Genomic DNA, 243,793 nt, shown 5'->3' with positions numbered 1-243,793 from the left:
GCCAGTGGAAGTGTTCCTTTGTCCCGGAAAGCTCCCCTATGTGTCACTCTACCCTTTTTCTACTTCTACGACTGCCACGGGATCGGTCGCGCACACGCGCACTTCGAGCATTGGCGCCGGCGTTCCACTTCCGCCCGCTGGTTCTGCCCACACGCGGGGAGAGAGCGGAAGTCCTTGTGTGGCTTCGAGCGGCGCAGGCGCACTCTGACCTCCGTGTAGGGGCGGGGACCGGTTTGTTGTGCTGCGCGTGCGCAGGCGCGGTTCTCCTCGTAGCGGCTGGTTCGCGGGGGCCGTTGCGGCAGCGGCAGTTGCTCCCTGGGCTGCTGCGGCGGAGGCTCCATGGCGATGAACTATAACGCGAAGGAGGACGCGGCGGACGGGCACCCGTCGGGCCTGGGGGCGGTGGCGGGGGGCAGCGGCGGCGCCGGGGCCGGGGTCGGGGCGGGCGCCGGGGTCTCCGGGGGCGCCGTCAAGAGCCGCAAGCCCGACAACACGGCCTTCAAGCAGCAGCGCCTGCCCGCCTGGCAGCCCATCCTCACCGCCGGCACCGTCCTGCCCGCCTTCTTCGTCATCGGCCTCATCTTCATCCCCATTGGCATCGGCATTTTCGTCACCTCCAACAACATCCGCGAGTTCGAGGTGAGAGCGGCTCGGGCGCTTTTGGGAGCGAGCCCCGCCGCCTGTGCTGGCAGGCAGGCGTGGGGGGCTCTGAGGCTGCCGTCCTGCCCACACTTAGCTGGGAGTAAGCCCCACTGGCTAGAGTGGGACTGACGTCTGAGCAGACAGGCATAGGGTGGGCTCTGAGGCTGCCGTCCTCTCCACACTTACCTGGGAGTAAGCCCCACTGGCTATAATGGGACTTACTTCTGAGTAGATAGGCATAGGGTTGGGCTCTGCCAGCTGACAGGCAGGCAATTTGCTCCTCACACACCAACCAGGCCTTGGCCCTGGGAATGTGGCCCAACCTGCTCCACCAGCACCTTGCACAACAGTACATGTGCCAGTAGTGGTGGTGGTAATGCCCAGGCTTAGCTGGGCACCACCAGATCGCAGGACAGGTGGCAGGGCACAGAGCAGAGGCTGCCATCCTACACACACTTACCTGGAATAAGTTCAGTTGAATTCAATCTTACTTACTTCTTATCAGGCTTACTTCTTAGTAGGCCTGCACAGGATTGTGCTGTGATTCACATCCCACCTTCTGTCACTTTGGCCTGACTTATCCAGGAGGTGGGAAGGGCTCTTTGATGAATGAGTGACTAGGCATAATCCTTATCATGTACTGAATATGCTGCCCTTTTCATGTATACCATTAGGATGTCAGTAGCAGGTACAATTAGCTTGCTGATGCACTGATGATGCTTGTGAATAACTATTTAAGCACAAATGCTTATGTGTAAAGTTACCATGTTCAAAATGGAACAGAGTGCCTATATCTTTGACCATGGTATAGAAGAAGAAGAAATTTTGGCAAGTGCAACTTTTTAAACTCTCCCATGTTGAGCTGCACCTGTCAAAATTTCTCTCATCTATACAGTGGTTAAAGGAATAGACACTCTGTCCCCTTTGTATCTGGTCACCCTACTTATGTGGATCAAGACGCCATGTCCTGTATAGCCCAGGCTGCTTTTTTTGTTCTTGTTCATTTCACAAGGGTGTAATGTGTGGAAGCTTTTGGCTGTAGCTGCAGAAGAAGGAATCTCTAACATGTATGTAATTGAGCATTAGTGTTATATTGTGCTCTTCCAGTTTCTGGTTTGCATGTTATACTTCTCAATGGAAAAGTGATTCCGAGGAAATGGGGTACATAGGAGAGATGAGTAGTGGGGTGGAGGATATATGGGAATTAGCTGAGTTTTTTTTTTTTTTTTTTTTTGCAAACATGGTAGAGTAGTCAGAAATCATATGCTTCAGAAGTTCTTTTCTGAGTGCAAAATATTGTCTCTGGAGATTCAGAAGCTGCTTCTTGTTTCCTTAAACAAGAGAGGAAAGATATTATCTTAAAAACAGGTCATGAGGAATTGCTAGAATTCATACAGTTAGAATGATCAATGAAGTCTGCATCTGTGTATGCACTTTATTGTGTATCTTAAGTATATAATGCAAAAAAGTAAAGATATGAAACCATAAAATAGTTTGTTAAAAACAAAAATGAATAATTGAACCCCCTCCCTCCCCCCAAAAACCCTTTTGCTGTATGCCTCTCTGAGCTCATGGGATAAAGCAGGATATATAATTGTAGTAAATAGGGACCCTAATCCTGTCCAATTTTCCAGCACCAGTGCCGCCACAGCACAACCCAAAAGTGAGGGAACAAAAGTTGCCTTCTGCCATAGAGGAGGTTTCCATAACTGTCCCCCCCACCACAGGGCATGGTTGCATCAGCACTGGAAAGTTCAATAGGATTGGGCTTCTACAGTAAACTTTCTAGGACTGAGATTTTTTTCTCCCTTTTAATTATGAATGTGGAAGAAGTGATGCACATATTTCATTGTCCTGAGAACTATAATTGCAGAGGTCTGCATTCTAATGAAATAAGCTGCAGTGCCATTTGCCAGATTTTATTTATTCTGATTAAATAAAGCATTGAGACTTTTACTGTCAGTGATGATCATGATTGTTGGACCAATGTGCTGGAAAACAGTACTGTGAGCAGTATTTTGTTGTAATTGGTAAGGTGGCATTGGTCCTGAACCTTTTACCCTTTTAGATTTTTTTCCCTTCATGAGTGATTATACTGTTCACCAAGTACCATCAAGTTATGGACACTTGTTTTTGGAGAGTGGGTGGTGTCTTTATAAGCTTTGGTTCTATGGAAAGCGTTATACCTTATGTAAAGTAACTATTGATAGGAATTAACATATGTTGAGCCAAATACTGTATGCCTAGTTCTTTTTAAATATCTTTTAAGCTTCTTTTTAAACATCTTTTTTGACATCTGGTTCACAGGCTTGGGGTTTTCATAAAATTGCTGTTGTTGCTCTTTTTCTCTTTTAATTTCCGATTGCTGTTTTTAAGATGCTACATATTGTGAAGTGTTTAATTTGTTTTAATTGTGTTTATATTTTTGTATTTTTTATTTATTGTTGTAAGCCGCCTTGGGTCCCTTTGGAGAGAAAGGCGGGACACAAATACAGTGAATAAATAAATGAATAAATTTATGTGGGGGAGCTTTTTGCCATTATTGCACTGTCTTCATGTGTTTATTGCTTTAACATGAATAGTATAGTGCAGTGTTTGTCAACCAGTGGTACGTGTACTACCGGTGGTACTCACAGGACTCCTGCTGCCCGGCAGCAAGACCAAGAGCATGACACAACAAATAGTGGTAGGAGGCTCTAAAGCATGCTTTTTTTGCTCGGAAAAGCCCTCCTGTTCACCCTGAGCCTCTTACTGGTGTTTGTCATGTTGCAGCTGGCCTCCCAACCCAGAAGTAACAGGCAGTGATGTCATCGCCACTTACTTTAGGTGGTAGTTCAAATAGGTGAACCATGTGAAGTAGTACAGCAGAAGACAAACATTGAAAAATGCTGTTATAGTGTATCATATTTGTTTGTTCTATTAGCATGCATTTTAGTAATTTTGCTGACCTTTCCTTGCACTTCATATAGTTCTTAAGTTTCTATTTTTGAAATTTTGATTTTGCAGACTATTATGTAGTTGAAAGTCAGAGAGACAGTGCATGTTAAGCCACCAGGAAATATTTTTGTTGTTTATCAGAGATACTGTAGCCACTTGCTTTCTAGCAGTGTACTGTAGATACCTATAAGGTGAGAAAAATCTACCAATAAATCAAGCATAGAGTGAGAACTTGTCTTATCTGCAGGTTACTTAGGGATCAGGGCTGTTCAGGCAGTTGCAGCAGCCAGGAGAAGCTGGGAGGAGCTTTAAAAGTGCCTGTGGAGGGTCTGTGAAGCGTCTGAGGAACATTTTGAGTGATTGCAGACAGCTTGCACTCAGCTTTGTTTACATTTGTTGAAGCTCTGCTGTAGAGTTTTTGGAGCAGGCTCGTTAACTCCAAACCAGAAGTGCTTCTTAAATCTACAGTGAATAGCATAAAAAAGTTGTTTGGCAGCAATTGAAGCAGGGTATTGTGCAGAGGTAGGGTATGGTGCTTTATATTGATGCTGCATTTATTTTGGATGGTTTTTAAAATTGCAAATGCTTTTCTGCAGGTTCAAACCTGGATTTTTTTTTAAAGTAATTCAATGTAGTGTTCAATTCTGTTGCTTTTGGGGGAGGGGGAATGGCACACAGTATTACATAAGCACCTTGTTAATATTTTCAAAAACAGTGGTGTGACTCAGAGTCATTCTTCCTTTTCAATCAGGCTCCAGGGCAGTCAGGTTCTGCAGCTCCTCCTCACAAGCACCCTTCCCCAAGCTTTACCCCTGACTTATCTGAGGGTCATGGAACATTCCATGATTTTTGACTGAAAACCTGCCCTCATCTAATCTGTGTGATCGACATAGGCAAGTGTCTGGTAGTTCCCTTGGGAGAGAGGAAGGCAAAAGGGAAATAATTAAAAAGGGACCTGGAAAAGAGAGAGTGGGTTATTAAAATGTGAGAAATGGGTATTGAAATGAGAAGGAGAGATCAGGGGTGTCTGTGGAGCTGAAAGGCCAAGGTCAGAGGGGAATTAGTAGAGCGGACAAAACAGCCAGAGGAAAGCAGTCAGGCATGAGTGAAAGCTTTTAGGGAATAGAGCAAGTGTCTCCAAACTCTGACCTGTGAGCTAGATTTGGTACACCATGATGACAATCTTGGGCAGGGTGGGAGGCGAAGCCTTATCATTCCATGTTGTACCCTCTTTTGTTGCACCCAATCTCTGCAACAACTTGTGCCACTTAGTCACTTCCACATTGCCCAGAAGACTCTGTGCCCTGTTTTCTGGGGTTGGGGAAGTGGCTGCCCCAGTGTGAGTTGCTGCAGAGATTGGGTGCGAAGGTAAGGCTGTGTCACCACCATTATCATCATGGTCCACCATATCCACCTCATGGACCAGAGTTTGGAGACTCCTGGAACAGAGTAATTTGGGGTTCGAAGGGATGAGTCAGACAAAGGGTGTTTGAGAATTGGGATTTATGTTCAGCTGGACAATGCTGATAATGTTTTGGCCCTTTTTCATATGCTTTCAGAAATACAGTTTAGGAAAAGTTGCACTCGTAAGGTTCCTTCAGACATTCTTTTCCTATTGACTTGTTAGACTGAGCGAGGAAGGGAGGGGGAAGAACCTCATGCAAGACCTCAGATTTTAATCTTGTAAACCAAATGCAGGAGACTTGCAAAGTCTTTGTGCACTAAACCTTGCGGCTGACATTTTGGATTGTGCTATTGTAAGTATGTGTGCATATCCTCCGGTTTTTTCCTGCCTCAAAGAAAGGCTGTGTCCAAAGTAGTCCTTAGCTATTTCTGCAGAAATATTATTTGGAAGTTCACCTGTACAAGGGCATAGAAACATGTAGTGCAGGTGATACTGCTATATTTGAACAAGTGTATAGATTGAAAGATCTCTCCACTTGATGATAATCTGAAGAAGTTATAAAGAGATGTATATTCTCTACCTTCTTTCTCATTTCTAGGTGTGTTCCTGCATCTGTGGGTAGTTAGAGGTCACAGTAATTGTAGCCAAAGCATGTGGGAATAATAGGGATACATCTGTGCCCTTGTTATCACATCCAATCATTCTGATCAGTTTTCTAATACCCTCTTCTGATAGATGTGTGGGCATCTAGTCAGCAGCTATTAGAAATCATATTTAGAAATCAGCCTGTGAAGAAATTGCACTCCTCATTTATTCACTTCCTGCTTTCTAGTGGCTACTAGGTCAGATGTGTTTCAAAGCATCCTCTGTGTCTCCTGCCCAGTAGATGTGAAGGTTAGGGGAAGTGGCCTCACCACAAAGCACGCCAGGCAGCAAGGCTTCTGTTTTTAGAATTTTGAAGGTGACTTGAAATGTTCAGGAAAAGGAAACAAGACTCTTAACACCAACTCAATGTATCACTATAGAAGTGAATTGTGGGGGATGACTTCTGTTCTCTGTGAAGTCTAGAAGTAATTTGAATAGGGTGGGGGGTAGAACAGAGGTACTTTGTGCTTCTATTTTCCTTGAAATTGTGGCATAAGGGAGCAGGTTTGCATTTAAAAGGGGAAAAAGAACCACTATAAGCTTGAGTTTAAATCTCTCAGTCATAAAAGCCAGTTTAAGAGTAGTGACAAGCATGTACCTCTGTAGATGCTTTATGTGACCGGCCTGTGTTTGCAAGTGAGTTGATTTGTATGCATGCAGTAATCTGTGCCTTAGATGCTGTTGCAATAACAAGCACATAATCTGTTTTAAGCATAGCTATCTAAACCGTGGGGGAACACTTATTTGGGTAGGTGTGTTTTGTTTGGCTGTTCTTGTTTTGTTTGGCTGTTCTATGCTCCATATTTGCAGACAAGCATTGGATAACTAGGATGTATCTTCTGTTAAATGCTTTGGAGTTGCTCCTTAAATGTATAAGAATGTACATAGCCTGTTTCTTGCGTTCCATTGGTTAGTTCTAAAATCAGCTCCTTTTCATGCTTTTGAAGGTTTAAGTAAACTAAATACAAATTCAACTGGTCTGTTTTTATTGGTGGTGTTATAGTTTGGCCAAACCCTGAATACGTAGTTTAGTTTATTGTCATGGCAAGTGTACCAATATGGTATTGTCATGGTTTGCGCCTATTGTTTCAGGGTAAACCCTGCTAACTGGGTAAGAGGCACTCTTTCAAGTGGGTGCTCCTCTTTTTAGCAGGGGGAGAGTAACTAGCCCACCTCACCCCAGCAGTGTCTTTTCTAGTGGCTGTCTGCTGGTGTTCTTTTGCATCTTTTTAGATTGTGAGCCCTTTTGGGACAGGGAGACATTAGTTATTTGATTTTTCTCTGTAAACCGCTTTGTGAACTTTTAGTTGAAATGCGGTATATAAATACTGTTAATAATAATAATAAATAAAACTTTAATAGCTTGCATTTTGAACAAGGCTATGGATTTGTTCTCTCGAACCTTTATTTAGGGCATCTGCAAATGTTGTCTTGTTAAGAATAAACATACAGCTTCTTCCTTTCATTATATACATGTGTGAGATTGGGGGGGTCAGAAGTCCATTCTGGCAAGATCCCCTAAAGCCATTTGCTGCTAGATTCAGAGTGAATTGGTGTCAAAGTAAAATAATGGCAAAATTGAACAAAAACCCTTTGTGTGGTTTCTGATTAAGGCTAGAATGTACTTCATGTCCTCCTGAAGCACTGTGAGCTGTTAATCACTTTCTAAAAATAAACACCAGGTTTAAGGACACAAAGCACATCTCTCAATCTGTCATCACTGAGATGTTAGTATAACAGAAGATGAGCTAAAAAGATGCATTCTTGTTTCAAATTCTTTCTTTTTAGGGCAAGAATATAAAGACAGATAAAGTCATTTATTTTCCTTGAGTAAGTAGTGCTGAAAACAATGCTAAGCTATGATTCTAACAATTTAGTATTTACAGGAGTGAAAAATATGAACAGAATCTTAGAGTCTTAGTATTTGACTTGAAGCCTCATTGACATGGAGACTTCTGTTTCCTTGTTACTTTTGGTAATGTATATTCATACAGTTTAATAGCAGTATACTGTTTACCACTTAACTTTGATATTGCACACAGAATAAAGCCAAAGTGAGGCTTTAATTCTATAGAAATTAAAATAGAATGAAGCAGAAAGGAATCTGTGTCAGCATTCCAGACTGTCTTTGAGCAGGTGCTATAGTACAGTACAGGTGAAACCTGTCTATCCACGGATTTTTTATCTGCAGATTTATCTCAACTCGAATCGGGTGCGGAGAGGAATTCAGAGTCGAACACACCTTTTGCCTCCTTTCCCATGTGCTGGTGTCTTGCTCCGTTTCAAGGCAGCCCAAAACACTGCAAAAAGGCTCCGCCACACACAGGCAGGGAAATAGCCCTGGAGCCATGAAAGAGGTTCCCCTTGTCAAGGAACAGTAAGACTCCTGGAGCCCCTGAGCCAGCAAAGAGGCTGAAGAGGAGAAGGAGGGGAACCTCTGTAGCCAGAACACGTGAAGCAGGGTGGAGCACACTCTCTCTCTCCTGCGCGCGCGCGCGCACGCACACACACGCGCACACACAGGGCAGGTGTGGTAGTAACAGAGGGGATTGCTTTAAAAAACCCAGGGAGTGTTTGCTGAATTCCTCCCCTTCAGACTGAGATGGTGCAGACTTTCCGAGCTCCAGGCTACGCAAACAAAATAGCCCAGCAAGCAAGTCTTCCCAGCAAGCCAAAGCATGAGATTTAGGCTACATTCCAATCCACACTTTCCTGGGAGTAAGCCCCATTGACTAGAATGGGAGTTACTTCTGAGTAGAAGTGCATATGACTGGGCTCTCAGTCTACAATCCTCTCACACTTTCTTGGGAGGAAGTCCCATTGACTAGAATGGGATTTACTTTTGAGTAGGTAGGCATAGGACTGAGCTCTCAGGCTACAATCCTCTCCACACTTTCCTGGGAGTAAGCCCCTTTGACTACATTGGGGCTTACTTTGAGTAGAAAGGCATAGGACTGGACTCTTAAAAGCTCAGCATCCCACCTATGAAAGTAGCAGGGACAGCTGGCAGCAGGGAGGGCTGAGTATGGATCGGAGGAGGGGGAGGCGAAGAAGCAGAGCGGGGGGGGGGGATTGAGAACCGCTGCCTTAGTTTCCTTCCATTCCCAAGTGTCAGGCTGTAGCGCACTTGCCTAACTCTATGCAATTTGTGTAAAACATGTCATTTCCGGGTCTGATTTAGCACAACGTGTTTTTTCCTAATCGTGGTGGGTCAGGGAAAGAAACTCAAGCGCATAAAAAGGCTCCACCTATAATTTTCTTGAAAGAACCATCTTGGGATAAGCACTATCATGGGGCTTCTTTAAGGCAGACCAACTTGTTTGACATTAAGACCTTGTTCCAGGATCTTTGCCATCACATTCAGCTGCATCTAAAATCAGAAGGGTTGAACATATTACTCCTTTAATAAATAACAGCTCCTTTTTTGAGGATTCAAGTATGGAGCATCAGACTGCACATAAGATCATCAGCATGCAACATGCCCACCATGCTTTAGGCTGTTTCTTTCACTTAGGTTTCACAAAAATGTATCCTCCGTCTTTCAATAACTTTGTAGTGGCTTTAGACCAATTAAAAGTTATTTGGTGGCTACTTCCTTGTAATGTACGTATTGCAGAATATAAACCTGGAATTACTCAATGTAGAAAACAGAATAGAAAGGGGTTGGCCCAAAGCAGGCATTACTCAGGGTGTTTCTGTTGCTTCAAGGCAACCTGAGTTACACGGCCTGACTGAAAGAGTCCCAGGGACCAGGTTTTCTGGAGTCCAAACATTTGAAGTATATTCTTTTTCTCCCCCCCCCCATTCCTGTCTGCAACAAATGTGAGCCATATTGCCTGCTGAATAATATTGCAGGTAAGTGGACACCTAAGGAGTTGGTCAGACTTGAAAATGAAGGCAAAATGACTTGACACAGTACAAATGTCCATGTGTATGCCTGTAACCTTTATTGGCATAAAACAATAACAACCCTAACCAATAATATGTACAAAGACAGAAATAATCTGCAGCTTTAGGAATCATTCAATAACAAATAGTTAGATCTGGTATCTAAACATTCTTAGGATACTCAACCACAATGCATTCACAGTACAAATATGTATTGTGTGCTGAGTAGCCTGAGATGAATCTTAAACATATGGCAACTAGGAATGCTAATGTATTAGAACTACATGTTCAACCCTTGCCATGCTGAAATCAAAAGGGCAATTTTATACTGACATCTTGGGAACTGTCTCAATTGACTTTAACTATTTTGACTCCAAAGCCCTGTGTTCAGTATTTCACGTATGCAGGGGCTTTCCAACACGCTTTCTAGCAGCAGCCCACCATATCTCCCCAAAGTTCCTCCCAGCTCTGGGTGCCTTCTAGAGTGGCACCCCACAAGGTGTGAGAAGATACTGGTGGAAGATAAAATTCTATCCTCTTGTACATTTATATATGTGTGCTGCGTACCTATGTAGGTGTTTCTGGATCCTGGCTGTAGCGTATATATCATATCATCACTTGCATCACAAAGTCATACAATAGTTCTTTGTATACAACTATTCTTTGGCTGTATAACTTATAGTTGGTGAAGATGATATGACTGAATCTAATACTGCTCTATAGAGCAGTACAGTATTCATAGCATGCAACCCTAATTGCAAAACAGGGTGCAAAATACTACCCAGCAACGGACAACTTTGTCAGTTATGCACGTTTTACTTGACTGTTGATATATCAACAAACATCTTTGTTTGGCAAGATTTAGTCATTGTTGTCTTTATATTTTTAAATCCAGTTGTTGCTAGTATAGCCAACAAACAAGTTTGACTACTTCCAAATTTACTAATCTGTCTTTTGTTTTCATTTCAAGTGGACGACAGTTAGGGAATTTGTCTCAGTAAAGCAAGCTCTCCAGTATAAGTCCAGGCCAGTTAGGAAAGGGTTTGAAGACGTATCCTTTCTCCAGAATAGTTAAAATGAACTATGTCAAACAGTAAATCATCTAAACCTATTTTTCACATAGGATTGTAGGGAAGAAGAATTCATCTCTATATGTCTTTAGATATCTTTACCGAAAGATATTCCTTACAGTGTTACCTTATTGTAAAAATATGTTGCTTGAGTGTATGTGTGTGTTAAACAGTCTTCGGAAATTTCTGATCTTCTGTGCTATGGGGGCCTAGGCTTGATTTTGGGTGAAGAATCTTACATGAATTTGTGTGATTTCTTCACTTGAAGTTGTTCACAGCCTTAAAAAAAACAACTTGGAACTAATGGTACCCACTTGCTGACATAAGAACGTTCGTGCAAGAACTGAATGGGAACTCGGGAGTGGCTTCTTGAAATGCCTTCTCATGCAGTGGACTCCATGTGCTACTGCTTCATAAAATTGCTCTCCTAACAACCATCAAATCATGAAACATACTTGACTATCTATTCATTGCCAAGATATAGATGTGCTGGTTTTGTATATATATTTATCATTTGCTCTCTTTTCTCCCCCCCCTTCTTATCTGCCCTTTTCTTTTGCAGATCGACTACACAGGAACAGAGCCCAGTAGTCCTTGCCACAGGTGTTTAAATGTATCCTGGAACAGCACACCTTGTGTCTGTACCATTAACTTCACATTGGATCACCCTTTTGAGGTATATGTGTACATGTATACTTCTTACTTTTGTACTTGTATAGCATTTATAATTGAAGCTCTTTCATATTGCCTTTTCTTCTTCTTTTTGCAACCCACTATTATACTATAACTGTTATTTAGAGTTAACTTTTCAGGGTTCATAAACTTCCCTTATGCTCTTCTAATTAACTGGTTTGTTCAAACTATTTCATCATTTACAAAGATGAAGCAGATCCTGGGTCATTGAATGGAGGCTCAAACATTCATAAACAGAACAAGTGTTCTTAAGTTTTATGGACTTAATGGTCAAGTGAAGCCATGCAATTAGCTTAAAGAAAAAGTTAACAACATTACATGGATGAAATTGCTAAAGTGGGCCTTAAGCAGATAGTGTGATGCTTGATATGCTGTTTCTGTGGGCTGTTACCCTTTCCAAAGTTTTTTCCCCTCTGCATTGAGCCCAGCTGCACTTGTGCAACTTATTTTTTCATCTCCTCCTTGCTAGGGAAGCTTCCAAAGCCTTTGCTCACATAAATCTTTGATTTTTGATTATCCCCCCCCATAGCTCACCAGTGATCCCACACTGCTCTTGAATGTTCCTGACCACTGTTCTCGGGGTGCTGTGTAACTGCACAGCTGCAACTAGGGTCCCACACGTCCTCTCTCAGAGCTCTAGAGCTTGGCCATGACAGTGGCCACAATGCTATAGGCGCCACAATGCTATCCCTATGCAGTCAACGTAGAGCTTTGCACAGCCTTTGGAGTTACACTGACCCCCTGCAGCAGTGTTTGGGGAACTTCCCTAGGAAGGAAGGAGCAGGAAAGATAAGTAGCATGAGTGCTGCTTAAGATATAGCCCTCTTTCTGTAGTAGAGATAAGGACTTAGCTGAAACTCATATTTTAGTAAATATTTCTACTAAATGCAAGCAACCCATTTCTAAGCATTTTGAAAGCATGCATTCTGAAACCCATGTTTGAAAGCATGCATTTAACAGTGTCTTCAGAACTTTGATTTTATTTAAGTGTGATTGGCAGAGATCTTTTCTTATAAAGAGTAGTTTTAATAGTCTTTATTTGGAAACCTGAGAAGAGAGGTTGGCAGACAGTGGGATTTGTAAAATGAAACCAGTGCCTACCACAAATAGATTGTGAAGCAAGAATTTTTGCAGGGATGTTTAAAAAGGCAAATAGTTGATGGTAAATAGAAGTGGAGAATCTGAGTCTGCAGCTTTATTTGGCAGAGGCATGCTGTTGCATTGGGCTTCTGTTGCCTGCTGTGTGTGGCAGAAAGTAGGTTGGAATAGCTGCATGGGCTGCAAGCAGCTGCATCAGCAGCTCTGAATAGTATAGCTGAACCATGTGGGATAGATGTTGCATTTGAATAGAGAAGTTCAGTGGTATTGCTAAACATGATCTTATTCAAACAGAATTGTAAAAATAAATAAATCCTGCCTCAGACATTATGTCCGATCCTGTTCTTTCCCCATGCATTCAGCATTATATGTGACTAGAGTTACTATTTCATTTGAAGTTGCCTGGAATGCAGATGATTTTCTACACTTCTGAAACATCATAGTTTGTGTATTGCAGAGCAATGTGTTTATGTATTATGGACTGTCCAACTTCTATCAAAATCATCGACGCTATGTGAAGTCTCGGGATGATAGCCAGTTAAATGGAGATAATACTTCTTTATTTGTGAGTAAATCTTTGAATTCATCACGTATGTCTCTGATGTCTGCTATATAAATCCAGCATAACTTTTTAAATGTAATGTGTAATGTGTAGATAATTAGATATAGTCATTTGTTTCCCTGTGGTCACTCCCCCCAATTTAGTCTACATATCTCTCTGTTGCTATGTGTTCAATTAACAATTTGAGGTAATTCTATTTTTTTTTTTAAAAAAAGGTTTCATACAGGTTTTGTGAAAAACCAAACCATCAGTTTAAGAGTTGTGAGGATTTGTTTGTCTATACTAATTTGTTTTGAAAAGGCTATTAAGTATGACCTAGCTGATGAGTAGAAACTAATTCAAAAGCACTTGCTTACACAATCCTCAGAATGAGTTGGACTATCTCTGTTGAAATATGCACTGTCAGTTACTTATTCAGTGAGCCATTCCTCGTGAGTGCTTGAAATGACTTCTAATCACTTGTACTAAGGTTGGCTACTACTGTAACTCATCCTTTCCTTTGGAGTTGATTAAAAGACAATTCAAATATTCTAAGCCTAACTAAACATCCCCAATATTTTTCTCTGCAAGTTGATGAAAGATTTATAGAAGCAGTTAAAACTCTTAGAAAAATGCTCTGATTAGATTGTTTTCCCAGCACATAAATATTTGCTGACACCACTGCTGTGGCTGAACATGATTTTCATTATAGAAATAAATGTAACCATTTTTACAATAGTTATCTTAACTTGAGGAGGCTTCTGACTCTCCCCCCCCCCATGCAGGATGCAGTACTCGCCCCGTTGGCATGGCTCCATCAGAACTGGGAAGCTGGATAATGTTGGGCCCTTAAACTATCATCTGGTTTTGTAACAGTTACTTTGTACACTTACTTGATCAAACAGCAAGATGTAGATTTGTTGAGAATTCAAAAAAAGACTCAACCTATCCAGAGACATACTAGGAGGTGTGTGTCCAGCTGCTTATGTGTGCATACCAAAGCCCAAAAATGGTCTTCCCAGTTTTTATTGTGTTTCCAAAGAAGATTCTTCCAGGTCTAGCCTTGATTAACAATGAAATGAGCCTAGCAGAGCTGCCTGCTTCTTCCTCCTAATTTTATTTATGGCAAAGAAATGAGCGTTAATTGCAGATACTTGCTCACTGAACACTGTGGTGTCCTTCAGGTTTGACAAGAATTCTGCCCTTTATCTTGAACTGTTTTTAGTGAACATGGAAGGAAAATTTGCAATATCGGTTAAAGTTTTATCAGTGAAATAAGCAGTCTGTTTTGATTAGTGAATATTTGACTAGCTTTGCTGTATGAGAACAAAATTATCTTTCCTTTTCTTATTAATAGAACCCCAGTAAGGAGTGTGAGCCTTACCGCACCAGTGAGAATAAACCCATTGCTCCTTGTGGAGCTATTGCCAACAGCATGTTCAATGGTATGGAGTTTTATAGATGCTATGCTTTAACACTGTATTTCCAGTTTGTTGGAATTAAGTAAAAAAATCGCAAGTTTCTAAAATTCACAGATTTCATTCTAACTGTAGACCTCTACTCCTTCTCATCGACAGCACATGCACAGACTGAGGCACTTCCATAAAGAGACCTTCCAGTGACATGTCCACCACTAATTCAGCCCTCCTTGCTTCCCTTATCCCCTTTCTAGCCAGAGTATCCAGCATCTCTTTGTTGTATGACCTAAACAGTTAAGGTATTTAACTTCACATCCTTGCCCTTCATAATTGCACTCAAGTGAAGTGAACTTTGGAAGCTCTTGCTTCTGTGACATCACAGCACAGGAACCTGTCTTGTACAGAACTGGTCTCTAGCTCAGTTGTCTAGGCAGTTTAGACAGGAATAAATTGGCACAACTCTAAATATTCTGTGCTTTGTGCCTTGTGTGTCTGATCAAAGTAGGCACTTTGAAGAAGGGCCACCCCCCACCCCTCAATTTGAGAGTAGGATGGAGATTTATCAAAACACTTTGACTTTGAAGCTGATGTAATGTAGTTTTTTTTTGGATAGCTGAGTAGCTGAGTTCAGGAATCATGAAAAGGAGCCTTACATTCTTCTTTTTTCTTCTAGATACATTGACATTGAAGCATATTGACAATAATGAAACTATTCATTTGAATAAAAAGGGTATTGCTTGGTGGACAGACAAAAATGTGAAGTTTCGAAATCCTGTTGGAGATGGAAATAACTTGACAGCACTTTTCAGTGGTAAGACAATAATAGACAAATGCTTGGATTGCATTTGTTGTTTAAAGCTTCTCCTCCCATTACATTTCATTGGAAAGAGTCATTGTGGCAATTGAAGTATGAACGGATAATTTTAGACTTGAAGAAAAATCCCAGTATGCTTTGGAAGGAATCCATGCAGGCATCAAATGTATATGTTGGTTTAAAAAATTGTTTAAAGACTAAATGATACCCTTGCACGCAAGCATCGCATAGTTTCTTCTTTCAGAACTATTTGGTATTTGGTTCCTATGAATTCCTATGGATTCTGCTGCTGTAATTAATCGTTTGTGCCCCTCCCCCCTCCATTATTGCATGGCAGTTATACCTCTGTATTGGTGCTTCAGCAGATCCTTTCTGAGGAAACTAGAGATGGGCTAGGTTTGAAGTCTTTGCTGTCTAAAACTACAGGCGTGTGCTGCTTAACAATTGATTGCTTTACAGACTGCATATATGACAGTGGTCAAAGCACAGTAAAGATGCTCTTAATGAGGCAGTCGAATCTCCCATAGCCTGCAGCAGAGTGTCTGTTTACACAACAGAGAGGCTCTTAATGCAAAGAAGAGGTAATCTATCTCCAGTAATCTATGCAGCCAGCTAGTGTCTGGCAGGGAGTGTCTGTTTACACCAGGGGTGTCCAAAGTTTTTGGCAGGAGGGCCACATCATCTCTCTGACACTGTGTCAGGGGCCAGGGGAAAAAATAATTAATTTACATTTAAAATTTGAATAAATTTACATAAGTTTACATAAATGAATATATTAAAGATGAACTTATATGGATGAATGAAGGTCTTGCAATAGCTCAAGGTCTATAAAAGGCCTTGCACAAAGCAAGGCTGGCCTTTCCTTTGCTGCCGCTACTACATCACAGACGTGAAACAACAAGCAGTGGAGGGAGCCCTCATCCCACAGCTCATGAGAGAGGTCAAACAGTCACCCTCACACTGAGAGCAGTTGCGTTGGGCCAGTGTGGGCTCCAACAAATCTCCAGAGGGCCAGAGGTTCATTGGAGACTGGGGGTTCCCTGAGGGCCACATTGAGAGGCCTCAAGGGTCGCAAGTGGCCCCAGAGCCGGGGTTTGGGCACCCTGGTTTACACAGCAAAAGCAATAGAATGGACAGTGTTCTCTTAATGACCTAATCACATAACAGGGATACATTCTGTGATCACCATTGTTAAGTGGTGCATGCCTGTATAGGCAAGCATAAAATAAGAGTGATCTTGACCTGCTGTTCTGTAGATCAAAACCTTCAAATTATATTAGTGGAATAAGGCTGCAATCTTATACATGCTTTCTTGGGAGCAAGTCTCATTGAACTGAATGGGATTTACTTTTGCATAAAATGGAGCTGTAAATTAAAAAAATATTGGTGTATTTACAGAATTCATCTTGCTTTCATCCTGAGAGAGAGTGTTGCATTGCAAAGGAAATTAAAATTTGTTGAGTTGGAGGGTTGTAATGAACCACAGAGCTTGAGTGAGCTCAGGGAACAGTAGTGTGTTTCTGTTAAAGTGTTTGTCTTGGAGTTTGGAAAAAAATACCCTTTCCCCAAGAAGCTTTGCAAGAAACATAATAACCTATCAACTTTATTTTGCTTAGGCACAGCCAAACCTGTCAACTGGCCCAGACCAGTGTATGAGTTGGATACTGATCCAGACAACAATGGGTTCATCAATGAAGACTTCATTGTGTGGATGCGTACTGCTGCATTGCCCACATTTCGTAAGCTATATCGCCTCATAGAGAAGAAGGACAACTTGCGTCCTACGCTACCAGCTGGAAGTTATTCCTTGGAAATAAAATATAGTATCCTTTACTGAATGTTCTGAGGTGCTGTGACCTAAAGAGCTCCTTCGTCAGGCAAATTAGTCTAACATACCACTGTCTGCTACTGTCTGCCTCAACATCAGTCCCCTATTTATTTTCATTTGCAATGCAGCTGTCAAAGTCTATGGAGATGGTAAAATTTGTAGCCAGGTGGAAGATGGTGGTGGACTTGGTAATCTGTTTAGGCTGGCAGGACTGTGGGAGCCAAATGTCTGCATTTGAGCAGTGTTTGGAGGGCAGGGAGTCACATGTGGAGGTGGAAACTGTGGGGATGTGCTTTATGCTGGTAAGGAATTTTGGCAGGCATCATATAAGAATGGTATGTTGAGATTGGATACTGAAGAAGGGAGGATTTTAAAAAGCTAATCACTGTTCCTACAACATCAAAACTAGGAAGGGAGGAGTTGGTAAAGTTCTGTAATAAGAGTCACAACTCCAGGAACCACCTCTGCTGGTCAGTTTTCTTTCCTTCGTATGAAGTCTGCAGGTAATAAGGCAGCAGCCAGCCAGCATGAATCAAAGTATTTCTGTCCTCAAATTCTTTTGCAGTTCATATTTTAGTAAGGCTGAATCGGTTTCGGGCTATAATGTGATGTTCATACCAGCTTGAAAGTTCACCCTCCTTTCTTCAAATTGGAGTGGTTTGTATTAATGTAATGATGCTAGCTAATTATGCGTAGTGAATGTTTTTCCTATACCCAATTCAGATTATCCTGTGCATAGCTTTGATGGACGAAAACGGATGATCTTGAGCACCATTTCATGGATTGGAGGCAAAAATCCGTTTCTGGGCATTGCCTACATAACTGTTGGCTCGATTTGCTTTTTCCTTGGAGTAGTGCTGTTAATCATTCATCACAAATATGGAAATCGGAACAATAGTGCAGATATTCCTAATTAGTCATGCCCTTCCAGGTCACATGTGCTGCATGTGCATCAAGGCCAGTCCAGAGTGGACACAGCTTCTGAAAGCTCTAGCCCTGGTAAATGTTGCTTCTGACACAGAATGCATAAGTATATCTGAAGCCTTTGTTTCCCTTACAGTGGATTAACTTGAAGATAATGGATATAAAAATTAGCTGTATAAAACAGTGCTGATGAGAAGATTATTGAGGTTTGCCTCTTGCTGGACAGATGCCATGATGTGCATATAGTCTTTCCTTGCCTAATGCATCTGCTTCTAGTTTGTGTGCTTTGTAATGTCTAGTTGTGTGCTTTACACAGTCAATACTGTGTATAGACTGTACAGTGAGAGTATGTTTAAGATAAAGTAGCTTAATATATTTCAAGGAGGCAAGATGTATTGGTGCATTTGGAAGAAAGATGCTTATTCTGTCACAATGGATTGCATGCATGGGCTTTACATTCCTTGCCGAAATGTTTACTGTATTAAACTTGTACAATTCAGTCTGTAATTGAGCCCAATTTCATGTTCAGATGTCACAATATGTTCCAACAATTTGTCTGGCATGTGAATCATTGCAACAAAAACCATACTTGTTGACCAATGATTTGAAAAGCAACTTCCACAAGGAGTCAATTGCGATATATAAAACTCTTACTTTAAATTTTACATGTAGTTTTGTCTTATGCCTGGCACTTGTGTGGTCTGAACCTCTTATGTCTCCAGCAGAAATGGAGAGGATCTGTTCTGAAATCAGGTACACAGTGTGTGTCAGTACAGAAGCGTCATTTTGCTCAGGTTCACAGCAAGGATTTTATGAATTCATCATATTCCTTTTAGTATTTTTCAGTGGGGAAGAAAAATTAAACTTACTCTGGACTGTGTTCCAGCTCCTTAAGTCAAGTACTTGAGGTAATACAAAGTAACTTAAGTTTGCCATACAAGTAAACTGAAGGTTGCTGTGGTAGGATTTTCACATCTGAATTTTCAAAGATGGCCGGATTATAAGAATCCATTCCAGTGACATTGCTATATATTTGGAGGTCCTTTTCCATGCAGCTGGTTTGTTGATCTGAATGTTCACGATTGAATAAATTCTGTCATTTGTTTGTGAAATCACAGCATTGGCAAAAATGTATCTTCTAATATAGCTCAGTCTATGGTGATAATCAAGAACATAGCACTAGAAAAAGAATAATTCAGAAAGCCACCATATAATCTGTAGTTGATTGATGCTCTGAATTGTAAGTCTCTTGCCACATGATTTTACTTATTTCTTTGGTTCTCAAAGATTATACAGTAAAGATGAGTATGGAAATAACTCCATATAAGGAATTTCAAAGCTGGGAAACCTTATAGCAGGTACAGAGAAAACACCTACTATTCATAGAAAACTAAGTTAAACATCCCACTGTGTCAACAGAAATAATGTGTTCTGGGAACAAAGAATTACATAAATAAATTAAGTATTTTTTAAAAGGATCAGTTATGTAAGGTGATCTCCAAAGCAAGAAATGAACTCTGTCATCTTAGTTCTAAGAATCTCATTAACTTTAGCAAAGAGCTGTTCCATTGGTTACATACCCATCTATCTGCAACACAAAAACACATGTTCTGATCTTTTGTGAAAGTCTGATTAAAGGTTTTGGATCAATTGCTCTCTGTCTTATGAAGAAGGCAACAAACTAGATCATATGTTGAATTTTCTACTTCATTTTCAAAAACAAAACAACAAGTAATATACACAGGATGTTTAAAATGTATTCTCTTTCTCTCCAAAGTTGAATACAATGGAATTGTAGAGTTCACTATAGTGTTTCAGTCTGAAGGCCAGTACTACAGTGTTCAATTGCTTATGACTATTTAGAAATGAGTGCCTGTGTTTCCTGAACAGAATTAATAATGGTTACGATATCCCTTTGTTAGAAGCTAAGAGAATGATAGAATGATTTATTTCGTTCATTTTTCATGTGGTGTTTAAGTGGCTAAGCATGAAATACTTGGATTTAATATGAATTTGTTCCATCTAAACATAAATCTGTTGATTTGAAATCAGGCTAGTTTAAACAGTGGCCCAGCTGGTTTGGTTGCTTCTTAAAATGCTCGTAGCCTGAAATTTGACAGAGAGCGCAATCCTAACCCCTTACGCAATCCTAACCCCAGTGCTAGAAAGCACTGACATAAGGGCAGTGCAGTTTCGAGGTAAGGGAACAAACATTCCCTTACTTTGAGGAGGCCTCTGTGAGTGCCACCCAACTGCAGGATGCAGCACACGTCCCATTGGAACCGCTATGCCAGTGCTTGAAAGCACTGACATAAGGGGTTAGGATTGCGCCCTAAATTGCTCTCCTTACCTTCACCTCTGGCATCAAGGTCACCTGATCGGATAAGTTGCTGTAGAAATCGGTAATGTGGGGAAGCACTCATACGTTACTTCGCTTAGCACTGTGTCACCTACATTCCTTTTAATCTGTTTGGATACAATCATTGTTTTCAAGTCAGGCACTTTGGGATCATAATTTCAATCGCGCTTCTATATCATGGTCAGCAGCGGCCCCTATCACTTCTACTCCCACACAAGTGTGTGTAGCAGAGGTTTCCAAACTTTCAGGGAGCATTTGGGAACCCCTGTTTGTGGGGGAGGGTTTGGGACAATTGTGCTGCTGCTGGGGAAGGAAGGGGTTTTTCCAGTTTATGGAAAATTTTTTCTGAAAAAGCACTTCTGGTTTTGTGACAAAAACAGGAAGTGGTTTTTTTCCCCTTTTAACAGCATTTTGAAGCTGCTGGGAGGGGCTACAGAGTGGGTTGCAGGCTCCCCAGTCCCTCCAGAGAGCCATAGCAGCATCCAGCTAAGTTGGAAAAACCCTCTGTTGCAGCAGTTGCTGTCACTCCACCCCTAAAGGGGGGCAGCTGCAGGGCTTCTCTGGCTGGGGTGTCACGATGCGCCAGTTTGGGAACCTCTGGTGTATAGGATTGTAGCCTTATACTGAGATCCATTATGCACATTCCTCATAGCCTAGTGAGATAATTCTGAATAGCAGTACCTAGGTTTGCACTGCAGCAGATTCTTTGTGTTTCTTTTCCAGAGTGAGACTCATAACCGTTAACTCAATAAGCAAAACATAAACATACTGCTGAAAGAAACTCACTTTGGAACATACAGTTCTTGCCAGTTTCATTTATGGATAATTAGGTGGCAGCCATGTCTATTGTCGAAAAGCTGGATAGGATGGTTTTGGGGGCTGTTACCTGTCAAACAAGGCTTGCCTAAACAATGACTTGTTTGACTTGTATCAAAATCAATAACTTGTGAATCTTGTAACTCACTTTCAGCTTAAGCCAGCTTATTTTTTGTTAAAATTGATGGCATAGCTTCAACCTTACGTAGTCAAGTACAAAGGATTGACCATGTACATGTTGTGAAAGAAAACACTGTTTGACAGGAAAGATGATATTTTTAGTGGATAGGACTTAATCTCAGGAAAAAGATTGCATTACCTGTTTGGTATTTCTCATAGCTAAAGGTCATACTACAGCAACCATCAACATGTTTTTCATGTCAGGTGTATCTAGTACCTGAACCTTTGCAACAGTCTTTAGGAGCAGTGTTTAGTGTTATGGCTTCAACTGTATAATATGCTCCAGGAAACAGTGTTCCATTTTGTCATATATATGACTTTCATGTCTCCTGTTTTAAGTTTAATTTATCATAGAAGCTTGAAAGCTCCAGGAAACACCTGCTCTGTTTCTTGAATATTATAGCAATGCCTAAGTAACTAAAGAATATAAAATCTGATGCTGTAGTCCCAAACGCATTACTTGACAACATGTCCTCTTCCCTGTTAAAGGCAGACTCTCCAAGAACTAGAAGCCCATTTGGAAGCATTGGACAAAAATATGACACTAAATGTCAAGAAAGGTTTTCTAAAGATTGCCTTTGGCTGCAATCCTAACCACACTTTCCTGAGAGTAAGTCCCACTGAACAAAATTGGACTTACTTCTGAGTAGACCTGGTTAGGATTGTGCCCTTAGTCTACAAAACTGTTCATCTATTTTGGAGGAAAGTGCTAGATGCCAATAGTTAGATATTAACTGATTTTAAAAGTGATTGTGGGGTTAGCTGCAGCAATAGCTGTAAAGCAGTACAAAGACAAGTTGTGTGTAACTGGGGAATTAGGAGGTCTTGCCTTCAAGTTGGGAGATATTTTACTGTGGCTAGTACCAAACTTGTATATACTAAATAGGCATTTAGAAATTGCAATATAAATCCTAGATCCACTGTCCTGCAAGATCAATGCTACGTGTCTTCAGTTCTGTGTAGGACTCTGATTAAAAGTTGCCTCTGCAGAAGCCTGGAGTCTATATTGGGATCTGAAAAGAACTGTATTTATGATGCTCTGTTCACCTGCAATTAGCTGTTAAGGAGTTGTGTATTGGTACATATCACACATACATATCATATGTATACATATGATACATACATATCATATGTATTGATATGCTACCTTTTAATTCTTCAGAAATTCTTCTGTGATAAGGAAATAAAAACACGAGAGTGCTTCCTGCACTTCTTGTTTTTATAAAAAAAACACTTTTCTTTCAAAAATGGGTTGCAGTGGGGGGTGTTGTGGGGTAATGATTGTCTTTTTAAAAATTCATTTATTTATTAAAGAAAAAGTATCAGCAAGGCACACTAAAAGGAAAAAAGTTAGATAAAATAAAAAATGATTGTGTTTGCATTTGCTGACTGACAGCCCAGTCCTATGCATGTCTACTCAGAAGTAAGTCCCATTAGAGTCAATGGGGTTTACTCCCAGGAAAGTGTGGCTAGGATTGGGCTGTGAGGCTGCAATCCTATCCAATTTTCCAGCAGTGGTGCAGCTGCACTGCTGCCTTGAGCTAAAGGACAAATATTCTCATACGTGGAAGAGGCCTCTGTGTCTCTCCCCACTGCAGGATGCAGTGCACACCCCATTGCTGCACCAGGCCTGGAAAATGGGATTGGGTTGGGCCCTGAGTATACTTTTAAAGCGATTAAAGTATGATTGTAAGAAAAAAGAAAAGTGGTATATAAACAATGATTTATAGAAGTGCACCCTTGGCATAAAAACCACCTCACCCAGCTTTTTGTCCTGTGGGGGTGAGAATGAAATCTGTGGAAAAAATCATGTTCAAGAACACCTCTGGCTCTACGAGCTCTGATCCCCCTCCATGGCTTTGGCGTGAGCAGCCCTTGAGCCATTTCACGTGGCTAAGCACAGCAGCTCACAGGCTTGTCCCCATGCCCTGCACTGACCCATGTTTCCCATACCTACTTGCAACCTATTTTAGAGGCTGGCCTCCACCCAGCCACCCACCCCCCTGTTGGTCACTCTGTATGCAAGAGCCTTCTAGTGGACAGGCCCTGGGCAGCAACTGCTGTTCTTATCAGGAAGCTGCCTGACCTCCTCTCCAGCCTGCAGCCAACTGCTTCACTTCTTGTCTAAGGTTCTAGAATGTCTGGACAATTGAGGCGCGACGCTCTTGCTCTCCTCAGCCGCGTGGCTCTATGCTCTGATGCGGGGCGCTCTAGGCCACCTTAGGTCATAGAGATTTTAAAAAATATTCGCAGCGCAGGCTTTAGTGGCGCTTCCCGCTGTCAGCATGCTACGCCCCCTCAGGCTTCCCACGCAGACTTTGGAACACTTTGATCATAGAGCCGCGAGCGCCAGAGCGACGCCCTTCTGCGTTCCAGGACAGCCGTCCCTCACGGCGGCTTTTGCTTTCTCCCCGGAAGTTCATCGCCGCGCGTCGTCTCGACTGTCACTCGCACCTCTAGGCTACCCTGTGACGTCGCTCGGTGGCGAGCGGAAAGAGGCTTCCTTTTCCGTTGCCCTTGCCCGGAGGAGTGAGGTGAAGCGAAGCCGGCCGAGATGCTGCGAAACCTTTTGGTGGGTTGCGGGGGGAGGGGTTTGTGGCGCTGGGCAGTTGGGAAACCGTTAGCGGGGGACCGTTGGGGCGTGGTCGGCGGCGCGCGGCAGGTCAGAGAGCTGCCTGCAGTCCTCGCTCCCTGCCCCCCCCTTCGACTGGCCCTTCGCGGCGGGGGGAGCGAGCAGCGCGAGATGGGAGGGGGCCCAAGCGGGGGCTCGAGGCTCTGCTTGTGGGCACGCGCCTGCCTGCCTACCTGCCGGCCGACCTACCTACCTGCTGCTAGCCAGCCTACCTGCTTGCCTGCCAGACCTGCTGCCTGCCTGCCGCCGGTCTGCCTGCCTTGAAGTCCAGGGCTTCCCTGGTGGGGCTTGGAAAGGCTGCAGGGACCCTCCCAGTGTTTAAAGTGCCAGTTTTTGAGAGAACTGATTTTAAAATTTTCAACTGAAATTTTAAAAAACGAAAGCCACAGTGTTGCTTGTCACATGGAAACCCAGTCAAAGAGCTTTATGGGGAGATCCTCCTGGCTCTGTGCCTTCCACTGGTGCCTGCGCTGCACCTGGTTGAAGCATCCCTAGCATGCCATTTCTTCTTCAAATATAAAATTTTGAACGTTGACATAGCTAGAAGATTTCACAGAATGAACATGGGCTGCTAAAAATTGGAATCTTTTTTGGGGGGGGCATTACACCAGAGGGCAAATAAGCACCCCAAATTTCATAAATAAACATGAATAAAATATATAAATATTTTATAAAATATAAATATAAACAAAAATTTCATAAAATCTAGAGCTCAGATGAAACAGTGTGATGATTTGACATGGAACCCCCCCCCCCCATTGAACAGGAGTTGGTGCTCTTGGTTCCTGTTCCGGACTCCATATTCTTGGTAGTTTGCATGTTTCAGCAAATGGCAGTTGGTAACAGTCTTTTTGCAGCCCAGATTGTGTTAGGCACTTGGCAGGTATGTGGCACTTACTTTGATTTTAGTTTTTGGCCCTTTAGCTGCTTTTTCTGGTCAGAGTCTGTTGTTGTCCCTTGAAAATTTAGAGTTCTTTAAATCAGTGGTCTTTAACTTGTTGAGACCTAGGACCCAGTTCAAAGCCCAGTTGATAAGATGGCACCCACCTTCAAGAGCTCAACAGCCAAGAGGGGTGGGTGAATGTGGCTGTGGACCTCTCCTGGCCACAAATAGATGTACTTCTACTATATTGTTCTGCACTTTCCTTCCTTCCAGGCCGGTTGTCATGCCATTTGCTGCCCATCCTCTCCTGCCACCTACAGTTGGGAGAGGATGGACAGTTTTGAAAGATGGTGAAAGCAAAAGAGGAAGTGAGGCGAGGAAAAGCAGAGAGCAATGGAGAGGAGAGCAGGTAGATGGGTCAGAGATTTGGGGGACCCACTAGCTTTGGAGAAGTTGCCTCTGCGAAGTCCCCACAGATCAGGGGACTTTGCAGAGGCAACTTCTACAAAGCCAGACTCTCCAATGGAATTTACTTCATTAAGGACCCTCACTCTGGCTCAAACTGTACAGCCAAATGACCATGGCAGCATTGCTATCACTCATTTCTGGCTCCTAATCCATCTGTGAAGACACAAGCCTTAAATTGATTCTGTGGAAGACTAAAAAGAGAGAGGCTACTGTTTACATATGCATGTTGGTTTGTTACATTATACACATGTGCAGCCTGTGCAATTACTCACTGATAATTATCTGGGATACTCAGATAAATTTTAGACTTGGTTTACTACGCTGCTTCAATGGGATGACAGGTTTTTTGGTTCCATTTTTTAACACTACCAACCCTATCTAGCCCATAGATCATCATGGATGGATGGGTATTCCAGAGAATCAGTGTGGTGCAGTGGTTAGGCTTAGGACCCTGTCTCAAGTGAACTCTCATTTGATTTATCCTCAAGATCCTTCACTTTCGCTGTGTGTTCTTTGTCACAAGGAAAGTTGCCTTACTAGAGATATGCATATTGCCACGTTAGCTTATCTTTGGCTCTCTTTTTGTTGAGTACCAAGCTGTAGAATATCTGGAAGCCACAATCCCATGGGAAAAAAACCTGTATATAGACTGCCTGTGGATGCTGCCCACACAAGCCAAAACACTTTTTAAAAAAACAGAAAATGTTGTCACTATATTTGCTGGAGAATTTTAAATAAAATCTGGTTAACCCTGAGAATGAATGAGTGGGTGTGTGTAAAAATCTAGTTAACCCTGAGACTTGGTTCAAATGTACTTCAAATTACTAAGCACAATTGGCTTTTTTGGAGTAGTACTGTATAGACTTGAACACTTTTTCCATTGTACGTGGTCATCACCTCCTTTCCATTTAGTTTCAGGGTACAGTAACTAGCAATTTTATGTGCATTGGCATTCTCACTAACCACGGTTATTCCAAACCATACTGTTGCGCTGTATTCGAGTAAGTATGCATGGGATTGCAGCTTTGAAGAAAAAACATTTAGTACTTTGTGTTTCTGTTGCAGGCTCTTCGCCACATTCCCCAGAGAACCATAAGCACTGCTTCTCGCAGGCAGGTCGCAAACAAGGTTCCAGAGTACCAGAAAATCTTCCAGGTATTGATTGCATTCCTGCTTTGCTGAGGACACATGAGACTTTGTAATGGAGCCTTTCTATTTTGTGTCTGAATTTCACCCCAGCACTGTCTGTTCAAGTGGCTGTCTGCTGGAATTCCTTGGCATCTTTTTAGATTGTGAACCCTTTTGGGACAGGGAGCCATTTAGTTATTTGATTTTTCTCTGTAAACCGCTTTGTGAACTTTTAGTTGAAAAGCGGTATATAAATACTGTTAATGTTAATAATAATAATAATAATAATACTGTCTTTTAGGTGTGAGTGAACTGGAGGTGTTTAGCAGTTCTGATGCGACTTAGCATGGAAATCTTGGCTTGACATCTTATGGCTACACAAACTTTGCTAGATGATAGCTCCTTATTTTCTTAACTGTAGTGAATGTTCTGAAACGTTCCAGCATATCTGTTGGAATACATTATGCTTATGAATGCCAAGTCATTCATTACAGTACAACAATAAAACTAAGTAGAAACCAGATTCAGTATCTGGAAAAATAGCTAATGTTCTGTTTTGTATTTAGTAGCCCTGCCATTTGTGTCTTGTTGTTAACTCTCATCAATTAAAATTTGAGACCACAATAATTTAGTAGGCTTTGTAAGACAGCTGTACTCATTGGTCTTGGGTTATGATGAATAGGTATGCTGAATGGTATAATGGGACATCATGTTTTTAGATGACTGAATCAGTAAATGATTTATTCTGGAGCTAGTGAAAGACTTAGAATATTAATGGAGATGTCTAGAATGTTTTATTTGAATATTTAAGTGGCTCCATGAACCAAGTTAAGCTAAAGTTTTTGGTTTAGCTGTCTTGATTTTATGAATGCCTAATAGGGCTGTTTTAGCATAACCAAGTGCTTAACATATTGCTGTACTTTTTGTATTCTTCTATTAATGCAGTTTTGGCCTGTTTCTTTTTTTTAAAAAAAAGGTGATTAGGAACCAATCAAATGTGAAGCATTTAACACAGAGCAGAGAATTATGTTAATTGCAAAGGCTGCTATTTTCTAGGAGAATCCAGAGTACACTTTTTACAGGGCACTATACCAAATGCTGTGGAAGCTCTTCCTCCCTGTACAGGAGGGAGGCAATGGAATGGATTTGATTGTAATGCAGTGGATTTGATTGTAGTCCTGACTCCTGCTCTGGTAAACTATGTAACCATCTCTTGCTTCCAAACATTCTGGTTTATAAGGCTGATTGCCTCTGTATCTGTGCCAAATTCCTTTTGTAAGGAGAAAATAATCTTTTCAACTATTAACCCTCAACTAGGGAAAATAGTGCATTTCCTTTGTGAAAGGAAAGCTTCTTTATCTGGAGACTGTGGAATCTGGTGTCCTATGCTAGGCCCTCAGTCTGTCCACATAGGGTGTTAGCGGCCCTGCAGATTTTGCTTACTGCACTCCACAAAATAGTACCACTTCCATGGGCACTTGATTAGGGGCATGGGGCTATAAGGAGGAGCACAGCATGTGTGTATTTGCATTCATAGTACAAAGGCTTCACAGTGCTCATGACAAATGTAGTTGATGCTCTGCTCACCACCCCCCTCCTGTGTAAATTCTGGCTGCCTGGCAGCCCTAGACATGTGCCCCCATGCTGATATGAACTTTGTGCTTTCTCTTTAATATTGCATTTCTTTTCAGAGATGCCAACAGATATGCAAATTGCCCAAAAAGCTAGGAAATGTGGCTTAATTGGAAAGAGAAAGCAGTGGGAATTTTCTGGAGGAAGTGCATGGGGACCCTATTCCTAAATTAGGGGAATGTGAGTGACCTAGATGCCTGCAGGGCTGAGGAAGAAAAACCCCTCATTCCTGCCATTATCAGGTCACCCAATATATGTAATAGAAGATACATTTCTGTTTACATAAGCTCATTTTTTACCTCATGGAATATTTAACAATATTTTATGAGTTAGTAGATTATGGTCAGTTAATATTTTACCAGTCGATCGGCGCTTTTTCCATGTGATACGCTAAAGTAACCTCTTGTTAGAATGTGCAGAGTTGAGCAGGTATCTGAATTTATAACATGGTAATATGCTTACCACATAGCAATGCTTCAATATCTGTGAACTTCCTGATTAAGGGTGATTTTCAAGGAACTGTTTTAAAGCATAATGTTAGGTCAAATAACTTTAAACACCTTTTTGTTATCTTTGTTGTAAACTGTGGAAAGACTGATCAACATTTAGTTTTGTAAAATTGTAACCATAGCTGAACAGACTTTGATTATTTTTCAGAATGGTTGGGAACAATCCTTACCTAATAGAAATGTTAGTCCGAACTTAACGCAAGGTATTCTGTATTTATTTTTGCTTTTAGGAAGATAATGGCATTCCAGTGTACCTCAAAGGTGGAACAACTGATGCACTGCTGTATCGCTTAACCATGGGTCTTTCCGTTTTCGGTAAGAAAATAGAAAGCAGGAGCTGAGCAATCATATTCTTGTCTAGTAGGTGTTTTTGAGAGAATCTACCCACACTCTCCACGTATGAATCTAAGACTTCTAAGTTCTCTGGTGTCTTTACTTAACTTACAGCCCAGTCCTAGCCTGTGCTGTATCTAGCACAAGTTAGGAGGCGGCTGTGGTGCAACTCGGATTGAAGGGATATTTACCTCTTACTCCGTGTTGCACACCAGCCACCCCAATGGGGCTACTCGGATTTGTGCTAGCGAATTTGCTGACGCAAATCTGAGCAGCCCATATAAGACTGACTGGACCAGGAATAGGGGTTAGGATCCAGCTTAAGTTTCCAAGGCCGGTCCCACCCCTCTCCTATGCCTGGTCTGGCCTCTGGCTAACCCTCCCCTGCCCTCTCCCTGTCTAAAAACACCCCTGTTCCGTCCTTCTGCCACCTTTTCCAACTCCCCCTTTCGTGCTGGCCACCCTTGGCTAGCACAAACTTATTCGACGTGGGGAGGCTGGCGCACTTCCTTGTACTGGCCTGCCCAGCTGACAGGGAGATACAAATATGCTTTTTGGCATGTTTGCAACACTTTTTTGCTGGTGCTAGAGACTTGTGCCAGCTGAAGAACAGATAAGGATTGTGTCCTTAGTTTATATTTTGTGTTTATCATTTTTATCTCTTAAAAAGCTCATCTGATATGATATACTTGTAAGTAGCAGCCTTTATCAGTTATGTGTGAAGCATTCATAACTTCTACCATATTCAGTCCTTTGAGTATTTGTTGTCTCCACTTCTTCCCATTCAGTTTTTAAAATAATGTTCTGGAGATGTGCTATGCTTTCTTATACTTTTGGTTTCTCTTGTGGAGAGCACTTGGATCTGTACAGACTGCACCACAAAGTGATCCCAAAGCCTCTTTTTATTTTGTAGGTAAAAACTGATAGGAATTTTTATAATTCATTGGGGTTTTCAGGCATATGTGCTTATAGGCCCTCTTCACTGTGCCTGTTTAATTTAGCTTTTTGATACAATTTCTTGTAGCTTTGAGATAGTTTAATTTTAAAAATTGCTTGCAGAAAACATCCTTGAAGTTAAAGGAAAAAATAGAGCTGCTAGGAATTGTAATTTTGGGAGCTTTGTTATGGAATTTTTGAAAGCAGTAAGATTTGGAAGGATAATCTTTACAGTATAACTAGCTGTATGAGTTAGACTTGCCATTTGAATTCAGTTTTCACCTTCTGAAGTTTTTGTAGTGTTGTGCTAAGTGAATCTGCTTCTCTGATCTTCAACATATGGGAAGGCAAGCTTGGAGGCAAGCTTAAGGCTTTCTCTTTAACTCCTTTTAAGAAGAGTTGGTACCTCCACTTTGAAGATGAGTCTTAATACGTCTGAAGCAATTTAATCCATTTCTGCCCAGCCCACAGGTGTACACATTTGATTCCTGTTGCACATATGCAGTGTTGGGCAGAAATGGCTTAAGACCACAACATATATCTCTTTTGTAGGAGAGGTTGTGATATATCTCTTTTGTAGGAGAGGTTGTGCTAATAAGAACTTGTAGTTGTATAAAGCAAGTGTGCTTAATCTGTCCTAATGTTGTGCATTTGTCTCTATGCAGGAGTAGGCTATGTCCTTTATGTGCTCTTCATGGCTGCTATGCCCAAGAAACAGAAATGACTCTAGTTTACAGAATGCATCTAGGAGTAGCATCACTCCGTTCCATTCCATTACACTCTTCAGGGACCTGTCTTGTCCTTGTCATAAATGACTATGTTTGGGAACAATATTTATTGAGTTGAATGTTGTATACTGCAGTGAATAAAGCAGCTTTTACACTGTTGTCTGGTGGTATGAAAGTATATCAGATATGCTCCAATCTATTAAAAGAGTGAATATTAATGCTTACTCAAGTCTACAGTTTTATTCCAACTATGACTAATAGGAAGTGGAACCTACAGAAAAAATATTAATTTTTCTTAATATTAACAGTATTTATATACCGCTTTTCAACAAAAGTTCACAAAGCGGTTTACAGAGAATAATCAAACAAGTAACGGCTCCCTGTCCCAAAAGGGCTCACAATCTAAAAAGTTGCAAAACACCAGCAGACAGCTACTAGAAAAGACACTGCTGGGGTGAGGAGGGCCAGTTACTCTCCCCCTGCTAAAAAAGAGGAGCACCCACTTGAAAAAAAGTGCCTCTTACTCAGTTAGCAGAGGTACTAGTTTATAAGGTAATAGTTTATAAGCTTTAAAAATAACTCTGAATGGATTGTGTAAATATCCTAACACAAATGCAAAAACAATTCATCTGACTGTTGTGCAGAATCCTGTTTCACATCTAGCCCTGCGGTTCTCAAACTCTCAGGGAGTTTGAGGACCACAGAAAGTTATTGTGTGGGAGTGGGGAAGGCAGCTGGGGCGTGGGTAAGGTAGCAATGCGATCCCCAGGATTGTGTCGCTAAGGGGGCTGCAGGGACTGGCATCAGTTCTTGCAGCAGCCTCCTGGGGGTGCTGGGAGCCCTGCGCGACAGTCCTCGGGGCTCCCCAGCCTTCAGAAAGTAAAAGCGAAGTGATTGTGCTCCACCTCCGCAAAACTGGAAGTGGAGTGTGATCACTCCGCTATCACTTTCTGAAAACTGGGGAGCCCTGCAGTGGGAGGGCTGGGAGGCTGCTGCAGGGACTGGTGAGTAAATGCCAGTTGCTGCCTTGCCCCCGCCCCTTAAGGGGGCAGAGACTAGGGCCCTCAGGCTGGGGCATCGTAATGCCCTAGTTTAGGAAGCCCTATTCTTGCCCTTCATATATTAGCAAGTGCAAAGCTACTGAAAGTAGGCAGAGGCATCATATATGAGCAGCTCCTCTTGGTTCAAGGTATATCCATATAATTGTGAATTCTCCCTCTACAGGAACTGAAATGTGGAAATGCCACAGTGCATATTATAAAGCTAGAAATGGCTTCTGTTTGGCAGATTCTCCTGCTACAGCATGAAAGATTATTGTATAGGATCTATAATCCAACACACAAGGGTGTGTGTAGGTTTTCATTTGTCCTATGTAAACCACTTTGAGATTTTTTTTGTTGAAAAGAGGTATATAGATATTAATATTTATTTCAAAACACTTTGTCTTCTCCTTTTATACTAAAAACCTGAGCTCACTATCAGCAATTTTATAGTACAATAATATACAGATATAAAATTTTAAAAAGTAGCAGCCAAAAGCAGTAAATCATCTTTGTGAAAAGGCTGTGGAACTTAGCCTTAAGTCCCTGCTCAGAGGCTAACAGGGAGGTAGATTCATACCTATGGTGCTATGCAGAGAAAGCCTTTCTGCTTGTTGCCACTAACTGCACCTGGGATAATGGCAGCACACCCAGGAGGGTCCCCTGATGACCTTGGAGATAGGCTCTTCCTTATGCGAGGAGAAAGTCATTCAGCTAACCTAGCCATAGGCCATGAAGGGCTTTAAGCAGTGCCTTGAATCATGCCTAGAAACAAACTGGCTGCCGTTGCATTCAAAGGAACAGTGGCCAGCTGGAGTCAAACCACCTAGCGCTCACGCCCACGCCCACATAGGCTGCGTCTTCTACACTAATGGCAGTTTTGGAATGGTCTTCATAAGCAGCCCCACATAAAGTGCTTTACAGTAGTCATGACATCACCAGTGCATGGACTACACTACTCATGTGTGATTGATTCCAGTATCATTGCAACTAGTGCATGAGGCTAAGGTTTGCAAAGTGTCCCTGGCCGACACTGCTACCTGGCAATCCAAAAGCAGCAAAAAGTTCAGAAAGACCCCTATACTGTAGACATGCTCCTGCAGAGTGTCTGCAACCTTGTCCAGAACAGGTTCTTGATCCAATATCCATTGCAGGTATCTGGACTAAAATCTGTTTTGTCTGGATTTAATTTAAACTTGTTTGACTTCCTCCAGTCCCTCAGTGATCTCAAGCAGTGATCTAGATATTCTATAGCTGCCCTGCCATTTGACAGACTTCAGAAGTAGAACTGGGTGTCATCTGCATATTGGTAACCCCGACTTCCAAATCACTGAATTATCTCTTCTGCAGTTTCAAGTAGATATTTAATTATGGTGAGAAGACACAATGAAACCCTGTGGCACATCAAAGAGCAGGCCAAAGAATAGGAGTTCCCCAGTACTCCTTTCTGGGACCTATCCAAAATTTACTGGAGCCTCCAAAAACTACTTGCAAGCCCTAGTCCAATCAGATGATACAGAAGAACACAGTGGTTGATGCTGCTAAGAGGTCCAGCAGGACCAATCCATCCTGTCAAGTCCCAAAGTAGGCTTGAAGCCTTATGGAAAGAGCGCCAGATAATTGCTTTCACCAGGAAATCCTGGGGCTGAGACACCGCTACCCACCAATCACTTTGCTTAGAAATACGATATTTGAGATTGGGTAGAAACTGTCCAATACAGTGGGATCCAGGGAGGACTTTTTCAAGAGGGATCAAACTACAGTTTACTTTAAATAGTGTCAGCAATACCCTTTCCTTCAATGATGAATTAACTACACCCTCCCTATTGGCCATTCCTCTCCAGACAGAACTAATAAACCAAACAAGGCAAGGATCAAGCTGATGGCCTCAGGGCTTGAAAGGGCCCTGTTTACATTCTAAGGCTGTCCAAGGTGAAAAAAATCTATAACAATCTGACCAACAGAGCTGAGGTTCATTGATGGAAACTTAATATGGAGACTGCTCTGGTAGATGAGACCAATGTTAACAGCAAAATGTTTTACAAACTAGTCACAGTGAGGCACTGAATTGTTTCCCTCCCCACTATGGTGGGGGGACAGAAGAAATAGGCCTCTGACTACCTGGAAGAGCTTGATTGTCTCTCTGTTGATGCAATGGCAGCTAAGAAAATTAGTATGGTATTTCTGCACTGCATGACACAATCCTAATGGATGCCTGCCACATTTCTTTGGTGAGTAAGTAGATACCTGTTTTTCCTTTCCATTAGGCAAACAGCACTTGCCTTAGGATCCCTGTGGAACTACACATATTTTGACATCGGTCACCGGTATGCTATGTGTTAAGGAGAAGTTGGAAGATGGCCGACTAAGCTCCAGTGAATATGCTATGTGTTAAACACATGACAAGTCCTGGAACATGATAGATTTGTCATGTATACAAAGAGTTGAAAGAATGTAAATGCATTCGTTAAGTGTTTTATTACATGAAAAAGTGAAACTAACTGACTATGATTCTCATCCATTCAGAAATATTAGGAGATAATATAAAAATAGAACTTTTGCTGTTTAGACTGAAAACAAATATAGCTAATCAAATACATCAGTGAGATGCAGATGCAGGTGGAGGCTGACCAATCAAAAAAACCCTTCCTTGAATCAATTACTGTCTCTTCTAAGTATTTATTGCAAACTAGTGGTTTTCCAGTGGGTCCTCTTGCTTTTTCAGTTCTACCTCTCAGGAAGGACTGATGGCTTAACAGCCTGGGATCCCGCCAGCATCAGAGACAAGCTGACCTAGTCTCTGCTTCACATTCACCATATAAAGCTAGAATGAGCTTAATGGGTGGTTGGGTGCTAATGGAATGTGTCTCCCCAAAGAAATGTGGTTTTTGGTAAGGAGTACAGAGAGACTGTATCAGTCTGATGCAGTAGAGCAGTAGTTCCCAAACTGGGTCAGGACCCACTGAGGGTTTGCAACCTGATTTTTGGTGGTCCCATAGCGGCTGAGTAGAGTCTGAAAATGGGTAATGGCAAGATCAGATAACTAAGTGCATCAAGCCCTGAGGCTATTCAAAAATCAGATAGCTGCTAGTTGCCCTGCTTAAGAGCTCAGCTCCTTGCAAACTGAGTTCCTGCTTTTTGCAAGTATGTGTAAATATAGGAAAAGAAATGTTTGAGCATTTTTTTGGGGGGGGGGTATTTCTTGTCAATAAATTTCTTTCTAGATCTCCTTTTTTAAAAAGTCTTGTAAACCTAGGTGGATCCCAATACAGTGTCATTTTAAGTGGATCCTGTTGCTAAAAATTTTGGCAACCACTGCGGTAGAGGATGAGAAGGCTTTAAACACAATGCTCCTGGCTCAAGCTGCAGGCTAAAGAGTAGCCAGTTGTAACCCTATCCTCATTGCGCCTTCAAAGAGTGTGCAATGGTGCAGTTTGGGGGCAAAACTTTTTACAGGGCTTTTAAAAGTTCCCTGGTATCCTGTGTACCACTCCACACACCTCCACGTTCCACTAAGTGGCACCTGTGACATAGGTTGTCCACCTCTGCACTACAGTCTCTTGACTCTGTGTATGATTTGCATGGTGACTAAATTTTCTTAACTCTATGTGCAACTTTACATTTTCATAAGCAAACTTTTAGGCTGCTGCAAGTCCATCAGTTCCTAATGCCCAAACTGCCCCCATACTGCGTCTTTAGGGATTCCAGGAGCTATTCTTATTGCCTTTGGGAGGGGAGACAGGAGGAAGATTGCCCAGGTACTCCCCTCCTCAATACTGGGCCAGCTGGTGGCATGTATGCATTCAGGTGGGAAGAGTAAGAGGGAAAGGAACCATGCCTGTCCTTTGCCATGCTCCAGCCCAAAGTAAACTGGGGCCTGAACCAAACCCTGCATCAAGGCCTGGAGGACCCTAATGTGAACCCTGCTAGTCTATATCTGTAAAGTTCTTTATGAGAGCAAAGGATGTACAGAGCTAGGTCTAGGTCTATACACCATTTTCCCTTTGTAACAATCAGTTGAAATGTTGCCACATGATGTCACTGTTGAGTTTTTATATCCATAAAATTCATCTAAGTATAGCTTGAGTTCTGTTTTGTGCACTCCATGGAAGGAGAGTAACAAGTTCTTGCTTAAAGTGCTTTTCTTTTGCAATAGATCTATGGCCAATAAAGTTTTTCATAAACTATGAAACTGAGCAATTGTGAAAACATGAAGAGGTAGGCAGTATTCTCATGCTGTTTCAACTACTTTTATCATGCTTTTACTTTTTGTTATCAAGTATGATCTATCTAAGTGTAAGGACCCCAGTTGTGTAATTGCGAGTGAGTCAGAAAGGAATTAAGCAAAAACACATCATTGGCAGTGAAATCAGACAGTCAGTAAATAATTGTTGTGGTGGCTCTTTTGTGACTCAGTCTGAAGTCTCTCTCCTGTGTTACACATCTTTCATGTGCAAGCTTGCATGTAGAGGCTTATTGTTTTTTGGAAAGTTAGATAATTGTTTTCCTTTCTATTTAGTTATTTGAACATTTTTTTTAAAGCTATGTGAATATGTCAAAATATGGACTCCTGGGGAAAAAAGTTTTAATTCTGCTTTAATAACTTAAGAAAAGCCTTGTCAGATCAAACCCAAGATCTATATAATCCTGCCACAGTGGCCACTGGCCAGCCAGATGCATTCAGGAAGCCCACAAACTGGAAATAAAGAAAACTCATGCATTCAGGAAGTCTCCTCTGGCTCCCAATATTCACTGGCATACTGTGTCTGGACCTGGAGTTCCACCAAACTATCATAACTAATAGTTGCTGATAAACCTTTCCTCCATGAATTTATCTAACTTTCTTTTACAGCCATCTAGCCAGTTGTCATCACTGCTTCACCTTATAGGACACAACCTAGCTGTGACCAAGTCCTGTTGAAAACAATGGAATTGGACATTGAATTGACTAATTTTTCCTGGAACATGTCCATACATTAGCCTGATTCATAAGTTATGTTTAGTACACATGAAAACTGTGTACAGTGTATACATGATTATTTATTAGTAATAAAGTAATGTGTAAATGCAGTGCATGTGACATGCAATCTTTGAGGGATGCAAATAAACATGCACACAGTCACTCACAAGAAAACCTGCACTTGCATACAAAATCTTCAGAAAAGTGATCTCTTGTAGCAGACACTGCCAGTAGCACCACTAGGAGGTTGCAGGGAGTGTGGGCCACACCAGGTAATGTGCACGTGGCAGAGGTGACACCATTACTGGTCAAAATTTGAAAAATCTTGGTACTTTTGAATAATACCATCATGTTATATATCATTCGATATGTAACTTCATGCAGAATGCAGTGAAACAAACCATGTTGAAATATCTCTATTCTATCAAAAGTTATAGCCAAAAAACCAGCAGGGTTACATCACCATGCCCACCACCCGCTACATGGGAGGAGGTTCATCACTGAAGTGATGCGCTGGCCTCCTGTACCAAACGCAAACCCTAGTCATGTCACTGGACACTGCTATCTTCTCTCTACAATGTGGGATTTTTTCCCCCCAAGTGTTTGTATTGCAATATGGTTTTGAACTTTCACAGCTTTGGAATTTCCACTGGTGGGTTCTTGCTGGTGGAGTGAAACTGCCAACCCATTGTGTATCAAGTCAGATCAGGCCTCCTTGTGGGCCAAGGTACATCAAAGCTCAAAATGATCAGAGGACCCAGACACCAGAAGAAAAGCAGTAATCAGGTAAGAACATGTTCTTGGTGTGAAACTAGATCAATGTTGTTCATAACTTCTGTGGAAGGTGATCAGAAAGAAATGTCTACAAGGAGTCATGGATGTTTGAAGTTGGTAATTTGAGTGAAAAATTATGGGTGGAACACTCAAGGATATAGCAAACACACCTAGGGCCCAATCCTATCCAATTTTCCAGCCCTGGTGCAGCCACAATGCAGCCCAGGGTAAGGGAACAAATGTTCCCATACCTTAAGGAGGCCTCTGTGACTGCTGCCCCACCACAAGATGCAGTGCATGCCCCATTGGCACTGCTGCACCAGCCCTTGAAAACTGGATAGGATTAGGCCCCTAGTCAGCAATCAGGGTTACCCAAGCTGTATAGGTGAGATAAGTAGTAGATCTAAGGATAACTATGGTATATGCTTTCAGTTTCACTTGATACAAAATAATTTTTCATAGCAATATTTAAGAACTCCATATGGTAAATGCTGCAGAAAAGCAGAATAAGTTTTAAGTGTGAAAAGAAGTGAGAAGGGGAAAAAGAATATTAAGAGAAGCAGAAAATAGAACACAAGAAGCACAGCCATGACTATTAAGAATGTTTATATTCTTTTTGACAAAACAGTCCTGAGAGTAGTTTACACAGCAAAAGGAATGAAAAGACAGCTCCCTGTTCTAAAGGATCTCACAGTCAGATGGGGTGCTCTTCAAGGTTGAAGGGGGTGGTTGCTACCCTACTGCTAAATACATGAGAGCCCCACTTTAAAAGGTGCCTCTTTCCTTCGTTAGCAACTAATGAAGGTACACATCTCTCAAAAGGCAGATGTTAACAAACAGCTATACGGTATACAGTTTCAGGATGTTGTGGCTGGAATCCAAATAACTACTTAGGTTCATGGAAAGGCCCAGTAAAATGTTTCCCTTTGTCTCTTCTGAACAGCTGATTCTCCCTCATAATTAAAATAAACTGTTTTAATACTTCTCTCAACCTCAGTCTTTACTGTGAGAAGGAGAAAGGATTTCTATTGTTCAAGAAAGGTAGATCTAAAGCAGTCATGGCCAAATATGATGGAAGTTATTTATATTTCTGCTGCTACCAGCCCAGGCTTCCCCAGATCCTCCAAAAGGCCTTCTGAGCAGAGCCCTTTAACCTTTCAATAAAATGTAAACTAGGAGGGTTATCACCCAATAATCCAAAAAAGAAAAATGAAAAGTAACTAAATTGGCAGAGAAAACTTACTTTTACAAAGTAAAACACAATTGCCCAAATAAACATCAAATGGCTACACAATTCCACAGATTTAAATAGTCAATACAGTATACACATGATCTAAAAATGATTGATAAAAGACAAGCTTAGGTCACAATTAAAATTCTATACCTCTCTAACTGGTGAGTTACTTTATATCCTAACCCACCACTCCTTCTGAATCCTCTTCCACACCCACTATCCAGAACAGCAAAAGCAAAATGCTACACTCCTAAGTGTCTCCCAACTGGAACCCATTTCCTATCTTTTCTTCTTCATTTAAGGTGAGCCTTTCCTTTTTACTCTCTTACAAAAGGAACATGCAAAAGGGAACACACACAATTTCACCACAAAAGCCCCTTTGAGATCATTAGCCGCCCTGGGACCCTTTAGGGAGAAGGGCGGGATATAAATAAAGTTTATTATTATCATAGTTCATTGGATCTTGGCTTATAACGGAAATGTAGTTTGGTCTGAAATCCAAATCTAAAGGCTGAAAAACATGGGTTCATTGGGGTTTGTGTTGTTAAAAACTCCAGACCCATGACAGTAACAACAACATTTATTTCTATGTTCTGGTCTTATACTATTATTTAAGAAATTTCTACCTTGTATTTCCCTTGCCAAAGTGAATGCCCAAGGTGGCTTACAAAATCTTCATTAAAACAACCTTAAAAACATTTATATAATATACAAGCAATTGGGATCAGCAGATTCAACTGTACTCAGACAATTTCGGATTCTGGTCCCAGATTCTTAGCCCCTCCATAAATAGGAATTGGGGCATGTGATTCATGTGCATGTGGGCATGTGACTGTGGGCATGTGACTGAAATTCAAAACAAGAAGAAGAAAATAAAGAGCAGGATCTGGTCTTTTCTAGATGTTGGTATGCCAAACTCTAGGAATGCTACAAATACCTGCCAACACCCAGTGCTCATTCTGAATACATCCACATTTATATAAAGAGCATACTGGCCACTCTTTTTCATTCACTGGAGTGATCTATTAGCTCAAAGCACAAATTCACAGACCCCAGCTACAGGGATTTCTGCTGTCTCCAAAATGTATGTGTAGTTTGGCTCTAATTCTAGGTCAAGAACTACTTTATCAGTTTTTTTCAGGAAATGTTCCTTCATCCAAGGGAACTCAATTTAGCTCTGTGTTGAAAAACCTGTGAGCAGCAGGGTTGCCAGCTTTGTTTGAAGCTCTTTCTGGAGATTTAGTTTCCAACCTGATGTAACGTTGGAAATTCCTGGCAGCTGTGTAAAAAATCTGCAGAACTGCTCTCAGTAGTCATCTGGAGATTGATGCGAATTCTGATGCTGATTATTGAATTTTTGGCAACCAAAATCAGTCAAAGATGCTCCAGTAAATGGCAACTTTGACTCTCAACAGAAAATAAGAAGTAACTCTTCTGGGAGGCAAACTTCCAGAACAAACACAGTCCCATGAATGACTGAGAAATGCATGATTCAGTTTGAATATTTCCTATACATTTCATAATTTCTTATTTTTTCTTTTGCTATATTGTCATTGTGTTTTCAGTCCCCCGTAAAATTATTCCAAGAGGTCAAAGGTGAACTCTCTGGTTTGAGGGGTGTTACGCGTTACTGTTTCCAACAGATAATTTCACAGTCCCCCCAAAAAAGTGTGTACAGTATTTCATAACTAGTTCATGGTGCAAGTAATTACCTGGTTGATTGAAAAACCACTGTACATGTTAGCTCCCTAATCCAGGAATGCGTGACTCAAAAGGCACATGTTACGAAAAGCACAATTCTTCTAAGAGATTAAGCAGCCCTGTTCTTAAAAAGAGAGAGAGAGAGAGAGAGAGAGAGAGAGAGAGAGAGAATGAATGAGAATGGTCTTTCTGTCTTGTTTGCAGTCTTGCTTGGTGATGTTATGCGTATACAAGGGCACTTTAAATACTCAGCTTCTCTCTATATAGATCAGAAGTGTCAAACATAAGGTCTGTGGGCCGGATGTGGCCCCCAGAAGCAGTTTCTCCAACCCCCATTATAATTGGGCTCTCTCGTACCTTGAAATTAGGGACAAGATTTGCACATTTTTTCTTCTGTCATTTGCAGCTAATGAATTTCTGTGTGAGAACAAAGTGCTTCTTTCTGACAATCATCTGCTTAATGATGTCATTTCTTGCCCTCAGCAGGCACCGTGAATGCTATTTGGCCCATGATGTGAAACGAGTTTGACACCCCTGATATAGGTATTAACATGTCAACATGATCCCTCTCATTTTACATCTTCTCTTGCATAGAAAAACTTCATTTGTGCTTATAACATACATAAATTGGGGGGTGTTCTACATTTTTCTGCTTTTAAACTCTCATATTTTCATGCAGAGCAGGAAAAAGACCCTCCAGCCACACTCATATATATTCATATAGACTATTCATATAGTCTTGGCATATGGAACAAGCAATCTGGGCAGTCCCTTGTGCAAATTCATACTGTTTAGACAAAACTCAAAGGAAGGAAATATTTTATTTAAAGAAGCAAAAGAACCCCTAAAAGCATAAAGCAAAAGGCATTGGCAGTTTCATCACAGCTTGGATAGAATTAACAGACAGGGTTTAAAAACGTATGTTTCTTACAGCACAATTCTATGCATGTCTACTCAGAAGTAAGTTCCACTGAGATCAAGGGATCTGTTTCCCAGGTAAGTGATTGCAGCCCTGGTATTGTTTGTCCAAGACACTTCAGAGACACTTTGGTGGTGCAAACCATGTGATTTCTGCCCCCTCCCCCAGCCCAGATCCTGGACAATACCGAACAGCCAGTGTGTCTCCTACACAGATACCTGACAAAATCCAAAGAAGTGGAAGAGTGTTCATCACTTGTTCCATCTATAGCATCCTATCTTGGTAAGCAGATTGGATTCTGTGCTTCTAGGCTTGCGCTAGCTGCACGCTAGACTTGCGCTAATTTTAGCAACACTACAGTCTGCACCAGACCTGGGTAACTACCCCCTGTTGCAGTGGTTCTCAAACTCTCTGGGAGAGTTTGAGAGTCACTAAGTACTTGAGTGGGTGGGGGGCCACTAAGTGAGTTTGAGAGCCACTAAGTACTTGAGTGGGTGGGGGGAAGGCAGTGGTGCGATCCCCAGAATTGCACCGCCCAGGGGGGCTGCAGGGACTTGGGTGCACTTCCCAAGCCTCCTGCAGCCTCCCCAGGCTGTGGGGAGCCCGGCGCAACCTGCAGCAGGGCTCCCTGCAGCAATGAAAGTAAATGCGGAGCGATCGCACTCCACTTCTGAGGTCATGCCGGGCTCCCCGCAGCCTGGGGAGGCTGCAGGAGGCTTGGGTAAGTGCACCCAAGCCCCTGCAGCCCCCCTGGGCGGCGCGATACTGGGGATCGTGCCGCTGCCTCGACCCTGCCTCCAGGTTGCCCCCACCCCTTAAGGGGGCAGAGGCCAGGGCTCACAGGCTGGGGCGTCGTGATGCCCCAGTTTGAAAAGCCCTGCCCTGTTGGGTTACAAAGCCTATCAAGTATGTAAACTAAGAATTGGGATGGTGTGTCCCATGCTGCACCCTCCAGCTGATTGGGTAAGAGTGGGAAGACCTGAGGACCAACTGAACATCAGAATACCTGGCAGCACCAAGAGTCACCCAACTGGAGATCAGAAGAGTGAGGGAGCACATTGTCAAAGCCTTGGCTACTGGCCACCAGCTTGTTGAGGGGCAAGGGTGTGGTTTCTACACCAAGGTGGGGAGAGGGCTAGAAGGGACAAAAGGTCGGGGGGGGGGGAGGTGAGCTGTAGCAGTGATAGGAAGGTAGAGGGAAAGGAAACTAGAGGAATGTGACAGGAAGGAAGCAACAGGGAAGGCATCCTGGAGCTCCAGGAAGAGGTCAGCAGAGGTAGACAGGAGAGAACAAAAGTTGACAAGGGGGCATCAGGGGAGGAAAAGGGAACACAAAAAGGAAGCCTTGGAGGGAAAGGAACCATAGGACTAGATTGGCCACCCGAGCCATGGGAGTGGAAGTAAAGGCTCTCAGGAGTCACTTCAGGGACGAGAGCCATGAGCTGGCAGCCACCACACCATCAAGAACCGGGGAAGGGTGCTTAAGAGGCATCGGCTGAGGAACTGAGTGGATCCCACTGAAGCTGACCCAGCCCTCTTGATCCTAGAGGTGAATAGGCTGGGTGGTCTGCTACCTTTCACCACTCTGCCAAGAAGGGTCAGAGAACCTCCACCTAGGCCTGGAAGGTGATCCCCCAGCTCAAGGTCCTCTACTTGGGGTGATGAAACCCCTGAATTACAAGGACAGCAATGCTGCGTTGTATTTGCATATTTCATTGCCCAAAGGGCAGGAATGAAGCCTTGAAATTTAGCATCAGCCTTTTCCTCACCACCTGGTCTGTGAGCAAGTATGTCCCACAGTAACACCTTTGAAGAAGAGTTGCCCTCTTGTGGGGAGGAGAGAGAAACCCCAGTGATCACAGGTAGGGGGAGGGGAGGGGAGGAAGGAGAGAGGGGAGGCAGAATAGGCACACTTACTCTCTGCACACACTATGTGAGGAGCAACAGTGGGACAAACTGTTGATTAGATAGAGAAAATGAAGCAATAATTAAATTTGAGAATGCCCTGAGGCAGTGGTTCCTAACCTTTTAGTACCAGGACTTTAACAAAACGCCATCGGAAACCACTTAGGTTTACTAGACTTTTTTTTTTTTTAAAGTTTCACTTTATCAGCCACTCAAGCCTCTGTTTTTATCCTTTTTACTATAGTTGTGTGTGGGGTGGTGGTGGTGGTGGTGGTTCAGGTTGGGACCATTCTGCTGGCATTGTGTTCCCCTTAGCCTGCCTTTTGAGATGGACTGAGGGATGGTTGCCTGCTTGTGAGGAAAAGCACATGGGCTGCTCCATTTTGGTTTTCATAAGGCTCAATATGTTTTCCTTGTCAGCTTTCAGCCTTTCAGTTTCACGACCCATCAAAAATTGGGTCACAACCCACCAGCTGGTTCTGACCCAGAAGTTGGGAACCACTGTCCTAGGGTGAACAGTTAATTATTCCCAAAGGAATGAGAAAAATCTGTATTTACAGGACACAGATTTTGCAGGTGAATTTATATTCTAATAGCTCTCACACAGCTGTGACAAAACTGGGAAATCAAGAGAGTTCTTTTTTTAGTAAAAACAATACATATAAGTCTTTTATTTTGTTTAAGCATGTTTAAAACTCCCTAATGGGAGTTTTAAATTGATTCATGCTGTGAGTTTTTCCTCCTGTTATGGATAATTAAAGCACTGGACACAGAAATTTATGATGGAAAGACTGACCCCCATATCTCATCTATGGCTCTATATTTAAAAATGGAAATACATGACTAAATATTTTACTGATCTGTGCTCAATGGAAAAATTGAGCATGGGAGGAGCTGTTCCAACAACTATCATTTTCTTAGTGCTCTCTTTTTAAAATACTACAGATCAAACGCACTGCAAAATTGTCTGAACTTAGTTCATTGGGGCCTCGATAGCACTAACTTTGTAATACAGATACAATCTAGTTCAATAAGCTTTTTTTCTTGTGAAGCAGAAAATGACATGGGTCTCTATAACTTATACTGCGTAGGACATGACACTGATTAATTCTAAGGGTCCCTTTGTGTCTTTATAATGTGACGTCATGAATCTAAAAGTGCATCGTGCTGCCGAGGCACCAGGATTTTCAGAGTGAGCACAGAAATCTAAATTAAGTCCATATCTGAGTACATAAGGAAATAAAAACTATTGCAGGTACATGCTTGTATGTACGCACACATAAACTGTTCACACTGTTTAGTCAGTTAGCACTGATGCAGCTTGTCAGATGATAAGCTGCACCTGTTAATATTCCGGTCTCTACACAATTGTTTAAGGTCCAGGAGTGCTCAAGTTGAAAGGGAGGCCATTCCTGGTCTAAAATAAAAAGCACTGATGAATGCTCTAACAATGAATTTATTCTCAGTAGATTACTGATTGTGCTTAAATTCTCAGCAAGTGGGAATTCCCCGCAAGGCTTCATTGGTAGTTCCAGGAAAACAACGAACTGCAGCCATGGTGTCCTGCCTAAGCCCAATGGAAAAACACATAAATGGGTGTTTACCTACAGTGTCTATAAATGACTGGATAGTTAAATAAATGGATTCCTAATATAGCTGTAGTGAATAACCTGTGATTGATATTTTTGTTTTAGTACATGTGAAGGAGATATCATTACCTAGGGTGTTTCAGAGATGCATTGGAAAGCAGAGTAGTACTCCAGTGAGTAACATTTGGATCTTCACAGATTTCCTTTGGGGCTTAGAGAAGTTTACTAAGCAAAAATTAGCAACACAGAACACTATAAGTAATAAATAGGCAAAAGATGCATGCAGACTAGATTTTGTAAAAGGGGCAGATTTGTCCATATAGGAACACAGCGTTTCACACAGTGTCAATTCTGGGCATCCTGAAAGATGAACTACCAGTGTAATCCTCTGTGTGTTACTCAGAAGTAAGTCCCACTATGTTCAATGGGAATTATCTCCAGGTAACTGTCATAGAATTTTAGTCCAAAGTTGTAATTCTATACATGCTACCTGGGAGTAAGTCCTATTGAACTCAGCAGGGTTTACTTCGGAGTAGACTTGCATTGGCTTGTGCATGAGTGCTAACTGCCTTGTTCATTAAATCACAAGTTCCATTTTGAATTATTTTCTTAATATTCTGCTTCTTTTTAGAAAATTAACAATGTAAGCTGACTTTTTAAAGTAAATATACCGCATTCTTTAATGACATGAAAACATGTGTGAGATCACACACAGTGTTCAGATTGTACTAGCTGTCTGGATTTTTCTTCTAATGGGTCTTGTTTTTGCCCTGTTTTGTTTCCCAGGCTTTTAATTTACTAGCATGCTGGTACATTGCTTTCAAAACATTCTGTAAAGGAAAGATCAGATATAAAAGCCAAATGGTATAATTAATTGTCACAAAGGGAAATACTGTTCCATTCACATGAGAAAAAAAAATTCATCTCCAAATTTACTGGCCCCAAGCCTGCAGGACTCCCACATATTATCTTATTAATGCTTAAATATTAAGCTAGCACTGGAATTGTAAAGAATTATTTGAAATGGTTATGTAAAGGGGGATGGGGGAAGTAAACACCTTTACATTGTGTGGGTGAAATTAAGGGATCAGGAATGACTCAAATGCAAATGCCATGATAGGCTATCATACCTGTTTTTTGAAAGCTCCCCCACCCCCACCCCAATGTAAGGCATGAAACAGTATAGTTTGTTTTATTTCCCTTCTGTCTTGCACAAAGGTCACTGGAAAGCAAACAAATCTTGTTTAAAAAACCCCCCAAAAATCCATGGTAGCTGTGGAAATGTAGATGTAGCCGGTGGAATACATTCCACTTTGGTAGGGTGGTCACAAATTTTGCAGACCTGGCATGGAGGAAAAAAGCATCCGTTAATGTTTGGATCATATAACATCATCATGTAGAGAGAATTTAGACAACATTGGAAAAAGTACTATGAGAACAGAATGCTTCTTTGGTTTGAGTTTCAGAGCAACATGTTCTGCCTGTATATGTCTTTACATTAATCAAAATATAAAATCAAGCTTGTCAGTGCGTTGATCTAAAACTTCAAATAGGACAGCTAAACAAATGTTCTTAGACCGTTTACTAAACAATAAGGAAAGTGTTGGAGCCAAGCTGCTCTTTTCTCTAGTGCATCTTGCCAGTCAGCCCACTCTTGAACACATTTATTCAGTAGTGAGTTTAAATGTAACTTCCACATACGTGGTTTAGGATTGCAGGCTCACATCTTTATCCAAGATTCAGGCAGATTAGAGTATGTTGGTAAATGTTTGTGCATTTCAGGAATGCCTTCTGAATAGTACATTGTGTACTCAAGACTCACGTAGGCACACAGAAAACAGATTAGCTTTTCGTACAGTTAAATGCATTTTAAACTAGGCTAGAATCTAGTGATATAAAAAAAAGTTTTGCTTCAAATAAGACTTTAAGCTTGATTTCACAATCAATTATGTTTTTAAAAAACCCGACCTCTAGTTTATTTGCGTGACCAAGTGTCTGAACTTGAAGCATATGGTGAATAGAACAAAACAGAACTGGGACATAGGATAATTAATGTCTTCTGATTCCTAGGCTTCCTTCTCATAGCCTGGTAGCATCTTCATTGATCCTAGTTATGGTATTACCAAACGGTGGCTTATAATTGTGGCCTTGTAACTAGTATGATAGTTTAGATGCACACAGAAAGGCTGCATTGTCAACGTGCAGCAAACACACATATTCTTCTATGCGAGACTGCACTGGAATTTATTGTCTGTAGAAATAGAGGTTGCTGTTTGAGGACAACAAGCTGGAATAAATAAGACCTCAAGAGTATTTGATCATATATAAGAACACAATTCTCCACTTTGATCCATGCAACAGGACTACTTGGATGAAGCCAACTTGGATTGGACCAACTTAATCTAAACTTAAACTTAAAGTCTGGATCCAACTGAAATGAAACTTGTTTGTAAGAAACATACTGTATAAAGATAAGCAACTTCACAGAGTAACTCACAGCCTAATCTTAAGGAAGGCCTCAGTCAGCAGAACATGCATTCCGTCAGTATGTGATCACAAAAGCACTGGATAGTACTTGGTACATAAGAACAGCCCCACTGGATCAGGCCATAGGCCCATCTAGTCCAGCTTCCTGTATCTCACAGCGGCCCACCAAATGCCCCAGGGAGCACACCAGATAACAAGAGACCTCATCCTGGTGCCCTCCCCTGCATCTGGCATTGGTGACACTGTGAGGCCTAGGTGTGCCAGTGGGAAGGCCAGAGCCTCTCAGACTTTTGTTTTCTTGTGTAGAGGCTCCTTCAAACAGTGTGTCATGTATGGAGCACAGGCACTAGGTGAACGTGGAGTTGCTTATTCCAGGTTGAAATCCACTGAATTCATTGTGAAATGTGACTTTGCACATGTCCAGGTGAAGTCCAATGTACCTTCAAAATGTGACACTTTGTATAGTGATCTAGAGCCCAAGCCTATGCAGGTCTACTTAGAAGTAAGTCATATTATAATAAATGGTGCTTACTCCCAGGTAGGTGTGGATAGGGTTGAAGCCCTAGCTGGCTTTTCTAATTACTATATTTAGAAGACTGGTTCTGTGAATGCAAATACACTGAAGAAATTAACTTGGAATGACTTCCACTTGGAAAAAAATGGTTGTATGAAAACACTCAGAGGCAGTGTTGCTAAGTAGTAGCAGCAGCAGTTGTATTTTTGGGATTGACTGGGGCAGCCTCTTACAAGGAGAAGAAAAACTTTTCCTCCTCCTCCCTGTGAAAATATGTTCCATTCCTATCCCCCACCAGTTTTTGTAACACAACTGCACCACTGGAGCATGTGTTCATGCTGGTGGTCCCACAGTGCATGACAGTGGTACACTGTTATGATGCCATATTGGGACTTATGGTGGCAGACTGTGAGATCCACCACCATAAGCCCACAATAGGATTTTGCTGTTAAACATGCACAAAAACTTGGGGCAAGCGCAGGAGCAGCCACTCTGAAGGTTCTGCTCGGGCTAATCTAACCACATGCGTTTTGACATGTAATCCCAGGGCCAGCTGTTCCATGAGGCCAACTGCGGGCCCAATCCTATCCAATTTTCCAGCGCCGGTGCTGCTGTGCCAATGGGGCATGCACTGCATCTTGTGGTGGGGCAGCAGTCACAGAGGCCTTCTTAAGGTTATGGGAACAACAGAGCACTAGAAATTAGTGGAAGTGGTTCTTCTTGCTTTGGACCTTGAATGAGTAGGTAAGTTCCAAACAAAGGCTACATTCTGTAAAATTCTGGTGCAATCAGTTAAACAGTTAAGAATGCATTTTGTTTAATGGTCTGAAAAACAAACAGTCTCAGCAGCACCTATGCAAGAAGAGCACCTTTAATAACTGGGACTATGTGTCTTAAAGCAAAATTTGTGCAAGAAATGTCTTTTCTTTTTTATTCTGATACAGTGTTTGCCTTATTGAAACGTCTATTGGGCGAAAAGTAAAATCTAACTTAAAGCCACTGCTGCTTAGTAATGCTGCATTATTTACATTAGTAGAAAATAATCTTACTTTCTAAAACCTTACTGGGGATTTAGTACTCCAAGCGTATTTAGGAATTGATTACTGGGTAAAAGGTAGGTTCTGGAAAGTGCATTTTAGCGCCAGCAGACACCTGAATTTGTGGTATGTTCCTATAAGTAGTTGACTCATTTCCCCAAGGTGTCTGGGAATCTTAACACACGTATTCACCGAACACTGCTTTATTATTCTTTTCTAAAACACACCAGGTCTAGCTGAAACCAGGAAGTTTACAGAATAGCAGAATTCAAACCAAGACATAAAAGTATTTTTAATGGGAATCTCATTGTTAGCATGCCTGTTTAAAGTTGCACTGTAATTTCTCTCCTCTTTAATCTCTTCCTAAGTAAAATTCAACAGGAGTGGAATGAATTGGTGTTAATGCAGTACTTGGGCTTTCTGGCCATGACATCTTCTGTTCTGTTACCTACTTTGGCAATACTGTCTTCTTTATCTCTTTTACAGCCCAATCCTATGCAGGATTGTGTGATAATGAAACAGAGTTCCACTGCCACAAAATGGCCACTGACAACATATGGAGCACTCCATTGGTAGCCATTTTGGGAGTGCTGCCATAAGTGGCAGCAGAACTCCCTGGATGTTTCTGGACCTCACTGTGCCTGTTGGAGCAGGTAAGGCAGTGGTAGGGGCAAAACAGGGTGGGAAGGGGGGGGAGGAACAGGGAGGTTGCTGGGGGGTGGTGGATCTGACAGCAATGGTGCATGCTGGATCCTATTCTCTCACACAGTCTCTTCTCCTCAGACTTGTGCCAGCTACAGAGCTGGCACAGGTTCAAGGAGACCCACTGCAGAGCAGGAGACTTATGGAGGGATAAGGGGAAATAATTTTTCTTTCCCCTCCGAAGCCTCCCAATCTGCCCCCACCCACTGGATACAGTATGCTCCATTTTGATAGGCTTGGGTTCTGAGTTGCTCTTCATATTAATATATCCTGTTTTCTTTAGTTGTCCTCCACCCCCTGCCCTTTTTTCTTTCAGCTGTAGTCTCTCTTGCACCCTCCCCATCTTCAGGTTTATGGTTTCAGCTCCTTTTTGAACATGTATTCCTGCTGTATATACAGCTGCTTTACAGTAAGTTTATGCAGATGAATGTAGCTTTCTATTCCAAACTTTATCACTTGATCCAATTTCATATTACAGTCATATTTTTCTCTTGGATGTTTTGCTGCCATCTCCAACAGAGCATGGTAAAGACAGAGATCCTTAGTTTTGTGACCCAAACCTTTTTCATTTCATGTATTTTTTTGTTTCAAGCTTTCAGCTGATGATGCAATTGTCCTGTCCCCTCTTTACATCCTAAACAAAGACTTCATTTTGGGTGGGTGGGTGGGTGGGTGGTAAAGTAAAAATATTTACATTTTATGTAAGTAAGTCTGCATGAATGTCTCTGTGTGTGTGTGTGTGGGGGGGGAATTTAAAACTGAACAAGGTTTGAAGGATATTTCATTCATTCATTCACATTTTTATACCACCCTTTTTTGCCAAATCCCAATCCACTGGGCCTTGTAAACCACTCCAATCAGAGTTGCCAATAAGCCAAGTTACTGTCCAAAGTCAGGTTCCAGGTAGGTCAGTCCAATCCGTCAGGGTATCCAAATCAAAGTCCAAAGTCAAAGTCCAGTCACAATCCAGTCTGATTCCCAATTCCATAAACCAAGTCAGTCAGTCTCTTCTCCTACTTCAAACCTACACTCCTTCAAAACCCACCAAAACCTTTCTGCCTCAGGTGCTCCCTATATACCTGAGGGATCTCCTTATGCTCTAGTGGCTGCAGCTGTGCAGCACACCGCCAGCTACCACCTGGGCTTTAATCCTGCATTTAATCAGAGCAAGGGGCACTGTGGACACCACACCCTATCTCCTCGGTAATATCTTCCGCAATTCCAATACACACCCTTACTCCAAGGAACTCAGGGTGATGCACATAGTTCCTTCCCACCTCTTGTCCTCACAAGAACACTGTGAGGTAGGTGAGGCTGAGAGAAAGTGACTGATCCAAAGTCACCAGGAAACTTCATGGCTTAGAGGGGATTTGAACCTGGATCTTCCAGGACTAAGGGCCCAGTCCTATCCAACTTTCCAGCAACAGTGCAGCTGCAATGCAGCCCCAAGGTAAGGGAACAAACCCTACTAATTGGGGTAAGAGGCACTTTTTCAAGTGGGTGCTCCTTTTTTAGCAGGGGGAGAGTAACTGGCCCACCTCACCCCAGCACTGTCTGTTCTAGTGGCTGTCTGCTGGTGTTCATTTGCATCTTTTTAGATTGTGAGCCCTTTTGGGACAGGGAGCAATTTAGTTATTTGATTTTTCTCTGTAAACCACTTTGTGAACTTTTAGTTGAAAAGCGGTATATAAATACTGTTAGTAGTAATAATAATAATAATAGTAATAATAATAATAAATGTTCCCATACCTTGAGGAGACCTCTGTGACTGCTCCCCCCAGCACAGGATGCAGCGCACGCCCCACTGGCATGGCTACACTAGGTCTGGAAAGTTGGATAGGATTGGGTCCTGTGGCTGCAATCCTATGTACACTTTCCTGGGAGTAAGCCCCATTGAATCCAATGGGACTTACTTCTAAATAGATGTACCTAGGCTTGTGCTGTATGTCCAACTCCCAAACCACTACACAAACTTACACCATTATCACACAGGCCCAGTTAATTGTTTCAAACAATAATCTGCAGAGACAGTTGTGAGTTGGCCAGAGATCTAGATGCTCCTGGAGATAATCACACAAGGCCTGAAATGAAGAAAGGTCTTGGAGTCTCTTGGCTAGTTTGACAAATGTTAAGCTCTACAGAAGGCATCTTATGAACGACGTCCCCAACCCCAATTATATTTTGCCATGAACCATCATGAACGCGTGTTAATACAGTGTATATATAGCTTCCTTACAGCGAGTTCAGGGAAGTTCTCCCATCTGTGAAGAGTAAAGACCTACCAAAAATGCATCATTGTGGGGAAAATGGGACAGAGATGGTAAAGCACTTTCCCCATGCGAACTCAGAGGGTGTCGTGGTGAGGACGACGGCCACGAGGCGGCGCTGTTGGACTGTGAATGAGGCTCTCCAGCCTCCCTTCCTCCTCCTACTTGTCACTCTATAGGGGAGAGGCCATGCAGAGGAGGGTGAAAGCCCTCCGAAAGGATGTAAAGACCTCTAGGAGGAAAGGTCCTTTCCTTGTGCCTGGGTCTCCCTTGGATGTAGCAGTGCCGGTGGGACGTCTTCGAAGGGCGGCGTTTGCTTCACCCAAGAGGATGCTGCTGCAGCAGCAGCACTGGGAATAAGCTTCAGGTGGCCTGGTGCAGCGCAGGATCTCCGTCCCCGAGGAGTTTGTACGTGGTTCTTTCACTGGAAAGAACTTCCTCCAAGGCTTCCTGGCTGGGCTGTGTCTCTCTTTCTGTCTTCTCCCCTGCTTTCTGCTAGCCAGGCAGCAGCTGCAGTGCCTCCTTTTGTAACATGCACGCACCTTCATTGGATGGGAGTCTCCTGCAAGCTCCCCTCCCCCCCTTTCCCATAGCTAGTAAATGCCACCTCGTCCTGCCCTGGGCCGGGTGAGAAGGAACGAGGCTGCTCTTTGGAGCAGGGTCTGTGCCCTCGCACGCTTGGAACGCCGCACTGCCTGCCTGGGTGTTAAGCCAGAAGCTCTGCGCGCGCCCTCCGGCTCCAGCAGGTAAGGTCAGGTGGGAGGGAGCTTCGTCTCGCCTGCTCACTAGGGCTGCCATCCTAGCCACACTTACCTGGGAATAAGCTCCATTGACTAATGGGTTTACTTCTGAGTAGACATGCATAGGATTGGGCTGTCCGGTTCAATCCTATCCTACTTCCCTGGGAGTAAGCCCCACTGATTGTAATGGGAATTACTTCTGAGTAGACATGCCTAGGATTGGGCTCTCTGGCTGCAATCCTATCCGCACTTACCTAAGAGTAAGTCCCATTGACTAGAATGGGACTGACTTCAGAGTAGACAGGCCTAGGCTTGGGTTCCCTTGACCCTCATTGTACAGGGAGCTCCTGTTGGAGGAGTGTCCAGCCGGCCTTGGAAACGGGCCCCCGCATGGCGAGCTAGGCGTTAGGCTGCAGCCCTGGGCACGCTTTCCAGGCTGGGTGTATGTATGTACGCCCCATTCATTCAACACAACGGGAGTAAGCACGCAGAGGAATGTGCTGCAAGCCCCTGAACGTGTTGGCTGTGCCAGCCTGTCGCTCTCGGCCTGCTCAGGGGAGCGCGCGTGGCGGAGGTTTTGCAAAGTGCAGGTGATCCTCGCAGCCCGCACGGGGCGGCTGACTTTCTTCCCGGGTCACGAGCGCGCTCAGCAGCATTGCGGTTCTTCAGCAAGCCAGTGTAAAATGGGAGAGACCATGGAGTCCTCCGCCCCTCTCCCTCTCCAGGGAACCCACGCCATTCCCATGAAAGGATGAGGTGGTTGCTCTTGCCACTGGCCTGTGTGGGGGTCCGATCCTATGCATGTCTACTCGGAAATAAGTGCCATTATACATCAGCCAGGCAGAAAGTGTGGAGAGGACTGCAGTCTCCGAGTCCTAGGCATGTCTACTCAGAAGTAAGCCCCATTGTAGTCAGTGGAGCTCACTCCCAGGAAAGTGGATAGGATCGCAGCCTCAGTCCAAACCTAGGCATGTCTACTTAGAAGTCCCATTCGAGTCAATAGGGCTTACTCCCAGGAAAGTGTGGATAGGATTGCAGCCTCGGCTCCCGGATCACGTTTCGTTGATCTTCTGGGGGAGACGAGCTCCGGCAGAGACAAATCCCCGGGTCTCTGGCAAGGAAGAGGCAGAAGTCGGCATTTTCCACATCCCGGGGCTGCTTGGAGAGTCTGAGCCCCTTGGGGGTAGTCCTTCATCCTTGTCCCATCAGATACTGGCGGCTTCTGTAGCGGCCCCTCCGTTTCCCACCGTCGGAAAGAGCTTCTCGTCCCCATTCTTCCGTTTAGTGTCGGTAACGCCAAATCATGCGCTGCGCGCCTTCCTCGCACGTGTTCCCCGCTGGCGATAGAGGCGGAAAGAGCTTGTGGGTGTAGCAGCGGAGCGCAGAGGCGTCTGCCTCCCGGAGCCTCCTGTTTGCCGCAGTGGAGGCTTCGCACTTTGCTCCCAGGCAGCCCAGTCCTATGCAGAAGTTAGTCCCATTGAGTTCAAATGAAAACCATTTCTGCCTAACGTTGCATTTGCGCAACAGGAATAAAATGTGTGCACCTGTGGGCTGGGCAGAAATGGGGTCTAAGCCAGGGCTGTAAAGGCACCTGGCAAGGCAACTTTCAGCTAGAGGACTTCGGTGATGACCTCAGGGGTGGGTGGGGCGCCACCCCATTCAGCGGGGGGCTGATGGCGATGGGGCGACGTGTGAAAAGGGGAGAGGGTGGAACTAAAGCGGCAACCATGAACTTTGCCGCGTGTTTACAGACCTTGGGGTTCCCTCTGTTTCAATATCCTTTCTTTCACCAAGTGAAGGGCTTTTCAACACTGGTGAATTCAAACCTGGAAAATTGGGACACACACACACCCCACCGTTTGCCTTGTGTTTTTTTTAACGTGAATTTTCACTAAGTGGTTGCATTGGGCGTTTTTCAGTGTTGGAATATTGAATCCACTCTGAGTATTAGTTGATATTAATATGGGAATACTAAGATCCAATGCTGAGTATGAGACTGCCAAAGAAATGGGGGGGGGGCGATCTCCACCTCCCCGAGAGGCAAGGTTTTTTTTTTTTTTTCTCTGAGACTTGCACCCAAATCCCCCTGGAGAAAGCTGCAAAGGAGCGATGCTGCTGAACAGCTGAATGCACAGTCATGTTCACTTTCCCCAAATCTCCAGAGCCCGCAGGAGACTGGCAGCCCAATCCTATGAGTGTCTACTCAGAAGTAAGTCCTATTATAGTCAAAGGGGTTTACTCCTAGGAAAGTGTGGATAGGATTGGGCTGTGAGGCTGCAGTCCTATCCCCACTGACCAGGGAGTAAGCCCGATTGACAACAGGGGGACTTACTTCTGAGTAGACATGCCTAGGCTTGTGTTCTGAGGACCCAGTCCCATTCCATTTTCCAGTGCAGCTGCCATTGGGACGTGCACTGCCTGTTGGGGAACAGTCACGGAGTCCTCCGCAAGGTCAAGGAATGTTTGTGCCCTTACCTCGGGGCTGCCTTGTGGTTGCACCGGTTGGCTAGGGCTGGGCCCTGCCAGGAGCAAGGACCGCCTGCAGCCCCCGGGGTGCCCCCCCACGCCAGTGCGGGAGGCGTGCAGGCAGCGGCCTGTTGCCATCTGGCTGCCGCTGGGCCACCGCGCAGGGGAGCAGCCAGGGAAGCCAGGGCGCGCGTTCTTGGCTGGGCGGCCGGGAGCCTCCGTCCCTCGCTCGCTCGCTCCCTCCCTCCCTCGCTCGGCGGCGCGGGCAGTGCAGTGCTTGCGCGGGACCTCTCATGCCTCAGGAATGCGGCGCGGTCTGCGTGCCTGCGCCACTTTCCGGAGGGCGAGCGCTCCCTCTGCCCTGCTGGAGAGGAGCGCGGAGCAGAGCATAGCTCATCGCGTGGCAGCCGTCCACCTTTCCCGCCGCCGTTTCGTAACCGCTTACGAGAGGCGAGCCGGGAGCTGGGAACAGCCCTCTATTAAGGAGCAGACCGCGGGCAGGCTCTTCCCACTCGCAGGCGGCGAGGCTTCCCCGACGCACCGGACTGGCCCCTCGCTGCGGCAGCCGCTCCCGGCCGCGCCCTTCCCCAAGGTGCCCGCAGCCGCTGCAGCCTCCATCCATTCATCCATCCGCCCTCCCAGCCACCCCAGGTCTGTGCGCGCGGCGCTCCTCGGGGCAGAGACCTCGCAGGCTCCCTGCGCCGCTGATCTCGCTCGCGGGTGCCGTGCCCCGGGGATTCCCTTCTCCCGCAGCAGTCCGGCTGCGGCGCGGACCTGGAAGCTCGGAGCCGGGAGGCGCGCAGCGTGCGAGGAGAGGCTCTGCGCCGCTTCGGATTTGCTCGCCGGGAATGATTGCGGGGTATCGGTTTGGTTCGGTTCGGTTTTGCAGCCCGGTGGAACCTGCAAGGAAGGGGCGGAAACAGTCCCGAAAAGGGGGTGCTTCTGATTTTGCCTGCGTTGCACCCCACGGCTTCTTAGCAGGTCTTATCCCCTGCGGTGGCTTACAGCCCAATCCTATTCACACTTTCCTGCGAGTAAGCCCCATTGACTCTAACGGGATTTACTTCTGAGTGGACATGCATAGGATTGGGCTGTCAGGCTGCAATCCTATCCATCCTTACCTGGGAATAAGCCCTGTTGCCTATAATGGGACTTACTTCTAAGTAGACATGCATAGGATTGGGCTCTGAATCAGCTGTTCAGGTCTTTGGGTGCAAGAAAAAGGCTGCTGCACATCAATGATTTTTTTCCCCTTTTCCTGCTGTCAGAATCTTTTTGGGCGATTGCTAGACAGAACCACCTTGAAAGGAGTAACTACTGAGTAACTTTTAAAGGAGTAACTATTGAGTTTCTTGTGGAAACGTGATTGCGTTCCCCCCCCCACTTTTATTCGCCTGAGAGGTTGTGGGTGCCTGGTAGTGAGTGCCCCTTCTCTTCTAGTCTGCAGTCTTAGCCTTGATGTCGATTGTGCAGCTCTCTTCATGCTGGCTTGGCAGAGGACGCTCCTTCTCCACCCCACCCCCTCCCAGTCCTTTCTCTGACTCTACAGCAGCTCCTTATAAGTAAATTTCTTCTCTTTTCCTGTGCGGTGGGGAGGGGGGAAATGCTCCCCTTTTACCTATCTCAGAGCGGTGTGACTTTTGGGTTTGCGCTAAAATGCACAACAAACACGGCCATTTATGGTCGAGCCAGCGCATCTTTCTAGTCTCAATTTGTGTGACTGGAGTGGATTTTGTGACTGGAGGGCACGATCCTAGGCAGGTCTACTCAGAAGTAAGTTCAATGGGACTTATTCCCAGGAAAGTGTGGATAGGATTGCAGCCTGGGATCTGCAAGACCAGAGGAGGTGGCCTCGCTCGTTTCGACCTCGTTAAAAAAAAAATTAACATTACTCATTAACAATGGAGTTTACAGCAGAAGAGTCAGTGAAATAGCTGCCAGAAAGTCAGATACTTTTTTATTTTTGCAAAATGTCAGAGCGGTTCCGGGCTCTGTGTTTATGGGGGAGATTAGCCGCGATCTTAAACTGGGAGTAGCAGGCAGCAAAAGCCAGACACATGCAATCCTTGTACTGTAATGTCCTGTATTCTTCCGGCTGGTTGTTCGCTTTTGCTCCGAGGGCTCAACAGGTGGCGCTCTAAGCTCAGGCAAAGCACCCGCGGCAGACGCCTAGCCGATGTTCTGCTGGTTCAAGGCCCCCCCCGCGGAGAAGTGAGCCTGTTCGGAGAAGATCCTGCCTGTCTTGCGCCACGGCAGAGGTCTTGCCAGCACTGCTTTGTCCGAACACTCCGCTCTGCCTATCAGCTGACACCTATGCATGCCATACCCTGGATGTCAAAGCTGTTCATTGCACAGGGCAATTAAGAAGAAGGCACGTGCCAGCACTTGGGCAGGCCCCAGGAAGGTGTGGTCGGATCTTGTCAATTTCATACTGTGGCTGAAGGTGTCTTCTGGTTCTTTCTTTGGGAAACCTCTTTGTGCAGCAGCAGAGAGCCAGTTCTCTGCAGCGAATTGCTTAACGGGGTGTGCCAAGCGCTTCGCTCTCCATGGTTTGCTGTTTTGGCTGCACTTTGCCTTTGGCTTAATTTCTTGTGCGTTTCTCTCACCGCCTCTTTATCAGCAGAGGTAAAAGTCATGCGGAAGGTGCAGGGTTAAAAGGATAAAGACATCTTGGACCCTTCTGGCTAGGCCAGTGGTTCCCAAACTGTGTGTCAGGACCCACTGGTGGGCCACAACCCAATTTTTGGTGGGTCCCCCAGGATTCTAGAGGTAGGTGGGTGACATTTTTCAGGGTGGGCGATTATGTTGGGCATATATGCTGGTGTGCAAAATTAAAGTATAAGTATGGAGAAACATCAAAGACCTGTAAATGCGAGGGGGGCAAACTGCAAACTCAGGGTGGGCAATGCTCAGGGTCTAGCTATGGTGATGGAAAGATCAGATAACTAGTTGCCTTGAGGCTATTCCAAAATCAAATAGCTGCTAATTGCCTTGCAAAGAATTCAGCTCCTTGTAAACTGAGCTCCTGCAGTTTGCAAACAGGTGTAAATATAGGGAGAGAAATGCTTGAGCATCTTTTTTTTTTGGGGGGGGGGTTATTATTACTTGCAAATAAATAATCTCCTCCTATATCTCCTTTTTTAAAAGTCCTGTAAACCTCAGTGGGTTCTGATAGATCTTTTACAGTCCTGTAAACCTCAGTGGGTTTTGATAGTGGATCCAGGTGCTCAAAAGTTTGGGAACCACTGAGGTAGACTGATTTTCTCCCTCTGGCCTGACTGGGGCCATTTAAGTGCCTGGTACTCCAGTCTTTGGAATCCTTTGGCTTTCTCTTCCCCACCACTTTTGCATCTGCTCCCACATGCTTCAGAGAGGGCGCTCTAAGACTGCTCTTTTTAACACACTGAATTTGATGGGGCTGACTTCTGAGTAGATGTGCATTGGATTGTACTGTGAAGGTGCTAGACAGTCTTCATTGGTCCATCAACCATATCTGCTTGTTGGTGTCAAAAGAACTTTCACCCAAGGGGTCAGTAGGAAGGCTGCAATGCAGAGCAGTTAGGTGCAGTAAAACTGTAAAAGCCCTACCCTGTCTTAGGAGTCCTTGCTGGTATCAATGGCACTTAGGGCCCAATCCTATGCATGTCTACACAGAAGTAGGTCACATTATAGTCAGTGGGGTTTACTTCCAGGTAAGTGTGGATAGGATTGTAGCCTTAGTCTCAGGGAGGTGCCCAGTGGACTGACACATTAAGCATGCCTCAGTCTGTGCTGGATGGTGGCCAGAGAGGCTTGAGCAGATTGTTAGCAAACCACCCATCTAGCTGTGCAACCCTCTGTGACCTTCCTGATATACAAGAGATGTCTTTTATAACTTCTGTGTGGCATTAAACCACAAATTAGACTGCTAAGTAGGGGTGGCTGAGAAATCAGGAATTCACCACGAAAATGACTGAGGGGATTCTGAAGCTAACAAAGAAAAAATTACATTTCTTGATGCATTTCCCCAACATAGAATCCTGAATTTTGCAACCAGTGTCAGTTATGGTACATTATGAAATTGTTTGCATATAGCAGCTTATTTTCAATAACTGTACTTTTGCTAGCCATGGGGAAGGGCAAAGGTCTGTGTTTTGGTCTCTGGGCATCTAAGTTCCCCCTTCCTTCAGTGAAGAAGAATTTACCAGATATGACTACCTTTTGTAAGGTCTAGAGACTCTTGCTTTTGTAGAAAGTGAAATCTCAGATGCCTGAAGATGGTGAATTCTACACTGTAGACTAAATTGCCCAAAGTGCTGACTTGGAATGTGAACAGACACTGCTTTGGCACCGAGCAGTGTTACTGAGTAGTTTCCCAGCAGTTCAATGGGATTGCTCCAGTGTAGGTGGTTTGACAATTGCAGCCAAGTCTGTCTGTTCTAGTCTGCTGATCCCTTGGCAGTGTCTACCTCCAGCCTGCCTTTGGGAGCAACTCTCTCTCTCTCTCTCTCTCTCCCTCTCCCTGACTGTGCGTGAACAGAATGGTCTGGCTACGTCAAGGACCTCGAGACGTAGGCGTTGGGTTTCAGTGGTATGTGATGTCCCCTTGTGTATAATTTGGTTCAGATCTTAGGGAAAAAGTAAGGAGCTGCATATTTGTAGGCAGAGTGCTTTTATTACAGTTTCCAAACTACCCCAGGACTTCTGAAGCCATCCTTAATGAAGTGCTTCAGTAGTTGTGAAAAGGGAGCCAAGTAAAATCCCAGCTGAAAGAGGCATTTGAGTTGATTCAATGCAAGGAAGAGGAGGCGGACGGGAGAGAAAGGGGAGAGGCTCCAGAGCTCCCTGTGCACTTCTTTGGGAAGGTGGGAAGGAGGAGGGTACTCCTTGCCGTTTCTAGGATTGCCTGTCACCCACAGGCGACTTGAAGTGCTTTTGAGTCTCCCCCTTCTTGCTGTGGGCGTGTGCAGGTGTGAATGGCAGAAATGCAGCCTTTCATGCACTGCTTGGCATCCACCATGCAGAAAAGTCACTTCAGAAGCACACATGTATTTGAGGCAAGGGAAGGAGTGAATGGACAGTCATGAAGAGAAGTGGGAGTCACCCACCCTCCCTATGGTGAACTTGCAGAGTCTAGCCAGAGGATACAAACTGGGGCAGGCAAGAGGGTCTTTTCTCCCCCCCCCCCATAGATGGTGTGTTTGGTGACATTTTTTACAACCAGGACTCGAGGTACTTCTAGATGGGATGTTTGGTCTAGGATGATCTCACCTCGTTCACACATTCCTTAGGCAGATGTTCGTCTTCGTTGACACCATCGTCCAATTTGATTTTCCTTCCATTTAAATTGTGGCGTTTTGCGTGTGGAACCACTGGCTTTTCTGAGAGCGGTGGAAGACCAGCGATGTCCCACTCCGCAGCGCCCACTGCTGTGGAAGGTCATCATAGTGGGTCAGCCACATGCTAGAAGACCCACTGTGGTGCGAAAGGACCCTTGCGACAGTGTATGTAGGTGTAAGTGCCAAGGAGCAACCTGATGGGACAATCAGAAGCACATCTGGATGTGTCAGGGGACAACCTGTGACTCTAATAATGTTCTCTAAACTGCACCAGGGAGAGATTCAAGCTTCTTAATGAAATATGCATGTGGTCTTGGCATTTGTCTCATTTAATATTCAGATTTTAATTTCCTTTGGTAGCTGATGGGAAGGATAGGAACAAGAAAGCAGGTTGTTAGAGAGCAGTTCTTTGGGCAGTGACCTGAATTTGCTTTTTTCTTTGTTTCTTTAGTTGATGATTCTGTATAATAATTAAGTAACATCACCATGATATATTTTCTCCATTCTAAGGCACCAGCTCCCAATATAATCTCTCTCTCTCTCTCTCCCCCTCTTTTTTTTGGCCCTGTCAGTGGATGGAAGTTTGAGAGGACAGGCTTGGGGGGAGAAAGTATGGGGAGCCTCCCTTTCCTGTTCTGCTGCATGCCTCCCTCTCCTCTCTGACCGCAGTTAATAAGAGCCATACTGATTCTCTGCCTCCTCTTTTTCTGGTCGTAGATTCATTCATGCGGTTGTGATTCCAAACGAGGAAAATGAAGACCAGGCTCTTTACAGCACCCCTCACTGCCTTGTGTGCAGCCCTGCTCCTCTGCTCCATAGAGGCTGAAGGTAAACCCTTCCTTCCTTCCTTCTTTGGCAGTGATGGTGCAGAATTAGTTCAGTACAACATGAGTGACCATCCTCTCTTTTCTGAGTGTAACTTCAGCTCCCCTTCTTCTCTCTGCCTTTCCTTCCTTTTTGTGGTTTGTTTCTTTCCAGAGAGCACCTCCAACTGTGGAGCTCATCTCTTCTACCTCTCCTTTTCTCTTGTCTGTCTGGTGTGCTGTCCACACCAAGCGTCCCTTGTTGCAACCGGGAGCTGGCCCCTGTCTGCAGGCTCCCTGGCTCTCTCCACCCCGAGGCTGAGCGCTCAGGGAGAAGGAAGACTCCTGTGCCAACTTGAAACGACCTCTTCTTAATCAGCAGGAGAAGCCCTGGAGCGCTCTGGCACACGCCCTCCTGGGGCTTAATTGCTTTGCTTTGTAGTGGGAACAGATGCTCAGGACGGGGTGCCTTTTTTTAATCCTTGAAAAAAGTCTTTATACAATAAAGCGCTCCAACAGGATCTGGCTGCCGATGTGTTTTGTTTGGAATGGAACGGGGGAAAGAGCCTTTCTGGATGAGTCAGTCTTGTGGGACACTGGAAAGGGCAGGGCTGGCTCCTGTTTCAGGAGCAAGAGCTGAGCCGCTGGGGACACCCACGACTTTCTCATCTTTCCCTCCCTTACAGGATAGACAGTCCTGAATCAGTGATGCTAGACTAGATGGTCAGTTTGGAATCCTCCTACCAGTGCCTAAAAATAACCAGGTTTTGCTTGTGTGTGTGTGGGGGGGGGGGGGGAAGAGGAGGAAAGACACTCAAATTGGTGATTTCCCTTTCTTACCCCCTGCAGCAACTGGCATGTATCACACCTAACCTACCTCTTCTTTGTTAGAGAAACCTAGACTATTTCCAGAGGAAATCAGCCTGCAGTACAGTAATTTGAGAAGAAAAAGAACAAATGCCCAGCAAACCATCCCTGGCAAAATCTGCCCTCTCTCTAGCCATCCAGTATATTCTTCCACTCACGATCTTACTTGAAACAAATTGTTACTCTTCTAGCCAAATTACGAGCAAATCCTACCTTAACTGTGGCTGCAGCTATGCCAGTGGAGTGCATCCTGTATCTTGTGGAGGAAGCAGTCCCAGAGGCCTCCTTCAGGTCACAGAGCATCCTTTTCCTTGTGGTAAGCCTCCACTTCCCTAATAGATATGCTTGGACCTGTGCCTATTTTGCTGGCATAGCTCCAAGTGGACCCAGGGAGGTGGTTTGAGGCTGAGATAGGATATTGATGGCAGGAGCTCATCGATAACTGGTCTCTTCCCACCCTCAGCACCCCCAATCTCCATCCCAGTCCCATCCCAAATCTTCCCTCTTTGCCCTTTTCACCCCCTTCCCCACCTTGTTCCACCAGCACACTCCCACCCCTCACCAATTTACTGATGATGGAGCATCTTTGCTGATCACTATCGAGCAGTTACTGCTGCTTGCCGTGGCCTGATAGGATTGGGCCCTTAGTGTTGAACTAAGAAATCCTGAATTCTCAGTTATTTGCATAATTAAAGTGCAAAGGTCACATATCTCAGATCTTGATTCTTGTACAACATGACCTTAAAATTAGCTTCACGTAGGAAGGCACTGACCTACCTATGAGAGGCTAATTTTAGGGTTGTGTTGCCAGTGACTTGCTTCTGTTGTTCCATCTGTACAGAGGCAGTGGCCACTTCCACACTTTTACAGATCATTGAAAATAAATATGTCCCATATGTACTGCAGCAGTTTCTCTTGAAATGATTTCTTTCTGGACTTTTAATCTGCTTGTCACCTAACTATGTGAGGCCCAAATCTTAACCCACTTTCCAGCACTGGCATAGCGGTGCCAATGGGACGTGTGCTGCATCCTGCAGTTGGGTGTCACTCATGGAGGCCTCCTGAAAGTAAGGGATGTTTGTTCCCTTACCTCGGAGCTGCACTGCCCTGATGTCAGTGCTGGAAAGTGAGGTTAGGATTAGCCCTGAATGTGACAGAAGGCCCACAAAGGAAAAGAGTGGTAATTGTTCACTTCCTTACAAAATGATTGCACGTTTGATTTTGGAGAATACAGTAGTGACAAGAAAGACCAAGTGTTCAGGATTCTCATTTCTTGGACAATCACCTGATGCTTGCAATGTTGATGTAAGTGTGCCAGAAATGTAAATGAGAATATCAGGCATTTACATGTCTGTCTGAATTGTGAACTGCAGGTTTTCTAACGTGTTCTAGTGAACATGCTCAAGAGGCGTGAATATGCTCAAGCAGCATGCAACCATGTCTTTGTGTCTTGGGTTGTTCATAGGTAAGGTTTAAAGAAAGAAGAACAAAAGATCAATGGAAGCGTAGCAAAAAGTATATACTGTATGTATTGTAATCACAAAACCCAATGAGGGGCAGGACATACTATCTTATTATGGACATGTTTCAAGACATCCCTTGGAGCAGATTTCAGACCTTTTTTTTTTTTTGACGTCAGTCTCCATGTACCATGGAGGGAAGTGGCAGTCATGTTCTGCCACTTTCTTGTTGAGTCTGTTGGGGGAGATCCTGCTGGAGACTTGGACCACTGCATCATTACTTTGTGAAGACACAAAGTAAATACTCAACCTACTTGTGGACAAAGCACCATGAGGTTGGCACATCATGCAAAAGTACAAATGAATGTGTGCAACTCAGGAAGGACATATGCCACTTTGATGGATATGCATCAAGTAAGGTATGAGGGTAATATTTATTTATCTTGTTCATGTTGCTTATAAGCTTTTGGAAATCTATTCAGGGAAAGCTGTGACTTAACTGGATGTGTGAAACTCAAACCAAAATTCCAGTCCATGCCTCAAATGTGGATGACCTCAAGTGTCTGACCTGTTCTTATGTTTTGTTATAACCCAAGACCACAATTCCCAAATCACCGACCGCAGAATGGTCTCACTGAAGTCAGTCAGACTGGCCCAGAGAATGGGCGGTTTGATTTTGGGTTTTTGCATCTCATTGGCTTCTGTTTTTATTATAGGCTGCAGCAAAACCATGGAATCCCATAAAAACTGTAGCTGTTCAAATTTTTGCTGTGTCAGGATATTCATATCCTACAGACAAACTGATTTATAAGGCATTCCTTCCACCCAGCTGTGGCTCTATGACAAGAACTAGAAATCTTTTAAAAGACTTCTCAGTACTTTCATCATATACAGCTCCCAGTATTCTTTTGTGGAAAATAATGATAGTTAAAGTGGTATAAAACTGATAGAAGTTTGTCCTGTAGATACACAGTCCAAAGCACTGTAATTTGTTAATAGTCAAGAAAAATTGTTCAAGCCCAGAGCAGTTATTTAAGGCAGTGTTTCTCAAACCTTTTGAATGCAGCCTTTTTCCAAAGTTACTTCACCTTCAGTAGGCGGTGCCAAAAATCTGTTCTGCATATGATATGATCATATTCTTTTATGCCTTTTTGGATACTTGCTGGTGCATGTGACGCTCTGTGAATTGGGGTACTGTGGTATTAGAAGAGGACACAGGATCTCTCTGATCCCATATCTAAAACAATTTACAGGAGAAAAAAAATTGTAAGCAAGTAGCAGTTCTTTCAAAGCTCCCTTTCCAGATCACTTCATCCTGTTGGGGGCAATGAAAGTGCAGGCATCCCACACAAATTTGATGGGGATGTGTGAGGGCATTCAACACATCAGATTATGGCAGACAAGAGGAATGAAAGTTTCACTTGCTGGTGTTCCCCCTCCCACCCCAGTGCTCCACTATTACAGCGGGAAAGGATGGTGATGTAATTGTTCCACTCTACAGGTGGGACCTTGGTATCAATGAGGGATCCGTTCTTGAATCCCCTGTGGATACCAAAAACCAAATAATCAAATCCACAGTTTTCGCCCCTTATACCCTCTGAATGGTCGCCTCTGGAGGGCTTTCTAAAACCTGCTGAGGCTGCAGCCATCCACCTGTGGCCTCTGCGGGCTTCAGAATGGCCAAAAAGGCAAAAAAAAAAAAAAAAAGGTACTTCTGGTTTCTAGAGGGAACCTGGAAGTAATGTTTTTAATGCCTTATAAGGCACTGGGAGGCCCAGAGAAACCAGAGCTCCAGTCCCCTTCAGAGGATGGAGACAAGTCTGGCTTAACACAGGTCTGGGACACCTGCATTGAACCAGATCCACGGATTTTATATCCGCAGATAAACAGGCTCTACCTGCATTGTCATTGATGACTGGAATAGTAGTTTATTCAGGAAAATTCCATCTTTTAGTCATAATATGGAATTTTTTCATTTATCCTTCCCCCTGTGTTAAAATGGTTACTGCTGCACCCTGTGGTGGTAGAGGCAGTTGTGGATGTCTCCTCTTGGTAAGGGAACAGTTGTTTCCTTATTTGTGGTAATCCTCTTTGATACAGGGGGAATCTACTTGGACCTGTGCTAACTAAGTCCACATGGACCCGCTGTGTGGGATCGGTTCTGGGAAGGGGTTAGGATTCAGCTACTGCTGCTACGGTCAACCCCTCTTCCTAGACCCTACCTGCTCATCCCATGCCTTCCCTGCCCAGTTTCACCCCTGCCCTGCCCCTGTTCCACCCTCCCCCACCCTGTCCTTCCTCTCCCACTGCCTTACCTGCTCTGGTGAGGGGTGGCAGACCAACAACATGGGCCAAAGGCTCCAGCCTTCCCGCTGGCACTCCTGGCAGTGTGCTGAGTAGCATGCTGTTGGAGCGCCTTTTTAGACTGGTTCTCACTGCTTTGTGGCAGTCAGCGCCAGTGGAGCACCAGTACTGACAACTCCCCATAAGTATAGGATTGGCTCTTAACTATACCAGGGTACAGACTTTGCCATCATCTCAATAGTGGCTCCAGTTGAAAAACTGATTTTTTCCAATAGGAGTGAATGGAAACAAATTAGGTTCCAGTGCATTCCTCACAGTATGCTGGTGTACCGCAGGATCCCCTGGCACAATAGCCTCTCTGTTGGTCTACAGAGGGCTACTGCCAGTGTAGAAGTCGAAAAGCTGCACTGTGACCTCAAGGAGCTGAGGGTTTTCAAGGAACTGAGTGTAAATGTTGGGAACTATTCCATCCAAGGTGTGAAGTAGGTTAGGTGGAGAAAGTACCTTGCCCAAGGCTGGTAAATGCAGCTGTGCACATAATAGGTAACTGCTGTGTTTTCTGCATACATGTGTGCATGTAGTGTGAACTACATGCACACATGTATACAAATTGTGAAACATCTATGTGTATGGAACCAGGATGGTGTAGTGGTAATGGAGGTGGATTTAGACCTGGAAGACCAGGTTTAAATCCCCACTCAGCCATGAAGCTAGGTGACTTTGGGCTAGTCATGATCTCTCAGCCTAACCTACCTCACAGGGTTGTTGTGAGAACCAAAGGCAGGGAAGAACTTTGTACACCACCCTGAGCTCTTTGGAGAAAGGGCAGTGTAAAGATCTGAAAAATACACAGTTGGGAGTCCTAATGTATTCAGAAGTCGTGTTTGTCATGTAACATTTATATCTACCCTGAACAAGCTTGATGTGTGACTGGAGATATATCTGACTACGTGTTGTTTATCTTTATTTTGGTGGGAGAAGTATACAGTAGTGAAAAAGTTCACATCCATGCTCTTGGCTTATTCTTCAACATCCTGAATTGCATGAGATAATCTGTTAGGGAATGCAGAAACCCATCTATAGGGATCTTCTGTATTCTAGAATAAATTTTTAAAGATAAAATACATGCCTTCTGTGTCAGTGGAGGATACATATGAGTTTGAAATTCGCCAGCTTTTCTATTTAAAACAAATGAAAAATATGCTGCCAAGGCTGTGGAAGCTACTGCAGCCAAGATTTGGATATTATCATTGCTCACATAAGCAAGCAGTCAGGAAGAGCTGGGAGGTCTTATGGAAATGAGAACAATGTAATCTAAATTGCCTTTAGAATATTCAATTCTATTTTCTTTCACTATTTTGAAATCTGCTTTTCTTGAACCATTTCTGTTCAATGTTGCAAATATGCAACAGGGATCAAATGTATACACCTGTGGACTGGGCAGAAATGGGTTAATCATCCATTTTACTGTGGTTACAAGGTCAGGTTGAGATCCAAAGAATTATTTTATGCATGACAGAGGGCTTGTGAATACCCAGTGGGTTTTTTCTTTGAACAGCAGACCACTATGCTATATCAGAAACTGCCTTAGAAGAAACTGCTCTCAGTTTCTGACCATGATTCATAGGGGCATCTGTTTGAGGAACACAAGCCCAGAGACATATTGGATGCATGAAAATAGCTGCATGGTTCTTTGGATCCTCGCCATAGGCTCCTGCCCTGCCTTTTTGTGCAAAACCAGTTACTACTGGATAGATTGGCAGAACTGAAGTCCAAAAGAATTCGCCTTTTGTCCAAATAGCATCAGTTCAATAGAACTTGGGCTGTAATCTTATACTTAGGCTTCATTTACTTGGAAGTGAGTCCCACAGAAGTTACTGAACTTGGACTTACTTCCAATAAACACAAAAGGGTTGAAGCTGCCTGTGGCCATGAGTGAAGAAGTCACACTTACCAGCCTCAAATCAATTTCCTGTAGACTTTGTGGGAGTAGAAGTTGCGCTGTTTAATTTTTTATAAGTAACTGGATGAACCAATGTGTGCATTGGAAGTTATGTTCATGCAATATTTTTTGAAATGCCAAGTGCCAAATCTGAGTTTTCATAAAGCAGATTACCATCCTTTAAAATGCTAAAGACTTTTCCCCACAGTTAGCTTTTTCAGTTTATCTGGAATCCGGTCATTTGGATATCAACAAGGTGGGCTGCTGCTGTCCTTCAGCAGTTACAGCCTAAGGCCTCTGCTGCTTCAGGTCAATTTACCAGCAAGGTTGGTGGTGCTATTTTTTCCCATGTACTGATTTTTTTTAAAAAAACAGCATGCTCAGGTCAGTTGTCTCTGCCTTTGCATTAAATTTGTCCTGAGCCATTGCTTTGGAAACAATATTTTATAATGGTATTCTTTAAAATGTTAATGTGCTCTACTATTAACATTTATAGCATGCGTTTGATATTACACACTGCTTAAGTTATGCTTGCAGAAGTCTGCCTTGAGTAGAATGAAGAGTTAATTGTGCATGCAGATTAATATTCTAATCTCACTGCCTGTGTATGGACAATAGGAAAAAAATAACATTTATTTTAGTACTAGTATATCTATTGTAGCAACAGCACAAAGCCATATTACCCTATTTTCATTGGAAATGACCATACACCAAAATACATGCAATAATTGTTCAAGGGCTCAAGTTTAACATGTACATATTTCTCAGATTTTTATATACATTGTTAAGGAATAAATTGCTTACACTACATGCTGACCTAGTGATATTAAAGTCAATAGAACCACATCAGTGTAGATGATGAGTAATTATCTCTTTGAAATGAGTTAACATTTTGTTATTGATACCTCAGAGGTCCACTATTAGTAAGATATCTATATATCTTTAAAGACTTAAAAAAAAACCTGGATTAAGCAAAGATGGACATCTTCCAAGAAAACCACAAGATATGGCTCAAACACAATGCTTGCCAAACAATATGAAGCGATAAGGAAAGTATGGCTGAATCTTGTTTGCCTTCGTTAGACCTGTTTAAAATAGTTGTTCCTAGTACGCCTACCATGCACTGACAGTGAACCTGTGAAATGTTGCATGACCCAGCATGAACAGTTTAACTTGAGAATATCATTATAAAATATTATTATGAAACGTCATTGTGTAATGATCTTTGTACATGGAAGCTTTTCTCCATTGTGGGAAGCTAAGCAAAAATTAATAACAATAAATGGACTTTTCATATATATACATGCATGATGCTGCAAGATAGAGTATCTAAACTATTTCTCTCTATATTTTCAGTTCATCTTTTCATTAGCTCCCACAAATTTATTTGCGGTTATTTGTTCAGATCACTGATGCCCTTTTCTTTTATTTTTTTCTATACATTCTGTAAATCAGTGTCTATAAATTGATGTTGTCTTTCCATAATTAACCATTGTTGTGTAAATACCATACTGGCATTTTGTGTCAAAATGCCATTCCTCAGTATGGGTACACCTGCTGCAAAGGGAACATGATAAATGATCGTTTACACCTCAAGAATATAATAGGAAAATGGTGTAAACAATCAGAAAATATGGTTCTAAAACAGTTCTGTATTGTTCAAATGTTATAGAAAATGATTTACTATTTATTAACCCCTTTATACCCAATTTTATGTATCAGCATATACAATATAAACCACTTTGGTGGCTTGTATAACTAAGGGGTTAAATAACAAATATATGGCGATATACAGGCATAATATGATTTGAATGCTGAAGCACTCAAAGTTTTACTGCATTCTCAAAATACATAAAGTATTTCTCTTTCTCTGCCAAGTATAAAAAAAATCCTTAAAATATGAATGGGCAGAGACCATCTTTAAAAGATTTATAAATCCTTTGATGTCTCATTGAAAGATGTATTGTGTTACTGTCGAACAGTCTCATGGTGTTGTAAGCAGGTTGTGATTTGGCATGCTTTTGAGAACTGCACCCAGCATGTTAAAAACATTCTTTTAATTGTTATGTGAAATGTTTGCATATGTGGTTATTATCTGTGAACTCATTATACATGTATCCCAATGTGTTTTCTATTGTGCTTGATTTTGCTGGCCATTCTTGAATGACTTGGCAATTCAAGAAACAAACGTTCTGTGCTGTCCTGTAATGTGTATTCTCTTTGATGTGTTTTGTCGTATTTCATCAGCTTGTATCCTCCCTTTGCCAACAACATATCTTCATATGTGTTGGAAGCAAATTTATGCAAAGACATGTCTTAGCAAGCTTTGCTTAACATATTTTTAAAATTAAAATATTTATTTTTTCAACTTTTAAACACACTGTTGCTTGGTATAAATCTTTTGCAGTTAATCCACCGTCAGACTTGAATTTTAAAATTATAGATGAGCATACTGTTCAAATGTCATGGAAGAGGCCACCTGATGCCATAGAAGGTTACAGGATAACAGTGGCTCCTGAAGATGGTAAATTTTATTGTTCTGAAAAAAATTTGCTTTCTTTTAACTGATTTTGTTTTTTGTTGAATGTCCAAATTTAGAATGATAACAGATGTTGTTGGCATTTATTAGTTGTGTTGCGATTGCCTTTGGTTGCAATCCTATACGCATTTACATGGGAGTAATTCCTATTCAAATCCATTGAAGTTACTTCTGAATAGGTATGCATAGGATTGCATGGTTACTATGTGTTATATTCAAAACCCAATACTGTCATTGGGCTGCAAGGCTAGAGCACAATTTCCGCTGGCACATACCGTTGCCAAAGTGCCAAAAAGCACTTTCCAGTAGCGCAAAGGCCAGGGGTGTTGGTGAGAAGGCCAGAGCCTTCCTGCTGGCACAGGTGGCCCCAGGTAAGCCCAGCACAGGGCTGGAAGAAGGAACAGTAGGGCGTTAAATGGGGCACTGACAAGAGTGGTGTTCCTCTATGTCTTTTTATGTGCCTCCCTCCATGCCTTAGTGGCATGTCCAGGCAACCGGAAAAGAAAGGTTTCAACAGATATTGAACACCCTGTTGTCATCTCTCATTGCCCACTCTGGCGAATGGGTTTCCTCATAATGCATCTAAAGAAGCCTATTTGTGGTTTGGGAGCGTTAGAAAAAGCAGCAAATGTAGAAATCACTTCCTTGAGTGACTTGTATACTGCTGCTGTTTGGCTTCTGGGGCCCCAAAGACTTTAGTACTCTTGGCCATTTCCTGACTGGGCTGACCCTTGAAGATGTAGCCCTGCTCCAGATCTCGCCCACCATTGGAATCAAAGAGTGGTTATTTAGCAGGCCGTCATCTGTAAGCAATACCTCTGTAATCATGAACTATAAAGATTCAATCAATCAATCAATCAATCAATCAATCAATCAATCAACAGTATTTATATACCGCTTTTCAACTAAAAGTTCACAAAGCGGTTTACAGAGAAAAATCACATAACTAAATCGCTTCCTGTCCCAAAAGGGCTCACAATCTAAAAAGATGCAAATGAATACCAGCAGACAGCCACTAGAACAGACAGTGCTGGGGTGAGGTGGGCCAGTTACTCTCCCCCTGCTAAAAAGAGGAGCACCCACTTGAAAAAGTGCCTCTTACCCAATTAGCAGGGGTTAATTGCCTCAGTCTCCCTTAACACTTAGGGCCCAGTTCTTTCCAGCTTTCCAGCACCAATGCAGCTGTGCTAATACAGTCCATGTGCGGCATCCTGTGGTGGTGGGGCAGTCATGGAGGCATCCTCAAGGTAATGGAACACTTGTTTCCTTATCTTGGGGCTGCATTGCAGCTGTGCTGCTTCTAGAACACTGGATAGGATTGGACTCTTAGGGCGCAATCCTAACCCACTTTCCAGCACTGGCATAGCTGTGCCAATGGGACATGTGTGGCATCTTGCAGTTGGATGGCACTTACGGAGGCCTCCTCAAAGTAAGGGAATGTTTGTTCCCTTATCTTGGAGTGGCATTGTCCTTATGTCAGTGCTCGAAAATGGGTTAGGATTGAGGCCTTAGTTGTCTAATGTTAGGCTTTCTGATCTCTTTGTAACATTAGAGCAAGTGGGTCAGTGATCATGAGCCATAACAGGGGGCCGTGATAGGTTTGCCTGTATGGCCACACAGTGGCCTCAGACTAGCTCAGTCATTAAATGGTTCTCACGGTTTATCTGCTGTGGCCATGCTAATAACTATTTTAAGAAAGTAGTTAATTATGATGTTTTCAGGGTTTTTTTTAGAGTATATAGGCAAATAGCATTTTCAACTGCTTTTAATTGTGAATGTTAATAACATTGAGAAATTCGGTTGTATGAAATTTTCTTCTGTATATTGAATTGCAGATGGACCTGTTAGAGAATTTACCCTAGCACCTAGCACTACCCAAACTATAGTAAGAGACCTCACACCTGATACAAGATACCTTGTATCAATAAGTTCATATGATGAGACTGAAGAGAGTATACCTGTCTCTGGTCAACTTACAAGTAAGTTCACATGATAAATCTAGATTTGACGGGGGCTGGGGATAGTCACAGTGACGGCACCAAATATATGTTGCAAATTTGAAGTGTAGGAATCTGGGTTTTGGCTATGGGTGTGTATATTTTCATGGTGCTGGTGGAGATGAAGTCATGTTCTAATGGTGGGGTGAAAAAATAAGAAACATTATGGTGCCTGCAGTTCTCAGGAAATAGCTTCATTGTCTGAACTTAGCATTCACCAAAAGTTTTCTCTTCCTATTATGCTCGTTCAAAAATTGTGCTGTTTCCCCAGTTTTCTGTGTAAGAAATAGTTTACAGTACTTGCAAAGAGCTTATTGCATGAATGGGGCCATTGCATCCTGGCTATAGTTTTACAAGGCTACTTTCTCCACAGCATGTCTTTGGGTAGAATTCTGGGGGTGAATTCTGGGAAGAAAACTCGGGGGGGGGGGGAAGGGAGGGGAGTGACTAACCAGACTTGGAAGAATCCAGTGTGAGTTGGGCCTGTTTGCAGAATGATTTTCCATCGTTACTTTTGCCCCACTATAGATGATATTGCAGTCATATGAAATTCAATCTTAGATTCTAATATGGTTTACTTCTGATTTTTTTGGTTAATATTATGCTTTCTGTTGCTCCAGTTCAAACAGGTGGCTTAGTAACAACAGATGAAAACGTCGTTGATGAGGTTCAGTTGCTAAGTAAGTTATGTTGCTATTAAGGGTTATTATGATGATAATAGAGCATCTCCCTCCCTTCTTACCAGTGTTTCATTGAGGTGGTGTCAGAGACTGGCAGTAGATCCTTCTGAGGGCCCTGGGCCATTGAGCACTGCCAACTCTGATACTGATCCCATATGTATATGAGTATGTGTGGAGTCGGCCTGCATGTGATGTGAACTTTACTTGCATACATTCAATTATCTGTGCTCAGCAAACAAAGCAGAGACAAAAATACCGCAGACATTCGCCCATAAGTTGACCCCACAGATAAGTCTAGGGCAGGGTTTGAGCCAACAATCATGGAATTTTCTATGACCCTCGGATAAGTCGGGAGTTAAACTTAGGATGGTGTCTGACTATAGTTTTGTCTGATTTTACCCGAGGCCAGATCCTGAAAAATAACCTACCACCAATTGCAACCCAAGAACTGTCGTCTCTAATTTATTAAAAACATCGTAAAAGATCATACCTTTTTATTCTTTTTTAAATTCTGGTCTTCACCACCTTTTTGTAAACACTATCAGAGTAAGTGCACTATAAACAACATACCAGTAAAACAGTGGTTTCCAATCTGGTGTTCATATACTCCCAGGGACACTCAACAGGATCTTTAGGGGTGCTTGAAAAAGAATGGAATAATGGCAGAAAAAGGCAGGTCATGCTCCAGAATGCTTTGCAGGGCCAGCAAGGCAGGAAGGAGGGTAACTAGTTGATTGTGACTAGGGATAGCTAGTTTTTGGTCATCAATTCATGTATGCACCAGTGATTGAAAACCAGCACAGTAAAAAAGCTGAAACATAATATGGAAAGTGATCAATCACTCAGAATTTCTCAGCACACTTCTGGTGCAAAACAGTGCAAAGGCAGAGTCTTCTGCTCTTCAAACAGATGAAAAGAGAAAACGCTTTGATAAATACATGAAGTCTAAGCTTTCATATGGGGAAGATGAGGGCTTATATTATTAATTACAAACATTTTGCTAATAGGAAGGGTACAATTTATGGAAATGGGCTGCCAAGGGATATGCCAGTGAAAAAGGTTGAACCATGAATCAAATCCACCTTTAAGGTGTCTGGCGTGTTAAGCCAGAAGCTCTACATACAACATATAACACATAACTAAGAGTGTGCAATTCAATTCACAGCAGAGAGATGAGATATTTGCAGCCCTTTTTACTCAGAAGTGGACCCACTGCTTTCCATGGGTGTTATTCTGAAGTCATGGTGCACTGAATTGTAGCCTGGGAAGGAGGGTCCCATCCTGGTGTCTCAAAAACAGACCTACTTTGCAAGCATTTGCCAAGCAGAACCAGGCTGCAGCAGATTAAAAGGTTAACTTTGGCTGGATTCCCAGTTGCCGAAGAAACCATCTCTGCCTTGCCTGCCTGCTGCTTGAGAATCTTGGTGCCTGCCTGCCCCTTGAGAAACTAGACTGTTCAGAGTTGAAGGACTCTGCCCTCTGATTGACCCGGAAATAAGGCGAAGTGAGAATTGGAGCTTGATTACTTGGCAGAAATTTCACTATATGTGAAATTTTAGAAATTTACTATAGCAATTTTACTATTGCTATAGTGAGTATCTACAGTAATTGAAATAGTGCAAGCAATTCCGTCTCCCAGTCTACTTACTAAAAGATATCCCAGAGTGAGCATGAGGTTGGAGAATGAAGCTGCTGTTCCTTCAATCAGTCTCCGTTCCTGTCTGCATCTTGTAGTTTTTAAGAGTGTATTTTTTCTGGCTGTAAGGAATTTTCAAGTAATTGTGAGTACAGGTTTGCCCTTGGCATCCATGGGGATTCCATGGTGTTCCATTTCTAGAACCCCTGTGAGTGCTGAAAACTGCAGATCATGAAATCCGTGATCAGACCTGAGGCATGGGGAGGTCGCATGTGACCTCTCCATGCTGGTTTAGACTGCCAGAGCCTTCCGGCAGGCACTTCCTGTTTAGTGATCTCCCCACGCCTCCGAAGACGTCCAGTCGCATATGCAAGCTCCTCTGTGGTCCCTCCCAATGCAGATTTAGACCCTGAGGAGGGGCTACTGTATATGCTATTTTGACTTTAGGCGCTGACTCTTTTAACATAAGCTTCATGTAAGATACAGGCTGACTGTAATGTATATAAATATATAATTTATGTGTGTGTACATACATGGTCATTACATACCTCTGCTCTGCTACTGTAACTTTGTAAAATTTATATTGCAGGATGTTCCCTCAGCGCTGTTACAGATTTAGTTTTTCTTGTGGATGGCTCTTGGAGTGTGGGGAGAAATAACTTTAAATATATACTGGACTTCATTGTGACGCTTGTATCAGCTTTTGAAATTGGAGAAGAAAAGACAAGAGTTGGCGTTGTCCAGTACAGTTCTGATACTAGAACTGAGTTCAACTTAAATCAGTATTTCACAAAGAGGGATCTCACTGAGGCAATAAAAGGAATACCATACAAAGGAGGCAATACAATGACAGGTATGTTCTTTTGGCTATTTGATAACAACAGAAAAAGCATCAGGTGCATATCATTTTTGTTGGTGGCTGCCTTCATTGGTTTTAGAATTGGTTTTGGAATTTGCTCTAAACGTGAATAAACCAGGATAAGAAATGACAATCCGTTTTGTACATTTTAGGTGAAGCTATAGATTATCTGATTAAGAATACGTTCACTGAGTCCTCTGGAGCAAGGAAAGGCTTTCCCAAAGTGGCAATTGTCATTACGGATGGAAAGTCTCAAGATGAAGTGGAAATTCCTGCAAGAGAGCTTCGTGACATAGGAGTTGAGGTTTTTTCTTTGGGTATGTTTATGAAATAATAGTCATACGTGGGATAGTAATGAAAAACTTGAACCTGCCTCTTAACTGCTACAGAAATCTAACATTTCACCTAATGTAAGTTATTGGTGGTTAGATTTCCTTTTTTAGTACGTTTTCAACATTTGGGCAGATAGCCAATGATGATAAACTGTGCAAAAATGTTACAGTGTTGTGTAATAGAAGTGCATAAGCAAAATGTCTTTGTTGGGGTTTCCTTCTTAATATCTTAAAAAAGATCTTTATAGCCAACAGTATAATATTTTAAATCACCTCTCTAACTCATTGTAAACAGTATTAAAATGCCTTCTTTGGTGAATAAAGGCAAGATGATTTATTTATTTATAGTTGCACTTAAGTACCTACACCTCCCTCCCATCCGCCATGGAAATCCGTAATGAGAATGCAACATGCTATGCACAGCATGCCCGTGTGTGTGTGTGTGTGTGTGTTTTGGGGGGAGACACACCATTCCTAGCTATCCTGTCTCCACATTTGACACAAGGAAGCACCCACCTTTAATTGGTATGATGAACAAAGCCCCTCACAATTACTAGGAAGAGTAGAAGAATTGGGAAGAAGGTGAAGTATTCTCTCAGAGTTGAGTGGTAGTTTGAGATACTTATTTCAGAAACCTCTTGTAGTTATGTAGGAAGGCACATGGTAGGGGTCAAACTAAGCCAGGCATGCCTTTCTCCAACTCCCTCTCTATCCTAGAATTTGTTGGGGCTCATTGAAAACTTCTGATCGTCGGCTCCAATAGACATAGAAAGACCCACAGGCACAGAACTATCCGGTATCTGTGGTTCCTTGGATCACTGAACAATGTTCTCTCATATTGTTTGCTTTTTAGGAATTAAAGCAGCAGATGCCAAAGAGCTGAAGTTAATTGCATCTCAACCCTCACTGAAGCATGTTTTTAATGTGGCTAACTTTGATGGCATTGTGGATATACAGAACGAAATAGTATCGCAGGTGTGCACAGGCGTTGATGAACAGTTGGGTGAACTGGTCAGTGGAGAAGAAGGTGAGAAACCTTTTGAAAGTTTCATAACCAGCCTCATCTCTGTATACATTTGTATTATAATTTGCTTTTCTAAGATGGTGCCCATTGTGTATCATTTAGGGAAATGAATCTCTAAAAATGAAAAAATGCTTTTTTCCCTTCACAACTATGGTTTCATTAGTATGCAAATATAACCATTTGACAGATTTATAAATCAACTAACTGAATAAAGTGTTGCACTTAATCAACTAATAGCACAATCGTTTATATGTTTTGCTTTTTAATTTTTCAGCTATTGATCCTCCATCTAACCTTGTAGCGACTCAAATCACATCAAGAGCTATTCGAATCACTTGGGCTAAATCTCCTAGTGCAATCACTGGCTACAAAGTTGACGTCATTCCAATGACAGCTGGTACCAAACAATATTCATTGAGTGTAGGACCTCAGACTACTGCATTTAATATAAAAGAGCTTTCTGCAGATACAGAATACCAAATTAATGTGTATGCAATGAAAGGACTGACTGCCAGTGACCCAGTGACTTTAATGGAAAAAACACAGCCAGTAAAAGTTCAAGTGGGTAAGTCTTTGGCTGGTGAAATTATTGCATATTGATTTTTGAATTGTACAAAACCAAAATTGTAGTGTGAAAAGTTAAATAAATAGAAATGACACATGTATCACCTGCATGGTGAAAGCATATGAGTATTCCTCCTTTTCTATCATGTGCGCAAAAGGGTCACATTAGTAAGTTATATAGTTTGATTCAGGAGAGACAAAAAAAAGTATTTCTTCTTTTAAAAGAACTAAAAGCATTCATTGAGATGTCTAATAGCTGCTGGGCTTGGGAACATTTGTTCCTTTACCTCTGGCACTGGAACAGGACTACTTGAACTTGCACAGCAGTTTTGCTGATACAAGTCCCAGGAAGGCAGATTGAGGCCTGGCAAGGGATAGGACAGCGGCATTGCCACCGTCACCTTCCAGCCCTAGTTCTGCCCCTGTTCCACCCCATCTTCTCCCTGTTCCTCCCCCTTCCTGCCCTGTTCCTCCCCCTCCCCACCTCCAGTCCACTCCTTGCTGATTTACTGGTGCTGAGAAATGTGGAGAATCCATTGGTGGGTCATTGCTGCTGCTCATTGCTTGTGGAGGTGGTCCATCTGCTCTGAATGGCTTGGTGTGTTTTGCAACAGCTGTAAAGGACTTTAGGCTGCCAGGATGCTAATTCTGGTGGTGTAAGGCCCACGTAGGATAGGGCTGCCTGCGACTGAGCTATGAAGCAGGACATCTCTGGTTTAAATCTTAACTCTGCCAATAGACAAGTTACTGTCTTTCTGCTCTCACAATCTTGGAATCATAATTATGATCTTTGCATACTCTGAAGTGCTGTATACATACTAAGCCTTATTTTTATTGTTTCTCCTTTCAGAATGCTCACTAGGTGTGGATGTAAAAGCTGATATTGTGCTTTTGGTTGATGGCTCCTACAGTATTGGTATCGCCAATTTTGTTAAAGTACGAGCTTTTTTGGAAGTGCTGGTTAAAAGCTTTGAGATTGGACCTGAAAACGTCCAAATAAGTCTTGTCCAGTACAGCAGGGATCCTTATACAGAGTTTTCTTTGAACAGATTCAACAGAATTGAAGATATAATTCAAGCTATTAACACATTTCCCTACAGAGGTGGATCTACAAACACAGGCAAAGCAATGACCTATGTAAGGGAGAAAGTCTTTGTTACAAGCAGAGGTGCAAGACCAAATATCCCACGGGTTATGATTCTTATTACTGATGGAAAATCATCAGATGCCTTTAAGGATCCTGCCATAAAACTGAGGAACTCAGATGTAGAAATATTTGCAGTTGGTGTTAAAGATGCAGTACGGTCAGAGTTGGAAGCAATTGCTACACCACCTGCAGAAACACATGTCTACACAGTGGAGGATTTTGATGCTTTTCAAAGAATATCATTTGAGCTTACACAGTCTGTCTGTCTACGAATTGAACAAGAGATTAAGAGAAAATGTAAGTAGTTCTTGCCATGCATGGGAAAAATTCCCTACATGTTGCCTAAATGTTTCCAGCTAGATGATACTACAACTGGTAGAATACTACTGGTAGAATGTCAACATTCATGGTAAAAGAGTGAAGAAACTGTCTTTTATAAAAACCGAAAGGTGAAAAACCATTCCAAGTTAATTGTGATATTTCAGTCTGTAGCATCCTTTGAAATATGGGAACATTAACGTCTAAAACCATCTGGGCTATAACTTATATTCATTAGTGTGACCCTGTCATTCTCACAGAATATGGGAATCTTTGTTTTTACACTAATGTCTTGTCTCTCCCTCCCTCCTTTCCTTATAATGTTACCATTTTTGGTTTATTAAAAAAAAAAAAAAGCAAAGGCACTGTTTCTTAATTCCATATTTGGGATGAGTATGCTTATTGACTGAATTCCATATTTCAATCAGTGCAGATTTTTTCACTGATCTCCAGTGCATTGATTTGGGGTAGCTATTTTGTTTGTGTAGTACCTGTGCAATTCATGGGAAATGTTCTCCAGATCTTGACCACTCTGAGACATGATGCATAATTTGACTACTTAATATTTTTAAAGACAGTGCCTTTCCTCACTAATAATTAATAGTCTAATTGTGTAGTTTTTGGAGGATTCATACTATCTTATCAATACACTTGTAACAACGATGAAAAAAGAGAGAGCTTGTGATTATTCTTTAAGACTGCATACTTTCCTGAGAGTAAGCCCCACTGACGATAATGGGACTTACTTCTGAGTAGACAAGCACAGGATTGGCTCCAAGTCATCTTCACTGTTTTCCTTTCTGGGGCCTCTCCTGTGTAACAAACAAACATTGTAGTAGTTTTATGGCCTGATTCAGTGCTGGGCCGGTACTGGTGACTGCTGCACTGCCCCAGCTGCTGTCCCAAAAGTGCTATAAAGCATTTCTGCAGCTGTGGTAAGCATGCTGGATTGAAACGGAGGCCAGTGCCAGTCAGCACTGGTCGTCAGCGCCAGGAGGATCTGCTGTTGGAGCAACTGACAATAAGATTCTCAGCTGGCTTGCAGAGCAGCTTTTCCGGGAGGTGGGAGGGAAGAACTGGGTCAGGGGAGTGTAGGCCGGAGGGACAATTGGGCCCAGGAGAGGGGGAGAGACAATGGCAGACTCTGAGGCTGTATCCTATGCCCCCTCCCCCTAAGCCTGGAGGCCATACACTAGCAAAATAACTGGCACAACTCCTAGAAGACCCATTGGAGCCACTGGAGCTTTACAAGCAGTAAAGCAGCTGCCCTGGGCCCACAGGATACAGCAGTGACCATTTTGGTGGCACTTTTCCTCTGGGCACTGGGGCAGCACAGGGTTGGGGTCCCTGGTTTCCCAGTTATGATAGGGTTGCATAAGTGAGGATATAAAATAGTTATTGTTCTATATTCATGAAACGTATGTGAGGATGTTCTAAACTTGGCAGTCCAAGTTCAGTTTTCAAAATGGACAGAATCAGCACTTTTTTCATGGACAGCCAGAACGGTGGAAACAGCTGGAATTTCTGATCTTTGTCCAGAGGGGTAGCCATTTTAGTCCATTGCTGCAAAACAACAGGAAGTCTTTTAGCATCTGCTTACTGGGGATTTCATCATGCATCTGAAAAAGTGGACTGTAGCCCATGAAAGCTTATACTGAAATAAATTGGATAGTCTTTTATGCTCTTTTGTCATAAGTTTTAAGATTGTTCAGGTAGATGCTTCCATCTAGACTTTGACTTATAAAGCAAGACATTACCATGTATACAGAAGCCTGCCATTTTTCTACACATTTTTGAAATTTAAGACAATCTTTTGCTCACTAGATTTTTATTTTCAACAGCTTACTTACCTGCAAGGAATCTGGAGTTTTCAGAAGTGACTTCTAACAGCTTCAGAGCTAGCTGGTCTCCAGCAGGAGCTGATGTTTTGTCTTATTTTGTTAAATATAAACAGGCGGTTGGTGGAGAGGAATTCATTGTTTCTGTACCAGCTCCAACTACTAACACAGTTCTTACTAACTTACTGCCTAAAACTACATATGCTGTCAGTGTGATTGCGGAGTATGAAGCTGGGGATGGCCCTCCCTTGAATGGGGAAGAAACAACTTTAGAAGGTATGGTTTCTACTGCTCTTCCTTCTTCCTGAAAACAGTAGCTTGATATGTGTGTCATCCATGGTGATGTGTAGTTCCCTTCTGACTGGGAAAAGAGGTACCGTTTAAAGTGGTTTCCTTTTATATTTAGCAGGGGGAAAGCAACTGTCCCTCTTCACCCAGCATGGTATCTACCTCCATAGCTGTTACTGGTGTCTGTTTTGCATCTTTTTCTAGATTGTGAGCCCTTTGGGGAAGAGAAGCATTCACTGATATATTTTGCTGTGTAAACCACTTTGTGAACTGATAAGTGGTACATAAATATTAATAATAATTCATATAATGAGCTGCCAGAAAAAAAGAGTTCTAGGATGGGTGGCAACCACATCATCATGGTTACATATGAATCAAGTCTTAAAATAAGTATGGATAAGAGCTATCTGGAAAGAACTGCAGATGAAGAATCCAAATCAATGATGGTCAATTTTAGTAAATGAGAAAATGCGAGTAACATCTTCATTGCCTTCTGGGCAAGAGTGAGAACTGCAGCACCAGTTTATAAAGCCTGGATTTCCTTTGAAGGATAGTGTTCATCTGAAATAAAAGATTTTCTCCATGTAATTTACATACAAATGATCACTTCAAGTGATTGATAATTTGTAATTGAGAAGTATGGGATTGTACCATATCTTCTCAAGTCTAATAAGTTACATTAAAAACTTCACTTATTTGAGCCTCTTGGGACTACTTCCCTGCTTCTTCTAGTTTAGAAATACTCCTAAGTCAACTTTCTATTCTTGAATTGGCAGGATGTAAGTCTTCTGCATTTGAAAATAAACTTCATATTTTTTCAGCATTTTACATAAATATTAAATTACAAGAGAAATCCCATTTTTCTTAATATTATTTAGCAGTAATGCATGCTTCAATCTGAAACATTTTACATCATCTTATTGCCTGATTTAAATTTTAATTGCACTATCAAGTCATATAAGTCATATACTGTGCATGTATTCTCTCTAATTTTTCCCATTTCTATAGAGTTTTTTTTGGCAGCTCTGATTTTAAACACTGGAGATAACATATCAAATAATTGTCAATGAACTATTTCTAGTATGTGCAAGCACAGTGCCTCTGTATCTGCGAGGCATCAGTTCCTGGACCCCCCAAACTGCAGATAATGAAATCTGCGGTTTTGAGAGCTACAAATGCAACTGAAGCTGTTCTGAAGCCTGTAGAGGCTGCGTGCGTCCGCCTGCAGGTTCTATGGTCTTCAGAATGCCTCCAAAAGACAATAAAAGTAACTTCCGGTTTTTCATCAAAATTGGAAGTGATGTTTTTAAAGGCATAAAGAGTAACTTCCGATTTTGATGAAAAACTGGAAGTGACTTTTTTTTTTACCTGTAGGAGGCATTCCAAGGCCACTGTGGGCGGATATGCACGGCTTCTGTGGGCTTCAGAATGCCTCCAGCACTGAGGAGGGCTCAGGTTGGGCCAAGTCTGACTCAGTGAGGGTCTGGCAACCTGTGTTGAGATGGAAAATCTCAACCTGTGTTGAGATGAAAAACCTGTCTGTGGATGGAAAATCTGCAGATAAAAAGGCTCAACTTGTATATCCAATTTTTTTGTAAAAGTCTTAATAAAGTTTTACTAGGTAATGAAGTGGCAAAATCGAATAGCTGGCATTTCTGATTTTTTTTTTTTAATAGTCAGGGGAGCACCACGAAACTTAAGAATAACTGATGAAACAACAGACAGTTTCAAGGTTGGATGGTCATCAGCTCCAGGGAATGTTCTCAGGTATAGAGTTGCATATCGACCAGTTATTGGTGGAGAGAAAAAACAAGTAACCGTCCCAGCAAATGAAAGAGCAACAACGCTACAGAATCTGGAACCAGATACAAGATATGAAGTCTCTGTTACTGCTGAGTATCAGTCTGGGCCTGGAAATCCACTGAGTGGACACGGAAAAACCGAAGAAGGTAGGCAGGCTACATAATGCTTGATGGATAAACAGGATTCATGCATGATGCAACAAGGATAGGTTGACATCTAAATATTGTGGGAAGTTATGGGAAATCTGGTTGGCTTTCTGGTGCTTGTGACACATGAGGTTGCAAGTAAGTGTTGGCTGCATACATATTTTTACATCTAAACATTTCAGAGCACAATCTAGAAGACACACTCGGTCGGCACAAGGCCCCTGCACCGGCCTGGTAGTGTGATGAACATGCTGTAAAGCATGTTTGTGATTACTCTTGGGCCAGCTAGGCTGGCATGAGGATAAGTGCCAGCCTGCTAGTGCTGGATCCCCACTGGGAAAGGGTTAGTTTTTGCTGTCTGAGAGAGGCCAGCGCAAGGGGTTGGAGAGGGTGGAGGAGATGGGGAGGGGGTGTTTTGGGGCAGACGCAGACCGGGAGGTGGATGGGGACTGAGTGGGGAGCAAGATCCCTTGGGCTGCATCTAAGCCCCCACTCCCAGTCTGATCTACCCTAAATGGGCTGCTTGGATTTGAATCAGTGAATTTGCTGGCACAAATCCAAATAGTCCCATGGGGTGGCTGATGTGCGACATAGGATAAGGGGGAAAAAAGTCCTCTTATCCTGAGTTATGCTCCAGCCGGCACCTAATGTGTGCTGGATACAGCACAGGCCGCTTGGCCTGCCTGTTCCAGTGCAAGTTAGGATTGGGCTGTTAGTGTGCAAAGTGGTCCTAGGCTGATATCCACACACTGAAAAGGAAAGGTTGTTACCAAAAAGGCTGTTTTGTTTAGGGGAATTATTTATATTAGCCTTCTGGAAACTTTTGGGACCATAGGCTGGATACAAGACAGAGTAGAGCAAAGAAATCCCTTGTTTAGCTTAATGAGGAGACTGGGAGGAAGGTAACTTTCAATCAAAGGATTATATTTTTATTGCAAAAACACACAAAGGTAACATAATACACATGGAGAATCGATAAGTATAGATTTCTAGTACTTGTCTGGTGTACCTAACTCTTGGTGGATGCATGTGCTATGTATTTGTGTGCATCCGAAAAGGAAACAGAAATGGTTAGGGTGTAGGAAGGTATTTTAGGGGTTCCTTAATCTGCTAAACCCAGTTGCTGACTAAAGATGGGGGGAGAAGGGAGGAAAAGGTAGGGAAGAAGGGGGGGAAGTTTAGACGCATGATATATTTACCTGTGGGGGGGGAGCAGTTGGATGAAGAGAGTCCTGTGTATGGCCCCTCTAGCAGGTGGGCAGTCAGAGAGAGAGAGAGAGAGAGACCTGAGCTCTGTGTTCTCTCTTATAAGAGTTGTCTGACCTGGAAGTCAATCTAAACTGACTGGAAGTATCCCAGAGCTGTGGGCATGCTCAGTAACACACAATGGTACACGTGGAGTATGTGATGAACCCGAAGGAAGGCAGCTTACCAGCCAGGCTGACCTTCTGGGGGAGGGAGGCAATTTGCATAAGGTGCTTAAGAGTGTTAAAGCTACAACAAAAGAACAATAGACTTCCTCCTCCATAGGTGCATGCTTGTTTTGCATAATCAGGAGACACAGTGATTAGGTTCTACATTGACCTGCAAGGAATTGGGGGTTGTGTAATTCATGTGCTTGTAGCTTGGCCATGGCCCTTAGAAACATGTGCTGGGGGAGGAGTGGCCTGCTTGCTTGGTCTGTATAGTCCAAAATACATAACTAGATATAAAAACACAACTTGGAAGGGAAAAAGGGGATTTTCACGTAACAAGGTGTCTAGTTATCTTATGACTGCAGGAAAATCTACCCAAGTCTTTTGTTTGAACGTTCATTTTCTGACATATTTCTATCACTCAAATTTCATTTCAAGGGCCAGTTCCTCCCCCATGGGGCACCCCTTTTTCCTCTTCTCAATTAACATGGCAATCTCCATACTTCATGTTTAGAGATTGTTCAACTTTTCCTGGCTTCTCTGTCCATTTAAATGGTATCTTCTGTCTATGATTACACTTTTAAATGCCAATTATGCCATAGTTTATATCATAGATATTTCATAGAAACTTTAAATAAGGTTTTAAATATATCCCATCTTATGGAAATGCAGTCTCCCACTTACACGATGGGGATGATTTTCTAAGATTCCCTCATCCTCTCTTCAGCCCCCTACATTTCCCCAAAATATGCACTTGAGGGTTGGGTGATTATGAAGAACAAGAAGGTATGGGGCACAGGAGACTGGAGAGGGAAGGGTTATAATTAATAATCTCACCCCTTCTTTCTCTTACACAAATGGAGACTATTCATGTGAGACAGGGTTTGGATAAAACCCATTTAGTATCTCTCAAAGATAGTTCTTAATACATTTCTAAATGCTTTTTATCGAATGCAGTTCTGGGAAGACCAAGAGATTTGAAAGTTTCTGATGCTACAACTTCTTCACTGAAATTATCTTGGAGTCCAGCACCTGGCAAAGTACAACGGTACCTTGTAACATACACTCCTGAATCAGGAGGTGAAACTAAAGAAGTAACCTTAAGGGGTGATACCACTACTACAGTACTCAGAGACTTGGAGCCAGGAACAAGATATGCCTTATCTGCGACTGCACTGTATGCATCTGGAGCAGGGGACGCTCTTTCTGGACAAGGAGACACTCTTGAAGGTAAAGACAGTTGATTTCACTGATTGTTACTCCTGAAGACATTCTGATGGACATGCACACACCTGTCATAATGCAGTGATTCTCAAACATTTTAGCACCAGGACTCCATTTTTAGAATGACAGTCTGTTGGGACCCACCAGAAGTGATGTCATTGACTTGGAAATGATGTCATAACTAGAAGCGACACCATCCATTTAGGCTTCAAACCTAAGCTGTGATCAACCTAAGGTCCCATTACACAGCACACGTGTGCTGTCCAACCACACAGCCCTCCCCCCTTTCCAGCATCCCATCTTCCCATCTATTCAGGGCAAAACACCATGCCTCTCTCACCAGGAGCCTGCCTTACCCAGCAGCAATATACTCTGTATTTTTAGCTCTGTATTTGCAATGCGGCTGAGCTAGGTGTTAGGCGATACACTTAGTAGGTCCTGACCCACAGTTTGAGAAACACTGTCATAATGAATATGAATATTTTAATGAATTTCAAAAAATAATAATTTCAAAAAAATAATTTTGTGTGTGGGTGTATTTTCTTGCTTGGTCTTCAAAAATTGATCTTAATTAATAGTGCTAGAATAGTAGATGGCCTAAGCTTGATGTCTAGCAACTGGAAGGACAGTTTATTGGATAGGTTATTCCAAAGGTTACTGAAGAGGAAATTTACATATTTTCTCTGTGTGTGAAGATTTGTGGCATGATGAATTCTTGGATTACATCACTGGGAGATCTAGGACAGTATTTCTTAACCAGTGGTATGGGTACCACCAGTGGTACATGAGGTGGTGTCTGGTGATACTCATGGAACCACTGGACATTCGCTGCCCAGCAGTGAGACCAGGAATGTGTTACAACAAACAGCTGTAGGAGGCTAGGCTCAACAGGCAGAACTCCAAAGCATGTTTTTCCATGCACAGAAAAGCCCTCCCATCAATCCTGTGCCTCTTACTGGTGTTTGTCACATTGCATCTGGCCTTCTAACCCAGAAGTAAATGGCAATGATGTCATCACCAGTTACTTCCAGTGCACTTTACACAGATGGACTATGTGAAGTGGTACAGCAGAGGACAAACGTTGAGAGACACTGATCTAGGAATATTTTTGTCTTCAGCGGTTTCTGTGGCTCCTAGATCGTCTTGAATCCCTGTCAGCATAGGAATATGACTGAAAGCGACTGTTGATGTTAAGCATCCTTATCTTTTTGCTGTCTCGGGACATAATCCTTGATAGGGTGCTGAAGTCTTAGCTCTATTTCCAAGATGAAATCATTACTCTGTGGAAGAATATTGATTTCCCCTTTGGAAAGGGGTGAGAGAGCATGTGCTCTGTATCCGTACGGTTCTAGGTTCAATCCATAGAATTCATTCATGGAATCCAGCATGGAGGGACCCTGAGCCAATAAAAGCATATTGCTTGTAGTAACTTTTCTGAATGAAATCATACTGCTTGTGTAAATGTGGCCTGGCATAATAGAATATTAAAAATATTGAAAAATGCACATTAGAAAAAAATGCAGTAATAAAACTATAACATTGTGGTCATATAAACCTCAGTTTCCACCGTCCTTTTTGCCCTGTAGCAAATAAACTAGTAAACAAACAAACCAGTACATTAATTTCTGGATAATATATAGCAATGCTGCAATCCAAAGGAATCTTTGCACATCCATAGGGGAAAGGTGATGGTTCATGGTGGATACTATCTGGGTGTCAGCCGTGTTGGGTTCTGGCTCTGGGCCACATACATTAGAGGGACAAACTGGCCAGGCTGACTTCTGAAACTTTAGCCGTGGTAGTGCCCAATATAACATCAGGGATCTAGGAAGGCGCTATGGGGGTCTCAGTGCAGGACTTTGTCTCAGGGCTGCTGTGGCCACACCAAAACAGGTGTGTTGTATCCTGTGGGGGAAGGGGGCAGATTGGAAGGCTTTGGAGGGGAAAGGGGATTTAAGCCTTCTGCTCTGCAGTGGGTCTCCTCGGACCTGCGCTAGTGATTTCACTGCCACAAGTCCAAGGAATGAAAAGGGGTTGGAAGGCTGCTGCCAGAGGGGATAGGATCTGGCATGTGCCATCCTAACTGGATGGACCCCTGCTGTAGCCTCCCGCCTCTGTTCCTCCCTCCTCCCCATCCAGGTTTGCCTCCTCCTCGCCTCCATTCTGCCTCCTTCGCTGTCTTCCCTGCCTTGGTGGGTCCTTCTGGGTCTGCTGATGCAGTGTCTTCCTGCTAGTACTTGGGCAGTGTGTTACTCACTGCGCTGCCACTGTGCACTTTATGGCTGCTTTTCAGCAGCCAATGCCAAAAGAGCACATGTTCTACTGGTGGCTTTTCCCAATAGGATTGGATTGCCAACATAGTAATTTTTATTACAGATGCATTAATTTTTTTAAAATAAATATAGCAATGTGGATTTATAAACCTAATCTAAAACCTCTCCTTTCAACTCTGTTCTTTACACTGTATCTATGCATGCCTGATACAGTGAATCAGTTTTGAAGATTGGCAACTACCTATACACTATATATTTGAGTCTGTGATAATTTGGTTAGACTCCAAGTTCGTGACTGTGACCAGTAGTCACAGTCTTCTGGGATCTTTTTAAATTTGTCTTCTGAACATAATTCTGATTGGTTGCACTAACATATTCATTATTAAAATGTCCCATAACATGGAAGTTGACCTGTCTCTTTCAATAGCAAGGATGATTAATTCTGTAATTTCTGTGCATAGTTTATAAAACATTCATCCTCTGGAATGTGTTTATTCTTGGGATGGATAAGAAGGCTTCACAAGTATGCTGCAGCTGAATTTTTTTGCAGCTCTTGAGAAGCTGTTGCTCTGGCTTGGACTGTTTTATGAGGAAAGATAAATAGAAAGCTGAAAAATGATAAAGTGGGACTTCCAGAGGAGACAGGGTGGCATTCTAAACTGGTCATAATTACAGTTGGCACAGAAATGGGACAGGTTTTCTCTCAAGTCCACCCTGAATGCCCTTAGAACAGACTCCTGCGGGTGGAATGAAAGAACTGTAGGCTTATTGTATGCAGTGAAGGAAAATTATAACATGGATTGAAAGAATAAGGGGGAAGGGAGAAAAATACTTTGAGAATATAAGTAAGAATGGGATGCATTGTCACAAAGGACCAATTTTTGTTCACTCTTATTCATGAGAAATTATTTAAGCGAATAGTCTGTACAGATCAAGTTACTAGTACAAGTTTCTTGAATTGTGAGGAAGAGGTACATAGTCTTCAGAGATCCTATTTATGGAGGGGAGAGGTTGCCCCTCCCTGTATATCAGATCAGATATGTTTATTCCTCAAGAATACCTTAATTTCTAGTTATTGCAGGATTTTTATGAAAAAAATATCTGTATACTGCCTTTCCCACTACAGTGGAGGCATCCAAGAAGGCTTATAACCTCTCATAACAATGAATAAAAATGGTTTATAGTACAAAAGCTTAGAAATCAAAAGTAACAAGAATAAGAACAAACAGCAACCAGAAAAAAAATGCCAAACAGAAACCCACCAGTCTGCAAGGGTTACCCCAAATCAGAAAAAATGGAAGGGAACAGAAACATCTTCATGTGCCGCTGAAAGAGGGGGCCAACCTCAATTCAGCAGGTATGGAATTCCACATATGGGATACCACTATGGAGAAACCCTTCCCCTGTGTGACCACCAGTCTAGCTTCTGACAATGGCAGCACTCACAGAGGACCATCCCAGTTGACATTAATGATAAGCCCTGTCAGGGCAGCAGTGGAGGATAGCCCTTGCTTTCCCGATAGCAGAATGGCACGGGAGTGTAGGGAGACAGCCCAAGAAGCAAGCGATCCCAAACAGAGCCAAAGGAGCAGACACAGGCTTGTTTGCTGCAGAAGCATGTATTGGCAAAAGCAGCAGGCAGAAGAGTAGTCAGTCAAACGGTCCAGAAGTCAGGGATACAGAGAGGCACAGTCACGATAAGGCACAGTCCAAGTCACAGAACAAACCAGCAGCAAGACACGAAGAAACTCCACCACAGCAGCCCACATTTGGTGTCTGCTCTTGCCCCCGTATATACCGGGGCCAGCCAATCAGAATAGGGTGACTTCATAGTCACAAGATAGTCTTGTGACCCACTCTGATTGGCTGTCCAGTGGTGCATTGCACCACTCCACCATAGCCTATGTGACTCAGCACACATGTCCCAGGTCACATGGCTCCCACCTAACACAGGTGCAGTTGATTGCTAATCATACACATATACAGTGCAGCTGTTCCTTCACTTGCATTTCTTACCAGAGACATCAAGGCCCCTCCTGCCACATCCTGGCTTATAACAATTCAGGGCCTGGGATGCCAAAGGCCTGACAAACTCATTTAATATGGGAGAGGTGGTACTTCATGTGTCCCTGTCCCAAATCATGAAAGATTTAAAGGTAAATTTTTCATGATTTACCTTTCCACCAGCACTTTAAACTGTACTCAGAAATGGGTCAGTAGTTACTGTAGCTGATGTAGCAGTGGCATGGCCAATTCTAACTGCAGCCACATTAGAAGTGGCTATTAGCACTTCTATAAGTTTCTAATAAGCACTATTAGAAGTTTCTGGATGATATTCAAGGGCAGTCCCACATAGAGCACATTACAGTAATCTAGTCTAAATGTCAATCTGATTTACTCAAGTAAGGACACAGTTGGTGCACCAGCCTAAGCTGCGGAAAGGCCCCCATAGGCCACTGCCACCTCCTGGAGATTCAGTAGTAGTGCTGGACCCAGGAGAACCCCCAAACGGGTGTGCCATGAGCAAAGAGGGGGTGGTGCACCCCCCATGGCAGTATGGCTGTTTGCGCTGTACTCACTGCCTGAGTGTTAGGAGTGGTGAGTGCAGTGTGGAGGGACCCTCCTGTCTGCCCTCACCTCAGTTTGGCTCCAAAATTAAGCCATTCCAGAAGTAAAGGGGTGACATTGTGACGTGGGGGGATGACATATGGGTACAGCCGGCAGGCCCAGGGATGCAGCTGCCCCCAAACTGTAGAGTTGATGCTTCTAGGCGAGTACAACCCCAAAGTAGGCCAACAATCCATCACATGCATTTCAGCTCTCCTGACCAAGTACACCTATGTTTTGTTCAAATTTAATGTCAGCAATGCCCCCTTCTCCAGTCTAGTCTCTTAGCTACTCCAGGCAATGGTTCATGATTTTCACAGCCTTTCCAGAATCAGTGGAATAGAGATACAGTATAGAGTATTATCTGGATCCTTTTCAATCTGGCTTCAGGCCGGGCTTTGGGACGGAAACCGCCTTGGTCGCCTTGGTGGATGACCTACGCCGGGGACTGGACAGGGGGAGTGCGTCCCTGTTGGTCCTGCTGGACCTCTCAGCGGCTTTCGATACCATCGACCATGGTATTCTTCTGGGCCGATTGGCCGAGTTGGGAGCTGGAGGCACTGTTTTGTGGTGGTTCCGCTCCTACTTGGAGGGTCGGTCCCAGATGGTGGTGCTGGGGGATGCCTGTTCGACACCCTGGCCCTTGAGATGCGGGGTGCCACAGGGCTCAATTCTGTCCCCCATGCTATTTAACATCTACATGAAACCGCTGGGAGAGGTCATCCGGGGCTTTGGAGTGGGGTGCCATCAATATGCCGATGACACCCAGCTCTATCTCTCCTTTTCTCCAGACTCCAGGGTGGCGGTTGAGGGCCTGGAGCGCTGTCTGGAGGCAGTGAGGATCTGGATGGGGGCTAACAAGCTGAAATTAAATCCGGATAAGACAGAGGCTCTCCTGGTTTGGAAATCCTCGATGCAGGTGCTGGATTATCGGCTTGCGCTGAATGGGGTTGCACTCCCTCTGAAGGAGCAGGGCCGCAGCTTGGGGGTCCACCTGGACTCGCAGCTGCTCCTGGATTCCCAGGTGGCGGCTGTGGCTAGGGGGGCCTTCGCTCAGCTTCGGCTGGTGCGCCAGCTGCGGCCGTACTTGGATTGTGCATACCTGGCCACGGTGATCCATGCCTCGGTGACATCGAGATTAGATTACTGTAACGTGCTCTATGTGGGGCTGCCCTTGAAGACGGTTCGGAAACTGCAACTAGTGCAGAATGCGGCGGCCCGTGTGGTTACTGGAGGTAGGCGGTTCGACTCTGTCAGTCCGCTTCTCCAGCGGCTGCATTGGCTGCCCATTCGTTTCCGGGCCCAATTCAAGGTGCTGGTTTTGACCTTTAAAGCCCTATACTGCTCTGGGCCAGGGTATCTTAGAGATCGCCTACTCCCGTACAATCCGGTTCGTCCTCTTAGGTCATCAGAGAAGGCCTTTTTACAAGTGCCGCCGCCTAGGGAGGTACGTGGGGCGGCTGCAAGAAATAGGGCCTTCTCAGTAGTGGCACCAAAGCTATGGAACTCCCTTCCCCTTGACTTAAGAATGGCTCCCTCTCGAGACCTTTCGGCGAGGCCTGAAGACCCTTCTGTTTAAACAAGCCTTCTGAGTTCTCTGCCTTTTAACATCTTTATTATTAACATCTTTTAATATTTTTACAGGCCTGATTCCTTTATGACTTGCTGCTGCTCTATGCTCTTTTTACCTTGTTTTTATTCTGACTGCTGTTTTTTATGATGTGTTAATATGTTTTTAAATTATGTTTTTAATATGTTGTAAGCCGCCTTGAGTCCCTTTGGGGAGAAAGGCGGGGTAAAAATAAAGTTATTATTATTATTATTAGAGCTGGGTATCATCCACATATTGGTGACACCTAATCCCTTCCCCCCTTGTGACCTCTCCTGGCAATTTAATGAAGGTGATAAATAACATAATGGACAGAATAGAACCCTCTGGCACACCAGACAAAAAGGCGAAAAGTTTGGAATCTACTTTCCAGAAAGGACCAGGGCCACTGCCAAACAATATCCCTTAACCCCAACTTTGACAGACAATCCAAAAGTACACTGTGGTCAATGGTATCAAAAACCACGAAGTTTAGCAGGACCAATGGACACCTTTCCCTGTCTAGCCTATGGCATAGGTCATCTACCAGGCAACATTCCCTCTAAGGGGTTCATGCCAGTGTGCAGATTCCTATTGCAGCTGCATGTTGTCATGACTTGCTGAGAACATTGCCACCAGGGCAACCAAAGCTGTTTCAATCCCAATCCGAGATTGGGAAAGATTCTTTTCACACTGGCCTGTTTTGAAAGAGTGCTGGTGGAAGAGAAGGTAAGAAGTGTGCAGTCTTCTTTCAAGACAGCCATCAGGAACAGAATTGCAGCAGCTGCTACCTTCTATGCTAGGTCTACTGCAACAATTCTTGGCATCTGTACCAGAGGAGAAGGTAAACCACTCCGCCATTCCTTGCTTGTTTTTCAAGGACAGGAAGTGAAAAGAGGGTGGGGCAACTTGGCTGGGTAGGTGGTTGGCCACGCAGGAGGCAAGTGAGTGCAGGGTGAAGAGCAGTCTCTGCCAGTTGGCCGACTTCCCCAAATTGTCACTTGAAGCAAGTGCTTTGGAGTGGCCGCTCCTTCACATTATAACTGGACAAACAAAAGCAGAGGGTATTAGTAAAGGAACTGTAAATAAAGAATCCACATGATGGATACGAATGATGTAAAAGTAAGCACAAAAGTGAAAATGGCTGCCCTGAGAACATTTTTGGCTAAAAGGCAATTATATTCCTACTGGTAACATTAAGAACAATAGCAACCACAACTATTATAATTAAGCTCCTATAGTAAACAACATCATTTTTGACAATTTAATCTTGAAAATATCCAAGGTCTGTGAACATGTCCTTGAATCCATGTTTGCTAATTGCTTGCCAAATGTTTGAGTGAGTTCAGCTCCCTGATTTGCACCACGTAGTCCTAACCTAATGCCTGGGTGAAGATATTCATTCTTCACAAGTTTACTTTAAAAGAAAGAACCCCCCCCCCCCCAAAAAAAAACACAATTTGTTGGAGGAATTTAAAAATAGTTTCCTCTTGGGGGGGTAAGCAGTGGAGCTTAAGCAGTGGACCCCCCCCTTTTGAGTATCACCCCAGGGAACCTCCCTCACCCAGCTGACTGCTAATCAATAAAAAAAGACAAAGAGGCAATGGTTTGTTAAAGTTGCAAAAAGAAGTTATTTACTTACAGTTCCATTGAGTGTATATTTACAGCATCTGATTAGGATCAGAGGTTCAGCTGACACTGAGACAGAGCAAGGCCCTGGAGCTGCCTCGCCCTGCATGCCTTGTGCTCAAGATGGCCTGGGCATCAGAGCCCTGGTGTGTGCCATCTTAACTGGTTGGTGGTCAGAGGACAAGAGGAAGTGCTCAGAGGAGAAGGGAAGGATAAAGGGTTAGGGCCACACCCCACAAGGATCACAGAGAGAACAGGTAGAAAGGTCAGAGTCACTGGGCCATAGCTTGACCCCTTCTGGACAGCAGACGGAGTTGCACCAACTCCAACACAATTGGCCTTCTGGTCTACTTTTAAGACCTTGTGGACTAATGGGCTCCACTTGTTGACACAATAAAGTTTTATATGTGAAAAGGAGGTGACTGCTTAGAATGCCATCTGGCACAAGACTCCCTAGACACTGCTGTGCCAAAAATAAAAAATAAAAAAAATCACTATTCTAATTAGCTAGTAGTTTTCCTGTAGTTTGTTGCTAGTACCTAGCTGTGAATTTTTTCCTCTCACACACTGAAACCATTAGTACCTCTAGTACTAACATCTGAAATAGTGCTCCTGAAAACTGACTTCATGACGCACGAGGAAGGGCAAAGCTTTATAAGCATGATCACCATTGTGGAAGATAAGCTTAGATCCCTGCACCCATCTCACAGCCACATATTAACTTACCCCATGTCACGAGATGTTTTCCCTATAAGCTGGGATCACCTATGTCTTCTTTATCACATCCAGCCTGACAATCATGTCACTGATGTCCAGCCCAAGAACATTTGTTTCCTGGAAGCTACTAATCATCAAAGAGATAGGAGCTACTAAAATTCAGAAGGATAAATAAGGCTGCAATCCTATACACATTTACCAGGGAGTAAGTTCTACTAAGCACACTAGGACATAGGGTCCAGTCCTACGGCCCTATAGCGCTGCCACTGGAGCTCAGCACTGGTGCTAGGTGTCATAAACATGCTGTAAAGGAGGGAGCACCAGTGCTGGGCCTCCATACTGGGAAAATGACTCCACAGCACAGCCAGCAATAAGTCTTGCTGCCACAGTGCATTTTCGGGGCAGGGGGATGATGGGGGAAGGTGGAACTGGGCAGGGGGAGGGCAGTAAGGAGGGAGGGACCAGCCCGGGAGAGGATCCTAAGCTCTGTTGGGCTTGCAAGCCCAACATGGAGCTCCTTGGGTCCCTGCCAGGGAATTAGCTGGCACTGACTGGAGGAAGCCCATTGTGGAGGGTGGGGCTTTCTCTGGGGTAAGATTACAAAAGTCTCTTCCTGAGGAAACCTCTGGTGGCTTCCTGGTGCCCATGGAATACAACGGTTGCCATTTTGGCACCACTGTTCCTCCAGGGAAACAATTGGGCTGTTCATTCTGAATAATCATGCATAGGATTGCACTACTAATCCAAGAGTGGGCAGCCTTGCATTGTTTACTTTTTTAATAGAATTATCATAGTCAGTCATATTTTTAAATTTACAAAGCAAGAGTGCACGATCAGTTCTCTTGGCCATTAAACAAAGCATGTGTTCAATTATCCTGAGTATATTTTCTTGCCTAATAATGTAAGATGTTCCTTACTGGAGGTGAGATCGAGGTCCACTTAGTCCAGCATTCTTAGAAAGAATTCCAGCCATCACTGGGCATTTGGTATTCTACTAGAGATTTGCCAGTATCACCAGTGGACCCTGTTCTTCCTTACTCCCATTCCTGATTTAACCAAAATTAAGATTTGTACAATATGGCCCTATGAACCTAAAAAAAAAAACCAGAACTGGGTTATTTCTTTTTTATTCTTCCTAAGCACCAATCTTCCCCACCCCCAAATTTGGCATATCCACTTGCTTTTTTTTGTTTTCACAAACTGAGCCAAAACAATGGGTCATATGATAGAAATTAAACATAATGGTAAACACAGGAATTGTAACGAGTAGCCATCCAGTGTAGTTCTAACAATCAACTGTGTCTGAGAGATACTGTTTTTCTAATCTGTTTTTCCCATGGAGAAGTGGAGGTGGCAAGGGCAGATCTGGCAAGAGCTTACTTGTTTGCTTCGAGGCATAATGTTAAATGACAAGAACATGCTGTATGCTGTCTGTTAAATTAATTTGAATTGAATGTCGAGTTTGAGGTTTTTTATTTTTTATTTTTGCAATAGACATTTAGTACTTCAGGGTTTGGCAGATTGTGTAGTGTTGGTAACTGTAACCTACACAAACATTCCTTGGAATGTGGCAACTGACCTCTGCTTGGAAATCACAATCTTTCAGCACTGTCTTCAGACATTACATTTGCTGGGTGCAGTAGCCTCAGAGCCCAGCAAAGGAGAGAAATTCAGTTACCTTTTAAACTATGTCATTCATATCAATTCTGCAGAATTTTAAGCAGCAGTTCTCTTCTGCAAACACACATAAATGAATACAGTGGGGCCTCACATAACGAATGCCCCGCACACCGAAAAACTCGCATAACGAAAGAGTTTTTCGATTGAGTTTGGTAACTCGCATAACGAAAGTTTCTGGCCGTGCTTCGCATAACGAAAACTTTTTAGGTCCGTGCTTCGCATAACGAATTTTTTAAAAAATTAAAAATTTCGTGTATGCTTCAAATCTTAGAAATCCTCTGTACAGTATGTATGCCTTTAAAGAGCACGTAATAAACACTTTGTAAACCAAATTTGACTTCATTTTGACCTTTTTTGCCCATAGGAACGCATTAATTAAATTTCAATGCATTCCTATGGGAAAACGCGATTTGCAAAACGAAAAATTCGCATAACAAAAGGATTTGCGGAACGGATTAATTTCGTTATGCGAGGCACCACTGTAGTTGTCTTTCAAATTGGCTCCATCTGATTCTGAACTCAAAACTACATTACCAGTGCAATCCAGTGCATGATTACTCAAGAGTAAGTCCTACTGTTTACAGTGGGGTCTACTCACAGGCAGGTATGCATAGGACTGTAGCCTTCATTAACTTCACTGTGCAGTTAATGAGCCATATTCTTTGTTGGTAAAAGTTGATATCATGTGAACTTGTTTGTTTGTTCACATTTTTTATACTGCCCTTCCTCCAAGGAGCTCAGGGTGGTGAACATAGTTCCTCCCCACCTTTTGTCCTCACAACCACCCTGTGAGGTAGGTGAGGCTGAGAGAGTGTGTCTGGTCCAAGGTCATCCAGGAAGCTTCATGGTTGAGTGGGATTTGGAATCTGAGTTTTCCAGGTCTAAGTCCAACTCCCAAACCACTACACCTGCAGTCTTCAAACCACAGCCCATGGCGTGACAATCAATCAATCAATCAATCAATCAATCAATCAATCAATCAATCAACAGTATTTATATACCGCTTTTCAACTAAAAGTTCACAAAGCGGTTTACAGGGAAAAATCAAATAACTATAAATGGCTCCCTGTCCCAAAAGGGCTCACAATCTAAAAGATGCAAATGAATACCAGCAGACAGCCACTAGAACAGACAGTGCTGGGGTGAGGTGGGCCAGTTACTCTCCCCCTGCTAAAAAAAAGGAGCACCCACTTGAAAAAGTGCCTCTTACCCAATTAGCAGGGGTAATTATATGCAGGTGACAGCATAATAAGCTCATCCATGGCATGGTGATGGTGAAACTTTACTGTTCTGCCCTGCAGCTTCCATTCTTTGCACCTGGTCCTTACAGAGCCTTGCACCGGGCAGCCGCTTCCACTGCATATTGCTCCAGAAGACTTTATGCCCTGATTTCTCTAGGGATGTGGCTGCCCAGCGCGAGGCTGTGCAAAGACTGGGCACAAAGAAAGGAGGCTGCAGTGCAGAAGGCTTTGCCATGGCCGTGCTGATTATTCTGGTGCACTGGATCTGACCCGCAGGTCAGAGTTTGGAGGCCTCTGCACTACACTATCCTGGGTCTCTAGGAATGTACTAGGGTGCAATCCTAACCAACTTTCCAGCACTGACATAGCTGTACCAATGCAACATGCACTGCATCCTGCAGTGGAGAGGCACTCAAGGGGGCTTCCTCAAGGTAAGCGCATGTTTGTTACCTTACCTTGGGGCTGCATTGCAGCTAGGCCAGTGCTGGAAAGTTGGTTAGGATTGCGCCCTTAAGGTTGTTAAAAAACTTTTTAAATAACCTTTACTAATATGCATTATGAAGCAGAATTCATTAATACTCCTTTTTTTCACTGTGAATAGGAGAATCCCTAATTTCTCCTCTTCTAATTAGATTATTCCTTCTCCCTTTTCTAAAGGAAGAAGAATCATCCTTTTGTTTAAATTGCATATGCATCCCTCTTGTTAAGAGAGACAACTGACACACAGACTTTTATTCTTTTTCAAACACTTTCATCATGTGCAATGCTTTTACCTTCAGTAAATTTTCTGCCACACATCTCTGCATTTCGGTGTTTGTGAGTTGCAAAGCAAGTAGTGTTTGCTATAGTTAGCGTTGACTTTTAGTTAAGTTAAATATGATTTAGTTAAGTTAAATTCGATTTAGAGATGAAGGGCCTCCTACATACTGAATCAGTACCAGTGCAAGTGACATTTCCTTAAAATGAAGTTTTAAGCATAACATTAGGAACTTTCTACACACGTTTTGAGTTGCAGAGTGCTTGTGCCATACAGAGCGAATCTGTCTCTCTAGGCAACATTGCATTGTTTCATGCACTATTTAAAATGATATAATCTTAATTTTTTAATACTGACATTTTCAAGAGACTTTTGTCAGTTGTCAAACAATCATCTCTCTTCAGTCGGAATGTCATATTTCTAGGAAAAAACAAATCAACATAGAGGAAGTTGTCAGCTACACTAGGAAAATTGCAACTGGTTTCTTCTGAACGCATCTAAAAAGAAATGGCTTTCTGAAGCCCGCAGAGGTCTCACACATCAGCCCGCTGCTTCTACGGGCTTCAAATGGAGCCGTAGGGCCAAAAAAGGTGACTTCCTGTTTCCCAAGGGATGTTTTTATGCCTTTTAAAGCATTCTGAGGCCCCGGAAGCTGTCCAAGGGTTCTGTTGTATGTAAATGATCTTAAAGTCTGCATAGTAGAGGCACTTCCACATAGCCTAATTGACCTTAAGCAGCATCATGATAATGAAGATATTCAGGTTCTGGATGAGCTGACTCTGCTTTTGTCAATTTTTATTGGATCAAGATGTATTTTTTATTCCAAATCTAATAGGTGCATTTTCTGTGGTTTGCTTGCAGTTTCCTCTCAGTACATCAGAATTTGTTCATTAAACGGTTTTTGAAATTAGCTGGATATTGGACTTGTGCAACTGTCACTGAAACGAATTGGAAAATTGATGCTTGTGGCTGAGAGTTCCCAACAGATATAGTTCTAGTGAGCTTTTTAAGCTAAACTTGTTCACAGCCATCTGTTCGTAACAGGGACCATGATTCCTGCAGTAAAAAGAAGACAAGACAAACAATTACAGGTGGAGCCTATTTATATGCGTTAGTTCTGTTTTCGATTAAGAAAAAATGCTTTGTGCTAAATTCCATAGAGTTAAGCAAATACGCTGCAGCCTGACACTTGGGGCTGGAAGGAAACTAAAGCAGCTGTTATCAATCCCCTTCTCTCTGCCTCCCCCTCCTCCGCTCAGCCCTCCCTATTGCCAGCTGTCCCTGCTTCTTTCACAGGTGGGATGCTGAGCTTTTAAGAGTCCAGTCCTATGCATTTCTACTCAGAAGTCAATGGGGCTTACTCCCAGGAAAGTGTGGATCTGATTGAAGCCTAAATCTCATGCTTTGCTTTCTGGGAAGACTTGCTTGCTGGACTGTTTTGTTTGTGTGGGCTGGAGCAGGAGAGCCTTTAGCATCTCAGTCTGAAGGAGGGGGAAATTGGGAAACACTCCCTGGGTTTTTTAAAGCAATCCCCTCTGTTGCTACTGCCCCTGCCCCTGTGTGTGTGAGAGTGAGAGAGCGAGTGAGAGAGAGCGCGCTCCACCTTGCCGCACCTTTTCGGCTCCCCCTTCCCCTCCTCAGCCTCTTTGTTGGCTCAGGGGCTCCAAGAGTGTTACTGTTCCTTTGCAAGGGGAACCTCTTCAATGGCTCCAGGGCTATTTCCTTGCCTGTGTGAGGCGGAGCCTTTTTGCATTGTTTTGGGCTGCCTGGAAACTGGAGTGAGTCACCAGCGCAAGGGCGAAGGAGGCAAAGGTGTGTGTGACTTTCAGTTCCCCCCCCTTCTAATTCTCATTGGAAATTTCCGAAGATAAAAAATCCGTGAATAAATAGGTTGCACCTGCATAGGGAAATTATTTGAAGGAAGTTATTGTATGTGGCTCAGTATGGTGGAAAGGATATTTTGACAATATTCACATGTAGAAGTAATTAGGCCTTCATGAATTTCTCCAAATACTGTAGTGTTTATATCTTTGGGTGCATGTGCTGTGATAGATATGACATACTATTCAATAGTATGGAATCTTGGCTACTCCTGGAGTGATTTGATACTTTCACTCAATACCAAGAGCATTTCTTGGTCATTTTGGCTGCATGGCAGACAGAGGAATGACTTATAGTCTTGGTAATGCTAGTACATTCTTCTATTTAGCTTTCTGTTTTTCAGATTTTTATGTTGCAATTCTGGCAGAAATTGACTCTCAAGGCCACTTACAATAAAAATTGTACAGAACATCAACAATGCAATTTTAAAAATCCCTATAAAATATCAAAAAACCAGAACTGTCAACACAGCAGCACCAATATCAGAAGAGATAAAAGCAGGTATATTGAACAGTTGACCCCATAGGCCTCTGGAACAGAAAAGCTTTTTGTAATGTCCCTAAAAGAGTGAGTGAGCTAGTTTGGCAAAGCATCCTCTGTCATAATTCAAAAGTGTGGACAGCATAGTGGCAAAGGCCTGGATCCTCATGCCATGAGTATGTTTTATGTCTGAAAGTGACACTCATAGCGGAGCCTTATTTGATGACTTGCACACATGAGAAAATAATGTATGTAAGGGAAGATATCCAAAGATATCCTGGACCCAGGCCTTTTAGGGCCTTAATAGTTAAAAGTATTGAAAGGGAGGGGGGAGAGCAGAATAATCAGCAAAAGCACTCCCTTCTTATGGTAAGAATATCCCACCAAATGAACTAGTTGCTTTCGATAAACATCCACAGTAGTGGAGGCTGGTAAATGGTTCAAAACAAATACTTTACTCACAGTTCATAGTTGCTTGCTTACATACATCTCCTGAAGTAATCAGAGGTCCTACTTTAGAACAGGGAATCCTAGAGCTGTTCCCTTTGTGTGGTAGTCTGCTGAGGATGGATGGGCCTGGAGGGCATGGAACCTTGGCACAACACATCCTTCTGCTAAGTTTTAGAGAGAATGTGAGAAGGAGGGGAAGAAGGAAATAAAGAACACCTCCCGCAAGAACCATAGAGGGGCAGGTGGAGAGGTCTCAAGGGACTGGACATTGCACTGCCCTCCAGAGTCCTGCAGGTGGTGTTCCATCCAAAAGGAGAAAGTTGAACTGGACCTGGGGAACCAGCACAGCTGATTCAAAATTGGTTTATAATACGCTCCCAATGGTGGACCCCTATCTATAGCTGGGCTGTCTCATTCAGGGCCAAATTCATCACATCTTTACCTCTATCCTATAGTGAATGTCATGTTTCTTTGAAGTACTAATGGCAAGGCTGGATTGTTTAGCTTATTTCGAAGAACATGGGACATATGTCGCTGTACAAAATGCTTCTGTCATAGACACTTCTAGCTACCACTGAGGAGAAAAATTGCTAGTAAACTTCAATATGACCTGTTGTTAATTCTCACGCACAAAGTCAAAGCCCATGTACCTCACTCAAAAGAGGCCATTTCCAAGTAAAATATGTTTAGAATCAAGATGCTGTTCAATATGCTATTCATAATGTATTGCGTGCCTTGCAGAGCAATATATATGAAAGTCATATTTTCCTTTCTACGAGGAAAGAGTGTCTTGTCAGCAGTTCCCAGTTATTTGAGGCCAACATTTTCCACTTAATCTTTATGGCTTGCCTGGAAACCCAAAATACTGTTTCATTCAACAAAAACATAGAAGGTTTAATACCACAGAAATTCTTTGGTCCCACAATTCACTTTTTTTTTTTGTAATTGACAAAGAGTTTACAATATTGCAAGTAAATTACTTTCCTCTGCTATTCAGTGGTATGCATCCTAGGTTAGTTGATAATTTTTGTTTCAAATATATAATTATTCTGGCAGGGTTTCCAGTGTATATTATTAGCTCTTGTCTTCCAGAGTTAATTGTTGAAAATTTACTGTATCTGCAGATAGTTTAGTACTGAAGTCATGCTGTGGCAGAGGCTTAAATTAAAGTAGCCAATGTAAAGTGGTCTGTGTGTTTATATTACATTAAAATGTGGAAAGAAAAGCCTTTTATTATGAGACATCTGCACATTCTATCAAGACAGTTTTTCCATATTTTTTTAAATTTGGATTACATTCATAGACTTTATTTGAATGAAAAAACCACATTTTGAAGGTAGAAACTTTACAGCAGGATGAAAAACAACAACAAAAAGAATTTACTTTTGGTGTCCTGTCCTTTTCAGTCTTCCTGGAAAATTGTTCTCCTGGGATTCAGTCTTAGTCCTAAACTTTCACTTACCTCAATGAATTCAGTGGGATCTTCAAAATTTCAAACTTTGAACCTTAACACAGCAAAGCAATATTAAATATTGCTCATATACCCTTTATGGGTGTATAACACATTCAAACTGACCATAAAGCTTCATCTTGAAATCCCTGTTTGTGCAACCAAGACTGATTTATAATGCTTTAAATCGGAAGGCTAGAACTTTAGATAGAGAGAACTAAACAGTGGGATAGCAAAAATATACTTTAGTACTAAGCACTATGATGATTAATTTTGGTACTGAAGTTTGAAGTCAGATTTAAACAGGAGAATTTACAGATTTCATATCACTTATTCCAGAACAGCCACATTATTTCCTTTTGTGGAGTTGCTGCAGGCTTGCTTCAGACCAAAAAAATTTGAAGATTGTATTCTGAAGGCCAGTGCAATTATATGCTTGCTTGCGGTGGCAACTTTTACTAAGCCTCTGGTTTTATTCAAATACTTTTTAAACCTCCTTTCCACTGGCAGTATCCAAGGCGATTTACTAGTGACTTTTTCCTGCTTTTCTCTGCATGGTAGCATCACAAAGGAACTGTCAAAGGCAGGTGTCCAACCCTGTATTTCCCTTGTAATTCTAACAGTGGGGGGTTGGGTGAGAGGAATGGGACATCTTGTTGTGAAAGGCATTTCCAGGGGAGAAATGTAGGTCAGAGGGGGTGACCCTTGAAAATGTCTCTCCGTACCTGGTTCTTTAAAAAAGTATCTAAAGTGAATTCTCACATTGTGTTTAAAGATAAAAATTGGACCTGTTCAGACCATCATCTAAACCAGGGGTGTCCAAAGTTTTTGGCAGGAGAGCCACATCATCTCTCTGACACTGTGTCGGGGGCCGGAGAAAGAGAGAATTAATTTACATTTAAAATTTGAATAAATTTACATAAGTTTACATAAATGAATATATTAAAGATGAACTTATATGAATGAATGAAGGTCTTGCAATAGTTCAAGGCCTATAAAAAGCCTTGCACAAAGCGAGGTTGGCCTTTCCTTTGCTGCCACTGCTGCCTCACAGATGTGAAACAGCAAGCAGTGGAGGAAGACCTCATCCCACAGCTCATGCAAAGAGGTCAAACAGTTGCCTTCACGCTGAGAGCAGTTGTGTCGGGCCAGTGTGGGCTGCAACAAATCTCTGGAGGGCCAGAGGCTCATTGGAGACTGGGGGCTCCCTGAGGGCCGCATTGAGAGGCCTCGAGGGCCGCATGTGCCCCCAGGACCGGGGTTTGGGCACCCCTGATCCAAACCATGGCTCAGGTGATCAAGAATAGGCTGGCTCATGCAGTCCCCTCCACTCTCCTCCTCCATGCATGAGAAGAAAAAGAGTTAAAGCTTTTGCTTTACCTGTGGTTTGATTTTTCTGTGGTTGAACAGACCACAGTTTCATATTATGTGCAGACTTGAGGAACTGTTAACTTGAGTTTGTACAAACCAAGACTCAAAACCATGATCAAATTGTGGTTTGATAACCTGGTCTGTTTTAACTCTAGTTAAAAAAATCTGAATTCTTTGTAAAGTGTAACTGTAATTCTGCAGTCAGCAAACTGCAATCTGTAAAGTGGAACTGCAATTTGTTATTTAAATGAAAATGGAACCTTTCAATCTTCTCTGACACAGAGGGGGTGGGGAAAGTGAGGGGGGTTGTGTAGGCCTAAGGATCATTCACTCTAAACTATGATAGCTGATAACCAGAACTAAGGGCCTACTCCTATCCAACTTTCCAGTGTTAATGCAGCTGCAACACAGCCCCAAAGTAGGGAAACAATTCTTCCCTTACATTGGAGAGGCTTCAGTGACTGCAGTGAAGGATGCAGTACATGCCCTATGGTCACATAAGAAAGTTGCATCAGCGCTGGAAATTTGCATCAGTGCTGGAAATTTGGATCGGATTGAGTCCTAAGTCATTGTGACGGCAAAGGATTGATTCAGGGCCCAGTCCTATCCAGTTTTCCAGTGCTGGTGCAGCTGTGCCAATGGGGCATGCGCTGCATCCTTTGGTGGGGAGCCACCTCAGGGCTGTATTGTGGCTGCACCGATGCTGGAATGTTGGACAGGATTGGGCCCTCAGCTGTTAATGCCCCCATCCTCACTTCTGAAAAAGTGCACTTTTGTTGGAGGCTGTAAGCATTGTTTGTACATTCTCAAGATAATGAACATGGTAAGCACCTTACAAATATTATGGCCCCCACATGAAGCCCACACCCTACTTTTGGGTAGCCTGTATGTCACTTTGTGAAGTTTGAATCTCAGACGAATTTATTACAGCTTTCTCTCACAATTTGAATTTGTTGTGAATGTGTTGATTTCACACCATTACCATGTAATTTTTCAGTTTTTGTTTTATTGCAGTATTTATTGGCTGCCTCTTTAATCCACATCTCTTTGTGTTTTTCTCCCCTACTTGCAGAACGCGGCTCTCCTCGTGACTTGGTTACTAGAGACATAACTGATACCACAATTGGAGTGTCATGGACAGCAGCCCCAGGATCAGTTAATCATTATAGAATTGTATGGAAATCACTTTATGGTGATGAATCTGGACAGAAAACAGTTCCTGGAAATGTAGTAAATACTGTGCTGGAAAACCTGCAACCTGAAACTAAGTATAAGATTTCAGTTTTGGCTTCTTACAGAAGTGGAGAAGGAGCTCCTCTAGAGGGAGAAGATACAACTGAAGGTAGGTGGGATAAAGCATTATTTGTAACAGAATTCCACTTTCTTGCCTGTACGCTTTCCCTTCAAGAGGCAAGTAGCAAACTCTCTCTCTGGCACCCAACACTACTAGGAATTGTACAGATGTTAAGAGAGACAAGTCACTATCTGCAGGCTCAAATCTAAAGCTACTCTAAGGGCCCAATCCTACCCAGCTTTTCAGTGCTGATGTAGCCGTGCCAACACTGCATCCTGCTGTGAGGGGGCAGTATCTAAGGCTTTCTCAAGTTAAGGGAACGTTTGTTTCTGGCAGGGGCATAACTTGGGTGGAACCTGAGGGACATGTGCCTCAGATGCTAAGCCATGAGGGCACATGACTACCCCCAGGCTTCTCCCAATCACTTCTGGGTTCTCCCTGAAGACAGGGTGCTGCTGGCTTCGTGCACCCTGTTTTTTTTGCCTGTGAAGACTCTCAGCCTCTACAGACAAAGAAACAGGGCACGCAAAGCCCCAACAGTTAGTGCCACAATCTCTGGGGAGAACTTGGAAATGACTGCCTCTGTGCAGTTTTTCCTCTAGGAAAAACTGGAAGTGACACGTAATATCGTGGTATTGTGACATCACTGCCCTGGGCACTGGGCAACAGCATTATGCCTCTGTTTCTTGAAAAGAATGGGGAGAGACCTATCCTCATCCAAAATAAAAGTGAGGAATATTGATCATTCTTACATGAGACACCCTCTAAAGCTGTAGTCCTATACAAATGTTCTTGAGAGTAAGCCCTATTGAACGCAGTGAAACTTACTTCTAAGTAGACATGCCTAGGATTGTGCTCTAAATGTGGTCCTTAACTCTGATTTATAACCAGGAGAAGATTTGCTGTTTTCCCCAAACTGAGGGTACTTCCTTATCAAATATCTCAAATGTTAAAAAAGAAATGTCTTTGGGAGGAAAGCAAGCATTATGTGTGCGTGCGTGCGTACATGCTTGTACGCATGCAAAATTGTAGCATTATTCAAAATTATTTTGAACTCTTATTCATATTTTATGAGAAATTAAGATTTGTAAGCAAACAAGCAAAACAACTCTTTCCCCTTTTGTTCACATTGAAAAGTATCACCAAGATCCAGAACTGTGAGAGTGGACCAAGAAAAAGAGACCACAATGAGAGTTAGTTGGCAACCTGCTCCTGGAAAAGTTGCCAGCTATCGTGTAGTTTACCGACCCCGCAGGGGAGGAAGACAAATGTTCACCAAAGTACCACCTACCAACACCACAACGATCCTGAAACGTCTCCAGCCTCTGACTACTTATGACATCTCCGTCATTCCAATGTATAAATCTGGTGAAGGAAAACCAAGACAAGGAGAAGGAACAACAGGTACAGATTTATCTGTATGAGAAGATTGTAAAGAAAAAAAATGCAGGTCTAGAGATGTCTGAGGTTAGGTAGGCTGCCAAACCGAATATTTATTTAAGGGATTGTAATAGTTTATCATTGATATGTGCTTCTTTTTCAAAGCTTCTTGTTTATTATTTCTGCTGCCTCTGAAATTGTACTCCAACCTGGCATCTGAGGGAGTACTTCTCAATCCTCTGTCATGGAAGGTCTGGTCTCATCAAACTTAAGCCACCTGTAAGTCGCACAGGGTTTGTAATGATCCCTGTGTTAATCCTCAATTAATCCTAATGGCAGAGCAAGGGATTAGAAATACTGGCACACAGAACAAACAAGAGGTTCGACAGTGTATTCTGGCACAAATTCCCATGCTTCTTTGTTCCTCACTTGTTCTCACTCTGTCAGTATTACTTTCCTTATATCTTATCTAGCACTAAATTGATTGACCAATAGTCCAGGAAGATGCTGACTGTGTGCCATCTATAAATTGGATCCCTAGATTTTCTGGTGTTTTGTATGAGATTTTAGTGGTGCTCAAAGTGTAATCTGAGCACTTTATTTTAGAAATGATTTTAATTCCAGTGCTCCATTGGTGTGTAAATTAGTAATAAAGAACATTGTGTTCTGAGCAGATACCTTAATAACCACAATCAGTCCCACAAATCTGGGGTTAAAATTTCACTGTGATTGGATAGAGCAACTTCAGTGAAGACTTGGGGCCCAATACTATCCAACTTTCCAGCCCTGGTGTAGCTGTGCCAATGGGGTGTATGCTGTATCCTATGGTGGGAGGGTAGTTATGGAGGCCTCCTAAATAAGGGAATGGAAGAAAGATGTTACATAAATAAACAAACCTATAATCTTAGATATTAAGCTGTGGTGCTTCCAAATTTTTAGTAAGTAACCAGACTAAAATAAATATTTTTAAATGACGTCACTTTAATTTTAAAGAATGTGGTGCAACTCATTCAACTGTGACCTTGTCATTGATATCAAGAATATCTAATGTGATGGGAGTATTTCAGTTGTTGAAAATTCAACACAATGTCTCTTGTTACAGTGCTGAATTAGCTTTGAGGCATTTCTTTCAGAGGCTTCAGTTATTAAGTTTTTATGAGTGATTGGTTATAAGGGATACTGATAGAGTAATCCTAGTTTAGGAACATTGGTTTTTATAGGCTGTTGTAATTATGCCTTGCTGTTATTGAGGCTGTGATGTGAGTTCACATTAACAACTTCCCTAAGTTCTTCATAGTCTTAGAACTATGAAATCATTTTTTGTTTAAAGAGGCATTACTTTTTATCCCCCACCATTTGAGCTTAATCCTTGACTTTGCTCTTTGACAATAAATTACAGCCTTTAAAAGTAAAAATAAAAGTTAGTTCAGGAGGGAATATGTTGCTTCCTAAACCAGTAGCATGCTATTCTCTAGTGTTTCCCCCTAAAGAAAAAACAATCTACTAACTCAGCGATGCTCAAAGTCCCAGGGAGTTTGAGCCCCACTGTAAGTCTTTGCAGGGGAGGGGGGGCAGCGACATGATTGCCAGGATCGCATCGCTATGGAGAGTGTAGGGGCTTGGCCTGCTGCCTACTTATCTACTTGGCCTACTTACCACAGCCTGCTGCAGCCTCCCGGGGTGCGGGAAGTCCTGCGCCAGCCTCTGCAGGGCTCCCCAACTTGCAGAGACACTCAAAATAATGATTGTAACCCACTTCCGGTTTGTGATCATGAAACTGGAAGTGGGTTGTGATAGTTATTTTGAGTGTCAGCGCACTTCAGGGGGCCCTGCGGAGGCTGTCACGGGGCTCCCCGCACCCCTGGGAGGCTGCAGTAGGCTGTGGTAAGTTCAGCCAGGCCCCGGGCCGCTTCAAAGTGACGCGGTGCTGGCGATCATGTCACTGCCTCTCCCCCTCCCCACCCCTTAAGAGGAAAGAGGCCAGGACTCTGGCTTGGGTGTCGTGACATCCCAGTTTGAGAACCACTGTATTCACTAAAGAGAAAGAAAGAATATGCAAAGCTGTCCTGTGGGGTGCTTTTAGTTAGGATTGGGTTGTTTGACCCAGAAAACCCCCTCTTTTTATCCATTTTGTTAGTGATGTTAGTTGCCTTACTGGTCTCAGATGGTGAATACATATTACAGATTCCATTGAGAATATTTTTGAGACTAGATTTTCCCTATATTGTTTTCCTCATACAGCATCAAAATGGGTGGAGGACCTTTGAGGAGTTCCAATAGTTTGGACTCTTGCTCCTTGCCCCATCCTTTTCCCCCCCTTTTCATAGCTCTGATCATTAGAAGTGTTTTGAACTGCTTCAAAATGAGAGCTATAAAGAGTTCTGTGGCATCTTAATAAATAACAGATTTCTTATGAATAAATGTTCCTGGACTAGATTCCAATTCATCTGATGCATGAAGCGTTATCCTCAGAAGTCAGATTTTATAGAGAGGAGAAGAAAGAGAGAGTGTAAAGAGCAATGCAAGAAGTGCAGTGTGCGACGTTTCTGGGTAAAGGTCATATGTATATAAGAAAAGCACAACAACCTTTCATAGCAGTAAGTTGTGATAACTTCATCTTCATGGCTTTGGAAGGACAAAAGCTCTTGGTTCCTGTGGAGTCCTACATGAACACAATCAAACCTGTTGATACAGTCCGTTCTTTTTCTATACAAATTCACTAATCTGCGAAGGGCAGAATTGCTACCATTTTTCATTATCCATACTTCTGTTCTTGATATCTGCTTCGCAGAGACTTCTGGAAATTGCAAGCACCTTCAGAGTGGCTTCTGTGACCAGCACGGAACCCTTTAAAATGGCCAGGGGAGGCTTCCGCTGGTCATTTTAAAGGTGTCTGCACTGGTTCTGGGTGCCATTCTGAAGGTCTCTGAAGCTTCAGGAAGGTCTCTGCAGCATTCAGAGATGCTTTGGCACTTCTTAACCCTAGTGGATAACGCGAACTGACTGTGTATTTGCGTTGAGCACAAAGAATGAGGATATTATTCATTGTGAAGTTGTAGTTAGGCTCCCATTCTCTTCCTGAAGCAGCCTTACTTTTACCTTTTGTAAGACTTTTAGATGCCACAGTAGCCCCAGTATAATTATCTGTCCAATCTATCTGGCAGTTTTCAACAGTCAGAACACACATAGTCAAAATGAGAGGAGATTGTGATTGTGCCTGGTGTGTGTGCGTGCGTGTGTGTGTGTGTGTGTGTTTAAAATGCCAAATGCAACAAGATGCACAGATCAGAACTACTGCATGGTAGCAGGGAAGGAGTTTTTTAAAAAGAAAAACCCTCTGCCATTACCCTTTTTGAAATTGCCAATACCCTGGACTGAAATTGTCCTCTTCTGGTATTACAGCTATTATGTACCAAAAACAAAAACCAGTTACCATAATAAAGCAATAATATTGGTTGAATGAAGCAAACATTTCATTTCTTTGGTATTGTTTCAGCTTCTCCATTTAAGTCTCCCAGAAATCTAAGGACTTCAGATTCTACAATGTCAAGCTTCCGAGTCACTTGGGAGCCAGCCCCTGGGGAAGTGAGGGGTTACAAAGTGACTTTTCATCCAATTGGAGAAGACAGACGACTTGGAGAATTAATGGTTGGACCATATGACAACACAGTTGTATTGGAGGAGCTCAGGTATCGATGATGATAATGTGCTTTTTTCCTTTTTGCATGAACCTACTGACCCACTGAAATCCCTTTCCAGAGAGACACACCATTCTATTTTTTATTGATTTTAATCTATTTTCTTAGCCTCCTGGGATACCAAACAAAGAAAAATGAGTTAGAAATAGTTTGAATGAATGAATATAGGAACGTCCAGAAGCCTTGTGAAAGCCTTCTGCCATGTCTTTGGTTGTTGATATAGTGGCGAATTAACTGTCTTGGAGCTCAATCCTGAGCTCTTTAGCGCTGGTGGTACAAGCGTACTGCCAGTGCTGGCTGTTGCAAGCCAGTGTAAGGCTCATCTGGAGAGGAGGGGCTTCCAGTGCTGGACCAGTGCCAATTGGCACTGAACCTCAGCACCACTCAGAGGGCAAGCCAGTGCTCCAGCAGTAAGAAGTATCTGGGCAAAGGGAAGGTGGGGGGTGGGGTGGGGGGGAGGAACCGGGTCAGGAAGGGGGTGGGACCGGTAGAGCTCTGTTCTGCTGGTTCCTGAAAGGCCTGACTTGGAGTATCACAACTCTGCACCAGCAAAATAGCTGGCTCAGACTTGAGAAGCCCCATTGTGGGACTTGGGCCTTCCCTGAAGGAGTCCTCCCATGGAGCTGCTGTACCTAGTGGCACCGCCGCCTTTTAGGATTGGGCTCTGGATGGCCCAGTCGGGCTGAAATCTTTAGAGATGAAACAATAGACAAATAAATTGAAAGGTAAATTTTTAAAAAATGGGGTAAGAGGAGACCTTGACTGACTAGTTTCCAGCATTTAGTAGAACAGCCAGAATATAATATGCTTTAGATATAACGAGCAATGCCCTGAACCAAGAACATTCTTCAGTCCACATTACAGATATTGAGAACATAGAAAACAATTGTAAAAATATTATTTTGCCTCAAAAATACATTTTTATCATCCTCATGGTTCAATTTGATTTATGTATGTGCTTTATATAGGGCAGGCACTTCGTATAAAGTCAATGTTTTTGGAGTGTTTGAAGGAGGGGAAAGTTTGCCATTAATCGGACAAGAAATGACAACCATGACAGAACCTACTGGGGAACCATTTTTATCAAGAGGTAAATTTGGTTTTAATGGGGGGAAACTGATACTTCATTAGGGCTGTTCTTAGCTGAAGATTAAGCTCTGCTTACAAAATTGGTAAAACGATCCATTTCAGCAGAGTTAATGGATACAGTTATTTACTTGCAGGGTTCATTGTACTATGAAGAGGCTGTTTTTCGTGAAGCCCACTCCTTAGTCTTTAATGGTCACATTGACAGTTCCCATTTTTTCCTAATTAGTACACACCTTTAGGAAAGGGCCACCTTTTGTTCATTCATTCATTCATTCATTCATTCATTTACTTACTACATTATATCCCACTTTTCTCTCTGAGGTGAACCCAAATGGCTTACAAACATAAAAACTGTATTTCAGACAATAAGCCTGTAATCCTTTCCACACTTACTTGGGAGTAAGCCCCATTGGCAGGGTTGGTCTTAGGGCAATGTGGCCTATGTCGTGACATTGGACCCCATTCTCTGAGGCCTCCCCATTGGGGTTGCGGGCAGATCTCCCACTGTTGTACCCAGCATCTGGCAGCCTGGAAGGGCAGTGCGGCTAGTGGAGTGTTGGCTTGCTTGCCCTCCCTGGGACTGTTTGACCTGAAATGGGCCTCCCAGAAGTAGTTGGCAGTGATGCTATTTCACCGCCAACTATTTCTGGGAGTCATGCTTTGCATTCAGCACCATAAGCATCTGGATCACTGTGGCTGCAGTTGCTGTGGCTGCCTGGTGAGTGGGGGGCCCTGCACAGGCACCCCACATTGAGTCCTGCTGATCCCAAGGCCAGCCCTGCCCGTTGACTATAATGGGACTGACTTTTGAGTAGACATGCCTAGGATTGGGCTGCAAGTTGTGTATAAACATTAAAACAACTTTAAACTTTAAAACAACCATAACATCATAATAAAAATACAAAACCAGCAGCGCTGAGAAAGGGCAAGCTCATAAAATTTGAAACTGCATGGAACTAAAAGACTCAGATAAAAAACCATGACTCCTAAGGCTCATCTAAGATGAAATGTCTCTAGGCTCTACCATGTCTCTAGGCTGTGCAACATGGCCTTTCCCAGTTTGAAGAGACACTTGGCCAACAGTCTGAGGCTAAGAGGCAAAGAAGGAAGGCCCATAGCCAGGGAGACAGACCAGGGACAGACTGCACTTGCTCCCGGTGTGGAAGGGATTGTCACTCCTGAATTGGCCTTTTCAGCCACACTAGACGCTGTTCCAGAACCATCGTTCAGAGCGCAATACCATAGTCTTTCAAGACTGAAGGTTGCCAACTAGGCACTACCAGAAAGCCTCTGAGAAGGGAGGGGTTTGTAAACTGAGAGGCAATTTTATTCCAATTACTTTTCAGTAATTAATTACTGGTCCATTTCCAATTGTATTAACAAGTTATATAGACCTACTCACACATTATCAAATGCCCGAAGAGAACAATTGTTTTCAACAATATGCAAAGAGAGAAATAGTTTTGAGCAGTTGTACTCTGGCTGCTTCTAATTTGCACAGCCCGCACTGGGCTGCAGACAGCCAGTATAATTCTATTGCTGTATTTCATTTAGTTAATTTGTTTATAGAAACGGGAAAATGTTGTAGGTGGTTTTCAGTAGGAAAAAACAGTTTTAGGTTTTCTGCTTTTGAAATACATGGTTCACTTCAAGAAAGTTTTACTTAAAATTTAATTTTTTTTGGTAATTTTTACCACACAACTGCAAGAATTGAAGAGCTGTTCGTTAGAATAACAACCCAGTCCTATCCACCCCCACATGCAGCCACACTACCAGAGTGCTTGCTGTATTCTGTGAGATAGGCAGTCCTGGAGGTCTTCTCTTGGTAAGGGAACATTTGTTCCCTTTCCTGAGGATAAGCCTTCACCCCCAAAGAATTTGCTCAGACTTGCACCGGCAATTTCACTGGCACAAGTCCAAGTGGACCTGGGAAGGTGAATCGAGGCCGGAACGGATTATAGGATATCTGTGGCACTGCTGCTGCCTATAATGCCCCCCCCCCATCCTGGCCTTGATCCACCCCCTCCCAACCCCAGTTTGCCCCATTGCTTTCTGTCCACTCCTTGTCTGTTTCACCCATTCCCTTGTTTCCTCCCACCCCTTGCACTCATTTACTAGTACAGGGGGTCATTGCAATACTGCTGGCTCACGGATGCACCTGTTCTCTGCTTGTGGTAGCAGTCTGGCTACACAAAAAGGCATGCTGCCTTTTATGACAACCTTGTGCTGTTAGGATGCTAGTTTCAGCAGTGCAAGGCTCCCATAGGATTGGACCATAACTTTAGAAAACACACATATGCGCCACTGTAACCAGGACCAAAAGCCCCATGTACCTCAATGTACAAGAAACTGTTCTTGAAAATTCCTTAAGAGGTTTGCTATGTGGAACCACAGGGGTGTGGGTGTGTTTTGTTTGACAAATCCAATTCCGTAGTCCTGGTGGGTACCCAGAGCTAGTTGCAGAATTCTTAGAATTGTGGTCTACATTTATACTACAGCACTTAGGAGAATTAACTAGCTCCAGCTGGAAACGCTGTCAAGGAGTATACAATACAGTTAACCCACATTCTACATGTGACTGACTTGCATGAATTCAAGTGTAGGACAGTCCTCATATCTGTGGAGGTTCTGTTCCCAGAACCCCTGCATATGCTGAAACCCACACATAACTAAGTCAGCAGATCGGGCTTTCCCTGACCACTGGATGCAACCAGAAGAATTTTGAGGCCCATAAAGAATGCCCCCCAGAGGCATTGGAAAGGCGCTTTAATTTTTTATGAAAACTGACTATTGACTGCTCAACTATGCTATGTGGGGACTCTTTTAGGGCCAGGAATTAAAGGCCATTTGCAGTACTTTGCGTGTAGACCAAGTCTTTTCTAGCCCCTCATTCCCCTAGAACCCTGGATAGCTGAAAAACCACTCCTTAGGATTGAGGCTCATAATACAGGATAAGAGATAGTGGAATTGGTGGGTTACTTGGTGCACTCCGGGAAATGCTGATGTGTGAGGTTCTTTGAATACCAGCCATTGTTAGTAAGTGCATGAACTGTAATATAAACTCAACTTTATAATCTGTAATGGTGTTAATTAAAGACTAGATTTGTATTTTCTATGCAGAAGAAGACATGCTTTTAAATCCTCAGGTACCTGGAATAGTTATTTTCATGAATCTACAGTATTGGATCAATTACGTAGATGAAATCACACTATATTTCAACTCTGATGAGTGTGCCTGATTTTGCTCACTGGGATTTCTTCCATGTAAAGACCAGAAGCTATGATGGCATGAAGCCAGAAAGTTTTGCAGCTGGTAACATGATCTACAGAAGAAAAAGGAGGAAGAGTGTGTTCTTTCCCCCCCCCCACTCAATTGGCTGTTGAAAGGATCGTTTAAATGCTTTAGTCTTTCTGCTTTGTATAAATGCATTGTGATTTTCAATACATGAAAAATGAAATGATTCTTGTTTTAATTTGTAAATGGATGCCCTCCAATTATTTTCTTTCTTAAGTATTTAAAACTTTGTATAAATGTTTGTTTCTGTCTCTTCTGATTCCTTTGTGTGTGTGTGTGTTTTTCTGTATCTTATTTATGTTGTTCTCTTTTCTTGTAGTTTTACATGTGCAAATTTCTGCACCATCTGCACTCATTGATCTATTCCAGTATAAATTTCATGTCATTTGTCTCCGCAAAGCATATGTATTTAATTTCTAAAGATATTAGTTTATCAATCGTCATTGAATAGTATTTAAATGCTTAGATATCTTCATTTTTAACTGTTAAATAATGAAGTGGTCATTGGAAAGCATCCCGACTAGCGCTACTCTCACAAGGAACTCCCTCCACAAATAGAAGAACAAATCCATGAACAAAAGAAGCATTCCACTTGTGCAAGGACCCCTTGCAAGAGTAGAATGTTCCTTCTGTGGAGGGAGTTTCCATTCACAGAAGGAGCACGTGATGGCAGAAACACTGTCTGGAAGCTACTCATTGGCTCGCTTACGTATGGGCAAATCCTATCTCCTGCCAGCTCTTAACATGCAGCACACTCTATCGAGTGTGAACTGCATTCTATGGTGGGGGGGGGGGGTGCTCCAGACAACCCAGAATAGGTAAGTAAAAATCTGTTTAACTTACCTCCCTGTAGGCTGCCTGACCTGCATCAGCTATTTAGTTGGTGTAAGTCTGAGGAGAGTCATGGGGCATGTCAGGCTGGGAAAAGGGGGAATAGGATCTTGGCGTGTACAGTTGCCACCAAGATCCACCCCACCCCTGAACGGCTCCAGCTTGGCTTGCTCCCCACCCCAAATTGCTTTTGACCCTCCCCTGTTCTGCCCCCGACTTGTGTATGCACCACAATCATGTTTTCTAATGATTCATAATGTATGCAACCTTAGAAGTCCTTTCATATTACTGGCAGAACTATGAAATGCTTATGATGACTTTAAAATGTCAGTGTATGCAGAAGTGATAATGTTAGTTGTTCAAATTAAAGCCTACTTCATGGATAGTGTAGACGAGGATAGGAGAAAACAGTTGTTAGTTTGATGCAACTGACACAATTTTATTCTGGTTGGTGTGACAGGCCTGGAATGCAAAACCAGAGCAGAAGCAGATATTGTGTTGCTGGTGGACGGTTCATGGAGTATTGGTCGACCAAATTTTAAAACAGTCAGAAGCTTCATTGGTCGCATTGTTGAAGTATTTGATATTGGTCCTGACAACGTGCAGATTGGTAAGTTTTGAAGATACTGGAATATATCTAAATAAAACTATAATAAAACTCAAACTAGCCTAACAAGATTTAAATCAATGGTAATTTCTCTATATAAAATTTTGGATAATATTGTTTCAGGACATTTTATAACTTTCTCTCCCAGGTCTTGCACAGTATAGTGGTGATCCCAGAACAGAGTGGCACCTCAACACGCATGTCACCAAAAAGAGTTTAATGGATGCTGTGGCCAATTTGCCATATAAAGGAGGCAACACTCTAACAGGTAGTCATTCTGTTTCTGATTTTCATATAAAATATACTAGAAAAAAAATTGACATATAGTACTGGAGGATGTTTTCTTTCTAAGTCATTATACTGATTTACATGTAATTTATATCTGTAATCTGTATCTGGAGCTTGTGTACATTTAGTAAATTGAAAAAAACATTGAGATATATATAACAAGAGTGTAATTGTTTCTTGAGACCCTCTCTTGAGACCTTTCAGCAAGGCCTGAAACCCTTCTGTTTAAACAGGCCTTCTGAGTTCTTGGCCTTTTAACATCTTTTTAACATCTTTTAATATTTTTTTACAGGCCTGATTCTTTTATGACTTGCTGCTGCTCTATGCTCTTTTTACCTATTTTTTTTACTCTGACTGCTGTTTTTAGTATGTGTTAATATGTTTTTATTTGTTTTTTAAATTGTTTTTAATATGTTGTAAACCGCCTTGAGTCCCTTCGTGGAGAAAGGCGGGGTAGAAATAAAGTTATTATTATTATTATTATTAATTGTAGCTTGTGACTGGTAGCTTGTGGTTGAATCCAAGGTACTGGAAACAATTAATGCCTCCTGGATGGACCCTAATATTAAAAGCAGAATTTGGCTTCTCCCATTCGTTCCCCAGCACAACTTGCAATAAGGAACTAGGAACTTAATGATAGAAGCTATGGCATATGACCCAGGATTTCTCTCAAGGAACATGTGTGTAGATAAATGCGATAATTAGATACAGAGATGATATGAGCATAAGATGTGTTTTCTTACTAAAGGAGAATTCAAGATTTGCGTTGACTTATGTATGGCTGATCATCCAAAACTAAAAGAAGCATATGGTAACCTATAAAGTCCATTTATAGAATAGATGGTCTCAGAAAGGGCTGTAAGCTTTTGTCAGTTGAGAAGAGATTGTCCAAGTCATTATGATTTCCCAAACTAGCACTTGAATAATCTGTGGTACCAGGTTGGAAGGTGTTTTGCTGTTAACCTCATTGAAGGAAAGAGCCTCAGATGTCTATATATCTATATCTATATATCTATCTATATATCTGTATCTATATCTAGATATGTCTAGATATCTATATAGAAAAAAATATTTTTTTTTAATGCCATGAACAACAGTAGTTTAGTAGGGCATTATTATGACTAGGAAAATGACATGGTGCCAAGGCTTTAACAAGCCTCTGTTGCTGAATCGTCTCCCCCGCTGCAGTTTAGAAAAACAACAACAAAAGCAGGAATCAATCACATATCTCCCACATAATGTGTAGTTTGGCCCTTTCCATTCTGTGTCGAATAGACATTCTTGTCATTTCTTGGGAAGGGAAATGTCAGAAGTCTTCTTTCATGGCTGGTCACCATGGCAACAAGACAGAAGTGCCTTGATAGGGCAGAACTTATATGTTCTTTAATGAATGCCAACAACACTTTTGGCTGACCTACCTTTTAGGCTGGAAACAATGGCTAATGAATGATGACTCTCACTCTCTTTCAATGTGTGTGTGTGCCTGTGTGTGATTGCAGGAATGGCTTTGAGTTTCATCTTAACAAACAACTTCAAACCAGCAGTTGGCCTAAGGCCTCGAGCTCGCAAAATTGGTGTTCTCATCACTGATGGCAAATCACAAGATGATATAGTTGTTCCATCAAGGAATCTGAAGAATGAAGGAATTGAGCTTTATGCTATTGGTGAGTATTATGAGGATTCAGGCAGTGAATAAGAGATGCATCAAGAAACAAAGCAATCCTAAGCATGCTTACTTGAAATTAAGTCCCACTGAATTCAGGGGGATTTACTCCCCAGTAAGTGTGTTTAGGATTGTGGCTGGAATAACTCATCACTCCTTGTATGAAATATACAATATTCTGAAGTTATTTCAACCATGATTCACTTTGTGCTCTTTTCAAGGTATTAAAAATGCTGATGAAAATGAACTGAAGCAGATTGCATCGGACCCCGATGAGACCCATGCTTACAATGTTGCAGATTTTGCCTTCCTTGATCATATTGTTGATGATCTCACAAATAATTTGTGCAATAGTGTGAAAGGTTCAGGTATGTTTTCATTTTCAGTTTTATTTCCATCTTTTAAAAGAAAATTATATTTACATTTCTTAAATTACATAATTGAATTACAGCAGTTGGAACTGAATACAACTGTGCTGGACATCAGGGTTGCTCCCTTTCCTAGAGTGCAGTCCAGTGCTGGCACCTTGCCAGTGCAGCAGCTGCTCTTCTGGCTGAAGGTGTTATGACCATGCCATAAAGCACATTTACACCACCCCGGGAGTAAGTAGTGCCAGCAGGGCAGTCTGCATTGCCCTGCCAATGCTGTATCCTTTTGATCCACCGCTGGCGGAGGTAAGACTTGTGGAGGGACGGTGAGAGATGGATTGGAGATGGGGAGGCAGTGTTTCTGGATGAGAGAGGGTGGAACACAGGTAGATCAGGTCAGAGAGGGGGTAGGATTGGTGGAGGTCTCCTCCACTGTATCCTAATCCCCCCTTCCTGGGCCAGCAGGCGTTACACCGGGCTATTCAGACTTCTGACAGCTATATAACAGGTAGATCCAAGTAGCCCAATAGGGCTGACTGGGATATTAGAATGAGGGAAAAAAATCCTCTTACCCCAGGGAGACCTCCATCCAGCTACCAACTAATGCTAGGTACAGCACAGGCCATGCAGCCTTGCTGCGCCAGTCCTAGTTAGGTTTGGGCCGCCCATTATGTATGAACTAGCAATGTAGTCTTTTCACAGACTGATTTTTTTCCATTTGCCTCATCTGAGGAATGAACCTTAGGTATTTCTATTTTTTAATGCCATGAACACACACAACACACACTGAAGAAATAATGCTATTGTAATATTTCAGAACAAGTGCTCTTTTTCACATTAACTTTAAGGTGTGGTAGTCGCTGTAGCAGACTACCTTTCTTCACTCCTTAGTAACAGCAGAAACCTTGCGTGATGTACCTATGCAGTAGCTCCATCCTGTGCAAACATTGTTTCTCCCACCTGGGGTGGGAGAAGATGCTGACCTGAGAATGAACCATATCATGGACTTCATCCACATGATTTGAGTTCCTGATGCTACCTTTGCACATGGCAAAACATTGATGTACAATAATTACAACTGACAATCTACATGTAATAATTGTACTCCCATGTATTTTGTTGCCCATAAAAGTGTTTTAAGGCATGAGTGATGCCAGCTACTCATTGCCCAAACTTTTGTTAGTATATTCAACAACAAACCAAAACATAACCATCACAGGCCTACAGGGTGCACCTTCTTTCTTCCTTCGACAGAGGTGCCTTCTTCTTGAGACTTGTATCACAACTGTCAGTATGGGCTAGGGCATTTATACTTACTTAAACATCTATTTAATTGGGTTGTTTGTTCCTTACGTGCTGAATAGGATTTTATTCTGCTATTCAGTTTGAATTATGTGAATTCACTATGAATTCACTATGAATATTATTCACTATGAATGTGCTGATCATATACATTTCAGTTAAGTAGGTAAATATCTTCCATTTATGGTTTTAGAACTTGCATTTAAAAGCAATTAAATGCATATTAGGAAGCAATTCCTACAGCAATTTGAAACAAATTGATTTGATGTGTATTATTGCTTTTCATTTCTATCATTGGTAAGATTTTGTAACACTATTCTCTTTGCATTTTCTGGCACTACAGGAGATATGTCACCACCACCCACCAATTTAGTTACTTCTGAGGTGACACCTTTTTCCTTCAGAGTGTCTTGGACCGCACCTGCTGAGAGTGTTGACAAATACAGAGTGGAATATTATCCTGTTGCTGGAGGTCCACCACAGGAGGTCAGAGTTAGGGGCCCTATTTTGTTTCTTATTTTGTGTTTGGGCACAGAACTTAGCTTCATGAATTCTCATAAGCACTGTTCAGTAGCAAATCATGATTTGAGTGTGTAAATCAGTCCTCCCCCCAATAAGTCAGCAGACAGAAATTCCAGCCAAAATGGTTGATGCTGACTCAAACACGGTGTTATTCAGCAGAGACAGTTGACACATCTGACTGAGAATCATCGAGTGATGAATGTATATAAGCAGAGCCAGCCCACCTGTTCCTTCAGCAGCACCGGAGGAAGAAAGGAAGGGGGGGGAAATGCTGCTGCTGCCACCACCACCTTCTTGTGCATCTGGCTACTTAGGAAAGCAGCTGTGTGAGGAAGGAGAGGTGGAGATCTGGAACCCACCCCAACCCTTTCCCCCTTCCCTGGAGCATGGCAGTTCCCTCCTTCCTCCAAACAGATCCTGCTTTCTGGAACTCCCAGCATGTTCCACTCACTCTGTTTATTTTAAATGGGACAGTGAGGAGGAAGAAAATGGCACCAGAGCTCAAGATAAGGGATGTGGCACCAGGTCACCTTGCTTTGCTTCACCCTCCTTGTCCACTTTCCTAAGCAGCTGAATGGATGAGTAGGAGGCAGCTTCTCCCCCCCCCCTTCTTCCTGGGGAAAGGTGCCAAAATTTGGGGCTACCCAGGTAATGGCCAAGCTTTGACCAGACCTGCCTATATGTGAATTACCCCTTAGACTATTGGATGCGTAGAGACATTGTAGCTGGGCTACATGGTACAATCCTGTATACTTTTAGCTGCCTGATAATCTAAGAGGATACTACATTTGCAGAAATAAAAGCACAAATTACTCTTTCTTCTGAGGTTCTGAATCGGTTTAAAGCAATAAATGACCTCTTACATAGTAATAGCCATAAAATATTTCCCAGTAAACAGGTTTTGATCATTCTTCTTTGGCTCCATCTCTTGGCAGCTCAAGTGGCTATGGCTGTGAACCTTAGACCTGTATGTATGCCTGAACTTTCTGTTAAGTTTTCTCTTCCTAGGGCTTCCAGCATAGCTCAGTTTCACAAGCTCCATCTAGTTGCAGCAGGAATTGCAAGATGAGCTGCCTAGGTTCATGAAGAGAGTTTGAGTGATTCCATTAGAACTGATGACTTTTTTCTTTTTATATAGCTGGGCTGCCTACCAATGACATATCACAAAATGCTTTTGAAACTCAGTGAAGTCTGAGAGAGAGAGAGAGAGAGAGAGAAATGATGTAATGAGTTTGGATTTGAGGATTAGTCATAAGAGGGATTGTTGGAGATACAGTTTTTGTAAGGGTGTAAACTTAGATCATTAATATAATTCTAGTAAGTAATTAGAACTTTTTGGCTTCACTCTTGCTACACTGTTAGACATATTTATGTAGTTTTTTTCTTTTCTTTTTTGTTTTCTTTTTAATATTATAAATAAAATAAATACACCATAAGAAGAAACTCAGTGAAGTCTGAAAAGCAGTTTGCCATCTGGCTTGGGTTAAAAACAAAAAACTAAAATTCTCTTGGGCTTATGGAACATTTCATAGGTCTTTTAAATACCCCAAATTGTTAGACTGTGCAGACCAGAACCTGAAGCAGTCTTGGAGTAGAATACTTAAGCATTGATACGTATACCTTAGAGCAGGGGTGTCAGACATAAGGCCTGGGGGCCAGATGCGGCCGTGGAAGCTTTTTATCTGGCCATCGGACTCTCAGCTGCTGAGCAATGCTGAGGTGACGCTGCTGAAAGGGTGGCCCACATGATAATTGGGCTCTCCCATATCTTGAAATATGATCAAGATTTGTGTATTTTCTCTCCTGTCATTAGCGGCTAATGAGTTTCTACATGAGAACGGAGTGTTTATTTTTGGTTTTGACCTGTGTAATGACATCACCTCCGGCCCTCAGCAGGCATCATGAATGCTTTTCAGCCCTCTGTATGACATGAGTTTGATACCCCTGCCTTAGAGGTTTATATCACCTGATTGTGGAGATCTGTGCAATGCCCGTTGTCATTCAAACTTAGATCTGGCAGTCTTACAACCAAAAGTGGAGACCAAATTAAATCTGCAGTATAGTTACACTACCTCTTAAAAGTTATAGTTATTTTCCTTTAGTAAATGAAAGAGGAGTATTGTTAACAATAATAGTATTGCATGTATAATTTTGTATAAACCTGTCTGCCGTTCATTGCTTTTATGCAGGTCTTTGTAAGTCGGTCAGAGACTACTACAGTACTGACTGGCCTCAAGCCTGAAACAGAGTATGCTGTGATTGTATATTCTGTGGTGGAAGGTACTAGCAGTGAACCATTAAAGGGCACCGAAACAACTTGTAAGTGACAATTTCAGCACAAAATAGTTAACAAACACATAAGGCTTACAGAACTCTGAAACATATTTTTACCAAATTTCTGCCTGGATGTATGTAGAGAGGGAACGTAGAAAGGGGAGGGGAGCTTTAAATATATAAAACACTCCATGAAGTTTCAAAATGCGATTGATGTGAATTGATTTAGTGAAAATTCATGTGGTTCAGGTACTAACAAAGAAGGACAACCATTGGGAAGCGAATATTCTGTGATGTGATAAGCAGAATTATAGCAATCTACTGATTGATCAAACTGGACCAGATAAGTTATAGAAGGGGCCAGAGCCCTTCAATCAAACTGGGAAATGCTGTCAGTCATTTTAAGTGTTTAAAGAGCAGTGATTCACGAGTCAGGTTTATCATCCCGGTGTTGTGGTATTGAACATCTAGTTTAGCACAGCTTACTCCTGACAGAGCATTGGTTATTGCAGATCTGCACATTTTGTGACCAACCAAACAAAGTGCTGATCACCAAGCATATATTAGGGCCTTTTTTTCCCTTCTTGCAGACCCAGGCAGGCATTAAAACCAGAAGTTTTATCAGGCTCAAGATGAATAAATACACATTGCTGATGGGCTTTGTTTGGCTTGATTGGTCTCACATTATGCTGATTTACTACAACAACTAATACAGGCCTGCCCCAGTATCCACAGCGGTTCCATTCCTCTCTCCTTGCCTCTGGAGGTCTTATAAGGCATTAAAAATGACACTTCCAGTTTTCACAGAGAAACTGGTAATAGCGTTTTTCTCCATTTTCTGTCATTCTGAGCCCAGCAGAGGCTGTGGGTGGATGTGGGCTCAGATGACCCTCCAGAGGTAAGGAGAGTAGAGCTCTCTCACTTCTGGAGGGGGCATGGGATGGGCCCGATCTGTGGTTAATTGAAACAGAGGATATGGGGCCCCCTGTACAATAATTTAAAAGCCCCCCCCAATGACCTAACTTGCTATGAAAAGTACAAATAGAGTTTGCTGGCTAAAGGAGAAAATACATATCAGAAAATTAACAACTGACATGAATAATACTTATGATTTTGCAGTGGCGGTTCCTTCTGTAAGAAATTTGAATGCTTATGACATCACTTCCACCACGATGCGAGTGCGATGGGAACCTGTCACTGGAGCTACTGGCTATTTGTTGTTGTATGAACCTGTCAATGCTACAATACCAGCAACAGAAAAAGAGGTAACAATTGATTTGAAAGAAGAGGGGCTGAAGAATATGTAGGTTTCCTTCCATATGCTCAGTCAGTGAAAATTTTTGGCGCTCAGTATAAAATTAAGCACATTGACTGGAAAATTATATACACAATGGAATCAGTCAGGAATCTGTAAATACTGTATTTTCAAATTAGTTATGTAGCTGCACAAGCATTTTGTTGTTTTTACTTTTTTCTTTGGAAGTTTGGAGGAACTCATTTGTTTTCCTTTTTTGTTTTTTACAGATGCGTATTCAACCATCAGTGAATGATGTACAGCTGGTAGACTTAATTCCCAACACTGAGTACACGTTAACAATTCATGCAACTTTTGACAATCTTATGAGTGACCCACTCACCACTCAGGAAGTCACATGTAGGATTAATGGCATTCTTGTTCAGTATTTATTTTCATGCTTCTGCAATGTCATGCATAACTTAGTTTTCATAGTTATAGCATTACTTTTAGCCCAGTCCTTTGCATGGTTACTTAGAAGTTAGCCTCATCATAGTTAATGAGGCTTACTCCCAGGCAAGTCTGCATAAGATTGCAGCCCTGGTTGTTTAGATCTGCACCATAAGGACTTGTTCCTAAATATTGTTATATATAGAAAACATTATGGGTAGTATCCTAAGAAATGTGAGTCATAATTTTAAAAGTTAGGCATGATGCACAGCCCAATCGTATCAACCCCCCCCCTCCACCCCGATACAGCCATGTCACTTCAAGACCAGAATACTTCAAGATATATTGGTTGGAATATAAACTTCTGGAGAATAGCATGTAATACACTCACTAATGTTGTGTTTATTTGACAGTACCTTTAAGTGGAGCAAGAAGTTTACGGATAAGAGATGTCACACACAGTAACATGAGAGTCTATTGGGAACGTGCTCCTGGGCAAGTTCGTAAATACTTATTGAGATACAAAGCCGATGAAGAAGATGATGTAAAAGAGGTAAAGCAATGTATTTTTTTAGCAAACCTGGTGTGTGGATTTCTACACCCCAAGCCCAGGTTGGGGACCTCTACCCCTATTGTACTGATATCTTGTCCAGTTTCAGAGTTACTCTGGCTTCCTGCAAAGATCTTGATGATCTTGCTTTGTGGGCTTTCCCTTGTTGCCTCATTACTGTTCTGAGACTGGTTATATAGCACCTGCTTCTTCATCTCTCCTCCACAGGACAGGGCTGTTGTTATTCCACAGGTGTAGGGGCAGAATTCTGCCACTACAGTGACATCGCTAGCACTGACCGAGGCTTTTGTATTGATACCTGCCATATGTATGTGCAACTCCACTTCCTTTCCCCCCAAAGCCTGCCTCTCTGTGCTCCTGTTGCCCCCAAAAGCCTGCCTTGGAAACATTAGGGGAGATACAAATAGTTCTAGGCTGTGACTAGGGCTTGTTCAGTGGCTGTAGTGCTCGTAGTGGAGTTGGTGGCAGGTTTGTTGATAATATGCTGCTGGGTTGCCCAGGTAACCATGACAGGGGGGCACAAGTTCAGGGGAGGTAGTGCTGCTCCAAGACATGTGGTTTGAATGGAATATTAAAATGTGACAACCAACAGCCGTTTTCTTAAAGGGCAATAGGAATCCCTCAACCATGAGTTATAAATTTTATCTTTCTGGGCCACCACTGCTAACAGTTGTGCACCAGCAGCTTGCCAGAGAGCCTTGGCACTGGTAAGTCAGCATGGGTGGTGGTGGAGCAGGGCAGAATCTAGGCTGGGGAGGGGGGCAGATTGAGACTGAGAAGGGGGCACATTGATGGCAGTCGTGGCACTGATATCCTGTCGCCCTTCTAGGGTCCATTCAAACGTGCACCAGCAAAATAGCTTGCGCAGATCCTAGTAGACCAGTTTGGAGAATGAAGGCTTAACCCTGCGAAACAGAACAAATGTTCCCTTTACTTGGAAGAGATATCCCCCTCCCTCCACGTACTATACAGTGCTTGTTTGATAACGTGGCTACATTGGCGGTGACGGGGGTAGAATTAGTTAGGATTGGTCTGTTAGTTAAAATATCACTGAAATTTGCATTACTTGGTAAAGAAAAAGTGAAAACGGTAGGGAAAGGAGGCAGTTGTCTTTTTATAACTTTGGTGACTTTGTTTATGTCTAGGTGGAAGTGGATCAGTCTCAGACAAGCACACTTCTCACTGATCTTTTCTCAAAAACACTCTATAAAGTTGAACTTGTTGCAGTATACGATGAAGGGTTATCTGTGCCAGTAGCTGCACAAGCTACAACTTGTAAGTCAACTGTATTGCTTAATGAAGTTTTCTTATATTCCTAAATGAATGTGTGATTTGAAATGTGGCATTTTGTAAATAAGGTCATAAGACCTTAAGAAGAGTCTTCCTGGATCAAGCCAAGAGCCCACCTAGTCCAGTTTCCTATATTTCAGAGGCCCATCAGATGCGTCTGGGAGCACACAAGACAACAAGATAACTGTCTTGTTGCCACTCTCTTGCATCTTGCACTCTCTAGAGATAGTTAGGCTATCTCTAAAATCCAGATGTTGCGTATAGTCATCATGACTTGTAATCTATGATGGACTTTTCCTCCAGAAATCTGTCTAATCCCCTTAAAGGCATCTAGGCCAGGTGTCACAGCAATATCCTGTGGCAAGGAGTTCCACAGATTAATTATGTGCTAGGTAAGAAATATTTTGTTTTGTCTGTTCTGACTCTCTTGCTGGTCATTTTTACTGGGTACCCTCTGTTTCTGGCACTGTGTGAAAGGGAAAAGAACTTCCCTTCATCCACTCTGTCCATTCCTTGCATAATTTTATATGTTTCAATCATGTCCCATCTTTGGTGCCTTCTTTCTAAACTGAAGAGTCTCAAACATTGTAACCTTTCCTTACAAGGAGAAGATGATATGCTCCATTTTGATATTCGAGCATATCAAAAGGTGATCTCACCTTTTGCATATCATCCTTTGTGAGATATGGCAACCAGAACTGGAAACAATTCTCCAGATGTTGCCTTAGCATTGATTTGTACAATGGCATAATAATAATGGCCATTTTATTCTCTATCCTGAGCATGGAATTGGCCTTCGTCACAGCACACTGGGTTGACATTTTCATTGAACTGTCCACCCCCACCCCCCAAGATATCTCTCCCATCACAGATAACTCAGGACCCATATGTGAAATTTTAATTTTTCCCCCCCAATGTGCATCATTTTACACTTACATTGAAGCACATCTGCCATTTTGCCACCCAGTCCCCCAATTAGGAGAGATTCTTCAGGAGCACTTCACAATCCATTCAAGATTTCATCACCTGAAAGGTTTAGTGTTGTTTGCAAACTTGTCTACCTCACTGCTTATCCCCAACTCCAGGTCATTTATGAACAAATCGAAATGTGCTGGTCCCAAGATTGATCTTTGAGGCTCACTGCTTTTCACCTCACTCCATTGTGAAAATTGCCCATTTACACCCAATTTGTGTCCTGTTCTTCAACCAGTTTCTAATTCATGAGATGACCTGCCCTCTTATTCCCCGACTGTGGAGTTTTCACAGCAGCCTTTGTGGAGAGACAATGTCAAACATCCTCTGAAAGTCCAGATATATAATATCAATAGATTTGCCAACACCCACATGCCTGTTGACCTTTTCAGAGAATTCTAAAACATTTGTGAGGCAAGACTTACCTTAACGAAACCAGTGCTGATTCTCCCTCAGCAAACCTTGTTCTTCTATATGTTTTAAGAGTATCATTGATTAGGCTTTCTACCATCTTACCTGGAACAGATATTAGGCAGATGGCCCGTCACTTTCCAGGTTCCGTCTCCCATATTTTTAAAGTAATAATAATACTGTAGACAGTCCAGGGTGATTTTATTTGCTAACTGTGTGTTTGAACAGTGCCTTGAACATAGTTAGATGGATAGACTGAGAAATAAGGGTGATCTATGTTTCTATATTGTTTTTGTAAGCTTCCTGCTGAGCAACTGCCTGATCTTGTGATCAGGCCAAGATGACACTCCTGGAGACCATGTTGCGTTGCTAGTCACCACTGTAAGTAGGAGGTGCCTGTCCAGAACAGAGAGTTAAAAGAATTAAAAACTGAGACAGCAACACTCACATCCATACCACTTCTCTCACCCCTAGGGATCATCCAGCTATAACCATAGCTTTAGCAAGGCACACTCTAATGAAATCATTGATTCAGGCAGCTTCCTTGGCAACAGCTATCATCAGGAATCACCAAGAATAGTACTGTAACCATGCTTAAGTGGTGTGTCTCTCATCTCTTGGGCACATTGCCAGAGATGGCATGTTGCCCATTGTAATGTCTATTCAGTGTTTCTGGCACAGCTGTTCGTAGGCATACTACTGGGAATGGTGCCCTGAAGTTTCACAGGGAAGAAATGAAAATGTCAACCCTGGGAAGCTTTTGCCATTTCATATACACAGCAGTGGGCACTTAGAACATTGTACCAGACGTACATGGCAAAATCTTTTGCCATCAAATTAACTTGTAGTTGCATTTAGGACTTATAGGAATCGGGGAAAAAGAAAACACAAAGCTAACTGCACAACACAGCGAAAACCACTATAAAATCATGGTCAGGTCATGGGTAATGCCCAGAAACCCCAAAAGTTAAACAAAGGCTGGGAAAGGGTCCAAAAAGCCAACATAGGTCTGCCATGACTTCTGGGAATCAGACCAACCCTAGTGCATGTCTGCCAAACTGTTGCATATCTGTCTCAATACAGTTTACTGGGGAAAAATTGATTCCTGTGCTCATCTGCAGCACGCTACTTTTTTTTTTTAATTAATCAAGGAAACATGTTCTTGAGACAAATTATAACCAGACTTGTACTATATAAAAATCACAATGATGATCTTTTTATCCATGACTGGAAGCAATTAAGACATTAATAAAGATTTCATCATGGGCAGGCACCAGAGAATGATGAGGAAGAGATGAGTTATGGAAGGTGGATAGCAATGCTATGGGATTAAAACAATTCCTTATATATAGCAAAACTGACTTTAGCTAAGAGATTTACGTGAACGACAGCCATTGTTGCAAAGACAGAAAAAACAAAATGGGGAAAGAAGCCTCTAAAAAGAAGTCCAGCCAATGCAGGAGAGAGCAACCCACAAGCTCTTAAACTAGGGACCAGCTCCTGCTACTTTGGTACACACTTGCTGATGATGTGAGCCATTCCTCTGCCATATATTTAGAGTTACTTTCTTTGGAAGGAAGACGGTGCAGGGAAGGAGCAAGAAGCGAGGTTCAGTATTGATGGGTTAATCAGTACAAATGAACTCTTTGGTCATGTAGTTACAACCCATATGTGAAGTAGTCAGTCTGCTTTTAGGAGTATATGAGGTTCTCTAGGGTATGCATGCATGCCTGAGAGAAAGTGACATGGAGAGTGCAAGATGTTGGTGGCAGGATGCCTGTTGTGGCATTGACAAGTCTTTGTGGCCTTGGTATATGTTTTTGATATGTTTGAGCAGATTTCACTAATCATGAATTGATTCAGGATTGATTCATACATTGCATTTAGCTGTCTTTTGCATGTTTAATAGCAACTATACACATGTGTTACTTACATGAGTAGTGTAACATGGGAGTAAGGGAGCTGCCTAATACTGCAGCAGCAATAGCCATGAACAAGAGATGATGGTAAATTGATGTCTGTGTTCATGGCAGTTCTGCACACCATATGTTCTATGCAATTCTTCCTCCGGTCTCATTAAGCTCATGTGGGTGAGTTGCTCCATGTACAAAAAATCTGCCAAATATAACTTAATTACTGACTTCTACAGATAGTCCCAGGTTTTTGTGAGCCCCTGCAGAAAAGATCCACACTGAGTCTCTTCCAGGCTTTCCTCTCTCATCCTCACAATGAGATTTGTCATCACCTGTACAGGTCCAGCCTATTTATACATGGATTTTTTATACATGGATTTGACAACACGAATGGCCACTGCAAATGAGACGGAATGTTCTGATCCCTGGAGAAGGGGAAAAATGCATCCCTTTAAAATCAGTTTAAAAAACTGAACAGTCCTTTAACAATAGCCTTGTTAATGAGAGAGAGAGAGGGCAGCTGGCTGACCATCAATCCTTCTCTCTCCAGGCGACCCCTCCTTTCCCCCTAAGCACCTGAAAGAAAGGTGATCACTTTGCATTGGTGAAGGGAGGGGCTGAGTGAAGCACCTTTCTTTCTAAGTACTTGGATGAGGACTGATTGATAGATTGTCTTCTTAATGACTCTTACCTTACATCACAAAGGTCCGCAAGCCTGTTTTTAAATCACAGGAGCAAAGAAACTTTGTTTTTTTAAATTGATTTGCTATAGTGCGTTTTTTGCCATCCATGTGAGTGCTTGGAATGGAACCCACGCGAATAATGAGGCTCAACTTGTATATTCCTTAATTGACCTTCACTATTCTATTGCATTTTTATTTCAAAGACTTGTATACTGCTCTTCTTCAAAAGGATTCATGGCAGTTTATGATTTTAAAAAATCCCCAGGATTAATACAAGATAATATGTCAACAAAAGAATAAGAGCATAAAATAGCAACCAATCAGCATAAACTTTTCAAATTAAGATTAGGCAATCAGGCACAACTGGTGGTCCAGTCTTATCCCCCACCATACACTATGCAGTCCTTCTGCTAAAGCATGCACTGCATGTTATAGGGGGTGTGACCAGGCACCCCCTTCCTGGCTTCGATCCACCAATCCAGGTCCAATTGAACTTATGCCAGCGATATTGCTGTTTCTGATCCAAGTAGACCTTTTCCTGCTCCAGAGGCTTACCCAGAGGAGACCTCTAGGACTCCTCCCTCCGCATATTCTGGTGGTGTGGATACATCATGGGGGGGGGGGATGGATAGGATTGAGGGCTTAGTTTGCAAGCTTTATTCTCCTGAGAGGTATTTTCCCTTTCTTTTTTCCTGACAGTATCTGTACCAGCACCAGTCAATCTGAGAACTGATCAGGTTACCAAGACTAGTTTCCGAGGTACTTGGGACCATGGAGCACCTGATGTAGCACTCTATAGAGTAATGTGGGGACCTTATGGTGGAACTGAAAAACTGGAGGTAGGAATGGAATCTCAAAAATGTTTTCGTGGGTAAAATATTGTCTTTTTGAAATGTTAGATCAGTATTTCCCAAACAGTTGATATGTAGGAACACACTTTCTGCATGCTGCCTCTGCAAGGCTCAGAATGCCCATTTTGGACAAAAAGATGTGACTTCTGGCTTCCCAGGAAACCGGATGTCACATGTTTTTGGCCAAAACAGCCAGTCCATATACCTGTAAACTGCAGTGCAGGTCCTGCCAGAGAATCCCACTGTGTCTTTAATTCCTCCCTTTGGATTATGTCACTGCTCACTTATTGGTAGTTGTGGTGGGGAGATCTGTATTACACAGGGTCTCCCTGTCAAGTGTAGTGAATGCATCCAACATGGCAGCTTAATTTTTCAAGCACACATCAGCCTCCATTGTCGAACACAAATGTTCTGTCCCACAGTTTTGTTACATAGTTCGGAAAGCATGATAAATCTATAGAGCAGTGCTTTCCAAACTTTTTAGCACTGGGACCCACTTTTTAAAATGACAATCTATCATGACTCATTAAACAAAAAAGATATTTTATGTATTAATAATAAATCATTAATAAATTATTAATTAATAATCGGGATCCTCTGCTCCAAAGGCTGCCCACATGTGTGACCTAAATGTGTGTGTAGACATTTGCCTACCTAGAAATTCTACCTAGAAATTGAGTTCAGTGTTCCTCCAAATTTATAGTCATTCTAGGGTACCCTAGATGGCTGAACTGGAGAGCAAGTTGTGTATGTAGTGAGGGACTTCCAGGCTAGACAGAAGGCTGGAACTTGGTTACCATGTGACCTTTGGCATACCAGTACTAGAGAAAATTGGAAAATGTGACATTTTAATTTGGGGGTATGGCATGAAAATTGCCTCATACCACAGGTTAGCATTCCAACTAATGATTTTCTTCTGGAAACTGGACAAGGATGCTTACAAGGTTTTGTTTGTTTCACAATCTTTTCATGACCCACCAAAAATTGGCTTGTGACCCACTGGTGGGTCCTGACCTGCAGTTTAGAAAACATTGCTATAGAGTGATAGGCATATGTAAAATACTACAAAACTTAATTGAGCCTGCTTAAGACATTGTTAATTGTTCAGTGGTTGATCTTGTCCTTTTCTTTTTCCTGTCTCTTCCAAAGACTATTTTGAATGGTGATGAAAATACCCTAGTTTTTGAAAATCTGACCCCTGACACGCTGTATGACATCTCAGTTACTGCCATCTATCCTGATGAGTCAGAGAGTGATGATCTGATTGGCAGTGAGCGCACATGTAAGTAAACAAATGTGTTGATATATGCATCATAATTTGTAGCAATAGTATTCTGGTGAAAGGCAACCTTTTAATACACACTTGATCTGTTTGTGCTTTTTTATAGTACCCCTTGTGCCTATAACAACACCAGGTAAGACCATGAATTCATAAATAGCACTTTATATATCATACTACAGTACAGAACATATAGACCAGTCCAAGGTTGGGATCCAAGATTAGGAGACTATGCATGTGCATAAATTGCTCTGCAAGCACACCAAACTTACTAAGTCTGACTCAGTCTAAGGCAGCTTCTAGCATGATGCTTCTTTTAAAATTGCTTTTACATTTTTTTTAGTGAACATTTATTGATTTGGTAAATAATGACTCAAGTTATTCTTTGATTATGCTCATGGCTTGCTTAACAACTGTTTTAATAATTTCATATCAGTGCCAAAGAGTGGGCCGCGGAACCTTCAGGTATATAATGCATCATCCAGTAGCTTGACTGTAAAATGGGATCCTGCCACAGGACGAGTTCAGCGGTACAGGATCACTTACCTGCCTACGACTGGGGATGGTGTTGAACAATCGGTAACTAACTTAAATATTTCAATTATTATCAAGGGAAAAGCACTCTCTTCCAAACAAATACTTGTGAGATCAATTACTCAGAGCATTGTAAATTTTACTGTTCTGCAGAAAACAATGGATATTACATAACTAAAGGATTGGCTTCTGCAACATGATTCAAGATGGTCTTTTAGATGCAATCTAGCAAATATCTGTTTCTTAAAGTGTGACTCAACTGCAGTTTTTGAACTCCTGAAGGGGGAAAAAGAAAAGAAAGGAAGGGCATCAAGGATCTCTTTTCATTGGATGTACTATTTGGTTAAATAGTGTTTACTATTTGTTTACTGTAAACTTCTTACATGACAGTCATGTAAGACTGTGACATGGCAACTCTGATTAAGGGCAGAATCCTAATGGGCCATAGTGCAGGTGCTGAGCTCCAGTACTGGCGCTGGGTGTCATAAACATGCCTTAAAGCACATTTAGTGATCCTCTTAGTAGGGATTGGCAAGGGCTTTTGAGGCAGGGGGGAGGGTGGGGGGAGGAACAAGGAGGCTGGGGCAGGGAGGAGGCACTAGCCGGAGGTGGAGAAGGCAGCAGACTCTGCCACTGCATCCTATCCTACTTCCTGGCCTGGGCAGCCCAACACGGAATTCCTCAGCTTTGTGCCTGCTCAAACGCAGGCACAGAGCTGAGAAGACCCATTGCTGCTGGCTGCTGTCTACCCAGGAAATTAAGGTGAATTTATATATTAACTGCACTTTGTGGGGTTTATGTTGGATTCTACTGATCAGAAGTCAAGAGCAATTCATTTGCTCCCTGTAAAAAAGTTGGATGTGTATTCTGGAATCACAGCCATGGTCTTTTTCTCGGTGTAATTATTATGTTATATTCTTTCAGCATTTTTTTGCTTACTAGGAATTTATTATTAGATTGTTATTGCACCTAATTCATGTTGCCAGGTGTGTTTTTCACAATCTAAATACAAAGAGGAAGAGAAATTGTAGGTAGATGCAATCTTCATAATCTGATCATGCTGTGACTGTTGTATGATCTATTTTCTGTTTATTTTTTCCTGAATCTGTGGAATTTAACCCTTGCCCCACCAATTTTATATTTCATTCTGTTTTATGCTAGACCACTGTAGGGGGAAGGCAGAACAGCGTCGTACTCCAGAAACTGCAACCTGACACACCTTATACTGTTACAGTGTCATCTATATATGCTGATGGCGAAGGAGGACGGATGACAGGCAGGGGCAAAACCAGTAAGTAAACCACTTCCGATTGACTTTGTCATTTATGAGTAATTGTAAAAGAGCCATGTTAAATCACTTGTGGAATCAGCAGGTCTTCAATTTCCTTTGCTGTTAATTTTTTAAAGAAATACAGATGCTTCCCCTGAAAAAGAAAATGGTTTTAGATAGGCATTTATTAGTTCCTAAGTTTTCTTGCCTTAACCCTTCAATTCTTTGTAATCATCAGATAGCTAGAGAAAGTTGTATTCAGGCTTTTCCAGATGTTTCTTTTATTGTGCAGTAAAATCATAATTCTTATTCAGGCATTATTCTTGTTTTGGGGCATTCAGACATCTTCCCCCAGGTACTGCAAAATGAACGAAACCTCAATATGTTTCTGCTGGGTAAAAGAAGGAAGCTCCAAACTAGTGCAGGAAAAAAAAATAGTTAAAATATCATTAAAAGCCCAGTATGTATCAGCACATTGGCTTTCTTGGGAGCATAAAAGAAGCAAGCAGATAATTATGAATAATCTCTACATGTTCTCTCAAACACATGAGTCAAAAAGAACAATAAATGCAAACTAAATACGTACTAACAATAAGGCAGTATTTAAGATACCTGTATCCCAGTGGTTCTCAAACTTTTCCTGCCCATGTCTCCCCTGATCCTTGTGGCCATTGGCCATGGCTCCCCATTACATCCTCACCTCAGTTACCCTCAAAATGGGGATGAAGGTGGAATAATTATGCACTAGAAACAAGCGGAAAAAAAAAGGTGCCAGCACTCTGAGGCTGCAATCCTGAGAGTAAGCCCCATTGAACAAAATAGGACTTACTTCTGAGTAGACCTGGTTAGGATTGTGCCCTGAGTTGGTTAGCAGTACACCTGGAGGGTTTTGGAAAGGGGGGGTTGAGAAGTGATGAATTTGCTGGGGGAGGGGAAGACTCCCTCAGGTTTTGTGTGTATCTGCTAATTGCAAACTGATGTGAAACTGAGACCAGAGACTGTTCAACTGCAATCTTCACTTTCCTGGAAGTAAGTCCCATTGAACACAATAGGACTTATTTCTGAGTAGACCTAGCAAGGGTTGTGCCTTTTGTCTTACAATGGCAGCCAACATGGGAAGTACCCCCCCCCCAAAAGGAGGCAGGAGGAAAAAGGGGAATGGCTGAAAAGGAATGGGTATTTTTATTTTTTAATCAATTTTTAGAGAAAAGCCATAAAGAGTGGTTTTTTTTTTAAGGGGGAGGAAAAAGAGAAAGGTGAAGATCCTTGGTTAACCTGACACAGACCCCAATCTTATGTAGGTCTACTCAGAAGTAAGTCCTATTTGAGTCAATGTGGCTTATTCCCAGGAAAGTGTGGATAGGATTGCAGCCCCACAGAGCAAGATTACAACTCACCCCCAAAGTACATGGGGGCATGCTCACACACATACACTGCAACATGCAGATGCCACCCCTGTTCCCCCCAGACAGGCAAGATGGAGGAATGCAGGCTGTGGCATTTGGACACCCCCCCCCCCGCAGAGCAGGCTGGGCTCCCTCCTTCCCAAGTGGAGGAAAGCGCTGCATTGCCTGTACTTACTGCTGGAACGCTGTCTAGGTCAGGCTTCCCTCCCAATTCGAAGCTTGCCAGGAGCGCACCCTGTGCTGATGAGATGCAGCACCTCTGAGCTGCCCAGCCAGCCTTCTCTCCCACCTCTCCCCACCATGTTTCACAGCCCTCCCCACCTCACACTCCCCCACCCACCTTGTTCACAGCAGCAGCAATGCAGCAAGTAGGGAGGCAGCACGTGCAGCTGAGCAGAGCTGAGCAGCTATAGCCACCTCTCTCCCTGAGATGCCTCATGATGCCCTTGGAGGCAGACTTCCTTCTGCCATTGAGCATGGCAACATTTACAGGATGAATTTACACTAGAATAGAGAGCTCTTGTCTGTGCAATAACTGCAATTTGTGTATGAACATTTGTGATTTTTTACAGAAATACAGAAGCAATCATGAAGGCCATACCAGGATCATAAGCAATATTCACATCCAAATTACGCCCTGTCTTTGACTGGGCAGAGCGGTTTCATCTTTCTCCCACTTTGCATGTGGGTGTGTATCTCCCCATTATTCCAAGTGGCCCTTTGGACAAAAGGCTGGCTAGTGCTGGTGGTCAAGACTGTGCAAGCCTTTGCATAACAGATCAGTGTGGTTCACAACAATATGGTTCACGAAGTCTGACAGTAGATTTAATTTTTTTTTCAGAACCTCTCAGCACAGTAAAGAACCTCAGAGTTTATGATCCAACAACAAGCACACTGAATGTTCGATGGGATCATGCTGAAGGGAATCCTCGTCAGTACAAGTTGCTTTATGCTCCTGTAGCAGGAGGTGCAGATGAGCTGGTAATTGACTTCAGTATTGTTTATACCTGCTCTGAATCCGTTCCTGGTTTTGCTAGGGGCTGTGATGGAACTGGCTTGGGCAGCACTTAGAGCTCAGCTGTACATCCAGAGAAAGCCATCTTGTGACTCTGCCACTTGAGAATACAGATGATGGAACTGCATGTTGAAAGGTTTTTTTTTCTCTGAATGTGCAGAACTAGATTGTCTGGGGATAAAAGATAACATCCTTCTCATAGACATGCATGTTTTCCCTAGCTTGGAAGTATTTTGCATAGCTGATCATGCAACCATGTACTGGCTGCATGTCAAAATGGTCTAGTGCTAAGAGGGTTGGTCCGTGAAAATTGGCTCACATGTAGTGCAACATATTTTAATGTTAACCAAAATGAGACTGAGGCTCCAAATCCTAACCAAATCCCCGCCCCCGCCAGTGCACACTTGCCAAGGAGGCACGTGCTGCATGCTGTGGTGGGGGAGGGGCAGTTGCAGAGGTCTCTTCAGGGTAAGGGAACTTTTGCTCCCTTACCCCAGGGAAAGCCTCCCCTTTCCTTATGGATTTTTCTTCGTTCTGCGCCAGCTATTTTGCTGGCTCAGAACCAAGAAGAATAAGGAAGAGGAATGTGGGAATAAGATACGGCTGCATGCATGTGCCACTAGATTCACCCTTTCCACCTTTGTCCCCCCTCCTCCCCACCCAGAAACACCCCATTCCTCTTCTTCCCTCCCCCATCTCTGTCACTGCCTACCCCCACCTCCAACTCACCTGGCACCTGTGTATGGTGGCCTTGCCAACAGTCTGTATGTCTGTGCACTGGTGCCTTTATTGCACTCAGTGGTGGCATCCGTGAGCATGTCAGTGTCATGCAGTGCATGCCAGATCCAGGCATTTCCACTTGGATCCTGATGTTTCTGCCAGTAGAACACACGTTCTGCCAGTGGGCAGCTTTAGATAAGATTGGGCTGCAATATAGCCAAATTATATTTTTCCTTTACGCTTTAACAAAAACAGGCAACTGTACCAGGGAACACAAATTATGCTATCCTAAGGAACTTGCAACCTGACACGCGATACAAAGTAACCGTGATTCCTGAGTACCCAGAAGGTGATGGAGGACGCATGTCAGATACTGGGAAAACCTGTAAGTAAAATTCCAAGATTATTTATTCTCATAAAATATTGGCACTATTAGTCTCAATTCATTGCAGAGCTACTTGTGTTTAAGCCTCTATTTCAACAGGCTTATGAGCACCTTATTCTGCATTGGTGGCAATTGCATAAATAAATGGATCAAGTTGTACTATCTTTTGTATAGTTCAATGGCAGATTTCCTTACTTTGAACAGGTTTTATAGGTTTATTATTACTGGGAAGAGAGATGGGTATCTGATATTTCCATTTGGAAATTTTTTTGAGGTTTCGGATATAGTGAATGAGCCCTCTCTGCACTGTCTGTCTGCCTTGACTTCCCAAACTCCCAGCAGAACATGTGAGAAATAGTAGTTGGGTATAAGGAAAGCAGTGGTCTTCATTAAAATTCAATTATTATTGTTTTGAACTTATTGCTTTGTGTTCTTTTGGTTGTGCAGTAATTCTTACATTGGAGGAGTGAGACTTACCTCCTGCAGCTGCCCTTTAATTACTCCATTTATGTTCTGAATATGTTTCATCTAAATTTTTGGATTAAAGGATATGCCATGTGGGGCTGGTGTTGGAGACTGATGGATGAGCAGTATTTCTAAATGTCATTTCACAATTTCCCCTTTGCAAGTTGTATTCAGGCACTTTGTTAGCACTAGTTCCATTCATGACATTTCCATGTCCAGTTCCATGCATGAGATTGTCTACAGTGTCGAGACAAGGGTCACTGGCTTCTTCATGGTGAACAGAGTTGTAACAGGGATGCTGATCCTTCTGAGTGATAAAAAGACTTTCACCATGTGTTGGGTTTACATCCTGATGTCATACATGTTTACTAGGAAGTAAGGCCAACTTTATTGAGTGGAACTTGGAAGGAAGTAATTGTGGTCCTGTGTACATGTACTTACATAGGACAACAACAGAAGAGTTTATGAGAGACACCCTTATCATGTAGATGTGTTCTCAGATAATTACACAATAGTGGTATCTTAAACTACAACATACTTGGCCCAGCGGCGTTCTGCTGCTTTTTCCACTTTGCCCTCAAAGCAAATTTTTGTTTGAAGTCACCATTTTGTAGCCATTTTCATCTGCAATTAAGCAGTTATTCTTTGGAACAAATTATCTTGCATTATTCTTCATTCAGTGGTGAGAGGATCGCCTAGAAACGTCCAAGTGTACAATCCAACTCCAAACAGCCTTGATGTCCAATGGGAACCTGCACCGGGGCCAGTACAGCAATATAGAGTTGTGTATGCTCCGTTGCATGGTCGAAGGCCATCAGAATCTGTAAGTAGTTTAACTTTTCCTTCCTCATGTAAATACTTCCACAATTATTTCTGGCAAATGAAAATAAATAAAATTAAATAAAAATATTTTTATGGAAATAACATTAATGGCCCAATCCTATCTAGCTGCTTCTCCACTAGAACTTGCATTGCAGTAGTGAAGCAAACTTTACAGTGTTGCAATTGCTGGTTTGGAATGTCCATAGCTGCATGCTTCTGGCCCACTTTCATGGCAGCAAGGAGATGCCCCCTACCCCAACATCAGTAAGTTGGCAGAATGGAAGGGATGGGGTGTGTTGGAGGTGGGGACGGGACATCAACCAGTTCAAGCGACTTGTGTCGGATGCTGTCCTCTCTGGTGCCTCCCAACATGCCCCTTTTGTCTCCTCAGACATGCACCAGCTATAGAAGTGTTGCAGGTCTGAGGAGACTGTTGATCAAGGGATAAGGGAAAATATTTTCCTTTATCTCTCCCAAGCCTCCCAAATAGTCTCTCCCACCATAGCATGCAGCCCAGCCCCTTTTAGCTTAGCTTCATGCTATGGCAGGGAAAATGATAGGATTGGGTTGTTAAATGTTGGTTTTCATGCCTTTGCTGAAGTCTGGAGAAAAAGTTAGTCAGCTTGCTGTGGAATGCAAACGGATCTGGTCACCGACAGTTAACTTAGCTCATTGCGCTAAATATACAAGCTGTAATATACACTGAACTTGCCACTGTGCCCAGTCTGATTTCCTCTGGTGGTGCTTAGAAAGCACATATACAAAATGTATGTGCATTATAAATATCACGTCACCTCACTTTCAGTGCTAAAGCACACAGAATCTCAATGTTCAGCACACACTCTATAGTGGCTTGAAGATCTAGTATCACAAGACACATGTTCTGTAGCAAGATACATTTCTCACCAACTTCTTTATGACTGCTGTATACACTTAGGTGAAGGCCAGTAAGAAATGATTCTGCATGATAATAACTCTATACAACAACTGTGGTATATGTATGCAGCTTGCTAAATGGATGACCCCTTGCTGTCCAGAAACTCTGTATGTGTGTTAGTGGCTGCCCAAAATGTTTAGTATTAGAAATCAGATTTCTTTTTTTGTCAGTTTGAATTTTGGTATTCCTTTTTCCTAGGTTGTGGTACCAGGCAACACACGCAATCTTTTACTAGAGCGCCTGTCTCCGGACACTCCCTATTCTGTAAATGTTGTTGCCTTGTATGCAGATGGAGAAGGAGACCCCAGTCCTGGACAGGGAAGAACATGTATGAAAATTTATGTTCCTTATAAAACTTTGCTTTGTTACTAGTCTCTGGTTATGTATTATGAACTCCTTCCCATCCTAGCTCTTCCAATACTTCTCAGTCTCTCTGTTTAGCATTTGACAACATGTGAGCAACATTGGGTACAATCCAAACCCTTATGTCAGTGCTTTCCAGCACTGGCATAGCAGTGCCAATGGGTCATGTGCTGCATCCTGCAGTTGGGTGTCACTCACAGAGACCTCCTTAAAGTAAGGGAATGTCTGTCCCCTTACCTTGGAGCTGTATTGCCCTTATGTCAGTGCTGAAAAGCACTGACATAAGGGGTTAGGATTGGGCCCATTGGCTGCTATGTTGTGCTGCTTAGAGTATGTAGGAGATAAGTCCTAGTAGTGACCAAATGGGATCTACCAAATTCTTATTCTTTGTGCATTAAATCCATTCTTTAATGAAAGCTGTAATCCTTAGGTGGGAGACCTTTCCTAGACAAATTATTGGGTACCCATCAACACCCAAGGATATCCTTTATTCTTGACTTTTAAAGGATAAAAGCCAACAAAGGACACTTTCCAACTTCAAGGGATTTTTGAGTTGATAATTCTTTTCTGTTACTGTTTCTCATGGAATACTTTGAAATGTGCATTGTTGCTGCTTGAAAGAAGAGCATTATTTGCAGGGGTAGTCTGTAGTTCTGTTTTATTGTATTCCAGACAGCTTGTCTCATTCAATAGTCCCTTGCGCCGGCCCAGGAGGGTCACAAAAGTTTCATAAGGCATATTTGTGCCTCCTAGGGAGTTGGCAAGGCCGGCATGCAGAGGCTGACACAAGCCTCTGCGCTCATGGAGGCACTGAGCCTTGCGTCAGCCAAGCTGAGCTGACACAAGGATCTGGGGTGGGAGGGAGGCGGGCAGGTGGGGAGCGGGAGGCGGGGCTGAGATCTGGCAGTTATGCCGGATCCCAACCCCCTTTCCTGGGAAGTTTGGAGTGGCTTCAAGCTGTTCTGCTCTCCTCAGACTTGCGCCACCTCAGGAGATGGTGCAAGTACGAGGAGACCCATAGAGGCCAGGGTGGCTTACCCAGAGGTAAGGGAAAAAGTTTCCCCTTACCTCTGGCTGAGCCACTTGAGGCCCCTATTCCGCGCTGGAAACAGCACAAGCCTCTTTGCTTGCCTGTTCTAGCACAGGATAGGGTTGCGCCCTTACTGGATCATCTCTTGGTCTTGAAAGCTTTAGAATTTGAAGGTCATTTTAGCTTTAGAGTTAATTCCAATGACTAATTCCATGTAAACAAGTTCATCACTGTCAATTTCTAGGATTTTTATTATTTGGTCTTCCATACAACTCATTAAACTACCTTTTTATTTTTTCTGTGATGCCTCTAAATGTTGAATTGGCTCCCTAAAGACATTATTGGTACTTTCATTTTAATATAGAACCTGTTCTGATGACTTACCTACTGTCTCCTTTACTCATTCTTGTACACTTTTCTTAAATTCCCCTTGTTCTTCTCTTTGCTTTAGCAGTGCCACTCTACTTGATCCTAATCTTCTTCACTTTTTGATCAAATCGGTCTATTCTGACATAAATAATTTACTCAATTCTTTTTCCAGTCTATCCTATATTTGTTCTATGAGAGCGGATATTCCTCTCGTTATATTAACTTATAGTACGCAATGTCATTCTTACCTTTTTATTTTCAGTCTTCTTTCCTCTTGTAATTTTAACTCCTTATTTACAAATAATGTTTATATTATTTACTTAATTTTGCACAATATTATGATTCCCGTTTCCTTTGTCCTTGCATACCTTTTGTACTTCATAGAACTTTATCATATATAAGGAAAACAGAACCAAGCTGTTTAGAACGTAGCAAGTCAGTCAGTTCACGCTGTGTCCTCAACTGAAAAACAACAGTCAGCCTTAATTGCTGAAGTTTAGCCCCAGTGGCTGGCTCCTTTTCTGTTTACCTACCTCCTGTGTGCTTCTCGTAATCCTCTATTCAGGGGTGGGCAAACTTTCAACTTTAGGGATCCTGGACCTTTAACAATTGTGTAGGTGAATTTCAGCAGCGTTCTGTGAGATGACAAGCTGCACCTGCTGAAATTCCCTCTCGTACACAATTGTTAAAGGTCCAGGATCTCTAAAATTGAAAGTTTGCCCAGCCCTGCTCTATATTTAGCAGCTGCTTGCTAAGGTATTAAAGGAGTGAAGCCAGGATATTGAACTTTGCTTTTGTTATGCTCAGGATTACAGAAACTATTTTTAAAAATCCCATTTTATAAATAAGAATAAATAAAAATACTAATAATGAATACAGATTTCCCATTTTATAAAAACTATATCAACTGAGCACAAATTCTATTTAGGTCAGCTAACAAGGCTCCTTGGGCTTGTTGGGGAGCATTATGTGTGTATATATAAATCCTCCAGCAGCTGCTGATGAATATTGCAGGGAACTGTGGGGAGGGTTACTTTCTGGGCATTCCACTTCATTTTGAACTCTTAAATTATTCCTTGTTTTAGTGCCTCGCAGTGGACCCAGGAACATAAGAGTCTTTGACCCTACTACTAACAGCCTTTCCGTTCAGTGGGACCATGCTGATGGACCTGTGCAGCAGTACAGAATCATATATTCTCCTACTGTTGGAGACCCCATTGATGAATACGTAAGTATTTTCATGATACATTGGAAACATATCATGGTTGGTTCACCACTGTTATACTAGGTTTGGCTTGTGTCCACAGAGGAAATTTGCTTATCTGAGTTTCTGCATACACATTTCCCAGATTAATTACTTCATTACCTGTTTTCTATTTGCATTTTTAAAAGTTAGTTACGTGGATAAGGCTACCTAGTCCATGAACAGACAATAGCTTTTTTGAGACTTGGATGTAGTGTTCTCAGTTTTCTGTAGTGCATATATTCATTTTTTCCGTTCTGCCATGTCTCTGGTCAAGCTAGTTTTTCAAGTGTATAGTGCTATATTTCTAGCTGTATCCTGGAAAAGACAAGACTGAAATCTGACCTACTACAATATATGTAGGCACATTTTAGGGCCTTATCCTATCCTCCCCTTCACTGGTGCAGCCATACAGAAAAGGGGTGCACTGTATCCAGCAGGAGTGATGGATCAGGAAGCTTCAGATAGAAAAGGAGATTTAAATCCCTTAGCCTCCCGCTTTCCAGTGAGTCTCCTTGAACCTGTGCCAGCTCTGTAGCTGGTTCCATAGCTGATGCAAGTCTGAGGAGAGAAGAGAATGGTGAGGCTGCAAAATGAGGAGATAGTATCTTGCATATGCCATTGCCACTGGATCTATCCCCTCCTGCCCCCCACTGCCCTTTGCTTCCTCCCTGCCCCTATCACTACCTTACTTGCTCCAACGTTTGTAGTGAGGTTTGGCAACATCTAGGGAGTGCTGCCACCTCTTGTGGCAATGCTCCCAAAATTGCAACCGATGGAACAAAAGGTTGTTTTGTTTGGTGTCTAATACCAAAACAGCTCCATCTTAACCACCGCTGGTGCAGCGGGTCTGCATGGCCCACTCTATATCCATCACTGGAAAGGAGCAGACTGGAGATCTCCTTGAGGTAAGGGAACATTTGTTCCCTTACCAGCCTGTGCAATGGGATCTGTGCCAGCTAAATTGCTGGCACACATCTAAGGTCATATTGGGCTTTCATGACCGCAAGGGAGAATAGGATACAATGCCAATTCTGCCTCCCTCTGCCCTCCCCTGCCTCATTACACCTCCTTCCCATTCTTACTCTCTTACTTCCCATCCTATACTATCAAGTATAGTATCTGGGATGGTGCAGGCCTTCCAGCCAGCATTGCCTTCTCATTGGGTGCCACAAACACGCTCTACGGCACATTTACAGCACCCTAGGCCAGCACAGTGGCCTTTATGCTGGTGTAAGAGAAGATTAGGATTGCGCAGTAAATTGTATGATTCATTAATTACTACAGTGTTGAGCAATTTACAATATTACAGTATTTTCTGTACCTCTTACGATCTAGACAACAGTACCTGGCAGAAGAAATAATGTATTGCTGCAGCCTTTGCAGTCAGATACACCCTATAAAATTACAGTTGTGGCAGTTTATGAAGATGGAGATGGTGGGCAATTGACAGGAAATGGAAAAACAGGTACATTTGGCATAATATTACACACATTACTCCTCTTCTTTGTTTTTGCAATACTAAAAAAAATTCTGTTAAATTCTGTTTTTGCTATTAAATATTGCATTAACTTTGAAAAATCCACTTTTTGAGAATATGATATGTTTCCCTTAGAAGTAAGATGATCTGGATGGGAAAGCATAACAATATTCAAATATTTAACAATAACATTCTATGTCCTAAAATCGTATTCTTAACCATTTTATTTTCAGTGGGGCTGCTTTCTCCTCAGAATATGCACATTTCAGATGAATGGTATACACGGTTCAGAGTTTCCTGGGATCCTGCACCATCTCCTGTTCTGGGATACAAAATTGTATATAAGCCTGTAGGTAAGGAAAAATAACACCTGCCTCTTCTAAAGGACACAATAGCTTTGAATTAATAAGTTTAAGAGCTGACCTGGTCATAATCTGTTGAAGTGAAAACTGAAAGCAAGTTCACAAAAGTGTGAATGCCATCCTTTGCATGGGATGGCAGGGAGAAAACTTATGGTCCAATGCTATCTAGGGCTGCGCTGCCTGTGAAGACAGCGGAATCCTACTGTTGCAAAATGGCTGTGGGCACCGCTGGTGACCATTTTAGGAGGGCTACCACAAGTGGTGGCAGTACTGGAGGCCTGCTTCCACAGTCAGCTGCCTCTGGCAGGGCAGGTAAGCCATCAGCTGGGGTGGACAGAATGAAGTGGGGATGGGGAGGAACAGGGGAATATCTGGGTGGGGAAGGGGCAGGTGGAAGGTGATACAGGAAAGGTAGGGACAGTTAGTGATGGTACTTGCATATGTTACTTTCCTTGGACTTGTGCCAGCAAAAGAGCGGAGGAGTCCACTGGACTGCTCCCTTTCTAGATGCAGCATGCGCTGTACTATTGTGGCTGCATTGGCAGGGGTGGGATTTAGTTAGGATTGGGCTGCTTGTGTGAACTGGCTTTACACAGGATATCCTGCAGCCATATCTATTATTCCTGTTTGTATCGACCGCTAGCTCTGAGCTGAGACCATTTTGTGTGTGTGTGTGTGTGTGTGTGTGTGTGTGTGTGAGAGAGAGAGAGTATATCTATCCATTCCCTCCTTGGCTGTGCCCATATGCATGTATGTATATGGTACTGAGTGCAGGTAGTGAGTTTCAAGAGTTATTTTCCAAAATTTATTATGGTGGCCCAAAGGTCTCACTCCATATGAAACAGCTTCTTGTAGTTCTTTCAATTCTACAGAATTAAAAAAATTTCTTACTTTGTTCTTTTTTTAAAATATCAGGTACTGATGAACCCATGGAGGTGTTTGTTGGTGAGGTGACTTCATACACGTTGCATAACCTGTCTCCTAGTACCACCTATGATGTAAATGTTTATGCCCAGTATGATGGTGGACTCAGTGCTCCACTGGTAGATCAAGGCACTACATGTAAGTTGAAGTCTTTTTACTATATACTCTGAGTAACCTATTTTCATATGAGAAATCATCTAGACTAGTAGATGTGAGAAATATGGCCTAATCCTAGCTTCATGGTATGCCGTTAGCCTCTCTGCTGATCTATAGTGCATTGCCTCCAGTGCAAAGGCTGGGAGGCCACGCACCACTAGCAGTGCCATGCAGACAGGCCACCAGTGAGTTTTTGCTGGTGAAGAGGCTGAAAGGGGGGATCAGGGGGGATTACAAGTAGGCATTCATAAGATTGCACTGTAAGTCGTGCTACTGGTGTAACTGTGTCCACCATTCGTCAGAATGGACATGAATCTGAACCTGGTAACTTAAAATGGGGAGAAAGTGTATCTGAATGTTTTCTCTCCGTGTGGCAATAGGAAAAGCTCAAAACCACTATTTTATGGATCAGTGCTGGCCTTTTTATTATTTTTTTTGTAAGTTTACAGTTTTTATCACTTTCCCATGTAATTAATGTGACTTTTATTTTTCTCTCTGTAGTGTACTTGAATGTCACTGATCTAACAAGTTACAATGTGGGATGGGACACGTTCTGCATCAGATGGGCGGCTCATCGATCAGCCACTTCTTACAGACTGAAGCTAAATCCAGCTGATGGTAAATATATTGAATCATCTACTAACATTTCTTAGAGCAGTGTTCTTCGACCTGGGGGTCACAACCCCGCCCCCAAGTGTCATGATGCCTCATATAGGAGCTGGTAGAGCGGGACTGAACCTAATGATGGCCAGCAAGGTGTAAGGCCTGTTGGGGCACTCCCTGGCCACCATAGCTGCTGAGGAGGCTGGCTGCATGCTGCTGAAACTCCTGATGCAGGGTGACAAATATCTTTCTTTCAAAGTTAAGCAATTATCATTTTTTCAGCTGTTAATGATTAAACTTGTTCTGGTGTGGTGGTGCAGCACAGGCCTTTCCTGTAAAAAAAAAAAGTGAAAGCTCAGTAACCTGGAGGTTTGGCGGTAATGTGATGATGTTATCACATCACCACCAAAATTCTGGATTGCTGTGTGGGTCGCCAATCTCATCTTTTTTTTTAATTTTGGGTTCTTGACCTGAAAAGGGTTTGAAGGACCAGTGTTGCAGAGGATTCAATAGGTGCAAATTCAGTGGGTGCCACACCTGTTATGAGGACTAACATGCGGGGTTGATGTCTCCAAATTTGACATTATGCATGGCCTCTTTTTTCAGTGTGCTATCTTCAAAACCCTACTGTCATGGCTGGAACTTTACATGTATATTCGTTACTTACTTTTCTAGATGGGAAGGAGTGGGGAAGAAATTAGAATCTGCAGAATAAAAATAAACACTTCCCTCAGTTGTATTAATTCTGTTTCAGTGCTTTGAGAAAGTTTTGTGTTCCACTTTGTTCCTCATGTCAACATATTTTGCCTAAAATTGCTTTTATTTTTTAAAAAGTCTGTTCCTCATGCTAGTGTCCCATAGTGAAGAGGCACAGTTACCATTTTTCTGTTATTGCATAGATGCTGCCACTTAAATATAGGATATGAATAAATAATTTTGTAACATAGTTACTTCCATAACATCTCTGCTATCAGGTAGGAAAGTGCTTTTATTTCCGTTTCTTTCCTTTTGGATAAATGAGGTACATATGGGCATTAAGAAACTCTACAGTAAGATCAAAGGAAGGACTGGAGTTTTAAAATCTCTTGAACTACAACCAAGCTTGTGTTGTCTGCTAAGCAATACTTTCCTTGTGTTGTTATGGAGATCAGCTGTTCCCCACCTTCCCATTTCACACCCTGGCACTGCTGTGCCCCAACTTGCAGACCAGATGCTTCCAAATCTCTTCCAAGAGTTCTGGAAGTAAGGAAGAGCATGTGGCTTGACAATAGCTTGTCATGTTCCTCATCTCTAAGAGATGCACCGCAGACACTCGCCTATAAGTTGACTCCACAGATAAGTCGAGGGCAGGTTTTGAGCCAACAACCATGGAATTTTCTATGACCTTCGGATAAGTTGGGGGTTAAACTTAGGGAGGTGTCTGACTATAGTTTTGTCTGATTTTACCCGAGGCCAGATCCTGAAAAATAACCTACCGCTAATTGTTACCTAAGAACTGTAGTCTCTAATTTATTATAAACACAGTAAAAGATCATAAGATACATTTTTATTCTTTTTAAATTCTGGTCTTCACCACCTTTTTGTAAACACTATCACAGTAACTGCACTGTAAACTACATACCAGTAGAACAGTGGTTCCCAACCTGGTATTCATGTACTCCCAGGGACACTCAATAGGACCTTTAGGGGTACTTGAAAAAGAATGGCATAATGCAGGTCATGCTCCAGAATGCCTTGTAAGACAGGAATGCCTTGCAAGGACCAGCAAGGCAGGAAGGGAGGTAGCTAGTTGGTTGTGAAAGCCCCACCAATAGCTAGTCTTTGGTCATCAATTCATGTATGAACCAGTGATTGAAAACCATCACAGTAAAAAAGCTGAAACATAATATGGAAAGTGATCAATCACCCAGAATTTCTCAGCACACTTCTGGTGCAAAACAGTGCAAAGGCAGAGTCTTCTGCTCTTCAAACAGATGAAAAGAGAAAACACTGTAATAAATACATGAAGTCTGGGCTTTCATATGGGGGAGATGAGGGCTTATGTTATTAATTACAAACATTTTGCTAATAGGAAGGGTACAATTTATGGAAATGGGCTGCCAAGGGGTATGCAAGTGAAAAAGTTTGAACCATGAATCAAATCCACCTTTAAGGTGTCTGGTGTGTTAAGCCAGAAGCTCTACATACAACATACAACTTATCACACATAACTGAGAGTGTGCAATTCAATTCACAGCAGAGAGATGAGATATTTGCAGCTCTTTTTATTCAGAAGTGGACCCACTGCTTTCCATGGGTGTTATTCTGAAGCAATGGTGCACTGAATTGTAGCCTGGGAAGGAGGGTCCCATCCTAGTGTTTCAAAAAACAGACCTGCTTTGCAAGCATTTGCCAAGCAGAACCAGGCTGCAGCAGATTAAAAGGTTAACTTTGGCTGGAATTTCCCTGTTGCTGAAGAAACCATCTCTGCCCTGCCTGCCTGCTGCTTAAGAATCTTGGTGCTGCCTGCCCCTTGAGAAACAAAACTGTTCAGAGTTGAAAGGCTCTGCCCTCTGATTGACCCGGAGATCAGTCGAAGTGAGAATTGGAGCTTGATTACTTGGCAGAAATTTCACGTACTATACGTGAATATCTAAGGTACTTTAGTTTTCCATGTAAGGTTCTACATTTTTAACATTTTTCTCGTTACCTGTGAACAGGATCCCGAGGGCAAGAAATTACAGTGCGTGGAACAGAAACCAGCCACTGTTTCACTGGCCTTTCACCAGACACCGTATATAATGCTACTGTCTTTGTTCAGACTCCAAACCTTGAAGGGCCTCCAGTGTCGATAAGGGAAAGGACATGTAAGTAGCTACTATTATTACCACCACCACTACTACTAATATTTTTTAAAGTTCTTGGAACAAATGTGTTTAAAACATGTGTTTGATTGTTTTGTGAATTTTACCAAACAATCCTAACGGCCCTTGAGCCAGCGTGGCCGTCTCAGCACTGCCTCAGAGTGTAGCAAACATGCCATAAGGCACATTAGTGACAACTTGTGAGCCGGCTGTGCTGGCGCAAGTGCCTGCACTGGCCTGCTAGTGCTGCATCCTGGAGCAGTGCCGGCCAGCACAGGTAAGGTTGTGGCAGGTGTTGCGGTGGGGGGGGGGGTGAGAGAGGATGGTGGGAGGGCATTCTGGAGGCGGGGAGGGTGGAACAGGGCGGAACCAGCAGAGCAGGCCTCTACCATATCCTAACCCCCTCCTGGCCCGCCTAGTGTTACACCGGGCTTCCTGGATTTGCACCAGCTAAATAGCTAGCACAGATCCAAGAAGCCTAATAGGGACAACTGCGGCTTTACACAAAGCAGTCAGGAAATATATCCCCTTACCCTGAGGAGACTTCTGGTTGTCTCCTGTGTTGCATTGGATGCAGCATAGGCTCTGTGTCCCTGCTGCATCAGCACAATTTAGAATTGGGCTAAACTATGATATTAGGTCTGCCTCGTGTAGGATTTCCTGCATAAACTGAAGAACACCTACATTTCAATGAGTCATATTAGGAGAATCTCAGAATGCATATAGATCTCAGTTACCTCACTCTTCTTCCTAGGCATAATAGTTCAAAATCTTTCATGTGAAAGATTGTAGCTTAATACTTCCTCCTGTGAGTGAAAGGATTTGGTGTGCATAGTGTCTTATAGTCTGCAATTCCTTCTGCTATTGCAGACTAGTGTATCTAACTTCAGGTCTGCACAATTTGTGACCCAGTGACACCTAAAAAGCAGTCTTCCAACCATATACTACAGCCTGAAGTTGTTTGTATTCACCCCTCCCTACAATCCCAGGCAGGATTATTGGAGTCTTACAAATACAGCAGGCTAATTACAAATGATTTTCAAACAGTGCCTTTTTTTCCTCTGAAAGTGTATGAAACATCCAGATAATATGAGAATGTGTTCTTACAGATGCAGATCTTGGCACAGCTCCAAAACCCTGGTCAGCTGAATGAACATCTGTTATCAATTACAGTGCTGTGCAAGAACATATTTATAGTTACAGCTCAAAAGGTTAAGAATATTTAATATGTAAAACATTTTAATGAGTCTTTTTATTTTAGTGATCAAGCCAACAGAAGCCCCAACTGAACCACCAACTCCTCCTCCACCTCCAACAATTCCACCTGCTCGAGATGGTATGTGTTCGTTGGATGTTTTCTGCCATGATTATGAAAACTTTGAAACTACTGGTTACTAAGGGCTCTTCACTTGGTCTGACTCCTTTTGCATTACAGTGAACCCTTGATTTAATGGACTATTTGGAAAAGTGGTGTCTGTTCACACTGAGTGTTTGTTAAATCCAAATTGATTAAAGTCAATGGAGATATGAGTGAACAAAATGTGTATGATTAATTTTTGATGAAGCAAGAAATGTTCATTTTCCCCAAAGTCTGTTAAATCAAGACCTGTCAACCTGAGGGATTGCTTTCAGGCACCTCTCATTTTATGTGGGGGTTTTTTGGGGGGAAAGCAGCACATATCTCAGAAATGTTTTTACCATCAGAAAGTACAGGTGGGGTCTCCTTATCTGCGGGTTCGGCATCCATGGATTTGGCTTAGCATGGGTGCTGGTCCTATGCTGGAGACCCTCACCAGATCTCCCAGACGTGACAGGAAGCATCTTCTGGTCGCATCCAAGAGGCTTTCTGAGGGCCATGAGGGCCCACCCTCTCCAAGCCTCAGAACACCTCACCTTCTGGGAGAAGTGTTGGAAAGTGTTTTCACAAAAAATTTAAGTGCCTTTCCAATACCTCCAGGAGGTGTTCTGAGGCCCGTAGAATTGAACTGAACTGGATTCCAAAATGTGTATGACAACAATAACACAAGCCTCAGTGGCCAGCCAGTGGTGGCAGTGACAGAAGACAACAGGAGTCAAATCAATGCATTCATCAAAGAAGGCCACGATATCACAACATGTAAACTGTGTGCTGCAGTAAGCAATGGAAAACCAGCTGTGGGGACCATCAAGGAGCTTGACTACAGAAAGATTTGCTCCTGGTGGGTCTTGAAAATGCTGATAGATGAGTTCAAAATAGCCTGGAAAGTCATCTCTTTGGAATTTCAGAAACACTGCAAAAGCACAGGGGAGATTTTTCTGTTATGAATCATCACAGGACATGAAACTTGGGTCCACCATTACAACCTTGAAACAAAGAGACAGTCGATGGAATGGCACCTTACATGTTTTGGAGTTGAGTATAGATCTCAATTTGACTGATTTTTTCAGCAGTGAGGAGTTGGAGGCAGGCAGTGCAGCATGTCCTCTCCCAGTTTGAAGAGACACTTGGCCAACAGACTGAGGCAAAGAGACAAAGAAGGAAGGCCCATAGCCAGGGAGGCAGACCAGGGACAGACTACACTTGCTCCCAGTGTGGAAGGGATTGTCACTCCCGAATCAGCCTTTTCAGCCACACTAGATGCTGTTCCAGAACCACCTTTCAGAGCACAATACCATAGTCTTTCAAGACTAAAGGTTGCCAACGCATATAGGAGTTCAATCATAGCACTTTGCTTTTTACAAGTATCTGAAACACCCACCATTTTGTACTGCTTGGGCAATGCACTCACGTGACATATCACATTATTATTATTATTATTTATTTGTTAACAGTATTTATATACCACTTTTCAACTAAAAGTTCACAAAGAGGTTTACAGAGAAAAATCAAATAACTAAATGGCTCTAAACATTTGGCTCTGTTTGTGCTGATATGTGCTGCTTTCCCCCCCAAAAAACCATTTAGAGCCCTCTGTTTGATGAAACTAAACGCATCTAATGACCACCCAGTCAAATTCACATTATGCAGCACCAGATTTGAAATACAAAAAAAAAGGCATTACTTTTGTACCAACTGTCATATGTGTCTCACTGAAACATTTGTTACATGTTATTATTTAAATGAACACTTCTTTTATACCATATCAACTGAATGATTTAGCTGAACCCCCTTCTCTTTCAGTATGTAAGGGTGCCAAAGCTGATATAGTCTTCTTGACTGATGCTTCCTGGAGTATTGGGGATGACAATTTCAACAAAGTACTGAAATTTGTTTTTAATACAATTGGAGCCTTTGACTTAATCAACCCTGCTGGAATTCAGGTTTGTTTATTCTTTCTGTCTAGTAATCAGCAAGAAAATAAGAGACTGACTAAGGTTATAAAACCTATGCAATTGAAGTGTCTTCTATAATATAAAATGAAACTTTTTGGTGCTCCATTTCAGGTTTCCTTTGTGCAATACAGTGATGATGCAAAGGCTGAGTTTAATCTGAACACGTATGATGACAAAGCACAAGCATTGGGGGCACTTCAGAATATTCGATACCGAGGAGGGAACACAAAAATAGGTACCTTTTGGTGGATTGCTACATGTTAATACCAATTATCAGGTTTTTAAAACAATGATCTCTTAGTATTGCCAAAGATTGAAATGCTTATACTATGTTAAAATGATAATTTTTGGTGGCACATGCAACTGGGCTCTGTCTCTCTTTCAATTTATAGGCAAAGCTCTTACGTTTACGAAGGATAAGGTCTTGACATGGGAAAGTGGCATGAGGAAAGGAGTTCCCAAAGTACTTGTTGTTGTAACAGATGGTCGGTCACAGGATGAAGTGATTAAAGCTGCAGCTGTTATACAGCACTCTGGTAAGCAATTTCCTTCCATGTCAACATAGCTAAGATTGGGCAGTTACAGCTGGAAATCATAAGGTCTACATTTTGCCTTATGCTATTACTGTATTGTCCTTTTAAGGGTTTTATGCTGGAATCTTAGACACACTTCCCTGGAGGAAAAATCCATTACGGGTTACAAGCCATGAAGTGCATGTACAACCTCCTGATTATAGAAATGGGCTATGTCAGAATGCCAGATGCAAGGGAGGGCACCCGATTGAGGTCTCTTGTTGTCTGGTGTGCTCCCTGGGGCATTTGGTGGGCCGCTGTGAGATACAGGAAGCTGGACTGGATGGGCCTATGGCCTAAGCCCCATTGGCAATAATAGGACTTACTTCTGAGTAAACATGCCTAGGATTGGGCTCTGAATCACAGACCCTCAAGGGTATTAGTGAATTTTGAGAATGGGTTATCAGTAGACCCTCAGAGGTAGAGAGATGACCAAACATTACTGGTTTTGAGTTGAAATGTGAATTCAGCTGCCATGGATTCAAGATTAAGGTTGTGTTTCAAGAGACTTTTGGGATTTCACCCTGTGAAATTTCACCGTGAAGCCAGTCTTACTAAAAAAAAGTGTGGATTAGCTGTTTTCAGTAGTGTATGTGTATGGGAGTGTGGAACACTTTCTAGTCTCAAACTATTTTGTATTTTTGTTTCAGGAGTGAAAACATCCAAGGCTAACATTGCCTTCTTTCTTGTAAAAGACCATAATTCCATAAGCCAACATTACATAGATCTGACTACTGATAAGAGCTAGATAGATTTTTTTTCTGTTTTAACAAAATGTCAAATCATTTTGGCTTAGATCCAGACATGTATGAACGTAATAACACTAATGCAAGGAAGCTTTCCAGTCCCGTCCCGTCCCGTCCCCCCCGTCCCCCTCTGTAGTCCCTCTGAAAAGTTGCTCCTGAGGATTGGGGAACTGTATCAAACAATGTTAGTCATGACTAAATGTCAGACTAGAAATTAGTTAAAATCTATCTTTAACCAATGAGATTAAAGCAAGAAGTGATCCTTTTAAGCCCCTGAGCAATTCTGGGTGGGGACGATTTGACCATTTGCATAGTCTGCTGTGCGATGGGGCTCAAATGCTTCCACTCACCACCATGTTTGTTGCAACTTGCAGAAATATATTTGAATAAAAGGGCTCATCGTGTGGGGGGTATCAGTATTCTGGGAAAGGGTCACAGAAAGACTCCAAGGTAGTCTGGTGGCTGAAAGAAAATCATGACTTAAATTTAGAACAAAAGCTAAATAAAGAGTGGTTTCTTCTTCTATTATTTTTGTTAATTTACCTTGTAAACACTCCAGAAACATTATATTTTTTTCTTAAGAAGAAGCATTTTCTTCTTAAAATTATTTCCTCTGGTATGTGTTTCCCATAAGATTTTAGTATGTGGATTAAATAATTTGTGCTTTCAATTTGATGGCAATAGACCATTTGTTCCCTGTATGGATTCTGATGTATGTGTAAGTTCTTCTCTGGATGTTTCATTATTTTCCTCTGTTCAGGTTAATATAGTTTATTTTTTGTAAATCAAGGAGGTTTAAAACACAAACATGTATACTTTATATTGTCTCCTTTAAGAGTTTGTTATGGATTCACCCTTATATAATTGCTAGCTTAGCCACTAGTAAAAATAATGTAGAAAGATTCCTGCTTGAATATTTAATGGAATCTATGTTGCATTTCCAGGTTTCAGTGTCTTTGTTATCGGTGTGGCTGATGTCGACTACAATGAGCTGGCCAAAATTGCCAGTAAGCCCAGTGAACGCCATGTCTTTATTGTTGATGACTTTGATGCTTTTGAAAAGATTGAGGATAACCTCATCACGTTTGTTTGTGAGACAGCTACCTCATGTAAGTAAACTACTGACAACCTTTTCAAAATAAGTTTGTTATATCTTATTAGTCTATTGTAGGTCATAGCTATGTTGAATGTATCTTATACTGCACTGGTTAAGGAAACTAAATTGTTACATAGAGATTCATTACTGAGTGCAGTTCCATGTTTTGTTAGTATATTATTACCTGCCCCACATCAGCTGTTCGTGTCATTCATACCCATACTGCAGATTGAAATGACGGCCCAATCCTACCTAATCCCCTAACCTAGTAAGGTACCTACTGAATCTAGTGGGGAGTTTTGGCCTCAGGAGACCTCCTCGGGGAAAGGAAACATGTTTTGTTCCACCAGAGTAAACCCCTGCCAGCTCAGTGGGTCAATTCAGACCTGCACCAGTCATATCTCTGCCACAGGACCACATTGACCCACGAAAGCCGATTAAATCCAGGAAGGGGGTTAGGATTCAGCAGTTGCCACCGCCAAACCTGCCCCCTTCATGGACCTGATCTGCCCACCCCTCCATCTCGGTAATGTTCAGCCCTGCCCCACTCTCCCCCAAGCCTGTCCCACCTCCCTTGTCATCCTACCTGTGTTGGCGGCTCTTCTGTAGACTTCTGATGCATGCAAGGAGGCTCCATCTCCCTGCCAGCACTCTGGCAGAATGTTTTTGTTTACAGAGTGCTTGTTTCACCAGTGGGGCAGCCCAATAGGATTGGACTGTTAAACAGAGAGGATTATATAAGGCTACCTATTTAGTTCATTGTAATGCAAGATTTGAACTGGGGGTTTCCTCTGTCTTCCACAAGAGTGTGTGTGTGTGTGTGTGTGTGTGTGTGTGTGTGTGTGTACTGTCAAAAATATGTCTTTACATGACTATTATGTGGTTTGCCTATGGGTAAAAGGCATAATAATAGCCTATGCTGTGGGGTCATTTAAAAAACAACAACTAAAGATCCAAGAAACATTTCATTGTTTAATGTATTTTGCATTTGCAGTTAATATCCACTTAAATTATGCTATAGTTCTTTAGAGTTTGCATTTTAGAGGACGCTTGAGGGTGATTCATTTTAATAGAGCAGACATGTTTATAGGTGATAATCTAATTCTTTTGATGCCTGACGATGTGAATTAATCTATTACTGTGGCTACAGACTTTTGTTTCATTTTGAAGAGAAATAAACTGTCAAGCAAGTTTCACTCAATCTGTGGAGGGTTATTAGCAAAGTTCAGATGCAAAGTCTCTGAGTAAATTAGACAGTCTAGTTTTGAGAACCGAAGAGAGATCAATGTATGTCATGGGAGGTGCTACAGCTTGCAGATGCAATCGTTTGTGTTTGATCTCTCTGTCACCCACTTTCTACAAAAGCAGAACCCAATTATCTTGAGAGAGCCTTTTACAAACAAATGTATGGTTGTCAAAAGATGGTTGACAAACCATCTTTTGTTAAATGTATTTGCTTAGCCTTGAGCTGGGATCCAGTGGGTTATATGCAATGGCAACATCCTGCTCTTCAGACTCCCCCTTCTCACTACAGTCCCTCATGTGTCACTCTCCTAACCACTCAAGGAATGAGGGTGGGGAATTAATTGGCTTTGCTGCCAGAGTAGCACCTGACGCAGTGTGACAGACTGCAAGGGGAAGGGGAACTTAACAGAAAGCCCCATATACAAACAGAAGCTATTTAGGCATGTGCATAAAACTCTTAGGATTTTGGCCAGGGCATCTGCAACAAATAAGTCTGCCTCGTCTCTCTTCCAAAGGAGGAGATTCTGTAGTCAGTTTGTGTGTCTGCTAGCAACAATGTCACTGCTCTTTCATTATTTCTTTTGACATGTTTTTCTTCTGTTTCAGCTTGTCCTCTCATGTACTTGGATGGATACACCTCTCCTGGTAAGAAGCAGCTATACAAAAATATTTTAGTCTAAAATTTTTCTTCACATTGTCTGAATTTCTTCCATTGTCATGTGCATGTGTGTTTCTTCTCTTAAAATACAGGCTTCCGGATGTTAGAATCTTACAACTTAACTGAGAGGCATTTTGCTTCTGTACCAGGAGTTTCTTTGCAGTCTGGCTCCTTCCCAAGCTTCCCAGCATATAAACTGCATAAAAATGCTTTTATCAGCCAGCCTACATCGTAAGCGTCATAATCTTTTTCTTGCAAGGCTTTTTTTTTTTTTTAAATTGGGGAAGACTGTCTATGTGTGGTTTCATGGAATGCATAACTGGAAGCGTTGAGTACCTGTTGGGAGAAAGGATGAAGTTTGCTTAGCCATTAGCACTGAGAAATATGCTGTTCCAAATCATTTACAACTTTATTTAGATGGTCCATATTAGTATCACAAGTTCTATTTTCAGTTGCTAATGCTCGTTTGTGGACATAAGTGAAATCTGCTCCATTGTAGTTATCCAGACACAACAATCTTAGTGGTAGATTGTGTGGAGAGTCTCAGGGTCAAGTTACAAGTTACTTTAAACCCATAATGTGACCTGGTATGTATATTCAGTTTTTTAAAAAATAGGCTGGGGGATGGTGGGCTGTGAAACATAGCAGAACCGCAGCTATGGGTCTAAAGCAAGGGGGCTTTAGAACTTAGTGGTTACTTAGCATGTGTATACTCCTTTCCTGTTCACTGCTTTCCCTGTAATGGATTAGCAACTGAACAGGAGAAACCCAGGCTACAGAGACAAGGCACAAGAGAGTATGTGTGCTCCCTGATGGGCCACTGTTAGATGCAGGAAACAAAACTAGATGGTTCTATGGCCTGATCCAGCAGGGCCCTTCTTATATCATTTGGTTCAATCAGGGGTGTCACGCATAAGGCCCGGGGGCTGGATGTGACCCATGGAAGCTTTTTATCTGGCCCTCAGTTGCTGAGCAATGCTATTACTGTTGATAATAGGGCAGCCCACATGAAAATTGGGTTCACCCATATCTTGAAATATGATTGAGATTTGAGTATTTTCTCTTCTGTCATTTGCAGCTAATGAGTTCCTAAGTGAGAAAAAGTGCTTATTTTTTTTGCTATGACCTGTTTAATGACATCACCTCCTCCCTAACAGCATCATGTCCGGCTCTCAGCAGGCATGATGAATGCTGTTTGGCCCTCTGTTTGAAATGAGTTTGACACCCCTGGGTTACATGGTTAATGCTGATCTTTTCTTATAGTCTTCTAAGGTAAAATATTATCAAGTTCATTCACTTTTTAACGCATTTTTGGTGAGTAATGCATTTGTGCTTTTCTTAATAGGGAAATTCATCCAGATGGATTACCAAGAGCATACACTATCATACTTTTATTCCGCCTTCTCCCAGAAACGCCCAGTGACCCATTTGCAATTTGGCAAATAACAGACAGAGATTATAAACCACAAGTTGGCGTTGTTCTTGATTGTAAGGTTGATTCCCCCCTCCCCCCGCGCACTATTTTATAAATAAAATCTGTGAATGTGGATTTACAGTTAGGCTGCAGCCCTGTGCACACTTACCTGGAAGTAAGTCCATTGAACACAGTGGAACTTCCTTCTGAGTAAGCATGTGACAAACAGTGATAAACACAAGTAGTAAATTTCTATTGTTTCTTTTTGCATTTTTTCAAGCACGGAATGTCCTTAAATAGTAATTGATTTATTCCATTAAGTCAAGGGTGGACACTTTGTTCATTAATAGAGATCGACTGGAAAGGAAGTTTAAATCCAGAAGACTGAAACTAATTTGCATAGTTATACACAGTGGGTGGCATCCACACTAACACTTCTGCCATTGGGAGCTTCCTCCTGTGGGAATGGAGGGGGGAGGGGGAAAGAGAAAGAGCGAACACGCGCAGAAGGAGTGTGAAGGAGAGGAACACTCTAACCCACTTCCCTCCTGTTCAGTAGAGAGAATGAGAAGTGGCAGAGGCAGTGACTAGTATGCTGCTTGGTACTGGGTTGGTGGCATTTGGCGCACAGATTAAACAAATCTTGGGCTGGTTTGGAAAATACTGTGTTTAATTATTCAGACACTGATGTTAACTCAGAACCAAATGAATTACAGGCATTCACTCATTAGGCTCTGTTAAGCTTTCCCTAGTAATTCATGTTTTGCTGCTGGTGACATGTTTTACATACTATACTTTCGTCTGTTACAGAACTGTTTCTATTTACAATAAAATATTTTTTTTCTTTTAGCCTCCAGCAAAGTATTATCATTCTTTAACAAAGATACAAGAGGAGAGGTTCAGACAGTATCGTTTGATCATGATGAAGTGAAGAAACTCTTTTATGGAAGTTTTCACAAGGTAAATGCTGACATGTGTGCAAATACATTTAATGTATTTATTATTTATGTTTAATTTATTTATTATTTACATTTACATTCCTCTTTTCATTGTTGTTCTGTAGGCAGCAAACACAATATAATTAAAACAATAAAATACAATTCAATAAAATCAAGCAAATCTGAATGATCATAATAACAGAGACCACTCATAATAAAATCACAAAAATACAATCACTATAATACATATGTATGTATGTATGTATGGACTACAATCACTGTAGTCCAAATGATTGATGAAACAAATAGGTTTTTGAAACCCAATCCTGGGCTCAGTGTGCCAGCTCACTGCCGGTGTGCACTGTTGCAAACATACTTTAAGGCACATTAGCAGGCCCTACCACCAGGCGAGCACTGGTGGTAGCCCAGCGCTGGCCAGTGCCAGGCTACCACTGGGTGGGCGCACAACCTCTGCTGCTTGGCGGTTGTGTGGACTGCCAAGCAGCAGAGAGGTAAGCAGGGGTGTGGGGGGGGGCGGGGAGGAGGCATTCCAGGGAGGGGAGAGGGCGGGGGGAAGGGTGCTGGGGGAGGGAGGGAGGGAGGCGGGACCGGTGGAGCGACACCTCCACTGAATCCAGAGCCTCTATGTTGAACTTGTAGCCTTACACGGAGGCTCTGCTGGACAGCATGGATTACTGAATTGTAGTTTACCAACACAGCTTCAAAATATGTAGTACAGGTGGGCCCCTGTATCTGCAGATTGGGGCCACAGGCCCCTCCCCCGCATGCATTGTCTCCAAAGGGTACTCTGGGCCCAGCAGACACTGCAAATATCTGTCCACAGCCTCTGCTGGGCCCAGACTAAGACTTTCTGTTAAAAAAAGATAAGAAAAAGTGACTACTGCTTTCTCTGTGAAACAAGAAGTGGCATTTTTTAATGCCCCCTGGAGGGCTTGCCTGGACCTCCTAATGCCTTATAAAGCATTAAACATATAACTTCTGGTTTCATGGTGAAACCGGAAGTTGCATTTTTTTTTTTAACAGAAAGGCTCAATCTGAGCCCAGCAGAGGCCACGGATGATCATTCAGAAGGACCGTCCAGAAGCAAGTGGTGCTCCCCTTGGCTCCAGGGGGTGGGGTGAATGCATTCGCCCATATCTGCAATTTCACTTTACCGCAGGGGAAGGGGGGTTCCGGAATGGAACCCCTGCGGATATGGGGGCACGCTTGTACGTATTTTATGCAACTGTTCAGTGCTAGATGTGATGATAAACAGTAGTTTATCTGAAAATGGGAATACTTGTTCTGTTAAAGAAATCAAATGTATGAGCATCTGTGGATATGTAGTTTTATTTTCTGCCATATTTGTTTGCATGTAGCTATAGGTACAATAGATCCAAGACCATTTTTAAAGAAGTGAACTGGAATACAGATTTAGATCTTGGTAAAATGGTAGGGAACGTTTGGTGGGGTTTTAAGCAATTGGGAACTATAATCAACTTCTGTTTGGAAATCAAATACAAGGCTGGAGTGGTTTTCCATTTCTCATAGATTTGCAGTTCAAACATATTAGTCAGCTTTTTGCCTATGTCCCATAATATTTTGTCTTACATGTATTTTAAAAGAAGCACATTCCTTATAATCAAACTACGTGACTATCAGATACTCTTCTGTTCCAAAATATATATAAAGAAATAGTATGAAGACTTAAAATCATGCAGAAGTATGGTATGAGTAACATTTATTTGTTACATTGGAAGTATCTTGTAGAATTAAAATTAGTGAATCTACTTCAAATTAGTGGCTTTTCTTTCTTTGACTTAAAAACTGAAGTTCTGGGAAGAGAATCTGTGGCAAAATTCTGGTATCTAACAGTAGCGTAATACTGTCATTTTCCAGAGTTTGTGTCTGTAAACTGACTGTTACACTTTTGAGCCTAGCATTGTATAATTGCAGAACACAATCTTCCACCTGGTTTCTTTGAAAGGGAGCAACATTTAAATGGGAGCAACTGCTGTTCGTTTGAACTTCTGCTGACTATACAAATTGAGAACATTAAATGCAGAGAAACATGAAAAAAATAAAGTTCTGAAACCACAAAAAATCTTACACATAATCCTTGTCATTATCATTGGTGGATACTTTACTTAAAGGCTACAGCCTACCATATCCATTTGTGAATATGGTACCCTTCTCTAGAGCTCAGTGTGCACACTGATGCCCACAGAGTTTCCATTTGCTAAGGCTTTCCCATTCATTTCAGTGGAGAGATAAAGTCTGTGCATGAGGTCGTGGCACCTCCAATGGAATTCATTAAGTACCTCTTGCATGTGAGGAGTTCCATGTGTGTGTAAGTGCTCCGCTCCCTCTAGGTAGTGTCTAACTTAGTATGCAGTAATGGCATTTGAAATTGAATGTGATTCCCAAAGTGTACAATGAACTTATATATTCTTAGTTATGTTTATTCTACCTCATTTTTTTACAGGTTCATATTGTAGTAACATCCTCAAGTGTCAAGATCTATATTGACTGTGTTGAAATAATGGAAAAACCAATTAAAGAGAGTGGAAATATCACAACTGATGGTTTTGAAATACTTGGTAAACTACAGAAAGGTGATAGGAAAACAGCAACAGTAAGTAATTAACTTTATTCATTTATCAAGTAAAAGCACATTAACTGTATTTTGAAGTTCTTAGTCAAAAATGATGTACAGGTCCAGCCTTGTTATACACAGATTTTTTTATACACGGATTTAACTCAACAGGAATGGCCACTGTAAATGAGAAGGAATGTGCTGATCCCTGGAGAAGGGGAAAAATGCATCCCTTTAAAAATCACAGTTTAAAAAAACCACTTTTCTTTCTGTTGTAGAGAGAGACAGTCATGCAAGCCATTACAGGTATAACCTAATCATCCATAGATTTCTTTCTCTCAATGCAATGAGAAGTGCCCTTTAAATTAAAGGAAAACAGTCCTTTAACAATGAAAGACAGAAAGAGGGCAGCAGGCTGACAATCCATCAATCATTCTTTCTTCATGCAGCTTCAGCCCAAGACCCCTCCCTCCCCCCCAGCAAAGATACTTTACATTGGTGAAGGGAGGGGCAAAGCTTTTCTAAGCACCTTGAGAGAGACTGATTGAAAGATTGTCTACTTAATGACTCTTTCTTACATCACAAAGGTCAGCAAGGCTGTTTTTAAATCACTGAAGCAAAGGAACTTTGTTTTTTAAATTGATTTGCTATAGTGCGTTTTTTGCCATCCACCTGAGTCCTGGGAACAAAGGAAACCTTCCTGAATAATGAGACTCAACCTGTACATGTATGTCAAATATATGTATATTTTTATCTTTATGGAAACAAATAAAACACAGTTAAAATAATCATAAATGTGATAAAAATTGTTTTTGCTATGAACTGTAATCATTTCACAGTATTTAGAAAGCAAATACAGGTGGTGCCTTCTTATCCACGGGGGTTCTGTTCGCGGAATGAGATTCTGGTTATATCTGGGCAGTCTTCAGTGGGGCAAACCAGGGGTTTATCATCAGTGGTGAGGCAAATCCATGGATGCCGAATTCATTGATAAAGAGGCTGCACCTGTACATGTATTGTAGCAAAAACCATTTCGGGAGATATGTCAATACAATACAATCATTCTGCTGCTTTAAGGAAGAGGCTTCCTTTGCTTGCCCCCACCCCTGCACAAAGCTAGGCAGAAAGAAGCTGCACTGATTCATTGGAACTTCGGGGTTTGGTTTCGACAGCATTTTGCTGTGCAAGCCTCAAGGCTTACATTCAGAACTCAGAGGCATTGTACTCCACCTCATCTACCCTTGGAATAGTCTGAGATTAGCTGGTTGTCTTTTGAAGGCCAAGTAGGAATTTTTTTGCCTCTCATGTGATTGGTGTTAGAGTGGGAGGTTTTTTTTTTGCCTACTCAAGGCTCTTTCCTTGATGCGGTGTGTGTTTTTTCTTAGCTAAGTTGGCCACTTCTGGCAGGTTTACAGTTGAACTGAGAGTAGAATTAGGGAGTTGGTGTGCATCTGAACCTGTCTCAAAAAGCTGTCTGGCTGCGGGATGCAGGCTGGTCACCCCTTGGGTTTAAGTTACTGAGTACAGCAACTGTTACCCTGCACATGCCCGATCTTGTCTGATCTCGGAAGCTAAGCAGGGTCAGGCCTGGTTAGTACTTGGATGGGAGACCGCCTGGGAATACTGGGTGCTGTAGGCTTATACCATAGTCTTTTGAGACTGAAGGTTGCCAACCAACCAACCATCTTAAAGGCTTTCTGGCTTGGGATGGGCAGAGCAATTTGGCTGTCTTGTCCCATTTCCAGGAGTTGATGAGAAGAAAGCAGGGCCAGGTGAGAGATTATCTCTGGTTGGAGCCAGGGTGCTAACATCCAAGGGGTGATAGTTGCATCTGTCTTCTCCAGAGTGGGTTCCTAAACTAAAGGGGAGGTGTTCACTAGACAGGAACCACTGCAGGATTTATATGGAATTGGTGCTGTAATTAATAATGTGACTACATATTACAAGAGTTATACCTCAGCCTAGCTGAGAACCAATTTTATGCCTTGAAGTCAATTTACCTTAAATCAACTGAGACTAAATATATTTTATTTATTGAAAAAATTTATATCATATATTTTCCCCACAAATGTGAGGTATGCTAGCTACCTTAGATACACTCCAGTAGGGTGTCTACTGCATCTATTTCAATCCAGATTTTTCCACTCATGCTAGCTATGAGTGGAATTTCTTGATTGTCATTACTATATTACTGTTAAATTTCAGTCATAGTTACTGTGTGACACAAATCAGTTGTTCTGAAAAATTGAATGAAATATCCATTGATTAAAATCTGGATTGAAATAGATGCAGTAGACAGAACACTATTCTCCATCAGACCCCACCAATATTCATTAATGTCCTCCATCAAGATATTTCCATAACATTTGTCCAAGAATAGAAGCTGAACTTCTTAGAAGCATCAACATCACAGTCAACAGTAGCATGACTCAGTCATGTCAGGGTTTGAGTCACGCAGTCTTTGGCTGGGAAAATTATTTCTATGATGTGAAGCAGCTTCTTCCCACAGACTAAGACCTCAACCTTATTCTTCCCCCCCTTCCCCCCTCTGATGTAGTCACACCAAAAGAGGCATGTACAGCATCAGAACTGATTGAGAGGTTTCAAAGAGGGAAGTCAAATTATTTCCCTTTACTCCTCCATAAGCCTCCCGCTTCACTAGGGATCTCCTGTGCCAGCCTGTACCAGCTCTGTACCTGGTGCAATTCTGAGAAGAAAGGGGCAGAGAAACTTGAAAAAGAGGGCATAGGGTCCAGCATGTGCTACTGCCGCCAGATCCATCACATCCTGCTGCCTCCCCAGCCCCCATTCTTCTGCACTCCCTGCCCTGTTTCACCCCTTCTCATCCACATCCCCACCACTGCCCTATCTGGTTCAGCGAGTGCAGTGGGGTCCAGTGGTAGAGCTGTTGCACTGCTGACTGTTGTAGCAGCACTCGCAAAATAGCCACTAACAGAACTTTAGTGTGTTCTCTCGGCAGCTATTTTATGTGGAAGACTCTTCCACTGTCATAAAGCCTTGCCCGCAACAGCCCAATCCTGAATAGGATTGGCCTGCAAGTATAGTGATATATAAAGCTGGAAAGTATTTATTGCATGAACTGGTTTGTGTGTGCTCTGTTTCATGTGTAGCGGTGCTCCAATGTAAGCCATAGACAGCCCAGATTGAGTTGTTATTGTGGCAGATCTTGCAGATTGCTGCCATAAGTCCCAGTGCAGGCTGCAAACGCTGTGCAGCCATTGTGCATTATGGAACCACTTATGCAAATGGGCAGAGGCTGCATGCACATGCCTGCAGTTCATGGACACCCTACTGGAGCAGGTAATGTACTGGAGGGGGCAGTTCAGGGGAGAAGTGGGTCAGGGAGAGGCTGACTGAGGGGGGACCTCAGTGGCAGCAGCACATGCCAAGATCCTGTTCCCCCTTTCTGGCTCATCCTCTTTCCCAAGAGCTGGCATTGGTTCAAGATCCAGTGGAGGCTAGGCAGCCTATGGAGAAGTAAGTAAAAAAGGTTTTTACTTACCTCTCCCAGGCCATGTGGTGTTGTCATCCCACCACCAAGCATGCAGCATGCTCCATCAGCATGGCTGGTGGGGGACAGGGATAGGAATTGGTGCATAAGTCATAGCTTGTGTTACTGCCATCAGTGAAATTACACTGACTAGTACCTTTGCTAGTTTAGTTGGAAAGGGTAAATAATTTCTAATATTGCACTACATGACTATGTAATGTATAACATTCAAGGCATTTTTCCCCTGTTTGTTTTACAGTTTGAGATTCAGAGCTTCGACATTGTATGCAATTCAGTTTGGACAAGCAGAGATAGATGCTGTGACATTCCTTCTAAGGTAAACATGATGAAAATATAATGGCAGTGTTAATACTAATCATCTGGATGCTTTATATCAACAGTCAGAGTCATTCCTACCCATAGGACAATGTAGAGCAATAGATTTAAAAGATCTCCACTGGGAATAATCAATTACATATAACATACATAAATGACACTATGAATACATAGTGCTGACACTATGAATAAACTTGAGATATGTAGTGGAAGAATGCAGAAATGTTTCCAGGTCTATATTCTAAATGTTTTTTAAATGACAAGACCAACTTTTTTTGGTCACATTTCATTCCACTTTTATCCATTACAACTACCCATATACCTGAACATGCCTGGAACTGAGGTTTTAAAAGTTAAATAAATACTGAATTTACCTTTTATACCAATACACTCATAAATTTGACCTTATTTTATTTTATTTTTTTAAAGATGTGGCAGGGGAAAGGGAGATTGGAACTGTGAAGTAGCAAGACGTGGAATGGTGACCCAGACAGATTTTAGCTACCGCTAATGTAAATGAGCAGATAGATGGTAGCATCCTAACTACTGTCTCTGCAGTTCATGGAGTGAATTCCCAATAGTGGAAATGCTAGTCAGGATGCTACCTAAAATCAATAGGGTGACTTTTTGCCGCTTTGCAATAATACTGTACATTTATTATCGTAGTGCTCTAGTGTCATTTTTTAGAAATCAAGCACTGCCCAGACCGTTTAAAAAAATCTTGGAAACCACAGCACTGGTGTTGAGTTTTCTTATGTTTCAGAAGCAAATTCCTTTTTGAAGCTACTATTACAGTATCATAATGTGAAATAATCAACATTGAAATCAAAGTTTTTTTCCCCTTGGGGAAAAAATTATGGAAGATTGTGTAAATGTGTAAAGACTGTAAATAGGGGGGTGGGGTGGAGTTCCAGTAATTAATTCATCAGATCTGGACAGTGGCTAGGAAGATGGATGTTGTGAGACTTCTATTCCAACCAATTATAAAAAAAATTGTATATTTTGAAGACTGATTTTATTCAACACTCCTCCATTCAATGATGTGCAGTATAAACAGTGAGAGATCTCAGGTTCTGGTGTGGAAGATGCAGCCTCTTCAGTATCACTTGCAGATCACATGAAAGCTACTGGCCTAGGTGCACTTTTTAAAAAGCCCCACTGGACTTGTGAACCTTCTTTATTTCAACTCATATCTTTATATGGTGCAACATAAATAGTCTTAAATAGTCTGATAGGTACAAAAGTTGCAATAAAAGATTATCTTTATAGATCACTTTTAGGAAAAATAATCACTACCCCAAACCCAAGGCTTAATTTTTTTAACAAAGCTTAGCAAGTTTCAGTCATGGAATCTGTTTCCAGGAATAAGTCCTAGAGTACGTTTAAAAATTCGAAGTGCCACAAGGCATGTGCAGAGTGTATTCTCTCCCTACCAAGCAATCGTATCATGTTCTTACCCACAAAATTAAGCATTGTTTTCTCTGGCTCTAGTGTCATTTTTTAGAAATCAAGCACTGCCCAGACCATTAAAAAAAATCTTGGAAACCACAGTGCTGGTGTTGAGTTTTGTTATGCTTCAGAAGCACATTCCTTTTTGTAGTTACTATTACAGTATCATAATGTGAAATAACCAACACTGAAATCAGTTTTTTCCCCCTTGGGAAAAAAATAATGGAAGTTTGTGTTTTACTTTTCAGAGGGATGAAGCAAAATGCCCATCATTGACAAATGCTTGCACATGCACACAAGATAGTGTGGGACCCCAGGGACCTCCAGGACCTGCTGTAAGCAAAGCTTAATACATTTGGATTTTTAACTGCATGATTGTATGGGATTCTGCAGAGTTACACAGAGCTCAGTGGAGTCAAGTAGTAGGAACCAGTGCCGGCCAGCTTAGAGCAACAAACTTTACCCTGCTAACTGGGCATACAGGCACTTTTTAAAGTGGTGCTCCTCTTACATTTAGCAGGAGGAAGAGTATCTGTCCCTCTTCACCCCAGCACAGTGTCTCTTGTAGTGCCTGTTTGCTGATGTTCTTCTGCATCTTGTTAGGTTGTGAGCCCTTTTGGGACATGGAACCATTTAATTATTTGATTTTATCTGTAAATCGCTTTGTGAATTTTTTTGTTGAAAAGTGGTGTATAAATATTCTTAATAATAATTTCTCATTTTGTACTACTGCTAGGACTCCACTTTAGCCCCAACATTGGTGTTGCAGCAACCACTGGCCACTGATGTTTTCCTAGCTAAATCAATCTATCCAAATACTACTACTAAGCTGTGGATCAGTCACATTTGCTGATACAAATCTGTGTTTACACGCCTTGGATTCAGTAATGACAATTCATTGCTATAGAGCACTGCAGTCAACTTTCTCTATACCACCACTGTGATGTTAGCCCAAATCCCACAACAGTGGCTTGGTAGTTGTAAAAAGCATATGGATGAGGGAGGTAGAGGTGGCAAAACCTGTTGTAGGGCAAAATGTTTTTTTTTTTTCTAATTCCAATCTGTAGCAACTTTTCATACAGATGGAGCCTGTTTATTCGCAGATTCTGGCTCAATGTGGGTTCCCTCATTGTATGGGACTTATGGCCCAACCTGAACCCTATGAATGCAATCAGAGCTGCATTCTGGTCACGTCCATGCATGGATCCACCTGTGGACTTCCGAATCGCCAAAGAAGTACTTCTGGAAAAGGCGATTTCCATTTTCCAGAGGAAAACAGAAAGTGACGTTTTTATGCATTATAAGGCATTCTGAGACCCAGGGCATTATAAGGCATTTTAATACCTTATAAGGCATAAAAACATAACTTCTGGTTTCCCTCCGGAAACTGAAGTAGCATTTTTTCTGCCTTTTCAGCCATTCTGAAGCCCGCAGAGGGCTTCAGAAAACCCTCCAGAGGTGACCGGAGCACAGCTTCAGTCACCTTTGGAGGGTTTAAAGGTGCCAAAACCACATATTTCATTATCTGCCTTTTTCAATATCTGCGGGAGTCTGAGAACGAATCCTTCACAGATACCAAGGCCCCCACCTTTATTTCAATTCAAATAAGTGAAAGTAGTGAAATTGACTAGGGCAGATCATAATACAGATATCATGTCCGAGATTGATGATATGTATTATTGCCTTTAGGCTGGACTTCATAACTTTTATTGTCACTGTAATCTGATCCTGGTTTTTGACATTCATTCACTTCTCATAGGTGAATGTAGTTTGCAACTCACTGCCCCTTATTTGTGAACCTACACTTATGTTGTTTGACACTCATGCTGAACAGATTGCCTGGGTCTCCAGCTAATTGTGGGAATTTATAATGCATAAATGTATAACTTTTGTTCTTTCATGCCTGTTCTTCCATGCATGTATGATATGTATATCATTTACACACTTGGTTTTAGGGAGGCCCAGGTGCTAAGGGCCCAAGAGGTGAAAGAGGCGTAAATGGACCAGCAGTGAGTATCTGTCTGAAATACTTTGTTTTCTTACTTGTTTTTTTTTTTTTTTACTTCAGCAAGTTAATATTTAATATTAACAGGTGCTGATTTCAGTAACTACCATAGATACTCGCCTCTAAGGTGACAAATTTCTACCAACCAAACATAGCTAAATCAAACATAGATTGACACCTCATCTAATCTGCTAGTCACTCAGGAGTCAGGGCTATTCAGGTGTCTTAGCAACCAGGAGAAGCCTGGAGGTCTGTGAAGGTCTGAGGCACATTTCAGTGATTGCAGACAGCTTTACGAACATGCAGCTTTGTTTACATTTGTCAGAGCTCTGTTGTAGAGTCTTCTGAACAGGCTCACTAACTCCACACCCAGGAAGGCTTCTTAAAACGACAATGAACAGTATAAAAAGTTGTCTGGCAGCAACTGAAACAGGGTATTGTGCTGTGGTAAGCTGTTTATGCTGCTTTAGATTGGTGCCGCATTTGTTTTGGATGGTTTTTGAAACTGCAAATGCTTTTCTGCAGTTACAAACCTGGATTTTTTTTCTTTTAGCATTTCAATGCAATGTTTAATTCTTTTGCTTTATGGGAGGGTGGCACACAGTACGACACAGGGTGCAATCCTAACCCCTTATGTCAGTACTTTCCAGCACTGACATAAGGGCAGTGCAGCTCTGAGGTAAGGGAACAAACATTCCCTCACTTTGAGGAGGCCTCCGTGAGTGACACCCAACTGCAGGATGCAGCACATGTCCCATTGGCACCGCTATGCCAGTGCTGGAAAGCACTGACATAAGGGGTTAGGATTGTGCCCATAAGCACCTTGTTCATGTCTTCAAAAACAGTGGCATGGCTCTGATTCTTTCCCCCCTTTCAATCAGGCTGCAGGGCAAGCTGCAGCTCCTCCTCACAAGTACCATTCCCCAAGTTTTACCCCCCTCCCAACTTATCCGGGTCGTGGAATATTCCATGATTTTTGGCTGCCGCCCTGCCCTCAACTTATCTAACTTATAGGCGAGTATCTACAGTATATTATGCATTTAGATGTGTATATTAGGATCACTTCACACATCACGTGTTTAAATATACATCTAAAATTAAGTGTGAGTGCAACAAATGTGTTTGTAAGCAAATGTATCCTGGTGGCATGCTTCCTTACAGACACATTTGAATGGCACTGTATGGCAGTCTAGGATTTCCACTGCACAATGCATAATTGCCTTTATCACAGATGGGAAATGTGTGTCTCACTTTCCCTCTCTTTGATTGTCTTCAGTGTCTAGTAATAATGACAACATTTCTAACCTGGTGCTCCTCATTCGATTTCAGATAGCACATTCTTCTTTAAATTGTCTAACTTTAGTGGTGAATTCAGCTGATCTATTCACAAAATAATAAAGTGATTTGACTGATGGTTACCAGTGTTGCTGCATGCATTGAAAATATCATCTAGGGAGCCAAAACAAAGCTAAGCTCTCAGTTTACTAGACAATTATTTGCTTTATACATGCCACCATGTGTAAAGACATGATGTGAATCTATCCTTCTTTAAGCTCAGGGATGCATCAAAGTCTAGCTAGCTTCTTTCTCTGTTTAATTTCTAGGGGCCTCCTGGTCCTCGTGGAGATGTTGGCCCTCCAGGACCTCAAGGCCCACCAGGTCCACAGGGGCCAAATGGACTTTCTATTCCAGGAGAACCAGTGAGTAAGCAAGCATTCTGCATGCATACCTGTTTACAGAAGATAGGATAGCTGGCACGCTAAAATAAATGCCATAAGAGTTGTTTTGACACACTCTCAGTACCATACATGCTGTAGGGGGCAGGTGCTTTTTCACTGGACAGTACATTTACAAGCACCACAGCACTTGCAATTTATGTATCAAAGCCATATTGTTGCACTGACTTGTGACCCCAATCCTTATTCTTCCCATTTGCTTTAGAGAGAATACAGTGCTATGCCTAACTATGGTAAACTTTCAAAGAGGGTTAGATATTTCTCTGACAGTGCCAATAGGCACCATTTTATTCTGAGAAATTATACTTTGTTGTACCTTGACTGCATAAATAATCCAACATTAGAACATCCATTCTTGTTGTTTGAATCCTTTACGCATGGGCACTTGGACCAGGATCAAAAGGAGCAGCCATTTTTCTTACACAAACATACACAAGAACTTTGCATGAGATACACCAGGCTGTATCCAGAAAATCTAATCTACCCATATAAGCCTTTTTGACACAATTAATTATTCATGTAGCTTGTGTAAGGACATACACTGCATGAGCTACTCCCTGCTCCTGACCCTTTGGATCTGGAAGTGTTGCCCTCTCTTCCCTAGAGGCAAGATTTTTACCTTTGTACTTTCTGTTGGGGTTCTTCTGAGAATATTTGGTCAGTTTTTGTATGGAATGTTTTCCTTGCTGAATATGACTTTTGAATAAATTGTATTGCTTATCAGTGGAATGCTGTCCCTCCATAGGCCAGGTAGGCACCCATAAGACATATGATGGGTCATAAAGGCCTTTGGTACTGGTGCTTCTGTTATATTGAGACTCGCTTAATGTTACTGATTTGTTGGGGATTTGATTGCTGTTCTCGAGTATGTTTTGATTGTTTTATTACTTTATTGTTACTGTGTCAGTTGTTCATACTTTTTGTTGTTATGATTATTCCATATGTACACAGGTACAAGTGCTGAACTAGCCACTACCCCTGAGGCAGGCTCTTTTTTCTCCCATAGGAGTTATCCATAGGAAATATTAGTAAATATTATAAAATCTACAGAAGAGTTGCATGTTTCTGATATTCTCCTCCCTCACCAGCAGTATTTTTGGGCAGGAAGTGCTTTACTGTCTTAAGTTGCAGGCACACGATCTATAAGAAGTGGGAAGGGTAGACTCTCCCCAGCCAACTACCCTCATGAAGCCTGTAAACAAGATAGTATCTGACTTTTCATCTACTGCTTTAAAAAAAAGGTCATTCCAGATTGAAAATTCTATAATTTACATATAACTTTACATTCCATAATTTAATGTTTGAATAACCATATATATAAGACTTTGGCTTGAAAACCTATGTGCACAATTATCTATGAGTAAGCGCCAGGGGATTACTCCTGAGTAGATCTGTATAAGATTGCACTCTCAGCCTGTTTTGCATTCCTCTCCATAACAAGCATTCCTATTCTGATTTTATGGCACAGGTTCGCACAGGTACACACACACAACACACCCGTATATACATGTTTCCTCAGGAGTAAATCTCACTGTATTTAGCAAAACCTACTCACTTGTAACTGTGTTTAAGATTGCAGCCACAGTATGATAACTTTCAGTTCCTTCCTCCGACACTTTAGTCACAAAACCATGCAGCTAGGAGCACAAAGAGCTTCAACCCTCCTTTCATTTTTCAGTGTTGGAGCACACTGCTATATCCAAATTATCACCAGAACGTTCCCAAGAACTTGTTCATGTTGATGTGTTTGTGAAAAGGAAATGTAAGGAAAATGAACATTAAGGGCCCAGTCCTATTTCCAGCCACAATGCAGCCCTGAGGTAAGGGAACAAAGTTCCCTTACCTTGAGGAGGCCTCTCTGAATGTTCCCCCATCACAGGGTATAGCACATGCTCTGTTGGTATGGCTGCATCAATGCTGGAAAGTTGGATAGGATTGGGCCCTAAGTGTAGTCTTTGAGATGCTGCTCTATTTAAAATTGGTAGAGGAAATAATAATTCTTTGTTTGTTATCAATGATAGGGCCGTCAAGGAATAAAAGGCGATGCTGGAGAAGCAGGACTACCTGGTCGATCAGTAAGTTCATGCTTTGGACCAGCCCAGGATAGGATTGGGCTGTTAGTTTCATTTGCTCAGTTTATCATATGTTTTCTCACATATAGACTTCAGCAACAATTACATATGAAACTGTCTTATACTGAGTCAGATCCTTAGTCCACCTACCTCAGTCTACATTGAACAGAAGTAGCCCACTGGGGTTTCAGATGGATATTTCACAGGGATGCCAGGAATTGAATTTAGGGCTTTCTGCATGCAAAACTACAGCATTCACCAAATGATTAACTAACAAATGCAAGTTACATCTGAAAGAAAATCAGTAACGTGATAATAAAGTATATTTTTAATGGGAGAAGATATGAATGAAATAAAAGAGCGAGGCAAAACATCATGAAGCTGATGTTATCTAACAAGGGTATTTTGTTTGTTTCCTCTGCATGCTGCCAAAACGCAATTGAGAACAATTTAGGAGATTAGGTTATAGATGTTTGTACCTGATATCTTAAAATGCTGTCTAGTGTAGCTGAATAATTCTCTCTTTTGTTCCTTTATAGGGATCTCCAGGTTTACCTGGCCCTCCTGGCCCAATGGGACCTCCAGGTGACAGGGTTAGTGTTTCTCTTTTATGGGGGAAGAGTTCATTGGTTCTGGAGCTGTGACATGAGTGGCTCAAATGTTCTGGTTTCGCAGTTTCCTCTATGGGAATGTCCTGGGTTTTTTTGGATAGGCATATTGTGAGTAGGGGGCACCATTTCATCCCTTGTACATGAAGTGGGAATCCTAAATTGTCAGTATGTTTCTGCTGTATGTACACATGTCAAAAGCAGTATGTGTGTTCCGTGGTAGTGTTGACAGTGTACATGCAATATGCATATGGTTTTCCTACACATACCTGATACTTATCATGGAACTCTGCAAGGGGAGGCCTGCTGTCACTGCTGTGGGAATGAGGCAGGGTAAAGAAGTCTCAGCATGGCCTGAGAAGCTATGGGTCAGATAGATTGAATTAAGAGGACCTGGCACACCTTAAAGAAAAACTTTTACAAGGTTTACAGTTTTAATGATTTGTACCATCCAAGTGCTTAAAGCTGTCCATTGGAGTTAACACTATGTGAACTGTCAAGCTGTCCCTAACACACCAGCACAAAGACTCCAATGAACTTGATAATCCATCCGGCCCATAATGGTACAGTACAGGTGTTGGAGCAGAAAAAGAAACAAAAAACATTTAAAAATCAGGCTCTTGAGATGGTCATATGGACTGAATTGCCAAGTACTGTACTTTCGCTCTTGGATTAAAAGGCAGCAATGACCAACTTGACTAGCCAAATAGTTCTTCCCATTCTTGTATGACTTTGAGATGATGTTCTGCAGCACCCTTATGATGTTTGGAATAATGGCAAAGAGCTGGCACGGTCTGTGCACAGCACTGATTAAAGTCATGAAGCTATTAATTAAACATAGGCTTTGAGAATGAGCAATCAATCAACAGAAGATGTTCATTCTAATAGTCTTCATCCAGCAGTGGAGAGGACAACAGGTTCTTAGGTAAAACACTGATGGAATTTGAGAAGATATTAGCTAGGTCTTTAACCACTTGGCTGGTTTTGAAGCTGCAATCCTAAACGCACTCATCTGGGAGTAAGCTCCATTGAACAAAATGGTACTTACTTCTGCATGTAAATGTTTAGGGTTGTGCCGTAAGTATACTTTCTAATAGTGAGCATGATCCATTAAGTAGCACTTTCTCAGAAAGTGAACTTCAGTATTCAGCATAAGTTCTTACCTGAGCAGAATTGGTACATTCAAGAGATAATCCACGCATAAGCAAAAATAGATAGTACATGCCTTGAAATAATGATAATTTTAAATCTAATTAGTTTTAACTAATCCACAATCTTTCATTTTTTCAAAATAGGGCTTCACTGGAAAAGATGGTCCAACAGGACCAAGAGGGCCTCCTGGACCCATAGTAAGTGTTTGCTTATATTGGGATAAAATGATATTGTTTGAATGTGGACTGTTATGTTTGGATGATGTGTATTTGTCAGCGGAATTAATCTTTGATTAATTTACTGCTTTTCCTCTTCATCTTTTGTGCCAGCACATGACCATCTAGACAGATTAAACTAGAAATTGGTTTAATTTTGCTTACTGCAGAATGCCTGGTATTTCCAGACGTTGTCAGGTCACTAAGGCAAAATGTGAGACCTGTTGACTGCTCCCCCAGCTCGCATTCTAGGTCTTGTTCCTGTATATATTGCACTGTCTGTTATTAAGAGAGCAGCATAATGTTCATTATGCTCAGTGGAGTAGCTAATGATCATGTAGCCCGGTGCCAAGCTCAAAATTGTGCCCTGGAAGTGAGGTCACAACCGGAAGTGACATCACACCTAGGCTTTTTAAAAAGTGAAAATTGGGAGGAACCCACCTCCCCCCCCAGCAGCTCACCACCCACTTGCTCTGCTGCCTCCCCCCAGTTAGTAGCATAGCGAAGGGATCTGTCTGCAACCAGGAAGATTTTGTAGCCCCCCCGCTTGACCAAATCAAATTTAATTAAGTAAGTAAATAAAAAGTTATTGGTTCCATGCTGAATCATAATAACATCTCATTTGCACTCAGAACAAACAGTCTCATAGGTCAGTTTGGAGTTAAGCAAATCCACTTTTTGTTCCAGAAGTATGTTGTGTTTTCATTTTCTGGTTAATTGGCCATAACTTTTGATAGAAAACATATATTCCAGTGCAGTTTGTTTCATTGCATTCTGCGTTAAATTACCTTTCCAATGATATATAACATGATGGTATTATTCATTCATATCAAGATTTTCACAATTTTGGTCACTAGTGTCAAGCTCTACTTGTTGCCCCCCTGAAGCTTGATACCCGGTGCAACAGCTTCCCCCTGCACCCCCTTAGCTATGCCACTGATTTTGATGGAAAATGGTCAAGAGGAAATCCCTTTGAGTACAGTTAAGCTTTGGAAATACTAGAAGCTGCATGAAGTATAGTGAGACTTGAATATTTCTCTTATGGACTGTGTGTGATTTTGATGTGATTGGGAAGGTGTGATCTGCTGCCTTCCTGAGCAGATCTGCCACCTGAACTGGGGCAAATCACCATCCCTGGTAGTATGCACCCCCCCAATAGCATTAAAAAAAACTTCTGCCGTATGCATCCTCCTTCATGTCCTCCTCATGAATCTTGCTGCTTAGGAAAACAACCGGAGAGAGGGGGGATGAGGCAAGTGTGGGTGATTTGGAACCCACGCTCCCTTATCTTCAACTCCAGTGCCGCCTCCTTTCTCTGTTTGAAATAAACAGGATGAGGAGAGCATGCTGGGAGCATGGCATGGAGGAGGAGGACAAGAAAGTCCCATGAAAGGGTTGATGCAGACTCTGGTTGTGGATTGCTGTGTTCTTTACCCTGCACATACTGGATCTTGTCTGATCTCAGAAGCTAAGCAGGGTCAGGCCTGGTTAGTACTTGGATGGGAGACCGCCTGGGAATACTGGGTGCTGTAGGCTTATACCAGGGGTGCTCACACTTTTTTGGCTCAAGAGCTACTTTGAAACCCAGCAAAGCCCGGAGATCTACCAGGGGGGAAGGAAGCGTCTGACAGACACCCCCTTTAATGTATGGAGCCCCTGCTGGAGTCTAGTCAGTTTCGTCAGTTTTGTTGCTGCATGCCTGAAGAGCAGCTAAAGTGTCAGTTTCAGCATCAGTTTAGTGTCAGCTAAATATGTCAGTTTCGTCTAGTCACTAGACGAAACTGACATATTAACAGTTTGGAGCGACAGGGCTCCGTGATCTACGCATTTTGCCTCGCGATCTACCGGTAGATCGCGATCCACCTATTGAGCACCCCTGGCTTATACCATAGTCTTTCGAGACTGAAGGTTGCCAACCAACCATTGTTCCACCTCTCCTTGCCAACCTGGTAGCTTTCCTAAGCTTCAGTTCAGCTTGATGGCTAGGCCAGCCCTGGGAAGTGTGAAGAAGTATTGAGCTTTGTGGATGTTTGGAAAATATGTTCTCAAAAGGACATCTATGATAAATAAATGGTTTTTAATCTTTGGTGGGCTAGCCATTAGGAATGATATGCTTGAAAGTGTTCTTTAGTATAAAGTTCCACATTTATTAAGCTTGCCTGATCGCATGTCTTTCTGATTCAGATTTTCCTCTTCAACTTTTTCATCAGTCTAAGCAGAAGAGATATTATTGGGAAACTGAGGGAGGCTATATTTTTGGAACCTGTAACTTTGCAATTGGAAGAAAGGACCTTCTAAATTCTGCTTTCCCCTAGGAGCTGCTGTGTGGGAAATTACAGCAAGGCTATCTTAGTATGCAGCTTTCAGTTCTTTTGTGACTTGAACAGGCAGTAGATAAATCCCTTTCATCTTCTTGGATCTATTTGCATGATTACAAACTTCATTTCACTTCACTGGAATCTGAAATCAGTACTTGCCCTTAAACATTCACTTGGGGTAGAGAGTGCATTTGGAATCATAAAGGTAAATTATTAGGCAAATTACCAGGTACAAGCATGAACATTCGTTATAGAACATAAACTATACAACTGAGGGGTTCACTATGTATGTTCTGAGACATGTGAAAGTGTGAACAAATGAAAGTAGGTAGAAGACAAAATTTCCACATATATTTTCCCCATTGGAAGGCATCCAAATAGTTGTATATAATGTTTAATTTTTGAGCACATTTACCCAGATCAGTTCCAGACTGTTATTTTACTCCTTTGTAAGTTTTCTTTTCAATGTATTTCTTTGCAGGGTGCCCCAGGAGTGCCTGGAGTAGCGGGTCCAACTGGGAAACCAGGGAAGCCAGGAGATCGTGGGTCACCGGTAAGATAATAAGTGATAAGCATTTGCGACATTAAGAGTTCAGATGAATAGGATACTTTTTCTCAGCTTCACATCTGACATTGGCTGTCATGAGAACTGTTTTAATAACCCGAGGTATAAACAGCAAGCCTAGTTTTAAAGAGTTTCGCTCTGTACAGCAAATCTCTCTCTCTCTTTTTTTTTTTGCTATTTAAGAGTCAGGTCTGGAAATTGTGGTCATAGGTTTCCACTGAAAAAAAAGAGTACAGGCTGCATGTGCCAAGGCTTATATTTCTGCACTATGTAAACATCCTAGAGCTAAATCAGCAGAATTACTGGAATTGTTATTTTTTTAAGCACCGTCAAGTGTGATATGCTGCCTAAGGTGGATTTTTATATGTAATATTCTAAGCTGTTGGTCTGAAAATGTATTTTAAACATGCAGCCTCAGTGTTGCGGGTTCTGCTCAGAATTTTCCATCAGACACCAACTTAGGGAGAAGGAGGTATCAGGGGTTTGTCCTTGTAGGACAAATTGCTGGAGCCACTCTGTCTGATTTAGCTAAAACTGGTGTGGGAAAATATTTAGTATCTAAGGGTGTAATATTCACATGTGGAAAAGGAATAAGATCTCATTCATTTTTGTTGCTTGTGTTAATCGTCTTGAGACAATGAAGGGGGACCTTGAAGAAGAGAAATTGGAATTATAATACCGCTGGGAAAATAGGAAGAGAAAAGGGAATTCTAATACTGGCATTGCTACCAACTTCTTATATGGCCAGTGGTGGCCCACACCCCTGTGTCAGCTGAATCCCCCTCCCCAATTTTGCCACCCCTGCTCACACTTGTACATTCACCTCCCTGGATGAGGCGGGAGGGCAGGTGGGTGGACCAACAAACAAGCAAGCAGGGGCCAACAAGCACCTGTACCAGGGGTGGGAGAAGAGAGGCACCTCAACCCAACTTTCCTTTACTAACCAGAGGTCTGTGTGCAGCCCCTGTCCCTTCTTCATTCGTCTTCTTTTCAAAGTGAAAAGGAGCCTTGCATGCTGGAAAGCATGAGCTGCTCCTGTAAATTTCAAACAGAATGCAGGAGAAAGGCCACATGCTTTGCTCTGGTAAGTAGAACAGGGTGGGGATACAGAGGAGGGTAGATCAGTCTCAGGAGGGGAGTGGGATCAGCGGTAGTGGCGGTATACGCTGAATCTGATGTCCTTTCCCAGACCTGAACCACATTCATGGTGCAACACAGACTTCCGTCAGCGGTTGAGCTGGCGCAGGCTTAATTTGCCGCATAGGGGCTGCTGGGGCTTACCCCAAGGAGACTCCTAGCAGCCGAAATCCCCCACAGGATGCAGTGGAAGCCGCACTGGCACTACTGCATTGCCACACAGGGATTTAGGTAGGATTGGTCTCTGTGTACCTGTTTTCAGAATGAACTTCAGTTATTCCTCTTCCCCACCTGCCTGACATCACACTGACTGTTTCTCAAGTGCTCAAACCATTTCCCAGCAGGAACTCTGGCAAGCAGTCTGTGCAGATGTTCTGTCAGACTCATGAGGCAGATGGGATTTCAGCACTTACACTGATGCTATCAAGAAGTGCCAAAGCAACAATTGAAAGCCTCATGTATGTCTAGTGGGCCAACTGTAGCCTGCAGAGTCCTAAAGGTCATCCAGGCTTTTCCTGTAGCTGCATGGCCCAGTTCCAGAGTCGCATTTTTCATGTGGTTTTGCCTTCTTTAATGTGATAATTTAACGTGATAATCCATGGCGTTTTGTTAGCATGTCATGCAAAGATCCACATCAGAGTGTAACCCCCCAAAATGAGAATGAATAAGTTCATGATCACATATATTATATGTAATCATTCATGTCAGCATCTGCATAATCCAGAAATGTTACATAATGCTGGGCAGTTACCCATTTTTATGTATATTAAATGGGTCTAAATGAATCTTCAGTCTGGTTTGACTTAGTTGCTGGTTGTGTTGAATCTGGTGTTTTCCTGTATCGATTAGTTTTACATACTGTGTTACAGTACGTACATCAGGTTATGAGAGTTTCCTTGGGTTGCCTGTAAGATTTCTAGCAAATATCTTGGATGTATGCGATTGAATAGCATGGTTTCTTGATGCACAGGCTGCTTTCTTGAGTCCATTGGCCTAGATTTTTCGAATGTAGGGAATACTGAAGTTTCACATGGCAATTCCAATTTTGTCATAAGCAAATAATAATGAATGGTGTGGATTCAAAGGAATTTGTTTGCACACCGTCCAAACACATTTCCATGAGAGCAAAATCCCAAACAGTACAGTATAATATTTCAAACAGAGGTCATGATCAGCTGCTGGCTATATAACTGGTATGTTAAAGATGTCAGTTGCTTCTGTTCATTTCAGACAATATTGGGTGGTGTCCAAAGAAAGTTAATGATGACTTTAAGTTAAGACTCCAGTCCTGTCTTTCCCTTCCCTGCCTATCCAGCTACTCTGCCAGAGCAAATGCTGCGTTCTGCTGGGGGGTGGGTGGCGGTGGATGGTCCCAGCAGTCCACTCTGGGTAAGGAAATGGCTCTGGCACTGGAACAGGTCCACCAGCAATTTCACTGGTGCAAGTCCAAGTAGACCAACCAAGGAAGCCAGATTAAGGCCGAAAGGGGAATAGGATATTGGCTGCACTGCTACTTTTGATACCACCTCTTCCAGACCTTATTCCACCCGTGTTCCACCCCTTCTCCTCCCCCTTCCACCTCCATATGGACTTATCTGAGCTGGGGGCTGTGGAAAGACCACTGGCAAGCTGCTGCCTCCACTTGTGGCAGTGGCCCGGCTGCTCTGGATGGTGTTTTGCATTTCTAACAGCTGTAAAGGGCTTTTTGCTACTGTAAGGCCCACTTAGGTTTGCACTTTAAGTTCCATTGAAATGAACAAGACTTAAGTCTGTCATGACTAACTTGTCTCATTGATTTTCAGTGGTTTTTTTGTCATGACTAACATACAATGGATGCACTCCATTCTGCTGTATCCACTTCTAGTATGATTTCATTTAAAAGACTGGTAGAATCAGGTCCTTTACCAAGCAAACAAAGATGTTTGGATTTTCAGTTGTAGATATGCAAATAATATGCCAATTGTATAGACATAGTCTTTTTGATTTTAATAAATGGTAGGTACATACATCTGCTGTATATTCTATTACCAACATTTTAGTCCATAAGCTTTACGGCTTCAGTGTTTTGCTGATGTACTAAGCATGACAAGCCATAAGAATTAAGCAGGTCAAGCAGTGAACAAACTGTGCAAGGTTTCATACCTTTGGAATATCTGATAATCAACTCCAATCTGAAATGTTGATTGTATTCATGGGAGACTTGGAAACTTTCAGCTTGATAACTTGCTAATAACTATTATCTAAAGAAGTAAGTTATTTAAACAAAGATGGTTATATCATAACAATAGACTAATTCAGTATGAAGGGAAGAACTAAACAAACAATGATGTCAATTAAGTATTTCGAATAACGAGGACAAATCATCTATCACACTTTGTAGATACAAATATGTCAGTCAAGCAACCCTCCCAGGGACCCCCAGCTTCTAACTATATTTGGCAGCGTTTCTCACATATGTTGATCATTAAATCTGAAAAGTAAATGATGCTTTAGGCTGAGACGGGGTCTCCATACATTTTGGCCAGAGAGCCGCATTAAATATCTGGCATGGTATTTACCTATTTATCTATTTTTACCTATTATTACTCTGCTGTTTTTAGTATGTGTTAATATGTTTTTATTTGTTTTTTAAATTGTTTTTAATATGTTGTAAGCTGCCTTGAGTCCCTTCGGGGAGAAAGGCGGGGTAGAAATAAAGTTATTATTATTATTATTATGGTGTTGAGGGTTGGGAAAAAATTTTTTTACTATAAAATTTAAATATAAATACATTGGAGATGGAACTTGGATGAATGAATAAATGAATGAATGGGCTCAAATTTCCAGGATTTCTGTGTACCACCACACATCACAGAAATAAAGCACACACTCAAATGGACCCCCATCTCCCCACCTTCCAAGCAACTTATTTAAATATACAGGAGTAAATACCTCAGAACCAGCACATCACAGGAAACACCTGGAGCATGTTCTGGGGGTCGGGGGGTGGGGAGCCTTCCCTGACCCTCAGAAAGCCTTCCAAGGCCTTCTTAGGGCATAAAAAGTTACTTCTGGTTTTTCAGGAAGACCAGGAAGTAATGTTTTTTGGCCTTTAGAAGGAGTTCTGAGGGCCGGGAAGGCTGTGTGCATCCTTGAGACACAGCTGGAGCACAGCTTGGAGCACAACTCCAATTCCCTTGGAGCACAGCTCCAGTTGTGTTCAGTTGAATGGGCCAGACGCTCTCAGGGGACCAAAGGCTGACTGCGGGCTGGTTGGTCACAGGCTGCATCTGGCCCCCAGGCTAGGGTTTGGAGACCCCTGGGCTAAGATAATGCTGTGCAAGACATAGGCCTTATATAATGTGTAAGGCTGTTTGAAAAGTGAAAAAATCGACTTCATAATTAATCCAGCCACGTCCCAGCTTGGTGCCGGTACTAGCAATGTAGTTCTCCAGAATAGCTGTGGATGATGTTGGTGAGTCAGACATTGTCAGCAGTTCTTTCAAGTCCTTTTCTGTGATAACCTAATTGGTAAAGAAAGACCTTAGGAAAATTATCGTCATTCAAAATTATATTTTCAAATTCCTAGGAACGGCCTTTTTGAAAAACATTTCCACAAGTAATACTTCCCATTGAACAAGGAAAGAGAGAGAATCTGTTTGAGCTGGAGAATGAGAAGATACGGCCATAGGAATACTGCATCTCTTGTTCCCCTCTGAAACAATCAGAAAGTGTCAGGGATTATATCTCTATGGGATTGTGGGTTCTTTCCCATATGCCAAGATCCTATCCTCCCTTCCCAGCCCAGGCTCACCCCCAGGAGTCTCCTCAGATTTATGCCAACTAAAGAGCTGGCATAGGTCCAAGGAGTCCCATTGGAAGTCAGGTGGCCTATGGAAAGGTAAGTAAAACAGATTTTTATGTACTTCTCCTGGGCCATCTTGTTCTTCCTCCCACCCATGCATTCTGCATGGCAGGGCATGGCATGGTCTTGATTGGCAGGGGATAAGATTGAGCCCTTAGGCTCAGTCTTGGAGCGTACCCGTGAAAAGATGTTTGGTTTTATTATAGTGGTTGTCTTTGTATTGTCACACAGTTTTTGAAGCCTGTTTTCAAAATTTGGATACTTTCAGAAGGCCTGGGAGCAGTGATAAATTTTTAAGTAAATTTTAAATTTTTAAGAAACTTGTCCTAATACCTCCCCATAGCCTCACCCCAATTAGCTTCACCACTATTAAGACTATTCTGAGGGCCTGTGTTGTCCACGGGTACGGCGTCCACGGATCTCCAGTGGTATCCATGGGTGCCCCATGCCCCCCCCCACCTCCGAGCCCAACTGGAGCACAGCTCTGGTTGGGTCCTGAGGCTTTCTGAGGCCCGCAGAGCCTGCCTGTGATGGCCCATGGTTGCTGCAGGCCTCAGAATGCCCCAAAATAAAAAAGACTTCCTGTTTTATGATAAAACCGGAAGTGATGTTTTGGATGCCTTATAAGGCATTAGGAGGCCCAGGAAAGCCTTCTGGGCCAAGCATTCTTAAATGGGCATTCTTAAATACTAAGCATTCTTAAATGTGCAATAAATATGTCCTGGTGCTGTGTCATGCAGTTAGGAAAATAAAAAAAATAATAGGTTAATTAAGTTTCTCAAGGCAAATGTGTCAGGATCTTTCTTGGTTCTTCCATTTTCTGACAGAGGAATGTAAACAGGGTAAAATCTCAAAACGTTGTGTGAGAGATGTACATATAAACTTCCATCTAGAGACTGGATTATATGTCTGTATTTCTAGAACACTGTTTTTGTGTCTCCATAGTGCTCAGTATATAAAACTGCATATTCCTTGGAAAGGTTAATAGTACTTGACTTGTTGCTTAGTATTGTTTTTAAATAACATAATGTAACAATCAAAAGGCCATTCCTTTTTTCTTCTTCAGAGCCACATATTCTAGTTAAGAGTTGCCTTGTCAACTCATTAGAACTCTCATTACGAGTAGTTAACTTATTTCTTCTAGACCAGTGGGTCCCAACCTTTAGAACCCCATGGACCACTGAGGTAAACATTGGAATGGTCATGGACCACACACAACCTTCCCAACCTAGCACACAAAAAATACAATTGAATTTGTAATAATTAGAAGATTTATTAGACGTTCATTAGATTTCTTCTTTATTATGGAAATTTGTAGGTTGCTGCTCTTGTTGCCAACTGTGGGCATTCTTTGCCTTCTCTGGTGGTCAATGGGAAAGCATCTCCTGAGTGAGCATTCCCTCATGGACTATTAGAAAGGGTGGAGAACGGATACTTCAGTGCCAGCTGCAGGTGTAGGCAGTCTGTTCCCTACCCTCTCTGGTGGTCTATGGGAGAGTGCTTATTGTGCAGGATGCTGGAAGTGATTGAAGGCTATTCTGAAACCTCATGGACCACTTCTCAGGGTCTCGCGGACCACCCTAGACTTTGAGACTTTCCCTGGAAATTTGGGAAGGATCAATAGAAACAAAATGTGTTTCTAGACTGTGTTCTAGAACCAGTATTCTAGATTTTGAGACTTTCAAAGTGGGAAGGATCAATAGAAACAAAATAAACATTCATAGCCCAATTGTATCAAAATCTCCCCACCAGTGCAGCCATGCCACTTGAGTATATGCTGTATCTTGCCGGGGGGGGGGGGTGCAGTCCCAGAGGTCTCCTCTGAGTAAGGGAACATTTGTTCCCTTGCCGAAGGGTAAGCCTCCAGTGCCGGAATGGATCTACCCATGATTTTTCTGGCACAAGTCCGAGTGGACCTTGGAAGGTGGATTGAAGCCAGGAAGATGGATAGGATATCAGTAGCACTGCTACTGCGGATACTGCCCCTTTCTGGCCTTGATCCATTCCCCTTCCTGTCCTGGTTTCTGCCCCATTTCACCCTCACTTCCCACTTGCCCTCAGGCTGACTTACTGGTGTTATTGGGAGGCCACATGGACCATGGCCACTCAGTGCTTGCAGCAGCACCTGGGCTGAGGAAAATAGTGTGTTGTCGTGACAGCCATAAGACATGCTGTGATGCCCGAATGTGAGTTCTGGTGGCACAGTGTACCTAAAAAATTGGACTGTGAGTGGCATGATTACTTTTTTGAATCAAAAGTTGACATAAAGTCTTCAGCTAGAGCTAGGGCTTAAGTTGGAAATTGATTGCAGTAGGCAGCTCTGTTGACTAAACAAGAGCACAAGGCCAGACTTGTAGTACTGACACCAGGCCTGGCCAATCCTGAAACTTCAGACTGCCTGCCAATCACAAGGATTGATGCTGCACATCCCTATACCCTTCCTAGACCTGAGTATATAGTGCCCAGTTAAGCTACAATCAAAAGTTGAGCCCAAATCCCAATCCTATCCCCCTCCATCTTTTGCCAAGCATGCTTCATGCCATGATGGGTGGGTGACCAGATGGCTTGGGGGGGGGGGAGGTGAGTAAATATTTTTCTTACCTCCTGGTATGCTACCTGGTCACCAATGAGTCTCCTTGGATCCACGCCAGCTATGTTGCTGGTGTAAGTCTGAGGAGATGCAGGGGGTGCGTTGGGCTGGAAAAATGGGGATAACATCCCAGTGCATGCTGCTGCCGCCAGGAGCCACCCCTCCAGCCCCTGAACCACCCCCTGCCCTCCCTGCTCCCCACCCTGAACCCTCCCCACCCTGAACTCACAATCTACCCCTCAAGCAGCATACCTGCTGCTACATGGGCTGGGTCTGCACATGGCAGGTGCGCAGAGCTTCTGGCCATTTCCATCAGTGGCTCCAATGTACATGATGGTGGCATAACAATTGCACTGCCATTAGTGGACTTATGTAGACCCTCTATAGGATTGGGCCATAAGTTTCCTGGAGTTCTTAACAAACACATTTAATGCTGAATTGTGCCAGAGGGATATTTTCCCCCACATTCTTTATCAATTTAGTTTTTGTTTTTTTTACTATCTCTTCTTTGGTGACCCTATGTGATATTATTCTGTGATATGCTCTGATGGAATTTATTTTCTCATAGGGTCCAGCTGGGTTGAAAGGTGAAAAGGGGGACAGAGTAAGTACAGTCTTTAATTTTTTTACATTTACCAACTTAGTAAATTCTGCCTCTTAAAAAGAAACAGATCATATTATAATTTGTCTTATTCTATTATTAAGGGCGACATTGCTTCACAAAATATGATGCGAGCTGTGGCAAGACAAGTCTGTGAACAACTGATAAATGGTAAGCAATGCTTACAAAAATGCTTATTATGCTTATGTTGCCAAATTCTGTTGTGGACATGGTTCACAACCACCATGGTTATGGTTTCATGCAACCATAGTTAAACATGGTTGCATGAAGGAACTCCAATAAGGCAGTGTGTGCTCTGGTAGGGAAAGCCAAGTGTGGCTCGGTGGTAAAAATCCAGAAAGATGTGCAGAAAACAGGGCAGAAAACCAATAAGGTTGTGTTTGGTATTTTCCTTTACTGCTGGCAGTTGATGTTGTTTTTGGGTTGTAGCAGTGGCAACAAATGACACTTTAATGCTGGCAGTTGATGGCTTTCTGAGACAGCAAGAATGATGATGAATGAGGGCTAAGTTTGGTCCTTCTCTCTTATCAGCGTGTGTTATCAGGGCAACAGCAGCAGCGATAAACACTGCCTATTTTTAGCTTCTTTGTCCACTGCTAATAACTGGCCTTGTTAGGGCAACAACACTGATTGCAAATAGTTTGGCCCCTGCTTGTGCTGCTTGTGGCAAGTATTCTATGGCAGATGCACTGATGTCTAATGGAGACATGAATACACTATTGTCATGATCTAGCACACTGCAGGCACACAGCTCACTCAGGAGGGATCTCTGTTTTCCCTCTTCCTTTGTGGCACATGCATAGAAGCACTCAGTGTGGTAGGAGATAATGCAGACTAGGAGGCTAGTGCATGACTTATCTCTACCCAGCTTCCCTTCCTTCATGCAGTCAAGGAATGTGAGCTCCAACATCACATTCCTTGATCAAACAGAGGGGCTGGGCTGATGGAAGATGCAGGAGGTGAACACAGGCACTTACTAGACTTCCCTGGTATGGTGCTTGCAAATTAGAATTATTCCGCCTTTCATTCTATACATTCACTAATTTTAATCTGTTACCCAAATCAATTAAAAATACTCTAAAATAGGTGAAGAGTGTCAGAAGCAGGATTTTGATTTATTTTAGTTTTATTTTAGTTTGTTAAAGAAAATAGCTTTGTTCATTCTTTTAGTTAATCTGCTTTATTTTTCCAAAGGTCAAATGACCCGATTTAACCAGATGCTGAATCAAATTCCAAATGATTACTATTCAAACCGCAACCAGCCTGGACCAGTAGGCCCACCAGGTCCCCCTGGACCTCCTGGGGCAGCAGGAGAACCTGGAACTGGAGGCAGGCCAGGTTTCCCAGGTTCACCTGGCCTCCAAGGACCACCTGGAGAGAGAGGTGAGTTGTATTTTTAAAAAGATGCATTTCATCATTTGTCAGCTCCACCAGTCCTACCCCCTCCCACCCCAGTTCCTCCCCCTGTTCTGCCCTTCTCCCCAGGGGCCGCACTGCCACCCAGCGGTCTCACCCCCAGCGGCGGTATGTCCTCCTTTTGCCAGTGCTGGGTCTGGCGCCTGACTGGTGCTGGCCAAGCACCAGTGCTCCCTATTCTCCGGGTGCTGTAAACGTGCTTCACGACACGTTTACGGCACCCAGTGCCAACACTAGAGCTCAGCACCGGACCTGAGAGACTATAGGATTGGGCCCTCAGTCACACCACACAGAATGTTTTAAACTGAATTAAAATGGTTTAAAGATGTCTGCCTCCAAGTTGCCTCTGGGACCAATGTGGGACAGCATAAACAAATGTGCTGGAAATCATATATTTAACACACATGAACATTTCTGTTGCTGACATTTTCATATATTTGAGGGCATTGTTTTTTCTTTTTTTGTGTGTATGCTTTAGGACTTCCTGGAGAGAAAGGTGAAAGAGGGATTGGATCACAAGGACCACGAGGTTTGCCTGGGCCACCAGGTGAGTTATTGGCAAGGAATATGTGTTATATTATGGAAGTATGTAAGACAAAAACTACATATGCTAGAACAGCATTTCTCCAAATGTGGGTCAGGACCCACTAGGTGGATCGTGAGCCTATTTCCAGTGGGTCCCCACTCATTTCAATGTATATTTTATTTTTAATATATTTGACTTGATACTATCGTGGTACGTGACTGCATTTGGGGAAATGTTACACATCTGTACTTTTAACAAGCTACTGTGAACTGTATATGCTTTTAACAATGATAGTCAATGGGGCTTACTCCCAGGTAGGTGTAGATAGGATTGATTCTTTGGGATATTTGGGGAATTTTTTTAAATAGATCAGCAACTGCTTGGGAGGGTTAGGAGGATTCTTTTTAAAAATATTTATCATTTATTCATTCAGCACAATAGCACACGGTGCAAATAATATTTGATAAAATGGAACATTTATCAAATCTTTTCACTTTGTGCTCAACTTGACATTTTCTATTCCTCCCCCCCCACCCATGTTTAAAGAAACAAAATGGTAGACTTTCCTTCTAGAAATTCTAGATTTAGAATTTTAGAATTAAGGTTTGATTTGCAATTTCCTCTCTGTCTCTTAAATTGCAAATTATTCCATATTACAGATATGCAGTTTAGCATAGAATATGAAACTTTAGCTGTTGGTACAATTGGATCATTAGTGATGTTTTGGCAGGGGCAGCCAGACTGTCTCATGGCTTCTGCCTTTAATTTACTAGTTGAAACATTTTATTTTTTCATTACAAGATCCATAAGACACTTGCAACAAATTTTAGTCCCACTTGCTTAACGTTCTACATTTCTGTTAACCAGGAATGCAACTTGTTCCAAAGAAAACATTATCTCATCTATTCTAAAGCTGCAGGGTAGCAGAACGAAAGCAGTCCTACACTTTAATTGGAATACAGTGTGCTTGTCTAGAAGTGCCTCCAGAGATCTCTGAACCTTACCCAGAATAGGATATGAACCACTAAGCTCAAATCTTGCCAAAGCAGTTTTCTGTGAATAAAGATCTTAAAAACAGGGAAGCAACTAATGATGAGTTACAACTTTGGTTCTCTGTGACTGTTTCATTGACACCATATGCAGAAACCAAATGGAAACATTTCTTAAACATATGCTTGAATGTAGTCTAGACTTTGGTTTTGCCAGCCAAAGTCTTTTATCGGACTGCCTCGTGCTGAGCTATAATGATATATTTTTCTTTTCATTTTAAAATTAGGTCCACAAGGAGAAAGTAGAGTTGGCCCACCAGGTTCTACAGGCTCACGGGGACCACCTGGGCCACCTGGCCGACCTGGTAATGCAGGTATCCGAGGTCCTTCTGGGCCCCCTGGGTACTGTGATTCATCCCAGTGTGCTAGCATTGCTTACAATGGTCAAGGATATCCAGGTAGGTTACTGAGAGACTAAACCTCATTCACTACTGTTCTGAAAAATGCAGTTTGAATCGTGTTGTGAAAAGATCTTCTCGTGAAGACACTTTCAATTCCGAGCTAAGCCCAGATGCTCTACCTTAGTATAGTCTTGCCTGTTGATCCAGGGATAATTCATCATTCAAGCTGCTTTTAAGATTAGTTTTACACAGTATTTATTTGTGTGCATTTGAAATGTGTTTTGCTTTAAGCAGAACATATTGATGACATCTTAGAAGGAATTTATTTCTAACATATTCAGGGATAGGAGAATATTTTTTTGTTGTTAGGATTTAAAAATGACAATTTTCTTCTTCTTCTCCTCCTTCTCCTCCCACCAAACTACTTCTTCTGAACAAGGTTGACCACACCATCTAAAGTAAAAAGAACACAATTATTCACCATTTCTGTGTGCATCCTTCTAAATAATGTTGGGATTATCTATACAAAATTAGTACCTGAAATCTAATTTTCCAAATCCAAATGTCTTTCTGTGATACAGTGCAGACAACTGAAAGAAACAAGTCACCATTTCAGTTTCTGCTAAATTAAAAACAATGGAATCTCTTACTATATTCCAGAATGATAAAAAATTTCTTCTGAGAAGAAGCAGTTTCAGACAATGGACTGCCAAAAGAACAAAAAAGCTGGATAGAAAAGGGACCATTAAAAATTGGGAAGGGAATTACACCTAAAATCATGTGTTTCATAAATCTTGAGCACCTCTCAAGCAAGGAGTTCAAGCTAACTAGCTTGTGTGCACTGTAGCACCTTATAATCCATGAATGTGTTATTGCTGTTGGATTTGTTGTTTGCCACTATCGTAATGTGCATGTATACGTGAATATCTGTCTATCTAAATATATATATATATGTATATGTACACACAAAGCCATGGGTTTAGAGCTGAGGGGGTAGAACAGACTTAATGGGTTAAAGTTATCATGCAGACCTTGCATAAGTGCAAGAATGAATCTGAATTAAAAATCAGTGGAAATTGCACCAAAGTGCTGCTCATCCAGAGAGCAACTTGGTATACATATATAGATATATGCATATAATTTAACCCTCATAAATGGATGTAGATGAATGAAAATATATTATTGCACTGCCGTTGGACTTTGAAAACTAACATCATCTTTGACCTGTTTCAGGTTCCGGCTAACACATTTTCTAAGTCGCCAGTGCTGCTTTCAGTTTGAATACAATGAGAACCCTGTTTCTGAGATGTTTGCGCACGTGCTTATTAGGAAATGAATCTGTATGGATCCTTCACCATAGATACTGGTTAACTGAACCATGTCGGCCTCATAAAAAGGGGAGATTATTTTTTATACTAACAAGTTTTCTTGAATGTGATAAAGGGCAAGATGTCAAGGGTGTTGCATTTGGTGAAGTAGGTGGGAGGGAAACACAACCTTCATACCCTTATCTTCTTCTCATCCCTCCCCCCAAGAAGTTGCTAGAAGTCTCAATGGAGGCTTATAAAACTACTAACTAGAGGATGTTGAAACACCATGATGCATTCAGCTTGGTGAAAGAGAAAAGACTTAGTGTAAATAGTAAACTAATTGTGGCTTGTAAATGATTTGTATGGGATCATGTCTACTAAAATCATTTAACATCATTACATCCTGCTTTTGCATCAAAGCCTGCTGCTGCCTTTGCTGCTGCTGCTTCTTACTGGGTGCCTCTTTCTCTCTGTTTCTTGTGGTCACCATCATCGTTATTGTCATATCCGATTCAGGACATGGGGCTTTTTTGTATATGTAATCTTATGACACAAAGTCAAGAAGGTAATTACTTTTTATTTTTACTAGTTTTCCTGCAGTGTTTGGTGTTTCTTCAGCACCAGCTGTAACTCAGTTCAATATAAGGAACACCCATTGGAAAATAATTTTTACTGAATATTGCCAACACTGATAGCTTTGTGTGGATGTCTGTCATAGCCTTATAGAACAATCTTTTAAAAAAATAATGAATACTACAAATCTGAAGTTTTTCCTCTTAACCAAAGCACCTGCTGATTTCATTAACTTTCAAATAAACGCTCATGTTCAAGAATTGGTAAAATTAAGACTGAAATGCTGATCACATGTACTAGGGAATAAGCCCCATTGAATACAGTGAGGCTTACTTCTTAGTAAACATGTTTAGGATTGCAGTGTAAGGCCCTGATCAAGCTAGTTACTTGTGACTGAATCCCACTGAAATCAGTGAATCAACATAGCTGTGGTGAAGTCAGATTGCTTTCATGAGACTTTGTCATAGCTAATATTAGTGGCCTAAACTTTTGTTTTTAAGTACCCCTAATCTTTAAGATTATTTTTATTTTTGGTATTGTATGTCTGAGACCCAGATGGCTTTTAAAACCCATTTCCTTTTTCTTTGTTTTAGAACTTTCTCCCCCTGTCCCAAATGTACTGAGAAAATAAATTTTCATGATTAACATTTTTTATGTACATTGTGCAAAATTAATGATAGATAACAGATTATATACCTTCATCCTTGCTTATTTGAGAGTAAGTCCCTTTGAACTCAGAGGGTGCTTCTTCCCAATAAATGTACATAGAATTGAGCTACAGCTCAGCACATTACCTCCAGTCCTGAGCCCTGTATGTTCTCTGAGGCGCACATGGATCCTCAGCATAAGGAACCATCTCCCTTTCAACTAAGAGGGCAGCTCTACACAATTTCCTGTTGTGGCTCTGTATGTTGAATCAGAGTTCTCGCATGAATTATTGTTTCAGGATAGTTTACTTGGAAAGAAATTGAATTTCATAGAATGAACTTCAAAGTCAATTCCGTTAGGATCAAAGCCATACAGATTCTCTTCCCAGGCCAGCATTACTAAAACCAAAGATAATTTTTTTTAAACCTGTGGATTCAAAGACATATGATAACTATAATGTTCAATCGGACAACTATTTTCAACCAGAGCCATATGCACCTGAAAGTGGACCTTATCAGCCTGAAAGTGACCCCTACATAGTACCAGTGGAGCCTGAAAGAAGGGATGATGAATATGACTATGGAGCTGATATGCATTCACCTGGATACCCTGAACATATGCGCTGGAAAAGATCGTTATCAAGGAAAGCAAAAACAAAACCATAAATGATTGACTTCCATACGCCCTTTATCTTTCTTGGTTCTTTGTTTTTGTTTTTGCTATTCTTTCATATGTAGATACCCACAGAGTGTGTGTGTATTCCCATCCCGTGTTTCTATAACAGAAGCACGGTTGCTTCTTGTAAGAGTATCAGGCTTATGAGGGAATAGCAATACGGTGTTATCATAGATTTCATTCTTGCTCTTGAAATGCTTGTAAAATACCTAAGCTTACTGTGGCTGCATAGAACTTTAACAAGTGCATTCAAGTTATCACAGGCCTGCATTCTCTTTAAGTAAATTAAAGAACAAAAAAACACCCATCACAGCTGCTGCTGGTATTCTAAAGGCTGGATGCTTCAGCGATGGAGCTTGCTTTACACGTGTCTTTCTCACTGAATACTTAGCTAGTATTCATGGTCAATTTCTTCTGTCTTTGCTTATACCTTGCAGGGCATATACTGCTCTTATACATCTCTTTAACAACCACAAACTTTAAATAATGTAGCTGACATCATTGTATCAACTGGATACAGGTTGTTTTTTTTAATGCCTTAAATCTCCTTGTTTTAGAGACATTAACATTTATGCCAAATTGCAGTCAATCCTGCAAAGATGGAATTGCATGTTTGTGTTGTATATTTAGTATGATTTTTCCCACCAGAATATAATGTTTCTTAGTTATCGAAGAAAAAAAAAAAAGCAGTTGGAAATTGTTTGCAAGACTATGGATATAGAATTGCTGCTTTTATATTTTAACTGCAAATTGTGAATTTCACTGCCTTATATTATTTATTTCTGAAACAAAAGAGGCATTTTTCAATAAAACTACTGAAAATTTAAATAGGCTGCAGAGTATTATTTGTGGGAAGTTTCCAGATTTCAGAGGTTTCATTGTTATGGGCTATACACTGACAGAAACATTAAACCCCATTCAGAAAAACCTTTATTAAAATAAAACTTGCAGGGCATGCAATTTACAATGCCAACCAATGAAAAGCAGATCATGTTATGTCCTGAAGTCAGCATTACATTTTAAGCAATGTTTTCCATGCTCTGAAGTTACATTTTATGTGCCTGCTATATGGAAACCCAGCAATTGTAGAATTAGAACAGTGGACTTACAGCCCAATCCTATGCAATTTTCCAGTGCTGGTGCAGCTCTGCCAATGGGGCATGCACTGCATCTTGTGGTGGGGCAGCAGTCTGAGGCACCCTCAAGGTATGGGAACATTTGTTCCCTTACCTTGGGGCTGAATTGTGGCTGCAGCTGTGCAGGAAAATTGGATAGGATTGGGTCCTTAGTGGGCTGTGTACGCTCTTCCAAAACTCCGTCAGTGTACTTCAACATTCATGCCATGATATTGGTTCTCATGTGTAGGTTTGCCAGCTCTGAATATAGATTTTCTGAGATGTCAGCCTTGGTTCAAATGCCTTAAGCAACACAATATACCCCTTGAAAACAGAGGTTTGTGGAGCTTATGGGGATTTCAGGGAAACAGAAGATAAGGATTTATTAGCTAAGTATTATTAGCTAAGTATTCTGAGTTACGGCATCAGCTACGCATAATGGTTGGCCAAGCCCAGTAAAAGTTAAATCTTACTAAGTGGGACGCCTTGCGTAGAACTATTGATAGTCATAACAACAAAAAATTTTGGGAAGTAGTAGGAGGTTTTTTCTATCAATTTACCCCAAGCTCATTTCCCATTCCACCTTCAATATGGGTCAATCACTATAGGTCATTATATTTTGAAGAGCAGCAAGCCTTATGGTGCAGAATCCAGAACATTCTAACTAATGTACCAGATTGGCCCTCGGTTTCTTCAACTGAAATTCTCGAATTAATAGCCTGACTTAAGCCCAAGAAAGCAGCGGGCCCTGACTCTATCGCACCTGAATTTATAAGGGCTGACCCAGATTGGTGGGCTCCAGCTCTTGCCAATCTTTTTACAGCAGTTGACAGCTCTGGTAAATTACCTAATGCCTGGAAGAAATCAATAATAGTGCCTATTTTCAAAAATGGGGATAAAAATACCCCAGTTACTGGCTGACCAGTCTACTGTCAATTACAGGGAAACTACACCATGCATCTGCATCAAAAATTGCTTTTCTGGCTGCATGAGAATGATATATTAGGGCCTGAACAATCAGGTTTCAGGTCTGGGCGGTCTACACTGGATAACTGTACTGTTCTTTCACACTTGATAGCGAAATATACAGCTAATTATAAGTCTGCATTATACTCTGCCTTTTTGGATCTAAAGGGGGCATTTGATTCGATCAGTAGGGATCTTCTGTGGTTCAGATTGGTAGCCTTGGGTATGGACACAAGATTACTCTTCTTAATCAGGAATCTTTATACTGACACCTTCTGTCAAATTAGGTTATCTCCCAATGGGGCCTTGATGGATGTAGTGATGACAAACAAAGTTGTTAAACAAGGCTGTGTGTTGGCCCCCCACCCTTTTAAACTTGTTTTTAAATGACTTAGCTCCCCTTTTACGTACAATAGACACCCATCCACCCAAAATTGGTCAATTAGCTCTGCCTCCACTAGTATATGCGGATGATATGCTTTTATTAGCACATACAAAAATTGGTTTAAAACGATTAATAATGACGTGTTTAAAATATTTTAAACAAAACAAACTGAGACTTAACTTTGACAAATCGAAAATAGTAGTTTTTGGCTGCTCTTGGAAACCTACAACATGGATCTTTGAAGGTCATGTTATCCAACAAGTTAAAATGTTTAAATATCTAGGAGTCTTGTTTCATTACAGGCATTCATGGATGACACACCGACAACTAGCAATCCAAAAAAGTAATATTACAGCCCAAGCTATTAGTCAATTCTTTTATGCTTGGGGGAATTCCTTCATTCCTGCAGCACTCCAGACATTCAACACGAAAGTAGTAGCACGGATTTTATATGGAATCCCCACTGGGATTTTGGTCTTCTGCATTACGGTTGAGAGGATTCAGTCTCTCTTCATTTATAAAATCTTTGCAGTACAAGATGCATACCATACACTGTCTTATGCCTGGAAGCTGGGCAACATAAAGTGGAGTCTTTAGCCTGGCTGCGCCTTTTCAAATATTGGCTCAGAATTGGCTCTGCTGCTGCAAAGGACCCTTTACTGAAAAACATTTTAGAAGACTCCTTTCATTCCCCGGGACTGATTTTATTCACTAAAAAAGTTCAATCTTTGGGGCTTTCCTTGGAATTGCTGGGCATGATGCCATGGACAATAGCGTTTAAGACCCTTCGTACCCGAATATGGGACATTGAAAAACAAGAGCTCCTAACTGATGCCCAAAAAACTTGTTCCCCACTTCATTTTGGATCACCCTGGGCGGCTGATTTCAACAGTAATTATTTAAATTTCTTAACGACGCATGAACGCAGAGTGTTTTCCCTAGCTAGATTTAATGCCCTTCCCTCAAATGAGATGAAAGCTAGGTTTAATGCAAAACAATCCAAAGCATGTCGCTATGGCACTGGTTCCCTGGAGACGGCCCCCCATATTTTACTAAGCTGTATCCGCTATTCAGATCTAAGGAGCCGTTTTTTACTTCCTCTCTTAGTGTTGCTTAATGGATCTGATATGGACATTGTTAGATAATTACTAACTGGCAGGAATGAGGCTGTATCAATTAATATGGCTAACTTTCTTTACTATGTTTATATAAGAATTGTCTCCGGAAACTGAGCTTAATCAATGTATGATATAGATAATTTTCTTGGACCATTATTTGGGTTTTCTGTACATATGCCAATAAAGGTTTGAGTTGAATTGAAACTGAATTGAGATATCAGCCTTTAAAAAAATTCCATACCTGGTGGTGGTGGTGGTGGTGGTAGAGAGAGTGCTTGGAGCAGGGAACAAGATGCAGTGGAAAAGCAGCAGGAAAGGAAAGGGTTAAGCATCACCTTTTCATCATTTCTGTAGGCTATTGAAAGTCACCTGCCTCCTGAAGCTACTTTTCTTCAGTGGAAGCAAACATCACATTCAGTTATTTCTGTTTCCATTGAGATCCTCACTGGGTTCTAACACATTTTGATACAGAACAGGCAACCTTCCAAACCAAAATTGCACATGTTATTTCTTTTCATAGTACATAAACATGGAAATCTCTGTTACAGGATGTAGTGATAGCCAATAAAGATTCATCTGCTATGGTTTGAATCTTTCAGCAGCTATTAGGCATGATAGCCAAAAGGAATCTCCAATATCCGAAATAATTGTATCACTGGATGTTGGGGACTGACAACAGTGGATGAATGTTGACTTCTCACCCTGTGTATAAGTTTCCAAGAAGCCTCTGGTTGGCCATTGTTGCAAGCAGGCTCCTATTCTAGGTGGACACTTGTTTTGATTGAGCAGGACTGTTGCCCTTAAACTGATACTGAAGGAGAGTTGAAGTTTGAGAGTTGAAGAGTATGAAGTTGCCTTATACTGAACTAATCCATTGGTCCATCAGTCTATACCAGGGGTAGGCAACCAATGGATGTACGTGAGCTACGTAACAAAATGACTTAACTGCTGAAGATCTATTGTGATGTATGAAATAGTAAAAATCAGATTTTTCATTATTTGCATACTTTTTAAAAGCATATTAAAGATAAATTGTTAGAACAATGGGACCCAATGCTACCAAGTGCCACGTCTAGAGTGTATTATCTCAGACACTGTGCCACACATGCCAAAAGGGGTTCAGCATTCACTGAAGGTGCTGTGTGTGTGTGTGTGTGAGAGAGAGAGAGAAAATGAAGTACACACTAAATGGCGGTACACAATAAACCTCAGGTCAGCTTTCTGGAAGTTGAGTTTTTAGAGCCAGGGTGCTTCAAAGACGGAAAGAACAAAGTTAAGCTTTCTCTGCTATTTGTGAAAACACAGTTTGGATATTGGAGAAATATGTAAGCTGGGGTGGCTCCATCTAGCATGGAGATGGATATATAACTCAATCCACCAACAGGTTGCAAGTACTGTACCCAAGGAACAACCTTATCTGTGGAAGCCATTGCCAGTAGAGAGGTGATAGGAAGAATCAGAAATGAATGCAAAGCTCTGCCTTGAAATGCCAACACAAACACAACAGCCATAACCTCGGCCACTCCTGCTACCTAGCCCAGCCACCAGCTCCTCGGGGTGTGTGAACAAGCTGAAGCATGCAATCTGCTTCCCTTCTGAGCACCCACAAGACACAGGTAGTTTAGTGAAAGGGCCAAGGAGATACCCAATTAAAAAGTGATGCCTGAAATGCACTATACTCTGCACACACTCAGTGGCAATTCCATTTTGTTATTGCTTCATATATGCCTGCCATCCAAAACATGTCCCTAATAAGTCCTGTTTTAAATTATATGCTAAAACAGAACCCAGAATAGTGACAAAGTAACCCACACAGCAGTGGTAAAAGCAGAACATTTTTCTCTTTTTCATCTTAGGATCTTCTCAAAAACACAATCAGCCCAAGAGCAACACAGAACAATTCATCCCCTTTCCTGGGTTGTAGCACACATGTGCACACCCTGAAGCAGCAGAAGTAAATTAACATGGAATAGGGATCTCAGAGCCAACCGGTGGGAGGGGAGGAACATTTCTGGATTACAGCAGACACAAATACTCAGCCTGAAGCCTGCCACAATCATGCATGCCACACAGAGAGGGAGAAGCATGCACAAGTTCCTCCTCTCCTCCCAAGTGAGCAGCTGCCGACCCATCAGTTGCAGAAAAGGCAGCTGTAGTCCTTTGTCTGCTGTGAGCTACTGGTTGCTCTACCTACAGTTTATGACTAGCAGGGATAGAGAACGAAAAACACTTCCTGAAGCAATCTGCTTCCCTTGCCACCTTTTTCTCTCCATCCTCAGATCCTTGAGCAGTGCTGATAAGTACAAGTGCAAACTTTGGTAGTGGATGAGTCAAGTGACAGCTGAAGAGAGATGAGCAGAGAAAAGAAAGCACTACCTAATGGCCCCCTTTCAAATCTTTGCACTTTTGGGATGTCCAGGTTAAAAATTGCTCCAGGCACAACACATATCTTCACTTCTCCATATTATGTGGCAAAAAATTGAAAAGGTGGCAACTATTCTGTGGTTGCAAATTCACTTGACACGGCCCACCACTGATACCAAACTCTTTTGACCTCTTCAATGCTGTCGTTGATTGATATGCATCCTTCTGATATTCCCAAGAGGTTATTATTTCTGCCCAGCCTATACATTTCCATGCTTAGTTTGAAATCCCTGCATGGCTTTTGTGCAATCTGTTACTGTATTTCACTGACATAGGGTGCTCTGTTCCAAATCACAGGTTGGAGACTTTATCAAAATGGGCACTTTGTTCTTGTACATGTAGTGATTCATCCCAAAGGCCCTGACTCTACAGCAGATATTAAATGACAATACGGTTTTTATTACCATTGTGTCTTATTGACGTGTATGGAACGCTGTAGCAAGATCTGATGTCGATAATGGCTGTGGATCCAGGAGCAACACTATTATGCTAACCGCAACTGTTTAGTATAACAGTTCAGTGGCTGAGATCCAAAGGAACTCCATGTGCACATCGAGACTTCTGCAGCATCTCCTTTCTATGACAGTCCCTGGTATTCTTGCAAAGCTGCTTCAGAATTTCAGAGAACCTTCTGGAGCAGCATTCAATGCAGTGTGAGGTGATGCAGCAGAAGTAAAAAATGGCACTTTCATTAGGAGCTAGGGAAGCACCTATCACTTGTCCCCAGGGCTTATTGGCATCCAGATATGTCTCATTTTTGCAGGTGTGTACGAAAGAGATTGACAGGTTCAGAATGGAATTAAACATTGCACAGAAGCATGGAGCTGTCACCAATATTAGTAGGCCTGTCTTAGATTGTCTTGCCCATTCCTAAGGGCTCATAGCAGCAGCGCTGAGCTTCAGCACCGGCACTGGGTTTTGTAAACATGCCGTAAAGCATGTTTATGGCACCCTCTGTGCAAGAACCACTAACCCAGCACCAGCTGGTGCTGGGCCCAATGCTGGACAGATGCCACCCAGAGCTCTGGGCAGCTGTAAGCTCTGTTGGGGCGGGGGAGAGGTGTCTGGAGTGGGAGGGGGGAGGAACCGGCCTGGAGGGGCTACTCCACCATTCCCTATATGTTGAGTTGAAAAGCCTGACACAGAGCTCCTCCAGTCTGCACCAGCAAACAGCTGGTGAAGACTGAAGGAGATCCATTGTAGCCCCTGAGCCCTTACTCAGGGAAATGTCCCTTTCCCCTGAGGAGGCCTCCGGCAGCCCCAGTGGGGCAACTGGATACAGTGGTTGCCAATTTGGCACTGCTGCACCATCACCATTAGGGATTGGGCTGTTAGTTCCCCTTCCCAACATAAAGCTCAGGCCAAACTGATGGCTAAAGTGTTATTAGCCCTGACTGCCTTTGTTTATTCTTTATATAATAGTTGGTAGATCAGAGAGGAGAAAAATAAGAATTTGATCAATTAGATTACCACGCCTCATTATCATTCAAGTAAATAAAACCTGAGGATTAACTAAAACTCCATTCCAAGAAAAAAGAAACCAGGTGCATATTTCCTGCATATCCTTTTTCAACAGTCCCATAACAGAAGCAAATGAAGAGTGTCAACGTGGCTAGGTCTGCCTTAAGGGTCTAATGATCCTACATACTGACTACAAAATATGAGACATCTAAATCACTGGGACTGAATTGTGAGCGAATATGTTTAAGATTGCATTAGGCCTACTCTTTTAAAATGTTATACAACGCACAAAACGGGTTCCTTTAAAAAGGTGGACTATTATCTGAAATGCCTGAGGCTATGTTGAAATTATAGTTGCTGTCAGATAAGTTCAGTCAAGGAACATAATTCGAGTTTTTAAAAAACCTAGCCACAGGGGAAAGATTCTTAGGGTGTGTTAGATGGTATTAAATCTATTAAGCTTTAAATTCTGGGAAAGATGCAATAAAAAAATTTAAGCAAATATTAACAAACCTTAGATCTTGCTCAGCCTCAGTATCACTGCCAATTTAACAATTTTAATGTTGCCATCTTAAACCACAGAAGATATAAGAAATGAATCCATAGGGACAGAAGAGGTTGTTATGAAGTAACCCGAATCCTAAGGCATTCTAGATCAAAAGGTTCTTCAACTTGGAGATAGCTAATTTCATTAACAAACAGAAAATTGCAATGGAATATAATATTTTATCTGCCTTGTTATTGAGCAATTTTCCCTGTAAAACCACCTCTTGATTTAGGATGTAGTGGGACAGCTTGGTTCATTGAAAAATAGGCTTTGGGAACCTATTTGATGTTTTGGATATTTCTGCGCTATATAAACCTCATTCTGTTCATAATGCGATCCTTCCAAATGAACAGATTCATTAAGAATTTTGTCTTAATAACACACACGAATGTTGATGGTTAATTGTAACACCTGGCAGGTTGAATACAGTTAGACAAATGGATTTTGGTTAGACAAAAGGCACAAACTTTTCTAAAGAATAGCAGCATATAGTGGTATGAATTATTGTATTCATGAGATCAAGAGATGGGGTGCTGTAAGAATTATGACAGACAGTGCATTGTGTTTACAAAGTTTACATTGCCCAAAGTATTGTGATCTACTGCTACACATGTATACACACTCAGTCTCAGTTCCTGGTTTTGCCCAGACTAGAATCAAACTGAACTGGGGAATTTACACTTGTGATGTCAGTGCTATTTTGGAGTAGTTGACTGGATAGCAGAACAATCATCCTCAAAGTGCCTCCAGTTAGGCTTACAGTTACTCTGGGCAGGTCTCCAACTATCTCCCCAACTGCTAGCTGGAGCTGTCAGATTGATAGTGAGGGTCACCTGTTTGGAGACATGAGGAGCTGATGGCTCTCTTCCGTTTGATGGATCCCTCTGTGTGAAGCATGCAACATTCAAGACCATTCCAGATTGATCCATTATTCCTGTACACTCATGTCTCCTTCTGGACTGGGCACATGTGTCACTTTGAGCTTTGATCAGCACCACAGGCAGCCCAATCCTAATTGGGCTGCCCACCAGCAGAATGTGAGTTATGCTGGCCCAAGTGCTATTCCATTAGTTGAAATGATGTTCCACTGGTGGGCCGGCACTTCTGCCGGTTAAGGCAGAGAGGTTGCCTGCACAATTGCTGGTGGCTGTGTAAGCTGGCCAGCAGCGAGGACCCCATCCACTGGAGCCAGTAAGGAAAAGAATGGGGTGGGCACAACAGGGCGGTGGTGGGTCAGAGGATCAGGGCCTCAAGGGTCTGTGGTGGGGACAGGCAGTGGGTCGGTACTGGCACTCCATTTTGGCCCAAACATGCCACCTTGCTTCTCCTTGAACTTGCACCGGCTGAACAGTTGGCAGAGGTCCAAACAGACTCAAAGGGGTAGATGCGGGAGTGAAGTCAGGTAAAGAAATAACAGAAATGTTTTCTTACCTCTCTGTACCGCGTGGTCTCTGGCCATCTACAGGATGTAGCGAAGCCTATGACAGTGCTGCTGCACCCTATAGGCAGTCTTTAGTTAGTACTGAGTCCTTGGCCATGCACACATCTGGATCTTGAGCTTCTAATGTTTGTTGTTCAGTTCAGTATAATACAGCACATTATATCGTCCCTCAACTGCACTTCTTGTATCTTGTGGTGAAGCCCATTGTGCCAAATCACACCTTAGCTGTGGGCAATGAGACTGGTTCTCATCCAAATATTAGAAACAGACATCTGAGGAACATATAAAGGCTTCCAAAATGCATTTATCAGTTCCACTGTAATGATTAAAGATGGTTGTCCCAACCTGGCAGATGCAGTGGATGCAGATTTCCACATGCTATATCAGGTTCACAAAAGGGAGCTATGCAAAGGACATCAGGCCCAGTCAGTATAATGGGGAACTGTTTCCAACTGTGGTAAAAATGTGTTAAAAGCAATCTGTGGAAGGTACGGCTGCAGGAAGTGAGTTTGAGCAGCTGAGATTCCCCCTGCTGACAATTGCTTCTTTTGGGATATTTTCAGTCTATGTCGAGTATTGTTGAAAATTACCAGTCATTTAAAAAATGATATAATTTAACGTTGTTCAGCAGTGCAATCCTATGTATGTTGACTCAGAAGCAAATCATATTGAATTCAATGGAACTTGTGGCCTTATCCTGTTCATCGCCTCCATTGACAGAACAAGTGTTCTGGCAGTAGAATGCACTGTCTAGCATTGCAAATGCCAGTACAGAAGCCTGCATGGTTGCATGCTTCCCAAACACCATTGCAGATAATAATAATAATAATAATAATAATAATACATGTATTTATATACCGCCTTTCTTGGTCGTCAGATTTCTCCTCAGACTTTATTCTAGGCAGTTTACATAGGCAGGCTATTTAAATCCCTGTAGGGATTTTTTACAATTGAAAGAAGGTTCTATCTTTCAAGAACCATAACATTTCAGATGTTTCTTTCGGATCTGGTTTCACATTCTGGCCTCCATCCTCCCACGCTCAGAGCAGATGGAATAACTCGGCTCAGTTTGTCAGCTGCTTCAAGGTCGCACGGTGCCGGTGGCCTCAAACTGGCAACCTGCGGATGTTATCTTCAAGCAAACAGAGGCTGTACCCTCTAGACCAGACCTCCTGCCCAGATGCCAAGTGGGACTTCACACACAGCACTGGTTAGCAGAAGCCCTTCCAGATTTGGTGTGGTGGATGGAATAAGGTGAGGTGGGTGCATTGGTAGTAAATGGGGTTGTCTTCTGGTGCCACTTTACTAACACCTTATTGGTTCCATGCTGTGTCATCGTAACATCTCATTGACTCTTAGAACAATCAGTCTCATTGGTTCGTTTTGAATTAAGGAAATGTACTTTTTTGTTACATAAGACAGTTGCATTTTTTTGGCCATAACTTTTGATAGAATAGAGATATTTCACTCTGGATTTTTCATTGCATTCTGCTGTAAAGTATGCATCAAATGGTATACAGCATGATGGTATCCTACAAACCGCAATTTTGGTCACTAGTGCACGTCACCCTACCCTGTGTGCATCATCCGGTGTGGCCCGCACCCCCCTCACCCCCCCAGCGATGCCACTGCAAGCACCTTTTATTGGATGCTGAAGTATCCTGAAACACCCCCTTTTCTCCTCAGTTTTGTGCAGGTCTGCACAGAGGTGGCACAGGTCTGAGGAGACCACTGATAAACAAGGGGTTTATGGAAAGGTAAGGGAAAGTATTTTCTCTTACCACTCCCAGCCTCCTGATCTTGCCCCTCCCCCCGCTATAGTAGGCAGTGCAGCCTGTTTTGGAGCTGCTGCACGCTAAGGTGGGGAAAACCATAGCATTGGGCTGTTACTCTCAGAGCACAATCCTAATGGAGCTCTCTGCTGGCCTAGAGTGTCACAAACATTCTGTAAAGTATGTTTGCAACTACTCTAGAGGTAGCAGCACTGGCAGGAAGGCCTGCTCAAGTGTGCCAGCATTGTATCCAGACCCCCAGACACCGGTGGCAGTAAGAAAAGCACTGAGTGGCACAGGGGCTTGGGGAGGGTGGAACGGAGGTGGGGAGGAGGAGTTTCAGGGTGGGGAAGCAGGTTGTGGACCACTGCAATATATGCTAGGGAGAACCTGGGAGAAGGAAAGAACCTCTGTGTGACCAGGAAGTGGGTCTTTCCAGGCTTTAAAAAAAAAAAAAAAAAAGCTCCTCAGGCTTGGAAACAGCATGGTTTGGTCAGTGCTTTTTTGTTTTTAAAGCTATTTAAGCCCTGGTATCCACTGGCATCCGTGATGAGTCAAATTCATGGATGATGGCTCTGCAGATACCAGGGTTCAACTAGATATTATCATGCTACCTTAATTTTACCCTAATCTTAAAATTCAGATGGGGTCCTGAATTTAGGAATATCTTCCAGCAGTTGATCATTGCTATCAAAGCAGAGAGCACTGATAACAGATTTGGTAAGGAGATGGATGTGAAGATTGTCTGGTGTGTACAGCACATTTCTGGGTCAAGGCCAAGTTTTTCTACTTAGCCCTCACTGCGAATGGTCAAGATACAGCAAACTGTTGAGCTTTCCAAGCACTCTTGAAACAGGAATTTGTGTGAAATGGCATTCAGCAGGAAAGTACCTAGTTTCTGTTATGCCCCACCCTTTCTGAATGCTTTTCTTCAAAACACTTCTTTCAACTCACTGCTTCAGATTCATCCTGGCATGTGGATTCATGTTACACTCCATCTTAAATGCCCAGCCTTACTGATTTCCCGCACGACTTGTCATATCACTTTAATTCTCTTCCTTGATGCTGCAATCACTCTCCTAGATATGAAAGAACTATTACTCACCTCAATCAGTTTCCAATCCACATAAGCAGCCATGGGACCCCCTCAGCAACATGTGGCAGAAACATGAGGCAAACTGACTATTGCCTATACATGAGGATTGTCATGATCAAATATTCAGTCTTAAATTCCGGAATCCGTGGTGGACAATTGAACAGCAATTAATCAGAGAGATTTCGATATTGAGACAGCTTGGCGTTACGAGTGGGCAACATCCAACCCAGATCTGTTTAATGTAGCGCATGGCCCAGCACAACATCCCAGGCTTTGAAAGGTTGCTGTGACCCCCCAAATGAGGCATCATGACCCCATTGGAGGTCCTGATGCACAGGCTGAACACAATCACACACCAGTGACCCACCAGCCAGGGAAGCACTTGCTTTTCTCAAAATGCTTGGATGCTTCTGAGTAAGAATCTTCAAACCTGCAGGAGATTTCACTGTAGACTATGCTTGGTGGCAGTTCTGCTTCCACACAATAAAAATTAATGCAGCTAGCTGCATGCCAAGATCTGAGGAAAGTAACTGATTATTACAAACCCTGGATATAGCTGAGGTCGTTGGTTGATAGCCATTAAGTGTTTTCTACTAACCCTACCACAGAACTCGGAAAAAGAAGCACATCAGTGAAGATGGCAGCAAGGATGGCTATAACCCATTTTTAAACTGGCCTTATGCTTGTGTCTTTTGCAGCAGCTTTACACAGAGAAATGCTGCAGCAGTAAGCCTTTTGATACTCTTTATTTCCATGCCAGGAAAAGGTTCACCTGCTGCATGTGTGTTGGATTGCCAAGCCTATAGCCACAGGGGTGCTCCACTGGTAGCACACCAGGCCTCTTCCTGATTTGAATTAAATAAATACCTCAAATAACTTTGAACATAACAGACTTATATTTCTGTGTTTTTAATTTCACATTGACTTATTATGGACCACCCAGAGTTTTCTCAGGCAATGATAGTGTCAGATTTGGGGCTCCCCACGGCACCCCATCTGCCCCTGATGGTGTATTGAGTGCACCCACCGCCACCAATACTGTGAGTACATTAGACTCAGTGTATGTTTCTGGTATTGGACCAGTGGACTGCTGTGAAAAGAGTGGCGGCAACCCTAGCAGCAGAGCACTCAAGCCTGGGAGGGCAGTTATTGGGCACTGGAGAAAGTCAGCCCACTCTCAGCTGCACCAGCCTGCAGGAATGTGCTGCCGGGTTTCCATGGCTGCCATTTTCCTGTGGACCATTTCTAGTGGGCCTGTGACTGCCTTAACCAGCAGCCACCAAAGCACCTGGTTATTTTCCATATTTTCCACATAACTTGCTTTGAGAAGCCTCAGCTTCTCAGAAAGGTAGGACACAAACAACACAGAGAAACAAACATCCTCTCACCTCAGGTTACAGTTGGTAGGCAAACCCTATAACCTGTGTCATGGTGGAGCCAATCCTAATGTTCTTCTGTACCTGACCACAATGTTCTCTCTCCTCCCAACTCTAATCGGCTCAGAGTTAGAAACAGTATCCTGAGGCGGTGTTTCTTAAGGTTTACGACATTCTCATAAGTGATTATGATTAAACCACAAACAGCTACAGCCAATGATGTAGCAATTTCACTCCTGGGTGGTTGTCGGTTCCTCCTTGGGACTTGGAGCAGTCTGAATTTGCTGAGCGAAGCAAAATTCTCAAGGCACTTTTCTCAGTGCTTTGATGACAGGGCTGGTTCATATCTACAGCTATCAAATCTGATGCTGCTTCAACTTGCTTTGGGGGATGCTATCTAGTTGTTCCTTTTCCAGGTGCAGGAAAATCCCTTCCCACCCCTTTTGGTCCATATGACCTCTCAGAGCAGACAGGTTCCACCTGATTCTCTGCCCACCAATTTATGGAGCATAATACTGCATAGTCAGTTGCTCACCTCATCTCACCTTTGCAAAAGACAGCAGGATGGGTATGTGTTTCTGTGTGCACATGTATGTGTGTGTGAAAGAGCTAATGGAGACATCTGAGAATACATGAATACAGAATACATCACCTGAGAATACAGAATACATCACCTCTCAAGAATCTCAAGATGTCTCAAGACATCTGAGAATACAGAATACATCACCTCTCAACAGAAGGATTATCTGCTCCCTCTCTTGCCAGAGACAGACATCCCAATCAAGACACTTACAAGTGCTTGCTGAGGATATCACCAGAAAGATGATTTGTAGAGGGGAGAAGGGCGTGTCTACATTGTCTATCTCCCAGAGGTAGAAAACAGTTGTGACATCACAAATGTAGCATTCTACAGCAGATTGATCTTACTGCAAATATACTGAAGAACTGGGTTTCCATTTGTTCCCTTATGCATCTGCATATCCTCAGGGTTGGCTTAAGACCTCCTGGAAACCGAGGCAGCATGCCAAATGCTGCCCCCCTTACCTGATGATGAGTCCCTCCCACTCTCCAATGTCCTAGCTCACACTCCCTTCCCCTCCACATTTCTTTTTCCTCTCTGTCCGCCTCTTTCCAAACCAGGGAGTAGCAGGATAAGGAGGGGCAGTGGAGGCAAGTAGGCAAACAGAGATGGGTACCCCCTCATCAATCTGCTGCCTGAGATGACTTCTTCAGATGGCCTTATGGATGGGCTGCACCTATATATTCCTTATCTTTAAATGAAAGGTTGGGATTCAGGAAAGGACAGGCATGTACAGGCAACTGCTGCTCGTCTCCTTGTGGATTAGGGCAGCAGTCCCCAAACTGTGCATTGTGACACCCTGAGGCATTGCAAGGCACTTATTGGGGCGTCATGGGCCATTGCCTGCCCTGGCAGGGAGACTGCATGGTTCCAAACAGTGGTTGGAGGCTCCGCGCAGTGGGAAGAGCTCCAGTGTGTGAAGACTGAATGCTGGGAGAAGCCCCCTGTGCACTCTGACCTTCTTACCACTCTTTGAAGTGGCACACAATGTCTGAGTCTGGAAGTGACTGGTGATGATATCGTTGCCAGTCACTTCCAGGAGCCATATGCTTTGAATGCAATGCATGGAGCATCGTGGGTCCCAACATGCTGGGAACCACTGGATTAGGGCAGTGGGCACCAAACTCGCAACCACTGTGTAATGCAAAACGGTCCCTGTTTGGACCAGTGCTTACCGTTCCATCACATGCAACTCAAAAGAAGCCACTCCAGTCTCCACAGTGTGACGCTCTTGGCGTCCCAGCAGGCTTTGTGCCCAGATTTTTGGGTAGATAAGACTGTGGAGAGGGTTGTGCTACAGAGATTGGAGGGGCTTCTTGTGAGCTGCGTGGTGGAACGGCAAGCGCTGCTCGCAGTGGGGAGGGATTCACATTGCGCCTGCAGGCTATGGTTTGGAAAACGCTGGATTAGGGGATCACTGTTTGCATGCCAGCACACACCTTAACATTGCAGTAGACTTGTACAGGGCATAATCTAGCCAAAATTAAGCACCTTGACATCCCACTGATGTACACAAATGCTAAAATCTCTCCCAGTGAAAATCAATGGTATTTAAAATCCATTTGATTTTGACTGTATGGTGCCCGCTGCTTTGAATGTGGGGATCTATATGACTTACTATTTTACTGTGTAGTACAGGGAGATTTTTTTTTTTTTGCCTCAGGCAGCTTTCAAATATGCAACACCTCCACCTGCAGGCTAAAGTAGAACAGGCCAGGAAAATGTCATTCTAGTTGATGAACACAGCTCTGGGGATTTTAGATCGATATAGATAGATGTAATGTGTAAAGGGATCTGCATTCAAACTTTCAGCTTGGATTTGGAAAAAAAAAATGCAGTTTTCAAGGTTCTTGTGAGGATTCCCATAAGGATAAAATTGGATGAGATTTAAATGATTGTTTTTGATCTACAAAACAGGGCCATATTTGAAAAGAGAGGCTCTGCCATAAAACTTTCCTGAAATACAGATGCAGTCTGGTAACTACTCGGAGAGAATATTCGGTTTTGTGTGGATCTGGTGGTTGCATTTGACTCACTTAGAATTAATTGAAGACAATGACTAAAGAAGGTGGTATTTTTGACTTAAATCTATCGCCAAAGCATGCGAATGAGTAATGATGAATGGGAAATTAATCTGGATTCTGAGGTTTGTATATTGCATAACAAGGTTGCTTTTGGCAAATGGGGGCTAAGAAATCTATCATTCATAAACACTTGGGAGTACTTTCAAACAGTGTGCTTTTTTTAAATGGCTTTGTTAGAATAAGCTCATGAGAATGAGAATCTCAGCCATGTTTATAGTGCTACTATAGAGTTGCTTGAATAAAAAAAGATAAAAAAGATTGATGCAGAGTGGCTTCTGTTCTGCAGTTGTGACTCATTGGGTGTGGGATCTGGTATGGTGTGATGCCTCTCCTTTAATCTTGTGTGCTTATATTACTCATATTTTCACCATCACACTTTGAAGGGAAGCAAAACCATTTGTGTACCCCTCAAAATGCAAGAGAAGGTTTGGAATAAAACCGATCACATTTCATGAAATCAGTGCCAATCAGCGTGTGTAAACTCTGCAGCAGGTCCTTTCTCCAAACATGCCTCCACCCTTTAATGCAGACACCTACTCTGAAGGAGAAAGCATGCTACTGTCTATTCTTCCTTTGAGTATTCCCACCCTGGTGCTAAGCTGTAGATCCCAGGTACTTCATTGCAACCCTTTGGGCGGGGGGCGCAAAGAAATTGAATAGCTTCCCCTTTCTGCAAACCAGACAGCGCTTGAGGTCAACTTTGCAATCCAAGTCCAAGGAATACCAGCCAGCATCCCCAACAGAAAGCCTCTTAAGGTTGGCTCCAGTCCCCTCTCTGATGCTTGCTTGGCAGAGGGTATTCACCAAATCCTTATTCCTATTCTCTGTCCCACACTATACTCGTTATGATTGACCTGGCTAATCTTTATTTAATCAATTGTATCAGCACACATGGAGTTTTATGGATTAGAACAGCGATTTTCAATCTTTTTCAACTCACAGCCCACTTATAAGATGCTAACATTGTCAAGGCACACCAAAGAATTGTTTCTTTGACAATTGATAAGGCACCCCATGCTGCTGGTAGGTGCTCACATCCCCCAATGGCCCGACCAGTAGGGCCATTAGTAGAACAAATGACCCTGCAAATTCCCTCAGCACACTTGCAGACCATTTGTGGCACAAGGGAGAAGCAGAGTGGGAGCAGATCAGCACTTTATGAGAGAGTTTCCAGGGGCATCCATCATTAGCTTTATCCTACTATTATTCTCCACCAGATAGACAAATATACCAAACAACCTGCTGTTTCTCAGGACTTTATAATGCTGTGATATACAAGCTCATACCTGGTTGTTTACCTTTCTTCAGACTTCAACTCTCTCCCTCCACATTAGCGACTTGGAATTGCTGAAGTAGGAACAGGCTGAGAAACATAAATACAGATTATATGATTTGCCTCTGCATGTCCCCCCTCCCCCGCTAGACCACAGCCTTTGCAGAAAAAAAACGGGTCTCTATGAAAGATGGGTGACTGGTACAATTCTCAACATTTCTCAGTGTGTCCTGGCAAATGCTGACATTGCTAGAAAGAAGAGTGAAACTGGGTCATTTGTCAACGGCATTTGCTAGTTTTGCGAGATGAGAAGAAATTGTTGTGCCATGAGGCCTGCTTGGGACATTCAGTCACCTAATAACTGAATGATACTATTAACCAGGAAATGAGGATGAAACAGGTTGATTGACCTCCAAATGTAACACAACTTTTGAAACACATCTTCTGACAATTCCCATTAGTTTCCTACTTTTAATGGTTGCTCAATGGCATTATTCAATGCACTTTCCCCTGTTATATTTGTCATCAAAGTTTTAAGCCCTCTGTCAGATGTGATACTTTTTAAAAAAAAGTTTTCAATTTTATTTTGTGCCTCTAGTGCCAGTTTGGTCCGATAAAAATTGTCACATCTGATTGTGTTGTGCATGTCCTTTTCCAGGAGCACAAGCTAAACAGGAGAGTTCCAAGTGATCTGCTTTTCCAGAACAGCTGGAATCAATTCATCTTTGGCAACTGAACTCACAACCCAAATTTATCTTCTCGTTTGTATATATACTTCAAGTGGCACCAGGCCTAGTCTTGGCCACGGCACTTTGGCATGTGATATAATCCTTATCTTCACTGTGCTTTTATGAGTGGTATAAGCAAAGCAAGACTAATTTTTTTGAGCATCTATAGAAAAAGGAATGCTCTCAGTGCTAAAGATACTTTCTCACAAACACTAGCCAGAATCAGGGCCACCTGGGGCAGTGGTGTTGTAACACCAAGCAATGTTTTATAAAGTGACACTGTGATGCCACTTCCGAGTTTGGAGGAGGGTGGCAGTGGTTTCGTTGTTGTGGCTGCTGCCCCTGTTCTTTCTCCAGCAGCTTCCCGGCTGACTTTTGGCTTCTGTCAAGCTGTGGCAAACCTCCAAGCACAGCGCTGTGCAAGAGGTCTGCTGTGGCTCAGTGGAAGCCTAGGGTCAGCAAGGAAGCTGCTACTAGTTCAGAGCCTCCAAAGGAGGAGGAAGGGGGCAGCGGAAGATTCTTCACACACACCCCCGTTATGGCCCCCTTATGGACAAGTCACACAAAGTTCAAAGAGGCCACTAGACCAAGATCTGTGTGGTTCAGCCAGAGGCGGGTGCCAGAAGTGCTCACATGGGGGTGATGATGCTGCTTCGAGCTGAACTGAGTGGCTTCTTCTGTAACCACCAAGAGGCTGTGGCCAGCATCTTGGTTGGTCTTACGTGGCACACGATGCTCCAGATTGGCACACCTCCTCCACTAGCTTATGCCACTGCTCACAAGGTAATTCTCATCATGATGACATTAAAAAAAATGTTGATGTTACTCTTATCAACTCTTGTGACAAATTGAGCTGTCTTTAATTATAAAATAAGCCCCTTTCCCCAAACTGTTCAGCACTCTTAACCAGAATATTTAACCCTCCTGTGCTGGAAGAAGGTACATGCAGCTATGTGGGCAGAGAACAAAACAGAGCTCAAAGCGTAGTGATTAGTGCCGGCCATCCCATCTGTTGCTTTCCCCCCTTCCCTCTCCTATGGATTGGTCTGGGAGTTTGGGGGGATTTGGTAGGTCACTCTACCACCGCCAAAGTGAAGAAAGACAAATAGAGAGAGGCCGCCCTCCTCACTCTGCAAAGGGGTTCGCAAAATCTGGGGGAGTCCTACACAAAGGCCAAAACAAAGTGTAGAAAGAACTGGGCAGTCTGGGTTCCCTTAGGAACTGGTGAGTTGTTCACCCTCCCTGGCCAGTCTGGCTGCATCTGGCAATGATCCCCTCCCAGTCACCCATTAGAATAGTCTGGTTGCCATTTTGGATCTGGAGAGAAATGTTTTGTTAGGTGCTTTTTCACTCAACGTGATACATCCATCACGGACGTGCATGAACCAGAGGTAGCAACTCCAAGAAGCTGTGTGTGTGAACTTGAAAAAACTTGAGTAACACAGTCGTATGCTTGGATGAGCTAGAACCTCTTGGGCACGCTGCCACACCCCTTTACCTAACAGAGTAGGCTTGGCTGCCGCATGTGCATCTCCACAAAAGAGTTGACCAGAATCTTTTGTTTGATGAAAATCCATCCAAGAAGCCACCCAAAATTATAAAACATAATTTCTGGAATGCCACGCAGCCCTTCTGTAATGATGCTGACTTCTCACAGGACAAAGCCATTGCAGGAAGATGTCTCAGTTGCTTTCAAGATGCGGAGAATCACAGAAGCCTCTGAGGAGCAAAACGTGTCCAGTAACAGGGAAAAAATAAGCAAAAATAAAATGGGTGGAATCAATGATCTCCCCCACATATATTTCTCAACTGTTATCTGGATCTTTGAAATTGTGATAACCTTTTCTGCTATTTTCTAGGAGTGATTTGGGGGAGGATTTTCTTCAGAGGTGGAAGGTGTAAAATTTATGCAGGACTATCCAATGACATTCCACAGTGCAAGGAAGAAAAAGTGTGTGAATGCACTTTTTTCTTTAAACAAGTCGCATCCTAAAGTGTGTGGATGAGACATAGTCATTATTTAAATAAAAATAAAATTTAAAAACCTCCTCATATTCTGCTACTTCTGGTTTATGGCTGGCTCATTAACAGGCCAGTATGAGCCAAACAGCCCTGCCAATGAAGCTGCGCCAGTGGCATGTACTACATCCAGTGGGGAAGGGGGAGTCCAGAGGTCTCCTCAAGGTAAGGAAACTTTGGGCCCAATCCTATCCAACTTTCCAGCACAGATGCAGCCACAACACAACCCCAAGATAAGGGAATAAACTTTCTTTTGCCTAGAGGAAGACTCTGTGATTGTCTCCCCACCACAAGATACAGTGTTCACCTCATTGGCACAGCTGCATCCATGCTGGAAAGTTGGATAGGACTGAGTCCTGCGTTTTCCTTTGGACTGCAGTTTTCAAACTCTTTGGGAGTTTGACAACCGCAGTAAGAACATAAGAACAGCCCCACTGGATCAGGCCATAGGCCCATCTAGTCCAGCTTCCTGTATCTCACAGCGGCCCACCAAATGCCCCAGGGAGCACACCAGATAACAACAGACCTGCATCCTGGTGCCCTCCCTTGCATCTGACATAGCCCATTTCTAAAATCAGGAGGTTGCACATACACATCATGTCTTGTAACCCGTAATGGATTTTCCTCCAGAAATTTGTCCAATCCCCTTTTAAAGGCATCTAGGCCAGATGCCATCACCACATCCTGTGGCAAGGAGTTCCACAGACCAACCACATGCTGAGTAAAGAAATATTTTCATTTGTCTGTCCTAACTCTCCCAACACTCAATTTTAGTAGATGTCCCCTGGTTCTGGCGTTATGTGAGAGTGTAAAGAGCGTAAAGAGCATCTATCTAGTCACTCTGTCCACTCTATGCAAGTAAGTGCTTGCAGGGGAGGGGAGGGAGGCAGCAGGGGCGGGGGGAAGGCAATGACCCGATCCCCAGGATCACGTCGCTAAGGGGGGGGCTACAGGGACTGGAATACACTCACCAGTCCCTTCAGCAGCCTTCCTGGGGTGCACGGAGCCCTGCGCGAGCATTTGCAGGGCTCCCCAGGCTTCTAAAAGTGAAAGTGGAGCGATTGTGCTCCACTTCTGGTTTGGGGGAAGTGGAGCACGATTGCTCCACTTTCACTTTTGGATGGCTGGGGGGCCCTGCAGAAGCTCGTGCAGGGCTCCCCACGCACCAGGAAGGCTGCTGCAGAGACTGGTGAGTGCATCCCAGTCCCTGTAGCCCCATTAGCCTGGGGATCGCGTCACTGCCTTCCCCCCTGCCCCCGCCCCTTAAGAGGGCAGAGGGAAGGGCCTGCAGGCTGGGTTTGAATACCACTACCTTAGGATAAGCCTTCACTACCCAGTGAGACTCCTTGTATCTGTACCAGCTGTTTTGCTGGCACAAAACCAAGGAGCACAATGGCTAGGGAATGGGAGAAAAAGGTTCTGATATTGGCACACACCAGTGCTGCCAGTAACTGCCCCCTCCCTCCCCATTCCATCCCCTGCTTGTCCCTGCCTGCCCAGGAACTTCTCAATTCCTCCATTCCCTGCCCCATTCTGCCCACCCTGCTAGTTTATCTGCCCTGCTTCAGAGGGCCACTGGTACTGCCTTTGTTTGTGGTGGTACTCCCAAATGGCCAATTGCAGTATGCTGAATGTGCTGCCAGGAGCCATTTTATGACACCAGAACAGTGTTCCACTGTCATAACAGGCAGTGCAGCCCTACTTAGGACTGCTCATCTACCTATTTTCTGTATCTCACACATTTTAGGATGTGAAAATGCTGTTTCTTTGAAGAAAGATGCAATGCATATGTTGAAGGAGCAGAAGATTTTAGTAAGATATACTTTGCAAAGGATTGTTGTCTTAATTAAAGGCTAGAAAGATGAGAACATGATGTAACTTCAGTATGTCCTCAGGTTATCATTTTTATGGTTATCATTTTGCTTTAGCAGAGCAAAGGCCTGTAAAACATCATCTCTCCTTTTAGCTTCCTCTTACATTGTACAACACTTAAAATGCAGTTGAGTTTTTCTCGTCAATGATGACTAAATGGAAACAAGAGAAAACTGTCCAAGCATTTGTAGAGGTGTCACCCAGTTTATTACACAGTGATTAATTTTTCATTCACTCAACACTCTCCTGGTTTACTGGAATACATCAAGACTGTGAGGACATCTCTTAAAACGTAACCTACACAACTTCTCTTCATATTAGCAGTCCCTTTGGGAAACACACAAAACTGAGTCATACTCTCACATCGAGTCTTTTAGGCAACAGAACACAACTGATTTAGCGTACAGGGCAATTTGTCAAGCTTTGAAACCTTTATTCCAAAAGAGTACTGAGATGTTATGAACAATACATGATGAGCTTCACCAGCGTTTGGCTTCTTTCCAGTCAAGTCAGCTCCCACACCCTCCATGGTAAGCTTGTGAAAAAAAGAAGAAATTACATGAATATTCACCTAGGATTTCAGATATTCTGACATGAGTCAGACTGTTTTGCTGGGCCCTCATCAAAGCAGGCAGAAGGAATGTGAGGGCTCAAAAGGGAATCCACTCAAAATCCTTCTTTAAAACAAAGCACAAACAATTGGATTTAGATTGCCGCTGTTGGATTTAGGTAGGGCTAATTCCCATGAACATCCTGGGAAGTCAATCACATTTGTCCCCATTTTGTAGTGAGGAAGATGAAATAAAGAGATTGTAACTTTTTTCAGGTCATCATGTGAGCCAATGTTTGAAGTTAGACATGGATTATGGCCAAAGTTTACAGCTGTATCCAGTAGTAGGGGAAAGTATGGAAAGGAGTTGTAGAGTTTATTGATGTAAATGATTCCTATCCCTTTCCCCTCTCTGGATAAATGGAGTGCTCCATGCAGCATACAATATATAGAAAAAAAAAATTCAAAAGTAGGAATGAAATATAAAGTGCAGTAATCATAAAATAAGATTGTCTTGTCTTGTGTGCTCCCTGAGGCATTTGGTGGGCCACTGTGAGATACAGTAAGCTGAACTAGATGTGCCTTTGGTCTGATCCAGGGGCGCTCTTCTTATGTTCTTAATCACAAAGAACACTGCAATAAAAACACTAAAAATATGGAAAACCCAAAAGCAAGGGAAGGCCAGGCAAAAACAGCCCCCACCACAAGGCTAGCAAGGAGGGAACTACTCTTAATCCCACGGGGGGGGGGGGAAGAGTTCCATAATAAAGGCCCTCTTCATTGCTGTCAATCTGGCTTCTGCCAGAGGTGGCACAAAGAGCAGGGCCCCCTTTGCTGACCTGAGAGAATAAGTGGGTTTGTATGGGAGAAGGCAGTTTCTCAGATATCCTAGTGGTGGGCTGTACAGTACTTTAAAGATAAAAAACAACACCTTGAATTAGACCCAGAAACAGATTGGCAGCCAGTGTAGCTACAGAAGCAGCAGATTGGTTGAGCAATATAGCCTAGCCCCCAAAACTGCACAATCTGCTGCATTCTGCACTTTCCAGACAGTCTTCAAGTGCAGCCCCATGAAGAATGTATTGCAGCAGTCATTTCAATGTCACCATGGACCACTGTGATTAGGTCCTAGCAACTTAGGTATGATTGCAGTTGGCATGCCAGCTTCAGCAGGGAAAGGCTCCTCCTGGCCACTGCTGCAACCAGGAGCAGCAGAGAATCCAGGATGACTTCCAAGTTGCATTTTTCATTGCATCATGTTTACATCAGCCCTGCTGTCCAGCTAAAAGGACTACCTTGTCTTCTTACTTTGGGCTGATTGACAGATAGCTCTGACTGGACATCCTACTCTTCTGCCACATTAATTCTTTCTATACTTTGATTTCTTTCTGTTTTGTGGCCAAACATTCTTTGCTGGTGTTCTTTATAGAAGTTCCTGAAACACACTATCAGGGTCCAATGTATGCTTGGCTGTGTGAATGATGCTACATTCAGGCAGGCTGTCTTGTTCTCTTCAAGTAGAGGGATAAACTTTCCACTTATTCAGGGTTGCAGCTTTCCAATGGATTGGAATGGTAAGGAGCCCTATGGTCACATGAGGGCCATTGTACCATGAATACATTTCTAGATTGGAACTATTTGCATCTCAGCTTATTTCACAGCTACTGGAAAGCATTCATTCATTCATGCATTCATTCATTCCCCACTTTTCAACTACATGGGCAACCCAAAGCAGCTGACAAAATATAAAACAAAATCATAAATATGTAAAACACAGCATAAAAACATATATATCAAATACCAATTTAAGAGATAAAAATATTTAAAAATATGCAAACAATCAACATAAAAACAGCCAGAGGCAATTGCCCCACATTAAAAGAATAAGATTTTTGTTTCTCATTCCTAACAGCCTCTTGTTCCTGACTTGATAGGTTCCATTACTATGATTATGGTTTTTCCTACTGTTTGGTTCTTTTCATGCTGGCTCAGTCTCTCTTTTTGCTTCAGGGATTCTAACTGAATGCTTCTACTCTTCATCATTCACATCTTTCTTCCATCTGGGTTCATCTCCACTTTCATCTTTAAAGTTCTTGTTCTCTTAATTTGTGGTTCCTTTTTTCTTCCAAGCCCTTGATTTTTGTCAGGTTTTAGGGCACACCGGGTTAAAAAAAAAAAATCTAAGCCTGGCACCTCTTTATTAAGACTTAACATTTCAGTGGCGAGGTTTTAATAAGCGTGAAGAATACACAAGCCACACAAAATACTTTTAGTATCCTTTGATTTCTGTAGAAGAGAGTTCAGTTTGTCCTTAACTCTCCCACTGAATTCAGTGACTGTGGTACAGTGGTGCTGAAATGGCTGCTGCTGTATGCTGCATGGCAAAGGAGACAGCCAGAGGTCATCTGTTCCCTTATGCTGTGTCAGGCCCAGGCATCCCCTATGGTTCTTCTTGGATCTGTGCCAGCTCAATTGCTGGAGCAGATTCGAGTAGCCAGTGTAGGGCTTTCAGGTGCAGGAGGAGGGATAGGATGCATCCCTGCCCCCTCCTGGGTCTGAACTGCTCAATGGGTTGCACTCTCCCCACCGGAAAAAACCCTCCTGCCCCAGTTCTGCCGTCTCCCTGCCTTCTTGCTACCCAGCAGTTCGCTTACCCTGGTTGGCAGGTGATGCTCCAGTACTGGCTTTTTGGAGTAAATAGCTGGAAGGCTGAAACAGGACAAAACCAAAGAAGGGAATGGGGGAGTTAGGACCTTGCCCCTACTACAGCTCTGATCCCAATCATGTGAGCTATTTTAATTGAGGGGAAAACTTAACTTTTAATATAAATTTCTTTCCAATTAAGCTAGTGGATGCAGGGGACACAATCAGGAGCAAGACCACTAGATTTAGGAGTCTGATGAACATGTTCCCAAGTTACAGTCCTATTGTGTAGGTGCAGTTTTAGCTATGAATCAATGAAACCCCACCCACCCACAGAAACAATGGAAAAGAAACATTTGTGTTACAGAAGAGGGATGAGAGTCTGCTCTGTGTGGTTACGCTGCTGGTTACGGACATAGAAAAGCAAAACACTAGGGACCGATGTAGGCTCAGGAGGTCTCTGCCCAGGCCCAGCATAAGTGGTCACAGTGGTTCGAATGGTCCATTTACAAATGGTCCACCAACCTTTTTAGGTGCTTTGTGGTTGCAGCTGGGAACTGCAGTGTGCGTTGTTTTATTGGCCGAGTTTACGGTAGTTATTTTTTCCCCATTTTTATACCACCCTTCCTCCAAGGAGCTCAGGGTGCTGTACATAGTTCCTTCCCTCCGTTTGTCCTCTCAACAACCCTGTCTAACCTCACAACAGCCCTTCCTAATGCAGTCTAACCCACAACAGTTACAGAGAGGCAGTGACTGTCCCAAGGTCACCCAAGAAGCTTCATGGCTAAGCAAGAATTTGAAGTGATCTCAGTCCAACACCAGAACCACTGCACCATCTTGTGCTGTGAACCTGGTGAGTTATCTACTCCATCTATACAGGTACGTCTTCCCATGTCTCTTCTGAATAATGTTCAAGAGTATGTCTTAAACTATCACTGAACCTCATGAAATATTGAATATAGGCCTTCTTAAATGACACATTTATACGGTTCACCCAAAATGCACTCAAGATAGTTCCAGATATTGTACTTACTTGTTCCTTCAGGCAAATTGCATTTTTTCCCAGTGAACATTCTTTGTTATTGTTCCAGAGAGTTGTGGTATTGATGACCTAGATTTCATGTTCTCCTCTCTTGGTTTCCCAATACCAGCAGACTGTACATACCCTTTTGCGGTTATTTTATGCAATCATGGCTGCCTAGGGCATCCTTCTGAAAGGATATACAAATATTGAGATCAACAGGAATTTTGTATTTACTTAGGATGGAGGGTTTTGTTTGTTGTTGTTTTTGATAGAGTGCCAGTTGTTCATTGGCTTGGATATGGCATCAGCAAGCCTACATCAGTGTAGAAGATAATGGCCAAATCCAATGGCTCTGAACATGCCCCAAACTTCACACATGCTAAGGCTTCCTATTCTTAGTTATGTGCAAGGGAAAATGGGTGCAACTGGAAAGCCTTATACGAATACAAAGCATAAGCATACACCACACCTCTTTGGTGTCCAGGCAATGGGGGTGATGCTTCTTGTCTTGGCACATCATACTGGCAGTTTCATTGCCCACCAGCATGTGAGTGAAAATCTCCACAAATTGTGCCTCCCCACACTCCACCATGCATTTGGTCTCCATTTAAATTTCTCTAAATGCATCACCAGGAACCATAACTTTGAAAATGTACTTGCATTTATAGTTGCATTATAAAAACTGAAGCAGTCATTGAAACCACCAGTACAGTGTGTCAAGATAGGATTCTGGTAGCATCAATTGAGCTGCTTGGGCAACTCCCCCTCTCACCTTCAGAGTGAAGGCAATAGAAAGCTTTTTTTTTGCTCTTGGTAGTCAAATCTGACTGTGAGGCCATAAGAACATAAGAACAGCCCCACTGGATCAGGCCATAGGCCCATCTAGTCCAGCTTCCTTTATCTCACAGCGGCCCACCAAATGCCCCAGGGAGCACACCGGATAAATGATCACTTTCTGGTCCCTGATCATGACCAAGTCACACTTATATGATGTTAGCTATATGTGAGTTGTTTAGGGCCCAATCTTTCCTTTCCCTTCCTCATTGATGCCGGAGCACATGCTGAATCCTGTAGGAGGGGCAGTCCTGGATGTCTCACCCAGGTAAGAGAACACTTGTTCCCTTGCCCAGCCATAAGCTTCTGGCACTTCCCTGGGTTTAATCAGATCTGCACCAGCTATTTCACTAGACAAGTTCAAGGGAACCCAGGCAGCTGGATCTAGGCCTGGAAAGGGGACATAGGCAACACTGCTGCTACTGATACTGCTCCTTCCAACTGTCATTCTGCCCCCTATTCCACCTGATCTCCTCATTCCCCCCTCCCCATTTCTTTCCACCCTCTCCCCATTTCCCTCCTATCCCCTGCTGTGACTTACCAGGACCAGGGGCTGTAGAGGATGTACTGGTGGGCTGCAGTCACTCCCCATTTATGGCAGTGGCCCAGCTTCCATATTCCAGTCATTTTGCACTGAGTTAATGATGAAAAAACCCTCTCCACCCTTCCTTTGCATTTGTAGCATTTCATACAATTACATCTACATTCACTTCAAGAAAGTCTTTCTTTTAAAAACCAAAAACCAAAACAGCTGTGGAGGTGAGGTCATGTAGTAGACTTTCCTCCTTTATTTATATAGCACACTGTGGCCAAATGGTGCTTTTGTTAACCCTTCTACAGCTCCCATAGTGTTTGAATGTGACTCCCAATTTCTCCATGAATGTTGTGCATTGAAGAGACTTGCTCTATGGGTCATGCCCAGCTAGACAGACTAGTCCGTCACCCACAGTTGACTAGTAGTGATTCTCCAGGCTTTCATATAGGAATTTCTCTCTGCCCCACCTGAAGATGCTAGTGATTGAAACTGGGACCTTTTGCATGCAAGGCATGTGCTTAGTGACTGAGGGTCCAATCCCATCAAATTTTCCAGTGCTGGTGCAGTTGTGCTAGTGGGGAAATATAAATTTTTTTGTGGGGGAAATATAGTGGTGTGTGTGTGTGTGTGCTGCATCCTGCGGTGGAGGAGCAGTCACTTGGGCCTCCTCAAGGTATGGGAACATGTGTTCCCTTACCACAGGGCTGCATTGTGGCCACAACAGACCTGAAAAGTTGGATAGAATTGGGCCCTGAGTCCCTGGTTTCCCTGCAATCTGATGCTACATATATAGGTGGAATCAGCTAGTTATCACACCGCATTATAACAGAATTGCATTTCAACATGAAACACTAGCAGGGAGCATCAGAAGATGGTATCGTTGGGTAGGTGTCCAGTATCCAGGGCCCTCAGAAGGACCCACTGCTGATCCCTGAGACCCCCTCTGTGCCCATAGTCTTTGAGCAGTGGCAGCAGAGCAACTTCCATGGGTTCCACCCAAGTAGAATGGGACCCTTGATGGGCAGTTTGCTGAGATGCCTGAAATTTGAAGCTTAACAATACAAAAAAAGTCGCTGATATCTTTGGAGCAGAATTATGCTTAATTAGATTTTGGGAGAGAATGCTATTTGTATTACAGATGCACAGGATTACTCGCTGCAGAGGCACAGACAGCATTATTTTGAAACATGTGGTTTAATAAAACTTCAAACTAAATCCAGAACCAGTATTCAAGTTCTTTTGTCCTTTTCTGGAAAAATGAAAAGTCTGTATGTGCCAATGTGTTGTTGTTTCCACTCAAGGGTAAGGAAACAGCTGGGGCACGATTCTATAGAGTGTTTTCTATTAAATCTGGATAATATTTTGAAACAAGAAAGAGAAAAACATCTATATTGCCACAAAACTCACATGGGAAGCTTTCTCTGCAAAGTGCTACTAACTCTAGCAAAAGATGGGACTGCCCTATTTTTGCAGCTCTTTTGTTCATTCATTATACCATGAGCTTTTTCATCACATTTATTTGGTTGTGCATGTTCTGTGCTATACTCTTATTGAATTATTGTAATTGACGGGAGCCGCCTTGCTGACCCTTCTGAACGTCTGTTGTTGGCAACCTTCAGTCTCGAAAGACTATGGTATCGCGCTCTGAAAGGTGGTTCTGGAACAGCGTCTAGTGTGGCTGAAAAGGCCAATTCGGGAGTGGCAGTCCCTTCCACACTGGGAGCAAGTGCAATCTGTTCCTGGTCTGTCTCCCTGGCTATGGGCCTTCCTTCTTTGCCTCTTTGCCTCAGACTGTTGGCCAAGTGTCTCTTCAAACTGGGAAAGGCCATGCTGCACAGCCTGCCTCCAAGCGGGCCGCTCAGAGGCCAGGGTTTCCCACCTGTTGAGGTCCACTCCTAAGGCCTTCGGATCCCTCTTGCAGATGTCCTTGTATCGCAGGTGTGGTCTACCTGTAGGGTGCTTTCCTTGCACGAGTTCTTCATAGAGATCCTTTGGGATCCGGCCATCATCCATTCTCACGACGTGACCGAGCCAACGCAGGCGTCTCTGTTTCAGCAGTGCATACATGCTAGGGATTCCAGCTCGTTCAAGGACTGTGTTGTTTGGAACTTTGTCCTGCCAGGTGATGCCGAGAATGCGTCGGAGGCAGTGCATGTGGAAAGCGTTCAGTTTCCTCTCCTGTTGTGAGCGAAGAGTCCATGACTCGCTGCAGTACAGAAGTGTACTCAGGATGCAAGCTCTGTAGACCTGGATCTTGGTATGTTCCGTCAGCTGAACATACTCTGAACATCTAAGACAGAAATAACTAAGGGCCCAATCCTAAAATTCATGCATCGGCTCACTGCTAGCGCACACTGTTGCAGACATGCCATAAGGCACGTTTGCAGGCCCTGACCAGTGCTAGGCTAGCGCCAGTGGAGCACCAGAGCTCATGTGGACCACCAGGCAGAGAAGAGGTGGGTGGGGGCATGGGGGAAGCGGGGAAGAGGTGTTCCCGGGCAGGAGGAGGCAGAGGGCGGGCGGGAAGGGAGCGGGAAGGAGATGTGCAGGGGGGAGGGAGTGGGGCGGGAGGGAGGCAGAACACTCCACCAGATCCAGAGCCTCCTGGTTGGGCTGGCTGCCTGACACGGAGGCTCCTGATTCCATGCTGACCTTCAGGTTGCCATAGAATTGAGTAGCCCCATTATGGGATTACTCAGTTTGCCCGGAGGAAGGGGACGAAAATGCTCTTCTCCCGAGCATTTTGCCTGGTGAGTGCAGGACGCAGCGGCAGCTATTTCCAGCACTGCTGCAGCCCTGCATGCTGGGCAGCTTAGGACTGGGCTGTAAGAGCACTATCCTAAGTGCTTTTTGGGCTGGTGCAAGTCCCTTTTGTTGACCTGGGAGTGTCGCAAACATGCTGTAAGATATGTCTGTGCCTCCTTGTGAGTTGGGAAGGCTGGCGCAAGGACAAGCACACACACAAGGACAAGCTCCAGGCCAGGTGAGCTCATGCTGGCCGAGTCAGGCCAGTGAGGGAGTCTGGGGAAAGCAGAACAGGGGCGTTCTGGGGCAGGGGGAGGGCAGGCAGCGGGCAGGCTCATGGGCAGGCCGGGCCTGAAATAGAGGTAGTGCGAGGATTCAGCATTTAGGCCAGATCCTAATCCCACTCCTGAGTGACCAGGTGCAGCTATGGGCTGCTTCCACCTCTTCAGGTGGTGCAGATTCAAGTAGCCCATTGGGGCTGCTGCTGTGTTACCTGCATTACCTGCTGCTGCGTTACCTGGGTTAAGCGGAATCACTTCTCCTTGCTCCTGGCTGAGCTGCAGCCAGCCTCAGCCCTGCACTGGATATGGGACAGGCCAGCTGGCCTGCCTGTTCCAGCGCGGGTTAGGATTGGGCTGTCATTTATTTTTTTTAACTCAGAGAACAGTGTTCTCATTTTACAGTCTCATTTTACACAGGGTTTGCCAGGATGGAAGTTGGGAAGTGCAGGACCCCCCCCCCCCCCCAGAACTGCAGTGCTGGCTGCAAATAAGTAAAAAACAGCCCCTCCTATCCCTGGCATCAGCATGATCCTGGGGATCACACTGCTGCCTCCCCCCCCCCCCACAAAACTTACAGTGCTCCCAACCAGGCATGGGCAAATCCAGTGTGGCTTGACTCAAGTCAAGTCATGAGTCTCCACCCTGTTTAAAAAGCCAGCTATGGAAAAAAGGGCTGCTACCATGGGGGGTGTGTGTGTGTGTGTGTGTGTGTCGAAGATCTCTTTAAACACTCCCCTGCTGTCCCCGCCCATCTGTAAACAAGGTGGGTGGGGTGGGAAGGACTGAGTGTGTGTGTGGGGGGGGGACAGAAGCAGCAAGAGGGAGGAGCCTCATGGGCAACAGCTGTGAGGCTTACCAGGGCAACCCAATCCTTTGCAGCTCTACTTAGAAGTAGTCTCATTTGTGCTAGTTGTTCAATGAGGTTCCCTCTTCCTAAGTAACAACACAGCCATGCGTTGGAAAGTGTGATCACTACGAAACACCTCGGCCCCCTCCCTGGTCTTCTCCAGTCAATCCTAAGGCAAGAAGCCCTTTGTGCTCCTCCTTCTGCCCTATCTCAGCCAAAGAAAATATCAGACTGCCCATCCTTCATCCAATGATCACCCGTTCTTTCAAAGATTGGCAAGAGAGCCTGCTCCCACCTCCCACTTGTTGCAAAAAACAAAACATTAACCCTTTCCTGCCTCATGGCTGGAACTTTCCTGCTGCTCCCCCAGTAGGAATGATGGCTCCATTAGGTCTTTCATACCACGAAAAACGTAAGCAAGCACACCCAGATACAGACAGACTTGAGTCTGCATGCATGGGGATGAGTGTCGAGTCAAGGGGTCCTTGACTTGAGTGTTTTGCCGAGTCTTCCAGGCGCATGACACAAGTCTCCAAGAGTCAACAAAAATCGCACATTTTCGCAACTCAAACTTGAGTCTCCTGATTCAAGTTCCCATCCCTACGCCCAACTCCCTATTACTATTTACTGCAGTAATATTTACAGTAATTAACTACAGTATTTACAAATAGTAAATATTTCCATTAGCTCTTAATTACTCCAGTGATTTTCAGAAGAGTGAAACGATGTTCAGCTCAACTGAGCAACGATTAAGATTCTAAGGGCGCAATCCTAACCCCTTATGTCAGTGCTTTCCAGCACTGACATAAGGGCAATGCAGCTCTGAGGTAAGGGAACAAACATTCCAGGCAGAATCCTAACCAGGTCTACTCAGAAGTATGTCCTATTTTGTTCAATGGGGCTTACTCTCAGGAAAGTGTGGTTAGGATTGCAGCCTCCCTTACTCTGAGGAGGCCTCTGTGAGTGACACCCAACTGCAGGATGCAGCACACGCCCCGTTGGCACAGCTATGCCAGTGCTGGAAAGCACTGACATAAGGGGTTAGGATTGCGCCCTTATTCACATAAAAATAACTGAAAGCAAATTTAAATAAATAATAAATTCTAGCATTTAAAATTTATCATCTAACATGTTTGTGGAAATCTATCCTAAAGGCCCCTGGTCCTTTCATAGTGTATGTCAACATCGCAGATAATTACCCACAGTAATAAGGGAGTCCTACACTAATTATCTTGGCAGAAAATAGAGTTGAAATGAGTTACTATGATGTTCCAGGGCTGTGATGTGAAACAGACTTCCAGTGTAAGTACATCAGAATACAACCTTAATGACCTATGGGAGGAACTGCAAAATTCATCTATATGGGAATATGAAATATGATTTTAAAAACTGGTTTGTCAAAGAAGTGCCTTACAAGGTTTCTTAATACATAATACAGAACAGATGGAAATCCATAATGTTGAAATCAATGTCTCTTTGGTGTAGAATAGATCATCTCTGTTTAACGTATGCTAATGCCATTATTTTGCCACTGCTGATAACTTTCAAAACCATTCATCATTTGTAACAGTCAAAATCCCCAGGCTACTGCTACCATCACAGCAATGATTAAATTCACTGCCCGTTTCTTTCAGATTATCTGGAAAGCTGTGACGCAGATAGCTCAATAAATTCACTAAGGTCCGGTGCGGACCCCAGGATTGGGCTCTGAAGCAGTTAGTGGACCAGTGTGAGATACAGGAAGCTGAACTAGATGGGCCTTTGGCCTGATCCAGCAGGGCTCTTCTGATGTTCTTATTTTCTTACAGACTTTTTATGACATGGCAATAAATCTCTGTGTCAGAAAGTCATTAATGAAAATCTGGGTTTCTGAAATTCAACCATTTTACAGAAGCAAGAGTCTTTTTCAAAATGACACTGTTGACTGTTGAAATCTGAGAGCACAAATAGAAGTTGGAGTCTATGGACATGTGAGCTGTGCATGTGTGGCTCATTTCTGAGGCAATCATACTGCTACAGTACTATTAGCGACCATAAAGGATTAGTTGTAGCATTCAAGAAGTTCAGCAGTTATTAGTGGTGGAAGTAAATACTGTGGTGACTGAGAGAGTGTGCTTACAAAATTATTGACAGGACAACTATAACCAGTAGCATGGAAAAGAGCATTCACAAAATGCATTTCCTTGACCATCATGCTGTAATTATCACCTGTGGAATTCAACACGTAGTTACTTCTATAATTCTTGCTTAGTTATGTTTAGCTGTGGAAATGGAAAAGAGCTACACAGCAAAGCTTTTTCTTCCAACAGTTAGGTTGTGCCTTTTGTGATTGTAGAATGGAGATATTGTTGATACTGCCTCATCAAGCCCTTGTTCCCCCATTCTGCTCCATCTCCTTCCTGTTTCTCCCCCTCCATATCCTGTTCCATCACTGGTGATCCTGGCTCCTATGCCACCCAGAGCCAGGACTGCAGGGTTCCACCCTTCACTGTTTGAGGGCCTTCGGAGAGCCAGGGAGACTGCACACCACCTCCCCAGCCCTCCAGAAGGTCTCCAGAAGGCCGAAAATCACTACTTTCAGTTCCCAGAAGTGCCGGCCTGTGTAGGCTGACGGAAGCCTCCGCGCCAGCTTCCCTCCAGCTCCTTGCGTCAGCTTGGATTAGCTGATGCAAGGACGAAACATAGGTGTTGGGGGGCGGGGAGAAGGAAGGAGGGAGGAGTTCCTGGCTGGGGGGAGGGAGGGCGATGGGCGGCCCCGGGAGCAGGCAGGGAGCGGGAGGCGGGGCTGGGATCCAGCAGTTATGCCAGTTCCCAATCCCCGTCTCTGGGGAGAACGGAGCAGCTTCAGAAGGTGGTACAAGTCCGAGGAGACCCACTGTGGCCAGCAACCCTTACCCAGGGGTAAGGGGAAGAGTTTCCCCTTGTCTCTGGCTGAGCCGCTTCTGGCCACAATCCTGAGCTGGATATAGCGCAAGCTTCCTGGCTTGCCTGTTCCAGCACAAGTTAAAATTGTGCCCTTTGTCACTTAATTCTTCATGGTGTTGCTTGAGAGAGAAGCATTCCTGCTCTTCCTTCCCTTTTGAATATTACATACTAGGCTAAGGAAAAGAAAGGATCCTCCATACAGAGAGGGACAAGCACATGTTACAACCCCCCTCCTCCCCATTGGAGAAAAAGGACTTTCTAGACTGCTTTGACAAATAGCTCCAATAATTAAAATTTACACCATTCACCCACCACCTTGGAGGGGTTTGTAGTGCCAGTAGAACACATTTAAGAAGAAGTGGTTTTGATTGCATGGAGAAAAACAGAAGTTTGGAGAAGGCATCTGTTTGAAGTCTGAAGCCCCAGAGCATTTGAAGTGAAATGTTCCCAGGAAAAACTTGCCAGGTTTGTGGCAAGAATAAATAATGGTAGTCTGAACCATTGTGTCCTATGTGTCCTTTTGTCCTCGTCATGATTTGGCAGTATTTTAGCACTCTGCTCTCCACTGCTGTTCTAGGAAGGGAGAAATATGAATTTAGGGGGGGAGGATGCATTATAGCGACCACAGCATCTACTTTTGAAGGACAAAGAAAGTAAAACACAATTTTATATAGAGAGAAAAGTACACGAATGTAAGCAAATTTCTCCTTAAAAGATCTCACAACAAGCTGGCTGCAGCTGCAGGAGACTTCTTTCCAGACCCCAGTAGCAATTCCTGTATCCCCCTGTGTACTGAGCTTGGCAATCACCCTCATCAAGAAGAAGCTGCAGACTCACAGTGTCTGCTAATGATGTCCTATAAATGGCAATTTGGAACACAAAACAACAATCTGAGGTCAAAAACCGATGTAAACAGAGGACATCTTTGTTATGTTTTACAGATTCAAAGAACAGCAGAATCATAGTGCTGGCAAAAATCTTGAGGGTTGCCTAAATTAATCTGAATTTGGCAGAATGCCAAATTTCTTGTTAATCATTTCCCAGAGATGCTTCTTAATTCTCCATTCCAGATCACAGGTCTTTCCTGAAAAAGTTATATAGGGCTTTCATTCTGACATAACAGTTTTCACACGTTTCCTTCAGATACGGAAGAAGGAGAAATGTTATATCAGAATCTGTCTTCCGTACATGTTCCTCCCCTTTAACTCTATCTCAGTGTAACAGTGTATCTTTAGTTACTGTAATCATAATGTATGGGACATCTTCCAGACACTGCCTCAGATAATGATGTTTTATGAAACATATAGAACTCTATTCACAATTCACATCTTGTTTATATTTGATACAGTTAAATGAGATTACACCTACATGCTCACCCATTCAGTCATCTTCAAAAACGTATGATTTGATAATCAAGAGAAGAAGGAAGCCTTCTCTTCATCTGCCATGACTTCAGCATGGCTCAATCACTGACTCGCTATGAGGTCCAGGACTTGACCTGTGCTGTCTAACCCTCCAGTTGTGAACCTAAGCTCTCTCTCTCTTACTCCAAATGTTTCAAGCAATGCTTATGTGAAACGAAGGGCCTACATGATGGCTGGTAAGCCCTGACCTCACATTCTATAACTACCCCATTCTCTTGCAAGGAACAGCAGTGAAGAAGATAAAGGAAGGGGAGAAGCTGCTCTGGGTCACCACTGAACTGATAACTGGACTGAAGATGTGAAGATCAACCCTATTTGTTCACTACCATCTCTATTTTTTTCTAGTTTAGTGGCAGTGACAATCCAAATCCTACTTATATGAAATTAAGTTCAATTGAAATCAGTGGGCTTTACTTGGAGTAGTGTTTCTCAAATTGTGGGTCAGGGCCCACCAGGCAAGTCATGAACCAATTTCAGGTGGGTCCCCATTCATTTCAATATTTTATTTTTAATATATTAGACTTGATGCTACTATAGGATGTGACTGCATTTGGGGAAATGTTACAGACCTGTACTTTTAACAAGCTACTACATATATTCTTTGAACAATGATAGTAAATGGGACTCACTCCTGGGTAAGTGTGGGTAGAATTGTAGCCTATGATTGCGAAAAATTTTCCTGCTTGATGATGTTACTTCTGGTCATGACATCACTTCTGGTGGGTCCTGACAGATTCTCATTCTAAAAAGTGGGTCCTGGTGCTAAATGTGTGAGAACCACTGGCTTAGAGGATCCATGGCTAGGCAATAAAAGAAAGTTTCCATGTGGATATTTTTCATAGAATAAGTATCATGGTAAGGTTTGAAAACTGCAGTTTTTCTGCGGATAAAATTCTTATGACTGTATCCCCAAATGAGGGAATGAAAGGTCAACTATGGATCTTGTCCTATTGAAAACGGTTCTGTACTTATCTGCCATTGTACCTCAATGGTTTTTCCTTTCATTAAACTATGCTACGACATATGCTGTTTGCTGTTTCAAATCAACTGTGATCATCTAGGTGCATTTTTTTCTCCTCTCTGCTGTTCTTTGATAGTTCAGGTTGTTGAAATCAACCAATCAGCACTTTGTAGCAATACATAAGCCTCCACCTATGCCTATGCACATGTCCTTATCTATGACCCAAGAGCTACTGGATGTGGGCATCACTCTCTTTCTGGGTGGTCACATTTGCTCCTTTCGCTGCTTAGAAATGCAAAAGCGATCTGTCCAGATGCTTCAAGATGTAATTGTTTTGAAACAGTATATGCGTATCCTGATAAACAGAAAACACAGTTCAACCAAGGTCGATGCAGGAAAATCTAGTGCAGCAAAGAAAATCCTCTTCCAGGAATCAAGTTGTGACCTCCCAAGGGAGTGAAATGTCAAATATGCATAGTCTAGTATCCATTTAATGAATTCCATGTGTTTATTATCAATGCCTTTTAAGAAATTTGTTATTGATGGAGGAGAGCAGCCAGCAAGAAGTCAAGGCATACTGAGCTAAACTTATGAATGCTAGTCAAGGAAAGGGTAGAGTTTCGGTTGGATTACAGTATATGTATTGGTGCTTTTAGCCAAGCCAGTGAGTTATTATATTAGCATAGGGAAATTAAAACTAATGTTCACACAATGGCATACTGGAACAAAAAGAGCAGCCATCTATTACTCCCACAAAACAACAGCAACAACAACAAAACCATTACGGAGAGTGAAAGGTACCTCTACCATAACCACTGAAATGAAGATGTAGCCCCCAGCAATGCATGCCTAGTTTAAATGAGGACTTCAGAGGAAGCTTTTCCTCATACAGTCGACCTGCTTTCAATATTAAGTTGTGACTGTTGGCACAAGTATACTTCATAATAACCAAGAAAAACAGACAGTTATCAGATGACACTGCCTCTGTCAGATTTCATGCAGTGTTACGCTCCACAAGGGAAAGAATATATGTGTGAAAGAATATAATATGCAACAAATAATTATATTCCAGGGCCTTCCTAGCAATGCTAATAAGATCTGCTCATTTTCTTTTCAATGAAAAGAACAAAAAATATTGTGGTAACATGAACTCAGAAAATATGTTTCATTTCCATTTGCTACTAAACACATTCTTTAAAACACACTCACACAACACATTGTGCTTCTTCCAGTTTCTTTATATTCCTCAGACATCAATCCTATCCTTTTGTCCCACTGGTGCAAACAAAAAATGGGTGCACTGTATCCGGGGGGGGGGGGAGGAATTGGGAAGCTTCAGCAGGGTTACCCCCATGTAAGCTTCCAGACCTGCAATGGGTCTCCTTGAACTTGCACTAGCAATTTTGCTAGTGCAAGTGCAAGGAGAGAAAGGGGCAGGCAGTGAAAATGGAGGGTAGGATCCAGCACATGCCATCACCACGCAATTAGTACATGCTCTGGAGTGAGAGATGGAAGATATGAATCTATCACTTCCTCAGTTGATCTCAGTTTCCATATGCCTCTCATAGTGTGATTCTGGTTTTAAAAGTTACAGTATGTATTTTTCTTACAACATGGCCCCTAAACGCGAACAATTTAAGGGGTTTTCAAGAGTAATTTTGACTCCTTGTGATTTTTGCCTTATGTGCTGACTTTACCAAACCCTCTCATAAGATGCAGCTCCACTGTATACATTTTAAATAAATGCTAATAATATTCCTTCATGTGCACACTTCACTTACGGCTGAGAGTGTATGGACATCATGATTGTCCACTGGAGCAGGAAAGTAACATATGCTTGGGAATACAACACAATCTTGCTTGCGTTTGAAATTTTGCATCTTATTTGTTGCAGTAGCAACAGAACATCCTGATCCTAGGGAATTAAATGCTACAAAAATATTTAGATTTCCTTGGCTTTGAAAACTGCCTTCCTCAACCAAAATCATGGTTTCTTGTCAGCAAAGAACTGTTGCCATATGTTATTGTGGAAACAAGGCCGTGTGACAAAGGCACTGGGACTGTTTCACAGCAGACTCACCCACAGCCGGCATTACCTTGTATTTTCCTTGTGCTGCCAAGAAACCTCCGCTCTAGTGGAAGGTTTCTTCTTTGTCTCGTTTCTTTATTAATAACACGTCTTGGCTCTTCTTCTCTTTCCCAGTGAATGCTTTGTCTTCACATTTTATGAACAGAAGAATATTTTGGGGAAAGAAAGCAGGGAGCGCACACAGTGCCCAGAATAAATCTAGAGTGACTGAAATGAGGAAAATGTAGTGGAGTAGTCTGTCTATAAGAGACAGGTTGTTCTGGATTAGGCACTAGGGAAATTCATTGAGGACGCATGTCTTGTCAGAACACACGTGATGGAAAAAAGGGAGTGAAGGCAGACGCTCCATGTAAGGGCAGGCCATGGCAAGCAAACCCTGTCATCTAAGGAACAAAGAAACCCAGGAAAGAGAAAACAGAAGGTGTGCACATGGACTGGAAACAACAACATTTAGTCATTATTATGTTGGGGTGTGTGCAAATGGACTACAGGTGGAGGGTTGAACTAGCGGAATCTCATGTTTAGTCTCTAGATTAACCTGATCTGATTATTCTCCCACTTTGGGTATAAATAAGATAATGAAACATCAATGGGTTTTTGTTTTTGTTCTTTTTTTTTTAAGCGAAAGATGTCTTGACATGAAACTCAAATCACCTCTCGATTTCTTGTGCTATTTATGTCAACGTGATTGCTGTTCGTCCTAGAAAGCAGTGGTGGACTTGCCATTAAATCAAAGGGGCCAAATGCCCCAGGCGTGGAGCCTCGGGCACCTCTAGGACCTCTTCGAGGCTCCCGACATGGCCAGAAACTATGCTTCCAGTTTGCCAGATGCCCTGCTGGAACAGGTAAAGTGACAGAGGAGTGGTTTGGGGAAGATGGGGCAGGAAGCAGGCTGAACCGGAGATAGGAGGAGGTGAATCTCAGCAGCATCAGTGCACACCAAGATCCTATTCCACTTTCCAGGCTCAAACCTACCTCCTGAGGCTCCTCAGACTTGCACAAGCTAAATGGCTGGTGTAAGTCCAAGGAGACCAACTGGTGGCCATGAGGCCTACTGAGATGTAAGTAAAAACTATTTTCACTTACCCAGGCTGTCTGGTTGCCCCCCACCCCCACCCCATCATAGCACTGGTGGGGATAGGCCATGAGAAACTGTATTTTCACAAGTGATGTTAAGGGCTTTGTTTTAGCTTCTCACCTCCATAAAAGAAATGGAACATTTAACAGACCTTATACTTGATTTAAAGGCCTATCCAGACAAAGTCTTTTCATGGAAAAATTGTGTGGCTGTTACTCATTGTATGGCATCCAGATGTATTCCTTGAAAACAATGCTTCTGTTGTGGGAAAACAATGCTATACCAGCGCTCAAACCGCAATATTTAGTTGCTGAGGTGATGTTTAACCCCAGTCAGCACAGCCATTTTGAGCGTGCGTGAGTGTTGTGTAGAATGTGGTGGCATGGGTGTCACAGTCCCCTATTGGATAATGCCTGTGTCCATGCTCCCAGCTAGCTGTGCTGCTGCACAGCTCAAAGCCAAGCTCTGCACATCATGGAGCACAGCAACCCGGGATGTTCAGTGATGACACATGACATCATCGCCAAGTGCCCAGAGATAGCTTTGCAGTCTTCCTGCAATACTGCGCAGGAAGATATGCTGGCATGGGGCCCTTACAAAGAATATATCTTGTTCCTCACCTACAGTGCCAACTAGAATGCATTCCTCCTCCTGCCCCTGTACTTGTGCGTTTTAAATCTTAATCTACTGTTGTAACTGAAAGCCAAGGAGGCTTTTGGCTGAAGGCCAAGGGAGGGTCCTGTTAATCAGTCTGGATGCATAGTGCTAACTCTCACCCCAGTTGAACCACTGCTCTCTCTCTTTCTCTGCATGAAGAAAACAGAAGCAAAGAGTAAGAAAACTACGCGCTGTAGGCACAGGGTCTCTTTTTAAGGATCTGATGTGAGGTGGCACATGTGCAACCTGGTCAGAGTGCCCATGTTGTCTGCATCATGAGTAAAGGCCCTCTCTGATTCTGCTTTCCTCCAGTTTTCAACCACCAGTCAGCCAGTGAACTCTGACTTTGGAAATAGATCAGCCTGATTGTTTGGTTGAGACCAGTGACCTTGGAGATTATGAAATGGTTACAGGCAGTGATTGGAAGGAAGATGGGGAAGAGAAAGGGGCTTTTGAAAGGCCTGCAGGGAATGTAGGCACAAGATCCGATTCCTATTAGTTTGCCATCAATGAGAATTCATTGTAACTTGAGTTTCCAATAAATCATTTCAAAGCTTCTTTTAATGTCTTTATTACAGGAATCAAGAAGTTACCACAAAAGCAATGGCAGGATTTGTCTAAACAGCTGAAACCTGATTCATTAATGATGATGAAAGGAGTACAGAACAGAATGTGAACATGCAGGCCTCTGTTTTGCTCATGTCACCCAAAATCCAAGGCTGAGCTTCCACAGCTTCTTTCCATTCTGATAATAATTTTTGCAAAATTTCTCTCTCATTGCGGCTCAGCTAATCTCACAGAATTGCCAGCGGCTATGAATGGCTTTCTTTCCAGGCCTCTTCATTTGGTGTGCTTGCTTTTTCTCTCACACTCTTTCCTTAAATGCCCCCTTCCCTCTCTCCCTCAAACAGAAATCCCATGAGTCAGCATTGGGCCTGCAGGGTTGCAGAGAAAGGAAATGAGCTCTTTGTGCCATCGGCTTCTGAAACAAAGTCCCAGCACTGTAGTCTCTGACCTCGGTTTTATGAATAATGAAGAGTCAGAGGCTGAATATGGCAAAAGGTAACATCCTCTAATTGAAATACGTTTATTTCCAGAGAAAATATAAATCCTGTTCATAAGACATGCGGGAATATGAATGTGTGCAGAAGCATGGGATCATGATTGCTGGAACCAACCTTCCTGTCCTGATCTGATGCACTAAACAGAGCCTTTGCATGTAAACTTTGGCCTTAATCAAGCAACTGGGCTGTCTTCGTACAGCTGGGGGACTCTTATCTCTCCAAATCCCAGACTGAATCTCGATGAACCAAACAATTGCTTGGTTAAGGCAGAAATCCTATCCAACTTTCCAGTGCTGATGCCGCTGGGCCAAGGCGGCATATGCGCTGCATCTTGCTGTGGGAGAGAGGCCAGTCATGGAGGCCTCCTCAAGGTAAGGAACATTTGTTCTCTTACCTTGGGGCTTCATTGTGGCTGCATTGGTGCTGGAAAGTTGGATTGGCACTGGAAACATGTGTGAAAGGAGTTGGGGGGAAGGGGACAAACACCTGGCATGCCACAGTAAAATCACCTGCTGGCTCATGTTTCATTTGGAGTGTCACAGGACAGGTAAAGAAGAATTAAATGCATAAACATCCATGAGGCAAGCAGGCCACTGCATTTCAGAGAAGGCTCTAAAGGTGTGAATGGTCAATAGGAAATCTGGTGAGCAAAAGCATGGTCCCCTCTTGGCTTGGAGTACAAGGGGTGATGACCTGCGGACAGAAAGGCTGTGGCTTCTTCTTCCACCTTCCACTCTTTCTGTACTCCAGAAATGCAGACGGGATGCCATACAAAGCAGAGAACAATGATGAGGCTCTTCCATCCCATGAAACTCAGTCAGAAGTAGTGGGAGGCACATCCATGATGACATTATCTTCTACTGTCCCCTGGGCCTGGCAGTGACATCACAGCCAGGCCAAAGAGGATCCACCTCCTTTGCCTGCTGCTGCTTGTGCTCTTTCTTTCCATCCATTGTCTTTTCAGATTTCAGTGTTCTTTATGTAAGAGAAAATAACCTTCAGGTTATATTCACTATAATAATCACAATTGCAGCAGCCTCCTCTTTGGCCACATTAGGAAACACAGCAGAGCTCCTCACCCGTTTGCCAACTAAATCTTCCTGAGTTCAAGAAAGAGTTGGCTCCTGCATCACGCAGTCCAGTAATTCTTTGCAGTCGTGATGGAAAGTGACACAAGGTGACACTGCTACCTGTTCAGTTCAAGGCTCAGGTCAGATGTGCCATATCAAGACACACTGCCAGCACTTTCACCCTCTCGCTCCATAAAATACTTTAAGAAACACTGAGGATATTTGGAGAAAGTGCTAGAGACTGGAAGAAACCGCTTGAGATTTTCCTTGGTGGAAGGAGGAAGTGCGGCAACCATTTGGAAGAGTGCTCTTTTGAGGGATGTGAAAGTTGCTGACGAAGCAGAGTCGCTGTGTGATGTTTCAAATGGTGGGATTTATATTGGAAACCTGAGCTATTTGCCATAATGTAAAGATTGCCAGGCTAAGACTCATGTCTGCAGCTTCATTTTGTTACGGATTTCCTTCATGTGCACAGTTTGCAGGCTTTCTCAGCCCTGTGAAGAGTGCCACCTAGTGAGTCTGGAAGGAATGTTATTCTTCTTTACCTTGGAATTGAGGTTTGCAGACAGAAGTGACTGATGAAAGGCATTTGCCTCCATTTCTACATAACAATTATTTCCTGAAATTTGTGTGCGTGCGTGTGGGCACAGGTATGGAGAGAGAGAGAGAGAGAGAGAGAGAGAGAGAGAGAGAGAGAGCTATATTTGAGAAAAGAAATTCAGGAATAACAGACAAATGTGGAGATCCCATACCCACTTACTTACACTCACTTGAACTCAGTGGGGCATGCACAAGAATTGGGCAAGAAAAGTACAGGACTGATTTTTTGTTCTGTTGTAACCATTAGACATCATAGAGGAGACACAAGCACTTCATTTTTAATTGAGTTTGAATTTATCACTCTAATTTACATCAGCCTTTTAAATCTACAGGCTAAATTTATGGAGCATGCTTGCTTGTGCGCCAATCATTCTGATTCATTCTCCAATCATTCTAATTGGATCACATGGACCAAAAAAATCTCCAAAGCATATGTTTTGTATACACCAAGTGTGTTCACAATCTGTATTGTATTTCATCAAGTTATTAGAGTGAATGAAAAATTAGATGTACAAATATATCTTTGAAAATTTATCTGCAATAGGGAAATTTTGTTTCATTAAAAAAATTCATTTTAAAAAAAACTGCAAATGTTTAAATAAAACCCCCCAACCAATCCTTAAATTAACCATTCCAACCATTTACTATAACAGTTATTTTATCATCTTTAGCCAGTGTTCCAAATGATCCTCACTCAACTGCAGAGAAAATGTGCCTCATCCCAGAGAGATTGATAATAACCTATTGGAAAGAATGTGTAAGAGCTTGTTCTGGAGCCAGTCATTCAAAATACAAATATAAAATATATTTTCAAATGGTTACTGAATCTGAAGAAACTGGCCAGATCTGCGGAAGTCAAGGGAATAGAAGAATGAAGAACCTGCTCAACTCTCAGTTTAAAAGATGGCTTATATTCTTTTTTCCACGAGAAAGAACTTGGTGACCCATAAACATGGCAGTGATGTCTTCTCCAATGAACGGATGTGACTTCCTAAAGCCCTTTCGGCACAAAATCAGTACTTATTCCAGTAACAGATAGCTGACTCATAGGTCTGAAATGTGCCTCTGAGTCATCTGAATGTGACCCCACTTCTGCAGCCTGATGGGTCGATGGCTTATGAAGAATTCGTGAAAGGAGGAAAACACTGAATATGTTTTTCCTAGGGATAAACCCTTGTTGGCTCTGCATCCCCAGACTTCTCTATTGTTTTTCCCCCTCTCAGTGTACATAACATATGTGTTCCACATTACTGCAGTGCCAAGGAGTTTTTCTATGGCTCTGAACCTATACCTTTGGTTTTTTCATTTCATGTCTGTTTTTTTTTCCTGACTCCTTTCCATGCTTCCCCCCCCCCCCCCCGCACTGCCTCTGGCTTCATCTGGTTTCTTTTCTTAAAGAACATTATGTACCTCATCCATTAAGTATTTTTCTTTATTTGTACATTGATAGGAAAGAGACTGGAAACATAGGTAGACAGGCTTCCTCTTTTTGTTGGACTGTGGAAGTGTACAGGCAATTAATTGAGAGCTGTTGGGGGGGGGGGGCTGGAATGCCATTATGAACCTGAATGTTGATGTAATAAAAATATATCGATTAGAGGGAATCTCCTCGACAGAAGAAAACTCTTGCTTTTTGATTCATTTGATCATGTTTCTTCTTTGCACACTGCATAATGAAACGGTGGAATTCATTGCCGTAAAATGTGCTGACGGTCGCTAGCTTGGAGGGTTTTAGAAAGGGCTGGGGCAAATCCACGGAGGACTGGTCTAGCAATGGCTACTAGGCATGATGGTTATGTGCTATGTCCAGTTCAGTGGCAGCGTGCCTCTGAATCCCAGCTGCAGGGCAGCAATGGCAGGAGAAAAGTAGGGCACGAGCAATGAGTGGGCCACTGTGGGAAGAAGGATGCTGAATTGGATGAGCCTCAGCTATCCTACCCTTCCTTTCCCTTTCCGGAAGAACCAAGGGCAGCTTGCAATAAAGAAAAAAAACCCCACACATTATTAAGAAGAAACAATAATAGCAGAGGCCAGCTCGAGGCAGTAGCCTTTACTCTGCTGGCAGCCCAGTCCTGAGCTGCCCAGGGCTCCCAGGCTTGGCGGCACTGAGGAGGACTGCTGCTGGATCCTGCGCCTCCCAGGCTACTGCGGGAGGCACCTTGGGAGAAGAGGACTTTCGTCCCCTTCCCCCGAGTAAGGTAAGCAGTCCCACAATGGGGCTACTCACTTTACCGCCAACCAAAAGGTCAGCGGTAAGGTAAAGGCACTCGTGTAGGGTGCGCAGTCCTACACGAGTGCCCTGGATCCTGCATAGTGGAGCTCTGCAAACTTGCCTCCCTTCCCTCCCCCAGGCACGCATCCAGCCCGTACCCCTCCCCGCGTCACACCTCTCCGTCACACCCTCTCTCCACCCCCTACCGGTCTCTCCCCTCCCTGGAATGCCTCCTCCCCGCCCCCGCCCCCACCTACTGTTCCACAGCTCTGCGGTCTGGGAGACCACTGAGCCGTGGAAGCTGGGTGACCGCCCTGCGCTAGCCCAGCACCGGCTGGCACTGGGCTAACACCGATGGGAGCCCAGCAGTGAGTCCCGCAAACTTGCCTTACAGCACGTTTACGACAGTGCTCAGCGGCACGGAGCCGTGCCGCCAAGCACAGGATTGGCCTCTAAGTGGGCAAACAGGCACTTTTTAAAATGGTGCTCCTATTTAGCAGGGGGAAAGTAACTGTTCCTCTTCAGCCCAGCACAGTGTCTTTTTTAGTGGTTGCTGCTGGTGTTCTTCTGTATATTTTTAGCCCTTTGGGGACAGGGAGTCATTTGATTTTGTCTGTAAATCACTTTGTGAACATTTCCATTGCAAACCAGTATATAAATACTGTAAATAATAATTCAGTTCTCCTGTTGTCCATTTGACCTGGCCAGTCAACCTTTTTGCCTCTCCTTTCAAAAGGCTGTAACACAGACACTCCACTGCAAACTGGGAAACCAGCATCTTATTGCCCTGCCTTGCTGGGAGATAAAAAGGTCAGCAGGAGGTGGGGCAAAACTGCAAGAGGCTGTTGTGGGTCCCAAAACGTCAGAGGAACGATCTGAAAGTTTCAGTGAGAACTAAACTCTAACCAGTCCAAGGGTGCTGCAGTTCCTTGTAGGTGTTTTTTTTTTTTTTTAATTTATGCATGTACAAAACTAATGCTTTTCATATGTACATATGCCAAACAGTACAATTTTATACGTTGAGTTATAAATGAGGCATTTTATGCTGCTAAATCAATAAAATAATGGCTTGATATGAAAGTAACTATTGCATATATTTCAATGTTTTCCAAAATTTCCATTAAAAAATAAAAAAAAACACCACATTTTCCCCCATGGTTTCAAAATTTCTGGAACCTTTACATCTCTACTCAGAAATGGACAACAAAATAGTTTTTTTCATACCTGGACCTATCAGCTCTGGCCCAGGACTGGGAAATTGCAGAGTGGATTTGCTTATAAGAGACCTTGTTTCTAAGAGAGGAGGAGGCTTCTATAGGCCTATAGCCAGCCAGCACTTCCTTTAGCCCTCTGTCCTTGCTTGCCACTTGCCTGTCTTTCTCCCTCACCTCTTCAAAAGCAGCAGGTGCACAATTACAGTGCCATCCTCTTTTCAGTGTCATCATTTGGGGCATATCTCAGCTGTAGTTCTCTGGCATGGCACTTGGTGGCTATAGAACAATGAATGAATGATAGCCCAATCCTATGCATGTCTATTCAGAAGGAAGTCCCTTTAGAATCAATGGGGCTTATGCCCAGGAAAGTGTGGATAAGATTGGGCTGTGAATCTCTAATTTCTAAATGTTCTAAAAAACTGTGTATCTGATGCAGCTGAACAAAAAAAATTCACCTTGCATTACTTTAGTGCTTTTGACCCCGTGTTTCCCTTGCAGCTGCAGCTTTGCAGGACCAATTCCCTGTCTCTTTTTTATCTCTCCTTATCCTCACTTAACATCACTGCCATGTAATGTGATCGATTCCGCCAGCCTACATCATTTTGCTGATGAGTGCCTGTGACTTCATCACATCAGTCGTAGCACTGTGTCATCAACAAAATCAAGTCACCAGAGCCAATATGCATAAACAGCAGCGCAGGCAAATGTCAAGCAGGACAGGGAAGGTAAAGGAGATGAAGTAAAAATGGCACTAAAGAATAACATCAAAACAATGGAAATGTTTTTTGCAACAAGTGCTGGGAGTCACCCAAAATGGAAGGCACTTTTCATCACTCTCATAAAACAAATAAAACTAGTGCACACTTTAATGAAAACCGCTTAGGGCGCAATCCTAACCCCTTATGTTCGTGCTTTCCAGCACTGACATAAGGTCAATGCAGCTCCAAGGTAAGGGAACAAACATTCCCTTACTTTGAGGAGGCCTCCATGAGTGGCACCCAACTGCAGGATGCAACACACATCCCATTGGCACCGCTATGCCACTGCTGGAAAGCACTGACATAAGGGGTTAGGATTGCGCCCTTAATTTCCATTCTTTCAATGCTGTGGCCAAATTCCGGCTTCTTATACTTCCATCATTTTTTAAAGAAATTTTGCGATGCACATGATGGCACCCTGGTAGAAGATGATGGCCCCACACACCATCAAATTAAGTATGTTACAAGTACCAAAATTCTCTGATAGGCTACCAGAGCCTAATCAAAATTCTTATGGGACATATTCCGGGATACTGCTGAAGTATGTCTAATTTGATCCATCTGGATCATCTGAAATGGGAAGCAACTTCCTTCTGGTTTCCTATAAAATGCTCATGTAAATAGCCCTTATCTCAAGCTCTGACGATCCAAAGAATGATTATACTGCATATTATTATTAGTATTATTATTAAGACCATTGCACTTGGGAAGTTAATCTTTTTTAATTGGCTTTAATTCTTCCCTGAAATGATAGCCATACATTTGGCTTTGGAAGCTATAGGAAACCTTACAAGTTTATGTCTGGCTGGTTGGCAACCTTCAGTCTCGAAAGACTACGGTATAAGCCTACAGCACTTTAAGACGTATGTTTCAAAGACAGCAAGCTCTGCACGGGTACAAGCTGTACTCACATTTGTTCTTTCATCATAGATGGATTTATGTAGACAGGATTTAAACCAATTTGGGGGTGGTCTTTTTCTTTCCAGAAGTCTTGGGAAAGAATACAGTATAGCTGATTTATCTAATGCCAATTTCAAGGCAACAATATATCACACAAATTCATTGGTAAAAACAGATCATATTCGATTCCCTAGTTCTGTGCCTGTCACTGTGAAATGATTTATTTGACAAATATTGGGGAAACCAGATCTCCCCTTGACTAATCCCTCGCACTCAAATATTAACAGCATATCTTGGGAACAGGCTTGGACTGGAATCAGCCCTGCTCTTCAGAGGCTTCTTTGCTGCAGTGATTGTTTTCAAGAGCTTCTGTTTGACAGCTTAAAAGGTGACTTATTGCTTCTCACCAAACCAGAAAACTATGTAGACTTCCTATTTAGCAGTCTGTGATTTTGAAAGAAATGGAAAGAACATCATGTCTTTCTGGCTCCTTGGCAACAAAACGTGTAACATATATGCATTCAGTAGGATAATTCCACTATAGATCTGTCTCTTGGATCCTGTGAGTCAAGTACAGTGGAGTTCAAACTCAATGGACCATTATAATCGTCCTTTCTATTGATGATGTATCTGTCTTGTAATGAGTCCCTGAGGATGGCCATTAGATTGGTGAGAGCTAGAATATCAGCAAGGAGGACTGTCATTATGATGTTATCCAGTAGATAAGTGTCTGGGGCAACATACATATCATTGCAGCCACATTATAGCTGCTTTAAAGTTTTTTTTGTTTGTATTGGCTGTTATCACATAGTGATCATTTATTTGTAGCAACTGTCTACAAGGGTGGGATAGTTTTATGCCATCACATATTTTTGAGGGGGCACCTGTAATTAGAAGGTGCAAACAGCCTGATTCGCATAGTGACAAATTGCATATCTGCTCAGGACCGAAGCAGCAGAAGAAGAAAGGTCACCCTGTGGAGGCAAATTTTAAGATACAAAATGGTCACAAAAATGGGTAGTGCTCCTGTGTCTATAATTCAACTGTGTATCTACTTGAATAGAAGGGACCACAAGTCAGTGGTAGATCACATGGTTTCCATGACAAAAGTCCCAGGTTCTGTCTCTAGAATCTCCAGTTACAAGCATTTTAGGCACCAGCACTGAGAAAGACCTCCTGCCTGAAACCATAGAGGTCTGCTATGAATGAAGCTACACTGTGCTAAGCTTGACAGATTGATGATTTGATTCAACATAAGGCAGTTACCTATGTCCATATGATTAGCCATGTAGTCTAGTTTTTAAAACAAGAATAGAAAATGCAGTTCGAATGAAGATGGAGATGAGGATTGAATCTAAACCCAGGCAGAATGCAAAATCCCTGAGAATTGATTCCTGGGTTGACAGAGTTCCTTCTGATCATGATGCTAAGGAGAAACTAGTCAGCGAGTGCCTGTCTGCAGTTGCCTGCATGCTTGTTGTGCAATGGAGGTTTAATCAGTTTGCGTTCTGAGGCTGTTTTCTACACATTGCGAAAAGATGAAAGAACAGTGGGATCTTGTGATTGGCCACCCCAGTTTTAATGGCTGTTTACTTAACATTTTTCTGGAACTCAAAGTAAAAAAAAAATTTGCAAAATGAATCACCTGCAATTTCACAAGATAAAATGAGATCCAAGTTTTGCCATATGCCACTTTATTTTGTTCACGATGTTCAAGAGCCTCTAAACAGAGGAGCCGGTATGAAGCAAGTTTGAGCCCATCTATGGAATGCTGTTATTGCTTCCCAGGCCAAAACTAAATTTCCTGCTGTCCTCTCCATTTTTCTTCTCTGTGCAGGATAGCACATTGGTCTGTTCCAAATTGTACTTGGCTGGCTTGCTACTAAATTCAAATTCTGGATTCACCGGCTGGCCTTGTGCGAATCATGGACATTCAAACTCCATTGCCTGTCTGTACCATGAAAGCACTGGCTTGCCAGATGTGCCCATTCTTTTGACTCTGAGTAGGATGACTAGTATGTTGTAATACCCATAGATTTCCTGAGCTTGAGTTATGGGGTGTGATCTTAGCAGCACCACTATATTGTTATTCTTCCAATTCCACCAAAGTCATCGAACCACCGTAACTTTCAGAAAGGTGAAGGCATCAGAAGCAGCCTTGATCACCTGACCAGACACTGTTATCTGCTTCTCTCATAGATCAGGTCTGGAGAGCTAGGGAGAGCATGGATTTGACAACCACCCAAGCTGAGACAGCCAAAGCCATCACTAACACTGGCGAGGGAGGGGAACAATTCTAACAGTCCCTTTCTGTGAGGATTCAAGTCAGCATGGAAGATCTACGGGTGAAAGCCTGCCCTTGCTGAAATTACTTTATTCATGTATGCTTTTAAGTTCAAGGCAGGAGATAAATCCATATACATGGAGAGAAATGAGCTTCTATTCAGTCAGACCAATGGTTCATCTAGCCCAGCTTTGTTTACTCCCATTAACCCAGAGGCAAGGGCATTTCCTTTCCCACTCCTCTTATCTGAACACCTTTAACTGGACATGGGAAGAACTGAGCCCAGGACCTTCCACGTCAGCAATCCTGTTGTTCTGCCTCTGAGCTATGGCCCTTTCCATGGGTCGTTGCCTGTCAACAATGTTCTGTTCTGTTCCCCAGTTCCCTTTGCTTTCTAAGTGGGTGGTTAATAGTGCAAACAACACAAATCTGCAGTTAGCTAAAATGTGAGGAATGAAAAAGGAAAGCTTAGATTACAAGCCGATACGTGCAACACAAATGTTAAAAATTTGGTCATGCTGACCTCTTGGAATGGGAAATGCTCTGGAAATTAACTCTGTGCTTTGCAGTCAATGAGAAGAGACTTTGCTGATCACAATCAGGGCTCACATGGTTAAGAGGCTACAACATGAATCTCAAAAATTTGATGTCAGCAGGCAGAGGGAAGCTGCCCTAAAGGGCAGGAACAACATCAGCTACTACTTGGATTCTCTCCATCTCAAGTGGCAGGTGTCTATAGTTGAAGTACAAAGACTTGCAGCAGCAACTGCACCCTGTTCTATGAAAGGTTTGTGGTTCCTGCCACTCCTTATCTCTGGGCAGACTATGTGGGGTGAGGTTCCAGAGGGTGGAAACAATGCCTTCCAGCAATGACAGAAGTGGCAGCCTGTATAACTGTCAGGGG

General features: G+C 42.7%; 3 protein-coding genes and 1 pseudogene across 4 annotated transcripts; all 4 read left to right on the top strand.

Annotated features, from left to right (window-relative positions):
* Positions 1-269: 269 nt before the first annotated feature.
* TMEM30A (transmembrane protein 30A) lies at positions 270-18,568 on the top strand. Its single transcript, XM_066609636.1, has 7 exons — positions 270-639; positions 11,150-11,263; positions 12,836-12,943; positions 14,277-14,364; positions 15,011-15,148; positions 16,768-16,974; positions 17,703-18,568. The coding sequence occupies exons 1-7, from the start codon at positions 340-342 to the stop codon at positions 17,894-17,896; spliced, it is 1,149 nt and encodes a 382-aa protein (XP_066465733.1). The 5' UTR covers positions 270-339; the 3' UTR covers positions 17,897-18,568.
* A 5,076-nt stretch (positions 18,569-23,644) lies between these two features.
* On the top strand, positions 23,645-34,000 carry COX7A2 (cytochrome c oxidase subunit 7A2). 2 transcript variants are annotated; one of them, XM_066612442.1, is made up of 4 exons: positions 23,645-23,830; positions 26,307-26,396; positions 28,741-28,825; positions 33,815-34,000. In XM_066612442.1, exons 1-4 carry the CDS (start codon positions 23,813-23,815, stop codon positions 33,832-33,834), a joined length of 213 nt encoding a protein of 70 aa, XP_066468539.1. In that variant the 5' UTR covers positions 23,645-23,812; the 3' UTR covers positions 33,835-34,000. The 2 variants fall into 2 exon arrangements, with proteins under 2 accessions (XP_066468539.1, XP_066468538.1); XM_066612441.1 differs by lacking the exon at positions 33,815-34,000 and adding an exon at positions 30,445-30,731 and having other exon boundaries at positions 23,661-23,830.
* A 3,249-nt stretch (positions 34,001-37,249) lies between these two features.
* On the top strand, positions 37,250-192,744 carry COL12A1 (collagen type XII alpha 1 chain). The gene is made up of 67 exons (XM_066612440.1): positions 37,250-37,293; positions 49,154-49,320; positions 60,878-60,988; positions 69,944-70,060; positions 71,911-72,054; positions 72,693-72,752; positions 74,978-75,241; positions 75,400-75,564; positions 76,433-76,606; positions 76,878-77,168; positions 78,018-78,611; positions 80,474-80,746; positions 82,435-82,707; positions 85,080-85,352; positions 104,543-104,812; positions 105,902-106,168; positions 109,641-109,833; positions 110,811-110,932; positions 115,518-115,667; positions 115,813-115,932; positions 117,452-117,616; positions 117,837-117,983; positions 119,629-119,771; positions 121,997-122,126; positions 123,201-123,346; positions 123,606-123,735; positions 124,179-124,318; positions 125,482-125,611; positions 130,305-130,444; positions 131,606-131,738; positions 131,845-131,871; positions 132,172-132,314; positions 133,431-133,560; positions 135,787-135,926; positions 136,936-137,065; positions 138,211-138,353; positions 139,488-139,617; positions 142,137-142,279; positions 143,633-143,762; positions 144,008-144,127; positions 145,052-145,198; positions 145,718-145,834; positions 148,519-148,665; positions 149,924-149,998; positions 151,823-151,962; positions 152,086-152,209; positions 152,367-152,510; positions 154,237-154,401; positions 156,240-156,278; positions 156,384-156,522; positions 157,637-157,779; positions 158,556-158,665; positions 161,129-161,278; positions 165,010-165,087; positions 166,784-166,870; positions 168,491-168,544; positions 170,145-170,240; positions 172,298-172,351; positions 172,888-172,941; positions 174,252-174,305; positions 177,123-177,194; positions 185,346-185,381; positions 185,483-185,549; positions 186,594-186,782; positions 187,294-187,362; positions 188,618-188,788; positions 191,749-192,744. Exons 3-67 carry the CDS (start codon positions 60,913-60,915, stop codon positions 191,925-191,927), a joined length of 9,366 nt encoding a protein of 3,121 aa, XP_066468537.1. The 5' UTR covers positions 37,250-37,293; positions 49,154-49,320; positions 60,878-60,912; the 3' UTR covers positions 191,928-192,744.
* LOC136638170 (5S ribosomal RNA) lies at positions 162,759-162,878 on the top strand (annotated as a pseudogene).
* Positions 192,745-243,793: the final 51,049 nt, after the last annotated feature.

The sequence above is a fragment of the Tiliqua scincoides genome, chromosome 1 (genome assembly GCF_035046505.1).
Source record: "Tiliqua scincoides isolate rTilSci1 chromosome 1, rTilSci1.hap2, whole genome shotgun sequence".
Taxonomy (NCBI): domain Eukaryota; kingdom Metazoa; phylum Chordata; class Lepidosauria; order Squamata; family Scincidae; genus Tiliqua; species Tiliqua scincoides.
This window is presented reverse-complemented; position numbering and strand designations above follow the sequence as displayed.

Bases quoted from the DNA above. Each gene is read 5' to 3' on its own strand.
- TMEM30A (XM_066609636.1), top strand. From the start codon at position 340: ATGGCGATGAACTATAACGCGAAGGAGGACGCGGCGGACGGGCACCCG. The intron at 640-11,149 runs GTGAGAGCGGCT...TTTCTTTTGCAG, and splicing joins ACAACATCCGCGAGTTCGAG to ATCGACTACACAGGAACAGA. The intron at 11,264-12,835 runs GTATATGTGTAC...TGTGTATTGCAG, and splicing joins CATTGGATCACCCTTTTGAG to AGCAATGTGTTTATGTATTA.
- COX7A2 (XM_066612441.1), top strand. The intron at 26,397-28,740 runs GTATTGATTGCA...TTTTGCTTTTAG, and splicing joins AGTACCAGAAAATCTTCCAG to GAAGATAATGGCATTCCAGT. The intron at 28,826-30,444 runs GTAAGAAAATAG...GTCTCTATGCAG, and splicing joins CATGGGTCTTTCCGTTTTCG to GAGTAGGCTATGTCCTTTAT.
- COL12A1 (XM_066612440.1), top strand. From the start codon at position 60,913: ATGAAGACCAGGCTCTTTACAGCACCCCTCACTGCCTTGTGTGCAGCC. The intron at 60,989-69,943 runs GTAAACCCTTCC...AATCTTTTGCAG, and splicing joins CTGCTCCATAGAGGCTGAAG to TTAATCCACCGTCAGACTTG. The intron at 104,813-105,901 runs GTAGGTGGGATA...CACATTGAAAAG, and splicing joins GGGAGAAGATACAACTGAAG to TATCACCAAGATCCAGAACT.